The 224,934-nt window shown below is 42.9% G+C and overlaps 9 protein-coding genes across 19 annotated transcripts; 7 read left to right on the top strand and 2 right to left on the bottom strand.

The window, feature by feature from the left end:
• Positions 1-11,323: 11,323 nt before the first annotated feature.
• LOC131107903 (transmembrane protein 26-like) lies at positions 11,324-20,787 on the top strand. Its single transcript, XM_058058366.2, has 6 exons — positions 11,324-11,580; positions 13,197-13,293; positions 14,899-14,985; positions 18,184-18,383; positions 19,001-19,080; positions 20,158-20,787. Exons 1-6 carry the CDS (start codon positions 11,375-11,377, stop codon positions 20,454-20,456), a joined length of 969 nt encoding a protein of 322 aa, XP_057914349.2. The 5' UTR covers positions 11,324-11,374; the 3' UTR covers positions 20,457-20,787.
• A 2,818-nt stretch (positions 20,788-23,605) lies between these two features.
• On the top strand, positions 23,606-35,452 carry perp (p53 apoptosis effector related to pmp22). The gene is made up of 3 exons (XM_058058367.2): positions 23,606-24,136; positions 28,258-28,398; positions 34,248-35,452. Exons 1-3 carry the CDS (start codon positions 23,932-23,934, stop codon positions 34,457-34,459), a joined length of 558 nt encoding a protein of 185 aa, XP_057914350.1. The 5' UTR covers positions 23,606-23,931; the 3' UTR covers positions 34,460-35,452.
• A 5,099-nt stretch (positions 35,453-40,551) lies between these two features.
• On the top strand, positions 40,552-53,713 carry tnfaip3 (tumor necrosis factor, alpha-induced protein 3). The gene is made up of 9 exons (XM_058058874.2): positions 40,552-40,910; positions 42,701-43,065; positions 47,182-47,372; positions 47,448-47,589; positions 47,668-47,838; positions 47,913-48,093; positions 48,544-49,532; positions 49,618-49,823; positions 50,071-53,713. The coding sequence occupies exons 2-9, from the start codon at positions 42,759-42,761 to the stop codon at positions 50,362-50,364; spliced, it is 2,481 nt and encodes an 826-aa protein (XP_057914857.2). The 5' UTR covers positions 40,552-40,910; positions 42,701-42,758; the 3' UTR covers positions 50,365-53,713.
• Positions 53,714-56,490: 2,777 nt separating this feature from the next.
• Positions 56,491-92,158, top strand: sdccag8 (SHH signaling and ciliogenesis regulator sdccag8). Its single transcript, XM_058059289.2, has 17 exons — positions 56,491-56,689; positions 57,104-57,262; positions 57,523-57,590; positions 57,675-57,746; positions 57,828-57,935; positions 58,779-58,829; positions 59,116-59,180; positions 59,269-59,469; positions 59,549-59,687; positions 59,776-59,928; positions 60,074-60,208; positions 60,935-61,051; positions 61,324-61,466; positions 74,503-74,630; positions 79,483-79,591; positions 81,165-81,296; positions 90,302-92,158. Exons 1-17 carry the CDS (start codon positions 56,620-56,622, stop codon positions 90,420-90,422), a joined length of 1,971 nt encoding a protein of 656 aa, XP_057915272.2. The 5' UTR covers positions 56,491-56,619; the 3' UTR covers positions 90,423-92,158.
• Positions 91,590-139,291, bottom strand: akt3a (AKT serine/threonine kinase 3a). Of its 4 annotated transcripts, none has more exons than XM_058059292.2 (14): positions 139,203-139,291; positions 132,655-133,080; positions 109,875-110,000; positions 104,928-105,039; positions 102,899-103,055; positions 101,950-102,081; positions 101,748-101,813; positions 101,010-101,078; positions 98,848-98,970; positions 98,565-98,693; positions 95,051-95,265; positions 94,866-94,953; positions 93,890-93,992; positions 91,590-93,635 (listed from the first exon to the last, which is right to left on the bottom strand). In XM_058059292.2, the coding sequence occupies exons 2-14, from the start codon at positions 132,698-132,700 to the stop codon at positions 93,550-93,552; spliced, it is 1,452 nt and encodes a 483-aa protein (XP_057915275.1). In that variant the 5' UTR covers positions 132,701-133,080; positions 139,203-139,291; the 3' UTR covers positions 91,590-93,549. The 4 variants fall into 4 exon arrangements, with proteins under 4 accessions (XP_057915275.1, XP_057915274.1, XP_078643368.1 ...); XM_058059291.2 differs by lacking the exon at positions 139,203-139,291 and adding an exon at positions 136,998-137,150; XM_078787242.1 differs by lacking the exon at positions 139,203-139,291 and adding an exon at positions 136,998-137,150 and having other exon boundaries at positions 102,911-103,055.
• A 16,533-nt stretch (positions 139,292-155,824) lies between these two features.
• Positions 155,825-163,718, top strand: zbtb18 (zinc finger and BTB domain containing 18). 4 transcript variants are annotated; one of them, XM_058059182.2, is made up of 3 exons: positions 155,825-156,199; positions 158,254-158,375; positions 160,326-163,718. In XM_058059182.2, exons 2-3 carry the CDS (start codon positions 158,360-158,362, stop codon positions 162,038-162,040), a joined length of 1,731 nt encoding a protein of 576 aa, XP_057915165.2. In that variant the 5' UTR covers positions 155,825-156,199; positions 158,254-158,359; the 3' UTR covers positions 162,041-163,718. The 4 variants fall into 4 exon arrangements, with proteins under 4 accessions (XP_057915165.2, XP_057915166.2, XP_057915164.2 ...); XM_058059183.2 differs by lacking the exon at positions 158,254-158,375; XM_058059181.2 differs by lacking the exons at positions 155,825-156,199; positions 158,254-158,375 and adding an exon at positions 159,287-159,431.
• A 15,930-nt stretch (positions 163,719-179,648) lies between these two features.
• adss2 (adenylosuccinate synthase 2) lies at positions 179,649-195,029 on the bottom strand. The gene is made up of 13 exons (XM_058059185.2): positions 194,722-195,029; positions 190,102-190,204; positions 188,897-188,965; positions 188,774-188,824; positions 188,577-188,643; positions 186,728-186,835; positions 185,566-185,647; positions 185,380-185,506; positions 183,588-183,742; positions 181,245-181,369; positions 181,066-181,163; positions 180,839-180,988; positions 179,649-180,327 (listed from the first exon to the last, which is right to left on the bottom strand). The coding sequence occupies exons 1-13, from the start codon at positions 194,902-194,904 to the stop codon at positions 180,275-180,277; spliced, it is 1,371 nt and encodes a 456-aa protein (XP_057915168.2). The 5' UTR covers positions 194,905-195,029; the 3' UTR covers positions 179,649-180,274.
• Positions 194,759-198,552, top strand: LOC131108270 (uncharacterized). Of its 2 annotated transcripts, none has more exons than XM_078787468.1 (2): positions 194,759-195,059; positions 196,260-198,552. In XM_078787468.1, the coding sequence occupies exons 1-2, from the start codon at positions 194,966-194,968 to the stop codon at positions 197,147-197,149; spliced, it is 984 nt and encodes a 327-aa protein (XP_078643594.1). In that variant the 5' UTR covers positions 194,759-194,965; the 3' UTR covers positions 197,150-198,552. The 2 variants fall into 2 exon arrangements, with proteins under 2 accessions (XP_078643594.1, XP_057915175.2); XM_058059192.2 differs by lacking the exon at positions 194,759-195,059 and adding an exon at positions 195,703-196,011.
• Positions 198,553-199,302: 750 nt separating this feature from the next.
• Positions 199,303-223,433, top strand: LOC131108269 (equilibrative nucleoside transporter 1-like). Of its 4 annotated transcripts, none has more exons than XM_078787465.1 (17): positions 199,303-199,602; positions 200,152-200,264; positions 202,669-202,772; positions 209,042-209,186; positions 211,868-211,983; positions 217,965-218,054; positions 218,199-218,280; positions 218,964-219,145; positions 219,616-219,755; positions 220,195-220,329; positions 220,959-221,056; positions 221,130-221,211; positions 221,285-221,361; positions 221,448-221,556; positions 222,088-222,173; positions 222,399-222,598; positions 222,739-223,433. In XM_078787465.1, the coding sequence occupies exons 6-17, from the start codon at positions 218,026-218,028 to the stop codon at positions 222,848-222,850; spliced, it is 1,332 nt and encodes a 443-aa protein (XP_078643591.1). In that variant the 5' UTR covers positions 199,303-199,602; positions 200,152-200,264; positions 202,669-202,772; positions 209,042-209,186; positions 211,868-211,983; positions 217,965-218,025; the 3' UTR covers positions 222,851-223,433. The 4 variants fall into 4 exon arrangements, with proteins under 4 accessions (XP_078643591.1, XP_078643592.1, XP_078643590.1 ...); XM_078787464.1 differs by lacking the exon at positions 211,868-211,983 and having other exon boundaries at positions 199,359-199,377; positions 199,532-199,602; XM_078787466.1 differs by lacking the exons at positions 209,042-209,186; positions 211,868-211,983.
• The last annotated feature ends 1,501 nt before the right edge of the window (positions 223,434-224,934 follow it).

Here is a 224,934-nt window from a genome sequence, read left to right as displayed (position 1 = left end):
GAAGTGTCCCAACATCACATGTGTTATTTTTACATAGCACTAGTAACCCATTACACCAGTAGGGGGAGCCTAGGGGCCAAAATAAACAAACAATTATCACTTATTATCCTTTAAATAGTCTTATTTGGAAGTGTTGTTGTCAAAGTTACCTCCAGCTCATGTCTTCTACTATGCAAATAAAGCAGCTAGAACCTACTTTAGTCAGACTAGCTTTGTATAATGTACAAATATGTTTTTAATTGAGTAAAATGTGGATAACAACAAGCTCTTTCTTTAGCATTATTTCCCCTGATTTCCCTCACAGACATAGCAGTGTCTCAATCAATGGGGCTTCATTGTTAATGGCAGTCGCTATAATGAAGTCTCCGCTTAATCAATGGCACCACTCGAGCTCTTATCTCAGCCCGGGCGAGTGTTTTGCATGTTGTCTGTCAGAGATGCCCGGGAGCAGCCAGTTTAAAAAAAAAAAAAAAAAAAAGATATTGATGAGTGCGTTCCTTCAGGACACGTCTCTTTATTGGAGATTGAAAAAGAGCTGGTGAGGGAAAATTTGGAACGGCAGAGGGAATAAATGTTTTGGCAGCTGAAATCCCTGCCAGTGTGAATGTGAAAGTAGCACCCTTTAAACGCAACCACACATGGGAATCTTACCTCAGGCCCAGCTCATACACTGCTAACAAGTCTGTTTATTGTGGTGCTCTATTTTGTGGCTTGAAATAAGATATTTTGGTTTTTTTTTTTTTTTCAAGTGCTACAAACATCACTTGACAGCACTCAAAGGAGTGTGGAAAAGCCGCAAATAAAGACGCTCATTGTCGGAGAAAAGGATCGGGTTTGTTGCGTTGTAGACGCCGACAACGAATGGATACGTGATGAAAATCCTGAGTGTTCTACATTCCACATAACAAGGAGGCCTGAGACAGGCGGCGTTATTATAGTTGGGAAAAAAACACCTGGGATTTAAAAAAAAATGAAACAGAGCTCTGAGGTTTGGTTTTTAACCACACCAAAGCAATAGGAAAGCCACTAAAATGGTCTATTCCTACGGCGTATGATGCTCCCAACATCTTTTAATGATTAATGTGCTTTTCACTGGAGTGACCTTAAAACGTTTACTATTATGTACATAAGACGACAAGCCGTTTTCTTTATGCGCTAGATAAGCCTGCATAGCAGCAGAGTACTATCGCGACCCCACCTTTGACCCCAGCCATCTTGTTTAGTTTTATCATACACTATACCAGGGGTGTCCAAAGTGTGGCCCGCAGCATATTTTAAAAATAAAATTCAACAAGAAACCCGAGAATTTTAAAAGTGGCCAAATCATCGGCGATTTTACAAGAATAAAGTCAAAGTTGTAAACTAACAAGAAAAAGTTATCATTTTATGAAAATAATGTCACAATAATATGATACACAATAACATCCTTTTAGTAGCCTGAATTTAAAATGTTACAGAATTATTATTATTATTATTATTATTATTATTATTATTATTATTATTATTATTATTATTATTATTATTATTATTATTATTATTATTATTATTATTATTATTGTTATTATTATTATTATTATTATATGAAAAACAAAATAAAGTTGTAATTTTTTGATAATTAGGTTGCGGAAAAACATGATAACTATGAGAATTATCAGTTTACAATGGAATACATCACATAAATCAAGAAGTTTACCAGAAATTAGACATTTATAAGAAGGAAGTTGAAATAGGCGGAATATAAATAAAAAAAAAGCACAAGCACACATTTTAAAAATAGCTGCAATTTATGAGAATAAAGTAAAAACACTACCAGAAAAAAAATACATTATTTGAAAATTTGGTTGGGGAAAAAGTTCAGATATTATGGGAATAAAGTCAAAATATGTTGGGGGAAAAAAGTTAGAATATAATAAGAATAAAGCAGTCCTGCGGCACATTTTTAAAATAAAATAAATAATCTTAAAGGGGAACTGCCCTTTTTTTAAATTTTGCCCATCATTCACAATCCTTATGTGAAACATGAACACATATTTCTTTCCCTTTTCTGTGCATTCTCACATGCAAAAACAAGTTAATACGAGCTAGCTAACAATGCTGTCATTGGAATACACCTATTTCTACAATGAACCTCTAACAACGTTTTATGGTTTGATATCCATGCTGTGCATTAACACGTACACTAATGCTAACATGTAATAGTTGCAGTATTTTGCCGTATTTTTATGATTTAAAACACTACCCAAACTTCTTTCCCATAGCGCATTGATACACATACTTATGCTAGTTCTGTCAACAATAATATATATGTGCCCTATGATTGGCTGGCGACCAGTCCAGGCTGTACAACACCTTTTGCCCGAAGACAGCTGGGATAGGCTCCAGCACCCACTGCGACCCTTGTGAGGAAAAGCAGTAGAAAATGAATGAATGTTAACTGTACAAAAATAATAACACTGTAGCTTGGTTAATATAGGTATGAATGTGAGTGTGAATGGTTGTTTGTCTATATGTGCCCTGTGATTGGCTGGCCACCAGTCCAGGCTGTACGGCACCTTTTGCCCGAAGACAGCTGGGATAGGCTCCAGCATACCCCTGCAACTCTAACGAGGATAAGCGGCATTGATATAATCTAGTTATTATTGCACACATTGACTATTGCATATTAATAAAAAATGCTATTTCCCATGATGTAAAGACCAATGCATGTGCCCTCGTAACAATCAACGTTTCAATCCCCGAAACATCATCAGTCATATGTTAAAAGCCATCCTTGTAATAGCTCACTGTGTCATTATTCAGGCTGATTGCGGGGGAGGCAGCGTCGTACGGCGACATACAAGGCCAAACACGGCTTCTACTTACACATTTTTAATCACGCTGCCAGGCATTAATGAAAGTGTGCGGATGACAAAAGGTAGAGAGCCTGTTGAGAAATGAGGCCAGCACGCCCCTTCTCTTGTACTCGGTGCACAATGGCGCCGGCGGCACCCAGTGGATCTCCTATCATCAGCGCCGAGACGTTAAACATCCATCAGGTGAATTAGTCAACACCGGGGGTCTCAAACATGCGGCCCGCGGGCCAAATGTGGCCCGCAGGACACTAGTTTGAGGCCCCCGCCTTGATATGAAAGTTTAACGTTAGTGCGGCCCGCGCAAGTTTGATATGGATGCTGTATGGTATCATGTACCCAGAAAAAATTATGACGTTTGATTAATGTTCATGTTAAAGGTTAAATAACTGTTAACTGTAGTTATCCTCCCTATCCGTGTGGAAGTGGTAAGTTTTTGGCTATTTAAGTTTAAAGGAAATAACTTGAAGGCTACCGTTTAGGTTGCTAGCTCTCTAGTTTGGGGGTTAGCATGTGTCTCAAGACCCTGCAGTTGCGCAATATGTTGTAAATAAAAAGAATATAAATGTGACTATAGTTGTGTTTTGTCATGTCTACAGGGCTCTAATAATGCTTTGTTCATTTTAATCTGAAAAAAAAATAATTTGTCTACCCACCAACTATATGTGGTTTCTTAAGTTTTTATTATTTACCGTTTTATTATTATTATTATTATTATTATATTTATTTATTTATTACTGCTTGATTGATTTTCTTTATTGTAGAAAATCGGAACCAAAGCAAAATTTATTAATTTTTCTGTTTTTAATAAGTGCATTTTTTGTTTTTGTTTTTTTTTGGAAAACCTGATGCGGCCCAGTCTCACCCAGACCTGAGCTCCAGTGGCCTCCAGGTAAATTGAGTTTGAGACCCCTGGTCGTAGTAACGTTACACCCGTGTGTGTGTGTGTGAGGGGTCGTACGACTGTAATCCCTACACAATACCGTACCCGCCCTGCCTACTAAAAGCGTAGGGTAACCAGAGATCCCAGCAATGTGGTCTGACTAATTTTAGCCCCTTTGCGTCGTTATAACACGGTGTTACATTTCTGCATCCACCTCCGAGTGGACAGCGTGGTAAAAATCCAATTACACGAGCGAGACGAGCACGTCTTTTAATCAGGGCCGAGGTTCCATATGTAACTGCGGGGTTATTTCTGTACACGGGCGTCCTGCTGAGCGCTGTTGGCTGCGGATCATAAATATGTGTGATGCTCCGCTACGCTCACAACATCAAAAGATGAAGTGTTTTTAACCGTTAAATAAATACATGCATTTCCAGCTTGTCTGAGCTACAAGCGGTCTTTCTTGATGCCTCGTTTATATTATATAGCTGGATGTGACCTCCGTCAGCAATGTGCATCCACGTGGGAGTGGTGAGCTACAAACAGAGCAACATGCGCACTATGCGAATGTACATTAATTCTTCTGTGGTGCCAAGACCTTCCATTGTGGTTGTGGTTTATAGCGTATCAAAGTAAAGGCTCTGAAATGGAAGTCTTTATTAGAACAAATATCGAATGTGTTAGCTATCATATTGTTAGCGAGCCACAGATTGCGTGACTCACCACTTAGACTGCAGAATTTGGTCGTTTTTGAGTGTCATTAAACAAAGGGTAGACTCATACGTGCCGGTGAATAGTGTGATCACAGATGCCCACTGACATTTATGAATGTTTTACACAGAAATAATTGCAATGTATTCTGCAGATGCTACCTGACCGGGTCGAGCCCCCTGCCCGGGCGGCTTCATGGTTTAATGGTAATGGTAATGGTTTTATTTCATTTGAACATGCATCGGATTACAATTGAACGCATCATATAATCAGTTCACAGTTCCACATGTCCAAAAAGAGTAGGAAGAAGCAAAGCTTATTAAATCCTACCCCTCCATCTGGTACTTTTACAATCAGTAACTGTTACATTTGTTCACTTCCTGCTTTCCTAATATAGTTTAAGTTTTTTTTTTGTCACGTACCGAAGTACGAGGTGATATGAGCATCCAATGACATAATGGGTACCATAGTAAGTGTCAATATAGTGATATATATAGCACATCATGACTGGTTCAAGACTCTTCATCCTTGGATTTGGTAATGGTAATGGTTTTATTTCATTTGAACATGCATCAGATTACAATTGAATGCATCACATAATCAGTTCACAGTTCCACATGTCCAAAAGGAGTAGGAAGAAGCAAAGCTTATTAAATCCTACCCCTCCATCTGGTACTTTTACAATCAGTAACTGTTACATTTGTTCACTTCCTGCTTTCCTCATATAATTTTTAAAGAATATTTTTTAATAATTTTATAATTTTTATTAAAAAAATTTAATTCAAAAAATTTTCCAAATTTTTTAATAATACATTTTTTTAAATATTTTTTATAATTTTTTATTTTTTGTCTTGTACCGAAGTACGAGGTGATAGGAGCATCCAATGACATAATGGGTACCATAGTAAGTGTCAATATAGTGATATATATAGCACATCACGACTGGTTCAAGACTCTTCATCCTTGTATTTAGCAAACATCAACTGCTTGTATTGTTTCTTGAATTGGCTCATTGTTGTGCATTGTTTGATTTCCTTACTCAATCCATTCCATAGTTTGATTCCACATACTGAAATGCTATGGCTTTTTAACGTAGTCCTAGCATATAAGTGTTTCAAATGTAGTTCTTCCCTGAGATCATATTTCTCCTCTCTTGTAGAGAATTATTGGATGATATTTTGGTTATTTTTAGCCTTATGCATTATTTTAGCTGTTTGAAGATGAACTATATCAGCAAGTGGAAGTATTTGTGGTTTTAGTATGTAACTCCAATGTAATAATCCAACTGAAATGCAGCTAGCAGATCATGTTCTGTATTAAAGGATCCTTCATTGTCACCACTTTTTTTTGTTGTTGTTATTGTTGCACAGTGGAAACAGACAGCTCACATGCAGCCGTAACTCAATCTAGCAAAATGCCTTCTCAGTCATTCTCACCTTTTTTTTCCCCCGCATTTACATAAATCCATTATTCATGCGTCTAATCCCCGCGCTCAGATGGGGAGATGTAAAATGTAACTATATGCAGATGGAGGGCGGGAACGAGACAGCTTAGTTTGTTTGTGCTTTGGACTTTTCCTCATCCAGCTGAGCTTTTTGCCATCGACGAGGCCGACGCAAGTTCGCCATCGTAACACGACGAAAACACTCTGATGTTGAGTCGTGCGTTCGGTGCTGCATGGAAGGGTGCCGCACCGGATCCATTAGCTTGTTCTGTCGTGACTTATATTTCACTCGCTATTTATACATCTTTTACGATTTTTGCGTGCGAGCCACAAATATGTGATGATGCAATAGAAGAGAGCATATTTTGTACAGTTTTAAATGGCACTTTTAGGGGGATTTTGCCCATGAACACATATTTATTTCCCTTTTCTGTGCATTCTAACACGACAAAAGGAATTAAAACGAGCTAGCTAACAATGCACACTTATGTCAACTATGAAACCCTCTAAAAAAAACATCAAATCTATCATGCATTAACACGTACACTGATGATAACATGTAGTTGCTGTATATTTTGATGACTTAAAGCACTAGCCAAACTTATTTACTTATGCTAGTTCCGTCAACAACAACAACAGCGTTGTCAACACATACCTACAATTTTGGCTCGGCTTGGCTGTGTCTTCCAGCACAAGACTTCAAACCAGCATCTTGTTTAGTCTTTGTAGTGAAATTGAGAGCTAGGTATCCACTCTTCCGTCTGTAAATGACGCTGAGACGAGCGAGGCGTCGTGTTAGTTTACGAGATTGAAATAGTTTTGCATGTTAGCTGCTACAATAATAACACCGCCGTAGCTTGGTTAATATAGTCAGTTAAATGGGACACTTAGTTGCACGGTGATTAATAAGTGGTTAGCACGTAGGCCTCACAGTTCAATTCCAGTTCAATTCCACCCTCGGCCGTCTCTGTGTGGAGTTTGCATGTTCTCCCCGTGCATGCGTGGGTTTTCTCCGGGTACTCCGGTTTCCTCCCACATTCCAAAAACATGCTAGGTTAATTGGCCAATCCAAATTGTCCATAGGTATGAATGTGAGTGTGAATGGTTGTTTGTCCATATGTGCCCTGTGATTGGCTGGCCCCGCCTCTCACCCAAAGACAGCTGGAATAGACTCCAGCACCTCCGCGACCCTCGTGAGGATAAGCGGTAGAAAATGAATGAATGAAAATGAATGAATGAATGAATATTTCCCATGCCGTCTATTGTTAGCTACCTCATATTAACCTGTTTCGGCGACTCCAAATTGTCCATAGGTATGAATGTGAGTGTGAATGGTTGTTTGTCTATATGTGCCCTGTGATTGGCTGGCCACCAGTCCAGGGTGTACCCCGCCTCTCGCCCGAAGACGTCTGGGATAGGCTCCAGCACGGCCGCGACCCTCGTGAGGATAAGCGGTAGAAAATGAATGAATGTATTACAGTATTCCTGGAATGCATCAGCAAGTATAAAAACATTATAGCGCTGCTGAAAACCGCTGAAAACTATTCTAGCTATTATCCTTAAATCAGGACAAAGTAATAAAACCCTTTCAAAATATGACAGAGCGCAGCTGAATAGCTCAGTTGCAGCCGTGCAGAAATGGAAATAATAAAACACACACCCTCCTCTCTGCATTAATGATTTATCGCATGTTATAAGGCAATTGAACTCATCACTTGAGGTTGCTATGGCAATTGGGGGGTTGGGGGGTGGTTATTCTGAGACAATTAATGACCTACGCAAACGCCACTCACTGTAAAACCTCGCTCCAACTGGATAAAACTGTCCTCGGCTGAGGACAAATTCAACTTGTTAATATCAATGTAAAACATCTGTGGGCTGTTTACTGCACAGGCAACATGAGCCAAGTAAAGACCGGGAGAGGGGGGTGGTGGGGGGAGAGGCGGGGAAGCTCAATGCCGCATAATAGACTCTTGTTTTGATTGCTAATGCACAGCGCGCACAAGTTTTCCAGCGTTAAGACGCAGCAGAGGAAGGGACATGAATGTAAGGCAATATGTTTTACACTAAATCCCATTATTGTCGGCCTACGTCAGAGATTCCACACTGGAAAAGCTTTGAAGAACCCGCCCCGCCCGCTCTGAATCATATTTGCCTAATAAGCGCTCGGCTGCTTGCAGCTGTCGACGCTGAGAAAACCGGAGAGAGAGAGAGAAAACGAGAGAATGAGTCATGTGTTACCCATTTAAAGTCCAATTTCTTGCAATGCAAATGTCTGACATGTGCAAAAGGCTGCAGAGGCTGGGTATTTTTTAGGAACGAGCACAGGGAATGCGGGCCGGGTCAGGCTGGAGCTGGACCACCACTTAGCCACCTGCTTCACCTTTGACACCGGATGTCATCATGGTGAAACAATTCTCTCTGCGGTTGTGTTGTTTCTCATATCTCATATCTCTTTTTTTGGTTCTTTTTACCCCAAAATGGAGAACTATGTGGGAAATATGACTAGTGGCTGGTAAACTGTAGTAAAATCAAAATAAACCTGCACATGGAATTTAGTTGTAAACCCTGAGCCTTTTGTCTCCTGGAGCAATAATCCTCTAAATGTCTATATTATCTACTTCAGTGGTGTAAAGCGCCCCCTTTCGGTACACAACTGAAATAACACAAATGGATGACTACTTCCTGTTCTGTCTCTTCTGTCTTTTTTTTGTCGCTCATTTCTCAAACGATTCAAACCAATCTGACGTCAGAATGTTGAGCTCATTCGAGACATGTTGGCTGTCTAGCAGGACCTTTCTAGAAATTCCATAATTAATAATAATAATTGCCATAATTCAATATTTTTTTATTGATATTTTGATTTTTTGATTTCAATATTTTCAAAATGGGGTGACACGGCGGTCCAGTGGTTAGCGCGCAGACCTCACAGCTAGGAGACCAGGGTTCAATTCCACCCTCGGCCATCTCTGTGTGGAGTTTGCATGTTCTTCCCGTGAATGCGTGGGTTTTCTCCGGGTACTCCGGTTTCCTCCCACATTCCAAAAACAATTAGCGACTCCAAATTGTCCATAGGTATGAATGTGAGTGTGAATGGTTGTTTGTCTATATGTGCCCTGTGATTGGCTGGCCACCAGTCCAGGGTGTACCCCGCCTCTCGCCTGAAGACAGCTGGGATATGGTCCCCCCCCCCCCCCCCCCGCCCCGCGACCCTTGTGAGGAAAAGCGGTAGAAAATAAATATCTGTAATATTAGAAGAATAAAGTCAAAATATTATATATAATCGCAATGGGAAAAAAAGTCACAATTTTTCCAGAACTCATAATATTATGAGGAAAAATAACGTAATTTTAGTAGCATAGAGTTAAAATATTATACATTATTTTTCAAAGCGGTAAATATTAGTAGTTCTAATATAAATTTATTACAAAAACAAACTTTCATTTATTTAAAAAGATTAGGTTGCACAGTGTTCGAGTGGTTAGCATTTAGGCCACACAGTCAGGAGATCAGAAAGACATGGGTTCAAACCTTTACTTGGGCATCTCTGTGTGGAGTTTGCATATATGTGCCCTGTGATTGGTGTCCCTCGCCTTTCACCCAAAACCAGCTGGGATAGGCTCCAGCATACCCCCTTTGACCCTCTTTAGAAAGAAAGTTGAAGATAGTCAACACACAGAACCCCCCAGAATGGCTCCTGATCTGATGAGGAAGACCTCTCTCTCTCTGTGTGTGTGTGTGTGTGTGCTGGTGGGGTCCACAGTGGAGTGTTTGTGTCTTTTTATGACTGACTTGATAAACCCCAGGACGCATAGTGGATGGGTCCCACAATGAATTCTCAAGCAAAATGTATCTTTTGTCCCCCGTTGCAAGTTGCTGGATGTTGTCTGCAATTCTCTTTGTGAGCGTGGCACATGATGCCAGTGTGAAAAAAAAAAGAAAAAAGACGATGATGGACATTTTGGAAGAAAGACAGGAAAAGTCTGTCTTCTTTCCAAGGTCACGGGCCGGTCTCCTGCTTTCCCTCTCCTGCATTGGCAGCAGGCTGGACAGACTTACTGTATATGAATAGACGTCAGCTCAGCATGAGTACTCGCTGTGTGTGTGTGTGTGTGCGTGAGGTCTGTGCACGGAGACATCTGTGCTGCCTTGTCGACGTGTGTGTTGAGTTACTTCCTGCATGGGCAGATAATGAGATTTGTGATTCAAATGCTCGATAACGATTCTATGCCACCGTGACTGCTGAGATGAGCTGATCACATTCAAACATGGACTCTTTATACAATTAAATGATTAGAAATAGTAAATGGACCAACTATCTGGGTTTTTATGGACAAAGGAACATATTTTAATACATATGACAATACATACGTATATATGTACATTTTGCACTTCAGTCATTTGCGCCGCACTATTATTATTTTTTATTGGCTAAAAATGTAATTTAACAAACAATAGAAACTAATTTTAAAAGAATAAAGTCTCATTTTTATGAGAAAAAATTGGTAATATTCCAAGAATCAGGTCATTATTAAGAGGGAGATAATTAGTGGAATTGTCGGTTTTTCTAAGTCGCAATATGATGAGAAACTTTTTGGAAAATTAGATTGCGGAAAAAATTATAATGTTACCAGAATATAACATTTTAATATTACATATTATGTCAAAATATCCCCAAAAAGTTGAAATAGTTGGGGGAAAAAAATAAACAAAAACAGCAGAAATGGAAAAAACAGCTGTAATTTTAAAATAATTAATAAATAAATAAAATAAAAATGATAAGACAAAAAAAATTGTATTAAAACAAGAATAAAGGCACAATTTCATGTGCATAAACATTAGAAATAATAATATTATTTTTAAATAGTAACATTATGAGAAAAAACTAAACAAAATAAAGGAAAATTAAGTGGGGGAAAACGTATATTACTAATTATGGGAATATAGTCATAATATTACAAAAAGAAAATCTACAAAGAAGAAAGTTTAAATATTACATTTTTTTTAAACATCCAAAATTTGGGGAAATAATCCCTTTTTCAGCAATGCAATGTTTTCTTACATCTTACATCATGTTTTTTTTTTATTACGTCGTAATGAGCTACCAGCATTAACATATTTTTTTCAATAAAAAAAATCTCCATAAGGTGCCTCACCATCCACGTCGCTGAGCTAGAGAAAGAAATATTTTCAGCACCTCAACAATGCTGCCCTCTTGTGGACAAACGAGGGCTTGCATGCAACTTGCAACGATGAAGTCAAGGGTGTCGATGAATAACGAGCTCTTTGAGGAAAGCTGTGTCATGTATTCTAAAGAGTGGCTTTATGCAGCACCCCCCCCCCAACACCACCCCCCCTCCTTAACAGGGCGGAGCTTCAAAACTTCTGAGGTCACTTTTTTCTCCCACAAACTTCCCTTCAATCCTGCACAACTTTTCAGGCGCGAGTAGCAACAAGGAGAGCAGAGGAGATGCGAGGAGGAGAAGGATGGTGATGGTGATGATGAGTGTGTTCAAGTTTACGTGTGCCATCATTACCAGGGGGTTGTTCCTCTTCGTGTCGCTGGCTGCCGTGTGGAGAGTGACCTGGGTGAAGGGGGACAACATCTTCTGGCTCCTCACGCTGCTCTTCTTGCCGCTGCTGCTGGAGATGATCGTCACGCTGAAGAGGCGGAAGGGCAAAGATTACAAATGGTAAGGATGCATTTTAATATGCCATAGTGATTGTGTGGGGCTGCTGCTATTGTTTAAGACAACAATGAGGACGGGGTGGTTCGCCCCCCCCCCCACCACCCCTTCCCTAAATAGTCCTCCTCCAGGAAGAAATCTGCCAAACTTCCACACCTTCACCAACTCAATGCATTGAAAACGGGACTTTTTAAGACAAGGTTGGCCACTTCATTAGGTACACCTCCACAATGCAGCAAAATCTGTGTCAAAAAGGATGCCTAAATTACATGCAATATCTGTTTTTAAATGCTGTTTAAAGTGTAATATACAGTACATAATGCCAATATTTATTATAATATTTATTATTATGTTTGTTATTATTAAATATCTATTTATCAATGATAGTGTTTCTCTCAATTTTACTTTTTTATTAATTTCCATTACTCAAGAATAAAGTTTATGACAATAAAGTCATATATTTTAGAGTATTAAAATAATTGGGGGTTTTCAAGAATAAAGTTGTAAATTTATGAGAATAAAGGCATACATTTACATGACTAAAGTCAGAAATTTAGGAGAAAAAGTTATAAATTTACAAGAAAAAAGTTGAAAATTTACAAGGAAAAAAGGAAAAAATTGTTGTATATTTAAAAAAAATAATAATAATAATCAGTCGTAAATTAATGAGAATAAAGGGGTGAATTTACATGACTAAAGTCAGAAATTTACACAAAAAAAGTCACAAATTTACAAGGATAAAAGTTGTATATTAAATTAATTATAAAAAATAATTAGAGATTTCGGGAATAAAGTCGTAAATTTACAAGAAAAAAACTGTTACTTTATGTTACAGGCATTGCCTGAGACAACTATGAAAAGCGGTGATTTACGGGATGTGACGTTTGACCTTGGATAGTATGTGGCGGGGGCAAGTGAGAAGATGCCATGCTAATCTGTTTATGCTCAACTGCTCCGTTTTGCTGCCACGTTATAAATAAAAGCTTGCCTGAAGCATAAGGAAAGTTTCCTTTCTCCCTGAAGAGCTAAGCCCTATTTTCCCTCCAATACGAATGACACAATGCAAAATTATTACGCCTTTTTTCTCGTGAATTTACTACTTTGCTTCTTGTAAATGTATAACTTTATTCTGAAAATCTCCGACTACATGTATTTCAATGAACACCTCACAGACAGCCACATTGGAGAGGTCACGGAAAGTTTTCAGCACCAATTTCCGGCCTTTTCTCCCCGTGTAGGAGACAATTCGAAGACAGGAAGTCAGTGAGGTGAAGAACCTGTGACATGAAAGCGGATCTCCTCATGCTATTAACGTGACGAGGGGCGTCCTCTGCTTATTAGCGTAACAGGAGGAAGATGTTGTACTCTTGGATGGAACCAAAAGCAACCCATTAGGGCTGTAAATCACAACAATCTTTATTACAAAACATAAATCTTGATGCATTTATTACTATTCAAACTTAAATGAACGTCGGTGAAAGCTGTCTTAAAAAGATGCAAGTCAACCACCTGGCAGCCGTGAAGCTCAGACGGCATAATGGAGACTAAATGTTTGCATGACATCATTTCTGGCCAATACACTACACTCAGTGTTCTCATGGAGCATGTCTTCTCTCCTGCAGGTTTTCTCCACCAATCTTCCTCTTTCTAATAAGTATCATTCCCTCCATTTGGATCCTGGAGCTTCACCACCAGCAGGACAAAGCCAGTGACCCTCAGGTATACGCCACATCACATTATTCATATCAGAAATACATATACACTAATAGAAATGGCCACACAGCTAGGAGACCCGAGTTCGAGTCCACACTCCGGTTTCTCTGTGCGATACTCCGGTTTCCTCCCACGTTCCAAAAACATGCTAGGTTAATTAGCGACTCCAAATTGTCCATAGGTATGAATGTGAGTGTGAATGGTTGTTTGTCTATATGTGCCCTGTGATTGGCTGGCGACCAGTCCAGGGTGTACCCCGTCTCTCGCCCGAAGTCAGCTGGGATAGGATGGTTGCCCATCATTTGCAATATGTTAGATATGCGTTCGTGCGAAAAACAGCTAGCAAGCCCTCTAAGAAACACTTTACTCACATCAGACCGATTCTGAAAGCTCTCCATTGGCTCCCAGTCTCATTCCGTGTGAATTTTAAAATCCTGGTGCTCACTTTTAGAGCCTTGCACGGCCAGGCCCCTGTCTACATACGAGACTTGTTGCGCCCCTATACCCCCTCTCGGAGGCTGAGATCGTCAGATCAAAATTTACTCATGGTCCCTCGTAGTCGTTTTAGGACTCGAGGAGACCTATCTTTTCAGGTTGTTGCGCCGAGGCTCTGGAATGACCTTCCACCCTCCCTGCGTTCGCTTGACTCTGTCGATGCATTTAAGAGTAACCTTAAAACTCACTTGTTTTTGCAGGCATACCCAGCTCAGTAGATTTAGGGTATTATGACCATCATATATTTATTTAGTCTATTTTATTGTATACTGTTTTTATGTACTGTTTTATGTCTATTTTTATTGTACATTGTTTTATTGTTTTATTGTATTTTTATGTGTATTTTAACCCTGTGTTTTGCCTTTTGTGAAGCACTTTGTGACTTTTGTCTGAGAAAGGTGCTATATAAATAAAACTTACTTACTTACTTACTTACTTACTTACTTTACAATTTCCATAACGTGATCTGCATATTAACTCATTCAATCACTCTGATCTTTCAAGGCACACTGATTATTGTGTCCCATGGCTATATAAATATGGAACCTACCAAAAGAAAGATTATACTCCTGTCTTTCATCTGGAAAGAAAAAGTTTGTTTCTACCTTTTGCAGTTCTTTAGCAATCAGCAGTAGAACATCGGTAAGTTTTAGGAAAATATCAGTTCCCAACTACAAAAGGGAGAAAAAACAGCTTTGTTTGAAAAGATACATTTGAAGCATAACTTTCACTTATATTTTATGAATGTGAGTGTGAATGGTTGTTTGTCTATATGTGCCCTGTGATTGGCTGGCCACCAGTCCAGGGTGTACCCCGCCTCTCGGCCGAGGTCAGCTGGTATTGGCTGGATATCTGCATGTTTATTTGGGGGGTGCAGGGTTTACACTGGAAGCCTATGTGTTTTTAGTCTGCATTCCGTTTATTGAATGTTATTTGTTGGACTTTTTTGGGTGGTCTTGTGTTTAAAAATGACTCAAAATGTCTTGAGTCCGTCTTTAGTCCTTACATCCTGATTTATGGCTTCATGACAGATGAGCAGTCAGATGGGAGAAGTAGTGAAATGCGGGATAAAAGCAACATTCCTCATTCACTTAAGCTTGAACAATCTCCTTCCAGTGCAAGAAGCTGGACTCGTGGGAGAACGTGAAGCGAGTGATCACCCTGAACGAGACCTCCAACCTCACGTACCAGAACTACCTGGAGGTAAGACCCCCGTTTCATATGAGGACATTATCAGGATGTTGTATTTCTGTAAGGTGATGCGTCTGCAAAAAAAAAAAAAAAAAGACTTCCTATTTCTAGTGATGCTTTTATTGGAAAACCACTCATCTGTGTAAGGATTTGGAGGAGTGAAAAGTCATCAAAATAAAGAGGATTTCTTAAGAAATCCTTTTTGACACATTGTTGTTTCATCACTCTGTCTGTATGTTCTTCTAATGACTTGAGGAAGTTGAGAAAATGCTGACAGGCTGCATGTCATCTCCCGTATGTGACACTATGGAGTACACGGTTAAAGATTTAGTATTCCCGCTCCAGCACTGCAAGGCTATACTTTCCTCCTACTTGTGTGATTGCGGTATTCCACATTAGTTTATTATTTTTTGACAAACATCCTAGTACTAAGTGGTTTAACCAAAACATCTTAACAATCCTGAAACCTGAGCAGTTGGGGTTTCAGTCCTTTAAAGTCCTTTAAAGGATGGTTGCCCATCATTTGCAATATGTTAGACATACGTTCATGCGTTCTAAAGAGAGAAAAACAGCTAGCAAGCTAACAATGCTCGTAATGGGAAGCTCCTATTCCGCCTATAACGCCCTCTAAGAAACACTTTTCCATAACGTGATCTGCATATTAACTCATTCAATCGCTATGATCTTTCAAGGCACACTGATTATTGTGTCCCATGGCTATATAAATATGGAACCTACCAAAAGAAAGATTAGACTCTTGTCTTTAATCTGGAAAAAAAAGTTCGCTTCTACCTTTTGCAGTGTTTTAGTAATCAGCAGTACAATGTAGGTAAGTTTTAGGAAAATATCAGTTCCCAACTACAAAAGGGAGAAAAACAGCTTTGTGTGAAAAGACACATTTCAAGCACTAATATTTTTTGCTTTGTGACAGCTCAAACAAGTATACCAACATAAACAATCCAGAAAAAGTCCAGAAAGTCAGAGAAACTCCAGAAAAAGCTCTGGGTACTCCAGCTTCCTCCCACATTCCAAAAACATGCTAGGTTAATTATCGACTCCAAATTGTCCATAGGTATGAATGTGAGTGTGAATGGTTGTTTGTCTATATGTGCCCTGTGATTGGCTGGCCACCAGTCCAAGGTGTACCCCGCCTCTCGCCCGAAGACAGCTGGGATAGGCTCCAGCACCCCCCGCGACCCTCGTGAGGATAAGCGGTAGAAAATGAATGAATGATTTTTAGCAGTGGTTAGCATGTTAGCCACACAGTCAGGATTCGGGTATTGGATATATTGAATTATACTGGATTCGAGTCTCCACTTGGACATCTCTGTGTGGAGTTTGTATGTTCTCCCCGTGCATGCGTGGGTTTTCTCCGGGTATTCCGGTTTCCTCCCACATTCCAAAAACATGCTAGGTTAATTGGCGACTCCAAATTGTCCATAGGTATGAATGTGAGTGTGAATGGTTGTTTGTCTATATGTGCCCTGTGATTGGCTGGCCACCAGCCCAGGGTGTACCCCTGCCTTTTGCCTGAAGACAGCTGGGGATAGGCTCCAGCACCCCTGCGACCGTCGTAAGGATAAGCGGTAGAAAACGAATGAATGAATGTCTATGAAAAGGTCCTTAGTGGGTCAATGTATATCCCTTAAAAATAGTCCACAAGAACCAATTATTGGACTCTTCTGTAAATATCAAGAAACTTTCCATAGACAGAAAACTACAGGTATGCGTCCAAGCGGTAGAAGACACCTCACCCACAAAAAGGTACTAGGATGGACTGAGAGTCCAGAATCAGCCGCCTTTTGGTCCCAAAGCCAAGTCCTTGGAGCCAAAACCTTCCAGACTCAGCTACTGCCAGCCCCCCAAGGTTGAGGTCAGGCTAACACAGTCAGTCAACCATCCAGTGACACATCACAAGTCATGAGTAACAGCAGGAGGGACAAAAATGCAACATGTCGTCCTAATTACATCAGCACTGACTTGATATGAGATCTCAGAAGGGTTTTCGTCGGTAATGTTGAGGGAGAATCTCAGACAAAATTGGATTCTCAGGTTGGGGAGAATAAACACGTGAGGAACATCGCACAAACATGTGAGTGTTGACGCCTTGGATGGGGTACCAGACGTGAAAATCTCCAGCAGACAAACAGCCTCCTCAGGAATACTGGACCGAATCCTTTGGTGCAAAGTTGAGAAAGTTTGAATAAATTGTTGGATGGTGCAATTAAAGGCATTTTGTTAGCAGCATTTGAAGGTTGAGATCCAACATGATTAGCCTTCATCGCAGATAAAGAGTTTTTTAAAAGTCATAATATTATGAGGGAGAAAAAAAACAACAAAGTTGCAATTTTTTGAGAATTAAGTTGTGGAAAAAGTTGTGAGGAAAAAAGTCAAAATATTGTTTTTTTTTAAATAACAACAAGTTGGAAAACAAGGATTTTACAAGAATAAAGTTAACCTTTTATGGGAATAATTAAGGTCATAATATGAGAAAGACTACATTTTCAAAGAGTAAGAAGAAAATTGAAATATTTGTAAAATGAAAACAGCAGCAAAAATTTGCAAAAGACTGACTAATACACTTTTTCACCTATATCACAAAGCAGATATGCAGTTTTTTTCTTAAAATATATATAACTTATTTTCATATTTCTTTACAAAATATCAAAGTCACCTTTTCTTTTCATTTTTCGGTATGTGGAAAAGGTTTGGTCACCCCTGCTCTGCTGTATGTGAAAAATTGTATAACACCAATACTACATGAAATACAAATAGAAGAGCTCAAATCAGTGATCCCTGAGGCATTCCACAAGTCTAAAAAGCAAAGATTTTCCCTTCTGTCTTAATTCTAAGGGTGATAAAATCAATAATGCGGCTTTGGGAATTGACAACCAAATCGGAGACAGTTTTCTAAATGTATATTCAAGCTTTTGTGAGACTGTCGCCACGCCCATTTATCCCAAAAGTTGTGGACACACTTCCGAAATCTTTGTTTCCCAGAAAGAAAACATACATGCGGAGTTTGTTTTTGTTTTAATTAAGAGTGGAGGGGATTTCACGAGGATGGCTTCAATAACATCCAGCAGAGTCTTGTAACATCACATGAACCAAGTTAGCCGCATGCTAAAACACGTCAGACAAAGTGTAAACACATGAACACCAGATGTCCATTTACGTAGAAAAGACTTCCGCTATTCCTTCATTTTCCAGAATATCAACCAAGCGTTGTGCTCCAATGACTGGATCCTGGCTCTTCACCAGATCCTGCTTATCCTCCTTATCGTGGGAAAGTGGCTCCTCCCACTGGGGGGCGGCGTCACAAGGGACGAGCTCTCTCAGCTGCTTCTGATCTTTGTCGGCACGGCGGCGGATATCCTCGAATTCACGAGTGAGACGCTGTCAGATGTCAAGTGCGTGTCTCTTATCATGTTTGCTTGATGCTTTGTGAAAGTCTAAAATCCAATCATTTCAATTCAAGGTCTAAAAAATCCCTTAAATTTAAATGTCTCAATTTTCAGATGTTTTAAAAATTGTTTATTATAGCCGTTATGAAGTGAACCGATTACGATTTTCTGGCCAATCACCAATATGGAAAAAAACTGAACTGCCAATTCTGATTTTTCTTTTTTACGTAACTGACAGCATTGGTTCGATTGCAAACTGTCAGTCTGGCCGAGCAAAAGCGGACAATGGCTGACTTTGCAGAGGTGGATATGATTTGTGGCTAAGAAAGATTCCATATGTAACGATCCGTCGATTGCAGATCCACCAAAATTAAAGAAATGGTCGATCGAACGAATACATAAACATCCATCTTTCTATTAATAGTTCCGATTGTCAAGGAAGATACAGTAACATTCTCAATATAACTAACTACAAAACGGAAGTAAAGCACTATCAATCAATTAGTAAAATTGTTGTCCAAAACTCTTGAATTACAGTATCCGATCTCTGTACGCACTCATGCATTTGTAGTACCAAAGATTACATAATCCTTAAAATTCTAGCTAAATACCATCTTTTCCAGAGAGAACAGTCCTCAACTGGTGTACATCATCTTAGCCGTATGGACCTGGAGCATGTTGCAGTTCCCGCTACATCTGGCTGGTAAGTTCAATTAATACATTTGAACATTTTTCTATGGGATTAAGAACCAAGAACCGATTGTGCGGACCTTCAATATCGGGAGGTCTTAAAACAGAATGTTTACACCTCCATGTTTAACACTGCGGATGTCGTTCTGAGGGTCATATTCAGCAGTTCTCTGCTCCATCCATTAAAACTGCATCACTTCAGTTTTAGTCTCCTCCAACCGCATCACATTTTCCCAAGCCTTCTTTGAAACAATGGGTGTGCCAGAATAATCGAACCGGCCTCTACCACCGCAACTTTGTTCTCAGTACAACCTTCCCAATCAAGCCAGTCTTTTTAATAATGTACATGTGAGTTGAGCTTCCTCAACAAATACCACCATGATGCTTTTAGAGCACTTAAATCAAACGCTCAATAGTGTTCGACGGACGTTCTGTTTGTCTCGTGGGTGCGGCCGTATCCAGTATGTTTGTATACCTCATAAACACAGAGTACGTGGTTGGTATACACATGCAACATGGTCATAAACATGCGCTCAGAAATCACACAGGAAAAAGAAAATGTTTGTATCATTTATTTATGGTTTGTTTACTTTACTTTACTTTACTTTACTTGTATTTGAACTAGCATGGCAGAGGTCTTGCTAAGTGGCTTTGACAGCTAATTAAATATTCTCATATTTACATTTTTCATTAAAAAGCAATTCATCAAATGCCAAAATTTGTTGCTCCACATTCAGGCAGGTCAACAACTATATAGTTAACTAAATTAAACAGAATTAATCTATTTTGTCAGCTAGCTTACCCTCTATTTGCAATAAATGAAATTTTTACCCATTTCAAATTAGAAACAAGGAATAATCCTAAAATGTATTCACTAGGTAGATCATGTATTTTTCCATAGACAAAACGCTGGCTAATTGATTTTATCGACATTCTAACATAAAGGGTTATTGAAACAATACAATAACACGAATGAGTGCTTGAAACAGATTAATAGTTTTTGCAGTGTTGACCTAAAAAAAAACTCCAAAGTGAAAGAAGACAAATAATATTTCTACCACCACTTATCTCTCTGTGTTTCACCCCACAGTGGTGAACTCCAAATCGGATTCGGAGGATGAACAAGGGGGTGTGCAGGAGGTCTCCCTCCTGACTAAACACAGCACGGACATGTGGGGTGTCGTGGAGGCCTTGTTTATCCAGGACGGGCCCTTCCTGATGGTCAGGCTGACCGTCATGACCTACTTCGATGTCTTCCACCAGATGCTAGTCTTCTTTGCTATCAAGAACTTCCTGGTGGTTATTTTGAACGTGTACAGACTGGCAGTCATATGCCAGAACTTTAGACCTTCCAGGAGCGGCACCGGCCAGGGCAGCGCCATACCATAGTCAAGTCAAATCAGCTTCAGTGGAGAAGAAAATCCCAAAGTTCGATTGCTTTCAGTGGAATGTGCTTGTCCTGTTTGTTTTCTTGTGTGTCACAGTCATTTCATTGTTCACAATTTACGATGAACTTACGACGGCCTGTAGATCAACGTTGATAGAGGATTGGACTGAGTTACTTGTGTGGTGTTAAAGCTAACAACCACACCAGCAGACAAACAGGAAAAGAGGAAACAGAGCAGGAAAAAAGGGGTGTGTCTGGGTCTGGAAGTTTAGGAGTTGGGGGCGGGGGGGTTTCAGTTCAAAGTTTGTCAGCACAAAAACAAATCAAAATAGTTCCAAAGCCTGGCCCCGGAAATAATTCCCATCTATATTCTGTCTGGCATCATGTTCTGTCCGAGCAGGAAAAGATGGGAAGAGAGCAAAAAAGTCAAAGTTTTTCCAAAGTCTGTGAAGTGCTGACAAAAATGGGACACGCTTAGATCGTTTGAACTCAGACTGGAAGGTGAAAAAGACTGTGAAAGTTGAGCTGTGAATAATTAAATTAGTTTATTGGTGAAATAACACCATTTATTCGTGGTTTTAGAAATTTACTGGAATGGAAAATAACACCGTTTTTACAAAAGGGAAATACATAAAGTTGTGATGTTTCCCGCCTCTGCAGGTTATAGTCCTTCAAAACAGTTTTAACTGCCTGTTTACAAAATAAACACATCGTCTTCCTCACTGTATTTTCCGTGAATAAATATTTTGTAGTCCAGTCGCTGTAAAAAGTCAAACTTTCAGTGCCTACTTTCCTTTGTTTTATTAAAGGGGACCTATTATGCTCATTTTTCAGCACTTTGTATTGAATTGTGGGCTCCTATAGAGCAGCTACACACAATAACCAGCACAGAAAGCGTTCTAGTTCTTCCAGAATCTGCACCTATTCAGCTGCATTTCTTTGGATTTTGTGTTTCCAGCGTAAACGGTCTGTTTTAATGCATTCCACCCACGGCCCACCTGTGCTGTGGTTGCTCACATTATGAGTACATAGAAAGAGTTCCGATTTGTGCCTCTAACTTTATAGGAGTTGATAATAAACAGCGATTTCGCCCACTGCTTAGTGCGTAGAAAGACTTCCGGTTTGTGCCGCTAACTTTTCCACTTTTAACATACAGTATACATGTGTTGGAGGAAAGGGAGAGAGTTTATATATTAGGAAGTCCACCCCTCTGTGATGTCACAAAGGGACAGTTTTACCACGCCTTCTGAAATCAAGCGTTTTGAGCCATCCCAAACTTCTTTCAGGGCTAACTTTCAAATGCGCCAACCTCATTATCTGAAACTTTGGCATCGTTTAACATGGGAATACTACATTCTAACTACATTTATAGATCAGAAAAGTGGAAAAAAGCAAAATAGGTCCCCTTTAAGTGTTGATAGCATCATTTTTGTTTAAATGTGAGCCGTTTTCCTCTACTGCTGCTTTATTGTGACGCATAAACATCGCTGTTGCCCCCTGCAGAGCGGAGCAAATAATGCATGAACAAGCTGAATGGTTGAACATTATTTGGGTGACGTTTGGCAGGATGAATTAAATGCTTTGGCGGCTCACGTTTAATGACAAATGTTTTTTTCCATGCCTGGATCAGCATTATTGTGTTAAAACACACACATGGGATTTAATTGTTTTTTTATGTCCTGTATGACTTGTTTCATAAAAAAACAACATTAAAATATCAGTTTTACATAGTGATGACTTCTGATGTGTCAACAATGTTTCCAAATGGATTTGTTGCTGTTGCCAGATTGAAGAACAGTTATATACTATGATGAATATGCATCTAGACTAGACATTGAACAGCTCTAGTTTGAGAAACCGGTGCAAGATCCAATTTATTTATCTACTAAAGGATTTTTTTCAAGATACTGACATCTTCTGAGGTCCGTCTCACAGTTTGAAAACTCCTGATTTGTACTATAAAGTGTTTTCTCAGGCTCTTAAATGAAGATATGACAGAGCAGCAAGAGCAACAGTCCTGCTGGTATAAGGAAAAACAGACATATGTCGCCTCACTGTGGACATCAGCATATTAACACATTTCTGATGATGTCATCCGTGAAATATCTGTTGTTGTGAATCAGCTCAGTGTGGCTGGATCACTTTTTATTTGAGAGCGGGGGTCTGGGGGGGCTGTTAAGAGTGAATCAGGATTGAATCCAGACATTGGGATTTAAGCATAGTTCATTATCAGGCGTTTGCAATGAAAACATTACAATGCAATTAAAAACAGAGCTAACCCAAACAGGTAAATAAACAAACATTGATAGCTGAAAGTCGACAGCATGCTCATGATGCAAAAGGGCGGTGAAGTGACAAAAATTAATTTTAAAATTTAGTTTTTATTAACTTTCATTAAATGCGTACACTCTGTACCCGGAAGAAAAAAATCAAACTAGTTATCGCCCCCTATCGAGCCGGCCTTGTAATTACACCTAAAGAAAGCAGATTTTCAATACTAATGTCATTTTAGTACATTCAAATATTAAGTTAATCTTACTAAAGGCATTCAATTAGTTATTATTTGCTAACACAGTCTAGAATCAGACAATATATTGTGTAAGTATTGTACTGAATAGCTAGCTAATGATACTACCAATCCTGTAATGCATTACAACACTTGAGCGTTATTTTTTCCCTACTTAAGCAAGTGTGTTAACCTAATTAAGTCATTGGAATTAAGTTTACGTAAGTTAATTTCAAGACAGACATCACTACTGTAGGATGTTGATTTTAAACTAATATTTCAGTGTATAATTTGGTGGATGTGATTGTGCGTGAAGCTAATGCTAGCTTTCTGGGGTCTTTAGCTAGTAGAAAGAGAATATAAATAGTGTCCCCCAGGTGTCTTGCTATACTAATTTAATTTGAGCACGTCCAACTAAAAGTTATTAACTATGTGTTAATTCGTTACGGGTTGCTGTATCATGAGGCACTTTAGGGTGAAAATGGTCGACAGGGGGAAGCAGTGAACCAAATTTGAGAGCTGGCTTGTTGTGAACCGTTTTGACTGCCATCCTGTGGTGGAAGGGTGTACTGCAGCAACATATCTACTGTATCATCGGTTTAGCTAGGTGGGCTTCCACTCCCCTAAGCAGGTGGTCGCCACCTGTTGTTGCCCGGACTTTGTCTTCGATCCGAAAGATTATAATTTCAGGTGGAACATTCGGTCAGGTCACAGTCTTCCGTAGTGCGGCTGTAATATGACACACTCACCGAACGGGGCTGGGCTTCGGTTGGCTTTTTAAAAGGAAGACAAGTCCAACCCTGCACGTCCTAAACCAGGTTGACGGCTGCATTGCACACTCGGGTGGGGCTTTTTTTTCCCCCACACTCTCCATTTCCACTCCGAGCTGCACACTGTATTTGCGCAAAGGCGATACAGCTAATCACACCGTTCTTCCTCCTCCTCTCCGTCAACTCCAAGTGGGACTGAGCATGTTTCGCTGCGGGATCGCCTACCCACGCTGCAGGTGGATCGTGCCCCTGCTGCTGCTCTTCGCCATTATTTTCGACATCATCGCCATCGCCGCAACGTCGGGCTGGCTGACAGACGAGGAGGGCAAGTCGCACTACGCCAGCATGTGGGAGCAATGCCACGGCCGCAACGACGAGTGGGACTGCAAATCTCTCATGGAGTTCTGTGAGTAGCACACTTTACCTACACTTTGGCTTACAACCGGAACAACATGGCTGACACCCGGTTGGAACCACTTTGGATCATGGTTGTGTAAATGCATACCACAGAGGTGCAGAATCTAACATCTACACTTTGGAAGAATCCACTCAGGCTGAGGAGGGGGGGGGGGGGGGGCTAAACTTTGAATTCCTTTACACTCCCAGTACCTTATCATGTCCTGGCTACTAAGGCCAACACCTCCACCAAGCCTACGATCAGATTTACATGAAGGGAACAACATAATAACAAAGTATAACTGCATCTAATTATGATTTGCAGAGATTATAAATAGTTTGAAATATGTAAAATGATATTTTCCATCTTGTATTAAGAAATTTTGCATGTTTTATGTCACATTGTTGAGAAATTGTGTTGGGCCTGCACGTGAAGACCAACACAACATAGACTAGAACAGGGGTCAGCAACCCACGGCTCCAGAGCGACATGTGGCTCTTCAGCGTCTTTGTTGTGGCTCCTTTTGCAATGCTCGAATATTATTTTTTTAATAATCCGAGTGGGGAAAACGCACATCTTTGTAATGAGTTTTAAAAAATCCAACTTTATGTGAGACCATGAATGCATCCTGGCTGAGTTCTGACTGGTGATTGGATGAGGATGAGCATACAGGATGCTATACAGGTCTCTCTAAAAAAAAAAAAGTCATACTTTCCCTGAGCTATTTGACATATCTAAAAAGAAATGGGAGATAATTTTAAAAAGAGTGTCATGGGAACCTGTTAGGCCAGTGTAAACAAATCAGCTAAGTTTACAGTAATTTACACATAAGTTTATGTAAGTTGATCTCCAATACTAGCAAGAATACTCCATCAACTCGTCTTTTCTTATCTGAACTACTTTGATACCCCCAAAACTGTGGGAAACTCATAATTGGTTGAGCCTGTGAACTCATCACAGCTCTTAGTCGCTAACTTAAAGTATCAGGCTGTCAATTCACCGTGCTACACATTTCTTCAGGCGTCAGGTAGTGAGGTTGAAAGATGAGTCAAATCTTGTTTTGGTAGGTTCCATGTTTATATAGCCATAGAACACAATATTCCGTGGGCCTCGAATGGCTCGGATTGAATGAGTTAATTTTGCTATTTTGCTATAATTTATCCTAATTTTTGGTATATGCTATGAATTAAATTTGCTTCAAATTGTCCATAGGTATGAATGTGAGTGTGAATGGTTGTTTGTCTATATGTGCCCTGTGATTGGCTGGTGACCAGTAGGGTGTACCTGAAGACAGCTGGGATAGGCTCCAGCACCCCTGCGATCCTTGTAGAGAAAATGAATGAATGAATAAAGATTTCAACATCCAAGTCAATTACATTTGTGACAATGTGTTCCCTCGGGTACCTTAGTGGTGGGCGGACAGATGTGTGTAGTTTTAGCTTGTCATGTGTTATGGCCCCAACGGTAGCCCGAGTTGGTAGAAAATGAATGAATATCCTCTGATTTGAGCCTCTCAAACGTGAATATTTTTCAATTTCCATTGTGTGCTTTAGGCAAAACAAGATATTCATAAGTATCAGCTTTGAATTTGGACAACAGTAATCAACATTTTTGCCTCTTTGCTCATATGTTTCAGAGCAAACCACTAACTTTTTGTGTTTGGTTCATATCGATGCAGTCCGTCTAGGGTTCCGTCTAATTCAATCAACAAAAACCCTCCACTTGAATCAACTACAAAATAATTTAGTAGCAGCCCCAGTGTAGTATTTTATTGAAAATGGCAGCCAGGAAGTGTTTTATCAGATGTAAGACTTGGGTAGAAAACTGAAGTAAAACACCAATAATAATGTTTTTGTTTGGAGCTAAAGACCCCTGCTCTTCTGCTCTTCATGGACAGCTGTTTATTGAAAACAATGCGCACAGGAATTGGTTGACAGGAGGCTGTGTTTTGCTTTGAGGAGAATGCAGATTTATACATTACATAACTTGACATTTATGGCATATTTACATAGTGCCCCACTGGGATCCAAAATTAATTTATAAGCTTCTGAAAGCAGCATAATAAGGCCCCTTTAACTAGCATAGTATTGCCTGTTGTATTGTGTTGGTTCAATTGAATAGCCCAGTGCCTGTGTGAACTCCGTGTTGTCATAGCTGCGGTCACTGAAGCTTTAAAAGCTGTGCAGTCTCCTGTTAAGAATATTCAATACATTCCCCTTTTCATCCTACACCCTCCACATAACACAGGACTTTCTTGTTCCGTAGCTTCTCCACCAATGTGGCCGTTCAGCCGTGAATATTCCCTCTGACAGTGCAGAAACAAACATGGCGGGCGCAGACTCCCCGCTGGCCTGTTTGGAGCAGTCTTTAGTGTGTAGAGATTACAGCTTTATTCATCTTGCAACAAGTGCTTCTTGTTGTTTTAATGTAGTTCCATGAGAGGGTGAAGACGTTCGTGGAGTGTCATGATTGTGAGCAAAACAGGATTATTGAGGTTTGAGAGAAGATCCAACCTGTCCAACATGTCTGGTGTGTGTGTGTGTGTGATGCCTTAGGGCCAGGGAGCCAGGCACTAGTAAAACAAACACACACACACACACACTTGGGTATGAATAATTCAAGCAGTTGGCGGATCCAGTAACAACAAAAGCAGGCTTGGCAGTAGTTGACTGTGTACAGTAAAAGTAACCGCTTCCCTGCGGAAGTTGCTACATTTGATTCTCACACGTTAACAGGCTGCAGCGTCAGAAAGCTCCGCCCCTTTTTCTTCTGCGCCTTGAGCACATAGCACATAGACTCTATACCAGGGGTCTCAAACTCAATTTACCTGGGGGACCACTGGAGCTAGGGTCTGGGCGAGGCTGGGCTGCATCAGGTTTTCCAAAAAAAAAACAAAAAAACGCATTTATTAAAAACAGAAAAATTTGTTCCGATTTTCTACAAGAAAAGCTCAGGTAAAACATTCCACTGTTCTCAAATATCTTACTTTTTATTTTTCTACACAAAATAAGATGAAAAATAAATAAACAAATCAAGAATAAAGAAAATCAATCAATCAGTAATAAATAAATAAATCTAATAATAATAATAAAACGGCAAATAATAAAAACTTAAGAAACCACATATAGTTGGTGGGTAGACAAATTATTTTTTCAGATTAAAATGAACAAAGCATTATTAGATGTAGACATGACAAAACACGACTATAGTCACATTTATACTCTTTTTATTTACAACATATTGCGCAACTGCAGGGTCTTGAGACACATGCTAACTCGCAAACTAGAGAGCTAGCGACCTAAACGGTAGCTTTCAAGTTATTTCCTTTAAACTTAAATAGCCAAAAACTTACCACTTCCACATGGATAGGGAGGATAACTATTAAGTTATTTAACCTTTAACATGAACATTAATCAAACGTAATAATTTTTTCTGGGTACATGATACCATACAGCATCCATATCAAACTTGCGCGGGCCGCACTAACATTAAACTTTCATATCAAGGCGTGGGCCTCAAACTAGCGTGCTGTGGGCCACATTTGGCCCGCGGGCCGCGTGTTTGAGACCCCTGCTCTATACCCCAATAATTGCACTATATACAATAAATACATCTCTTTACCACCCTTTCTTCAAGTAGTATTGTATTTCTTCAAACAAGTTTTTCACCTACTGAACATTTATGTGAAAAATGCTTGAAAGAAAGGGTCACATGAAGCCTGATGGGGAATATCATTACCCAGCCCCACCCGTGGAATCATACATACTGGACCTTTTAACGCATGTCAAGATTAAAATTCTCCATCTGACATATTTGAGCATAGTGACAGCGAGCGTTGTGCCGTATGTCCTCATGTCTATAAGAGACCCATCTGGGGTGGCGTCACATGGTGCCGCCACAGAAGGCGCATGCTGTCCGAGAGGCGTGGCAGGTTGTCAACGCACCTCACTTGATATCAGCACGGACTCTGTGACACCATGTACACACACACACACACACACACACACACCATTATTTCATTCATTGACATGACTTGTGAACTCACACTGTCCTGCAATGTGTACCTAATGTACTGGCCAATGTTGGTACTACAGTGTTAACATGTGCGTGGTTGTGTGTTGCACATGCAGCGTGGGCGCAGGCGGTGGCCGCCTTGATGATCATCGGCCTCCTCATCCTCATCGGTGCCTTCATCATCTCCTGTGTGGCTCTGTGCTGCACGCTCAACGTCACGCTGCTGCCCATCATTGGAGTGATGCTCATTATTGTTGGTAAGACTCACAACACACACACACAGATGGATATTTTATTATTACACATTAAATATCCAGGGTATATTTAGATTATATCGCTCTTTACACGACAGTAAATTTAGTCTCTCAAAGGCAGGGTGGGCAAACTACGGCCCGGGGGCCACATCTGGCCCGCCAAGTGTTTAAATACGGCCCTTTTTTTAATCAATTTAGTTATTTGATGTGGTCTGCTGTTTACAAAGGGACACAAGCAAAGCACATATAGCAGGTTGCATGACACAGATACAATAATTCAATTCATACAAAATGTTAGAATTATCAATCAAACTTTATTTGTAGAGCATACATTTTCATACAGTGAAGAAAATAAGTATTTGAACACCCTGCTATTTTGCTATTTCTCCCACTTAGAAATCATGGAGGGGTCTGAAATTTTCATCGTAGGTGCATGTCCACTGTGAGAGAGATAAACTAAAAAGAAAAATCCAGAAATCACAATGCATGATTTTTTAACAATTTATTTGTGTGATACAGCTGCTAATAAGTATTTGAACACCTGTGTATCATCTAGAATTCTGACCCTGAAAGACCTGTTAGTCTGCCCATTAGAAGTCCACCTGCACTCCATGTATCATCCTGAATCAGATGCACCTGTTTGAGGTCGTTAGCTGCATAAAGACACCTGTCCACCCCATACAATCAGTAAGACTTTAACTTGTAACATGGCGAAGACCAAAGAGCTGTCCAAAGACACCAGAGACAAAATTGTACACCTCCACAAGGCTGGAAAGGGCTACGGAGCAATTACCAAGCAGCTTGGTGAAAAAAGGTCCACTGTTGGAGCTATCATTAGAAAATGGAAGAAGCTAAACATGACGGTCAATCTCAATCGGAGTGGAGCCCCATGCAAGATATCACCTCGTGGGGTCTCAATGATTCTAAGAAAGGTGAGGAATCAGCCCAGAACTACACGACAGGACTTGGTCAATGACCTGAAAAGAGCTGGGACCACCGTTTCCAAGGTTACTGTAGGTAATACACTAAGACGTCATGATGTGAAATCATGCATGGCACGAAAGGTTCCCCTGCTTAAACCAGCACATGTCAAGGCCCGTCTTAAGTTTGCATATGACCATTTGGATGATACAGAGGAGTCATGGGAGAAAGTTTTATGGTCAGATGAGACCAAAATAGAACTTTTTGGTCATAATTCCAATAAGCGTGTTTGGAGGAAGAAGAATGAAGAGTACAATCCGAAGAACACCATCCCTACTGTGAAGCATGGGGGTGGTAGCATCATGCTTTGGGGGTGTTTTTCTGCACATGGGACAGGACGAGTGCACTGCATTAAAGAGAGGATGACTGGGGCCGTGTATTGTGAGATTTTGGGGAACAACCTCCTTCCCTCTGTCAGAGCATTGAAGATGGGTCGTGGCTGGGTCTTCCAACACGACAACGACCCGAAGCACACAGCCAGGAAAACCAAGGAGTGGCTCCGTAAGAAGCATATCAAGGTTCTAGCATGGCCCAGCCAGTCTCCAGACCTGAACCCAATCGAAAATCTTTGGAGGGAGCTCAAACTCCGTGTTTCTCAGCGACAGCCCAGAAACCTGACTGATCTAGAGAAGATCTGTGTGGAGGAGTGGGCCAAGATCCCTCCTGCAGTGTGTGCAAACCTGGTGAAAAACTACAGGAAACGTTTGACCTCTGTAATAGCAAACAAAGGCTACTGTACCAAATATTAACATTCATTTTCTCAGGTGTTCAAATACTTATTTGCAGCTGTATCACACAAATAAATTGTTAAAAAATCATGCATTGTGATTTCTGGATTTTTCTTTTTAGTTTATCTCTCTCACAGTGGACATGCACCTACGATGAAAATTTCAGACCCCTCCATGATTTCTAAGTGGGAGAAATAGCAAAATAGCAGGGTGTTCAAATACTTATTTTCTTCACTGTACATAGAATGTAGCACAAAGTGCTTTACATGTTAAAAAAAAGGAAAGACAACAACAAGACACATACACACACACACACACTCACACACATTAGAAGTTTGTTTGCCTGAGTACAGAGGAACCAGTTCAGGAAGCGCTGCCATCTGCGCTGGGGGCTGCCCACGGCCCAGGCCATGATGCTGCAACTCAGGGGGGCCACCACACAACAGGTAGGCAGGAGGCCCGCAACGCTGCAGTGGGGCACCGCCACAGAGCTCCTAGCCACCCCAGTCAGTAAGCCCCACGAGAGGAGACACCCCAGGCCCCAACCGAGAACAGCCCCCAGCGCAGAGAGCCCCCACTGAATTATGTGTAAAATATATAATATATTAATATATATGAATATATTAATTATGTGTAAAATATATGGGCGGCACGGCGGACGAGTGGTTAGCGCTCCAGCACCCCCCGCGACCCTTGTGAGGAAAAAGCGGTAGAAAATGAATGAATGAATGTGTAAAATATATAGTTATATATATATATAGTAAAGGTTTGCTGTTTTATTTAAATTAACAGTGATAGGTTTACGTTGAAGCTCTTGTTGCCACAGAAACAGCTCTTTACTGTAAAGACCGTCCTTTTTGGAGGTTTCATGGAGTGGTGGTGTTACTGAGGGAACGGGGACATTGTGTTGGGAAAGACATACATAAGCGCAGTTGACAGCCTGTTACACTTCTACAAATGTTCCCCAGAATGGTGTCGTATAGATGTGAATATAATCGGTGCTACTTTGACCAAAAGCTAAATGTGTCAACTTGTCATGTTTCCTCTAAGTAACAGAGTGAGACATCAGCACATTGTTGTTCAACAAAGGTCAGCGAGTGTGTGAGGTAGCAGAGGAGTGAAAGGACAAAGCAGTACATTGAACCTTCACACTTTCTGTCAGTGGGAGGGATCCGGTCCCAAAGAAAAAGGGGTGTGAGCGCGATGATGTACTGGAGGTGGGAGGGACTGGTCATAAAAGTGTATGCTGTGTCACTATTGGTGGAATTTTGTCCAGCACTCTTTGAGTGTGATATCTTATTAATCACTGTGATTGGCTGGCGACCAGTCCAGGGTGTACACCCTGCCTCTCGCCCGAAGACAGCTGGGATAGGCTCCAGCACCCCCGCGACCCTTGTGAGGAAAAAGCGGTAGAAAATGAATGAATGAATCTTATTAATCAACCTCAAAGTCCGAATGTCGGTAGTCAATTGTTGCTAAAATTAAATATAAAGACCTTCTTAGACGGCTGCACGGTGGGTGAGTGGTTAGCGCGCAGGACACCCAAGTTCAATTCCACCCTCAACTGTGTGGAGTTTGCACGTTCTACCCCGTGCATGCGTGGGTTTTCTCCGGGTACTCCGGTTTCCTCCCACATTCCAAAAACATGCTAGGTTAATTAGCAACTCCAAATTGTCCATAGGTATGAATGTGAGTGTGAATGGTTGTTTGTCTATATGTGCCCTGTGATTGGTTGGCGACCAGTCCAGTGTGTACTGGACTGCCCGAAGACAGCTGGGATAGGCTCCAGCACCCCCGCGACCCTCGTATAGAAAATGAATGAATGAATAAAGATTTCATCATCCAAGTCAATTACATTTGTGACAATGTGTTCCCTTGGGGACCTCAGTGGTGGGCGGACAGATGTGTGTAGTTTTAGCTTGTCATGTGTTATGGCCCCAACAGTAGCCCGAGTTCATTCATTCATTCATTTTCTACCGCTTTTCCTCACGAAGGTCGTGGGGGTGCTGGAGCCTATCCCAGCTGTCTTCAGGCAAGAGGCGGGGCACACCCTGGACTAGTGGCCAGCCAATCACAGGGCACATATAGACAAACAACCATTCACACTCACATTCATACCTATGGACAATTTGGAGTCGCCAATTAACCTAGCATGTTTTTGGAATGTGGGAGGAAACCGGAGTACCCGGAGAAAACCCACGCATGCACAGGGAGAACATGCAAAGTCTACACAGAGATGGCCGAGGGTGAAATTGAACTCGGGTCTTAATATTATTGTTGTTGTTATTATTATTCTGTTATTACTGTGCCTGTTCTGGCTGTCACATCTGCAAATAGTATTTATTTATTTACCCCTCTTATTATAAAACACACTTCTGGACCTACTGAGCTGAAGTCTAATGTACTTTGCTGAGGTCTAAATATGCTAAAATCTTCTTCCTCATCTTGAGGATTGTTACAGAATATAAAAATGATGCATGATGACACAAAAAGAAGCAAAAGAACCCTCAGTGATATCATCACTTAATCAACTTTTACCAAAGAAAATCCTCCCTGATTGAGTGTGCCGTGTTTGTGACAGGAGCGAGAAATGAAGCAGCTTCTCTGACGAAAGCGTTCGCTACTTTAAAGATTTTAGTTGCTTCAGGTATGTCTAGTCAGGTTCCGTCCCTTCCCTCCCTTTTCGCTTCGCATATTGTCAATAACCCAAGAGCGAGGGCGTGAGCGTCAATAGCGTCACTCATCGCCGCCACACCTTTCTCCAGAAGACTGGGAAGATTTGTTAATAGTGACTCACTTCCAAGAGTCGCTGACTGTGTCGTTATTTGCCAAGAAACTCTTTCGCGCTTGCATGAAAGTATTTTCCCTCACACTGTTGTCATCTTTTCTTGACAATAAACATTAAATATGACATACACGGTATCTGACAAATGTGAGTACGCCCCTCATATCTCAGCAAGCAATACATTATATCTTCTCAAGGGACAATACTACAGAAAGTAAACTTCCATATACTTTAGAGTAGTCTATGTACAGCTTGTATAGCTTTACAATATTTACAAATGTTGCTATTTTTATTTAGCAATTTAGACAATAACGTCTGTGTGTTTCATTCATTCTTTTTTTACCGCTTATCCTCACAAGGAGATGCTGGAGCCTATCCCAGCTGTCTTCAGGCGAGAGGCGGGATACACCCTGGACTGGTGGCCAGCCAATCACAGGGCACATATTGACAAACAACCATTCACACTCACATTCATACCTATGGACAATTTGGAGTCGCCAATTAACCTAGCATGTTTTTGGAATGTGGGAGGAAACCTACACATGCACTGGGAGAACGTGCAAACTCCACACAGAGATGGCCGAGGGTGGGATTGAACTCGGGTCTGTGAGGTCTGCGCGCTAACCACTCGAACGCCATGCAGCCCCTGTGTGTTTACTTTATTCATTTTCTACCACTTATCCTCGTAAGGGTCACGGTGGTGCTGGAGCCTATCCCAGCTGATAGGCGGGGTACAGCCTGGACTGGTGGCCAGCCAATCACAGGGCACATATAGACAAACAACCATTCACACTCACATTCATACCTATGGACAATGTGGAGTCGCCAAATAACCTAGCATGTTTTGGAAGAAAACCCACGCATGCACGGGGAGAACGTGCAAACTCCACACAGAAATGGGATTGAACTTGGGTCTCCTAGCTGTGAGGTCTGCGCGCTAACCACTCGTCCGCCGTGCAGCTCCTGTGTGTTTCAGTAGATAGTAAATCTATACTAAATACACAAGGGGGAGGGGCTTTGAGCATCAACACATCAAACCTTATCAGCCACCTGAAACACCAGCATCACTAAAACACCCGGGGCTTGTTCCTATCCTATCGCTATGGCATTTGAAAAGTGATGGTATTTATGATGGTAATTTTTTATCAGGTTGCATAATTTCACTTGTTCTTCTGTATAAGTGAGAAAAATAAAGGCTCGTTCAAGAGATCATGGTATTTGACAGCGTACTTCCTACGTTGGCTATTGCAATGGCAGCTTTAAACAGCCAATATATTATGAATGGTCATGTAGTGTTTTGTTGTGTTAAACTGTGGCTAATGTTTTCTTGGTTGCTGCCCCCCCTCCCCCTCTTGCAGTGGTCCTCCAGGTCATCGCTCTCATCATCTACCCGGTCAAGTTCAACCAGCAGCTCTTCGAGGGCAACTATTACTACACCTGGGCTTACGGCTTCGGCTGGGGCGCCACCATCCTGTGCATCGGCTGCGCCATCCTCTTCTGCTGCCTGCCGCGTTACGAGGACGAGCTGACCGGCCTGGCCAAGACCAAGTACCTTTACACGTCCGCCTAAGGACTCAACCCGCGCCTGCTTCACCGCCACCGACCACCACATGAACATTTTTACACCCTTATCGTCTCCCCAAAGTTCCGATGATGGAGGCCATTTTTTGATGTTGAGACCTCCTTGTACATTAAAAATCTTATTTTTCCATTTTATTGAGCAGAATCGCAAGACCACCAAAGTGCACTTAGCCTAAACTTCTTCATGTCAGCGAGTTGCTTTGTCCTAGCGGACCGTGTAAAGCCTCTGTGGTGAAAGAGAAGTTCAATCCCGCTGCACAGGATGCACATTGAATGGCGTGTATTGTTTGAAATTTCCTGGTGTGTGTGTGATGAAATGTCGCTTAAATGTCATCTTTGTGATGCTTTTGTTGGCTTACTTTCTTATCAGAAGGGTGAAACATAACTTTGGGACCTGTGTGGTGTTTTTTAAAAAAATATATATTCTAAATATAATTGCTGCGCTTTCACTCACAGCTTCCATCACTCGAGTTATCTCTAACATATTTACCGGTTTAAAGGGATCAATTTCAACCTAAATGTGTCGTTTTTTTATAGAATTAGTGTGTGTATTCTAATGATATTTGGCAAAAGATGGAACCAAGCATGCTCATTCCACCCCCCCAACTCAAAACTCTACCATTGCGATAAACATCTGATGTGCCTTCTCTTCTACTTCAGTGTTACTCATATTTTTATTATATGTCAAATACTGTAAAACCTCCTGGTTTGATTTATTATGTGGTGTGCAGAAAAAAAACATATTTTCTGTAACTTGTGTTCAAGAAAATAACTTTAAGATTACTGTGTGACGTATTAGGCTATTAAAAAAGATTCTATTTTATTATTAGGGATGGATTTTACCGTCATTCTTAGTGACTGTGGGTGTTTAGTTTATTATTAACATTTTTCTGTACTTGCTGGTTTTCCTGCTGTAGCGTGAACTGATTCATTGTTTTGTAGTTTGTATTTTGATGCAATAAAGAGGTTCCTTTTGGATGAAGTGACTTGTTCCTCAATCATGTGACCATGGAGTAAATAAACACTGCGCTGTAGATATGCCACATTTTTCCTTGGGGGGGAAAAAAATTATGGTAATGGTTTAATTTCATTTGAACATGCATCAGATTACAATTGAATGCATCACATAATCAGTTCACAGTTCCACATGTCCAAAAGGAGTAGGAAGAAGCAAAGCTTATTAAATCCTACCCCTCCATCTGGTACTTTTACAATCAGTAACTGTTACATTTGTTCACTTCCTGCTTTCCTAATATAGTTTAAGTTTTTTTTTGTTTTTGTCACGTACCAAAGTACGAGGTGATATGAGCATCCAATGACATAATGGGTACCATAGTAAGTGTCAATATAGTGATATATATAGCACATCATGACTGGTTCAAGACTCTTCATCCTTGTATTTAGCAAACATCAACTGCTTGTATTGTTTCTTGAATTGGCTCATCGTTGTGCATTGTTTGATTTCCTTACTCAATCCATTCCATAGTTTGATTCCACATACTGAAACGCTATGGCTTTTTAACGTAGTCCTAGCATATAAGTGTTTTAAATTTAAAATTATGTGTCTGTGTGTCAAAATAATTACAATAGTTGTGGAGAAATTCATTTTTACAAACCATAATAAAGTTCTTAGGCTTGGTACTCTCTGCAGTTGAGTAAACAAGAGCTCCCAGTCACTTTATGGGGAAATGTGCTAAGTTAAACATCTCCATTGTCATAATAGTAATATTTTCATAATGCATTTTTACAATTCAAGTAATGAACACCTCACCCCTACCAAGGCCTTCCTGGCCACTTGATGAGAAAATGTGCTATTTTAGGCATTCCCGACAGACCCCAAGCTTTCATTATCATCATGTTTCTCTTGTGTGCGATAAAGGGGGTAAACAGGAAGATTAAATGTGCTATTTGGATTCCTGCATGTTGTGTTTGAGCTTGTGAACTTTGCCCTCGACTTTCTGCAAGCACTGACGCACACACACACACACACACACACACAAAGACAGCAGTGCAATAACACTAGCACTGGTGATAAGCAGCCAGTCCAAAGCAGTGACTCACACCCACACAGGGCCTCACACAGGACCCCACCCAGGGACGGGCCGCCGTGGAATCTGACTGTGCTGAGAGTGTGCTGTCATGCAGTTTCAGGGGTGGAAGCCAAAGAGAGAAAAAGACTAGCGAGACGGGGGAGTGGTTTTAAAATGCAGTAGGGGTGGAACCTCACCAAATGCAATGACACAAGTATGCAAATACTACAAGTTTTCTAATCAACAGGTACAAGGAAGTAAATTCTCACACTGGCAGCTCTCTGCCTGAGATGAAGCAAACTGCGCCCTCTGCTGGCTGATTGAATGTACCTCACGCCAAACTGCAACAATGAACACTGAGTGCACTTTCATAAGTTCATATTTATTTTTGTTTAGTGCAATTAATCACAACAATACACCAGCTGTGTATTTTCACCAAAATATTACATTAACATCTCTCATTATGAAGCAATGCAGCTCCAAAACAAAGTAATTCACTGCTAAAATGATAAATATTCAACAAACACCTTTTTGACAGTGTCACTTCTGCAGTTGTACTTCATGTTAAGACCATATTTAATCATTCGAATCCCTTGAATGTGTTGATTTATGTCTTCAAATGTCCCTTATGTATATTGAACAGCCAGTATAATAGACAATAATTTACAAAATCAGCAGAATATACAACACTTAAAAGGGGTTATTGTGCTACTTCATGGTATAAAATAAAATTTAAAAAAATAATTAAAATAAAATAAAATAAAATAAAATAAAATAAAATAAAATAAAATAAAATAAAATAAAATAAAACTATATTAGGAAAGTGAACAAATGTTACTGATTGTAAAAATACCAGATGGAGGGGCAGGATTTAATAAGCTTTGCTTCTTCCTACTCCTTTTGGACATGTGGAACTGTGAACTGATTATGTGATGCATTCAATTGTAATCTGATGCATGTTCAAGTGAAATAAAACCATTACCATTACCATAAAGTTAGTGGATTTGCTCTAAGAGAACACTCGGAGAGACCGGAAGCATTTTAATTAGAAAATTCCAGAATCCCAAGGACGAGGAACAGGACAAGACGCGTTGCCATGGGAACCAGGACAGAATAAGACCACCCCTTCCTGCTCTAAGGGGAACAAGCACTGTAGTTGTTGAAGGGAACAATAATTTCTACTGCTGCCGCTAGAGGGCAGGCTTGCTCTACTTCCAAGACTTCAGTGAAGACGCCAGTAATGTCATCCTCCACCTGGCCAGCCCACTCTATTGTCTCCATGCTGTCTTTTTAAATGCTGTCTTTTTAACCACGTGATGATGACGATCTCACCCCTACACAGCAAGAAACTGTGTCAAGTGATTTTTTTTTTTTGTTGCGGGGGTTGGTTTCCATCCACCTTCGAGGTGCTTTCCACCTATAAACGAAGGTGAAGGAACTTCCAGTTGTTCCTTTTCACAGTTCTCCCAAGGGTTCCCCCCCCCTTGCCACCTCATAGCGGGATGGGGCTCTCGTGGAAAGACGTGGGTCAAGTGGGTGCTCCAAGGGACGGCCCAACACTGTCAGAACACAAGAGATGTATGACTCTGGAGGAGGAAGTGTAGCGATCACCAAGTCTTCGGTTAAGGGACCTGCAGAGACTAATGTACAGGTCCTGCATAGTGAAACAATTGTGGAATATGTTCAATCCGAGTGGAAAAGCTCTGCAATGGAACATGGACTGACTTGACCTTTGACCCTTGACCTTTATTGGGTGTTTTTTTGTGGTGTTGTGTCGCTCATACATGCTACCACCACCATGTTTGACCCATGGCCAAGGCTACTTGACTACTTGCACTTGTCATGTTGGAGGTGTGTTTGGGTTCCTTATCATGCTGGGAAAAGGCAGTTTCTGCTTCACACTGTCACAATACATGTTGGAATTCATCCTTTCCACAATGAGATGCAACTCTCCAAATTCCCCAGACATCCCTTTTAGAAGATGCTTGCCAAAATGGCTGCGCTAGATCCAGTTGTGTTTGCGCTAATTTGATGGGAAATCTTCAGCTTTCTGCTTTTTCCCATGGAAGCGTCATGTGATGTGTTTGTTTGGTAAAAATGTCAGACTTTCCTGTCTAATGACACTCCGGTGATTTACAACAATGAAGTGTCTTTTCTGGGGTTTTCCATGACATCACATCCACAAGCCATTCCTTAATGAGCATTCACGTAATGCAAACGATGGGCTATACGACTGACTCAAAAGCGTTTATTCCGGTATCAAGGATGAGGATTTCATTATGACGGCGTATTGGGCCACCTGAGATTCCAAAATAAAGTCGTAAACTTTTACGTGAAAAAAGTGGTCATGTATTGTAATATGGCAACGTCATATTACAATAAAGTTGTAAATGTACAAAAAAACACAAATTTCCCCCCAAAAAGTTATAATTTTACCAGAAAAAAGTAATAAATTTACGTGGGAAAAAATCATGGAAATTTCCAAGAAAAACAGTTGTAATATCACGAGAATAATGTCACAAATTTCTGAGAAATTTATGAGAAAAAAAACTTCATATACAACTGTATAAAGTCTGACAAAAAACTTGTAAATTCACAAGAAAAAAGTGGTAATATTATGAGAATAAAGTTGTCAATTTACATGAAAAAAACTTCATGATAACTTCAATAATGTCACAAATTTAGGACAAATTTATGAGAAAAAAGATATTTATTTCAGCTGAAATATGAAATATAAAATATAAAATATAAAATATAAAATATAAAATATAAAATATAAAATATAAAATATAAAATATAAAATATAAAATATAAAATATAAAATATAAAATATAAAATATAAAATATAAAATATAAAATATAAAATATAAAATATAAAATATAAAATATAAAATATAAAATATAAAATATAAAATATAAAATAATGGAAATTCACCAATTTCTCGATCTCCTTCCACATTACTGAATGGCAGCATTTTTCATACATTTGTGCTGGACCTCAATAGATAATGCTGTCGTGCCAAATGTCCTAATAATCATCTTGCCTCAAGGCATAGTTAATTCATTCATTCATTCATTCATTTTCTACCACTTATCCTCACGAGGGTCGCTGGGGATGCTGGAGCTTATCCCAGCTGTCTTCAGGCGAGAGGCGGGGTACACCCTGGACTGGTGGCCAGCCAATCACAGGGCACATATAGACAAAACAACCTTTCAAGGCATAGTTTTACAACACTATTCATCGAAGAAAAAAAATTCCCCAGTCTAAATGGTACCAGTGCATCATTAAATTCCTGGTGCACACACTCATGTGTATGGCATGCGTTCAAGGCGTGATAAAGTCACTCGTTTTTGCTTTTGTGTTTTTATTCCGCCCTGCTGACTCACTGCAGATGAATGATATGTTTGTTGTGCTGCTGCTCGTGCGTGAAACAGTCAGAGAAGATGATGTCGGCTGTCTCTTTGTGCGCAGTCGAAGTAACGCCACTGGCCGGTGGAGTAGCACGATGATAGTTCGGCCTAGTCTAGACCGACCTCGGGATATTTTATGGGCTTTTTAACATAGTTTGTCTCTATATGTCAACATTAAACAACTTTGACCCCGATCAGAAGTAACATGAATTGATTGTATGTTATCAGTAATTAAAAGTTAGATTATAGTTATTTTAAAATATTTCCATAAAATACATATTATACAGGGTGTCCCTAAAATTTGGACATATAATATATGCATTTAACATATAGTACATACAGTACATTCAAATTCAGGGATTGCTACTGAAGAAAATGTTAAAAGCAATAGGAATCATACAGAAAATACATATATAATACAGTTGAATTGACAAATAATATTTATTTTATGTGATCATTATTTGTTTTTTATTTTTCATCATGACAGTTGAGACTCGCGTCACCTGCCCCCCCCCCCCCGACTGCAAGTCACTGGATGTACTGTACTGTATATGGTAAAAAAACAAAAAACAAAAAACAAAACAAAAACAAATGACGCCTCTCGCCTGGAACGCCCCCTAGTGGCGGGCAGCTGTAACAGCCCCCGTAAGGGTTGTGACTTAACTGAGGGAGGGAAAAAAATGGGTGGACGGAAAGTCCCTGCGTGGAAATCCCCTTGACTTGGGCTTTTTTACCTCATCTTTTTATGCTTTTAAACGCTATCGTATGCGGCCACTCTCTTTGAGGGCTCGTCAAAGTGCGGGGCGTCCAAAAATAGCTGCTTCGCGTATAGTGGCGGACGCAAGAAGAAGAAAAAGAAGACGAAGAAGAAGAAGAAGACGAAGAAGAAGAAGGAGGTTGAATGGCGCCGAGGAGGCTGAGTGGAGCGGCTGACAACAGGACGAGGCTGCCAAGCATCCGGGAGGCTTTGTTGTAGCACCAGCCCGACACATCGGCCAGGTAAGCCGACAACACGGGAGCCCGTGTGGCCTGCCTCATTGGGCCGTTGAAAGGGGGGCTCGTCGGGGCCTTGAGTCGCTAGCTTAGCTCGCTGCTGGTAGTGGTGGTGGTGGTGGTGGTAGTGGTGATGGAGGGGGACACGGAGGAAGCAGCTCACGACAGCCATTGTTTACAAAGACGTCATCCTCCACCACCACCACCACCGGGCCCTAACGGAGCCCTTATAGGCCGCCTAAGGCTGCTTCTGGAGCGGCTACTTTTGTGCCTCCACGTAGTGTTTGTGTTTAACGGTACAACCGCCACATTGTCTTCGAGGTGGTTGTCATTGGGGATTACATAAGCCTCGAACGTTAGCAAAGTGTCGGTTATTGTTCAGTGTGTTAACCGCCACCGTTACCAATAAAGACATTACTATTACTATCACCATCATTGACACACTACTGGTGTGTGTTAAGCTGACTGCCCCCTCCCTCTGCTGCTCCAGACGGGCATGCATGTTGGTGCACCTGCTGCTCCGAAAGGTGCAAACCTAACTATAATAAAAACTTCATTCGTACATGATTTTTTATTCATTTACTGACCAAAAAATACAAACTGCAATTTCTGCAACAATTTCAATGCAATGTATGCCTACATTCAGTTCAATATAGTATACAGGAAGGGACCACAACTTCCCTTTATCTGGCCCTTGTTAGCATGAAGTTGCAACTCTTGTAATGTTTATTTATTGAAGTATGCAAGGACAACTTCATTTAAAGGGCCCCATTTCACCTGAATCAGGGGTGCCCAAATACAGAAAAATCAAAGGATGTGGAGGGCCACTTTGATATAATTTCCTAAAAAGGCTAAAAAATGTGCATATATGTTTTTACAGACCTATCTATGTGTAAATATTAGTATCAAACGGCACATTGAATAAATGTAATGAATAAAAAAACACAGAACAACAAAAAGGAGTAGTATAAGTTGAAAAAGTAGAAATGTTGGCAAGCAGGCGTTTTTTTTTTGTTGCTACAGATATAACATGTGATTTTAAGAATTGCGGCATGCGTTTTCTTGCTGCCTGACACAAACTTGTTGCTGAAAACGGGAAAGTCAGCCAATATTTGGGACCATATGCTTGACTTGTCACCTCCAGCTTCCTCTGTGCTTAAAATGTGCTGACACTAAGCTAAAATGCCCATTTGTATGCTCTACAAGCTGCATGTTCAAGTATTTTATAGTCAGTTAGCATGACCATTGTAACATACTGTGTACTTTTATTTAAAAGTGAGTTTTGAATGATTTTCTAACAGTAAGAGGTGTCCCTTGAGCCTATTTAGCAGTGCCAAATGTCAGGAAAAAAGCTCAAATTTTCAGAGAAGAGGTGCTCGAACATTTATGGACATGATACCACTGTTATTTAGATGAGACCATCACTTGGAAAAAAAAAAAAAAGCAGGCTTCGCTACACATCTTAATAAATCCTGGCTAACCTGTTAACGTGTGACTGCCATGTTAGTATATACAGTATAGAATGTAATATACATCATCTATTACGTTGCATAAGTGTGTGCATTTTCTCCAAACTCAGCAGGACACTGGAGCGTTGTGTTTTGGGGAAACTCTCAACAAGCGTGCAGACAAAATGGAACGTTATAAGAACAAGCGACAATACAAAGCCTTCTTTTGTGGATCTGTTTTAATTTAGTTCACCAGAAGCTCCAAAAGAATGATTGTGTCTGTGGTGGTTGCCCAAACAACCGCTGTCCTCTGCTGGGACTCAAAATACGCTCCGCTCTGTCTTCTAGTTTCCTGTCTATCATCCGTGGTCGGCTCCTCCTCTTGGTTCCTCTCCGTCCGTCCGCCATGTCGCAGGGACAGAACTTCCTCCCCAAATTCCTCTTCGTCTCCAACCTGCTGAAGGCGGTGAAGATCCGCCAGCGGGTGCCCAACGACGTGGTGAAGCCGGCGGCCAGCGGCGGGCTCATGCACCACCTGCGGGGAATGCACCGCTACACGCTGGAGATGATCGCCATGAACCACTTCCCGCAGGCCTTCCGGGAGGTGGTGCAGGCCGCTATCCTGGACCGAGCCATGCAGGCCTCCCTAGAGCAGGAGAAGAAGCTCAACTGGTGCCGGGAGGTGAAGAAGATGGTGCCCCTGCGTACCAATGGTAAGAGAGCCTGCTTGTTTGTGTGGCCTGTACACTGCCTTTCTTTTTTTTTACTCAACTCACTTTCTTTTGTTTTGTTTGCATCTTTTCCGGAAATTACTTGCTTCATGTCTCTGATTGGCTGAAGTGGCCTTACAGTTAGCGGTAATGTGCCACATGTTTTATGAAAGGGATATTTAAGAAAAAGTCCACGTTTGATTAACATTCCATCGTTTCCCCAATGTTGCTATTGTGCTTTTTCTGGAAATGTGTTGCTTTGTTAAATATTGAGTTACACGATCATTCCTGACATACTATGTTTCTCCTTGTTCTTCATTCATCTGTGTCGTCATTCCGGAAAATACTTTTTTCCGGCTTCTGATTGGCCAAAGTGGCCACCTGTTACTTTGTGTGAAAGTGATTCACCGTTGTTGTTATTGCACCTTTACCGGAACTTGATTACTTTCTTCAGGTCTTTTGATTGGCTAATGTGTAAAGCTAATTCCTTAGCTCCTGGTGTCTTCAGCGTCTTTCCCCACCTGTGGTTCGTCTTGTTCTCGCGCCATCGTTGTCGTCTTTGTGCCTTTTCCAGAGGTGGCTTTTGTCTGCTTTCGGATTTGCTAAGTCGGCCTCAGGGCTTATAGCGCCACCTGTTGCTTTGGCATGCATTTTAAAGGCCGTGGAGATACCCCCCCTCCCCCAGGAGGTTTTGGTATCCTTGACAGTTATGCATCTCCAATTACAAAAACGTAACACACGACACTAAAGGCTCAACAACTGCTACAAATGAGCTAATTAGCACAGACCGCCCGAGATGTGTGTGTGTGTGTGTGTGCGCATCAGCGCTTATTCACATTTTATAGTACAGTTATTGTCAGTGAGGGTTGTGGGTTCCACTTTCGCACACTCATTTAGTTCTGGTTTTATGGAGCTCCACGTTTCTGCCAAGTCATGTTTTCTGCTGCGTGGAACATCCCTGGGCACGCAGGGGAAATTCTGTGGCTTCACACGCTTTTATTTACATCTCAGGGGTCTGCCCCCTCTTTTTTCAACCTATCGCCGTGGATGTGTGTAAATCTCACAGGTTGTTAAATGGAGAAGATTTACGCTGTCCCTGGTTGGTGCTGTCAGGTGTGTCGCAGCTGGCCAGGCCTGGTTAAATCAAATGTGAGCGCACTGAGCAAACCTACGCTGCCGTAAATGAAGCGTGTCTGTCAAGTGCTTGTGGAGCCGACTCTATTTTTAGCAGCTTGAAATAAAGGAGGAGGAAGCGGTAATAATTTCTAGTCCGATGCATTTCTGTCGAGCAGCATGGATGAGGAACTTGAGTGTTCTGTGCAGTAAACTGATCAATTCAAAGTTACTCATGACTCAAGAAAGTACTGAACACACACCCGAGCTCAGTTCCTCTTTAGAAAGACCCTTAAAATTGGAAATGATGACATCAAATGTTCTAGCCTTTTCTGCCAGTAACCCTGCATAGAACTTTCCAGGCATGTGAAGATGATGTCATCAAGATGAGACACACTCAAAGAGCCCGACTGTCTAACTCTGAAGGACCCAGACGTGACTTTCAGCAGAGGACACACACACACATTAAATGTCTGATGCTGAGTCACTGAAGCTCTACACACACACACACACACACACACACACACACACACTGAAACAGAACAGAACAGAAGTCCGTCAATAAAGGGCCGACCAGAGAAGGTCATATAATAATCTCATAATTACATTCATTCATTCATTTTCTACCGCTTTTTCCTCACGAGGGTCGCGGGGGTGCTGGAGCCTAAAAAAATTATTCTGGGTACTCAAATGCTTAACTTCAACTAAGGATGCTCCGATCGATCGGTCACTGATCAATATCGATTTTCGTAAAAAAAAAAAAAAAGCATGTGATCACCACATGGCGATCACAAAAACAATCACTTGTGGTTCATACTATTGCAGCTAGCAGCCTGTGTGTCTAATATCTTGAGTGTGCGTAGGCTTGCGACGGTAGTCCCAACAATGTCTGCTGTGTGGAACTTGCAGTATATGACATTTGTGAGAGTGACGCAAAGTTTGCATCCTGCAACACATGCCATGAAAAATATCTTGCGCAGCTAGCATATTAAATTGCTTTAACTTAATACAGCATTTGAAGAACAAACACTTAACAGAGTAACCAGTGCAGTAACCACAGCCCATAGGAGTGAGATGGTCAGAAGGCTAAGCAAATAATCCTTAAAATTCATCAAAGAAATCTAGATGAGAATGCAAAAAGTGTAGCTTCAGTGACATATTGCAGCCAATGGCTTTGTCACATTTTGTCAATGTGCACAAGGTTCCGCGTTTAACAGTAGATTCTGTTTCTTTTTGCCAATTCTACAATGGCATCTGCAATTCTTGGAAATTTTGCAGTCCAAACCTTGAAATTGTAATTCTTCATTTTAACAAGACATTTAGGACCAATTGTATACTTGTTCCTTGTACTCAGAGCAAGGTCCGTCAAAGGCACGCTTGGAGGAGTATGGTGTGAAAGAAGCACAAGGTTCCATGTTTAACAGTAGATTCTGTTTCTTTTTGCCGATTCTACAATGGCATCTGCAATTCTTGGAGATCTTGCAGTCCAAACCCTGAAATTGTAATTCTTCATTTTAACAAGACATTTAGGACCAATTGTATACTTGTTCCTTGTACTCAGAGCAAGGCCCGTCAAAGGCACGCTTGGAGGAGTATGGCGTGAAAGAAGCATATCAAAGGAACTAAGAACTGTGCCGACAGGGTTAGCTTCCATTTTCAGTCATAACTTTGTCCATATAGCTCGTGCACACGGGTCACTTTCAGTCTGACAAAGAATGTAAGACATAAGGAAGTGTATGCAGACGTGTTGCACATTCATTCACCACATACTTGATTGTGTGATGACAGCAGTCGTTAAAGATAAAGATTAAGAACATTCCACCCGGACCAAACCACGCCTCCTTGGAAAGTCCAGGACCAGCTGAGCTGGGATCATGCACAAGGAGCAGAAGTTAACGCTGGGAAATTCCTGTGTTTAGTGTGGCAACAAGGTTGTGCCGAGCGCAAACACGGCCTGCTTCTCGCCTTTCACAATAAGAAAAAGACCCGGCGGCTAGGGGAGGCACTGTGAAATTCCGCTTTGGGTTTGGTTCGGATGCAGTGATGGTCTTTGGCGCTTAAGTTTACGACATTCTCCGATTATTTATATCAGGGTCCTTATCGCTGTTGACCGCTTAAGCAGAAGGGAGCCTGTGGTGTTTGTGCTTTCAGACATGTGAGCGTCATGTAATAGTCTGCACACAATCTAGCCCTCAGCATGGAAATCCCCACACTCCTGTTCCGCATGTGTGCATGCAATATGCTGCAATTATCTGTGCACTTGTGTTCTCAAGCTGCTAGTGTGTCAACTTATAAATTTTGTTTGACTAAACCTTTGAATTGGAGAAAAAAAGTTGAAACATTGAGTATGAAATCCAAATATTATGCGATTTTGAGGAAAAGTCAAAATATTCTCAAATCAAATTCAAAATAATATCAAAAATAAAGTAACATTTTATTTTTTAAGTCCAATTATTATTATTTTTAGCATACAGTTGCAATTTGTGAGACAAAAGACATAGTTTCACAAGCAAAAATCAAGTGTTTATTAGGAGATATTGGGAATTATTAGGATGAAAAAATATATATTATGTCAGCCTTGTCGAGGAAAAAAAGAACAGTAATGTTTGCTTTTTTTGTACAAAATAGAAATATTCGTAGAATGAATTCCAACCAAGTAGTGATTAAAAAAATATTTTGGCTACAGTTGCAATTTATGAGGGAAAAAAATGGCTGACCTTTAACAGAATAAAGTCAAAATATTACATGAATAAAGTTGTATCTTTGAGTAAAAATTTCTAAATATTACTTCAACAATGTAAAATAACAAAAGGTAACTATGTAAAATTAAATTAAAAGTTGTAATGTAGAAAGAGAAAACTGCTGTTGTGATTATGAAGGGGGGAGGAAAAAGGGTCCAAATATTAGTGGAACAAATTCCAAAGAAAAATATGTCTAACTTTTTTCTAGTGATTTTTTCTAGTATACGGTGTACTACAATGCGTGTGTTTCTGTGTGTTTGTGAAGGAGATGGCAACTGTTTGCTCCACGCTGCCTCCCAGTACATGCTGGGGGTCCAGGACACGGATCTGGTCCTCCGGAAAACCCTGCACGGTGTTTTGAAAGACAGCGACACTGGAGTCTTTCGGGCCCGTTTCCAGGCAGAGCTTCTGCAGTCCCAAGAGTTCACCCAGACGGGCCTCCGATACACCACCATGGTAACAGAACTGACCAAACAACGTGTTTCTAAATGGGGTGGATGTACTAAAAAAAAAGTTTCAACGCTATTCCAGAACTGGGAGGACGAGTGGGAGAAGATCGTAAAGATGGCGTCTCCGGTTTCCAGTAGCAACGGCCTCCAGTTTGACTCCCTGGAGGACATTCACATCTTTGTCCTCTCCAACATCCTCCGCAGACCCATCATCGTCATCGCAGGTACAACATGCGCCATTGTAAAATGTGGCTCTTAAATAGCAGTCATAATGTATTATTATTCTGCCTCCACAACAACAGACCAGGTGCTTAGGAGCTTGAAGTCGGGGTCCTCCATCTCCCCCCTCAACGTGGGTGGGATCTATCTCCCGCTGCACTGGCCGCCGGCTGAATGCTATAAATACCCGATAGTGCTGGGTTATGACTCGCAGCACTTTGCGCCCCTCATCACCATAAAGGACAGCGGCCCAGGTAGGGGAAACACGCACATAGGACGAGCTAGCTTTTGTAGCTTTTGTTTTTATTCACAATCATTTACTGCTTAGAGATTAGAGCCGTTCCGCTGATCAATCCCGGACGAGGAGGCTTTGAGGAGCTGAAGGTCCACTTCCTGATGGAGAAGGAACAGCAGCAGAAGGAGAGGCTGCTGAAAGACTACCTGCTGCTGATAGAGATCCCCGTCATTGGCTTGGGATACGATGCTACGCGGATCATCAATGCTGCTCGGTACTTTATTTAGCATGTATAAATGACTGCTGATCCATTGCACAAAAAGAGTGAATATTTGACAACACATGACACTTTATTATAGTTTGGCCGGATCACCTAAAACTTTGCTCCACACCTTATAAACATGCATGTAAGATTTGACCAAGATGGGCTGAAAAACATGGCCGCCGTTAAGCAAAATATCTTTTCAGGGACATGAGTGGACTTAGCAACTAATGGTCTGGAAGTCACTGACCATTTTTGTAATGGTTATTAAACTTTTGAGGATGTGTGTATTACATGAACACTAGCATGGTCTTCCAACGCATTTTGACCACAACCTATAGGAGGCGCTACAAATGGTATTTGCATTCATACATTTACGTATAAACTCCTGTAAATGACCTGTAAGTATCTTAACTAACATCCCAACATGTACAATCAAGTGAAAAATGTTTTTCTCCAAAGGCTGGACGAGGGGAACCTCCCCGAAGACATGAACCTGATGGAGGACTACCTGCAGCTGGTCAACCACGAGTACCAGCGTTGGCAGGAGGACAAGGAGCAGGCATGGGCTGCTCAGCCACAACGCCCGCCGCCCTTCTCCGTCTCGCAACTCTCGCTGATCGAGATCCGCTGCGCCACGCCACGGTGCACCTTCTACGTGTCGGTGGACACGCAGCCCCATTGCCACGAGTGCTTCGAGAAGCGGCAAGCCACGACGGGCGGTGGTGGTGGAGGAGCCAGGATAGAAGGCCTTGTGCAGACCAAAGGGGGAGGTGCTCAAGGAGGTGGAATGGACAACGAGGGGAGCTCCAGAGGAGGCCGAAGCGGCAGCCCTCCATCCTCCTCATCAAGTCGGGTGGTGCTGTCAAGCCCGCGCTCTGCGCCGCCCACGGCCCCCAGCCTCAGCTTGTACAGTGAAACACACGCCATGAAGTGCAAGACACCCGGGTGCCTCTTCACCCTCAGCGTGGAGCACGACGGACTTTGCGAACGCTGTTTCAACTCCAGGCAGAACCAGGGACCTCCTGGAGCTGGAACGGCTTCCACGGGACTCGCAGGCCCCGAAGCCGGGGCCCTCACGCCTCACGTGGGGCAGGGCCCCGGCTGGAGTCAGTGGGGGGGGCGCAAGACCGAGACGGAACGCTGCAGTATGTGCAGGCAGGAAGCTTTTAGGATATTCAATGGGCTGTGTCCGCCCTGCATGCAGAGACAGCAGGCTCCAGACAGGGGGGAAGCACAGCCAAACAAGCCAAGGACTGAGGCCTCGTCTTCAGCTTGGAGCCAGGCAAGGGACCCTGAGCGGCCTTGCCTCACCCTAACCCCAGGACACACCTCTGCCTGGCAGGCCCCTCTAGCCCGGCCCTGTAAAAGATCGGGATGCCAGTTCTTTGGGACGCCGGAGAAGTTGGGTTTCTGCACTATTTGCTACGTAGACTATCAGACCAACCACCGTAAGTTCTCAACGCCAACCCGGGTGCCATTCATCATTTACAGTCTCGCTACACACATCATTCAAAAATATGCTTTTTATTCCAGACCTGACGCCTCCCCCAGCCCCGGCTCAGAGTCGGCACGGTTTGGAGGCCGGCTTCCAAAATGCGACGCGGTGTCGTGGACAGGGCTGCGGCGCAGTCGGCAAGGCCATGCTGGAGGGGTACTGCGACAAGTGCTACGTCAAAGAGCAGAGTGCACGGCTCAACCAAGTGGCACACCGCACACCACACTCCCCTCCCCTGGTCATGGTACGCTTTGTTCTCCAAAACTCATTCTTCATGTTCATAGGTAGTGATATGCAATACCACATGACAAGCAATACCTTGGTGTCGGTAGTGTTGATATTTAGCTATCACCAGCTAGCCAGCTATCACCAAACAATGGAGGAAATACACTGCGGCTCTTCGCTAAGCAACTGTTTTGAATGTCGTTTTTTCTTGAGGGAGTCTCCTCTTTGACATATTTTTAACGCCCCTCTTTCTCTTCTTCTAACAGCGTGACCGAGCGACCAAACCCCGATCCACGCAGCAATCCCAGACCCAAACCCAAACCCAGACCCAGACCCAGTGCCGGCGAAGCGGCTGCAGCAACGTGTCCCCGGGCTGCACGGACCTCTGTCCTGAGTGCCACACACGAGGCCAAGGCCGCGAGGCGGGCAGGCGGGCGCAGGCGCCCAAGGAGAAGTCCAAGCAGCGGTGCCGGACGCAGGGCTGCGACCACTACGCTAACCAAGAGAAACAGGGCTACTGCAACGAGTGCGACCACTTCAAACAGATATACCGCGGCTGATCGCGTGCGAGACAGTCACATCGCTAGCATGCTAGCACGCCCCGTTGCTGGGCGCACCATGCCAGCCAATGCACCTCTGATACTAACTAACCAATTAACTAACTAGCTAGTGACTAACTAGTAACCTTATGGCCTGAAAATCACCCCCCCTCTCCCCCATGTAGAATGTGAAGCGAGTGTGTGTGCACTTGGGGGGAAGTGAATGTGTGTGTGTTTGCAGTAGACATGGCCTCCAGAATACCTCTTTGTGCAATTATTATCATCTGACAAGCTGCGTGCACTTAACACGGCGAGAGGTTTGGGCGACGCGTCAGCAGAGCAAGCGACTTGTGTACAAAATGTATTTAGAGGTACGTGCTCACTCGTGCCGGACACAATGATTGTACGTCGACATAACAAGAAGCATCTGACTTTTTTGCTTTCTAGACCACAGCCAAGGATCGTCTGTCTGTCTCTCTGTCCTGTCTCTACCCATCTGTGCCTGTCTGTCTCGCCCTACAGCAAATTTAAAGCCCCCAAAAAACCAATTGGTGATCACTATTAGTTAGCGCGCACCCCTTCCTCTCCATAATCCTTGTTCTTGCTAAATACTTTGGCCAAAAAGCTCTTACAATCAGTACCGTGTGATTACACAACTACCTTCCAATACCCGGTTTTGCTTCTGAAGGACTATTCTTATCTGTTTATATTGACTTAATATTGCAAACCAGGCTTTGTCCAAACAAACATGGGATTTTTTTAAAAATTTTTTTAGAAAGTATATTTAAGGTCTCCGGAAATGCACTTTTTTGGAAAAAAACTTGGACCAGGGTAGAGACTCGCCAAACTTCAGCATGTGCAGTTTGGCTGGTCTCCTTTGTATGATGTCACCGCGTGCACGTTACTGTTTTTCATGTAACATCTACATTCCCACTACAAAGAAGAGTGGAGTTGAACTGACTGACTGACTGGATGAAACAGAGTTTAACACTGTAAAAGAGATTCATTTTAAATGCACTTAGCGTGGAGGCACATGGGGGAAATATACTTTAAAAAAAAATACATGTATGTTTGGACTTAGCCTATGGAAGTATGTGTTTAAACAGTGCAAGACAGACAGGGCAGGCTCCTGCTGGTTTTGGTGCTACATGCAAAGAGAACCTCTCCATTGTAGCCAACATACTGGCAGTCTCACACACACACACACACACACACACACACACACACACACAGACAGACAGCATTCTGCTTACAGCATTTACTTTTTTATTTGGAGCCAGCCCCCTTTTTCCTTGCTTTTTAACAACAGCTCTGTTGCCTTGGATGTTGTTTTTCCTGTTTACGGACCACTTAAGCACCTACAAACTCCAGTTCCAGTCTTAGCGAGAACACGATGACAGCAGACTGGAACATGTGCCACCTTAATACAACACACACACACACACACACACACACACACACAACATGTAAAATGCAGCTCTGGGTTTGTTGTAGATGCCGTGTCCCAACCCATAGGTGAGCTTCTTTACCTGCTGGGCCACGGTGACAACTTTCCACCGAGCAAGCAAACCCTTTGATTGCCTGCTTTGGCACAATCTCATTTCTCTGAATGTGTTTGTGCTGCTGCTGCAACAGCACAGTATTGTATTGGGGCTGATCCTCCATAGGTTTTGCCTTTTAAGACGGACCACAGGGGCCTGATTGCTGGATCAGTGCTCCCGCTTCTTCTTATTATTAGTAGTATTCTTCTTCTTCTACTTAAAATGCATTTGTGAATATGGATCTCGGTCCGTGTTGTAGGACCTTTCCGACCTGATGCCTCATCTTTAAACAAAAACACACACGTGCGCGTCTCAAATAGTACGCAAAACTGACATTCCTGTTTTTTTTTTTTGTTTTTTTTTACTAGGGTTTCCAGATGTATTTTAATAGCATCCTCTTGTTTTGTTTTGGTTTTTTTGCCAAAATAATGTACATGTGCCATCAAATCGCCAAACAGTTGTTATACCTCCTTTAAAAATGGCCGGCTGGGTCCATTTCGCAGCCAGCGTGCCGCAGATAGACATCGCAGTGCTCTTTACGATGATTACATTGGAGCCTCACAAGTCGCACACCCCCTCAAAGTGGAGCAGTTTAAACTTCAACCAAGAAAACATTTCTGCAATACAGGTGTGATGATAACCATAGAACCTAAAATGGAACTTATTGGGATATGTAAGGGTTCAGGCTGCTCCGTACATTGAGCAATGCCTTGAATTAAATATCACACTAGTATTTATCCCCAAGTGGATGCGAACGTGAATAGCATGTTGGCTAGCATGACTAGCATGACAATGATCGGTAATAGCTCTCCCATTAGGTGCTAGGGGTAAGGGGTTCTCAAATGGTAATTTGTTTTCATTAGTTTTTCTTCTATTTACCATAAATACTCCAACATGAAATTGTTTATTTAACTAATGATCCAGGGTGCTTGAGAAAGAGGAAAGGAAGCTGTAGAGTTCAGAGGTTTTGCTTTTATATTAGAAACTAATTAAAGACTATTGATAATTGGAGCATTTCTGTTAATTGTACAGTGTTTAACTTCTCTTTATACTTATTTGGAATGGTAAAATGTTAATTAAAACATCATCTTTAAGGTTTCATGATGGCGGCATTTTGACCCCGGAACAGACCATGGGAATAAAAGTTTTCAGTGTCACAAAACTGCTTGTGTTCGACTTGGAAGGTTCCACTGTAGCCCCCAAAACGGCGGCCGTCTTGCCACAAGAGCTGCGCTTTACAAGCCCATTCATTCTCAGTTCCGAGCTGAAACTCGTCCCAATGCGAATCAAAAGGGGGGTCCTCCTCGTAAGACCCCCATACGAGCTGATGTCCATCTGTGGCTGCAGCCAACAGGCCAACTCTGCCTTCACATTCAACTGTAGTGTCGATGGCCTGTACGTATACGATACGTAGATCTGTGTATGTGCTTGAATCACCTCTAGACCCACCTTAATACACAAAATAGCGGTCCAGCTCATCCAGACTTTGCTTTTGACGAGGTTCTGACGTGAGTTTGGCCTGCATGGAGAAGGTCACGCACGATGGAGGCGCACGTAACATGACTGTCCAATCTGCTGTGGGTACTCCAGACTCGCTTTAGGGATGAGAGGCAGAAGAAGAAGGTGTAACAAAACATGCAAACAACTTTCTTTGTGTGACCTTTCCGCAATGGAGCGTTGTATGGAGAGAGAGATAGAGAGGAGGAAAAAAAACTAAAGCCTGGTTTTATTTGTTAAGTATTTATTCATATCAAGTTATGTGTATTGTGTGATTCAATAATTATTTATATGTTGTCCTGAAATGAATTATTTTTATTAAGAAATCTGAACTGTCTACTGTGTTTTGTGTGTGTGTGTGTGTGTGTGTGTGTGTGTGTGTGTAAAGGTTTGTATTCACTGAGGTTGCTGCATCATGCATTAAATAATACAAGTAAACAATATATATCTATATAGAAAATACACTTATAGTACCTCCAGTAAATACAGCAGCCCCCTCCACCCACCCTTAGTAGCAGTGCACTGAGGGGGAATTTTGGAGCGATGATACAGAGGATGTAGACCAGGGGTGTCCAAAATGTTTCCACATACTGAAAAATCAAAGAATCGGGGGGGGGGGGGGGGGGGGGGTTGTACATGCTTTATACCCATTGATTTCTGTAAAAACATATTTATATTCTTTTTTACACTGCTATCGCTGTCGTTCCTGATTGGCCGGGAGTAGTCACGTGGTTCTTCTGCCAAATAGTGACCCTCGTATTAATTAACATTTATAACATTTATTATTATGTGGTGTACAAATATTCATTTGAGAAGAGAAAGACCCCTAATGGTTAAGGTAGGGGTATGCAAATTGCCGCTTCGGGGCCATTTCTGGACAGTGGCACATTTAGCAAGAAATGTACTGGTAAGTAAATAAAACAGCAATAAAGTCAGCAATAATTCTTCAAGAATAAAGTCAAAATATTAAGAGAAAAAAGTTGTAACCTAACCAGAAAAAGTCATAATTTTATGAAAGTAAATATTATTTTAGTAGCGTAATGTTGAAATATATAAGAAAAAAAAACTCACCTCTCACCTCAAGTCAGCTGGGATAGGCTCCAGCATACTTCAGCAAACCTGGTGAATGTTGAAATATTTGAAAATTTAGGCTTTTTTATTTATATCACAAAGCTGAGATGCAGTTTTTTTTCTTGAAATATACATAACGTTTTAGCATATATATACATGATGCTTTCCAAAATATCAACGTGGCCCTGGCTTCCTTTCATGTTTCAGTATGTGTTTTAAAAATAACAGTTTGGTCCTCTTAAATCCTTCATAGAGCACTCAAATTGAAAAGTTACAGTTAAGTTACAGTGCAGTAAGGCCTGTGCCACCCAACAACAGTCATTTGTATTCATTCATATTGTAACAATTGTAATTATTCTTATCTGCACTAAAAACACCATTTTATGTTAAAATGTGTCCATTTTCAGGGCTATGTAGTGTCGATTTGATACCATGTTTATTCTGATGTCCTCGGCTTTTCAGCTCATCTACACTGAAATCTGTCTCAAAGGCTGTGTTTAAGCTGTCAGTAAAAACTGAATGAAAATGTCACATCTCGATTGCAACACAATGTCGGTAAATGAATAAACCCACCAGGTCCTGACTCACTCTTTCTTCTTTTCAAGACCTAAATGATGCAAAAATCAAAAGTACAGCTCAGGAAGTTGCCATTTGTGCAATCGGATGAGGGCGTCGCCATGGTTACCTTTGTGTGTCAGCATTTTTTTTTAAAGGCGCGTCGAAGATAACCTGGCAACGTTTGTTGATGTGTCACCTGAGTTTCCCCTTTGGGTCTTTGACATTTTTCAGCGGAAACTAAAGCAAAAGTTCATGTAACTATAAAAACGATACAGTGATGCAATGCACAGTTCGACTCTGTGCGTCACTTAAAACACATCCGCTCTGTTTCTTAAAAGAGCAACATGCTAGGGCAGGGGTCAGCAACCTTTACCATCAAAAGAGACACTTTTGCATCCTCTTCCAGTAATAACTAATCAAGTCTGGAGCAGCAAAGTATTATAGAGCTTATATGGTTTAAACTATCTTCAATTTTACATGTTACAACAATACAATTGAATTTGTAGGCCTATTTTGAAATACAGTGGAAGCTTGGTTAGCGTTCGCCCATATTTGCGTGTTTTTTTTGGTTAGTGTTAAAAATCTACACCAAAATTTTGACTTGGTTTGGGTGCATTCTTCACTTAGCGTACAAAATGGCATTGGCATTGTTCATACAATTAATGTATTCTTAAAAATACATCCTTGTTAGCATCCTATTAGCGAGCTAAACAAAATTGCAACCGGTACTCCTTGTGTCCCCCCGTCTATGACGTCATCAGCAGTGGACTCAAAAACGTGAACACAAAATACATAATTTTAAGATACTTTTACAATTGTTTTACATGCGTAAAGCAATTCAAAATTCATATAAATGACAAATGAAAGGGATAATTGAACCTTTAAGGTTACTTTTACCACCACTGAAAATATGACAAAACCGAATCCAAGTCTTCCAGATCTCCAGACTGTGAGGTCAACATGCTAACTACTAGCTGTTTGTGGATTTCAATAAAGTTTAAAAATGAGGACAGCAGTGCCAGGTCACGCACGACTGACCCCTTCAGGATACATCGGTACTGCAAGTACCCCACGCATTGCATTTGTGTATTTTGTTGACCCGATTATCAAGAATAATTATGCCATTCTTACATTAGAGACATTACACAGGCTGTAGAAAGCCAAGGTGTATAATACACGTTTCTTAAAAATTATATTATTGAGATAAAACATGTATCAAATATAGTGATTTCTATATAAGAAATATTAAAAACGTTTGGAATCATACATAAAATTGATTTAGAACACAGTATAGAAGCAGAAAATATATCAAAATGTATTTTATTGTTATCACAGTTTGACTATACTTCCCAGAATTCCGTGTGGTTTACAGTGTATGGCGTCATCTGTTGAAGGTAGCTTCGTTTTGTACCTCACGCCAAACCTTTATCGCTGACCCTAATTCCATAATAGGAAACCGCCTTTTCGGCACGAGAGAGTCTGTAAAGCTAACACACCCATAGGTTTATCGTTTTTACGCGCTGCTCTCGGTGCTTACGTGCAGCCAAGTTGGCATGTGTAATGGATTAGAATTAGCATTCCCCACACTGAATCACATTAAGTTTAATAAATGAAACCGTTCGAGTCTGACGAGGACGGAGTGGAGCAGCTGGGTGTAGTTTCCCGAACAGAACTAAGGCGTGAGTCGTTTTGTCTTTTGCTAACCAGGCTAATTAGCGCTTGCATTATTAGCCACAAGTTACAGGGAAACACACAGCAATGTTCATTTAAGGTGTGTTTTAGACAGGTGGGCGTCTTTTGTGCTTTTAATTAAACATTTAACCAGTGTAAAATGCCCGTAACGACTCCCATGGCATTGAACAAGATAAAGTAGTGTTGCTTAATCGCCACCTGTTGCTTCCTGGCTGCTCCATTAGTATCCAATACATTGGACACAACATTAGGCACACTTGCAAAGCTAAACTACCGCTATATAATCTCCATTAACTGGTCGAAGTAGTATTGGTGTAATTTATTACTGTAGTTATTATTTGCATTACACTGAAAGCTATTAAAAATAATAAATGATATAAGATACACATCTGTGTCTACAGAGCCAGTCAGTGAAAGACAGCAGCATCTCAGCAGAGAACACCCTGATATCAACAAGGAGGAAGCGGAAGAGCTCAGACATGGTGATGGCGGCCTCCAGGCATCCGTCGTGCCCGATAAGGACACGGCATCGAGGAGCCAGAAGACACAGAGCGAAGCAGGTGCCTCTGTCTAAAATATATATTTTACACATTCTGGAATATAGTAATGCAAATAGAAAGAACATTTCTTTTGGACTGAAAAAAACATAAGAAGCCAATGAAAAAGCTATCTAGATGTGACTTTAGGTATATTTTTTAACACAAAACATTACTTAAATTCTCAGTTGTAAGGGGTCAGGGCCTGAGGGACCTCCACTGTGGGCTCCACACACAGTTTACTACTTGTATCTGTGTGTGTGTGTGTGTGTGTCTGCTTACAGTTAATCAACTGAAAAGCCTCCTACTGAAGCAGGGCATGGCAATACCTGCTCCCCTCTCTCCACGCAAGGTGCACCAAACACGTCACAACTCCATATGACTCCATAAAAATCATTAATGTATCTTTTTTTTAAAACACACGTCTGACTGACAGGACTTGGTCCCAGTCACTCACAACCAGTCTGACTACATCAAACATCTGGAGGCTGAAGTTCGATTCTGCAAGGTTTGTATGTAGGTCTGCTATACGGCCGTCTTATGTGCGCACAGCTGATTTGAGTCTTTTTATCTGTGCTTCTTGTGACAGGAAGAGCAACAGGGCCTCAAGCAGAGGATTCGAGTGGTGGTGGTGGAGAATGAGAAACTGTGGTCCGAGCTTAAAGCCAAACATGCCACCCCTGTGAAGGAACACACGGTACAGTCTATCAAAATCTTATGTGGCAAATATCTATATCTAATATTTATATCCCATTTAAGTATTTATTACATTCTTTACTTTATTTGACTCCTGGTTTTGATTGAGTGACCACTTACAGTTCGGCATTGGTAAAAAAAAATTGGAGCTAGACTAGGAAACATCATCATACTAAAAATTATGCCAAAAAAGCAAACTATTGGACCTTAATCAACAAGAAGAGCATCATTTGGGAAATTTGACTGAAGCAGGGGTGTCCAACATGTGACCCAAGGGTCATTTGTGGCACGCGGCACAGAAAAATTTAACAAGATAACTAAAAACATTGGCAGCAAAAATGGAAAAATAATTTTATCAAAATGAAGTTAAAATATATGAAAAGAAAAAGGTGTAATCAATCAGAAAAAGTTTTCCTTTTTTACGAGAATAATGTCCTTATGAGGAAAAGTAACATCATTTTAGTAGCTTAAAGTATAATAAATAAAAAACAATGTGTTTAAGAAGGAATATGACAAATAAAATAAAGTTATAATTTAACAAAAAAATAGGCTGGGGTAAAAGTTATATGGGAATAGATTCAAAAAATTATGGGAATAATGTCATAATATTACAAGAAAGTTGTAGTCAGAAAATTGTCCCAATTTGATGGCAATGAACTTAAAACAAAAAATGCCATTTTAGTAGCATACAGTTGAACTGTTAAGGAAATAAACCAAATACGGTCATGGTCACCAACAGGCGGTGGAGCCCTCTGGTGGCCGACTGAACAATGCATGATTGTTGCTATAGTAATGTATCTGAACACGTCATATAACTTGATGGCCTTTATTGATTTATTTTCAGGAGAATGAGTGTGTGACAGGAGTGGAACACGCCACATGGAAACATGAGCTGGTTTGTCTCCATCCCAAATAAGTTATACTTTTGTGTGTTTTTGTCTTATTGGCCATAGCAGAGATATATATACTAGATGTATTGGAAGCAGGTGACAATTGGACCAAGGATGTAACTTGTCTAGTAATTTGGAGTGAGAAAGTAGACAGGAACGCATACAGTAGCTGGAAGTGCAACATGCATGGGTTTCACATCAACGAGTACTGGAGAGCAACCATCATCTTAAAGCATTCATGATGCTTCAAATGCAGCTATTCACTGGCTAAATATGTTTTCTGTCTGCCAGGAACAGTTGAAGGTCATGCACCATGCCCAGATTGAAACGTTGGAGGATCAGGTCATCTCCCTCAGGTCAGCCTCTCTCTTTTTACTCTTCCTTAAACCTTGAGACATGTCCTCCAGGCTAACGTGTATCATCTTCCATTGCTTCTACCACCAGGAGGGACTTGTCGCTCAGCCGGGAGGAGTGCAAGGATGTGATGGCCCATCTCAGACGCAGCGAGAAGGAAGCGGCGGATGCACAGCGAGCTAACGGTGCGCCCCGTGTAGCCGGCTTGTGTCTAAAGTGTGCGCAGCAGGAAGCAGTCTTGGCCGGGGCGCCCACCAACGCACACGTCCAGGCTCTAGATAGACTTACCAAGTAAGTGGAATAAGTACAGGACATGACAGCCTTTTAAAAAGATTTTTTATTTTTTTACCACATGCATGTTTGCTCCCAGGGAGCGCGACGAGCTGCTGGTGGCTCTGAGCGATGCGCGCTCAGCTCAGCAAGAAGTGCAGCACAGGGAGTGGTCAGCATGTCTGCAGGTCAAACACGCCGTGGAGGTGGCCGAGGAAGCCAACCTGCACAAAGCTGAGGTCAGATTATTAGCAATTCTCGACACCCAAGTCGTCCAATCGGCTGCGTGGCCGGCAAGCTGACTCTTTGTGTGTGTGGTTGTTGCAGGTGGAGGTGCAGTGCCAGCAGCTGTCCCGGGAGCTGGCTCGGCAGACAGCGCAGCGAGAGCGAGATGCACAGGCTTTGCAGCAGAGGCTGGCCGAGGCTCGAGAGGAGGGACGCAATGAGGGTCGAAGACAGAAAGAGGAGCTGGCAAATACCGTAAAAGCAACTTGTGTGCTGTTGTATACACATGAATATATAATAACTCACAGACACATTACTATTATTGTAATGATTATTACACCTGCATTTGCCATTGAGATCCAGTACATAATTATCAATATAGCACATGTGTCCTCTTTAGGTGGCCTGGTTGTCCCAGCGTGCAGCTGAGCTGGAGGGCCAGCGGGACAGACTCCACGCAGACAAGAGCTCGCTGACCAATCAGCTGGAAGATGCACAGCGCAAACTTGCGAATGTGGAAAAAGACAACACCAAGGTACAGCCCTGGGGTACCTTCATTCATAAAGCTCGCATATGCACTAAACAGGGCCGCTTTTTTGTCCTCGTCTTCCCGCCAGCAGTGACTCAGAATGACAGCGGCCGTTATATGAATGCAATCAAGGCTCTTTTACATATGGACGCCACATTCATGAGTCATTTTGTATTGACCTTCTATGGAGAAGCGGCGCCGTCGAAACAGCGTAATTTCAGTTCCGTACGCACGCTTCTACTTAAGCCACAAAATGTGTGAAGTTGTGCTTATGCCACTTTTTATAACTCTGAATATTTTTGTCCAGACGCATATTTTACATTTCTTGCGTACAGAGACTTAGTTGGAATTCCATACAAATTTTTCTCGATGAGGCCCCTGTTTTTTATTGTGATTGACTTACAGCAGCCGAATGGGCTGTCTTAATTGTAATACTCTATATGTCCACTGGATGGCAGCAAAACTATGCTCTTTGGTCTACTATGTGTGATTGTAGGCCAATTTAAAAGAAGTTCCTTTCACTTCTGTTTATTCATCAAATACAATGAACACGTCTACATTTAATTTGTCATTTACATAACAAATAATTTACAGAACATGTTATTTTTTTGGATACATAATCACTTTGTTTTAGCCTGAATCTGTGTAAGAGACGAGCTTCTAAAAGACATCTTGGACCAGAAAATGAAGACGTGAATGAGTATTTAATTGGGACCTGGTTGTCCTCTGTAGGTCTGTGTCGACGTGCAGTATCAGCTCAGCAGTGCCCGACTGAAGAAGGAGGAGGCCGAGCGAGAACTCCAAGACCTCAAGTCCAAAACCAGCAGACAGCTGGAAAAATGTACACAGGTAAAATCTGCATTTTGTCTGTGAATTAGAATTATTTTTATTTTTTTTCTCCATTTCTGACTAAATTTGAGATTTTCTGATCAAACTCGTAAAATTTAAAGTTGGGGGCGACTGTACTCATTAACAAAATTTAATTAAAAGCAAAAAAAAGCACTTTATTGTGGTACTTAAGAGGTTATTTAATTATAAACTGCTTGTTTTGATTGCCCGGATGAGCTTGTTCTGTCCTCACGTCCCCTTCTTTCCTCTCCCCATACATCTCGGTGGGACAGGAAGTGGAAAAGCTGAGCTCAGAGCTGGTTGGCTGTCGACAGCGTCTGGAGGCGGTCCAAAAGGACGGGAGCCAATGGCAGGCCGAAGCCCTGAGCCTGGCAGAACAGCTGGCAAATGCCCAGCGCCAACTGCACCTCACCAGGTAGTACCTAATCCTATTATGCATGCCAACACACTCGCAGCGCTTCCCTCTGCCCGGCCCAGCCCGAGCCCAGCTCAGCTTTGGCCAGTCCGGTCCAGTTCAGACCAGCATACCAACTGTACAACACCAGGTAGCTGCTAATCCTATTAAACAAACCACACACACATGAACACACTCGGGCACTGCTGTGCCTTGGTCCCAGGACCAACTGGACCCCACCGGGTCACCTATAATCCTGTTAGGCATGCCACAACATAATGCACACACACACACACACACATACACTCTTGCTGTTCTGTGGCACCAGGCCTATGCCCAGCACCAACAGAGCCAAACTGGTACTTGAACCTTTCTCCTGTCCCGTACACACACACACACACACACACACACACACACAGACAATGTGGCCTGAGTACCCCCCGCCGGCGTTCTCCCAACAGGCGCTACCGGCCCCCCTCTTACGTCCATCTTATGTCCTTTCTGCATCCATTCTGTCCAAGTGTCTATCCATCTTGCCTCCTCTCTAAATACCTCCCTCTGTCCCTCCTGTCATCTGCTGGCCGGTGCTGACCCCGTCCACAGCGGCCCGCGCCAGCCTACCGGTGCGCTCCGTCACCCCTGCTGCCTGCAGCCGGGATGTTTGATATGGGCACAGATGTGGCGGCGGAGCCCTGTGGTGCTTCAGTGTGTGTGTGTCTCCGCTCTGATGTGTGTTTAAGCGTGTGCCTGTCACCTGGCCAGCGCCAACACTCTGGCAACACGGCACACTGTCATTTGTGTCAAAGTGTGTATTTTCTAACCACTTGTGCAGAACCACACTTTGACACTAAGCTGGACAAGAGAAGCCACTGGCCCAACCTGTCATCCGCGCACGCGTGCGTGCACGTGTAGTTTTATCACTCCGCAGATGCACGCTTGATGTTTGACAGCTGTTAACTTGGCTGAGGATGTGGCCACGCTAATTCAATTTTTTGGTCATTAGCAGTGAAAAACCACTTCTCGTTTTTTTCCCCCCCTCCTCACCAAGGTATTTATTTTGCTACTGGCGAACTTATCTGTGTTACACCGAAACTTTGAACTTGCAACTTCACTGGCCCATCTGTCCCAAATCCTGTGAGAGACTTCACGTATCTTGTGAGACTTCAGGTTCAAATCCTATCAGAGAACTTCTAACTAATCATTGGTTGTTACCGTAGGATATACGTACTTCATTCACATGCTGATGATTATATCGATTTGCTTATGTTTATTGTCCATGCTGCTAATGTTACCACTCAAAGTGTTTCTTATTAGCGATGGGCGCAGACTCAGCTGTCAGCAATCCCTGTGATTGCTGGTGTCTTTATAAAAAGTGGTTTGTTTTGGCAGAATGGCGCAACGACAACGATATCGATCAAGCTGGTAGCGTGTTAGTAAATCACGGTCGTCCATCACACGGACAATATATCTCCTTCCTCAACGTCTGCCACTTGCACGCCCCCCAGTTTGATAACTATTGGTTTAAGACACTCTTAGGTGTATGTTTTTGCCGTTTTTGCGTTGCCACAACAGAAGGGTGGATAAGATAAACATGGATAAAAAATGTGATCACAGCACCCATTTTTAATTTTTTCCCCCTCTGTCCTGGCTAAATAAGTCAAGTGTGATGATTACCATAGAGCCGATGATGCCGCTTCACGTGACGTAGGAATGTGGCGCACACATCCTGACTGCTTAATACAATTAGACTCAACTGTTACTGTGTGGAGACTCTTATCCCAGGCACCAGGTTGTCGGAATTGTATTGTTTTTGCTTGTGTTGATAGTTAAGGACGTTGCCTCTGCAATTTTAGATTTCATAATGGTGACAGATTAATTCCATTTCCGTTATTTATATGGAAATACTTATTTATAATAATTATTTCTATACTTTCCCAATGAGGACAGTTGATTATATTCACCGGCAGTGTCAAAACCGAAGAAGCATTTTTGGATGATACAGCTCCTGTTGGAACCTCATGAGGTTGTACCTAATAAAATGGCTGTTGTGACATTTCAGGCTTCAGTAAGTCAGCAATAGCTGAACTCCTCCACCCCCACCCCCCCCCCCCCCCTCCGCATGCTGTTCTGCGCTAAGCAAACATCTCCGCGGTCCTGCTGTTCCAGCTTGGTGTCTCTTTCTGTCCATCTGCAGGCCTTCAGGGGTCACACAGAGCTGCGTGACGAGGCTGAAGAACGTCTCTGCTGTAGTTGCGGTGGTCCGCTTTGTGTGTGTGTGTGTTGTGTTGTAAGATGGTGCGTGCATCACAAGGCCTCCTGTTTGACCCAGCTTGATAGAGGAAAAGAAACTCTTTGATTCTCCCTCTGCCGCTCGCTCGCTCCCCTCTTTCATTGCGTTCGCCTCGTGGCACAAGTGATCACAGCTCTCTTTCAAACGGAGGACTTGTAATGCAAAGACCGCCGGTTTGATTTCCTCTCTGCTTTATTTTTTTGATTAATACAGGAAGTAAATTGCACTATGTGGGTGTCACATTTTTGTGCAATGAAATGTACATCAGTCGCAGAACCACATGCCTATGCAGACACACACACACACACACACACACACACAAACACACACAGATATACGCACACAACCGGGGGATCCCATGGCGGCTGGTGAGCTGCTCTGCTTTCCAGGATTGGATCATCAGCCAGCTGTGAGTTGGACAGCCCAGGATCTGTCCTAATCCCCGTCACTCTGTTCACATCCACACACACACCAGCCCAGCACAGGGCTTTACTAAGTTTGTATAGTTTGTTTGCACCCCCACCCGTCTTCTGTTCTCTTCATCTTCATCCCACCACTGTTCTTTCTCTATCTTCTTTTTCCTCCGCTTCCTCCTGTATTGAAATCAGAGCTCTCCCAAAGGCCGACTAGTGTGAAAAGTGGCCCTGAACTCCAGCCAGGCACGCGTGTGTGCTTGCATGACTAGAATGTGTCCGCCTGATCTGTTTTTGGACACAAGTCCAGTGTCTGCAAAGCCCCCCTCCTCCCCAGTGTCCATCTCCATGAAATCAGGAATCTGTAATCATTAGGATGTTTGCTTTGTGATGTAATGACACCAGGAAAGTTTACTTGATGTCACCTTAAACATGGACAAAGAAGCACTCTTGTATTAAAACCATTTCATTCTTTCACAATTGCAATGCAAATGTATTAAAATGTAAAGGGGACCTATTATGCGTTTTCCACTTTTGTTGTTACAATATTGTATTCTCGTCTTAAACGATGCCAAAGCATCAAATAATGAGGTTTGCTTATTTGAAACTGAGGCCTTAAAGTTTTGGAAGCCTCTCTAAGCTCGGTTTAGAGTTTTCTCTAACACTGAGTTCTACTGACATCAGTGCGATCCGGACTTCCTGGACTTATGGGATGTAGTTTAAACAGGGTTGGAAGCAGAAGGAGGTGCAGAACCTGGAAGATCTAGAAAGCTTTCTGTGCGGGTTATTGTCTGTAGCTGCTCTATAGGAGTCCGCAATTCAATACAAAAGCACCGAAAATGATGTGATGCTGATGTGCAAGTTCTGAGTGAAATAAGGACTTGTGGCACATTTATTCTTGCATCGAGTGGTTAGCGTGCAGGCCTCACAGCTAGGAGACCCGAGTTCAATTCCACCCTCGGCCATCTCCGTGTGGAGTTTGCATGTTCTCCCCGTGCATGCGTGGGTTTTCTCCGGGTACTGCGGTTTACTCCCGCATTCCAAAAACATGCTAGGTTAATTGGTGACTCCAAATTGTCCATAGGTATGAATATGAGTGTGAATGGTTGTTTGTCTATATGTGCCCTGTGATTGGCTGGCCACCAGTCCCCGCCTCTCGCCCGAAGACAGCCCGCGACCCTCATGAGGATAAGCGGTAGAAAATGAATGAATGAATGAATACTACCAAATGCAGCAGTTCTGATAAAACTGCTTCTGCACAATCTCCATTTATTTTATTGTTTTGTCCCTTACCCACTGACTCTAGAGTGCATCATTTTGGGATGCAAGGGTGGTAGGAAGAGAAGTACAGCGAATCCCTATGATTTCCACGACCTTGAGCTCAAAGCGAGAAGGCAGGCTGAGGAAGTGTGCGCGTGGACGAAAGTTTTCCTCCAAGTCCATTAAACACGTTACGCTGCTGCTGCTGCTGCTCCTCCGCCCTTGGCCGCCCTGTCGCATCGCCCTGGCTGCGAGGTTTGGGTAGGCGGAGAAAAGAGCGGCGCGGGTGTGCGAGTGAGGGCGGAGAAGTGTAAATGAGGAAGGTGAGGCAGCAGATGCCACGTCCCCGCCAGAGGCTTGCTCGGAGCGGCCAGCGAAATCTGGGCCCCGACAAAACGGCTGCAAAGCAAACTCAGCAGGAGGCTCTTGTCCAATCACGGCCCGGAATAATAGGGCTGAGGAGGGGAGGCAGGGGCCCGCATTGAACCTGGGAACTCTCGCAGCGATTGTGCACAAAGTGTTGTTGCTCCAACCTGATGGGGTGTAGCTCCGTTTCCCCTCAGGAGGTATTGTGTGTGTAAGACTGCAATCATATAGTTTAGTCTAGCTTAAAATGTATATTTAGGCCATTTAAATACAGATTTACATAAAAAAATAACAAGGTCTGTCAATTGTTTGTAGTTTGAGTGTGCAGCAATGTGTGTGTGTGTGTGTTTTCATGCCTTTGTGTGAATGTTAAGTGTTGATACCTTTGGGCGACACCTGTGTCTGCGGTTTGATGTGTGTGTCTCTGTGTGACAGCAGCCGTGCCGTGCCAGGTGAAGGCCTGTGTTTGTGTGTGCGTGCGTGCGCGTGCCCGTCTGGTCGGCAGCCATGTTGTTGGGTAGCAGATGGCACCGTGGTTGGCAGGGGAGGGGCTGCTTAGCACAACTAATCAGACAGTTACGGATAGGGCAGCTGGGAGGGCTCACGGCCAGCCCTGTGTGTGTGTGTGTGTGTGTGTGTGTTTGCGTGCACGCGTGTGTGTGTGTGTATATACGTGTGTACTGTGATGTTGACAGTGGTGGGCCCGTTGGCCTTGTGACGACACCTCGCCGTGCTCCTCTTGCTTCTTGCCCTCGAGTCTTCACCTCTCTCTTCCTATCATTGTCTTAAACCGTACACCCACGTTTGATCATTAGTGAAAGGTGAAGAAGAATATTCTTTTGGAGTAACCATGAGGTAAGAGGAAGATCAACGAGCATCCTATTACAGATTTTTGACCTTACTTTTCAGCGCCTTAGAGGTCCCACAATAGTGTATTAGAAGTGTGTTTTGATGTTGGAATTTAGACAGTTCAAGACAGTAGTAGACAGGAGAATGTCATTTTGCGTGTCTGTAGCTTTAATGTTAATGAGCTGTTTTTCTCCATGCTAACTAATGCTAGGTTAGCCTATTCGCTGAAGGGAAAAACAAGATTATCGAATGGAATTTAACTGACTGACTTATAGTTGGCTTGGTTGGTCTTGGTTTTAAGCCTCCCCCCGCCCCCAAAAGCTGTCCTTCATGAAGTGGTGGGCAAAAACTCAGGCCAGGTTCAGAGACTGTTTCATGTCCACGAGGAAGGTTTTCACGTCATGGAACTTCAAAGGTTTCTCCCAGTTAATGCTCTTAAACAGGTTCTAGGGACAGAACGCCATTAAAAGTAGCGGACCTTTAATTGACACAGCAGTAGAACATGTGCACCGTACCGTGCTTATTAAACAGAGCCACTAATCTGTGGGTCCTTTTTTAGTGCTAGGCGGAGAATATATAGAATAGGCTGATCTCTGACTGGGAGACCTCAGGCAAGACTGAGGCAAATCTGTCAGCTACAACTGTTCTCAGAGGAGCCAAGTGTGCCCCAGGACAATGGCCTACATAGAAGCACTTCTGCTGCACGGCCCAGAAGGACCGACAGTAAACCGGCCCTCGGCCCTCCATTCGCCATCCATCCGTCCGCTACCTCGTCTTGCCTCCCATAGTGCGTGTCCTTGAAAAGTTAGTTTTTTAGAGGATTCTTTCTGTGTTAGTTGTGGTTTGTCTCTTACCTTGTCACCGGCCTGGATGGTTCCGTGCGGGGGGAAAACTCCAAGCAGTTCTGCTCTGATTGGACTGAGCAGAACCACAAAGTTGGAAAGACAAGAACGAGGTCAGGGGTGGTGCTGATGGTAGGAGGATTTACTTCAATACTTGGTGTCACCATGATGGATGCACTCATGTCAAATTTGATTTAATGTTTGTATCATTGACGTTTTGTTAAGTTTCTATGTCTTGTAGCAAAACCCGAATGGGTGCCCCAGCTTGGTGTCACCCAACAGAGAGCACATTACATTCTAGTTTGCTGCAGGAGCAAGAATAGATAGTAAAATGGAACAAAATTTGGTGTGGAACTTTAGAAGTACAACATTAAATGCCAACTTTGGAGCTGCCAATCGCAGAAGTGTTCTTGTTCTTAGTCGGTACAGATTGGTGTGCTATGGGCATTGTTTTGGAGTGCGCCTGTTACCCATCGGTAGTGGTGTGAGGCGTTGTCACTACACAAGGGAAATAGTTCTTCGTGTTAGCTGCTACAATAACTATATCTGTCTAGCTTGGTTTATATACACCTCAGTCTTGTAAATAGAATATTGTTGCCATTCTTACACAAATTGAACTGAACAGTCACCTGAAAACCGAGGTACGTACTGAACTGCGATTATGGCATACCTTTAAACCTCAATAAGCATATACGTATTGACATGCTTGCGTCGGAGCTCTTGTGCTGTCCCGCCCGATGTGTTTGCGGGCCCCCACTGACCTTGCTGGAATTAAGCGATTGGGTGGGCTCGCATGCACGATACAGGAGCCTTTAGGGCTCCTTGATGAATAAAAGAGGCTCGGGCCGCCGCCTGTAAACAAAGTTGACTTGCCGACAGATGGATTGAATGACAGAGCACCAACCCGAGCCAGGAAACGGGGCCTGGCAGCGCCGCGCCGCACAGCGATGGAAGGAAGGAGGGAGGGAGGAAGGGAAGGATAAAGGGAGGGAGGGAGGGAGGCGGGTGAGGAGGTGGCCAACAGGAGAGGAGGTGTGAACAGGTGCATGGCCGCTGAAGGAAGAACCAGCAGATGGAGAGAGACACAGCCAGTTTAGTTACAGGAAAAAAAAATGGTGGGAGGGAGCGATGGAGAGGAGCGGGGAGGGATGGAAAGAGCAGAGGAGGATGGAAAAGAACAACAGACAGACGGACAGATGAATGGTGTGTGTGTGTGTGTGTGTGTGCGCGAGCTACATCAGGCCCGCCTCTGTGTGTCATATGTTTGTTTCATGGATTTGAGCGGCGTGACCTCCAGGCATGCTGAAAAAACAAGCGTCGCACAAAACAATTTGTCACACGCGGCGTCAATAAATGATGTTCAATATGTCTTTTTATTTTATTCTCTCTGCAACATTGTCTTTTCATGTTGCTGGCAGACAGCAGTGAGTGTTTGCAGCTCGCCCTGCCGTGCTGTTGAATATTAATGCCGTCTAATTTGATGCTGTCGATCATAAATAGCTGCTGGAGTAGTCGGCTTCGAATGAATCATCGCCTGTCATCAGTTGGATTAAGGAAATAGCAGATATTGTGTGCAGTTATAGTACAGTACATTATTGTAAATGATATTTTTGGGACCAAGTTGTTTAATGTAGTAATAGTTTAATTGAACTTTCTCTTTTTTTGGGTGCAATGGGAGCACATTTGTGTAAACAACCTGTCTAAGTTGACCTGATGAGCTGGTCGCCTGGGCTTTGTTTCAATTCCCCAGCACTTCAACACTTTCATTTGGCATTTTGAGTGGCGAAGTGGGCTCGCAATGAGAACTACGGCTACTGTACTCTCAACATGGTGAGTGTGAAGGGTTGGAGGCTAACCACCTTCAGTGATGGGCCCGTCTTGGCTCTGTATATGGCGGACTTTAAACTCAAAAAGCGCAATCTGACGTGACGTCACGTGGTCACGTGAGAATGAAACCTCCAGTTTAAAGTCAAATTGTTTGTTTGATTTCATTTTGTCCAGGGGGACTGTCCTATGCTTTAAAGCAAAGTAGAAAAATCTGACCAATTTAAAAATGCACTTTAAAAGAATGACACAGTCATTTCACTTTTTTCAGTGTAGCTGAAGGGGTGGGCCTAACTTGACTGGTTGCAATTTAAAAGGAGAGAAGAACAGGAAGCGGATTAATATTGCAAAAAACTAAGGCAGCGTCATCCCTCGTTTGGTTCCAGAACTGACTATGAAGGTGAAAGTAGAATATTTTTGTAGTTATGCCACTAAAAAAAAACTGTTTATAATCTTTTAAATATGTTATTTAAAAAAAAAAAACATTATTAGAGCCCCCGTATACATGAAATAATACCATATTAGCCACCTTTGCCTCATTTAGGAGCTATAATCAGAATAAATAAGCCATTTAACACATAAATAGTTACCTTGAGAAGGCACTTTTCAGTCATAAGAACAACATGGTGTGCCTGAACTGGTTCAGTTTTTACTCTACATACACTTCAGTATGTGTACTACAGTTTTATACTTCGCTCCTGAGGGTGCAAATGTGTGGATAAATGTACCGCTGTCCCAAATCCATTACAGTCATCACACAGCACATCGCCGTTCAAATTCCAACTCAACTGTTGACCCCTGACTTCACATCTCTACTATTTTAAAAAAAAACATATTTGTTTGTTGTTGCATTGTTAACTTTATCATTATTGAGTGCATGCTTTTGCTAAAGCAGACCTGTGATTATTTTGGCAAAGGACAAAAGGTCTTTTCTTTCATCGCTCCTTTTGCACGCATTTCAGTTTTGAACAAATTTAGTAAAGTCCCAAGTGTTATGATGTGGACAAATGGGACACTTATTTTGAAGGTAGTTCATCAATGCTTTGACCTTCTTTGCAAAAATGGTTCAAGTGTCAAACTGACTTACTCCTTGGAATGAATGAATCTTTTCTTTTTGGTGCATATTGCATTAGTATAAACACGTTTTTGTGTGTGTGTGTGTGTGTGTAGGAGAATATTGGTATCGTGCTTCTGAGTCATTGGACAGTCTTGTATGAGCGACTGTCTCCTCTAGGTGGACCATCTGACACCAATTTGTGCTCGTCCTCTAATAAAGCAGCATTTGGCGCTGCTGGCGCGGGATGTGGGCCGCACCGCAGGGCGCTGCAAACTCTGGGCCGGGATGGGCCGCCCCACCCCGAATCTAATGGCCGACAGCTTGAAAAGTGCCCACTTAGGCTGGTCCTGCCCGCTCTCTCTTTACCCGGCAGCCACTGCACCTGGCCGCAGACCCAGAAACATCCCAGCTTTGGCCTTTGGCCGGCTTGCTACCCGCCACTTGTCCCAAGCTGTGTATGTGTGTGTGTGTGTGTGTGTGTGTGTGTCTCTGCATCAGGGCTTGCCACTGAGCCCGATCACCAGCCAGATTATGGAGCAGTCATTCCTTTCCAGCCCGCAAACTAGAGCCTCGCTGATGCTTCTGATGCTAATGACTGCTGGACCTGCTGCTTGGATTTAATGAAATCTAACAAATGAAGAAGGTCCCTTTTGATCAAGAAGACCCATGTCCTTGCCTGACCTCCATCAGTGGTCCAAAACAATCATCTGGCATGCTGGGACATTTTCTTCCCACGGGAAGTAATAGGAATACTCACATTGTAATGTTCTTGACAAAGGAAATGAAAAATTTTGTTAGAGGTCACACACTTTTTTTTTTAACCAATTTTAAATCAGAGGCCTCGCTTGACGTTGTGGGAAGTAATAGTGGACGTGTGTTGTCCAAAAGATGCTGGAACTTGCTTTAAAAAAGCTTTTTGTCAGCCCTACAGTGAACACTGCATTTTGTGTGCCTGTAACTTTAATGAGCTGCGTTTTATCCATGCCCTTTTCCTGATAAAGTGTGCATTTTCTCCATTTTTACACTGTTAGATAATACTGTTAAGATTTGGTGTAGTAGCTCAGTCTAATAGCTTCCCATACAGCCCTTTACAACACACAGTACAATGATAGTTGCACAACACTTGCATATGACTGATATAAAAATACTAGGGTAAGAGGCAGATGCACAATAGATGCATTGCTGTCATTCACTTTTTGTAAAGGGGCTCTGCACTTTCTAAAGGCTTTATATCAATAACGTAACATTAACGAGCGGGACAGGACGACAAAAACGTTAGCTATGTGAGCTACAGTGGGACAGATTACAATTCGCTGAAGAAAAAAACATCTAACTTAGAGCTCACATATCTGTCTGACTGACGGCTAGCTGGTGGAGCACCTAGCTGTATTTGTGTAGCCTTTTTTGTAGCTCTTTTTTTCCCTTCACAAAATGGCAGGCGTATACACGGGACGGGCTCGTCTCGCGAGGGGCACATCAGAGGTGATAGTCCTCCCTCATTTATCGTGATGAATTAGTTCCAGGCCCAACCGCAATAAGCAAATTTCCAGGATCAAATTTAATAAATGTAATATTTGTGTAGTCAAAGCATAGAAAGCTTTTTTTTTTAATGACTTTCTCATTTGGATTTGTATCATTATTATAACCCTGAAGACATGAAACAATACGACAGTCACTTCTACACTCTTATTTACAACACATTGCTCAACTGTAATGCACAGGCTGCAGGAACACAAGAGACAGCCACAGCTTTAAACATAGCATGCTAGCAAGCTAACTAGTTTGCCTCCAATGTATGTACACTAAACTTAAAAGTTTTCAAAGGGATTGGGACAGAAGGACAAAGAAAGAAGCCAAAAATGTACCACTTCCACATGGAATGGGAGGATAACTTCTTTTCAGTATGTTGTCCTGGACATGCAGCATGAATGGAATATGAATCCTCAATGTACTGATGCCTAGTGACCAGAATACTACATAGAACTGCACAAATAATACTTCATAGTTAACCACGAAACAGCAGTCATGTATTTATTCATTTTCGAAAAACTGCGCTAGAGCGAGGGAGGGGTTCCAAAATATATTATCTATATTATTGGCAATTATTTCCACGTACCTGTAGGGGTACGCGTACCCCTGGTTGGGAATCCCTGCTGTACAGTATGCACTGAAACACTTGGTTGTGATTGTGCAACTTTTGAAAAGGGTTTTAAAAGTTGTTAAAGTTCCGTTCCAGCATGTTCCCAAGAGGTGACGCTCTGTTTCGTTGCTTTTCTCGTCTTCCACCACCACCGCTCTGTTGCTGACTGCTGGAACTTTCTGGCATTGTGTCCGATGCTAATTGGTGGGTAAACAGGTCTGGTGCGAAGGCCCCATCCTCCTCCTCCTCTTCAATCGCACACACACACACACACACACACACACACACACACACACACAGAGTCGGACAGACGCACAAAAGTACACACGCCCCCCTGGAACCTCTTGCAGGACCAAATGGCTGGCAATGCCTGGTCGCCATCTCCCGCTGAGCCCTGGTGTGCGCTTTGGTGGCTCAGGCTGCTGTTCAAGCCCAGCGGGTGTTCCTTCGCTCGCACGCGCACACCCACTCACACGCATACACACGCACACACACACACACACACACAGTATCCTTGTGTCCCCTGCACGGCATCGCCACCCGCTTTCACACCCCAGACAGCAGGACAGCAGGAGAACGAACACACACACACACAGGATGGAACAGACAGACGCGGTCACTTTGGAGATGCAGGCCAAGCGCTGCAGGGGAGAAAAGTTTTCACTTAAACTGGAGAATTCTCTCTTCATTAGCGCCTTTTGGACTTCAGGAAGAGTTGTGTTTATTTGGTAGCTCATCCCCCCCCCCCCCCCCCTCACTCCCTCTCTCACTGTCTTTGTAGTTTTTCCCTTTCTTTTGGTCTTTGTGCGTGCGTCTGTTTTTGGGATGCGGCTGGACTTAGTTGAGTTGGAAAGTTTGGTTCAAACAGTCAGACGACAGGCGGGGGGGATTTGCACTTTTGTTCCGTTCCTACCTGCTCTGTTTTGAAAGCCGTACAAGTGGAAGGCGGAATTAAAAGTGATGCGTTAGGCGTGTTAGTGGAGCATAGGTTTGGTGTGTATGCAAGGATGATTTCATTGAAAGAATTATTGCTGAAGCCCTTAACTCGATTCAACATTTCTGTCCTCTAGTGGGGGCATGACAGGAAAAAAAAACACTCCAAACCAATCATTGCCCTAACTTTTTAAAATCTTAGGAGCGCAAGCAGAAAATGTAGGAGCACACACTGAAATTGTCTTAACTCGATGGATTAACTCAAAATGGGCCGTATTCTGTGCTTCCATTGCTGGCGGCAGTCCTGGGGGCAAGCCACAAACCCGATGGTGGACACCACAAGTCTGGGCTGCCGTCAAGCTGAGAGAGGAGTGGGCAAGACCCCCACAAAACAGAAATTATTCATTTAAAAACTTGACTAGTGAGGGAACGATAATTGAACTGGAGACAATGGAGGACTGTATATAGGGAAAATTCCCAGGTAAACTTATCTCATGGCATTATTAATCAGGGTCGGGTCTAGAACCACTCTTCTCATACATAAAAAAAAAACCCCAATAAAACAAGCACCTTGGCGTTGGAGGCAAGGAAAAACTACAAAACCTTGCTTCAAAGAGAAATCAGATTCAAAAGATATTTTGTAAATAAATAATTATTCTATTTTATGTATGATAGAACCTTAATTGGCGTCATTATTTTGCTCCAGAAGGTCCGACTCCAACCGAAACTGACGTTTTTTCCTATAAGAAATAATCTAAAGTTCTAAAATTTCTAAAAGTTTTGTGAGAGCCAAAAAAATGTTTTTAGTTTTACATGCAGAGTGATTGGAAAATGCATGCATGCACAACTGTATATCTATAAAAATATTATTCACCTGCATGTAGGACCACAAGGACTAAGGCATTGGGACATGATGAATATTACGCTAGAGAAAGTAAAAACAGGGCCGTCAATGTCATCATTGTTGTCATCAATAAGATGAAGAATGAAATTGTCCTTGCTACAAGATTAGCCAAGTAGCGCACATCTACCACTTTATCATCAACGTCCTAAGTGGCCTTTTTTTGTGTCGTTCTCCTTCAGAGAGGAAAAAGAGACTGCAGAAAAAGCACAGGAGGAGAAAATGTCACGTGCGGCCCGAGCGTGGCGGGACAGGGAGAGCGAACTGGCGGCTCTGCTGAAGCAAACGGAGATGCAACACCTGCAGAGAGGTCAGTGACCTCCAACAGCTTGGACTAGAGAAACATACTCATGTTTTATAGGGCCTCGGTGCGGGACAGAGGATCTGATAATGTTAAAAAGGAAAACTTCTAGTCAAAGATCCTCTATATGACAGGGAATGTGCTGCTGTTTTTTAAGACCTACTGCAAAAAATGTGAGTCAAAGATCCTTAACACAGACTGTTTTTAAGAACATACTACAAAACCGCTAGCCAAAGATCCTCTAATGACAGAAGTGATCTGCTGTTTTTAGGAACAGACTACAAAATGTGCTACTCAGGAGCAGTCCGCTGTTTTTAAGGACCTACTACTTTAGATAAATAGTACAAAGGACCGAATGAAAAAAAACAAAACAAAAAACGGTAGTAAAAGATCCTTAACACAGACTGGTTTTAAGAATCTACTACACAACCGCTAGCCAAAAATCCTCTAATGACAGAAGTGATCTGCTGCTTTTAGGAACCGATTACAAAACGTGCTAGTCAGGAGCAGTCCGCTGTTTTTAAGGACCTACTACTCTAGATAAATAGTACTAAGGATCGAATGCAAAAAAAAAAAACGGTAGTAAAAGATCCTTAACACAGACTGTTTTTAAGAATCTACTACAAAACCGCTAGCCAAAGATCCTCTAATGACAGAAGTGATCTGCTGCTTTTAGGAACCGACTACAAAACGTGCTAGTCAGGAGCAGTCCGCTGTTTTTAAGGACCTACTACTCTAGATAAATAGTACTAAGGACTGAATGCAAAAAAAAAACCCGCTAGTAAAAGATCCTTAACACAGACTGGTTTTAAGAATCTACAAAAAAACGCTAGCCAAAGATCCTCTAATGACAGAAGTGATCTGCTGCTTTTAGGAACCGACTACAAAATGTGCTACTCAGGAGCAGTCCGCTGTTTTTAAGGACCGACTCCTCTAGATAAATAGTACTAAGGAACAAATGCAAAAAAAAAACGCTAGTAAAAGATCCTCTATCACAGGATAGTGCTGATGGTTTTTTTATAGGACCTACTAAACAAACTTTAGTCCAAGACTGCCCTGGTGATGCTACAGAACAGTTCATCGCTAGCAGGCCAGTCCGAATTTCAGCCCACGGGCCACCAGTTAAGTAGCAGCACTGTTTCCAGCTTGATGCGACACGGCCATGGAGGGTTTAAACTACCGCCCCCTGCGCTGCGGTCACCTCAAACAGCCAATACAAGTGGCGGCAGGGAAGGTGACCACAGCCGAGCAGAGCGCCCCCTGCTGGTACGCCTGGCCGACTCACTACTGCTACACATCTGTCGCACCATCTGGATCCCCCCCCCTCTTCTTATTTTTTGTCTTATTACTTACAGTGAAGAAAATAAGTATTTGAACACCCTGCTATTTTGCTATTTCTCCCACTTAGAAATCATGGAGGGGTCTGAAATTTTCATCGTAGGTGCATGTCCACTGTGAGAGAGATAAACTAAAAAGAAAAATCCAGAAATCACAATGCATGATTTTTTAACAATTTATTTGTGTGATACAGCTGCAAATAAGTATTTGAACACCTGTGTATCATCTAGAATTCTGACCCTGAAAGACCTGTTAGTCTGCCCATTAGAAGTCCACCTGCACTCCATGTATCATCCTGAATCAGATGCACCTGTTTGAGGTCGTTAGCTGCATAAAGACACCTGTCCACCCCATACAATCAGTAAGACTTTAACTTGTAACATGGCGAAGACCAAAGAGCTGTCCAAAGACACCAGAGACAAAATTGTACACCTCCACAAGGCTGGAAAGGGCTACGGAGCAATTACCAAGCAGCTTGGTGAAAAAAGGTCCACTGTTGGAGCTATCATTAGAAAATGGAAGAAGCTAAACATGACGGTCAATCTCAATCGGAGTGGAGCCCCATGCAAGATATCACCTCGTGGGGTCTCAATGATTCTAAGAAAGGTGAGGAATCAGCCCAGAACTACACGACAGGACTTGGTCAATGACCTGAAAAGAGCTGGGACCACCGTTTCCAAGGTTACTGTAGGTAATACACTAAGACGTCATGATGTGAAATCATGCATGGCACGAAAGGTTCCCCTGCTTAAACCAGCACATGTCAAGGCCCGTCTTAAGTTTGCATATGACCATTTGGATGATACAGAGGAGTCATGGGAGAAAGTTTTATGGTCAGATGAGACCAAAATAGAACTTTTTGGTCATAATTCCAATAAGCGTGTTTGGAGGAAGAAGAATGAAGAGTACAATCCGAAGAACACCATCCCTACTGTGAAGCATGGGGGTGGTAGCATCATGCTTTGGGGGTGTTTTTCTGCACATGGGACAGGACGAGTGCACTGCATTAAAGAGAGGATGACTGGGGCCGTGTATTGTGAGATTTTGGGGAACAACCTCCTTCCCTCTGTCAGAGCATTGAAGATGGGTCGTGGCTGGGTCTTCCAACACGACAACGACCCGAAGCACACAGCCAGGAAAACCAAGGAGTGGCTCCGTAAGAAGCATATCAAGGTTCTAGCATGGCCCAGCCAGTCTCCAGACCTGAACCCAATCGAAAATCTTTGGAGGGAGCTCAAACTCCGTGTTTCTCAGCGACAGCCCAGAAACCTGACTGATCTAGAGAAGATCTGTGTGGAGGAGTGGGCCAAGATCCCTCCTGCAGTGTGTGCAAACCTGGTGAAAAACTACAGGAAACGTTTGACCTCTGTAATAGCAAACAAAGGCTACTGTACCAAATATTAACATTCATTTTCTCAGGTGTTCAAATACTTATTTGCAGCTGTATCACACAAATAAATTGTTAAAAAATCATGCATTGTGATTTCTGGATTTTTCTTTTTAGTTTATCTCTCTCACAGTGGACATGCACCTACGATGAAAATTTCAGACCCCTCCATGATTTCTAAGTGGGAGAAATAGCAAAATAGCAGGGTGTTCAAATACTTATTTTCTTCACTGTACCTGTGGTTTCGCTCCACAAAACGAGGCGGCCCGCAGGTAGCGGGAACAAAGATAAACAGGATGGGAGGAGGGGAGGGTTTTTGCTTGGCGGGAGGAAGAGGCGGCGTAAACAAAGGGTTTGTTTCCTGGCACGTGGCGGCGGCACACATGTTGTCTAAAGAGAGCTGACATCAGAGCACAGCAGGACACCGTGGAGCGGCGAGGAAAGGGACGGGATGGATGAGTGGACGTCCTTTGGTCGCTCGCATCACTTCCTCCTGCCGGCCGACAGACGAACAGGATAATTAGCGTTCTTGCTCTCCAAGCCATCCATTTGTCCTTCCATCCATCCACCACCTTTTTTTTTTTTTTTTTTTTTAAGTACATGCATACTGAGCTGCCTCTAGATGACATCAGATATCTCCCCCCCCCCTTCACTCACTCACTCACCCCCCCCTCTCGCTTTTCCTGTTGTTTGTTTCCAGTGCCAGTTCTGCCGGGCTTCTGTGTCCCAGGGTTCTTTTTGGCCTACGCACGGCCAGACGCATTCAAAGCCTGTTCGACTAATTAGCATTCTTCATGGCAACTTTTACCGCTCTGGCCAAACTTAGCTCAGTGTGTGTGTGTCTGTGTGCGTGTGTGCGTGCGTGTTTGTTCGCATGTCCTCTGTCTGTTCCCTAACAGTTGAAGCCAGTTAAAGTCAAACGTCACCGGCGACTTGCTGGCCCTACAACGCCACATTTGACCTACATTTTTTTTCCCCCATAAGAAATCATCTGAAGTGAGTTAATTAATTAGTGTTAGCTTTGACTAGAACTCATATTGTTAACATTAATACCTGGGGTAAACCAGAATCATTAAGTAAAGTAAAACTACTATAGTATTAATTTTTTTCAGATTGTACCATTTTTTTTGGTTTAACTTTGGTTTTAAAAAAAAAAATACTACTTAGAAAATAAAGTTTTATGTATTCTATGTGGACAAATCTAACTAGATTAAAGTAGTAGTATTACAAGAATAACATAAAATTCTGAGAACAAAAAATTCTTTGAAATATTTTGAGAAGTTATAATTGTGGAAATTTACTGTAAGTATATTTGGAATGGATTGGCCTTTATTGTCATAATACAAGATGTACAACAAGATTGGAGAGCTTCTCCTTTCAGTGCAGTAGTCAAGTTTAAAAAGAAAAAAAGTATATAAAAGTAGAGTAAAAAAGACAATTTAACAAGATATATACAAGATGTATACAAGATATCCAAAGTATGCACATATTTCAGCATTTATTTTTAATCGTGTGATATTATAACTTGTGACTTTGCTACCATTTGTTTTTCGTACAACCTCGCTTATTTTCCTTGCACCTATTTTGTCTCCGTAAGCATATTGGAAGCACCTCATGCAACTTTTCAAAGACTGCAAGTGTCCCCTATTAATGACTATTATTTCTTTGTATCCGTTAGCTTCCCCTGATGGTAACAGCATGTCGGAGCAGGTGGACGATCGCCTCAATCCAAAAAAACGTCTGCCATTGTTGTTTTTTTTTTTTTTGTGTGTGTGTTTTGTAAAGAGCAAAAACATATGTTGGAGAGCGCACCGTGGCTGCTTTCAAAGGCGGGATGAAAGCCCGGAGTTGGAGTGTTCCTAAAGAAGCGAAGGCGGGAAGGGCGGAGAGGAAGAACGGTGGCGCTCTCCAACAACTCCTCTTCCGCCAACGTGTTTTGACCTCATTGTCACATTTGCACTTTACTTTTTCCTCCACATTGCCACCCCTTTGAACACTTCTTTACACATACGGTGATAGTTTTGGTGTATAACATATAGAACGTGTGTACATGTCATCGACACGTCCACTGGGACGCAGTGCATGGTCACCAGGGCCATCCAATGGAGTGTAATGTTCCCTCTCATGCCTTTGCAGTCGATGAGCTGGACGAACTGCTGTCTTCCCAAAATTCCCTGATCAAGAAGCTGAAGGAGGAGTGCCTCACACTGGCAGCCACATTGGAGCAACTGACAGGAAACAGACGGTAATCCCAATAATAGCTACTACTGTATATCACCGTGTTGTTATAGCGTTCCATAAACTGATCCAGAGGGAAAATATGTTGTCCTAATAATGCCAATACTTTGAATTGGGACACACTTTACTCACTTTACACTTTCCGGACTGTGAACCGCTACTTTTTCTAATACGTGTTCTAATTCCGTGGCTTAAAAAGCCATAGCGTTTCAGTATGTGGAATCAAACTATGGAATGGATTGAGTAAGGAAATCAAACAATGCACAACGATGAGCCAATTCAAGAAACAATACAAGCAGTTGATGTTTGCTAAATACAAGGATGAAGAGTCTTGAACCAGTCATGATGTGCTATATATATCTCTATATTGACACTGACTATGGTACCCATTATGGCATTGGATGCTCATATCACCTCGTACTTCAGTATGAGACAAAAAATTAAAAAATTAAAATAAAAAAAACCTTAAACTATATGAGGAAAGCAGGAAGTGAACAAATGTAACAGTTACTGACTGTAAAAGTACCAGATGGAGGGGTAGGATTTAATAAGCTTTGCTTGTTCAAATGAAATAAAACCATTACCATTACCAAATACAAGGATGAAGAGTCTTGAACCAGTCATGATGTGCTATATATATCACTATATTGACACTTACTATGGTACCCATTATGTCATTGTATGGTCATATCACCTCGTACTTTGGTACGTGACAAAAAACCAAAAAAAAAACTTGAAGTATATTAGGAAAGCAGGAAGTGGACAAATGTAACAGTTACTGATTGTAAAAGTACCAGATGGAGGGGTAGGATTTAATAAGTTTTGCTTCTTCCTACTCCTTTTGGACATGTGGAACTGTGAACTGATTATGTGATGCATTCAATTGTAATCTGATGCATGTTCAAATGAAATAAAACCATTACCATTACCGTAAACGATGCGAAGAACCAGAGTTCCCATGCAACATGATGCTCCCTCGATGCTACGTGCTACCTAATACCAAATGCTACATGCTATCTTCCTGCCTGACCTGTTTTCTTGTTAAACCTGATGCTACTGTCGTCACAGCAGGCCTGCATGGCTCTCCATCTGGTGTGTGTGTGTATGTGAGTGTGTCTGTTGTTGTTTGTTTGTGTGCGGGCATGCATGTGTACGTGTATGACAGTGACCCTGGGCCCAGTGTTCTGTCAGCTGCTGGAGCTGTGATGCACATTAGTCACATGACAGAACCCCAATCTGGCCGTGCCAGACCGCGCTGGACGCACGCACGCGCTAAATAAAGTGAAGGCAAACATCTGAAAAGTAACACAACTATTCACCATTTCATGTGTGTGATTCTTATACACGTTTGTGAGGGTGCGGGATTGTAGTTTAGCAGCAGTGGTGCAGTGTGACATGATGGGCCTCTGGCTCTTTGTGTAGCGGTTAAATTCCTGCTGGACGGCTGTGGATGTCGACACAAATACACTCGCACACGCACTCCATCTTCATCTTCACCTTTTGGACCTCATGAAGTCCATCAAAGCGGCAGCTGATTGGTTCTTTTGTCCGAGTTTAACGTTGCACTCTGCTCTGCGTAGGAGAGAAGTGGAGCAGCTGGCCGTGGAGAAGCTGTACCTTGAGGACACGGTGAAGAGCCTGAGAGCTCGCTGCAGCGACATGGAGGAACAATGTGTTCAGCACGGACGCTTGCATCAGTGCATGAAGAACAGGTAGGCACCGACGACACAACCGAGCATCCACCAGATGTGGATGAATAATCCACACTTGACCTTAATGTGACCTTGAGAGGGATCTCTCTCTCTCTGGGCATGTAAGATCTCTGCAACAACCCCCTCAATAACACACACACAGACACACACACACACACGTGTAATCTGCGTTAACCTGTCGCCGGGTACACGTTAGCACAAGTTTAGCACCCCCCCCCCCCCAAAAAAAAACAAAACAAAAACAATGTAGCTTGTCAAGGAGGGTGAAGAGCGAATGTTGTGCATGCATGTGTGGTTTGTGTGTTTTTTGTTTGTGCGTCCTCATGAGGTTTGTCTGAGCGGGAATGCGTCTGCCAAACGTGGATTGGCCGGGAAGCTGGTGCCTAACTTCTCGCTTCCCCCCCGCCCCCCACCCTCCCCACCCCCACCCATCCTCCTCCTCCTCTCTCTCTTCCCCAGCTGAACTATGATAATCACTCTTGGCATTTAGTGAGTTTTATTTTCTGCTTTTGACACTTACTCAGTGGATGAATCCTCCCTGTGGATGCTTCAGTTCTGCTTTTGGAGCAGCTTGACCACATTTTCTTGTTTTTTTTTTTTTTCTTTACAGCCAAGGTGTGGATGTTTGGGAAGGTCTTTGTTAGTTTGGGCAGCACATCGAGTACCTCGCTAAAGCGAGTACTTCCACTCACGTTTTCTAGCTCGTCAGGGGACAATACTATAGAAAGTAAAGTTGGATGGACTTTATTTTATTTATTTATTGAGTTTATTTATTTGATTGGGGTAGATAGAAAGTGGAAAAAGCAGCAATCCCATGCGTGCACCCCGGGCAGATTTGCAGCACTTTTAAAAACTATATATCTAAAGTGCTAAAGTACTGAGAAAAAAACACAACACACAGTATGTACATACAAACACAGCAGAGGAACTAAACATGATAAACATGACCTTTTCTGGACGTTTACACTGGTCTCCAAAATTTGGGGGCGTTTATTTTGATAAGATGAACTAAAAATCAATTGGTAACAGTATTCAAGGTATTTAATCCTATACTCCTATACTCCACTTGGCTCTTCAGTGACGTAAAGCATCCAAGGGCTTTGTAGGACTTCAGGAGGTTTGCCACAAGCTGCTTATAATGATCTCTTGTACAGGGTCAGGGTCAAAATGATCTGACACATTTGTAGGTTAAATAAAAGGCAAATAAAGTAAAGAAACAAAATAAGTGTTTTTTTTTTCCCAAAAGTACATATAATGCTATTTTGTTTCATGATGTTTTAAAAATTGAAATCAATTCTGGCGGTGCGAGGTCGGCCGGTTGATTTTGGTTTCGATGCAGATCCAGTAGCTCTGAAGTTGGTAACCCATAACAAGATGGTGTTTGGAGCTGGTACAGGATCATGTCTACCAAGATTAAAGTGCAAACGGAACGCTTGTTGTGTTGCTGTTACAGATTTGTTTGTTTTGATAAACGTTTTCATAATGAAAGCACGATGCTCACCGGTCCAATTCATGGCAGCAACTGAAAAAGAAACGAAAAACATTCATTCATTTTCTACCGCTTATCCTCACGAGGGTCGCGGGAGGTGCTGGAGCCTATCCCAGCTGTCTTCGGGCGAGAGGCGGCATCCACCCTGGATTGGTGGCCAGCCAATCACAGGGCACATATAGACAAACAACCATTCACACTCACATTCATACCTATGGAAATTTTGGAGTCGCTAATTAACCTAGCATGTTTTTGGAATGTGGGAGGAAACCGGAGTACCTGAAGAAAACCCACGCATGCACGGGGAGAACATGCAAACTCCACACAGAGATGGCCGAGGGTGGAATTGAACTTGGGTGTCCTAGCTGTGAGGCCTGTGAGCTAACCACTTGGCCGCCGTGCAGCCCGAAACGAAAAACAATGGCATTATATGTACTTTTCGAGGAAAAAAACACTTTTTTTGTTTACTTTACTTTATTTGCCTTTTATTTAACCTACAAAAGTGTCGTTTAGCCTGACCCTGTAGTTTCCAAGTCCATTTCTGCTACTGTTGATGAAATTTCTCTACATGCATCCATTTTGTCCAACTCTGAGAGAGATTTCTGCAAATGAAAACAAAATGTTTCATGTCAAAACTCTAAACTTTGTCAAAATGGTGAAGGATAAAAGGTGACGTTGTTGTTTGTCTTTAAATGGTAAACAACCGTTTGAAACAAAAATATATAGAATCCTACTTTACTGATATTCACTTATGGCGGTCGTTATCTTGCAACTCAAGACAATAACGGTTTCCATCTCTATTACTACCCAAGCTGCACGCTGACTACTCTAAAGTACATCCAAGTGTACATTCTATGGAATAGTTTCTTGACAAGATATAATATCATTTAAAGTATCACTAAAAGGACACACACACACACACACACACAAATCTCCATCCTGTGTGCGTCACCCTCTATATGCGACTCGGTCCCCCGCAGGCCCCTGAACACACCGCGACAACTCGAGGCGTTTCACGGCGTACACGCCTAACAAGTCAACGCGCGTGCGGCCTCGCCATCCAGCGCCCCACCACTCCCCTCCCCTCCCCTCCCCTGCAATCTGTGGCGCGAAGAGCGGAGCGAAACATTTGGAAAATCAGCTTGATGTATTTTTACCGGGCCGAGGAGCCTGCCAAACTACACAGGGGTTTGGTAACACACACTTCATTATTTATTTGGACTATTTCTGTGCTGCTGGTGCTGTTTGTGTGGTGGAGAGGAGGGGAGGAGGAGGGGGGCGAGGGGGGGGGAGTGCCACCAAGGCTGTTACTGTAAATGATTATGAAAGGCAACGTATTAAGACAGGGAATGAACTTAAACCAAAACAAGCAGACGTGCTGTAATGTCACTCTTTCAACCTGACGCTATTTTTTCCGTACCCTAACCAGATTTGAAATACTAGAGAAACTGATAGTATTTATTTATTTATCTGTAGCGTACAGACCGGAGAATACAACAACATGGAGATCATACACGCGTATTCAAGAATTACATTGCAATAACTGGAAAGCCTCTCATATATACAATATATATATATATATATACCCATATATACAATATACAGCAAATATATGCTGTATATTCTGTATTTAATATAGTATTTAAAACAGTAACAATAAGTTGAAGGCTAAGTTTCATGCTAAAACATGACAGACCAGCTAGCATAAAGTACAGCTTCCCTTTTTTAACTAGTTCATTCATTCATTCATTTTCTACCGCTTTTCCTCACGAGGGTCGCGGGGGGTTGCTGGAGCCTATCCCAGCTGTCTTTTTGGGCGAGAGGCGGGGTACACCCTGGACTGGTGGCCAGCCAATCACAGGGCACATATAGACAAACAACCATTCACACTCACATTCATACCTATGGACAATTTGGAGTCGCTAATTAACCTAGCATGTTTTTTTTGGAATGTGGGAGGAAACCCACGCATGCACGGGGAGAACATGCAAAGATGGCCGAGGGTGGAATTGAACCCTGGTCTCCTAGCTGTGAGGTCTGCGCGCTTTTTTTTTTTTTAAACTATTTAATATTAATAAAAATAAAAAAGTTGTATTTTATCCAGTGGCCGCTCTTCATCATCATTCCTCTTCCTCCGTCTCTCTCGCTCCTCTTCCGAACATCTCGGCCTCCTCTTCTGCGGCGAGTGCCATCCATGCAACCTTTAGTCAGCTCACAGCTGCTCGCCGCCCGCCTCACCAATTATCACCACACACACACACACATTTATCCGCTATATGTGTGTGTGTGTGTGTGTGTGTGTGGTGTAACATATATGCGCAGATGTGTGTGTAGATCCACAGGCTTGACTGGGCCATATGGGCTCCATGAAGAAGGATGGTGCGTGTCTGGAGGAGGAATGGCGGGCCATGTGCGGCATGAGCTATGCAAGCAGTTGTTGAATTATACGTGTTTGCGCGTGTGTGTGTGTGTGTGTGTGTGTGTTTGCGCACCAGAGGCTCCAGGAGATTGCTTAATGGAACAAATGGTCGCGGCGGGCCGGAGGAAGAAGGAACAGGCTTGCTGATACTGCGGGCTCACTGCGAGCCCCCGGCAAGGGCTGCTTCATCTGGGCTCCTGCCACACACACAGACACACACACAGCGTGTTGCCATGCCCCACAAGCCCTTGCAAAACTTTTCATTTGCAAATGAAGTTGGCAGCGGCAGAAGAACACAAGACTCATCACTTTGTGTCCTTGTGGTCATGCATGCGTGTGTGTGTCCATCAACATGTCATCACCTCGACACGCACAATTTTCGGACACGCTTGCTCACGGTGCAACAAAACCAAAACACAACACAGCAAGTGAAGGCATCGCGTCAATCAACTGCTACTACTAAGCGAGTGATAAACAACAACCGAGCACTAAACGGAAAAACGTATTTCCAAACGCCAGCAAGGCATGCTGGGTAGTCCAGCTGCATCAACAGGATGAGGGACAGCAAGGGTACAATTAAAAGACCTGACCACTTCTTCAGTGTATTTTGCAAAGTAAAAATGCGGCAAAATGTTGGGAGAAAGAGTACCACAAGCTGCCCAGCATGCCTTGCGGTCAGAGTATATGGTTGTTTTTTTGGCATGGGTATTGTGCATAGATATTTATTGCTATGCCCGCATAGTGCAGTTAGGTAGGTTAGTTACTGGGTTACTATCGACGACGTGTTGTGTTGTTTGGGCGGCCTTTTTGTCGTACGAGCTAAGATTGATGTAGATCTGCTTTGGCCACCATAGCACCCAAAGTATTTCCATGGACTGTTCTTCTCTACGTCTCCATGCTGAGACATATGTGAACTTGTCAGGTGACTGACTTGAAGCACTTCCTGTCTTCACCTCTAGATGGCGCCCGTTCCCCGTGCACCCCCATTCCCTTCCCTCCCTCAATGTTTTTTCTGTCTCTGTGTGCTCCAGCTGGCCTCAGCAGCCGGCAGCCAGCGCTTTGGCGGCCTGTTGACGAGAGCGCGCTGTCAAACGGTGGCTCCTTTGCGCGCACGCACACACACACACACGCACACACACGCACATATATATATATGCATGCGCGTATTTGCAGCTCAGATGTGAGGCCGTAGCCAGAGGCCTCACAAGCTGCAGTGTTAAGTGTGCAAAGTCAGCGAGGCCGCCTCGTAAAAGTACAACCTGCTGCTGCAGCAGCGGCAGCAGCTCACGCCGAATGTTGCTAACACGCCTGCAGCGCACACACGCACACACACACACACACACACACGCGTACACGTACACGTACACGTACGACATACATGATGAAACGCACAGAGGATAAATGAAAGCGGTGCATCCCAAGTTCACTTTTGGGTGGGTTTGCTTTGAAATATTTACTCCACGAGGAAGCCAATGTCATGTCTGCAAAAAAAATTGCGCGTGAATGCTCAACAGAAAATATGGGACATTTTTACACTCATGTACCATTTTTTTCTTGTAAAGATTGAAAAATAAATAAATAAATACGCAATACTTTGTAATACAGAGTAAAAATGTAAAGCTTTGTTGTATACTGTAATATAATGTAACGCTTTTTATAGATACGGCGCTATAATGTAACCCTTTGTTATAAGATACAGCATTATAATGTAACTATTGTTTCTATAGCTATAGCAGTATAATGTAACACATTTTTATATACAGTAATATAACGTAACACTCCTTGTTATAAGATACTTATATAATGCAACACCTTTTTATATGCAGTAATATAACGTAACACTTTGTTAAGATACAGCAATATAATGTAACACCTTTTTATATACAGTAATGTAACGTAATGCTTTTTGTTTATAAGATACAGCCCTATAATGTAACACTTTTTGGAATAAGATACAGCAATATAATGTAACAATTGTTTCTATAGCTATAGCAGTATAATGTAACACCTTTTTATATGCAGTAATATAACGTAACACTTTGTTAAGATACAGCAATATAATGTAACACCTTTTTATTTACAGTAATATAACGTAACGCTTTTTGTTAAGATACAGCACTGTAATGTAACACCTTGTTATATACAGTAATATAATGTAACACTTTTTGTTATAAGATACAGCACTGTAATGTAACACCTTGTTCTATACAGTAATGTAACATAACGCTTTTGTTATAAGATACAGCACTGTAATGTAACACCTTGTTCTATACAGTAATGTAACATAACGCTTTTGTTATAAGATACAGCACTGTAATGTAACACCTTTTTATATACAGTAGTGTAACACTTTTTAAGATACAGCAGTATGATCTAAAACCTTTTTATATACAGTAATGTAACGTAATGCTCTTTGTTATAAGATACAGCAGTATAATGTACTAGTTTGTGTTATCCCATACTGCACTATAATATAAGTATTTATCTGTATTGTACAGGCTGAACTGAAACCGTCAGCGCTGTGAAGCATACAAGCGTATTCAGGAGTCCAATCCCATGTTGTGTTGAGTACGATAAACGTGACCTCCCATGATGGAGGTCTGCAGCGCCATTGGAAGTACTCCCTGCCTCTCACTGGCAGGTCACAACATTAGGTACACCCTCCCCTCCACAGCCTAATGAGATGAATAGAAGATCCACTCCTCCCAGTAAGTGAATGAACACACGCGTGCATTCCCCAGTCAGATCAGCATCTCATCTCGCCGTAGCAACAACTGGTGTGTGTCAGCTGTAGCCTTTATGCTCCTGGCAGTCTTTTTCTAACCGGGCAAGCCTGCTATGGTACTCTTTAACCCCCCCAACACACACACACTCTTTTCCTTTATGTTTCTCCATTTTCCCCCCCTTTGCACCACTGCATATGCTCCCACCTGTAAATACTACAAACACACGCTAGCTGGGGGCTACTACTCATGTATGCCACTGAGAGGTGACTGTCTGTGTGTGTTGTAATTAATCTCCTTAGCAGCACCAGTCGGTAGAATATATATGTGTGTGTGTGTGTGTGTGTGTGTGTGTGTGTGGCGTTTGATTATCAAGACTGTCGGGGGAAATTAGTGCAAAGTGCCCCCCAGCTAAACCTTTTTATTTTCACATACACTAAATTGTTTCGGTGAGCGTCTAGAGGGGTTAAATGGTAAAAATGTTTCACTGGGACGTTCCGGCAACCTTTCCAGCCTCAACGTCCCCACAGTAAAGTTGGTAGCCTCATCATAGAAAGACAAGACACACACGGCAGGATGCTCAATAAGCCCCGCCCCCTCCTACTTTTCTCTTTGAAGCCTGCTTGGTCTCATCCCCAGGCCAGCCACTAATCCGTCCAATTTTGCTTTCCAGTGCTGCCCGCCTGTGCGTGTTTATATTAAGCCACGTTAAGTGACAATTTATGTGCTGCAATGACGCCATATTATGTCATAATTCACATCGCTGTGTAATAACACATTTTATTAGAACTGGCTACATATTGCAAAAGTTGTTACCAAATGCGGCAACATCAGTACATTACACAGCCTTGTGTAATAACTTGTTACATAATCTCCAATTATGTATAAAACACAGCATTATAATGTAACCATTGTTTCTATGGCTTTGAAGCGCTATCGTGTAAATAAGCGTTTTAAAAAAATCTACTTGAAGCACTTTATTAGCTTCCATGTTTATGTAGTACTATGTACTATGTACTATGTACAGGCGGTGTTTGCTGGTTACTTTGATAACCTGGAGGCTTGCCGGATGTAAGACGTACTCTAAAACTGGACTTCTATCACTTGTATATGCATAAGAAGACTGTACTGTAAGTGGATCAGGACTTTGGGCCAAATGTTATTGGGTGACATCATCATCACTGTGTCGTGTTTCACATATCGGCATCAGAAGTTGTTAGAATGAGTCACGCCGTCGTCACGCCGTCAAAGCAGGCTGCCGACCTTTGTGCGCCGCATCATCATGATCATCATGAGGATCTTTTTCACACTTTTCTTTTGTTTGTGACTTACGTTTTGTGACACGGCGATGTCCTGCTGAGTCCAGCTGCACCGCCATCTTGGTAAGAAACGTCACCCTGAAATGCGTACCTTCGTGTACACACACAGTCTCAAAAAAAGAAGTTAGTGAAAAGGAACTTTTTTTAGGAAGTGCACTTTTTATTGTAGAGGATTATCTGGCAACAGCTGGAATTTTTGTTGTCGTTGTGCCTTTTCCAGGAATGACTTTGTGATTGGTTGAAATTGTTTTTGGGGTTATGGCACCACTTGTTGCTTTGCCAAGTACTTTCATATTGGACTGAGATTTCTTGGGGTATGAGCCCCAACCTGAACCCCTAATCCCGGCCCTAACCCCAGTCTTAACACTAACCCTGGCCCTAACCATAACCCTAACCCTGGTCCTAACCCTATTCCTGGCCATAACCTTAGCCATAACTCGAACACTAACTCTGGTCCTAACCCCAATCCTGGCTGTAACCAAACCCTGATCCTGGCCGTAACCTTAACCCTGGCCCTAGCCATAACCCCAGCCATAACCCTAACACTAACTCTGGTCCTGATCCTGGCCGTAACCTTAACCCTGGCCCTAACCCTAACCCCAGACCTAATCCTAACCCTAACCTTATTCCTACCTTTAATAAATAACTTAATACTTACAAAACCCAGGTATACACAAACAGACTAATAAATAGGAAGGTATGTATATGTACAGTATAGGAAGCAGAGGGACTATATCCTAGTATGGTAAGAAGGTATACAGTACCGTTCACGGTGTCATGTGGAGGAGGAGAGGGCAGCGTGAGGACAAGTGTGGGGGAGGAGGAAGAGGAGGACGGAGCAGATTGTGTTGGAGAATTGGGATGTTGGCCTCCTCCGTCACACTCGTGCAGCCTCGCCACTGCCAACATGACCCGCAGGGCCCGTGCCCCCCCCCCACCCCTCCTGGGGTAGACAATAGCAGCGAAAGCGTCGATGGTTCCACTCTGACGTCAGCCTGATGCGATTAAGGAAGTGTTAGAGCGCCGTATGACGATGTTGCGTTGCTGTGTTTCAGGCTGCAGCAGTTGGACCGTCACTGTCAGAGCAGCGCCCAGCAGGTTTGTGAGCTGCTGGCTAAACAGAGTCGACTCATGCAGGACCGAAGCGCTCACGCTCACAACCACTTGGACATCTAAACAAGGGTCACGTCTTTCACGTGGATGACGTTTTGGATGGCTCTGCCCCCGAGTTCAATGACGCCAACGTGATCCGGACTTCCTCATATGGGCTACAGATTGCCTGCACTCACTAAACACAGAACTACGTATCCGGAAGTCCTCAGGAGTGTGACCAATCACAGCGGAGTGGGCGTACCGAGAGGAAGGCCGTGGATGGAGTAAATGAAACGGACCATTTGGGTCGAAAGCAGGAAGTCCATGGAAACCCTGCAGAAAGAGGTACAGAATCTGGAAGATCTAGAAAGCCATAGCTGCTCTACAGGAGCCCACAACTCAATACAAAGTGCCCAAGGTGAGCATAATGTGTCCACAATATTTTTCATACATTTTACTTTTAAATCACTATTCTAAGTATTTTTTAATAGATTTTATATTTATAAATTGAATGTTTTCATAAAGCATAGAAAACTGGTTTATGACCTAAGCAGTTTTTTTTTACATTAGAGCCCTCTAGACATGAAATAACACCCCTATAGTCACCTTTATGCATGTATTACATAATATAGACTGACATGTTAGCACAGGGAGTGCCGCCGGTTTCTTGACAGTACTTCCTGCGGTGACTAGTGTACATACAATACTGCGTATCAGAACCTGTCTTTCAATGTTTGTATTTTTGTTCGTGTAGCCATTTTTATGCTTGAACTGCTTTAGCCCAACAATATATAAATTGTGGTTAAATGCTAGTTGTTTTTTTTACCAATAGGCCCGCAGTGGAGCACCACAGAGCAAGAGAAGGATGCGTGCGCCACGTTGACCTTTGCTAGTTTAATGTATGTAAAAGAGCAGCAGTAAAAACAAGTCATATGTTGTATGTGACATACGTATCTGTAAAGAACAACAAAAAAAAAGGCTGCATTTCTTTTTAAAAGGAAGTCTTAGGACTTCGACTGCAGGATGAACACACAAACAACCCGGTGGTGCTAACAAAAGAATAAATTAGAAAATAAATTCAAGTTATCCATCAAAGATCATACAGCGACATTCAAATAATAAGAATAAGAATAAATAACAAACATCCCCCAACTCTACTTTCAACTGCCTCATCCATAAAATCTCTAACTTCTTATTTGGAGTGAAACCGTAAGGCTTTCCTGGCATGTGAAGACAAAAACGATGATGATGGGGGGGGGGCATGGTGGTGGTCACACTGGAAGACGATCACGCACTATTTACACCCCACCGGAAGAAGCGTTAAAGACACACACACCGCAGCTTCACACTTCTTTTCCTACCTGGAATGTTTTGACAGGAAACACTGACCTACCTTCGTACCTTCCTTCTTTCTTTCCTTCCTTCCTTCCTTCCTTCCTCCTACCTGACACACCTTCCGTCCAATTCCTACTTGCACCCCACCTTCCCGTCAGACCACCTTGATGGAATGTCTCATCAATGGCTTACTTTCTACGTCTATCTTTAACGTCTCCAGTCACCTGCGGGTTGTCACAGTTTGGTCACAAAATACACCAAAAAAAGAAAAAACAAACATGAGCATGCCCAGAACCCAGACCTCCACCAAGGCCGCTCCAGCTAAAGTACAAACTCAAAAACAGCCTTCATGAAAGCTTGGCAATGTTTACATTGGAATATATTTTTCATGTGCAAAAAGAAGCTATTGTGTTATCACAATTTGCATTCTACTACTGTAGCTAATTTGCATAAGAGAATGTTTTTTGTGCTCATTCTACTGAGCAGCCAGGACAGAACAGTCCCATTTTTGGTTCTAGGGTTATCATCACTATCATTGCTACCCTTTTTTGTGGTGGTGTCACAAAAAGAAAGAGCTGTCATTTGAAAAACTAGTTCTTTTTTTAGGCCTTAGTGGAGGTCTGCGCTCCCCGGCACCCTCTAGTGGACAGGACCTCCACCATGGAGCAGGAGGTCCTGCGCACACACACACAAACAAACACACACAAACAAAGAGATAAACAAACTAATAAATAAATGATAAATAATCCTTGGTGGAGGTAATGCTAAACGTTACACCTCCTACATTCTTCAGCCATTTAGTAGTTTGTGTGTAGTTTCTGAGCCCTAAACAAATGGTTGTATTCCAAATAGAAAAGGGACACGTGCAAGAAGAAAGGTGTGGAGCTGCGTACCTTTGACCAACGATAAATGAGGATGAGCATCTTAAACCTGTACACGTCCATCCGTGGCGTTGCTGCGTGCTCTCCTGCAAGATCAGCAGCAGCAGCAGCGTTCTTCTTCTTCTGCAGTCACAGTAAAGCTTTCCTCGGGACAACATTCAAAGTGTAAAATCAATGACTGCATTGTGGCGTACGTAGTAAAGCTAAATGAGGTTTTTGGGAACTGCTGCGCTTTGGTTGGCCTCCTCGAGCCTCCTCACTGGCACAAACATGACATCCGTTTGTTTTTTTTAATCTATGTTGATGTGTCGTAGCTCCATATTAGCAGCAAGTTTGCAAGCATAGGCAACGCTGCTAGCGCCTGCGTTATTATGGATGTCCTGCAGCGTTGAAGCCGGGAGGGCAGCACCGGGTGTTTAGCAGTAGTCTGGTTGGTGTTCCTGTCCTAGTGGTGGATGTTGGAATAGCAGCAACGAGGAGAATGGATTGCACAGAGCACAACCTGAGTCAAATCCTGCCTACATGTGGTCTGCTGGAGGTGGTTTTTTTGCTCACTGCCAGACCCCCTCAGTCGATCCCAGAATGATTCATGTGTGTGTGTGTGTGTGCGTGCAAAAAGCCTGAGATACAACCGCTGAGGGCTCGACCGGCCACACAACGTCTCCTTGACTACGATCACGGCGCGGGAGGCTCGGCAGACGTGTCAAAAGCGCAGCAGTCCCCCACTTCGATGTTAGCGCTAACTGCTAACTGGACGTTTGTACCGCAAACAAGCTCCATTCGGAAAAACCAAACGAGATGGCTGGAAAAGGTGAAGAGCAAAGGGGCGGGGCTAAGAATGGCAACCCACCCCCCTTCCCCGGAACGAGGGGAGGGTTGTTCAGTCCGCAAGTGTGGGTCTCTCTTTTGTCGTTGATGTTGTCCCACACTGATGACCTCATAGACCAGCTGTGATGATGTCACCGGGGGGGGTGGGGTGGGGTGGGGGGACTAGTTCATTCCCGGCCGCTGGCAGAGTAGGAGAACTGCGGGAAGTGCGGTCGTCTTTCGTTGTCCAGGCAGTCCATCCCGTCCTCGTCGACTAGGACCACACGAGCGAATAGGACATTAATTTTCAATCAAATGCAACGTACTGACCCCCCCCCCCCCCACCCAGCCCAACCCCCCCAGGTCTTCCCCAAACTGTTGCCACAAAGTTGTTAGCATGTACAATTGTTGAAAAAGTCTTACTAAGACAAAGATGGCGACTGGGTGGTGTTTTTCTCTCCCTAAAATGTGTTGCTAGTCGGAAACCAACACTGTGATTTAGCGTCGTATCGATGTGGAAAGACTCACATTTCTCTGGTGGCGTCACCGTGATGGTCTGGGCCGTGAACTCCTCATCAAAGTATCTGGTGTCCGTCTCCGAGGTCACCTGAGGCTTGAACGGAGGAACCATCTACGGCGGAGAGGTGAAGATGACGCAGTGAAGACATTCATTCATTGTTTTCTACCGCTTATCCTCACGAGGGGGTGCTGGAGCCTATCCCAGCTGTCTTCTGGGATAAGCCAGCCAATCACAGAGCACATATAGACAAACAACCATTCACACTCACATTCATACCTATGGACAATTTGGAGTCGCCGATTAACCTAGCATGTTTTTGGAATGTGGGAGGAAACCGGAGTAATCGGAAAAAACCCACGCATACACGGGGAGAACATGCAAACTCCACACAGAGATGGCCGAGGGTGGAATTGAACTCGGTTGAGGTCTGCGCGCTAACCACTCGACCGCCGTGCAGCCGCAGTGAAGACATGTTTCATATTTTTGTGGTTACGGCATAGAAAGCCTTCAATAAACGCCCGTTCTGGCGGTCACATCTGGCCTTTGTCTCACTGAATACAGACACCTAGTGGCCAAAGGAGAATACTACATTCACAATCATAATGCTTCTGCTGCCTTGTACTTCTATTTGTTAATTTATCTATTTTTATTACTTTGCTCTATTCCGTCTATTCTGCAGTTTATTTTTGCTTTCACTTTATTTCTACTATGTGTCGTGCCAAGAAAAAACAAGCCATGAGCTACAAATGGTCACCGGGCCACGCTTTGGACACGCCTCTTCATTGTGGTTGAACATGTCACAGACGTCTAGGAGCAACCACAACTCTCGACTATTTAACTTTCTTTGGTGTGATTAAACAATGGTAATTAAAGAGAGATACAAAGATATTATCGTAGCTGTAATTAATGTTTAAAACAGTTGCTTTAATTGCAAATGTTGATCCAAAATCCGAGGTGGGTTGTATGCGCTCATGTGTGGTGTACCTTTTTGTCGTAGACATCCTGCCAGTCAACTCCAGTGAAGAAACTGTGTCTCATTATTTCCTTGGCGTCGTCTGGTCCCCCACCAAGTCTAGTTCGTTAGCGGGAGAGAAAACAAAGTTCATTAGTATCATTAAAGCATAAACAATTATTGAAGCTGGTCAGACAAACGAAACTAAAGTTATCACCGTTTGTTGGGGTCTTTAATGAGCAGGCCGGACAGCAGCGACTTGGCGTCGGCTGAAAGCGTGCGCGGGAACTTGATGTCCTCCATCAGGATGAGCTCAAACAGCTTCTCGTGGTCCTGGTTGTAAAAGGGCAGGCGCCCGCACATCATCTCGTACGTCACCACGCCCAGACCCCACCAGTCCACCGCTCTCCCGTAGTCGTTGTCCTCCAGGACCTGGGAGGGAGGAGACATGGAGGCAGACGTTCACGTTCGTTTCTGTTCATCTGCTTTGGGTTAGTTTTTTAAAATGGGGGCTGTTGGTTTTTATTAGACATCTGCTTTTCTTCTGCAAGTCTGCATGTATTTTATTGTGTGCCCAAGGTAAAGGAGAAGGCAGATGAGCCAGGAGATAAAGCAAAAGAGAGTCAAGATGGAACAAAGTCGCTGGAGGGGAGCTTTAAAAAAAGCTGAGATGAACAAAAGTGGATTTAGTGGTAACAAGGATGATGATGATGATGATGGTGAACACACACACACACACACACACAGGCAAACATCACTGGGTGGCAGGTCTTCAGAGGCCCGTTAGAGGCCTGCTGAGTGTGCTGCCCCCTCCTGGTCTCTGCCAGCTCTCCCTGGCAGACTCGCTCTTCAGCTGGCAAGGCCAGACAAGCGCGTGCGTCCCTGGATGGAGAAGGCAGGAGAGGCCCCCGGACGCAGGCCATGGCTGCTGAGCAAGGGTATCAAAGGCTTCTTCTACACCTTGCCTACTACTCCTGTCTTCTCCATCTGGCCATCTTCATTCCTTCATTCTCCCGCGCACCTCAGGAGCACGATTGGAAGGATGGGAGTGAGCTGTACTTCAGGTGCTGCTGAGGCCCTCATTAACATCAGAAGCTCATTAACATGTGACGCTACGAGGAAGAGTGTGGCTTTGGGATGGGGGGGGGGTGAACAGCGTACTGATGGACAGACTGGCAGGGTTGGAGAGAGGCCAGAACAGCATATGTTGTACATCTCCACAATAATAATAGCATCTTCTCACTGTTAATAATGGAGCAGACACAGACTTGACAAAGGCCGCCATGCTAACAGCCATTATCTAATGATGCTGTCAGTCGATACTGGAAAAAAAAAAAATCGCCGTTTTTTTGTCATTTTCAGAATTCCTGCGAGAACCGCCATCTTGCAAGTTGATGCATCCAAACAACACTGAAGTGTCTGGCTAATAGATATTTCATGTGTTCATGTTCATCAGTGGCGGCTACGGAGAACACAGCCTGCCGCCAGCTCCGCACGCACAACTGACTGGTACAACTGGAGGGATATTGCTAGCTTAGACGACTGGAAGATGAGTCTAAGAGACACACACACACATACATGCACGCGACAGATGGAATATTTATCCGCCCTCGTCGAATTCAAAAAATTTTGAGAGTGCAGCAAACAAGGAGATGAACACCGAGGAACGCACACGCACAAACACACACAGGGAAAAAAAAAAGGTGGCAGCTCGGTCGCAGGCAGGGAGCAGATTAATCCTCACACTGAGCCAGGATGCTGCCCTACAGCCGCGAGCATGAAAGCATGTGCATTTGGGCTTGTTTCTAATGGGGGGTGGGGGGTTTCGCTGTACTTGCACATCATGTTTGACCCCACCATTTAAAAGTGGCTCAGTTTAGACCCGTTTTTTTTCCTAGGGTCAGAAATAAGATGATTTAAGCTGAGACGTGACAAAAGATGAGAAAGGAAAGGGAGGGACGCTGAGATCAACCATGTGGTGTCAGGATGCCGCTCCCGGGATGGGAGGGGGGGCGTTGGCAACGTGGACTGGACTACATGGGATGGGAACACATAGCCCGTGGCAATGCGAGGCACAGATAGCCAGCAGGCACACACATGATCACAGTCAATACACACACACACACATATTGCTGGTGTCAAAGGCAGACATTTTGGAATGTTGACACAGTTCTGATAAAAAGTGCTCATCACTGATTCATGTTGATTTATTTCATGAGAAAATGAGTTGTGTGGAATTTCCAGCAGACACGCACCCACACTGGCCGCCCTTTGCACCACAAGCAAACACAGGAAGTGTCTCCACGTAACCCTGAAATATTCCCTTCTCCCCTCCTCTGTCTTCAACCCCCCCACCGCCCCGCTTTTCTCTTTTTTTTTTTTAATCCCAGCTACTTTGCATCTCTCTAACTTGGCTCCGAGCAAACTGTGTTATTTTTACACGCGGGCGGACGAGCAGAGCGTGCAGGCAGGCAGGCGGGCGGGCGAGTGGCGGCGGTGTAGATTTCCAGGTTTTTTCCGAGCACCTTCCTCCAACCTCGCCCATCTGCCGCCATCTGCCTCACTTTAGCCTGCACTTTCTACTGCATTCACACACACACACACACACACACGTTCGTGTGCGTGGACAAGTACGGGCACGCGCTCACACACACACACACACACACATAAATGCACACATCCTGTGAAAAATAACTAGCAGCCTCCAATCAGCTTTTGGCACGCAAAGGAAGGGACTCTAAAAAAAAAAAAAGACTGAAAATTCTGCGCCAAATTGTCCTCCGTACTTTTTCAAGTGGGATATACACCGCGTCTCTCCCCTGCTGCCTTCATCTCCACATCTCCATCACTCTGTCTCCGCCACCCACAGCGCTGCGATGCTCTCGCCAGTTGATCTGCTGACCTTCTGGATGGATGCTTGCTAAAAAAAAATAAATAAGCGTCTACTCTCATCTAATTATGCCCCCCCCCCTCCCCCATGTATTTTCTGCACCTGATACTACGGCTGTGGGAGTTGAACATCAAAGCACGAGTACAGTCAATTAAATAAGAGGTACTGCATTGACACGCGGATATAATCAGTAGACACTTCATTAGGTACACCTGCACAATGAGATGCAACACATCATCCCTTTTACTTTCAAATTTTTTACAGTACTGCTTTCATTTTTTAAAAAGGTTTTACCACATCTGCACCTGTGTGTCAATTTTGAGCTACACTGGTTGGACAACATGGCAGCCATCAAGGCAGGGACAGGGGCGGGACTTACTAACTCACTGAGTTTAGGTCACAGCCCACCCTGTGTGTTTTTAGACTGTATGTGGGTTTTTTTGCAGAGGCCAGGGCCACCATGTTTTTCTGTAAACGTGTGGAGGGAGTGGCAAATGCAGGGAGGGAGCATGTCACGCGTACGTACGTGGCCCGCACGCCACACCTGGCAATGAGCAGTTGAATGCACCGTACGTTGTATGTTGTACACGTACTTACAGCGTGCTTGCAATGGACGATCTCAGTGCGATTCCCACGTCACTGTACTTACATGTGTTGCTCACGTATTGTGTCCTTACTCAGGTTTTAATGCTAGCCCCCCCCACCGGGTTAGTTAATTACAGCAGTAATAGCTCAAAAATCAAACATATTTTAATTATTTTAGTTATTGCAGCTCAAGAGTGTGAAACATGTTATTTCACTGCTGAAATAACTTGAATAATTCAATTAAAGAAATTTCTACCTCGGGTGCGAGGTACTCCGGTGTGCCGCAGAAAGTCTTCATTGTGGCGGCGTCCGTGATGCCTTCCTTGCAGAGGCCAAAGTCTGTAATCTTGATGTGGCCATCTTTATCGAGCATCAGGTTCTCCAACTGGAAGGGAACATTTACTGTAAGTGTTGGACGTAATTTATACATTTATACACTCTTTAAGTGAGCGGCCAGTATGGATGTCTATTTATACTTTTATTGTTTTGGCCCCTTTTTGGCCCATCATCCACCTTTCTGACCCTCGATGTGTGTTTACCTTGAGGTCCCGGTAAACGATCTTGGCCGAGTGCAGGTAGTCGAGGGCCGACACGATCTCTGCACCGTAGAAGCGCGTCCGCTCCTCGGAGAACACCCTCTCTCTGGACAAATGGAAAAACAGCTGCAGAGGGGGAAAAAAAAGAGCAGAGAGGAGAGGATGAGAGGAAAACGATGGTGGGGATAGGAGTGTGGGGGGGGGGGGGGTGCAGCAGGGACGGCACAGCAATAATTACTGATTTATTGGAGGAAATTAGCACAACACAAACTGGCTGCCCGCACCATATTGAGATGATAGATGGTGGAGAGGAGGGCGAGCTGGGAATGTGTGGAAAGAGTGAGGAAGGTGGCGGGGGCTGTCTCTGTGGAGGGTGGGTGGATGGAGGCTCTCAGCAGCTGGCACCTCATCTAGAAGAGCCCCCCCCCCAACATACATACACACAAGCAAACCTTCCACGTTAGCCTCTAGGCTAGGCTGACAAGGCGCTGGCATAAAGTTTGGCGGCGGGGGCCAAATCAAGGGTTTAATCAATACGCCAGTCTCGTTAAAGAGAGGCTGCATCCAGTCCTCCACCCCCCCGACTGCCTCCAGTGTGACGCTCATTAGCGGTCTATCTGCCCCCCTCTGAGCCTACATTTTCATTCACTCTATTCTTTGGCAAGTTTTTGGCAAAGAACTCCTTAATGTACTTTGCTTTTTTTTTTTTTTTTGCCCAGTCCCAGGTGGCGTGAACCTCCCACCCCCAAGTGGCACCCTCCCCTCGTAGCCTCTCTCTCTCTCCCCAGCCGTCACTTGTCAAGTTGTCACTGTGACGCCGCTTACACATGTGGCACTCAAACGTGGCACCGGCCTGCTGTGCCGCAACAGTGGAGTGGTACAAATTACCCACGAGGCCACGGGGCACACATCTCCCCATTAATTGTTCAGGGAGGTTTGCATATGGCCGCTGGAGTGATGCTCACGGACCACCTTGCCGAGACGGTGTGCGACTGCTTTGGTGACGCTAACACGACAGGTGGGCCTTCATCAGTGTACTGGCAGCTGTGACTGTGGCAGGTTTGTAATTGGCCGAGCGTGTGCGATGTGTGGCCACAATTTGTCCGGGGAGGAGGGGCGGGGGAGGATATGCTGTATGTGTGTGTGTTTGCCGGTGTCTTTCGTGTGCGTTTGCTCAGGCCTGGCGCCGACCGTAGCGCCTTGCTCGCTGGAAGGGGGAGCAGGTGACAGCTACACTGAGGGAATGAAGCAAGATTGCAAAGAGTCCCGATTAAAAAGCAGAGGAATGGAGGTATGGAAAAGTGGGAGGAATCCAAACTCATTTTGTCTCAGACTGTCACTCTGGTTATTGGTGCCCCACAGGTGAGTTCACAAATAGACGCAAGCAGGAAAAGAGATGAGACGAGCCAACTGGCTGACAAAATGACTCTGTTAGAAAGTAACTCTAACAGTCCACTTTCATCATTTGTTGTTTGCGCGTCTTACCGTCCTCGCAACATGTTCTAATTGGAATTTAGCAGTAAACTGTACAAAAAAAATTCCATTCATTCATAAGTGGAGTTAATTGTCAGCGAAATGAGAGTCCTGAAACAATCAAAAAAAGGAAAAAAAAAAACCATTGCAAAAATGCTGCTCTGGTAATGCTAAGTGTAATCTTTTTTTGAAATGGGGACTGGCTTTAAAGTAATTAATAAAACATTTAAAAAAAACAGCAATACTATTTTAAAATTAAATGTAAAATATATACATCAAATATTCATTAATTTTCTTTTATTCATTCACTGTAAATCTCCAATACTTTCCAAGTAACACAAACTCTTCTTTATTAAATGTATTCATTTTTGGTCCATATAAGTATTGCAACAATAGCGGGAACTCCACAAAAAATGGAGCTTCAAATGTGACCTTTATAATTAGGCACACTTTGCAGACAAGTTTTCAATTATTATTTTTGAAGTAAATATTGTGACAGTAAAGGATGATGATTAACACAGATGGAGAACCTCATGAAACACATCTTGACAACAGATAATAATGCTTAGTTTTTAAGGAAAAGGTAACAATGTAATAATATTGTGATTGTAGTCTGCAATGCCTATTTAGTTACGTGACCGGAAAACATTACAAAGATTGGGCAAGTGTATTAGAGAGTGTGTGCAGCTTACCTCGCCCCCGTTCACATACTCCATGACGAAACAGAGGCGGTCTTTTGTCTGGAATGAATACTTCAATGACTGAAACACAACAAACATTCAATGAGCGCGCGCACACACACACACACACACACACACACACACACACACACACACACACACACACACTCAAAGAACACAGTCATTGTAGTTTGAGGGCAATCTAATAGCATAACTCATTGTGTTTATCATGTTCTTTCTTATTCAGAGTCTGAGTATGTTGAAATTCTCAGCAGAAAAAAAATGTAGCTTTAGATGGTTCATCTTTGTATGTGCTTATGCAAACAATCTTGTGTGAAGTAGGAGCGCACGTGCGTTTACTTTGAAGGAATGGAGACGCTAAACAAAAGAACAGTTGGTCTCTGCGTCTCTTTGTGGCTGCAGATGTGAAAGTGGTATAAAAAAAAAAAAACCAACTCAGATGCGAACGTATTTGGAGGTTAGTGCAGCAGACGGGCTGCGACAGAAGTGAGCAGTAGCTGATGTGTCTGCGCAAACACCAAACAAAAAGAACGCACGCTAACAGATGCGTCCATTATTGTACGACAATTTGACGCCGCGCTCGTAATTAGCCTCGAGAGACGCAGGTACGTATAGGATCAATACAGTGCCTTATGTGTTTGTGAGTACAGATGTAGGAAGCGCATTTGCATACGTCCGAACAGTATGTGTGAATGCGGAGCCTTTGTGTGCTGTGTATGGAAGACTCACGGTGAGAAAAGGGTGTCTGGTGTTTTTCAGTACTCGGCTTTCCGTGAGGGTGTGCGCCACTTCATCCTGTACACACAATGGCGACAAAAAAAATGTGTTTGAAAATAAAAAGTAAGTTAAAGAGAGCTAGTAGAATTTAACATTTCACACAAGCGCACACGGGACATTTTATCAAGGGACGAGCATTCTGCACTGGACCGACCTTGGCAATGATAACTTCTTTCTTCAGAATCTTCATGGCATAGTATTTCCCACTGGCCTTCTCCCGGACCAGAATCACTTTACCGAAGGTTCCCTTTCCTAACAACTTCAGGTAGTCAAAGTCGCTCATTGTCTGTGTGGAAGAAACCAAAAACACACGACTGTTGGAAGTCTGGAAACGCTGAAACAATGCTTTAAAGAGCTACCAGGAGCTACCTCATTTGGACCAGCTCACCAAAAGGTCAAGGTATACGAATGTGCATAAAACAGTGTGAGTGGCCATTTATTTCCAAAATAAAAAGTACAATTAAATGTCACCTGCCATGTAAATAAAAGTTTATTAAACATGCTCCTATAATTTGCTACACCACATAAGCGCATAAAACGTACTTCTAAGGGCATACTCGGACTAGGCCATTCGTACCATGATAAGTCCTTTGGCACCATTCCTCTCCTGGCCCCCTATTGGCCAGTGCTCACACCGAACATTCAATGCTTAGACCAGTTGTGCAGTCGCTTATACACTGCTGTATTATTGCACATTCCCTGACTTTGTTGATTATTTCTACAGCAGCTGTCTAATTACTTAGCATTAATGAAGTTATATGTCTCCATCACGCACATGAATATAGCCGTGAGTGAGCGTGCCGTGGGTTTTCTTTTGAGAATTCCTATCCATTTTTGTTATGAACTGTGTGGGTTTTCATTAAGAATGAGCAGGGAGCGATGGAATTGCTATGTAGCATGCCTGCATGTTCGTATATGCCTGCAATCCCAGCATGGTATGATTGACCTAGCAGGAGTACACTCTTGCTTAAAACTTTGCATTTTAAACCACATCACCACAATATGATAGCATTAGCATCATCTCGCACACAAGAAACACCCAGCCGGAATGCAGTTTCAATGTTTTTAACCAAATAAAAGTTTTTAAGAGGAAGTTCCCATACATTTGTTACAACCTTGCGTTTGTGGTGCGTGGTGGAGATGTCCATCTCCTCCTCCACCATGTTGTCGATATTGGAGGTGGGGCTGCACTGCATCCTCTCCTCCTCTTGCCTCTGCAGCTTGTCTGCGACCATCTGGATGGCCTCTGTCCACTCATCTCTGAAGAGACAACGTAAAAAAAAAAACACTTCAGAAATCATGAACAAGTGAGCTGTACGTTCGCGTGTGTGCAGCCATTATTCAGATCGCACAACGACCAGCAGAGGCATGCAAATAAGCACATTTATTTGACATTAACGCTCATTTGTTTAACAGAGAGCAAAATGGTCACCAAGAGAATCGAGCCAATGAGCAATGATCATGGAGCAGAACTAATGCTTATCAGCATTATGTGTGTGTGTGTGTGTGTGTGTGTAAAATGCCCGCCCCTGTATTAGAGGGAACAATGCACTGCTGTTTGCAAACACTGTTCCCCCCCATTGGCTTTTCATTAGCACACTTGCTCAACATCTGCTGGGACAAAGTTTGTCAATTAGTGTGGGTGTGTGTGCGCGCGTGCGTGCGTGGGAATAGAGACTATGCCATACATCAGGACATGGCCAGTTATTAGCTTTAACGATGATGAATATAACGACTTAAACCAGCAACCAAGCTTGTATCTGCTTTAAGTAGCAAGCAGAAGGAAATCAATCAATCCATTGCATCATCAGCTAATATTTATTTAATTTTTTTTTCATTTTTAATGATAAAATTTGAGAGTTATTTTATAAAGATGTCACACTTGGCATGCTTGAAGTGCTTTCCTTACATTTCCGTCTTGGATGATCTCTGCCCAAACAGAGTTAACTCTGTGCCACATTCAGGGCTTACATGGGCGCAGACAGTCAACTGAGGTGAGCCTATAAGATGACATTTAAACATTCCCAAAATCCTTGGCGCTCTGCAAGCAAGCAAGCAAGTCGGGATTTACACACATTTGCCACGCTCACACAGCAGAGACGGGAATAATGAACCCTGTTTGACTCCCAAATGATCACCCCTGTGTTGTTTTTTGTCTTATTTTGAGATACATGCCCATATGTTTCCCGGAGGGATTTGGAAGAACATCTATCTGAACCTAAACGGAGCAGCGTGTTTTTTTCAAGATCTGAATCCCCTTTTTTCCTGCAAAGACTTCAGAGCGTACCCTACACACTCCAAAACAAGGGCAAACTCTACTCACACTCAATTGACAACAATAGAGCACTCAGTCTGTGTGTGTGTGTGTGTGTGTGTGTGTGTGCATGTAGCTACATGAAAAGCAACGGGAACTCTCTCAAGGTCACAAAGCAGATAAATGCTCCCTCTCTCTTGGTTTGACTGTTTTTAGTATAATGAGTTTTTTTGCTAATGAGAGATAATGGGCCTGTCTACAGTCAGGCGCCGCGCCAGCATGTGCGCCGCCCTCGCCACTCACGGCTGCGGCTGTGCAGGCTGGAGAGCTGCCAGGAGCGCTGGTACAGTACGGCGGATACTGTAAAATACACACACACACACGCAGACTTGAGCAGTTGCGGTGCTCGTGCAGGCGCCTTTTGCACAAGGGTGGCACACTCTTTTTACCACTGCACATCTGGAGCTGATGTTTACACCTGACTTTATTAGATGATCAAATGTAGTTATTCAGTTAATTACTGAATGTTTATTTGATTATCAGGCTATTACACGCACACACACAGACGCACACATACACACAGTTGAAGAATGCACAGGAGCATCTGTGGTCTTCTGGGCAAAGCTGTTCATTTTCTGGAGATAAACACCTCAGCTCCTCAGAAAGGAACGGAGCAGCTGGAGAATTTATGCCGACGCTACTTGAAAGGTCTCCGCTCCTCTGTGTCTCACTCACACACACATACTGTACGTACACACACACACACACTCAGTCATACCTCTGTCCTTGATAGTACGTATCCAACATCACATTCGGTCATTAATGTTTAGTAAAACTTTTTTAAAGCCAGTGTGGTTGTCTGTCATCCAGCGACTGACCTCTCATCAGGTGAGTCCACGTGGAACGTCCTCTCAATGACGGTGGTCCACTGCAGGCACCGTATGATGAAGGTGTTTGGCTTGGGCCTCTCCGTCTTCATCAGCTGACATTCTGCAAACATCAGATGGAAACTTTTCCATAAAGATTCCCCACTTGAGGGATTTGTAAGTGAGACAAGTTCTACTTAGATTATTGACCTTTACTTAAGAGTACAAGTGCAGAATTGTTTCCTCGCATGAGACCTCCAAAATTTTGTGTGACTTTGTTCATGTATTTATCCAGAAAATGCTGAGTGAATTACAAATTCAGGTTTCACTTGAATATAGAAGCACCGCCCATCAGGAGAAACTGGCTGCTGGAATGTTCTGGGCATTGACAAAATAAATTCTGCGCATATTTTTCTGAAAATGCTAGACATTGTAACTCTGAAACTAGCTAGCTTGAGTTAGCTAGGGTTTTCACAACTTCCACTAGTAGTAATCCAGACCAGTGCTTCCAAGTGATGATTGAGCGTGACGTATTGTATTTATTTATATTTATTTCATTTTGCCATGTTATTAGCTAAATATTGATTCAGAACTGTTCGGAATGATGTCGCAAAACAGAGGTTTGGACTTCGTTTTTGGGCCGCACGTTGGACAAGTGGTTAGCCTGTTGGTGACACAGTCAGGAGATCTGAAAGACTTGTGTTCAATTGTCTGTGTGGAGTCTGCATGTTCTCCCCGTGCATGTGTGGGTTTTTCCGGGTACTCCGGCTTCTTCCCACATTCCAAAAACATGCCAGGTTAACAACTGCAGGCTCTAAATTGTGTATAGGTATGAATGTGAGTGTGAAAGGTTGCTTGGGTATATGTGGCCTGCAATTGACTGACAACTAGTTCAGGGTGTACCCCCGCCTCTCGACAAAGACCGCTGGGATTGGCTCCAACATACCCCTGCGACTCTCGTGAGGACTAGTGGCATAGAAAATGGACGGACGGATTTTGAAGTTGTTGAGGGATGATGTATTTGAAGATAAAAGGTTTACTGCTTTAGTAAAAATGATATTTAGCCCCAATTCTGCAATGCTATATAGCATTTTAGCATATAATTAATGGTTTATATAATTGCGACGGGGGCGGCACGGCGATCGAGTGGTTAGCGCGCAGACCTCACAGCTAGGAGACCAGGGTTCAATCCCACCCTCGGCCATCTCTGTGTGGAGTTTGCATGTTCTCCCCGTGCATGCGTGGGTTTTCTCCGCGTACTCCGGTTTCCTCCCACATTCCAAAAACATGCTAGGTTAATTGGCGACTCCAAATTGTCCATAGGTATGAATGTGAGTGTGAATGGTTGTTTGTCTATATGTGCCCTGTGATTGGCTGGCGACCAGTCCAGGGTGTACCCCGCCTCTCGCCCATAGACAGCTGGGATAGGCTCCAGCACCCCCGCGACCCTCGTGAGGAAAAAGCGGTAGAAAATGAATGAGCGACGGGATAGTGGTGCATTGGCCAATTGAAATGAGATAACTTTTGCACAATATTGTAATGTATTTAGATGATAACCGGTATCAGAATTCTAATATTTGACAAATGATTATGTGTTATAAGCTATGATTTTCAGGCAAGTACACCACTGGCACAGATGAAGCTGGTCTGTCATTGAGTTCAAAAAGAAATGTAATAATAACTTCCACTGCTGAGGATTCAAACACGTCCGCTTCTCTGTGCCAAAGGACGATATGCGCTGCTGCACAAACGCATCTGGTGAATATCTGAAGAATCACAACGCGGTGGAAATGGGCAGTACATTAGGCCATTTGTACACAAAGGCAGCGACGTACGCACACATAGCCAGATGGGGCCGCAAGCTCGCTGTAGGGAAAAGGAGGGACGCATTGCGATGATGTGTCCTCTCATCATCCAGTCCTCATCTGTTCATCTTTCTTCTTCTGCGTTTCACCCTCTCCTCTTTTGTCTCTGCTCTTACCTCTCCTGTCCTCTGCTATCCTTTACTCCAATTACTTTCTGTTTAAGCGAAGCGCGGCACAGCGTGTCATGGCTCAGCCTAAATTTAGACAAGAAGGTTAATGGTGATGCCACTCGGGTCCAACGCGCTGCAGAGTTACAATTCACACACACACGCACAAAAAAAAAGTTACTACCTGGCCTGCTGTGCTGCCAGAAAACAAGGTCACGGTATGGTCGATGCCAAAAAATAAAAAAACACTCACACCTCCACAGGCACATGCAAGCACACAAACGCACACAAAGATGATAAGTTTGAATGCTAGTTGAAATTGGGTTTGCCACAGCAGGCAACTGCAAAAATCTGTGTAGCAGTTTAGTGGGTGGATGAGAGTGCATGCATCAGTGTGTGTGTGTGTGTGTGTAGTCCCTCTGCAGGGAACAGGCCTGTACCATCTCTGCTCCATCTGACCACTTCTGTTGTTCACTCACACAAGCACACACACACACACACACACACACACACACACACACACAGATAAACAAACACACGCACGTACGTACACAGGCGTACAAACACACACGCCACCTGGCCTCCCAGCTTTGGGCAACAGATGTGGCAGTGCCAGCGCCGTGCCAAGCAACCGGGGCCGGATGTATGGCCTGGCTTGTCCTCCGCACAAACTCTTTTTTTTTTCCCCCACATTCTCCTCCTCTTCCTCCTTTCCCGATCCCACCATCGATCTCCTCCTCCCTGTCTGTTTGAGACTAACTGTCCTCCCACCCACATTATCCATGAAAATCCTAAACCTCACCTCCTTGTTCCTTCACCAGTCTCTAATATTTTCTCTTGTGTCCACATAAAAGGGGCAAAATTATCCTTACATGTCATTATTAAAAAGATTTAGACGTCTATGCAAATGCCAAGCAGTGCTTTTAGTAAGCCTTTTGTGCGTCTGTGGCTCCAAGAAGTATTAAAGTGTACTTTGTCCACATGTATGGACAGTATAAGTCTGGCAAATATCACATACAACAACATTAAAATTAACGAGTGGGGCAGGAGGACATGAGCGTTTACAACATTCACATACAGTAGCTAGGCGAGTTACAGTGCTAACATTACACTCACATTTTCACAGCAATTTTGACAGAACACATCCCCGAGACTTGTGGGAAAATACTCTGTGGTCTGAAGAGGCAAAAGTTTTTGGAACATTTTGGAAGGTGCGTAACCGCAATTCTAAAAAAAAAAAGATCATACCAACAGTAAAATATGGTGGTGGTAGTGTGATGGTCTACGGCTTCAGAGCCTGGAAGACTTTCTACACACGCTTTCCCTTTCCTTATCGCAGCATTGTTAAGTGTCTCTATAAACGTTTGACTGGTAGTGTGCACACACGCAAGCATACCAATCACACCATTACAGTCGAGGTTAGATTTTTTTCGGAGATGCACATCACACTACACAAAGAAGTTCGCAGGAGGAGGAGCAGAGCGAGCTGGTGTAGCATACGCTGGCGCCTCGACACAGGAGCATTATTTGCAAAGACCTGAAAAGAGAAAATGCGTACTTGGAGAGCAGTGAAGGGTATAAGCCAGGGGTCTCAAACTCAATTTACTTGGGGGCCACTGGAGCTAGGGTCTGGGCGAGACTCGGCCGCATCAGGTTTCCAAAAAAAAAAAAAAAAACGAAAAAAAAAAACGCATTTATTAAAAACAGAAAAATGAATAAACATAAATATAACTAAAGCTCTGATAAAACATTCCACTGTTCTCAAATATCTTACTTTTTATTTTTCTACACAAAATAAGATGAAAAATAAATAAACAAATCAAGAATAAAGACAATCAATCAATCAGTAATAAATAAATAAATATAATAATAATAATAATAAAACGGCAAATAATAAAAACTTAAGAAACCACATATAGTTGGTGGATAGACAAATTATTTTTTTCAGATTAAAATGAACAAAGCATTATTAGATGTAGACATGACAAAACACGACTATAGTCACATTTATACTTTTATTTACAACATATTGCGCAACTGCCGGGTCTTGAGACACATGCTAACTGGCAAACTAGAGAGCTAGCGACCTAAACGGTAGCCTTCAAGTTATTTCCTGTAAACTTAAATAACCAAAAACTTACCACTTCCACACGGATAGGGAGGATAACTACAGTTAACAGTTATTTAACCTTTAACATGAACATTAATCAAACGTAATAATTTTTTCTGGGTACATGATACCCTACAGCATCCATATCAAACTTGCGTGGGCCGCACTAACATTAAACTTTCATATCAAGGCGGGGGCTTCAAACTAGTGTCCTGCGGGCCACATTTGAGACCCCTGGTATAAGCGTAGTCAAAATGCGTGTGGAGTACGAAAGATCTGCGTTGGCAGATCTGCTGTCAGATCATGTTGAGTAAAGACCCATAAACATCACAGACAACAACACCAGCATGCGGCCATTTACTTAGCAAGAGACATATGCCGTATATTAAACTGTAAAGATGTTTAATCCGTTTAATCCATCATAATCATGGGTTGCAATCAAACTAAATTCTGACTTTTGCCTCTGTTCCGACACCATGCCCCATTCAAAATACAGCACCAACTGCTAATTGATTTCAACGACAGGTGTTTTGCAGTATGAACAATGAGGGGCCATGTTGGTTGTGCTGAGAGTGAGAGACGTTCAAAGAAATCCTGCTAACTCATTAGCTGGTTAATTGCACATGTCAACAATGCTGTGGAGCTTGTTAGCCAGGTGCAGACACGTGAATTAATGACTAATGCTTCATTACCGAAGCATCTGTAAAGTGCACCGATGAAATGGCGTCGGCGGTGTACCATTTCACTGTGGCTCACGACGGTTTATGAACGGTTCTGGTCGGTGTGCGTAACTTTTTAAAGCATATGTGACACTTCAGCGTAAGAAATGCAAATTGTAATGCAAGTTTCAGCTGGGATGTCGCTGCTTATTACATACTTGCTACAGAGAAGTTATTCAGAGGGTAGGGGAGGTCGGCGTCCTGAGGTTTCTCCTTGTAGCCGATGAAAGAGCCGTCCGTCTTTAACAGGAAGTAACGTGGCCGCCAGTTCTTTATGTATTCACCTGGAGACACAAAAGACAGGGAAGTTCATTTGTATTGTATTATTATGTATTATTAATGACGATTGCGAATACAAGTCTGACTCCTTCAGCGTTAACATCTATTAATCACTATTTGCAAATATGTCAAAATCCACGTATACGTGGACCCAAATATTCCAATTGCATTTGGTTTATTTGCTCAAACTGAAAGAATTTAACCTTTGTATACACCTCATTCCGAGAGAATAGTGCCAATCCGAATGAATATATATAATCGGATTAACAGGGGTGGAATATTCCTTTCCCCAATCCGATTGAGGTATCTTGTAGCCGCTCAAACGGAAAGTTGTCAGGGTACGTTTTTCTTCTTCTGTTTATTGGCGGTTGCTTTCGTGTGCATTAACGCCATCAGTGGAACGCAATCTAAACCCTTCTATACGCCATTCATGAGTCCATAAGTCAAAAGAAAATATATATCTATATAAAACATGTACCGAGTTGAATTATAAAATATTAGCAAGATTGAATTTGATCCTTTCCTGGTTAAATTTATCATATCGCATGCGCATATCGCAGATATGACGTCACACGCAGCTCCAGACGTTCTTCAGTTTTAAAAATGGAGGCCAGCAATCGGCACTGGACTGCTATGGAAAGTTTGTTTTAGATCCAAACTAAATTTCAAGACTGGACAAACAAAAAACTGGCAATACGGAATTATTCCAAAAAAGAACAACTCGGGGAAGTTTTACTACAAATGCCACATTGACTATTCTGGTTGATTATAGCGACGCATGTAGACAAGAGATTGGAATATTCCTTTCCATGTATACCATTACCATACCATTTCCGGAAAAGTCATTCGGAAAGAGAAAAACTCCTCATGTAAACATGGCTACTGTCGAGTGTCCGTGGTGTAAAGACTGGCAGAGCAATGTAATATCGGTCCGTGTGGCAACACCTAGCTCGTTCCTCCTATAGACTTAGTGATGTTTTGTAATGTAAAAAAACGTGCCATGGCTCAAAAAAGGTTGAAAGGTTGAACACTGCTATAATGTACACACATATACACAAACACACACGCACGGTATCTCTATGACTCAAACAGTGTCTGCCTGCCAGATTCCGATCGGATTATTGTGTAAAATATGACAAAAACATGTTTACCCATGCTCAACTCAAACTGACCATGCCAGGGGCATCATCTGGCTGATGCAGGGGCAGGTGTCGAGGTTGCGACCCCTCTCAGGCTCACACACACACACACACACACACACACAAGCATACTTTCTGGAAGCTGGAAATGAGGTAGGATGAAACAAGATTACACATAGAATATCCCTTCTCGGAGTGCAGTTTAAAAAAAAAAAAAAAAAAAAAATCTGCTGCCCAGTTGGTGTCAGGCTGGCACAAATTGGCACTGAGGTGGCACCGCATCGTTTTTTTCCGATGACCCGCCACAGGATTACCAGTGTCAAACAGTTCCACAACACAGAGGCAGATCACGCTCACCGGAGACAAACACAGTTGGACAAGAACGGCGAGTATTAAATAGGCAGCTACTTCTTGATGAAAAACAACAACAAAAAAAGTGACACTCATTTCAACACTTTCAAGCGCCAAGAGCTGTGTAAACATTCCGCTATCTCTTTTCAAACAACAAAAATGTAAAAAAAAAAACAAAAATAAAACACAGAAGGACACAAATGTTCTTTCTTTCGCAACCCATTTTTAATTAACTGTTCCTCCAGCATACACCTGGTGGAAATAGACGAATGGCATCTGTGCACAACACACACAAATCTGGGTAACAGCTCTGATCACCTTTTTTCGGGCTAATTCGCCGCGAGAGGAGAATAGGCGCCGCGTATCTGCACGCCTTCTATTTGAGACATCCATTTAAAGCTGGAATGACAGCAGGCCACACTCGTTAGCACGTCGCGGAAAAAACACCTGCTCCGCCGAAGGGACCATGTGACTGCGGGCCCTGCCGGTACCTCAGAGTCCTGTCGGCGGTGGAGGTGTGTGTGTGTGTGTGCGTGCACATAGCAGCTGATTCGAGCCTCTACACAGATAAGGAAATGCGGTTAGGTGCCAAGACATGGTTGTGATTGCTGGAAAAAAAAATCACACGTTTCCCCCCTTCTCAGTCTTTATTTTTCTTCTTCTTAACAACTCCACCCACTCAACCCCCCCCCTCCCCACGCATATTTCCTCCTCTTGTCCTCTCAGTAGCAAAGCATATTCTTTGGATCACTTGCTGCTGATAAACAGAACAATGAAAGCGGCTGAACAGAAATAGTGAAGGAGAACACAAAGGACTGCTAATAAAAGCACCAGGGTGTCATTATTGCTATGTGTGATTAAAACAATACTGTACTATGCAAGTGTAAATTAGGCTTTGCAGTTTTTTTTAGTGATGACTGTATGTAAACCCCAAAGTTACACTCCACTTGAAATTTGTCACACAGCTCCATAAAAAAAAAAAAATGGAACTTTGAGGTGATTGGTCGAAACACCACAAAATATGGTACATTTTACACATGCGTGTAAAATTAAGCATGAAAATAAAACACATTATATAAAAGTATGTCCATTAGCAGCTGTGTATAGCAAGAGCGTTGAACCCAAGAAAGTATTCATGTGGCCTAAATGAACTCACAACAAACCAGATTGGAGGAAAAAAGCTCAAATGGATGAGGATGAGGAGAAAAGTTAAACTGATAAAAACTATAATAAAACTGGCAGTGCCGAGCGCCTCGCTGGTCCAAGTCCAGTCATTTCTCTGAGTCACTTTCAAGATAAAGTGTCCAAGCGAACGCCTCTAGCTGGCCACTTCATCGCTCAGCTGTCCAGCACAACCGAAAACATTTAAGCAATGCGTCTGGCCAGGACTGAGATGCAAGTGTGTGTTTTTGTGCAATGTGGGTGTACGTGCTTGTCCACTGAGGGGCGGCGGGGGGCAGCCAGGGGTGGCACAGACGGAGAACAGAGATGGACAGTTGTCCGCGCTCAGCTTCCAAACCAACAGAGGCACACACACACACACACACACACACACACAAGCTAAGTAGAGCCGATCCAATGGTGTTCTGTCGAGCAATCCCGTCTTGGCCCGGCCTGTAACGAGTCCAGCGAGCTCTCCCACTCTGGACAGCTTGTCTGGGGAGCCACATGTCTCTCGTTTGGACCACTGCAGAAAAAGACAACAGCCGGTTTCCTACCCACACCATTTCTCTCTCTTTCCCGCTCGGACTTCAGTTTCATTTAGTTGTGCGCACAAGGTTTCCTTTTCCCGTAAGACCAATTAGTCAATACTAAACTATAAGGAGCTGGAGACAACAGGAGTCTTTTGTTTCTTAGAACAGTGGGACAGCCATGATGGAGGAGAGTGGTGTGATCTGAAGGATCCAAGGAACAGGAGGAGAAGAAGAAGAAAGAAAGCATTTTATTGGAAAGGCTTTCAAGATTTAATTGGCTTAGGAAACATAGGTAAAATAGTCCATCTAGTAAGATGTCCTTACTTTATTTACCTTCTAATTTTCTTGTATGGGAAGTATAAACAATTTCCACAAAAATATTGTGGCATGCGTTTAAGATCGTATAGCAAGGGTCTCAAGCACGCGGCCCGCAAAGGACACTAGTTTGAGTCCCCCACCTTGATATGAAAGTTTAATGTTAGTGCGGCCTGCGCAAGTTTGATATGGATGCCGTATGGTATCATGTACCCAGAAAAAATTATTACGTTTGATTAATGTTCATGTTAAAGGTTAAATAACTGTTAATAGTTATCCTCCCTATCCATGTGGAAGTGGTAAGTTTTTGGCTATTTAAGTTTAAAGGAAATAACTTGAAGGCTACCGTTTAGGTCGCTAGCTCTCTAGTTTGCGAGTTAGCATGTGTCTCAAGACCCTGCAGTTGCAAAATATGTTGTAAATAAAGAGTATAAATGTGACTATAGTCGTGTTTTGTCATGTCTACAGGGCTCTAATAATGCTTTGTTCATTTTAATCTGAAAAAATAATTTGTCTACCCACCAACTATATGTTGTTTCTTATTTACCGTTTTATTATTATTATATTTATTTATTTATTACGGATTGATTTTCTTTATTCTTGATTTGTTTATTTGTTTTTCATCTTATTTTTTGTAGAAAAATAAAAAGTAAGATATTTGAGAACTGTGGAATGTTTTATCAGAGCTTTTCTTGTAGAAAATTGGAACCAAAGCGAAGTTTTTTTTTATGTTTTTGTTTTTAATAAATGCATTTTTTTTTTTTTTGAAAACCTGATGCTGCCCAGTCTCACCCAGACCCTAGCTCCAGTGTCCCCCAAGTAAATTGAGTTTGAGACCCCTGCCGTATAGTCATCCCTCCCTACATTATGGTTTGAACATCAACAAAATTAATGAATGATTGCTTCTTCGTGGTTGACTATGGGACTATGGGAAAAGTCATCGAATAGGGACTAGAATTATCCGAATAATCGTTACAGAAGTCAACAAAACTTTGGGACTTGACATAAGGAATGTGAAGGTGTTGGCATGTCATTTAGTAGCAGCTTGTAGACTCTGCATTCAGAGACAGAGATGAATCAGCTGCGACTGCGTCTGTTCCAAGCTTTCTGATTGGAAAATTAGGACAACACACGGACTAAATGTCACTCAATTAGAGGACTGATTAACCATTCATCTCAGCGCACACAATGAGAAACTGCAAGGAACCAGAGAGAGAGAGGGCGGGAGAACAGACAGGTAGAAATGATAAAAGCTGAACTACAGCCAGCCGAAGAGAAATGAGTCACGCAAACTTCCGGCACACCGTCTCGCACTCCTTCAGGACGCCACCGCACCGCTGCTGCTGGGTTTTTTTTTGTTTTTTTTTTTAGCAGGCAATGAGAAGAGGCGCGAGCAGGGGGAAAAAAACCTTGATGGCAGAAATGAAATAAATAACTGCATAACTATGTGAGCTCACCAGCCATTTGTTAATCAGCCCGAACAGGGATTTAATTTAATGCTTTGGCCGAGGCTGGAGCTGATATGCAGATGGTGCAGAGACGGAGCTGGGTGACTGGCACGCTGGGAGTTGGAGGGATGGCGGAGAGAAGGTTGTGCCATGTACATGCATATGCACAGCAGCACATTGGAGGAATGTGTTGACTGTTGTATCAATACTTTTGTCCATATATACTCCATATATATATATATATATATATATATATATATATATATATATATATATATATGCAGGTGTGAACTCTCTCACAACAGGCACAATAAATCCTGATTACAATCCCTAATAAACCCCTGCAATTTAATAATAATTTAGCTTTCTGTAACACATTTATGGTAACCCACACAAGCGCAAGAGTCTTATTTATGTCTTAAATAGTTAATACAACTGTAAAGTTGACTATAGGGGTGTTAGTTCACATCTATAGGGCTCTAATGATGTTAAATACTGTATTCAGAAGGTTGTAAGCAGGTTTTCTATGCTGCAACTACGGAATATATTATATTTAGAAAGAAAAATTCAGAAATACACTTATCACAGCAGGGACCAGAACCAATTAACCACAACAAACAAGGGATTACTGTATGTGCATTTTAACAAAAAGTTATTATGGTTAATGGACTGCAGCAGTAGCATCAATAAGGGTCTTTGTTTGGTTCAAGATTCGACCCTTTGAATCCCCTGGCTTAGCACAGGTGAAGTCTTTTTTTGTCCTATGGCCCTCAGGATCTTCTTTTTACGACATCTAACCATGACAACAAAAGGGTTTGCTTGTGCATTCCAACAATCCTGTCATGATCCAAGAGGGAAAGCCGTTTTGCCTTTGCCATAAGCAGTGTGAGACAGTGAACGTCTGACAGAAAATGACACAAAAGACAAAATTCAGTGAATATTTTGAGGTTTTAAAGCTATGGTCTTAAACTTTAGACCTGCCGGTGAATGTCATTTGAGTTGAAATACTCAGGCTCTGATTTACAATATACTTATAATCCATCAGTGCAAATTCCGAATGCTTGTAATTGTAAAAAATTAATTCAGATGTATCTCTGGGACAGCTCCTAACAAGTAATCTGAACCTGAAGGTCATAATCAACTGTGCACATCAACAAACAGAAACAAGAGGAAGGGCGAGGTGAACAGGATACAAAGGGCAAAGGAAGCGCACGAGAAGGGGAGTAGAGTGTGAATGAAAAGCAAAGACATCACGCGGGATTAAAAAGTGGGGGGATTGTGCAATAAATGCGTGTTAAGTATGCTTAAGCGCCACAACATTGGACATGTGCTGTCGATGAACAATTTTCCCAGTCTCCAGGCTATTTCCGTATGTGTTTAGCCTGTGTGCGTGACCCCGACCCTCCCACGCGCCCCTTTTACCCCAGCAGTGCTAACTCCAGTCTGCTCAGACATCTTAAGGAGAATCCTGGCTCTTTAAAGCAAATCCACTTAGTGCGCATAAGTCTCATTAGCACATCGGGCTTGGTGTAAGTGAAGTGAATTACAAGCTTCAAAATGCGTTCACCATCATAAATGACACAAATTTGTGCTACTTTTTAGATGGGGTTGAATGACAAGATTCTTAAAGTTATGGTCGCAGCTGGGTTACAAGTTTTGGATGACATGCCCGTGGCACAGGGGGCATCGGGCAAAAGAGGTGGGACTCTGACGGCTGGTCACGGGGGTGGCCAGATTGAGTGTAAACCCCAAGGGAGTGTGGTCATCCCTCAGGGGCCCTGTAGAGATTTCACCCAGCCAGCTGCACACAGGCTGCACCTCCTGGTACGCTATTGCTGGAAGGTTGCACTGGCCCTGGTGCCCCTCTGCTCCCCCAGCTGGTACAGAGGGCACACAAACAAACACATACACCATCTCAACATAAAGTGTATTATGAAAAAAATATTACCTATTCAACTCATTTGTCACCCTCTTCCTTAAATAGACCCTTCATTGAACCATTCCTGAAGTGCACATCTATTGCAGTACCACTACAATCCAGTAGATGGTGGTGGCTCCCTGGAGCATGATGTCTACCCTGTGATGCTCCACTGATAATCCCACTTCCTGCATTAGTGTATGTGTGTGTGTGTGTGTGTGTGTGTGTGTGTGTGGTTCCTAAACCACACCAGGATTAGTGTGGTGTTAGCATCTTAGCTGCAGGGCTGCTGCTCAGCACCACCTGTGCCAGACAGGAGGCTTTGGCCCGTTTGTATGATTTGGATTTACAGTAGTACAAATCTAACACAGCTAATCTGGAGGACATTTAGACTAAATGTAAATAATACAAATGGATGGAAACAGTGCATATTAAAAGACGCGCACACACTCTTAAATAAGGCAACCATCACTGGACTGGTCAGTACTGTAAATACAATTTAAGGCTTAGACTTTCTACATTGTTTCTTTTGAAGTTTTAACTTTTAAAAGAACAAAAACACACACAAATAACCACAAACATGATGACAAAGAAGCTAAAAAATCCAAAGCTTAAAGATGTGGCGTAGAAAAATCCAGTAAAATTAGGAATGTCACGCTTCCTGTGTTCAGAACATGTGTGTCCAATGTGATTAGTGCTTGTAAAAACACAGTCGGCAACAAACTGGGTTCCTGCAGTACAACACATCCCAATGTGTTGGCAAGGGGGAATCTAATTTGAGCTAATGGTGAGCTTATTTCACACCAGAGACAATAGTTTAAATTTCTAAAATAACTCGGGATGTACTGTAATGGAAGACCCCCCCATTGAGATGCTGTAAGAGTTTCTATGGTTAAGGTTTATCACTCTATGAATGGTGACATTCACATTTTGCTTGGATGATGCCATGCATATGAATGCCACATGACTGGTCTTGAATGAAATTCTTCTATTCACAACATGCGAAAAATGAATTATGCACAAATAAGTGAGCAAATGAACTTCCACCTTTTTCATGTGACATTCATACACATTTTAATTTCAGAATTCATGCTCATATGGTTTCTACATTTCTACAATTGAGGCTGGCTACAATTCTATAATTCCTACATTTTTGATGACTAGATTAACAGTGTTCTGTGAAGGGTATCACTGTGTGCCGATGACCGTAGAACATGCTACAAAGCACCATGCCGTGGCCAGGTTACTGCCTTGGCTGCTCAGTACAAAATGTCCAAAGTGAAAATAAGTCAACATTAATAAAAAATGCACAAATCAAAATGTAGTCTTAATGTGAGTTAATGGCGAAAAAAATATTTTTTCATTTTAAGATAACACTAAACTTTTACATTTGAATAATGTTTTTGAACGTTGGCATTCATCAGAGGTGATAATTTTGTTATTTTGTATATTTTATTTTTAATGAGATTTATTATACAGTTGTCCTTTGTTTATCACAGTTAATTGATCCCAGACCAAATCGCAATGAGTAAATTTCTGCAAAGTAGGATTCAATATTAATGAAATACTTTCAGAGTTTTGACTTACTCAATATAGCTTTTAGCATTACAGCCCTGTAGACATTAAATAACACAACTACAGTCACCTGTACCCTCCTATTATTCTACACTACATTGCAACACTTGTGCGCAGGCTAAGGATCACTGCAAGCACGGTAGCATGCCAGTGACATGCTAACTAGTTGGCCTCCAGTGGAGAAGGCCAAATTAAGAAGCCAAAACCTTACCACTTCCACACGTAAGGTGGGAGGTGTCATGTCAGACATGCCCTGCAGTGTTAATGAATTGTAATATAACAATGTCTCGTCAATGTAACAATGAAATGTCGCATTGTGGGGCGAATAAAAGGCATATCTTATAACCGAATACTGACCAGTGACCAGAATACGACATACATTATGTCTTGTCTTTCAACAGCTTTTGACTGATAATGGGCCAAAAACCGTGATAGAGTGAGGGAGTGATGTTTCAGCCGTGAAGTGGTGAGGGGGGGGATATGCTGTGCATCTGTAGAGTTAAAAAAGGCTTTATGATGCCAACACTTTGACACCGGAACAGATTATTTGACTTTCCATTATTTCTGGTAATGAATATTTTACAGCACATCTCACCCTGGGGGGCCGAAAGGCATCATCAGAATAAGGCACGGATGACTGGGAGAGGACACAACTGTCCAGCTGTTCCCTACAACACTGCGTGTGTGTTCGCTGGTCTTATAAACTGGTCTGGGAGGGACCTTAACCAGTCCAGACCCTGGCCAATTGAGCAGTGGTGAACAGGTGCAAAGCTTTCTGCATGTATGTGTGTGTCAAAGTTGCTATTATTCCAAACTGGTTGGCTCTGTATTATTAATTCAAAAATGCTGGGGTTAAGGGTTGCGGGCAGCAGCTGGCGTTACGCGTGCATGCGTGTGCACAACTTAAGACCCACTGATCTTTTGTAAAGCCCGAACCCGCCCTCCAACCGCTCACCCAACACCCCTTGTTGTAGTCCAAAAGCAGCAGTAAAAAAAGCATTGTGCAGTTGATCTCCATGTCTGCCTGTAAACCTATACACAACATGCATCTCTGTGCAAACACACACGCGTGTGTGCGTGTGTGTGCACGACAACACAAAAGCCAAGCGCCAGAATAAATAAGTACTATTAACAAAACCCAAACACACACACATATGCAGTCAATTGATGTGCAGCACACCAAAGGAGAGACACTAAGTGCTCTCCAGCTCGCTAACTGCTGTTTTCAGCTTTTGTGCCGTACCCCCCCCCTCACCTGTTTGGCGGCTGTCTGTCAAGCCACATAGTTACTTTTTTAATCCAGCCTTACAGTTGAAAGCAATTAACACAGCCCAGCCGTGTTGTCTGTTGAGTTCAAGGAGGTACATCCTGCGTTTATGAATGACAGCATTACAGAAAGGAAGTGATGCTATGACAAACGCAACATGTGGCCGCCTCAACTGATTTATTTTTTTTCCCCCTCACAGTCATCAGTCACGCTCCATTACGCATAACTAATAAGCTACTCAGACGAAAATCATATTTGTTTTGGTTCGTCTGCTGCCAAAAAAAGCAAACCTTAATGCTTAAAAAAAAAAAAAAAAACATTTGGAAATGTGGCTTGCTGGTAATTACGTAACATCAGCTCACAAATGATATCACCCGCAGTGTGATTACGCCTGGTTTAAAGCCGAGGTGACAGACAGGTCCATCTGAGTCAAGCCGTTCTGTGTCATTGTCATGAGAGCTGGTGTTTGTCGTGTTGTAACATCCATCTGTCGGAGAGGTCCTCTGTGACCACAAGTCTCCATCAGGCAGGACATCACTTCAGGTTTGAAGACAAAAAGGCAAAAACAGACAAGACAACTAACCGCAAAACTATAAAGAAAAGTTGATAACCCAGGCTTTTTTTCATTATTTAACAGTTACAAGCTAAAGTTCAATGGTCACAGTCATTGTTTTGCTATAGAAAATGTAATTATATTAATATTAAAATATACCAGAAATAAGTGTGCATATCTATAATGAGCTGGACTATTCAAACTACAGATATTAGTGGTTAAACACTCAAACAACAGAGCAATATCTCAATATGGCAGATGTTCTTCTCCAACATACACCCAACACTACAGTAACAGATTGTACTTCCGCTGTGTAAGCATCCGTCCAAAGATTGCTTATTTAATTAATGAAAAACGACATGAAAGGTGTGTTTAGTCCTAAGGAAGTGACAACTCTGTGTACCAATCAAAATTAGTACTTTAGCAGTACGTTTACCTCCACCCATGAGGCACCGCACCACGCCACAGCATTAACTGCACTCAATGTCAGGCTGTCTAAATGTTATATATCGGGGTATTGTCCTGAACGGGGTACCAAAAGTGTGTCATTGCAAGCAAAAAACAAACATTTTAGTCAGATTTGTCAGGTGCGTCTTACAGCTGGTTCTGAGGGTTACATAGATCCCAGAAGGGATTTGTCAACAACTCCACTCGAGAGAGAGACAACTCAAAGACAAAGTTGGCTGTCCAATCAAAGGTACGTTAATTCCACAAGCAAAAGGTCAATACCCAAAAAGTCAGTACAACAAAACAAAAGTAGCCAAAACAACAGTTTTAACGAGGTCAAAGGGCAGGTAGGGTTCGACAACAATGAGGCAAGAATCGAGAACGCTAAAATGAAATACAACAAACTGGTACTGAACTGAGATGCTAAGGAGTATAGGGCAGGTAATGACAAACACTCCAGGGTAGGTGGCAAACATGACAGGATTTGGGTCCACTCCTCTTACAGATGCTCTCCAAAGCCTAAAGTCTTTGAGGCAGTCACTTGGCAACTCTATAATTCATAGCTCTATAGATTTTCTATAGGATTAAGAGCCAGCGACTGGCTAGGCTACTCCAGAATCTGATCTCACCAAAGAGCTTGATAAAAAGGGACTGATTAGTGTGATCTGTGACTGTGGGCACATAACCAATGTGCGGGGGGGGGGGGGGGGGGGGGGGGGGTTGTAAAAACTTACAAAAATCAGCAGTCGATCATATTATTATTCCCCCCCACTGTAAATTGTGTTCTCTCACTTAACCATGGTAATTTTGAACACATATTAATACAGATGCTCTAGACATACTGTTAACATTGTACTTATTTATTACTATTTTTTTTAATGAAGGCATGTATTTAAATGACCAGCGCTTGCATTTGTGTGGCACAGGAGTACGAAGCCAACGGCTGTGCTAATCCCGTCAGAGACAGATTACAGGTGGAAGGGCAATAAATAGACTTGAATATCCATTTAATGTGGCATCAGCATGCAGCTCCACTATGAAGTAATGCGTGACGTCCAACATGGAAGCTGGAGCCCTCAAGGCTCCTAGTGCTCCATCCAAGTGTAGCCTTTAGTAGCTGTTTAACCTTTGATTGACACGCTTTTTGTACACATTTTATGTTACACAGATCTAACTGAAATGGCAAGATTGATTAAAATTTACACTAAGAGAAAAGGTTCTTCCGAGGACAACAGCCAAACTTTTTTATCAGCCGGCAAACGGTAATCTGGTGGCCTAAATCAGATAGACCAAGCCAACCACCCCCCTCAGGCTAACCTGCCTCCTCTAATCAGTCCAAAGCCTCCGCGAAGCAGCCAACCATACCTCGACATGTTAGACTACGCACTGTCCTTTTGCTCTAATCTGCGCGGCGGCTTAAGTGGTCAAAAGCAGTGATCCAGTTTGAATAGCACACTTTTGTGAGAAATGCAAATCACATCCCGAGAAACAGTGTCAATAAAAGAGTCCATGTGTCGGAATTTAGTTGTGCATGAACCGATACATTTGCTTTTATTTTCCTTTCTTTACACAGACACCATAATGCAGTAGTGAAAGTGACACTAATAGCAGTCTACTGCACATTTGAATGCATGCACCCAGACTGACTGATCACACGTTTTAGGTCAGCACTTTGATCACCCTGAGCTACAAACTAATCCCATTACTCAACCTTTCTTCATTGAACCTCATTTCAATCCTCTGCGCCCATCAGCACTCCATTCATTGATCCCTTCATTCATTTATACAAGACTCCACATTAGTTCATTCACTCACATCATCCATTAATCCATCTCGCTCGGTGTTTGTGTGTGGCCTCTCACCAAGATTCTTCCCGCATCTCACTAATGATTGTAATGACCGGCTGAGTGTGCAGAGAGCTCCGGTACTGCTACCTCATAGGACAATCAAGTTTGAGGGACAACTCCCAGAAGCAATGACATGCAACAGAGCTGGTAAAAGATGGATACATATGGGGAAAACTGTAAAAAGCTTCAGAAGTTAGAAGTCATGCACTTATCCTGTGCGCGACCAAAGTTCGATTCTACAGTGTTTTGACTGTAGGCTTTGCAGACCAGCCTCGGTCTGTCTGTCTGCATGTCAAACTGTCTGTCTGCCAGCATTCTGTGCAGTGTAGAGTGAGTCATTCTTAGGACAATAGAGACAGTTTGTAAAGCCACACTGGAGCGTACACTTCCTCCGGATGTGAAAGAGGATGCCATTCATAACAAAGCCTGCAGTGTCTGCCTGTCTGCTGCCACCCTGTACATCCACAGGAGTTTGAGAAAGATAAGATAAACTTTATTAACCTTCTGGAGTCCCTTTCATTTTCCCATCCTATCAGGTCAACAAAAAAAGTCCACTCCCAAAAACTGTTCTAAAAACATAACACGTCGCATATTTTTCTCTACCATTTTGCTTAGATCGCTAATAAAAAAATACTAAACATGTAAATATTTGTATTATTTTAACCATCTGAAAGCCAATTGTGATGTGACAATGATGTAATTGTTTTTGCTTAGAAAAAGCCTAACAAAATGAATTATTTTCTATATAATAAAATGTTAGCAGAATGAGTTCTCTATATCTCAAAGATCAGGATTCAGATTCAGATCAGATTCTAAATTTCCCACCTTTTTGGGTCTCTCAAGGACAAAAAAATACCACTGACTTCCGTTGAAAGCGCCATTCTTCAAAGCATTGTATTTGGACAAAAAAACATGGATTTTTCAAATTTCAGGGTTTCATTTTGTTGAAAAATAGTCCAATTTGGAATTACAGAGAAACACAACCAGGACCTCCAAAAAGTGTAGAAGTCACAAGGAAGAGGTGTTGTCTTTGGAAAAAGGCCAGGAAATCACAAAAAACTGCAAAAAAAAACCACAATGCAGATTGGACAATTTTTGTACTGTATGTGACAGTTTTTTCTACTAGAAACCCCCCATTGACTTCCATTATAAGCACCATTTTTCAATACAAACGTGCATTTTCTAATTTCAGTATTTCATTTTGTTAAAGAGTCCAATGTCTAATATCGACTGTTTAGAATGAGGTTGAACAATTTTCCCATTGTAGGTGATACGTGTTTCCTATCGTACTTTGTGAGTGTGAGTTCCTCTCTGATTGCTCAGTAAATATAGTAGACCATCATGACTAAACAAAGGTATGGGAAACAATGAGGTCTATGCATGTTCTGTGCACGCATATAAAAACACTACATAAATGGACTTCTAAAAACAACAAAGAAACTTGTAATTCTGGAGGCTACATCTATCGTCCAATAGCCTCTGGCAGAATGGACATCTGGGCAGCAAAAGTGTGTTGCTGTGGCTACTCTTCAGACTTCCCTGGGTTCCATAGAAGTGGTGAGAGTCATTGTTCATGATAGAACGCTAGGCAAGATCAGAACTCTCTTTGATCACCTCCCTCCTCCAGTGTAGCGACTGATGCCCACAACTGACTCAAGTCTTTTTGATAAGTTTTTCAGCCTGCTTTTATCCTTCACCTTGGCTCCAGCTCCCCAAAACACAAAGGCAAAGAAGATGGGTGCTGGCCACAACTGACTTCTGGAAGATGTAGAGTACCTCCTGAGGAAATACAGCACCTTTTGTGGAGTGTCTCGCTGTCTGTGGCTGTTTGCGGACCACTCAATGAGGTACTTCAAGGATGTTATCTGCTCCACAACTCTACCGGCGATTGTGATTGGCAAGGGCGTGACCTTGCTACAGCTGGAACTGACAACCATCTCCTTTGTTTTTTACACATTCAGCTGCAGTGGGTTCTCCCCACACCGCATCAGTCATTCACCGGTGTTCTGTACTACTCCTCGACACAACTCATTATGGCGGCATCATTGGAATATTTATGTAGAGGACACGACTTGGAAGAGGACATCAAATTTGCAGTGTAAATGGTGAACAGGAAAGGAGAAAGCACCCTATCTTGCTGATCAGTACTAAATATTCCACTGCTATAGTAAAGTGGAAGCGATTGGGAACGACAGCAACGCAAACTGGTAGGCCACGCGAGGCCACGTGACAGACTTACAGAGCAAACTTCATGTGGCCTTCAAATTAGCAGAACATAGATCTTCATGGTATGGGTTTCCATAGCCATAAAGAAAGCATAATATAAGGACATTAACTTCATTGGTCAAAGATTGCCAGTCAAGTTGTTCCCCTCACCCCCCAATATGCTCAACGTTGGTAATGACGTTGGTGATGGCGCTGGGTGGAGATCTGTAGTTAGCTACATTTACTGCAGGTGAGATATAAATTAGACGACTGCGTACAGGTTTAAGCTGCAAGGTTTCATAGATCTGAATGTTTTCCGGCATACGGACTGTAGATTGTGAGGTTTGTGCGTATGGCATGTTTTAGAAATGAATCCACACAGGGGCAACTCGAGTCGTCCCGGGGTGAAGTCCCTCATATTGTCTCCTCACCTGCACAGTAGTGATGTTGAGAATGGCTGTGCTGCCAGTGGGTGTGGAAGAATTACAAGGTGAGATGGGGGTGAAGATGTCATGTCGAAACAGAGGGGTACACAGAGATGAGACAGAAGCAGGATAACAGGGACCGACAAGGAGGACAAAAAAAAAAAAAAAAAAGGCTGTGAGTTTTGTTGACAGGCCGTACAGGAGAGAGAGAGTGGGAGAGGTGGCAGCGAGGAGGACTGCAACACCGTAGACAGTGGTGGCTGGTGATTGATATCAGGGACCTGGCACTGCCACCTGATCCAGCTGGCTGTCCAGCCAGCCAGCCAGCCTCAAGCGAGGGTGAACCCGTTGAACTTGCAAAGCCAAAATGGCCGCCTCGCTACACTGCACCCGGTGAACCCCGTAGCGCAGTTTGATACATAGACATACACACACACACACACACACACACACACACAGTGGAGAGGATCCAGTTCCCAGAGAGGCGAAAGACTCTGAGGGAGGGAGAACGATGCAGGATGAGAGGGTGCACAAGGACAGATCTGCCGCTATCATGCAATGTTGCCGAGGTGCATTAGCCGACGCAAAAAACTCCATTTGCATAACGGAGGATGTTGAACTTGCATCACACATAATGCATTCTGACTGAACGTCTCCATGTTGAATGTCTACAGTGGTGCCTGTGCATAATGCAACATATTCCTGACGGGATGTGCATTCAAATTAAGGTACACATATGGAAATGAGGAGCAAAACAAATCCAGTGCAGCACACACAAACACACAGATAGGAACTAAGTTGCCATATCTAGTGAAGTCAGACTGTAGAAGTACCCAGACATTAACTGAATTTGGACGGTACAAGGTATAAAGTACAAATCCCTTGCTGGTTGCATTGGGAGAAGTTTGTTGTTCTGTCATTTTGGATTAAAGTTAACAGCGACTACCCAGGACTTTCCACAATGGCGCTGAATAGGTTGTTGCCATTCCAAGGACTTGAGTAAGAGTGGATTCTCAGCATGGACTACTACCGAAATGGGACAGTTTTTTTGGTTGATGAACTTTACGATAACAGGTGCCAGACATTGTAATGCATGCATCAATATTGTTGATATCTACATCCACCCCCTTTGATTGTAGAACGATGGCCACCTGTTGCTCTATTGTAGCAATATCTTCTTCTCCTCCTTCTTCTGTAATCAGCTGCACTGGCATTAGACCTGTGAGTAATGTGCGTTCCAGTCACAATCACATTGTTCATGAACTAAATCATCAATACTGCATATCATTTGTGATATCAGGCGATCCTTTTCATCGTTTTCAGGGCTCTACATTAAAAACAAAAATTACTTGCCCATGGGGAATCCTTAAGGTGAGAACTACTTGCCCAATGTAAAATGAAAAGACTGCCATAATGATATCATCTAATTTTTGTGGCATTACATGAGAATCTCAAATAAAGATGAAATGATTATCATTTCTTGTGGTTGTTTTCCTACATAGATCATGACGTTGCATGGAAATCTGGATTGTCAAGAGACTTCTAGGCACTTTGCCTTGATAAATAAAAGTACATTCATGATTGAATAAACATTGTGCTTATTAAATAATAAATGACAACACAAGTTATTGGGTAAACGCTATTGGGGAAGCGCTAGATTTTGTAGCTTGTGCAAAATCAGCACTTGGTATTGGATCTAATCGGTGGTGTTTCATTGTGACCGCTTAAAATTGTCACAGAAATGTGATTCACTCACCTGTGCCATCATTTTATTTGCTGCCGCTAATAAAATACTTGTTTAGGAGGCACTGTTTCATCACTTTTTGGTGTTTTCCTTCAGAAGTTGTTGAAGAATTAGACGATGTTGGCAGGGACGCCATGATAGATGTTTTCGTCGTCAAACGATCGCTGATTGGTTGATCGCGAACAAGAACGGGTGTGGGTAAAACGCGGACTGCGGACCGCGGTCTAAATAAACTATTCTGATTGGTCCATTTCAAGATTTGCAAGAATTGGTTTGCAAATTGCAAATTACCATCGGAACTACGCAGTCAGTGATTTACCAACACCCAACAAGAACCGCTTTTAAAAAAAACTCTTCGGAGTATGGCATGCCAAAGTGTACTTGCCGGACAGGAATATCACTGATTGGATTTACTTGCCCGAATTTTGTTTTAACTTGCCCCGGGCCATCGGTACATGGTTAATGTCGAGCCCTGGTTTTGTGTCCTCTCCCCCCCAATTAGTCCGTCAGAAGTTTGAAGGAAACAGGCCAGCCTGTGGGCTCCGAAAGGTTAGGGACCACTGATGTCAGACAGAGAGCGCCAAAATGACAAGGTTTATATTGTCCACTGTTAATTGAACAGTTAAAAACCAAAGTCTTTGACAAGTCCTCTCAAATCCGATGATGATCCGATGGTGTGGCTCTTCCCTCCCCTCCCTCCGGGCCATCTGCTAACTGCTGTGTGGGCCGATGCGGCTGGTCGTAACAGTATCCTCAGCGGCAGAGGCTGACTGTGACCTCGGCGGCCTTGCTTTGGGCTGACAGAAGGTAAACTCAGGAGACGGGGTGGAAATGAACTTTGCGTTCAGACGTCTCGATCGGGCTGAAATATCCTTGCGGTTTCTGACGGCGGAGAGGAAGGCGACACTTTCACAAGGAGCGTCTCATATGACCTGCAGCTCACCACAGTCCTTCCAACTTTACAGCATCTATCATTCAAAGTGGGTTTTTTTTCCTTTAATCATCCACCCTTTATCTCTCTGAAGAGAACACGATTTTGAGCATTGGTTATTTTACCTTGAAAGTCTGATTTATTCTACATCCACAGCTCTTTTCTTTGGGGAAGATAGAGAAGTGATGCATCTGAGTGCGTTCCTCACTCTCCTTTAATGAAGACAGGAAGGAAGTCATCACTTGGGCGGCTGAAGGGGGGGGGGGGGCTGTAAAAGGCTGGGTCATCCGAGGACGCACCGTTGCAGAGGTTATGCTCTTGATTATTTGCTTAGAAATATTTATTTTCCATAGAAATACTTTATAATGCCAACCCTCTAGAGAGAAAAGGACATGATCAGACTCTTGTCCCCATAACTTGTTGAAAGCCGTATTCTTTGTATTCTACTCGTTTGTGCAGTGAAAGGACGTATCCCCTTTCATGGTGAGTTGCAGTAACAGGAAGTAAGTTACCACACAAACGGACGTTAGTTACATGACAGGCTGATGAAATAAACTGTTTAAATAATAATTGATTTTTTTTTTAAACTATTGTTGGCATATTCTACATTTTCAACTTTTATACTAAATACTTTTTGTATTTTTGAAATGTGGTACTCTTGTTCTAAATGATGTGGAATGGTTGGTGTGTTTTTAAAGTTAATATTTAGGCCACTTTTAGATCAAAGAGAGAACGGCACAAGATATCCGTGAGCTATTTGCTTGCTAAACCGGGACTGCTGTTCAGAACCTTTTGTATGTTTTTCTTAAAAATGGCAGCCAGAAAGTGTTTTTCGGATGTAGGAATTGTGTATCAAAAATAGACACCAAATAGGCACCGATTTTATGTTTTCTGGGGAGATAAAGACCTAGCTCCCGGTCTATGCTCTTGCCATTTTACAGACAGCTGTTTCATGAACAAAACAAAGTTTGACGCCAGATAATCAAGAGCACGTAGCAGGTTGAAGGGGGAGTGTCACTATGCAGCTCTGAGCGGTTAAGTGGGGTGGGGCTGGAACCGATCCTCATCTGCAGAATCTGAGTGTTTTGGCTAAGAAGAGCAGGATGCAGATTTACCCTGTACAGTTCCTTCAGATTTATTAAGTATTTTATTAAAATAAACATAGTGCCCATCTGGGATGCAATAAAATAAAAATTTAAAAAATAAAAAACTCAAATATGCCTCAGCATAACACTTTTGAAATTTAAACAGCAATCGTTTGGTTTCAATCTATTGTGAAAACACATTAAGTAAAATTGTTTTGGTTCACTTTTTGGTACTTGATCAACGTAGGGAAAACATAACACTTTGTGTCCCCAATGCTTACAGCTTTATGCGTAAACAAAAGAAATGGCATGCAGTCGTGTAAATAAGATGAATAAAATAAGGCTATGACGTTTGTTAGATCTGTTGTATAAGAAATGTATCCTCAAATGACTTCAGTTGTGCCCTGGTACTACGTGGAAAATAAAATTAACTTGACCGTCTAGGGGGATGGCGGGTGTGAAGCGACCCCCATACAATATATAACAGTAAAAGAAGCACTGATATATCAACTATGAAGTAGGTTTCATTGAGATCCTGTGCAGCTCCCTTAAACAAAAAGGTATGTAGGACACTGACGGGAAAGATGCTGATGTTCCCACAGTCTTTAAGAAGCAGTCCGTGCAAGTATTCCGGGTTGGCTCCATACATGGTGAAATGACCCATCATAAAATGGCATTCCGTTGACTCTGCAAAAAGCAGCTGCCTTGCAACAACAACAATCGCCACCCAAGTGGGGAGAAGGAGGAGAGAGCACAGAGAGGAAAACGTCAACTGTGCAACCTCGAGCGACTGTCTACCAAAGTGACAGCTGTGACGTAGCTACATCCTTTTCTGAATTACGCGGAAAATTTGTCCATTCATGTATTGGTTCATGGTTTTTTACATATTATATAAAATTAATGTATACATCATTAATGTATATTAATGCTCTTATTTCATATATCGGCCAATATATGTAGCTGTTATCTGCCAATGTATGGATTTTTTCAGCCCTCCAATATCTGTGTCAGACCCAAGAAATGTCAGTTTCTAATATACAGTGTATATATATATATATATATATATATATATATATATATATACTGAATATATGCTGATGACTGTTGCTGAAAATGCATCTGGGGGCACTCACATCAAGGTCCTGTTTGGTCGGGCAGAACTCTGCACCACAATAAAATAACTTCAACAGAGCCATAAAGGGAACACATTTAATTTCACTACTTCATTAAGCAGTCAAACTTTAGTAACACTCTACAGACAGCTCCCTCTAATCACAGTTTCTGGACAAATTAAGGCTACGTTGTGGCAGATTTGCACCAAGCTAGAATGGGAACAGGAAGACCTTCATTTCAGGGGAGCATGTGAAAATTTACTGGTGCCCTGTGCATAAAATTTACGATTGTGTCGTCATAAATCTGTCGGGTATAAAACCCTCTATAAAATGATGATGAAGATGTGTGACCTGCAACTTTAAGACTCTCCCAGCAAACATGGTGCACAAATTGACACACTGTAAACACTAATGTAAACTCACATATTAGATTGTCCATTTTTTTTTTTTAATCCTCACATCGCCACTTGAATAATGGTTTCTCCCAAAAAGTGTGAAACTAACCAACCAATAAAAACATGTTTTTATGGGACCATGTTTTTAAATGAGGCTCTTCTTTGGTTATCCAAGCTCTATTTCAAAACATCCAGTTCAGACAAAGAGTCTCTCTTTGTTTTGAAGTCGCCATTACTTGATGTACTTTGTCTAGACTGGACTTCCAACATTCTCTGTGTAGGAAAGAACAAAGCCGTCTGTACTTCCTCAGAAGGCTTGCGTCCTTCAACGTATGCAATAAGCTGCTGTAGCTAGTAGTGGTGTGCTGGCGCAGCGGCCTCAAGAAGAAGGCCGCCGCACGCCTGGACAAACTGGCGTGGAAGGCAGGCCGTGTCATTGGCATTGAGATGGACAGCCTGACATCTGTGGCACGGCAAAGGTCACTGAGGAGGCTCCTTTCCATCATGGACAAGCAGCATCCTCTCCGACAGAAGAGTAGTTTCAGTGGCAGATTACTATCACTCCACTGAAAGATTGAGCAGATCGTTCCTTCCCCACGCCGTGCAACATAAGCTGGACTTATTAGTTATAATTACATTACGAATTGGATTTATTGTAATTATTGAATTATTCTTTTCATATCTTGCCCTTTTGTTTTATTAAGTGTTACATTATTTCTTAGTTAATATCTCTTTCGGTTAGAGCCGAACCTTCTGTTTATCCGCTATATTTGTGAATGAATAAATATTCACATTCAAATGAATAGCTCTTAAGAAACTATATTCTGACTACATACTTTTTCCCCTGTTGTCCTCGCCTCGTTCTTTCACTCTGTCGTCACGTAACTCCATTCAGTGCCAAACAAAGAGCATTATTTGAAGAAGAGAGAGAGAGAGGGGAAGAGAGAGAGAGAACAGAGCCTTCCTCAATGTGGAAACGCAACTCAAAGCAGTCATAAAAGCAAAGCAGTCTGCCTCTGTAAAAAATGCTGTCTAATGACTAAGACTGCAGCCTTTGCTGTATCACTACCCGGACAGTGACTTAGCACCTTGACCGTGTTCCTGTGTGCACATCCGCACAAACACAAACACACAGATGATATTAATTTATTCATTCATTCATTCATTCATTCATATTCCTGACATGAAGAAAAACCGCCTCAGCGCCACAACCTGGATCCCCTTCTCTCTCACTCACTGACGAACACTGCTGGCGCTGCGTCGTGACTGGAGGCACTGTGTTCTTTTTAATATGCGTAGACGACCGTCTGAGGATCACAGCGGCATGGCTGGCACGCAGCGAAAAAAAGAGCGTGTGCGACCGTATGTGTGTGTGAGAGCATCCACCTAATGCGCTAAGAAGCACTTTGATGCCCAACAAGTTCCCCCGCTGTGCAACAGGGCCGGCACTACATTACCCACAAGCCCGCTGTCTGTTATGCATCGTGTCACTTCCTGTTCAACAGTTTGTGTTACAAATTCCAAGGCTCCCGTCACATAGCGGGAGGATGACGCCGATGGAAATCCCCCCTCGTGTTTAACTACAGATGCTGGGCTTCTGTTGAACACAAGAACCCTGTCACCCCCCTGCGGTGACTGCAAAGTAAACTTACTGAACTTACAGGAACTATCTGAGGAAGCGCCACCGTTGCAACACATGCTCGCCATCCACTATTCATTTCTATTCCGTTTGTATTCAGTTGAGGCCGTGAACAGGATATGTTGTCAGTGCCCCCCCCACCCAACAAGCCCCCCCCTCCGCAACCTTGTGTCATATGACTCTGTGTGACATTCAGAACTAAAGACAAGCTGTTTTAATGAATTCCTCAGACATATATAAGCAAGTTAATGTCAGTCTATAAAAGGATGCATTCTGGCCGTGACAGATCGTTTTGCAGCTGCAGTGTGGCCGCATGCTTTGTGGATGTTCCTAACTGCACACATTCCCATGCACAAGCCAGCCAAGCCCATAGTCATGAAGAGAGACATCCATGTTTGGTTGCCAGACAGCCATGTGATCACACACACACACACACATCCTCCCACCAGCACATGTGGACCGGCAAGGCCACAGCCTGAGTCTAGACATCAGGGGAGAGGCAAAGGGATGAGGATGATGATGATGGCAAAGAGAAGAGGAGGAAGAATGAAGGTACTGGATGTACTCACCCCGTTTCTGAAGCCATCCCTCTTTAACGACGGTGACATCGCTCATGGTTCCTCCACGCCGAGTGTGTTGCCGCTACACGCCTGCTCCACAGAGAGCGAGAGGGAGGGGAGGAGAGGAGGTTGTGGAGGAGGAGGAGGAGGAGGAGGAGGAGGGGGGGGTGGCTCTCCCAGCCTCGCGTCACTCTCCCTCCCTTCCTTCCTTCCTTCCTTCGCCGTTCGCCCTTTTGTTCACGTGGTCTCTCGCTTTCTCACTCACCGACACAAACACTCAATGTGCGTGTGTGTCGTCGTGCTTCGTGCTGTGGCTTATCTCCCCTCCCGCTTCGCTTCTTCTCGTCGTCGTCCTCCTCCGCCGCCGCTGCCGCCACCACCTCCTCCTCTCCTGTTCCCTCTCCAGACCTTCCTCCTCACCGGCAGTGACTCAGCCTGGAAGGAAATGAAATGAGAAAAAAATAAATATATAAATATGACTAAAAAGTAATGTTTCATATCGTCTCCTGAGGCCTACCAAGCAAGTTTAAGTTATCCAGGATCACTTCTTCAGTTTTGCGGCTTAACCAAACCAAACACTGAAGTTGTGGGATAAGCGGATAACAACTTAGTTAAACTAGTTAAATCGGGATTTTCTTCTTATCATGAGCGAGCTTGCGTAAAAGGGGGGCAGTGTTAGCAACAGATGACCGATCAAACATGCGCAAAGAGCACTGGTAAATGTGGGAAACGCAAAACGACCAAAACGACCACCATATAATTGGAAATGGAACTCACAGAGACCAACAACAAAAGTGATACACGGGTCTATGTCCTGGCTACTCAGTACAACATGGCCATTAATTAATCAGACTTTAAAATCATAGCGATGAGTGGGCATGCTCTCTTATGCAAATTAGCCACGCAATCGTCTTGTTGTTAGCCAAGCCAATAATAAAATATTTCACAACAATACAACTTTATGATGGTGACAGTCTAACTCTATAAGGCGTTTCTATTTTCATTATTTTCTCCACCGTATTGACCCATATATTATCCACAAAAAACGTGTCTTACATTCTCCAGATATACTGTATTGTATACATGTAAAACAAGCGAACCAGAGCTTTTCTTCCTATCACTCTCTCTATATAAGAGAGTCAATGTGGTGACCACGTCTTGTAAGGACGTACGCGCTGTCCTCAAACATCATTTCCCCAGTAATGCTACCGTGAATTACTGCTGCAGTCCTGACGAGACGTATACCGACAGTGACTGCCAGAGAGATGCCTCTCATTCATACGGTGATGGTGTTGTATAAAATCCAGTCTACCATTGTGTGCTATTTCTGCGTGTGGAATCATTTTGCCAGCGTGCGTGTAGGCTGACTCGTCTGCATGTGTGGGCGGTGGGAGAGCATCTCAGGACTGTGGAGTAGGGCTTGCTTGGCTATAAATAGCAGAGAAATAGCAGTTAGGGATGCTCTCACTCTCTCTCTCTCTCTGCCCAAAAAAAAATCTCTGCACCCAACTTCATCACCATCTCGCCACCGCGTCTCTCCCTGCATTGCTGGCGTGTTCACCTCAAATGCACCCTACTACACTGTATTACACAACACACCACGGCACTACAATGTTCCATTCGGCTTGAATGGGGATAAGCGTTACGGCGACTGAGCTAACAGTTTGAGCTACCTCGCAAGGGTATCAGTATTCAGATCAGCTAGCGTCTGCGCTGCTGCTGACAACTGGGGGGGGGGCTGCAGCGTCATGTTTACACCCACCAGATGCGCGCACACACACACACACACACACACACATCTTAAGAGGTGACACATAAATGCAGACTATTAAAATGTCGCAATCCAGCAATGAAAGCAATAAAAATGTCTGCTTTCATTTGCTTGGCTGGCTGCCATGTGGTGGCAAGAATAAGAGCAGCGTGCCATGCTCACTGAGGCAAGGTGGTACGAGAAAGTGGTACTTTTCTGCTGCTATATGTGAAATGATGATGACTGAGACAAAGAGAGGAGAGGAGACCCCTTGTCACCAGGGCAGTGGTTGCTATGGAGACATCCACTGCCGGGATGCACCAGCTATGCCAAGGGAAGCACATGCCAGGCATTAACAAGAATTTCAAGTGACACAAGTAGCTCGTAATAGTCAGTGCATCCTTGCATAGTCGTAATTCAGCATTCGCTGATTCTAAAATTTACTGATCGCTGAGCCATGCAGAAAAACATTCACATATAATTTTACCTTAAGTCAGCAATAATTTATAAACATGTGAGACTAGACGATACACAAGATTGGGTCCATGAGATAGAAACGAGATTTGTGGAAAAAAGTGTGCCCTAAGAGATTTATTTTTTCATGATTCATGTTGGGATCTTCTTTAGCCACTTTATTGCATTTATTTACATTTAGTTATGTTTTTTTACTAATATGTATTGTGTTGTGACTTGAGTTGCAGGATTAAACAGGAAAAAAAACATTTATTATTTATTTAGAAAGAATTCAGTTTTATTTAACATGAATAAATATATTCCATCCGTGTTATATTACATGGTTTTTGAAATGACTGTATTGACATGGCTTTTTTCCTTTTTTCAATACTGATATTTCAAAATAACATACGGCCCAAAGGCAAGGGTGGGCAAACTTTTTGACTCACGGGCCACATTGGGTTAAAAGATTTGGCGAAGGGGCCGTCTCTACATAGGTGGTCATCAAACAATGCGACGAAACAAAAAACACATCCACAGCAAATTAACACATCACATATATAAACTACTACTACGAAGTGAGTGATAAACAACAACTGAGCACTAAACACAACACAACTTAAAACTGTTATTTCCAAATACCCGCAAGTCATGCTGGGTTGTCTAACTGCAACAACAATATGAACTATGAACAATAAAACATTGGATATCAATAGCATGCTAACCCCTCCTTGTTGTTATCCAGCATTCCTTGCAGTGAGGATTTATGAGGGGAGGGAGGATGGGTATTGTGCATATATATTTTTTGTATGCCCACATGGTGCAGCATATAGGTTACTTTGTGCGTCATGTGTGTTGACGGGTTCTGTTGCTTGTTTTGTACAAGCTACAGATTGCATCAGACTATTTGGGCGACTCAAGTGTGCCACAATAACACTGAAAGTCATGTAATCGGCTACAGGTTTAAGACGCTTAGCGATGTGGCCCGCAGGCCGCAGTTTGCCCACCTCTGCCCTAAGGTCACACAATGGTCAAAGAAACTAAGATTTGTTGAAAATACGCCTCTCACGTCTACCAACGGACACTCTGACCTAGTCCTATCACACCAGAGCTGTTGTAAAGAAAGCTTAGTTAGCAGCACATGTATTTTCTGCGCCGGGTGAGGCACATCTACCCCCTCCAATCCTCACCACCTTCTACAGAGGAATCATAGCGTGTACTCACTGCATCTCTGTGTGGTCAAGAGGCAACAATGTCTCTGACAAATTAAATGCACTCCCTGCAACAACAACAGCACAACATGATATTTACAACACAAATATTTATATATAACCACCACCAATACCCTTTTATGTGTACAAAAGAATAGCAAAAAAGCCCATTGTCAGCACAACAATATCAGTGTACAGTGTTGTGATTTAGTGCACCAGGATATGGTTTAGTGACAGGTATAAATGATGCTTTGCTAGCCATAGGTGTCCAATTACTGAAATACGACTGCTGAGCACCGCTAGCATGCCAAAAGGGTACCAGCATCACTGCCATGCCATGCCATGCACCACCACATCATCATCATCATCATCATCTACGTCACTAGCTGCCAAGTTGACGCATGCTGTCCTTAGTGTTACCACAATAAACATAGCAACAGCAATATACTGTACGTAATATATCCGCGCAGGTGTTTATTTCCCCATCATACCAAACACCTATAAATCGCTGAACCGTCCCCAATCCTTGCTGACATAACCAAACATGATGGCGCAGATTTTTTGCGACATTTGTGCCATGTTGTTATGCTAAAGACAGCTAGCAAGCTAGCTAGCAGGGGTTACCTGAAGCAGCAGGTGCGATCTCGGCTCCGGTTATATATATATTTTTGCAGTTTTCGCTCGTTTAAGTAAGTAACGTGCTATGTCGGTTGTCCTTGTGTTCCTTACGTTCCGAGTCCCATCGGGGGAATCTTCATTTTGACGGATTTCCGAGGAGGGAGTATGCGAGGAAGCACCGTTACCGCATCAAGGCTTGTTTTGACTTTCGGGGAAGCTCGTGACGTCACACCGAGTCGAGGTAAGCCCCCTTTTCTCTCGCTATCGCTCTCTCGCGTACAAGGAATAACACACACGACGAATTCCACTCTACATCCTACCTTCACGTCCCAAAAACGTAGAATTTGCCTCTCGGTGCTCTTAATGAGTTGTCTCTCTCGTTTTCTTGTCCTCTGTTGACGAGCTAGCTCCGCATCATCTCATGCCAACATCCCGCGTGCCCTCGTTGGGACCGGAAGCTAAGCATCGCGAGATCTTGGTGGCTACTTTGGTTATTAGCCTAACGGCTTAGGAGGGGTTTGCTAATTGACTCACCAAGTCACCTGTGAACCATTAACAAACACGACATACTTACGATGGTGCGTTGATGACTGATGCTGCCTTTTTTGTGTTATTACTGCAATTAAAAACATTTTCAATAATTAAAATTAAGTAAGGTAAAGCTGGGGTTTTTTTTGCATTTTTAAATACTTGATATGATACATTACATATATTCACATACTATATGTACATGTACTATATATTTTACTGTACTTTAAATTGCTGGATTATGACACTAACAGGTATAAATAAAATACAATAATAATGTAAGAATAAAACACAATTAAAATGCCATATTACCTCACAATGTTCAGTTTACATATGCATATTACAGTATACACATTATTAGTGATACTTCTTGGGGTAACGGGGGGTATATTGTTTACAAATATGTATGTGTATACCGTATTTATTACAACCTAAATATTTAATCTAATCTTTAAATACAAACCACACACAAATTAAAACTTGTTTGTGGGTGGTTTTGGATTGTTGTCCGCAGACAACTGCACGGACGACTGAGAGCAGCGTAAATATGGTGGCAGGCTTGACATTTTTAGGTGAAATTCGGAGCACAGTACATTGTTCGAATTCTTGTTTCATGCCAGTAGGGTCAGGCGATCTTAATCCAGTTCTGCTTGAAATTGAAATTCTATTGGAAGTCATGTTTATTCCTTTTCCTCATTACGTGGATATTTGGATACATTTGAGCATCAATGTTGTGCTATAGCTGGCTAAAATATGTTAAATACATATGCTGACTGCTTTATCACCTCTTTGCATACAATATTATTATACAAGACTTAAGTGTAGTCCAGTATTTACAGCATTGTAGTCGTTATAGTCATACTTGAATAAAGTAAGTTATGCAGATTGTTATATCAACCAACTAGGCTCACTTGAACATGAGCTTTGGTAGCATGATACCCCAAAAATAAACCTTATTATTCTTATTATTTTTGTTACAAAGGAAGTCAGCAGTTCCAGGGTCAAAACCGTCACTCTCAAAACTGTTTCACATCTGTCTGTCATAAGTGTGTAAAAATAAGTTAACTAAACAATGTTAGTAGCAAAATGCGACAACAAAACTTCCGTGTTAATGAGGCAAACACAATGCAACAATGCAACAATGCATAGCTATCTCACTGTACCGTTTCTAAATGTCTTTCAAGTGTAAAAATAAGCCAACCGCTGTAATAAAACAGTAAAACACAATCACGTGATGTGAAGAAAGTTTAGTGTTTTTCCAAACTTGACTGGTAGGATAAATTCTTCTTTTTGACACTTGTTTTTCTACATCACACAAAAAAAACAGGTCACATATTGACCCCCTTTTCGTTTCTCTTCGCTCCCTTTCCCAGACTCCCAGACTTTATTGTACTGGCAGTGGCAGCAGTGTTTCACTCCGCTCCACCGTAATGGCCAACTAGCTACTAGTGTTGTGGCGTTCAGGAACGAACCGGAACGATGGCAACCGAGTCGCAGCTGGGAACCTTTCTTTTTTCCCCCCACAGTTACATGGGGAGGGAACACAGCCCAGCTGCACAATGCTTATTAGATATGCAAATAGCATCACGCCATGTTGTGCATTAAAGAAAAACAATAACACAGAAACACGAGCATCAGCAGCAGTGAGCGGTTTAAATGAGTCTCAATAAGAATTGTATAGATTTTGCACTTATGCTCAGGTATAGGCTAAGGTATAGGTTAAACTAAAGACAGTTCTGGAGTCCTTTTCAGGGTTTAACTTTTTACATGCAACAAAATGCACCCCAGGGCAGCCCAGCAATGTATTGAAGACTTTGTTTGTTTTGTTGTTCTGTATTATTAACAATGTTATCAGAAATTCATTGTAGAATGCTTTACTTTTTTAATGTTTATACGTATTCAAATCATGGTTTACACACTTGCATAGAATTGGTGAAAATGGCATTTCAAAGTAGTGTAGCGTGTGAAATGTAGGACGAATAGGGACAAAAACTTACGAACTTGAGAGGACGTGTGGGCTCCGTTTATTGAACACAACAACACGCTAGCAAAAAACCCGCCAATCTTTTAACTACAGTCGCACTTCCTTGACGTCATCCGTGCGCCCACTCTCCAGGCATGACCAATCAATTTACAGCAAAGTAAACAGTTACAATAGTGACGTCAATGTCAAAGCAGAGCGATATGGCGCCACCCCCAACATTTCAGAATAATTCGAACTCATACGTATTGGTGGGATATCTAAATTCATTCCTCCCAGTGATTATTTAAAATAAAACGAGTTAAGGCCAGGCTGAGTTCTTAAAAGCCATTTTTTTAATGGCATTTCTATCGCTACTAGCTGCATTTAGGAAGCACGGTGAAGGTAATGGACCAAACTATCTCATTGTAGCTACAGGGGGGTGGTTAGTCAATATGGAAGATTACTTTTGGTCTCTGTGGATATTTAACTGTTGCTCCAAAATAGAAAAAAATGTTTTTATCGCTTTCTGAATGAATCACAACCAGACAGAAAATAAATATTTACCTATTTACTGGGGCCCTTGGAATTGTTCTAACTTCACCCCCCACCCCAAATAGTGCCCACGTTAGCTTTTTTTTAACATGAGGGGACAAAGCAAATTAGCTTAATTTAATATCTAACAATGTATATCATGATAAGAAATTCATTTTATTTTTACAATATGTCTAAAACGTGTTTGTGCTACTTTTGCATATTTTGCAAACTCAATGACCTCTAACGGTGTGTATGTGACCTCTTGTGTCATTAATGTTCACACACGCACAGCTGACAGTATATCACAGAAGGTCTGCTGAACACACTCAAACTTCCATCTCTTGTCTCTAACAACACTCCCAGACCTCCCACCACACACACACACACACACATATACACACACATACACATTTGTGAGTCCATCCCCACCACGCCAACCTTAACTCCATCCTGCTCCTGAAGCTCAGTGAAGCAGAAGCCGCGCTGCCCCTTCAGCCCGTCCCACCTCGCTTTGAAGTGTCTCCACCAGAGAGAGACAGCGACAGAGAGGTCAGCCGGCCCTGGAGACCTGCAGAGAGGTAAGGACAGCTGCGGTCAGACGGACGCCCCGTGCAGGGGCCAATGGAGGGGGCGGCGGGGGAACCACGGGAGCAGACTGGCATGCACACACGAGACAGGACAAGAGCAGCTGCAGCCACAGTGTCCAAGGTGTGTCGTGCAGCAGGACAGCTCCACAGCCAGGATGGTCCAACGTGGAGCTCTTCTGGGTCACCTATGGTGCACTCAGGTGTAAAATGGAGTGCGCGCACAACCAGATGACCACATAGTGTATAGCTAAAGCAGTCACAGCAGTGATGATGAACTTTTGGAGAAGCATTGCAGTCTAAATATGAATAGCATAGCAACCATAAAGCTTGTGCATCACTGAGCTTTAACTAATAAACCTTAACTAAATATATTCATGCACCTATTGTAGGTGCATTTTTAAATGTTTTTTTTATTTATGGTATAATTTTTTGCAACTTTTTAGCTTTTTTTGTTTCCTGGCTACTTGTTATTAACACCTGTCCATGAAGAGTAATCCATAAAAAGAGGAATTCTGTAAAAAAGTAACAAAAAACAACTACAATTTTACACTAATGCATGTACATACCGAATATACCTCTGTGTGTTTCTTTGTTTGATATGTTCCTATCAGCGCATATGTTCTCAAATTGACATATGCAACGTGTGCGCATGTGTGTGTGCATACCTTCTGCTCATGTGCAGACAGGTTGCACCCCCCCCCCCCCCCCCTTAAAGCAGCCCCCAGGTTGGAGCAGTCTGCCTTCTCAGGTTGTTCTGCAGTGTTCAGCTGCTCCGCTGTAAAAAATTAAATAAATAAATAATAAAACGGGGGGGCTTGGAGGCCAGAGGAGTCCATGCAGATTTTTAATACAGCAATAACTGTGATTTTATTGCTTTTATTGCTAAATGTGTTGCTGGCTGCATGTTTCCTTGTGTCCGTGTTTCCTCTCATGGCTCTTAACTGTCTGTAATGATGGGACAAATGTCCAAAAAGAGGCACTTAAGCTAACAAAAACACCACTGTTAGCACCTTTTAAACAAAGACGCACGTACATGCTGTTGACATTTAGCTTAGCAACGCTCATTTGAGAGCAATACGGTTCAACATCAATCACGTATATGGATGTTGTCACTTGTCTTGTGGCTCTTTACACAGTGTATACTAATTAGAAGCATCGGTTACCTCGTTAGCATTAAACCGATCCTTCAAAGGTATAGTGTTTGATGGCAAATTTCGACATTTAAATTGATGATTTCATCTTTTTTTATAGTCAAAACTCAAACATTAAGTTTTAGGTTTCACGGCGGTCGAGTGGTTAGCGTGCAGGCCTCACGGTCAGGAGACCCGTGTTCAATTCCAACCTCGGGCATCTCTGTGTGGAGTTTGCATGTTCTCCTTGTGCATGCGTGGGTTTTCTCCGGGTACTCCGGTTTCCTCCCACATTCCAAAAACATGCTAGGTTAATTGGCGACTCCAAATTGTCCATAGGTATGAATGTGAGTGTGAATGGTTGTTTGTCTATATGTGCCCTGTGATTGGCTGGCCACCAGTCCAGGGTGTACCCCGCCTCTCGCCCGAAGACAGCTGGGATAGGCTCCAGCACCCCCGCGACCCTCGTGAAGATAAGCGGTCGAATATGAACAAATGAATTAAAGTTTCATAATTACTATGTATTATTACCATTATCATGATTTTGTGTGCAGCACGGTGAGCATGTTGGTCACACAGTCAGGAGATCGGGAAGACCTGGGTTCGATTTTCCGTTTGGGCATCTCTGTGTGGAGTTTGCATGTTCTCCCCCTACATTCTAGAAACATGCATGTTAGGTTAATTTATTCATTCATTCATTTTCTACCGCTTATCCTCATGACGGTCACGGGAGATGCTGGAGCCTATCCCAGCTGTCTTCGGGCGAGAGGCGGAGTACACCCTGGACCGGTGGCCAGCCAATCACAGGGCACATACAGACAAACAACCATTCACACTCATACATTCATACCTATGGACAATTTGGAGTCGCCAATTAACCTAGCATGTTTTTGGAATGTGGGAGGAAACCGGAGTACCCGGAGAAAACCCACACATGCACAGGGAGAACATGCAAACTCCACACAGAGATGGTCGAGGGTGGGATTGAACTCGGGTCTCCTAGCTGTGAGGTCTGTATGCTATATTAGTTTAATTGGCGACTCCAAATATGAGTGTGAATGGTTGTTTGAGTACACGTGCCCTGTCATTGGCTGGCGACCAGTCTACGGTGTACTCCGCCTCTTGCCCAAAATCAGCTGGGATAGGCTCCAGACTCCAGTCATTGAATTACCGACCCCTCCAGGCCACATGGGGGTGCTGTGCAGTGGTGCTTCCATGAAAGGCTCCAGCTGCTGTCTGACTTTGACCGTGTCTCTATATAGAAAAACACATCTGGGAGAAGAAGTGTGTATTTTAGTTATTCACATAACATCTGGAAGGAAATACAACGGCAGGCCGCACTCCCTGGAGATAGCGGCCTCCTCGCCCCCCCTGGAGGTCACGTTGAGGAAACATTGTGGTGGAACTTCTTCAGAAATAATTTGTCAAGTGTGCGACTCAAGCCAAGAAGATGGTCTCCAGAGGGAGCTTCCAGGAAGCGTCACAGCGATTGTGTGAAGAAGTTGAGGTTGAAGGCGGCACATCTGTCAGCATCTGGACTCACAGACTGTGTTTGGCTTTCCCACAACTGGCAACATCAAACACACAAACACACCCATACACTTAGACTGGTATGGCGGATGGAGGATGGAGGACACATCCGCCCTCCGAGGGCCTTCTGTTCCCAATCCTGACTCTTCCTATTTATGCTCCGGATCTACTCCACTTCCTTCAATGAGCCACAATCCTTCATGTGGACACACTTAGCCACAAACACATTAACGCCTAATGTGCAAATGGGTTGTTTCTCCGGGCTAGTCGCTCCCCGGGGAGGCCAAGGAGGAATTGTCAGCTTCCTCTCACAACAAACTGCTGTGCAACATCTGGCCACAGGAAGGAGAAACAGACATGTCTTGGGAGGAGATATCCTTTCATTTGCATCAAGCCCAAGCGTGTCTCATGTAGTGTGTGATGGCAAAGCTGGCAAAGTCAGTGCGGGGGTTGCTGGAGCCTATCCCAGCTGTCTTTGGGTGAGAGGCGGGGTACACCCTGGACTGGTCGCCAGCCAATCACAGGGCACATATAGACAAACAACCATTCACACTCACATTCATACCTATGGACAATTTGGAGTCGCCAATTAACCTAAGTTGAAATATTAAAGAAGTTGCCATAAAGTTGTAATATAATGATAAACCAACTACATCTAGAATTACAGTAGCTTTGGGAATGTTAAATATTAAAGAAATATTATGGGAACAAAGTCCAAATATTAGAAGAAGAACATGTAGTATGAAGATTCATTCATTCATTTTCTACCCCTTTGCCTCACGAGGGTCACGGGGGGTGCGGGAGCCTATCCCAGCTGTCTTTGGGGCGAGAAGCGGGGTACACCCTGGACTGGTGGCCAGCCAATCACAGGGCACATATAGACAAACAACCATTCACACTCACATTCATACCTATGGACAATTTGGAGTCGCCAATTAACCTAGCATGTTTTTGGAATGTGGGAAAAAAAACGGAGTACAAGTAGAAAACCCATGCATGCAAACTCCACACAGAGATGGCCGAGGGTGGAATTGAACCCTAGCCTCCTCGCTGTGAGGTCTGCGCGCTAACCACTCAACCGCAGTGCAGCCCACATTGTTAATCATGTTTCTTAAAGTGGAACTGAACTTTTCATTCACAATCCTTATGTGAAACATGAACACATTATCTTTCCCTTTTCTGTGCATTTTCGCATGAAAAAAACATTAATATGAGCTAGCTAACAATGGATGTCATGGGAAATACCTATTTTGAAGCTAAAGCCCTCACAAAAAAACAACAAAAAAATGCCAACAGTGTTCCCTTTACATAACTTGTATATCAACCAAAATAGCGATATTGTTATTGTAGCAGCTAACATGAAACATCTAGTTTTATCTGATTGGCTAACACGACGCATCGCTAATCACTAGTATCAGCATCATTCACAGACGGAAGAGTGGATACCTAGCTCTCAATTTTGCTACAAAGACTAAAAAAAAAACAAATTTTCTTACAAATCTTACAATTTTCGGGGATGACTTTTTGTCTTGAAAAAAAAATTTATTTTTCTTAAAAATATTAAAATATTTTGTCACCAAAAAAATACTTTTTCCCCCCTAAATTAATGCCATTTATTGTTAAAAAAAATTGTCAATGTAAACCACTGGGTAACGTTCCATAACGCCAATTGAAGCATTTTTTCCAGTCACTTTTCAATCACTTTTTAAAAAGTATTCTTCAGTAGTCCTCCGTGAGAATGAATTTTGTTGACAGCCAAGGAGATTTGGGGACACCACTGAAGCATTCCTGGTCCCATATGAGGCAATTCACGTGAGAAATAGGATATCATCTGTGCTCTTTTCATCGCAGCTTTCAGCAGATCAAATCACATTTTTTTTTCAGCAAACACATCAACACTCACGGTGTCCAGTTGTTGTTGTTTACTCGGTCAGCGTGAGGGCTGTCCCACACAGGGGAGGGATGCAACGTGTTATCCCAGCGTCGGCTCACCATATGGGGGGGGGACGCATGCATCCTAAGCCCTGTGGAAGTCCAAACACATGGATCTCACAAACAGGGGTAAAGTGCACTGGCAGATGCCACCTCTGTGGTTATAGGACACACACACACACACACACACACACACGTACACACTCGGTCACAAACAGCCAAATCTGCCCCAACATCCCAGCGACATGATGATGGAGCTAATTGCGTCCTACTGCTTGATGGTCAGTCAACATGTTGTGTCTTTTTCTGCCAAATGTTGACCAAAACAAGAACAGGGCTGCTACTATTATGCTACTGGCACCAATACTAAGTCCGTCTAATTCTTCACAATTTCATAGTTTTAAAAGTGCCTCAAATGTGGACAAAAGGCTTTCAAGTGGAAAGCTGTCCACGCTCCATCATTCCCTGTAAGAATCCCAAATCAAGGAAACGCAGAGGAACGGTCCAAAAGATGGAACCTATTCCTCTGGAAGGAGTCCTATGTGAGGCGGGAGTTGTCCTGTTTGAAAAGACCACACAGACAACGGCCTTCTTTCATGAGGGATGCCCGCCCAGCAACATCTTCACATAGCCAGGTACCGTTTGACGCCCCTGCACAACCTGAAGCTCCATTGTTCCACTGAAGGATCATGATGGTGCCCCTTCTAATGTGTACATTTTTTTCATTCATTTTCTACCGCTTTTCCTCACGAGGGGCTGGAGCCTATCCCAGCTGTCTTCGGGCGACTGGTGGCCAGCTAATCACAGGGCACATATAGACAAACAACCATTCACACTCACATTCATACCTATGGACAATTTGGAGTCGCCAATTAACCTAGCATGTTTTTGGAATGTGGGAGGAAACCGGAGTACCCGGAGAAAACCCACGCATGCACGGGGAGAACATGCAAACTCCACACAGAGATGGCCGAGGGTGGAATTGAACATTTTTTTTTCTCATCAGGAAAATAAAACTTCCTTTCACTTTTCAATGCCTCATGTTTGGTGCTCTTGTGCAATTGGCAACTTTGTGACTTTGAAGGAGACGATGGTAATGGTAATGGTTGAATTTCATTTGAACATGCATCAGATTACAATTGAATGCATCACATAATCAGTTCCCAGTTCCACATGTCCAAAAGGAGTAGGAAGAAGCAAAGCTTATTAAATCCTACCCCTCCATCTGGTACTTTTACAATCAGTAACTGTTACATCAAATTGAAATTGTTTATAATTTTTCCAATTTTTTTTCGTCATGTACAAAAGTATGAGGTGATATGACCATCCAACGACATAATGGGTACCATAGTAAGTGTCAATATAGTGATATATATAGCACTTTCCATAATACAATTTAAGTTTTTTTTTGTTTTTTTTTTTAAATAATGTACCTACAATGACATAATGGGTACCATAGTAACTGTCAACAAGACAAAGTACTTTTTTGGTTCTTAAAAGCCTTCTCTTGCATATGCTATCTGATGGTTATTGGACTCTACTCAGAACCTGCTTCAGATTCAACACTTCAAAATGTAAATTCTTGCAAATGTACTGCAGAGGCAGGAAATACATCTACGTACTGTAGATACTGTACACTAATCCATTCTTAGAGTGCTAAGCGCTAACTCAATGCTCTGTTCTCCTCTTAAGTGGAAAAACTGATTATACAAGGCAACTGAATAACCTAAGTTGCAATTTACGAGCGTTGAATAATAATAAGCGTGCAGCTAGCTCTCTCCATTTTGCCGCAGGCTTACAGAGTTAACATCTGCACTGTTTGGCAGTCCGGACGCTATTGGCCCCGCTCAAAAGCCCTCCTCAATGCTGCTCCAGATGCAGGAAAAGGGAGGTGCGGCGCCCACAGACGGACACACAAGCGCCCATACATTGATGACACGCTGGCACCATGCGTACCGTACACAAGAGACTTAAGCGCTCGTGCACACACATGCAAGTCCCAAATCCAGATGTGCACAAAGTGGTTGCACTCTTACAAAACACAAACAACACACACACACGGCGCTCTAATATCTCACACCTCAATGGAGACGGAGCGGCAGCTGAGGTGGCGGGCACAGCCAGCCAGTGCATTGTTGGCACAGGTAGCATGTTCTCAACAGCTGGCGCAGGTTAGGCATTCCTGGGAATTGGTGCCACAAGGCAAATGTTCCCGCTGGCTTGGGGGCCGGTGTGGTGGCAGACAGACTGGCAGGCTGGCACAATATCGGCCACACACACACTTAAATGAATTGAGGAGGAAAAAGAGAAAAAGATGGAGACGGTCACAGATGTGTGAAAGCTACATTGCTTGGGATAGAGTTAGTTAGCTTGGTTACAACCGCAACAAGCAAGGGAAGGCGGTTCCATTACTGTCAAACTATACAGCATGCAGTTTTACTTCAATTTATCTGGATTTGTGATTGATGTCTCCATAACAAATAGTAACACAAATAGGATGAATCTGCTCTAGAAGTAATGGTAATGGTTTAATGTCATTTGAACATGCATCAGATTACAATTGAATGCATCCCATAATCAGTTCCCAGTTCCACATGTCCAAAAGGAGTAGGAAGAAGCAAAGCTTATTAAATCCTACCCCTCCATCTGGTACTTTTACAATCAGTAATTGTTACATTTGTTCACTTCCTGCTTTCCATAATACAATTTAAGTTTTTTTTTTTTTTAATAATGCACCTCATACCGAAGTACGAGGTGATGTGACCCTACAATGACATAATGGGTACCATAGTAACTGTCAACAAGACAAGGTACTTTTTTTGTTCTTAAAAGCCTTAAAAAACTGTTACATTTGTTCACTTCCTGCTTTCCTAATATCATTTTTTAAATTAATTTATTTTATTATTTATATAATTTTTTAATACTTTTTTATACTTTAAACTATTTTTATATTTTTTATAATTTTTAAAATAATTTTTCAATTTTTTAAATAATTAAAAAAATTGTCATGTACCGAAGTACGAGGTGATATGACCATCCAATGACATAATGGGTACCATAGTAAGTGTCAATATAGTGATATATATAGCACATCATGACTGGTTCAAGACTCTTCATCCTTGTATTTAGCAAACATCAACTGCTTGTATTGTTTCTTGAATTGGCTCATTGTTGTGCATTGTTTGATTTCCTTACTCAATCCATTCCATAGTTTGATTCCACATACTGAAATGCTATGGCTTTTTAACGTAGTCCTAGCATATAAGTGTTTCAAATTTAGTTCTTCCCTGAGATCATATTTCATCATATTGGATGACATTTTTAGCTAATTGGTTATTTTTAGCCTTTTGCATTATTTTAGCTGTTTGAAGATGAAGTTGAAGTATTTGTGATTTTAGAAATAAGGAGTTATCCTTAGTAGGATTAGCTTTTAAATACTGTCACTGATTTTTTTAAAAACTTTTTTTTAACTAACAAAATCAACCGATGACGATTTACTGTATCAATCTATGTTTTCCTTATAATATTATGCAGAATTCGGCCAAATTATTCAAGTTCTGAGGGTCCACTGAGGAACTCAGGAACTCTGTAAATCAGGCTTTCCAGATTGTTGTTTATTAGTGCTGTTTGAATCACAACTTGATACACCAGTATATAATAGTGGATCACATTTGACGTCATGTAAACACACAAGGGGTTTGCATCTCAATTCTGCCGCTCAACTGGCGACTGCTACACAAAGACTAGAAACAGGAAGCATCATATGATCTGTTTGTGTGTGTGTGTGTGTGTGTGTGTGTGTGTGTGTGTGTATTAGCCGTCTCACCGCCTGGGGGCTAATTTCTCCACCACAGCTGTCGGCTGGCTCCTCTGACATCTGGACTAGAGAGGGGGGGGGCAGACAAGAAGACAGACACAACAACAGAGAGGATACACTCGCACGTTTTCATTTGTACACATCGTCTCTGCTAATAAACACGTGGAGATCACACAGTATGATCGCTCCGTGCGCTCTTTAGCCTGGCGGTGGCTGTTGTGCATCTGTCGTGCTGGCTGTTTATTTAAAGCTTCGGCCATGTCAGTTTCTGTGGATTGTTGTGCTTATTTTTGATGATGTAATGGTGTGATGATAACCCAGGAAACTGGTTAACACAGGCCTCTGTCCTGGTCGATCCAAAATACGTCAGTATCGGTCAATATCAATGAAAAAGGATAGTATTGATGTCGGCCGATCAGCTTGCCCCCCCCCCCCCCCCCCCCCGCTACGGCATCCAGAACAAGCCTGTCTGCTGCCGTCTGTGGGACTTCCTGTCTTTGTGAGAGTGATATAGTAAGTTTCGCTCCCTGCAAAATGTGCTGATCACCCGTTAGGCAGCGGCTATAAAACCCCGGTGCCAAGATGCTGTTCTTGCAAATGTGGTCAAAATTTGGGGATGAGTACCGCCTCAGTATGGATTTGGGATGTTTGTGCCACGCTTGAAAACGGGCGTTGTACATACTGATATCACACTGATATTTTATCTCCTCTAAAAGCGCAGAAAAGGGAGTCGGCTGCATCTGCAATTCAGAAGCAGCGGATGTGACTGGAGGGACCCAGCATAAGTGGACAAACCTGCTTTTCATTCAGGTTTTCAGTTAATAATAATTAATAATTTGAAGATTAGTAATAAATGCATTGTGAAATATAAAACTCGAGTTGTGGAGACCAGCATTTTATTCATGTTCTGGTAAAAAAAAAAAAAGCATATTGGCTTTGTGTGGCTTGAAATAAGCTATAAAATTTATTAATTCATTCATTTTCTACCGCTTATCTTCTGAAGCCTATCCCAGCTGTCTTCAGGCAAGAGGCGGGGTACACCCTGGACTGGTGGCCAGCCAATCACAGGGCACATATAGACAAACAACCATTCACACTCACATTCATACCTATGGACAATTTGGAGTCGCCAATTAACCTAGCATGTTTTTGGAATGTGGGAGGAAACCGGAGTACCCGGAGAAAACCCACGCATGCATGGGGAGAACATGCTAACTCCACACCAAGGATGATGGCCAAGGATGGAATTGAACTCAGGTATGCTAGCTGTGAGGCCTGCGTGCTAACCACTCGGCTACCATGCTATGAAAATAAATGTTACAAAAATGAGTAGCTCTTAGCAGTAGCTCTCACAAGAAAAAAAACTTGGTGACCCAAAAATAGCCAGTAGGTCATTTAAACCTTTACATTGCATGAATGTGGTGGCACGGCGGTCGAGTGGTTAGCACGCAGACCTCACAGCTAGGAGACCAGGGTTCAATTCCACCCTTGGCCATCTCTGTGTGGAGTTAGCATGTTCTCGCCGTGCATATGTGGGTTTTCTCCGGGTACTCCGGTTTGCTCCCACATTCCAAAAACATGCTAGGTTAATTGGCGACTCCAAATTGTCCATAGGTATGAATGTGAGTGTGAATGGTTGTTTGCCAATCATATCATATATACCAGTCCAGGGTGTACCCCGCCTCTCGCCCGAAGACAGCTGGAGCCTATCCCAGCCTCGTGAGGAGCCTATTCCTCGTGAGGAAAAAGCGGTAGAAAATGAATGAATGAATTGCATGAATGTTATCGGTGTTGGTATCGGTATCAGGCAATTTCACTCATGAATTATCGGTATTGGCTCATAAACGGTGTGTATATTTTTACAAATGAAAATGAAAAAAATTGCCCTAAATGTTACCAGTTAGTCAAGTTTTATGATGGTTTTATGACAGTTTGACCCCAGAACGGATGATTTCTATTCACCTATTGCGTTTGAATCTCAAAGATTCCACTGTAAAAAGATTTCAAAATGGGACTGTATGTGTTTTTTTCTCTCTTAACATCATTTTCTGAAGCAAAAAAAGAGGGAAAAAAAAACATTTGGAAAGGAAACAGCACTAAATGTCCACTAAATGTGACAGCTGGACAGATGTACAAGCTCCTCCCCCGTCCATACACACACACACACACACACACACAGAGGCTGCCTGGCTGTAGCTTGGAGGTGCCATTAACCAATTTAGCTTCCAGATGTCCATCATGGAGCCACAGCCAAAGTTGCACAGCTCTATGTGAGCTTCACACACACACACAGGTGCGAACATCCCACACACACACACACACACACGCTGCCAATCTACAATGTGTCGATACTGAGGCAGAAACATACATATGGAGTGTCATGGATGTCTGATGTACAAGATTCACTTGAACACATCACACAAGCAGAGAACTGAGTGTGTGTGAGTGTGTGTGAGGCTGACTTTTGATTGACAAGTACACATCCTGATAAAACCAGAGCTTTTTTTTTTTGATCATTCCTAAAATGAGCCTCCACCATCTGGAGACAAGCGAGTTAAATACACAGTTGTTCTTCCTGATGTCTCGTCCCATTGCGACGCACGCACACACACACACACACACACACACACACACACACTGGCACACGCAGAGGCACACACTGACGTTGCTGAAATGGACAGATGCTGCACCTCTAGAGGCACAGAGACTCAGCAGCTGTTCCCCAGCCAGTCAGATGGGCGACCATTGATAGTTCATGAATATTTTACGCTCAGTCAAAATGGCTGCATTCCAGACCGCCTACAAGAGCTGCCACGCTGCTCCAGATGAGCACGTGGTTAAAATATATGGATGGACCTCCTCCCACTGTTTACTGGAAACAGGTTTGGTAGATGTTTGGGGGGGGGGGATGCGTTTTGAGTGGGGGTGTAGGCTCTGGGTGGGTATATTTTAGTCACTAGAACAGTGAGTCCTTTACATTTAAGGATACAGAAACAGTCCGTTTCAGGGTCAAACTGTGGCCATCATAATGTAAACCTTCAAACAGTATAGGCGAAGATTTCAATAAAAATGTAAACACTCTTGTAAACAATGACTTTATCTTTAGCTGAGTGGTTAGCATGTTGACCCTCTGTAAAAACTCCAAAGACAGCTCTCCATTTACATATAATGTGTCTTGCATAATAACCAAGCTACAGCGACATTATTATTATTATTATTATTATAGGGTGGCACAGCGGTTGAGTGGTTAGCGCGCAGGCCTCACAGCTAGGAGACCAGGGTTCAATTCCACCCTCGGCCATCTCTGTGTGGAGTTTGCATGTTCTCCCCGTGCATGCGTGGGTTTTCTCCGGGTACTCCGGTTTCCTCCCACATTCCAAAAACATGCTAGGTTAATTGGCGACTCCAAATTGTCCATAGGTATGAATGTGAGTGTGAATGGTTGTTTGTCTATATGTGGCCTGTGATTGGCTGGCGACCAGTCCAGGGTGTACCCAGCCTCTCGCCCAAAGACAGCTGGGATAGGCTCCAGCACCCCCAGCGACCCTTGTGAGGAAAAGCGGCAAAAAATGAATGAATTATTATTATTATTATTATGTGTTAATATTAACAATGAGAAAGGTGATCCCACAACGCGGACAAATGTGTTTGAAAGTGGTAGCGACATAAAAGGCACACATTATTAACAATGTGTGTATTTTAAGTCACATTTTACCATCATAGAAGTTTAAACCCCTCTTAAAACAAGACCTATCACTCTCTCTCATGCAATTTCTGGTGTTTCAATTATTAATAAACGCAAAGGGTACCAAATGAACTGATTCCAACCACTTCTGGGCATCTTCCTGTTAGCGTCAAAGTTATAGTGGTAGGGTACTGAAACAAGAAGAAAGCTAGAAAACAAAGAGTGTCTTCTTTGTTTTTCTTCTTTGTTGAATAAAAGGACTACTGCGGTATCAAGCTAGTGACATCTTCTTCAGGCATGTATTTCTGCTTGTATACAGTATGTGGAGTATTAACTCCTATAATGGAGTTGGATATGCTGGTGAAAGACCAAAGAGGCCAGCCAATTGTATACCACGAGACGCCGTGTCCCTCTTCCTGTGTCTGCGCCTCAGAGGAATGGATTCATCTCATTTCATCTTATCAGGCCCCAGGCTGAGATTCAAACATCTGTCTGCGGCTGCTTCCCTCTGTCTACTCTTCTGTTGGCCGGCCAGTGCACCCCCACCACCTCCCTCCCCCCACCAACCCCCTTACGAGCCTCCATTACTGGCACGATGAGGCCAGCACTTAATGGAAGACTACAATACTTTCTGGTTTGGACGGATGGTCCGCATGGGCTGGATGTACTGGATGTACTCGTGCACATGCAGATTCCTTGTTACAATGTGACGGTACGACATGTTCATGTACCCTGGGTCAAAAATAATGATGCTGCAGTCGCTGCTTTGCTTTTAAGAGTAGATGTCATTATTGCGGACTCCTGCTGCCGAGAACCAAAGTATAGACATGATAAGATACTGCTCAGATGCCTCATTTGCATTGAATATGCTGTTTTATTGAGGTTAATGTGCTTGTGTTGTGCTGTATGCTACCATACCATTAAATGATAACATAAATTCAGTGGACACCTGCCACAGGTATTGGTGTCATAATATTATTTTGGTTGTGTGATAAATGTATAATAAATATTTCAAATGAGCAAATTTCTAGTAGCAACAAAATGGAGCATGATAATTGTGCACCAAATGTTATATATTATTATGATTACCAGTGTATAATTGACTTTAATAACCTGAACACGCCTTTGAAAGTTCATAACAGTCACCTGTGCAGGGAGAACATGGAATCTACAGCGACCTCCAGAGGCAGAGAGTAGTATTGCAGGCTGCTTTTAGCTGTATAATTGCTGTGGTTTAGGAGCATTGATGTCACTTTTGAGCTTAGAGAGTCTAAACTTTTAGTTTTTAAAAAGAAGATTTGAGAGATTTGTGGGTTTTAGCCGCACATCTCAAAGACATCAGGATGAAGGTAGGGCCTGTTGAGGCCTTTTAGTCAAGTTAGTGTATGATTTTACAAAGAAATAGCCTAAATTTGACAAATTCACATTCAAAGCGTTTTATGTGTGTTGCTGAAATTAGCCGCCACTTTTGCTCAATCCCAGTTTTCCACGCAGGCTTCACGTTGGACGTCCGACTCCTCCCCGTGTGCTCTAATTGTACATTCCTACACAAGGCGCTCATTGTCCCGTCATGCCGCTAAAGAGGATCCCCCCCCAAATTGACAGGCACATAACAGGGTCATCATTCATTTGCATTTTAACAAGTCCTTCAGCTATGACACCGGATCGTGTGAATTCATTACCATACAACCATACGCTCCATCCAGCCACCTATTAGTAACGCCAATTAGTTTACTAGGGCGGCTTTTAGGGGTCGGGGGGGGCATGGACGCAAATTGGCAACCAGGCCTAAACTTTTTCATGTCCCACGACAGACGTTCCATGAAGGTGTTTGTCCCACTGACCCACATGAGAGCGGCATTTTACATGATTTTATCATTTCATTATTGAGGGTTATTGTTGCAATTCTACTTTACTACTTACTTTTGTACTAACGCAGAACCTTACAGACTACTATAGTGACAAAAAACATTAGTTTTGCCCATAATCAAAACTTAAGTTATCTTCGCAGGTTTAAAAAAGAAGAGAGGGGGCGAAATCTTTATTTTGGTCAAGCTGCTGCACTTGACATTTTGAAAACCACTATTGTCTTGTATATATTTCAACTTTGTGGTGGTTTCACTTTGATGCTACACTTTCATGTATTGAGATGGATCTGTTACTTTTGAATAGAAGAAGGAGCCACACAGTAAACAAAGGGCAACAATGGATTTTGTCCAAAGAAGACACGCTTTGTTTTCTTAGTAGTGTCACATATGAAAGACCGTGGGTTGCTCACCAATCAGTGACGGCCCTTTGCTACCATATCACTGCAAATGATATGCTAAATTATAATGAATGTGATACATAGGGGGTATGCTATAGATACATATATTTATCAATATCTTCCGAATGTACCCAATGTTTTGACAGTCACTTTCACTTTGATGCTAATTACATTGGAAGGGATAAGTTATGTTTTAATGACATATTTAAGTGTGTCATTACAAAGGGTAGTACTGTATTGGAGCAATACAAGCGTGATGGATATATTTTGCACAATTAATTATACTGTGCTGGAGCCTATCCCAGCTGTCGCCTGGACTGGACTGGACTGGTGGCCAGCCAATCACAGGGCACATATAGACAAACAACCATTCACACTCACATTCATACCTATGGACAATTTGGAGTCGCCAATTAACCTAGCATGTTTTTGGAATGTGGGAGGAAACCGGAGTACCCGGAGAAAACCCACGCATGCACGGGGAGAACATGCAAACTCCACACAGAGATGGCCGAGGGTGGAATTGAACCCTGGTCTCGTAGCTGTGAGGTCTGTGCGCTAACCACTAGACCGCCGTGCCACCCTAGTAGTAGTAGTATTATTAGTATTATTATTAGTAGTATTATTATTATTATTAGTAGTATTATTATTACAACCATTCCCACTCACATTCATACCTATGGACAATTTGGAGTCGCTAGCATGTTTTTGGAATGTGGGAGGAAACCGGAGTACCCGGAGAACATGCAAACTCCACACAGAGATGGCCAGGGTGGAATTGAACCCTGGTCTCCTAGCTGTGAGGTCTGTGCGCTAACCACTCGAATGCCGTGCCGCATTGTATGTATTAAAAAGGGAATAATAATTATATTATCCTGTTAATAAATACAGCAAGCATCAATATCAAGCAAAACAAGCATTAGTATCAACAATCGTGGCCCTATATGTACTTTGTATAGGAGTTGGTATTTGCAGAATAGGAGAAACCCTACTTTCCAAGTGGTGCACCTGCTCGCTTTAGCCCCGCCCCCTCCAACCAGACTACACTACCTATGATGCACCTCTCTCTCTCTCCCTGCTGCACCAGTCCTCCCCACACACTTGCAGAACCAGTCGGTTTGGATGGGCTACTCCTCTCATTGTCAGCGTGCGTTACCGCTGCTGTGCTGTTCTAGCCTGGTGTCAACCTACGCCGAACGAGAGACGAAGAAGAAGAAGAAGAAGACATATCCTCACCCCCCACCCACCTCCTACCTCCAGCTTCCTGGCTGCTTCCAATTGGCCTCTGCTCCCCTCCTGGGCGGGCATCATTGGCTTCCAGCCTTGCCAGTCAGTGTCGCCCTCCTTCCCCAAGCCTTGAGTTGTGTGGAGAGCAGCAGCAGCAGCAACAGCTCGGAAACATCTGGCCGCCGCAGAGTGCTCGACTCCCCGCGTCCCTGCCCTGCCTGCCTGCGCTCCTTCGTCCTCGACAGCCTGTTATGGAAATGAACCCAAAGTCAGTCTAGTCGGCTGAGGGGAAGAAACGGAGGAGACGGCGGACCTCGCTGCCTGTAAGTGTTCGCTTCTTCCAATACGAGAGTCCGATTAAAGGAGGCTGTTATAGGAAGGGGGGTAAAAGTAGCTAAAGCTTCCCTAGCATGGCTGTGTGTTGCTAAGTGTTAGCTCTCCTTTTTAGCAGCTGTTGTCATAGCACCAGGGGCCTAAGCAAGTACTACACTGCAAATAGCTCAACAAGACAGATGCTTTTTTTTTTGGTCATCGCTTGACTTTTGTTTGCCGCTAAGGCTTCCAAGCTAGCTGCTTTTTTGCTCTCTTCTCTCTGCGTGTTTCTTTTTATTTATTTATCGTGGGTTTGTTTTGTTTACCCCACCTCAACACTTTGCTTTCAAGTTTTGTTCCCCGTATTCGTCATGGTATTCTTCTAAAAGTAAAAAAACATTTAAAAAATAAAAATAAACGAAAATATTTTCCCAATTAACACGGTTGTGTATAAGTAAAAACAATAAATGAAAATGTAAGTGATTTATACATGATTTATACATTAAAGGGACACATGCAGCTAACTAAACATGTCATAACAAGTTATCACAATATTACATTTTTAAAAAGTGTTAACAGGCATAACAAAAGTATATATTAGACATAACAGTGTAAATTAAAAATATCAGAGACCCTGTTGGCTTTTCATAATTAATATAAAAATCCAAACAGAATTGTTGTTACATTGAAGGCCTCCTGTATCTGTTAAAAGTGCCATAAAGTGTATTAACGTCTAAACCTTGTTTACCGGCGGAACAAAATGTATATCTTGTGATGAAATATGTCAATATATATACATATATATCATAAATTTATTACCTTGCAATTTTCAGTAAATTTTGTACTCCTTTATGTATTATTTTATGAATGACCAAGCCATCCACAAACTCAAACTTAATCTCTTTACTATTACACATTAATACTAAGATGGTAAACACAGGAAGTGAACAAACTATTGTATTTTACTGAGAAGGGGTAGAATTAAATCAGCTCTGCTTCCTCCTACTCCTTTTTGCCACGTTCTTTCATGTAACTTGGATAAGCATGCTTGAAATAAACCCTAACAAATGTAAACAAAAGAGACCGGGTTTGCCATTCATAATTGATAAGTTGTGTTAACCTGCTGAACTTTGTCCAAGTGCTTTCAAAGTTCACATGCTTTAAAATATTAATAATAAGAACATATCTAAATGTGTCGCAAGTGTGAGGTTTTCACTAATAATCCAAAAAGTCTGACTCGGCTGTGGGTGTTTCTGCTCCTTAGGTTGCTTATTGCTTGTTTATATTTTTTGTTTCTATTGTATCATAGCAGGTCTTGTTGCTCGTCCCAGGGTGGCGGTGGTGAAGGGGGGGGGGGGGTGTTTGGACAAACGAACGAATGAGCGAATGAATACAAGACGAGGCTGTGGCGCTGAAGCGTAAAGAAGTAGAAAACAATATCAACTGCGTGCGTCTGTCGGTTGCAAACGGGTCTTTGTTTGCGGTTGCTGGAGAGATGAAAAGCTACGAGAAAACGAGTTATTTTAAGCGACGTAAACTTGTGTTTGTGTGCGTGAACTAATTTTTCGACCAAAAAAAAAAACAAAAAACCCTCAAACCCCTCCGCTGCTGTTAGTCATTCATGTTGTTTCCCAGCCAGAGAAAGAAAGGAGGGGGGGGGGAAATGGCAGGGGGGGGGGCGACAAAGTTGCGTGGTGTTGGTTAAAATGAAAGAGGAGTCTGGTGGCAGGAGTGTAGAGGAGGCAGCATATGGCTGTAGAAAGAGCACAGCTGGAGGTAGCATCTCCATCTGAGGATGATGTCAGAGCAGCTGACAGGCTGCCATCCACCCCTCCCCGGCCCTTTATTGTGAAGCAGCCTGGGAGTTAGTGCTCTGTGTATGTGTGTGTGTGTGTGTGTGAGCGCCAGTTAGGAGAAGGAGGAGGAGGAGGTGGGAGGTGGTATCTCGTTCCCCCTCCAACATCTCCACCACTTTGCATCTGTCCCTCGCAGTTTGAACAGTGAGCTTTTTGTGTGTGTGTGTGTGTGTATGCGCGCGTGTCTTCTACCCACTCATCGACTCAAGAGCGGGCGGGCGGGCGAGCAAAGCCGAGCGAGGCGAGAGAAGAGAAGGAAGAGAAGGAAAGAGCAGCAGCAGCAGCTCCTCAGCCACAGTGGAGTTAATCAAGTTGATGCGTACCGCTGCAGGTATGGTCTCGTATAACTCTTGTGTGTGTGTGTGTGTGTGTGTGTGAGTAGTAGATGTTTGGACTAGAAGTGTGGACTAGAAGCAAGATTATTTCAAGTTAGGACCGGCATATTAAATGTTGCTAATTTTTGTTTTTTTGGTTTAAGTTCTCAAGAGTTTAAGAGTAAATAATCAAAACGTAACGTTATTTAATTCCAGTAATATAACTTATAAAGGGTGGGGGTTTGTGTAAAATCACTGGAAAGCATGTGCGGGCGCCTCTAGCCGGCCCGGAGTAGAGGAGACTAATTTAGAAGTTGCAGATTTGAGCTGCCTGAATTGGCTAGACAGCTGTAATCGCACTCCCTCCTAGTCTTAATCTCTTTATCTGGCTAGCAGCTGCCATATGGCCCCCGTCAGCTGGATCAGATGTGGCTAAGCCTCCATCGCTGCCTGCCTGCCTGTCCGTCCCAGCCTCGCGTCTTTCTCTCTTGGCCGCCCCTCCTCTCGCTAAAGTTGACGGACCGGGGGCCGGGTTAGTTCGGGACCGTGATGCCCACCAACCCTCTGTTGCCGGCTCTTTCCCTACTGCCGTTGTCGCTGCTGTATTTATTTTTAGCCATCTTTAAGGATTAGGATTGATGCTGTGACGAGCAGGGCACTTACAGTGATTGTATTGTAAATCTTCTCTTCTTCTGGGCAGACGGGGGGGGGGAGAGATGGGAGGGGGGGGTTGCGAGTGCAGCTCCGCCGATGTGCGAGGTTTTTCTCGTAAGACTACGACGGGAGGGAAGGTGTGCGTGAGTGAAGGATAGAAGTGGTAGACATGAGTGTGTGTGGGGGGGGGGGGATAGAATGAAGGAGGGGCGAGTTCACCCTTGTCCCCGTAAGCCCCCCCCCCAACTCCCCCCGCCCTCCTCCCGTCAATTCCCCTCCCCTCATTAAAAGTAGTCCGAACAAGCATGCACACTCTCATCCATTCTTGCGAAGGCTTCATTCAAATGAGGCCATTTAACTGTTTAGGCTAACGAGCGTCATGTATTTTCTCAGGCGGGACAAACCGACGTGGCTAACAGGTGGGAAATCATCGCGTCGCATTTCAACTTCTCACTTTTATTCACTTTTATCAGCAAATTCAGCTTTTCCTAAAAGAGCTGCGCTGAGGTTTTAGTTTTGACGTTGTGGAGGTGGCAGCTGAGCAGGGAGGTAGGCAGGTGTGTGTGTGTGTGTGTGTGTGTGTGTGTTTGTTGTGTACGTGAGGACAGCGTGTACAGCTGAAAGCCGGTTACCTAAAAGGGCCGTGCCAGGCCAGGCCAAAGTGGGTTAATAAAAATAACCAGCGTAGGAGCAGCGACAGTCCAGAGTGCAGGCAGAGGAGGCAGGAAAGATGCATCACTGCTGCACTGCATTGCCACCAAAACTCCTGCTGTTTTATTACAGCGTACTTTATTACCAGCTTTTTTTATTATTTCCTTTCTGTTATTTACACTCCTGCTTAGGGACAGAGTACAGTGTGACTGCTTTTTGCATATGTTGCTAAAAATACATCCGCTTGATTTGACTGGATGTTTAGTCTCCTCCGGTTCTTCTTATTGTTTTTTTTTTTTTACTTTGTTATTTTTGAGGTTTGCTATATATTTTTTAATCTTCAGTGTCGTCTCATCTGCGCTTTGTTTGCGCCATATGTGTGCTTGGCATCCGTCTCCTGCGCTTTCTCTTTTAATTGGCCTCGTTGGAGATCATTTTACTTGGTTAAATTTTGTTGGTGTTAGCGAGCACGTTTTTTGTGACAATGACGAGCTTGATCTGTGGGCTTAATGAAGTCTGTTGTCTTGGAATAAGTGTGTAATTCTTAGTCTATCCGTTCACGCAAACGTCAATTAAAACCAATCAAATGCGTCATTAACACCCTAAAACGGCTGGCTTAGTTTTTTGGCTTGATTTCTGACACTGCGTCCATTTGTGTGCAGGTTATGAGGACAGCAGGATGGAGTTCCCCGACCACAGCAGACATTTACTACAGTGTCTGAGCGAGCAGCGCCACCAGGGTTTCCTGTGCGACTCCACGGTTTTGGTGGGCGATGCCCAGTTTCGAGCGCACCGCGCCGTCCTGGCTTCGTGCAGCATGTATTTCCACCTCTTCTACAAAGACCAGCTGGACAAGCGGGACGTGGTGCACCTCAACAGCGACATCGTGACGGCTCCTGCGTTCTCCCTGCTCCTGGAGTTCATGTATGAGGGCAAGCTGCAGTTCCAGGATCTCCCCGTAGAGGACGTGCTGGCCGCCGCCTCCTACCTGCACATGTACGACATTGTCAAGGTGTGCAAGAAGCGGCTGAAGCAGAAGGCCACGGCGGAGGCGGACAGCACGCGCAGGGAGGACGACGGCGGCTCCAGTTGCTCCGACAAGGCGGACAGTCTCTCGGATGGCTCCACGGGGCGGCCGGCCACCGCCGATCTGCTGCACAGCGATGAAGAAGAAGAGGGGAAAACCGAGGGAGGGCCGTTGTGGTTGAGGCTGCCGTCGGCCGACAGACCGGGGACGCCGGCGATGGCCACGACGAGCCCCGGTCGCGGTGAGGCGGAGCCGCAGGGCGGCGAGGGGCTGGCTGAAGGCACCAAGCTGCTCTCCCCGGCCGGAAGCCCCTCCAGCTCCACCGGATCGCTTTCCCAGAAGTCTCACCGCTCGGCAGGCTCCCGGGGACACCGTGGCAGGCGGGTGTCCAATGACGCCGCCGACTGCGTCCTGGACCTGTCAGTCAAACCGACGGCCGGCAGTAACCACGGCAACCACCACCCGACGTTTTTCAGCGGCGCAGCCACGCCAGACAGCCTGCAAAGCCCGTTGGCGGTGAGGGTGAAGGTGGAGAGGGGTGTGGCTTCAGATGAGGATGAGGACCTAGGGGGCGGGGACTATGAGATGGAGCACAGCGGCATCGCCAAGGCCACGGCTCCCAGCGCTAATGGGGGCTTGACCCACCACGGGGTCGGGGGTCCTCTGTCGGTACAGAGGAGGCTCGGCTTGGAGGCGCACCTGTCGGCGCTCCGAGAGGCGTCGCTGGCGTCCGAGCTGGATCGCGATGAGAAGGCCCCCACCGCCGCCGCAGACAACGAGGACATACTCAGCGGCGAGAGCGAGCGCGCCCAGGCCGAGGCGGCCAGCATGGACAGCACGCTGCTCCCGTACGTGTCCAACATGCTGTCGACGCCGCACACGCAGATCTTCATGTGCCCGCTGTGCAACAAGGTGTTCCCCTCGCCGCACATCCTGCAGCTCCACCTCAGCTCCCACTTCAGGGAGCAGGAGGGCATCCGCTCCAAGCCCGCCGGCGACGTCAACGTGCCCACGTGCACCATCTGCAGCAAGACCTTCTCCTGCATGTATACGCTCAAACGCCACGAGCGCACACACTCCGGCGAGAAGCCCTACACCTGCACCACCTGCGGCAAGAGCTTCCAGTACTCACACAACCTTAGCCGCCACGCCGTGGTGCACACGCGCGAGAAGCCGCACGCCTGCAAGTGGTGCGAACGCCGCTTCACGCAATCGGGGGACCTCTACCGCCACATCCGTAAGTTCCACTGCGAACTGGTCAACTCGCTGTCGGTCAAGAGCGAACCGCTGGCGCTGCCCAACGTCAGGGACTGGGCCATCGAGGACAGCTCGCAGGAACTGTGGAAGTAGAGGCGCGCTAGTGATGTCCTTTTTCCACATTTGGGGGGGGGGGGGTTGTTTGATGAGTCATGTTCTTGTTTGTTGCAAAAATCTCATTCAATTGCACTTTAATAGCACATGAAAATGTTACTACTGAGTTTTTCATCAACTAAAAGGGGTTTTGATTTTATTCTGGATTTTTATTCAGAGAAGGTCTTGCCTGTTTGAAGGGTTTAAAAAAAAATCGTATTATTTAACTTCTATGTTTCATTTCACAACACTCCGACTCGGACAGACACCATGCTCCACAAGAAAAAAAAAAAAAAGCATCACGATACACTAAACGGGTATCACGATACCGCCGCATACACTTTGAAGAAGTGTGTGTGTGTGTGTGCGCGCACTGCTACGGCAACACCTGATGTGCACGTGTGTGTGTGTGTGTTAATTAGATGTTCCACTGGCACGGAGGCGCAGCTAGCGTCGTGGTGCGTTCAGGGCGAGTCGAGCGACTGACAAACTGATGGCACTCATGCAATGCACACCCTCCTTTTTTAGTTTTTTTGGATTATTTTATTCACTTCCAATCAATTTGAAGAATTTTCTACAAATTTTACAAATGATTCTAATAATAATTATTATTATTATTGTTATTAATTATGAATGAATAGATTTGTTGTTTCTGAAATCTAGCTGGCAGTCTTTTTAAACTTGTTGGAAAAGTATTTAATTTAAGGTTGTATATTGTTCTGCTATAGTTTTAATTCTTTTTTTTAATTATTATAATTATGAATAATTTTATTTTGTTACATTTCTGAGGTTTTTTTTGTAACGGGACCTGCTGTTGCTGCATGATGTCCAAACTTGTATATTTTAAGATTTCATAAAAAAAAAAGAAATGTGAATTTGCTGTGTTACTGTACACATAGTTATTGATCAAATATTTGACAATGGGCTCCCTTCTATTTTTTTTTTAAATACAAAAATAGTTTTTTTGTGATTACTACTCCAGGGTGACGTCTGTTGCAAAGCTGACAAAGGTGGGTGGGGAGGGGCATGTATGGATTATTATCGTTTTTTGTTTTTTTTACTATTTTGTCTTAAAACATCGGGGGGAATTTAGCTTGACAGGGAAAAGATCTCTTTGGGAATGTGATGACGCTTTTGAAGCCTGTGTCTATGTGCACTGTGTGTGTGTGTGTCGGTACTTGTGTGTCAGTTTTTCATCGTCCCCACTTCCTCAGGTTTATGTTGTGATCCCTGGCGTCCTCTGAAGGCTCTGCATGTCTGACGAGTACGGTCATGTGACACCAACATGGCCAAAGGATGATGAGAATCCGGAGGGGCGGGGTGGGGTTGGGGGGGCACTGTCCTGCTGAAAAAAGTGGAAAGGTCAGCGTGAGTGAAAACACCTTTTTAAGCTAACAAAAAAAAGATGTTTGCTGGAAAAGATGCCTTCAATACAACATTTCTTGTTGACAAATGTCATCTTGGGATGAAAACTACTTTTCAAAAAAATATTTGTGAATGTTGTTTTTTTGGGAGGGGGGGTATGATGTTTGGTTTTTGTGTTGAATTCAAGCGGGGTGGAAATGGTTTTCAAACAAATGGTCAAGCGTTAATACAATCCCCCCAAAAAATGACTTTCTGAACGCTCCACAGCCCTCAGACGTGTGTGTGTGTGTGTGTGTGTGTGTGCCCCCTCCCCATCCATGCACCCTGCTGCAGTTTGCATCATCACTACTGCTGTTTTTTTCATCTAATATATTTCTGGTTGTACTTGACTGCCTTAAACTGCTGTAGTCCAGGCTGATTATTCCTCTTTTTTTCTTTCTTTTCTTTTATTTAAATCGAATTGAATTCTATTTGTAATAATTTATTTCCGAAGCATGAGTGATGTCAAGCGCTCTGGAGGCTGTGAACTATATAACATACACATACTCTTTTTTTTTTTTGCTGTGTTTACTTGAAAATAAGTGTGCGTGTGTGTTGGGGTCGGGGGGAGAGTTGTTTTAATTTTAAGTCAAAATCTAAAAATGTCTTAGACAGTTTGTGGGGGTAGAAGGGGCAGGTGGGCGGGTTTTAAAAATGACTTTTTTTTTTAAATATAAAAAAAAGACAATCACCGTCAAACAAGCAGATTTCTTCAGATATATTTGCTCCCCGTTGAGATTAAATACTTCTGTTGTTTTATTGGTTTTAAAAAAAAATTTGAGTCAGATTTAGTCATTTTTAGCTTTGACAATCATAGTTTGACTTTTTTTTTTGTGGTGGTTGTTTTTCTCAAGGGGAGTGAATTTGAATTGTGTTTAGTTTTGTAATTTCCAGTGTGCTGTTGTTGACATTTTTAAATTGTGTGCAAACTGCAATAAATTATAAGACTCTTGACATTGGAACTGTTTGTGTTGGAAGCTTTTTTTTTTGGTGCTATCTTTGACCTTAAAGGCATCGTTACGCATTCAATTAAGCATCATAGTAGCGATTGTACAAGTTAGCACATGTTCAGAAGGAGCATTTAAGGCTCCAGAAGCGCCGACGAGGGAGGTTTTGGCATGGCAGCGAGTGGCGATTGTGGGAGGAAGAGCTATATGCTACCTGCGTGCACATTGGTCCTCCATATTGGCCGCACTCCTGCATGTGTAGGCTGCGTTTGAGGAATTGCAAAGAAGAAAAAAAAAAAAGTGTGCAGTGTGCAGCAGCTTGTTGAGCACCACCTCCCCCTCCTCCTCTCCCGTGTCTGCAACACACACATATGCACATTCAGGCGGCTTGCAAAGCTCCTCAAGTAGTTTCCGAGCAAAGAAATCAGCTTTAGCTCATGTCTCGCTGCTCCTACAGATGCATTTAAAAGCCTCTGCGCTGGGCGGCCGAGGAGCGGCGTTCATTAGGCCACAGATGGTCTCCTCGGTAAGCCCCCCGACGCACACTCACGCCATAAGCTGGCTCCTAATCTTGATGGCATTGTCCCCGAGTCTGATGAGCTCCTAATTTTACTCCAAGAAACCTGGAAGTGTCCAAAAAAGAACTTAAAGATAATAAGAAAACCTTCAGATAAGCATGCATTATGAGGAGGGAAGGAGTGGAGTGGAGAGGGGGGGGTTTATGGTTCTCCAGCAGGTGTACAAGTGTTTGAAAAGTGGCCCGCTCCTCCTTTTCAAAGCATTCAAAGCTGCTGTTGAAAATACAACAACAACAAGGCTCCCCATTAATTGCAATCTGCAGCGTTGGAAGTGAACATCTGCTTGCAGGGCGACCGCTCGCTCTCTCAGGGCAAGGAGGCCGTGTGAGGTTCGCCGTGAATGTAGGTCATTAATTTGTTTCTGTCCTTTGTTTACTTAAGGAAGGGGAGGTGGGGGGGACGGGGGGGGGGGGGGGACAAAGGGGCAGCTGCAGAACCATTTGGCTGTGCCCAAAGGCGGCCCAGCTCAACATGTTGGGAGGCTGAGACCAGCTTTGGCTCCTGTCTGGGGGTGCCGGGCCCCTCGCACCGCGCCGCCTCGCGTGAGGGAACCGCCTCTGCCAAGCTGCCAGGGAGGGCGACTCTATACCAAGTACAGGGTGTGAGGGGGGGTCAGATAAAGACCAGAGTGCAGCCTCCTGATGTTTAATGCTGTTGAAGTAAAGTAGCAGCTGAGAAATCTAATTTTGCAAGTTGTAGGCCTTTTTGGACCCTTGTTGGGTCACTTGTATTAAAGTATACGTCTTACTTGACCAACCAAAAAAAGTCTACAATCATTTTACTAGGACTAAAATGCCCCAAATTTGAAATATTGGCAATTTCGGAATACATTTATTAAAAATGTACATGTACGTTTTTTTTTATGTTTTCAATTTCCAAACTTCTATGTACTTAAATGATATTTACTAACTTCAACTTGAAATAATGAACACATTCTGACTCATTTCGTTTCTAATCTTCAGACCGCCGATGTTATGATTGTGTACCTTTTACGGCGTTCATCTTTAGTCACATTTTTGTGGCCACTATTCAGACTTCATGAACGACAAATAATAATAATAAGAAGAAGAACAAAATGGCATGCTTGGCTGCCTCACACAGCAGAGAAAGGACAGGGGGAGACGACAAACACTATCTAGGTGCGCATGCACATAAGCGCCATAGAAGGTGGATGGACGGAAGGTTATATATTTTTTATTTTGATAAAGGCTTTTAAAAAAAGCTCTTTGTTACTATTAGTTATTAGTATCAACATTTCAGCTTTTTTTCTTTTTTTGTCTTTTGCTCTATTTTTTTCAAAATTTTTGGGGTGTAATTTTATTTCTATAATATGCTGCGGGCTAATAAAAGATAAGTTTCGATCCAAAAATTGTCCGGGTTGAGCGATAGACGTGAGCCTCCGTGAGCAAACACAACTCACGACGACTATTTAGCTTGCTAGATGGTAATTAAAGAAAGAAGTCGAATGCTATTGCAGATGGTACTAATTGATAACTCTTTTTATTGAAAATGTTGATCCGAAATCAGAGGAAAACATCTATTTAGCTTGCTAGATGGTAATTAAAGAAAGAAGTCGAGTGCTATTGCAGATGGAAGTAATCGATAACACTCTTTTTTTATTGAAAACGTTGATCCGAAATCAGAGGAAAACAGCTATTTAGCTTGGTAGATGGTAATTAAAGAAAGAAGTCGAGTGCTATTGCAGATGGAACTAATTGATAACTCTTTTTTTATTGAAAATGTTGATCCAAAATCAGAGGAAAACAGCTATTTAGCTTGCTAGATGGTAATTAAAGAAATAAGTCGAGTGCTATTGCAGATGGAACTAATCGATAACACTCTTTTTTATTGGAAATGTTGATCCAAAATCAGAGGAAACGGCATTTATGGAGGTGAGCTGCACGCCATCTGAATGAGGGACCTGGATAGCAGCAAAGCGTAACCAAAGGTCAAAAATGTGTGCCGAGTCACAATCATTATTCTTTTTTTTTCAACACAGTTCCATCTGCTGTGGTGATTTATTTGGGTTTTCTAGTTCAACTTTACTCCACTTTGATGAAAATGAATATTTACGGTTTGGATGCATTAGCTTTTAAAATGTTTGCGTGAGTATGCAAATGAATCAGCAACTTCAAAATAAGGCCGCGGTGTGAAATGTTCCTGTGGAAAGAAGGAAAAAAAAAAAAAAAAAAAGGAGCTGGCTAAATGTACAGTAAGAAGGAGACAAAGGCTTCTTTTGAAAAGAAAAGAAAAGAAAAGGAGCTTTTAGCGCGGACAAGACAAGCTCTCCTGCTAAGAGCGCCTTCTCAGGGGGAAAAGCCCTCTGGATTCTTTTCATGTGTGAGACTTGTTGATTGTCCGTGAAAAGGGGACACACTCCCGGGGCCGGGGCAAGCGAGAGACTAAAACTGAGTGAGCGAGACTGCGATATGTGTGTGTGTGATATGTGTGTGTGTGTGTGCAAGTGATCCAGGATTGTCTGCATATTTAAAAGAGCTCCTTTGTCAAAGCACTCAGCACAGCAGGACAGAAGGCAAAGCAACAAGCGGCCCTCAGCATGCACACAATACAGTGGCACTACACCGGCAAAGGGGGGGGGGGAGCGATGTAGGATGTGTGCAAGGGTGAAAAAATTGGGGGATGGAAGATATTTTTTTGGGGGGGGGAAGAGGGGGTACGGTGTCCCAGCGAGCCATCCATCCATCCACTTCACCCTCCTCCTCCCTTTTCTGCAAAACAAAAGGCAACTTGAATATCTGCTGCATGATTGTGTGTGAGAGAAAGGGGGCCCCCACATCTATGTGCCCCCCCCCGCACCCCCCATAACCCCCTTTTGCATACACTCACACACATTAATGTGCATCATAGTGGGACGCCGGTTATATTTGGATTTGCAAACCATTTTTTGTCCATCCGTCATAAATAATGACTTTAATAATAATCACTTTATGAAATACTTAGACAATTCAACCGTCATGCAGCTGACTCTTTTTTTTATTGAAAATGTTGATTTGAAATCAGAGGAAAACAGCTATTTAGCTTGCTAGATGGTAATTAAAGAAAGAAGTCGAGTGCTATTGCAGATGGAACTCATTGATAACGTTCTTTTTTATTGAAAATGTTGATCCGAAATCAGAGGAAAACGGCTATTTAGCTTGATAGATGGTAATTAAAGAAAGAAGTCGAGTGTTATTGCAGATGGAACTAATTGATAACACTCTTTTTTATTGAAAATGTTGATCCGAAATCAGAGAAAAACAGCTATTTAGCTTGCTAGATGGTAATTAAAGAAAGAAGTCGAGTGCTATTGCAGATGGAACTAATTGATAACACTCTTTTTTATTGGAAATGTTGATCCAAAATCAGAGGTAAACGGCATTGATGGAGGTGTGCTGCACGTCCTATGAATGAGGGACCTGGATAGCAGCAAAGCGTAATCAAGGATCAAAATGTGTGACGAATACAAAAAAATGCATACATGTTGGCAGGAGTCACTTGGAGTTATGATAATATATATATATATATATATATATAGTTTTTTTTTAAGCAGAAAAATAAATCTGTTGCTCCAATGCTTCCATTTAAGTACAACACACGTACAATGTGAATAACAACAATGAAAATTGCAGTGCACTTTTATGCCCCCAACCTCCCTCTGCCACCGTCTCCCAGCTGTGTGTGCCAGATAAGGGGTGCCAGCAGGGCGTGTAGGGTGGTGCTGGTAAACGGCTGGCACCGGGACACATGTGCACAACTCAGCACTTTATCATCACCGCAGTGGACCCGAAAAAGAGGGGAGTAGAAGGGGGGGAGACGGGGCCACTGTTGGCCTGCTGTGTGATGATGTGGAGACGTGAGCACGGTGGTTGAGTGTTTACATGGAAGTCATATGTGGAACACCTGTCAAAGACTTGGCAAGCTAAGTACGGTATGTGAGTGGAGGTCAAGTCGGTCCGTCTTTTTTGCCCTATGGCTTGTTATGAAATCAATCTACTAATCAGCATGTGTATAACACACAGGGCAAGGGAAATATGGATTTACCTAAGCTGACATGGACGCGAGAGTATGTGCCTCACGAGCCAAGCAATAAAAAAAAGTTAAAAAATTATTAATAAATAAAGAAATTATAAAATAAATTATAATAAAAAATATAATAATAATAATAATAATAGGCAGCACGCAGGCCTCACAGCTAGGTGACCCGAGCCTTGTCCATAGGTATGAATGTGAGTGTGAATATAACAATTATTTAAAAATTGGGCTGCACCCACCGTGCACCGAGTGGTTAGCGCGCAGACTTCACATGAATGTGAGTGTGAATGGTTGTTTGTCTATATGTGCCCTGTGATTGGCTGGCCACCAGTCCAGGGTGTACCCCGCCTCTCGCCCAAAGACAGCTGGGATAGGCTCCAGCATCCCCTGCGACCCTTGTGAGGATAAGCGGTAGAAAATGAATTAATTAATAATAATAATAATAGTATTTATATAACATGATAATAAAAAATTACAATAATAATAATAAGTAGAAAAACACAAAAAATATACAAATTTAGTCAAAAGTTAAAAACATGATATAACATTTCAAATTGCAATATTTTGCACCTTTTGCATAAAAAAAAATGTCTGCATGATTGGCTTTCAGCAAGATGCCCTTTAATTAACCCCATCTATTCCAGTCCTGGTAGTTACTGGGGACGAGAAAAACCAGACCAGGCGACATATTAAAGTACGAGCTCAGCCTGCCAATTCAGGGATTGATTTTAGGGTAAAATTTATGCATACAATATGTCCAAAAATATGTCCGCCGCGCCTTGTATTTGCCTATTTATTATTACACGCTGTACCGGACGTGTTCTCGAGGAGAGGACGCATGGAAATGGCTCCTGACAGAACGGTGCATGGTTTGTGTGACCAGTTAACGGGTGCATGCGTGTAGCATTTGTGTGTGTATGTGTGTGTGTGTGTGTTCTCTCACCCTGTGAAGCCAACCTCCCCCCCCCCCGCTCCCTCCTAGCCAGCTCTGGCCAGGCACGACCCATCTGTCACATTCCTGCTTCCATCCGTCGATGGCGCCTTGCCTCCGCTCACCTGCACCTCGTCTTGGGCCTGCAAAAACAACACACAAGCTCATCTCCACACTTACGACCAGATACATTTTATCTTGTGTGATAATAATAATAATAATAATAATAATAATAATATAAAGCAATCGAGCCCCGGGAGGCGGCTTCCAAGGATGGTTCAAACCTTTCCGAGGCCAACGTAACTCCCCGCAGGCCTCGGTTCGAGCCCTGGGGCCCAGTGTGACGGCCCTGTGCTCAATCCAACTGATTCCGATCTGGGCTACGGAGAGACAGGGGTCCTGCCTAGGGAACTGGCACTGTCTCCTTTGTACATGTGTGTGTGTGTAGCATCAGGGGTGTAGCCTGGGGTGCCCTGGCATGGCTGTATGTTGGATTATTGAAGGCAGCTTGGGACCATCTGTACAGTATTACGGAAGAAGTAGACAAGGAGGAGAGGGGAAATGGATGAAAAAGCGACAGGATAGGGATCAAATCAATGAATGGTAATGTTCTTCTTTGTTTTTTGGGTGCTGTCTGGGTAGCGTCTTACATGTAAATGTGGACTTAAGAGATCCCCAATTGGATACACTTTTGCATTTCATGTAATGTAACAGTCTGATGGGCTTTTTTTGGTAGCTCAAATTTGCTAAAATGGAAAAATCCATACATGTAAATAGCGTCATCGGATGATCGGCAAGCTTTGTGGGAGAAATGTTTCAATACTGCTCCGCAGATGGGAATAACAGGTTAGAAACCCACAAGACGTTAAAGGGGAAATTTTGCCCATCATTCACAATCCATATTCAAAGTATGAACACATATTTCTTTCCTTTTTCCGTGCATTATAACACAAGAAAATTTGTTAATATGAGCTAACTTACAATGCTGTCATTGGGATACACCTGTTTAGACTATGAAGCCCTCAAAATTGTGAATGACAAAATTGTGAGACTACAGATTAGCGATGAGTCATGTTAGTCCGCAATATAAAAATAGTATTTCATGCTAGCTGCTACAACAATAATATCGCTTGGTTAATATACAAGTCTGGTATGCATACATAATGAATATATAATGGAATACATTTGGACATTTTTTGTGAGGGCTTTAGCGTCAAAATAGGTATTTCCCATGACGCCTGTTGCTAGCTAACTAATTTTAACTCGTTTTCTCGCCCTAGAAAGCACAAAGAAAAGGGAAAGAAATATGTGTTCATGTTTCACATAAGGACTAGTGCTCATGGCGGCTCTAGCTAGGCGGCTAATGTGGTATCTGTTGTGGCTATCACTGCCAGTAAAACATACCATCCTCCTTGCGACACAGTATTAGGATGTTTTTATTGTTGTGAATATGTCACTTTCTTGGACGGCGGTGTCACCCACAAGCGTTCTCGAGCTAAACATGGATTGTTCTCACACATTTTTCTAGCCTGTCTTGCAGTCCATCTGTCAGTTTCAGGAAGTAAATATATATATATATATATATATATATATATATATATATATATATTTTTTTTTTTAAACTAGACCTATTGTAGTAACATTGGAATAATAGCATAGGGTTTCATTCCAGGGCTAAATAATCAGCGATGGCTACACTTGCAATCAAAATAAATCAGTGAATATTGTATGTTGTTATTGTTATTGAATATGCCACTTTTGCATCGGTTTGAATCTGGCTTTGGAAAACGTGCACTTCATGTCACTTCTGTGTCATATTTGTTTATCAATGACAGCAGTTTGATAAAAAAAGGATTTGTTAAGTACTTTCATTTAATTTTTTCAAACATTATTTTGGTGTCATGAGCACTTTAACAACTTTGAGGCGGGGGACTTATTTCCCATTTTACGTCATTCACAATGGTTGCAGTTACCGCAGTTGCAGTTTTTATATGGGTCAATGCTAGTTTTATGTGTCAAAGTGGAAACATTCCCATGCTAAGAAAGTTACCATTTCCTATGTGTTTACAACTTTCTCCCGGTCCAAATGGATGGAAGGGAGCACTATAACTCTCAAATTTATGAGCAAAGTGTACGTTTAAAGGTTTCAGATGTGACTTCAGTCTTATGTGGAGTCAAGACAGCGAAGAAGAACAAGAAGACAAGCTGGCAAGCAGCTGTGGTCGTAAGACACACACACACACACACACACACACTTAACACAAGCTGTTGTTGCTTAACGACTGGGCTGCACCAGAGCACATCTGCACTCTGCATCATCATTAGCTCCCTCCTCTCTCTTTTTGTGTGTCTCTCATCCTCAGTATGGCTGACAAAGTGAACAATACAGAAAATCACCCCATCAGCTGTGGCCATATGGACGCCATCTATATAGCGCTCTACAGCTTGGCCGCTCGGCTGGCTGACGTGTGGGGATGATGGGACGGGTAGTTGAGGGTAGGATGATGGATCTCCAGCATCCCGTAGCGGACTCACTATCAAGACTTACATGAATGGATGTGTATTTATTGCTTATACTAAATGCTGCTAAGTGTTTTCCACATGGAAATTTGTGTGTAGATATATTGTTTTAATTATTCTGTAAAATGTTTTATAGCTTTAGAGGGCCAGCAACCATATTGGGTAAGCTAAACTTGAGACACAACAGATGGCAGCGGAACCATATTATTTCTCTCAGCCAATCCGTGGGAAATGATGATAAATAAATGGTCAATAATACAAAAAAACTGGTTAAAGCAGGGGTCTCAAACACGCAGCCCGCGGGCCAAATGTGGCCTGCAGGACACTAGTTTGAGGCCCCCGTCTTGATACGAAAGTTTAATGTTAGCGCGGCCCGCGCAAGTTTGATATGGATGCTGTATGGTATCATGTACCCAGAAAAAATGATTACGTTTGATTCATGTTCATGTTAAAGGTTAAATAACTGTTAATAGTTATCCGGGTACTCCGGTTTCCTCCCACATTCCAAAAACATGCTAGGTTAATTGGTGACACCAAATTGTCCATAGGTATGAATGTGAGTGTGAATGGTTGTTTGTCTATATGTGCCCTGTGATTGGCTGGCGACCAGTCCAGGGTGTACCCCGCCTCTCGCCCGAAGACAGCTGGGATAGGCTCCAGCACCCCCGTGACCCTCGTGAGGAAAAAGTGGTAGAAAATGAATGAATGAATGAGTTATCCTCCCTATCCGTGTGGAAGTGGTAAGTTTTTGGCTATTTAAGTTTAAAGGAATATAACTTGAAGGCTACCGTATTTACACGCTGAAGCGTAAGGAGGACGTGGAAGAGCATAGAAGAGTGTAGCGTGCAGAGGTGGGGTAACTCCAATGCATGCGAAAATCGAAATCGTTCAGGGTGTTATATTTGCAAAAAAAGTTGTTATTTTGATATAACACAACCCTTTTATTATGTTATTTATTATGTTGTGGTATAGTTGTTTAGATATTTGAGCAAAAAATGTGTCAAAGTGGGCTGGGATTGAATGAGTTAAGAAAGTCCCCCTCACAGGGAACCTCAATCTCAATTCTCAGCTCCGTGCAAATTAGCAGCCATTTTTACGGAACGCTTTCCTAAGTATCTCCTCGCAGTCTTGAACGCAGCACGAGCCGTTCAACTTCAGCTGCCCCTGCTTGTCCGCTCCCTCGAACCTGGTCCTCTTAGGTCACAGGCCACATTCTTTGAGCCGCTCGTCCGCAGCTATGCTACATTTACATAATGATGACTTCAACAGCTGTACCTAATGATGCGTCCGCTGTTATCTGTGTTGTGTCATTTCCACCCATCTCATTTGTTAGCCCTACCGCCCACAAACTTCTACTTCCAGGTGAGCTTCCTTGTAATTGCCGTCACTTTATTCCACTATGCTAACACACTGTGTGTGTTTGTGTGTGTGTGTGTGTATGTTGGAGAAAAGGGGCCCAGATGGCAGGACAAGACGGGCACCACCACTCTTCCGCTAGATCCCCAAATCTTCACGGCCTCTCTTTTTGTCGTCCCTCAGAACCCAGCTGGCAGAGGTGTTTTTTTTTTCTGGGATCAGCAGCAGAGTCGTTCACTGCTGTAATTATCTTTTTGACTTTTGGATCCACATTTTGTTCCCTTTACTTCCTCTCTGGCTTTGTGACCAATCACCGCGAGACGCTGTGGCCTTGAGATTAGCGTGTTTTTGATGTTACGTTCAAACGCTGAGTAATGTGCACTGTTGTGTTTCTACGTGACTTATTCCGCAACAAGTGAAGAAGAGACCATGACAGGAATGGCATACGCTTTGTTACTTGATATCAAAGTTAAGCTCGAGCATTTTATTGTCAGGATTAACTTCTTTTTACACTTGTACGACAGCTGAAATGGTACTTAAAACACTGCCTGTACAGTTAAAAATGTTTTATATGGTGACAGTTTGACCCTGGAACAGACGATTTCCCTTGTAGATTCCTGTACTGCCACCAAGAAAAAAGTTTTTTAACAAGAATAAACTAGTCATGAAGAAAAATACTGTCATTTGTATAGAACTATTTGTTGGAATTATAAAGTAAATAAGGAAAGGAAAAAAATATTATTAAATATTAAATAAATTATTAAATATTTTAAAATATATTAAATATATATATACTTAAATATATTTAATATATATAATTTTTATATAAATTTAATATTAAATTAAATAGGAGAGACAAACAAAATAAAGTTGTCCTTTTTGAAAAATAGGTTTGGGAAAAAGTTTGATTTACAGCTAAAGATGCTTCAACAGTTTTCACATGGACAAGTTGTTGACGCTAGCTATTTCTCGGCTAACATTTCTTTGAGCTGCCATTCAATCTTAATTGTGAAAGGTTTCACTTGCTCAGACAATAACGAGCCCACCTCTGGCCATACAGGTGTGCGTTTACCTGCGTCAAATGTAAATATCCACACACAAAGATAATGTTTGGAAGTGTGTCGGGTTGCAAGCATGACCTCCGCTCTTCCCCCAAACAGAACAAGCGCCTCCTGGGCAAATATTTAAAGTCAAAACAGGCCGGGCCCATAAAATGCTGGAGAGGTGGTGGTGGTGGTGTGGCTACCTCTGTCAGGGAAGAAGAAGGACGAAGAGGAGGAGGAGGAGGGGTGACAGCAGCTGCTGAAACGAGTCTGCTGACGCCAACACCTGTCCATGCTGGAGACATGCGGGCCGGCAAATGTCCAGCCATGACCCCCAACCACACACACACACGCAATGTAAAGCTCCACTCTATGATATAACACGCAAAAAGATACACTGCGACACACCTAACCCAGCCCTTTTGTCGCCCACCACACCCTCTCCGCTGGCTCACCCCCATCTGTTGCGTCCCAGGGGAGGGTGTGTGCCTGCATCTGTGTGTGCGTGCGTGTGTGTGTGTGTGTGTGTGTGCAGGGAGGGGGGCACGCAGGCGTTGGCCCCGGCTGCCCATTGATCAACAGCTGCTGGGCTTCTCATGCTGAGCTGGACGGCTGCGAAGGCGACAGCAGCTGGGCCTGGGGGAACGGGGTCCGGGCACAGGTTCCGGGGTCGGGACCAGGGTGCAGGGTGGGGTTGTGTGGGGGTGACATGGAGGTAGCTCGGTGGTGGTGGGTGGGGGATCAGCAAAAGGCCGAGGGAAGAGAAGTGATAGTGGACAGTAAAGCGTTTGGACGGCGGCCAGATGCGGTGAGGGAGATGCCAGGAAGCAATAAGGTTACATCAACTACCACTGATGGAGCAGGAGGAAGTGTTTAGAGCCGCTCTCACTGGAGGGCGGGGCAAAAAAAAAAGACGTAAAAATATTGCCTACTCTGCGAAACGTTGTCTTGCAGAAGTTGCATATCACCAAATAGAGGCGCTATGCTGGCATCACAAGCTCTTTGTGGCAAAACAGCAACAATAAAAGCTAAGGGCCCTTACTCCTGCGACCATGGTGAGGATAAGTGCCATACAAAATGGATGGATGGACTGTTTGAGGCTCGTTTGCAATAATACACTGACATAGTCACAATATAGCATGATATGCTGCCAGAAAATAGACAATTACATTAGAGTTGTTTGAGACTTAGGCTCCAGCATACCTCCATGTCCATAGTGAGGATAAGGGGTATCAAAAATGAATGGATGGATGGCTTGGACAGGCTGGTTTCAATAATACACTGAAATAATCCCAATACTGCATGATATGCTGCAAGAAAATTAGACTAAATTTGTTTGAGACTTATTTTTCACCATACCTCTGCGACCCTAGTGAGGATTATTGTCATAGGAAGTAGATGGATGGATTGGTTGAGGCTTGTTTGCAATAATACACTGAATTAGTCCCGATACTGCATGATATGCTGCATGAAAATTAGACAAAATTTGTTTGAGACTTAGGTTCCAGCATACCTCTGCGACCCTAGTGCAGATTAGCGTCATAGGAAGTAGATGGATGGATTGGTTGAGGCTTGTTTGCAATTCATTCATTCATTCATTTTCTACCGCTTTTTCCTCACAAGGGTCGCGGGGGGTGCTGGAGCCTATTCCAGCTGTCTTCGGGCGAGAGGCGGGGTACACCCTGGACTGGTGGCCAGCCAATCACAGGGCACATATAGACAAACAACCATTCACACTCACATTCATACCTATGGACAATTTGGAGTCACCAATTAACCTAGCATGTTTTTGGAATGTGGGAGGAAACCGGAGTACCCGGAGAAAACCCACGCGTGCACGGGGAGAACATACACTGAATTAGTTCCGATACTGCATGATATGCTGCATGAAAATTTGACTACATTTGTTTGAGACTTATGTTTCAACATACTTCCACAACCCTAGTGAGGATTAGTGTCAATAATAAATAAATAATAATAATAAATAGTCCGAATAGTGCATGATATGCTGCTAGAAAATTTTTAATTACACTAGATTAGGTTCTTTGCAGTACAAGATATTAGACTAGTCACGACAGTGCGTGGCTGGTGACAACTAAATTGCAAATATAGGTTTAATCCCGGTTTAGTTTAGTTCAGCGTTGGAGAAAAACATGATTAATTCATGATTAACAAACACAAGGAACTTTCGGTGAAAGTGAAAAACGTATGCTGCTGTAAAATATTGCTTGTTTCTTCTTTTTTTTACTGCTTCAGAAAAACACGAGTCTCTCACCTTTTTGTCCGGCGACTATGTGAGGTGTCAGTCTGGAAGATATTTATGTGCGGGGTCAAAAAAGCGAAGACGAACTGCTAGAAGGCCCGACAGCTGTTGAGGGTGTCGGTGGTCACACATCTGTTGTCTTTGACTTCTCTGGTGGACGAGGAGGGGCTCTGAACAGGAGAAGAACTGAAGCAGGTGAAGAAGGCTAAAGAAGGAGAGAGCGAGAGAGGACAGAGTGTTAAAAAAAAAAAACACTTAAAATACATTTTTACGGCCGTGCATTCCACAGAGAGTCAGGGGGTCAGCTGGAGAACAACACCGCTGGATCAGGAAGCAGATATACTATGCTGGTCTGTAAGTATTGCCCAATAAACACAGCTGAAAAAATACAAGAGGTATAATTCTGTACAGCGGAACCTTGGTTAGCGTCATGAATTAAGTTCCGATTGTACCAGAAATGGACGCTAACCAAAGACGCAATGTGGCAGCGAGATCAACCACCATCACCTTCCTGTTTTGCCATGGGATCTTTCTTGAATTCAATAGTTTTTCGGACCTTAATAACCAAAAATAGACCCAAAGAACGTTGCAAGAAGGGGAAAAACTCAAGACATATCACATGGCAAAGCAGGAAGACGTGTGGTGTCTCATGGCCACAATGTGTCTTTGGGTCTTCAAAGAAGATAAACAATACCTTAAATCTTCATTTAATCCTTTCATTTGTCATAAATATACATTTATGTATGTAAAATTCTGCATCATTTCCAGGATTGGTTTGTGAGGCCTATAAAAAGGCCCAAAAAAGGCCAGCATTGTTAGTCCAGTGAGCGGCATCTCCGGGCACTCGGTACGGTGAAGGCCGGTTTGAGCTACAGTGATATAATAGAACCAGGCGCCTACAATTTGTACCTTTCCGTGCCAAACCTGCCCAGTGAGGACAAACACAGTGATAAGTAAAGCCCACTGTAATCGGTGTGTGACATTGTGGAGTTCATGGACCCACAAAAAGTGTCTTCTGGAGGACTTGACAGTGGCCGCGTTCCAAGCAACTCCCTCATCAATGGAGGCCTTTGTTTGCGGGTCAAAAGATCACACACATGCAAAGTAAAGATTTTCATTCAATGGACATTTAGGGGGGATTTGCTAAAGTACGTGTGGCTGAGTGCTTGAACGCCACATTGGACTCGAGGAAGAAACACTCATTTGTTTGTCCTTTTATGGAGCAGACTCCTCTTTGGGGCACAATGCAGAGGCAGCCAGTGGACAAAGAGGCCTCACTGTGGGCGGATTCAAATCAAGGGTGTGGGGTGGGGGGCACAGAATGGGTGCAGTGGTGGGGACTGAATGACGGGGACGGGGGGGGGGGTGATATGTGATAATGATGGTGGAAAATTGGGAGAGGAAAAGTGTTGTGGTAACAAAGTCACAAGAAATGTGTATTGTATTATGTTGTGTTCAGGGTCACTGTGTAAAAATCACCTTTAAATCACATCTGTGCGAATACTATCGGCGTGTGTGTTTATGTTGTATTCAGATTTAGTCAAATGCAGACAGGAAGGTTGGCAAGTGCATGCAAATGAACTGCAGGTGAGGCTGTGGTCCAAAAAGAGAGGTCACATAATTAATAACTTGAAAAACCACTTTCTCTATACAGACCCTCCTTTATTTACATAAACGCAACAGCAACATCAGACCATATGTGCCCCACAAGAGAATAAATCAATCCCCAATTTAATGAGCGCTTGTTTTAACATTAGCAGTCGAATGGCGCCCTCTAGTGTTCAAAATGGAAACACCAATTCACCGAGTAGCGTGTCCTTCTTCTAGTTTAATGGAAAATTGTACTAGAACCCACAATAGAATACACAATAGATAGTAGTAGATACAGTGGAATTTTATTATGAAGCCGATTTTATTGTATATCATTACTCCCTCATATTATCCGTTGTGCTAACCAGCTGCTTTTAGCAGCATTAGCATTAGTCTAATATGCTGTCGTGACAAAATATTATTTTAATACGTCAATCCACACAAATGCCGTGTTGACTTTCGATTCTAAAGCCACCAAAGATTTTGAGGAGATAGTGGTTTTGTCGAGAATGTAAAAAAGTATGTAAAAAGTATCAACTTACAGTTTATGGCGCTAGCTTAAGAAGCTAGTTCAACTTTAGAGCGACCACAGGGTGTGTTTGTGGTACAGGCAGAAAATTGGAAATTAGCTGTTCTATTTTACTAACAAATGAAAGAACTTCACCAAATTAGTCATATTTGCGAGAAAAGTTTCAATAGTAGTTCCTCTTTATTTAAATGATCTCATTAAAAAGTTTGGGTGGTTTTTATTTAATATATAGATGAGTTCATTTATAAAGTGCTAACCTGGTATGAGTACAACGGCGACCTCTAGAGGCATGAAAGGTGCATGTAAAAATTATATTGTTAAGTGTTGGTGAGCTTTCATGTTGATATATTTACCGACCTCATTCTAAATTCTATGTCTCGAATTTGTCCATGATATGAATTTAGACTACAAACAATGATTTTCCCCACGTTTAATGTCTCACTGCCAGGATGGGGCCTTCAATTCCATGAGGACAACTGATCTGCAGCCATAGTAACGTTAGAAAACTGCAACAGTAACATCAACAAGAAACAAAGCAGAGAGTGACTTCAAGAGTGACAGCAGATTCTCTGTAGTGGTTAAAAAAAATAATAATAAAAAAAAAGAGAATGCGAAAACATCATCAGCATTCTGTGAAAGTGATCAGCTTAAAAACGTTCTTTTTTTGGTTGAGAGACATTAAAAAGTTAAATATTTAAAAGATCCCTTTTAAGTCAGCAAGTGCTGTCAACCTGGACTGTCAGAATAAAACACAAAACAGAACAACACAGCGCGTTAAAACGGTGTAAATTCATGTTAGCCGACTCTGTCTTCACAGGCGCTGGTGTGAGTTTATCGAGGGTCTGGTATAAACGAGTAACAGTGATGAAAAATCCTGGCGCCAGAGAGGCCGACTTGGTAGGACAGCGATCAGAGAGGAAACAGGTAGAAAAATCAGAGTCCAGTCAGGTAGTCGGGCTGTGTGTGTGTGTGTGTGTGTGTGTGTGAGTGAGAGAGAGCGAGAGAGAGAGACAGGAAGGAAGTCAACAGGCTGCGTCTGGTCTAGAAGAGCTGGATCATTGACTCCCGAGACTTGCCCACGCCGATCCATTTGACTAAAAGACAAAAAAAAAAAACATAAGAAGACGTTATGATAATAATAATTATTATAACAATATATAACAATAAGAAGTTATTTTAGGCTAAAAATGACAGCTTTTACAAAGACAATAAATGACACTGCTAATCCACACATCAATGACACATCAAAACATGGTAATGTCATCCACCATATTTCATCCCTTTGACAGACAAAAAAAGGGATATCAAGGTCAGATTCTTGAACAAATTAATGAAATTCCACCGATGATGATGAAAAATGTTATTAAAATATGTCCAACCTAAAGATACACAACATTCTGGACCATAAATGGCGATGATCCACATTTAAATGACTAACCACAACGTATCCCACCAAAGATCCATCCTTTGACACCAATAAATTAGTTAATAAAATATGTCAAAATCTGTCAAAATAAAAGAATGAGGAACCGTCCAATAAAACAAAAAAAATCCCATCTAGTGTTTATGGTGGATGTTCGTGCTGCGTTCGTGCTGCGTTCGTACCGGGCACTCCCACGTGCTCCTCAATGAAGCAGACATATTTCTGGGCGTTCTCGGGGAGTTCGTGGAAACTCCTGGCGGCCGACGTGTCGCTTTTCCAGCCGGGCAGCGTCTCGTATTCCACCTCCACCTGTAGCAGCACCTCCTGGTTGGCTGAGCGCAGTCACATGATTGGAATGAGAACTTCTGCAATTAAAAAAAAGAGCTGCTTCTTTTGATTTGACTCTCACCTGGGAAGTGCGGTATAGTTTGGCCGTTGACTTTGTAGGACACGCCCACTTTGATCTCAGGCAAGACGTCAAGTATGTCCAGTTTGGTCAGTGCTAAACTAAGATGGAGGAAAACCACGTTTGTCAATTAGCGCATAGATTTTATTGGTAAAGTTTTGATTCATAAAAAAACAACTCACGCTGTGAAGCCGTTGATCATGTGGGCGTATTTGATGAGCACCAGGTCCAGCCAACCGCATCGCCTCTTTCGGCCCGTGGTCACGCCCACCTCCTTGCCGCGGGTCTGAAGCAGCTCACCGAGCTCCTGGGTCCAACCAGGTAGATGAAAACATTGATCGAAAAGCTGCTACGACAAACAACTGATAACAGATAGCAGCCATTGTTAGCAATAAACCATATTTATAACTTTATCGTAATTAGCTGCTCTTCACTATGAGACAACACATCCATGTGATTTCTCCCAGCAAATCAGCACACAATCCTAAATGTAACAAGATATAATGAATAATTTATGATCAAATTTAATAAACAAAGTCTTCTAAAACAGATACAGTAAATATTTCAATCGCGGAGGGACGATTCTTAAAATTTCAACGAGTGGCCACGTGTTGCAGTGTCACCTAGCTGCCTCTAGATGGTGCCGTTTGACAAGACAACTTCATTAGGTGCGCCCACACACACGTGATTTTGCCTTAATGCAGGTTGTTAACCTTTTTCAGCTCAGGAACCAACCTTTTCCAGTACTTGGGGCCCCCTGGCCCATTCAGATATTAACACTACTCTTAATTTGAATTGTATTAAATAACACCTAACCCACGTAGGATTTAACAAGCCTTGTCAAATAACATAAAAATCATGTGCTAATCACTAAGATGGATATAAACCAACACATACACAAAACAACATGCCGAATAGGATATCAATTCATGCAACTGGAGCTTCCAAAAGACTAAGTTTCAAGTCAGGCTGAACACGGACACACACCAAAAAATACAGCAACAAAAAAAGAGGGGACTAATAAAGCTGATGAATACATTTGTATTGAAAATAGTGGTAATAAATTAATATATTATCTTAACTACACAAACTTTGTCAATACTATTTGTATAATACTAGTAAAGTGCAAATGAACCACAACCGCCACGACTCAATGACATGACCTTCCAACTCCCTTCCTGATTGGTCTCCTCTGAACACACACGTAGCCATTATTTCTGCTCCACACTGCGGTTGCGGTTCTTTTGCCTGTTTGAGCTTGGAATTCAGACTGTCAAACGGAGGCGGGGCCAAAACTCAAAGCTGACTTTAGGCCTGGGGCCCAACAGAGCCGATATACAACTACTCAAATTATGAAGTCCCTTTGTCACTTAATAGCATGTAAAAATGACTACGACTGTTTTGGGTTAGGCCATGGTTGTCTCAATAAAATGATTGGTGATTGGCCGACCACCTTCTCATCATCCTATCATCGTTCAGGCAAAAGTATTTTATATCCACACAAAAACATCACAGTTTGCAAGATGCATAAGTCTGCAGTTGTGGAATGGGAGGAGGAGTCGTTTCCCATCATGCTTTGATAGTTTCATGCCTCTTTACGGTGTTATTTTGTTCAAACAGGAAGTAACAGTTAACCTGGTGACGTTTCTAGTCATGTACAGTTAAATTGTTTTAACTTTTGGTATGAAAATGGTACTCCTATTAACTACAGTTGTGCAATTTGAGCTGTAGAACAGGAGTGTTCAGTGGTCACTCTCCAAATGGCGGTCGAGTGGTTAGTGGGCAGACCTCACAGCTAGGAGACCAGGGTTCAATTCCACCCTTGGCCATCCTTGTGTGGAGTTTGCATTTTCTCCCTGTGCATGCACGGGTTTCCTCCCACATTCCAAAAACATGCTAGGTTAATTGGCGACTCCAAATTGTCCATAGGTATGAATGTGAGTGTGAATGGTTGTTTGTCTATATGTGCCCTGTGATTGGCTGGCCACCAGTCCAGGGTGTACCCCGCCTCTCGCCCAAAGACAGCTGGGATAGGCTCCAGCACCCCCGCAACCCTCGACTGGCAAAGTTCCAAATATCGACTGGTCGATCGCAATTGACGCGTTGGTGTCACCCCTGCACCAGCGGGTTCTCGCTGGCCAACCCCCATAGTTCAAAATCCTTGCTAAACAATGATAAAGCTCACTTTTGATTGAGCGTAACATGTATACAGTGCTGTATATAAGAGTATTATAGAATGTACAGTACCTAGTTTGAGTGTAAAGGACCATATTTCAATAACCTGACGTATACACCTTATACTTGTGCCCCGCCCCACTTTTACTCATGTTTTAACTGTGTATAAATGAATAAATGTTGTATTTTAACGTATCTTTTACTTGTTTTCACTCCATTTTTCTGTAAAGTGTCTCAGAGTATTTTGAAAAGCGCGACACAAATAAAATGTATTATTATTATTATTAATAATATTATATGTTCACTTCTAATGACCTATTCCATACAGAGTGTGATGGTTGTGAACCTACGTTGTTCTGCTCAGAGGGGAAGGCGCCGATGCCCACTCGGGTGGTGTAGGCCTTGACCACGCCATAAACCTCACCCACGTTCTGCGGTGGCATGCCCAGGCCCGTGCAGACTCCGCCCACCGTGCAGTTGGACGACGTCACAAATGGATACGTCCCTACAAAGGGGGGAGAAAAAAAAAATTATTATTTTATTGATATGCTTCTCTTAGTTAAGTGTAAAGTATCCGTGTAGTCCCTGTGTTGGCATTGCACACATGTTTATTTTAGCGTGTCCTGATATAGTTGGCCAGCTGACTCGTGTCGTGTGACTGAGACCGGACACCGTTCAGGTGGTGCGGCCTGACAAGAAGTGCACTGCAGACTTAAAAGAAAATCACTGCAGCTTCGCCGATTATGTTAAACATTCAGAAAACCAAAACATCCTGCGTCTGTCATGTCATGTCGATAGTTGACTCTGTGACGAGAGGGAATTTGGACTACGCAGCGCCCCCCCCCCGAAGCCAAAATAACTCAAATAAAGCAACCTGTAAAGCTTCCACTGTATTGTGCAATGCTGGCGCCCACATGCGGAGCATCCGAGTGCTCGGACGGATTGTTGTGTAATCAAAAGCACGCTGGTTTGATGCCTGTGACAGTGTCAAAGCATGGTGGTGGTGGCGGTGACCCTGTCAATGAGCCCGGGGCGAAAGGACGACAAAAAGAGGTGAAGTGTTGGTGCCGCTGTGTGACATTTGCCACACTTATCTAATCAAATGTCACACTTCTATCAGTGGGACACGGCGCACTGATAACACCCGTGTTTTTTTTTTTTTTACGGGCTGGTGTTTACAGTACAAGCACTACGCTCAGCTGTGCGACACTCACCTAGTTCAACATGTTCCATGACATATTCAACTAGAATAGCACCAGGTACAGTGCAGGGACCAAGGTGCAATAATTCTAAACATAATTCACAATCACGGCTGCACGGTGGACGTGTGGTTACTGCGCAGGCCTCACAGGCAGGAGACCCGAGTTCCATTCCACCCTCTGCCAAGTCTGTGTGGAGTTTGCACGTTCTCCCCCTGCAAATTGTCGATAGGTATGAATGAGAGTGTGAATGGTTGTTTGTCTATATGTGCGCTGTGATTGGCTGGCGACCAGTCCAGGGTGTACCCCGACTCTCGCCCGGAGACAGCTGGGATAGGCTCCAGCACCCCCCGACCCTTGTGAGGGTAAGCAGTAGAAAATGAATGAAGGAATGATCATTGTTTTGACTTCGGGCGAGAGGCGGGGTATGTTCAGACAGCTGGGATAGGCTCCAGCACCCCCGCAAGCCCCTCATTAAAATATATATACAACTATATATATGTATATATATACACAACTATATGTACACTACTGTACTGTAGATGGCAGTAAGCTTTTTTTGCACCACAGCAGGCAGCTCCATTAGTTGGATTTGGTGGGTAACTTTTTCCTTAATTATTGGCCCATACATCCTCCAGCTACAACAAAAGGTAACATATCAAAGATATCAAAACAACTCTTCGCCTCCCATTTAAAAACAAAAACACGAATTGCGCCTGATTTAGGGTGAGTCGTGCTCATGCACAGGCCAGCGTGGTTCAACACGTGCGCACACGGCCCGGGATGCACAAGCGTCTGTTAGTCAACTCACCGTAGGATCATTGCAAAGCTGCCGCCAGTGCGAGCGCGGGCGAGAGCGGCGCTACGTGGTTAGAGGACAGCGTACATAGATAGGGGTTAGGCGTATGCGGTCACGGCGCGCGTGACGCCTCCAACTACTGACCGAAGTCGATGTCCAGCAGGGCCGCGTTGGCTCCCTCCACCAGGATCTTCTTGGGAGGCCCGTGGAGAGCTTCGTACATGTAGTGCACGCCGTCCCTCACCATGGGCTTGATCTGCTCCACGTAGGCCTGCAACATGACGTCTATTAGCAAGCATTCGGAATTTATCGATTTATTTTCCCGCCTACCTTTAACTTGACTAGCTCACCCTCCACGTCGATCTGCAGACTGGGGTACATGGCCTGGTACTGCTGGGCCAAGACTTTATACCTGAAACATTTGAAAACTCATATGATTAATGATTTGGACTGCATGAGAAAGCGGAAATGAACATATAGCTCTCTTTACAACTCATTACACCAGTTTTAAAGTCGCTACATTGGCTCCCCGTCCGCTTTAGGATCATTTTAAGATTCTTTTACTGGTTTTTAAACCCCTGCGGTCCTCCGGCACTGGCCTTTTAACTATACCAAAACCCAGAACGAAAACCCACGGTGAGGCAGCATTTAGCCACTATGGCCCCCACCTGTGGAACAGCCTACCGGAGAGCCTCAGGACTGCGGAGACTGTTGATATTTTTAAAAAAAGTTTGAAGACACACCTTTTTAAATCAGGCTTTTAACTAATATTTTTAAACTTTTCTTATGTTTTTATCTTTTTTTTTAGTCCTATTTTATGCTTTTAGTCTTTAGCTTTTAACTCCAGTATTTCCTCGGGGGGGGGTCCTCCACACTGGGGGCTGTGTCGGGTCTGCTGAGGGGGCGCCATCCTTGGGTCCCTTCGACCCGGCCGGCTGGGGGTTCCTCCCTTTAATGTGGGGGTCCGCCCGTCTGTCGGAGTCGGGGGACCTCCCACCTTTGGGGCTCCTCCCAGTGTGGACGGCCCCAAAGGTGGCGTTTCCTTGATCCTCAGTGCCATGCCATGTCTCCCTACTGTGTGTGATTGTGTGTGTGTGTGTGTCTAGTATGGAGGGTGGGAGGGAGGGGCTTTCTTTTGTTTCTTTGTTTTTCCTTTTAATTGTGGTAATTGTTTTTAATTCTGTAAAGCACTTTGTGTTGCGTGTCTTTGCAGGAAAAGTGCTATACAAATAAAGTTGATTTGATTTAACCGTGAGTGCATTTATTATCAGCAGCAAGAGAGCCAATGTTGTAATAACGGTATGGAGCCAGCATTAAAGGGCACCTATTATGCTTTTTCCGTTTTTCCGACCTATAAATGTAGTTAGAAAGTTGCATTCTCATGTTAAACGATGCCAAAGTTTCAAATAATGAGTTTTACGCATTTGGAAGTGATGGTCGTTCCTCCTAAGGGTTCAAGGCCGCCATACACAACAACACAATGGACACAAACCTCTCAGAGAAGTGTGTGAAGTCCGCCAACAGGTCACATATCCTGAGGCCGCTGCGTGCCGCCTTGGTGGAATACACCGGACCGATGCCCTTCTTGGTCGTCCCCAGGCTGATTGCATGACAAGACGGAGAAACACGGAGGATTAACATAAGGGTTCGAGCACCTTTCCACACATCACAAACATGCTGTTATCAACAAGTGCAGGCATTTATTTGAATTGACACATGGAGAGTATAAATAGCACTCCACACGTCGGTATCAGCTATACACGATTCAGCATTTTTTCTTCAGCCAGCTAACCACCAATATGAGCCCGACACATTATGGACGCGATTAGCACCAGTGGCTTTTGGCTGAACTTGCACGCCAGCCATCCTAACGGGTTATTGAGTTTCATCGTTTAACCCCAGCATGGAGCGTTAACCATCTAAAACACGACTCGGGTGAAATGATTCCATCTTCGACGGGGAAAGTTTGCATTTCTGTGGACGACCTTGCAGCAGCTTCTCAATGAGTGGTTTCCACGTGGGTCTCAATGTCAATGCTCGTTTATCTCAACTACAGAACTCGTGTGTGTGTGTGTAATTCTTTCAAGGTTTTGGCAGAGCAAAACTCTCCCTGCTATATCGGAGCGCTGCTTGAGGGATGCCTGGAGGTGCTGGAAAAGGCCGTTCAATTAAAGCCATTAAATGTATTCCGATACTCTAAACACGCACACACATACTGGCCTTTAAGCCGGTGAAGACGACACAGCTTTCCACAGGGCTTGTCAGAGTCTTTCTTCATGCAGATAACGAGACTGCTCGGCATTCCTTGCGTTCAGTGTTAGAGTTTGGCAACACTGGCGACGTATATGATATTGGTAGTCATAAAGGAAACTGCTTTTAAAGCACCGTTATGAAGTATTTTCAAGTATTTACAAATTTCCCCACTGAGGGACGAATAAAGGCATATCTTAAGGTTTTCGCCATTGGTTTTAATTATGTGCTATGATTAGGGATGCTACGTAGTGCTGCGTAGTCATATCTCCTCATACTTCGGTACGGGACTAAAAAATGTTTAAAATTAAAAAAAAAAAAACACAAAACTTTAAACCATATTCAGTCATTACAGTTACTATGGTACCCATTATGTTATGTCATTGTATGGTCATATCACCTTGTACTTCGGTAAGGGACTAAAAAATGTAAATATATAAAAAAACAACAACCTTAAATCATATTCGGAAAGCAGGAAGTGAACAAATGTAACAGTTACTGATTGTAAAAGTACCAGATGGAGGGGTAGGATTTAATAAGCTTTGCTTCTTCCTACTCCTTTTGGACATGTGGAACTGGGAACTGATTATGTGATGCATTCAACTGTAATCTGATGCATGTTCAAATAAAATAAAACCATTACCATTACCAAATACAAGGATGAAGAGTCTTGAACCAGTCATGATGTGCTATATCACTATATTGACGGTTACTATGGTACCCATTATGTCATTGTATGGTCATATCACCTTGTACTTTGGTACAAGACAAAAAAAATTAAAAAACAAACAAAACAAAAAAAAACTATATTAGGAAAGCAGGAAGTGAACAAATGTAACCGTTACTGATTGTAAAAGTACCAGATGGACCAGGCCTTGACCAGGCCTTGACCAGGCCTTGACCAGGCCTTGACCAGGCCTTGACCAGGCCTTGACCAGGCCTTGACCAGGCCTTGACCAGGCCAATCCAACTCCAACTAACATGCTACACATCACACCGTGTCCCGTGCTCTCTGAAGACTCTGTTGCCAAATGTGCCAAGATGCATGATTTGTTTGTGTTGCGGCCATGTTGGACTAAACGGTTCCTTACTTCTTGCCTGCTTGCTCTTGCCTCAGCTGTTCCTGAACGCCATCCACAGCTTGGTGGAAGTCAAACACTGCGGAGGAGGGAAAGAGGGGACACGCGTGCTCACACACAACGGAGAAGGTCAGGACACTCACAACCTCACGCATTAACCCAAACACACACACACACACACACACGTGTCCTGTGCAGGTGCTACATACCGATGTGCGCTCTGTCGGAGATGATCAACCTTTTGTCCCAGTCTTTGAGACCTGCGCCCCAAATACAGTTTGACACTCAACAGACTGAAGTGCCATCGTGGACACGGCGAGCAATCAACTCACTTTCCCCTTTGCTCTCGTTCTTTTTGGCCTCTTCGAACAGGCCTGGGAGGTGGATCACGACGCCGTTACCTGACATGAAAACAAGCACAGCAGATGCTCACTCAGCGGGGATGCGGGAACTTTTTGAAAAAAATGTTGTAAATGACATTTGCTCGTGGCTTTATAATGCGAACAATCACTTGCAATTAGTTCCGCACCTGCAAAAAAGTTTTTCTCCATGTTTTTCCAATCAATCTTGCTCAAATTCATTCACAATTCAAAAGGGAAATAAATATGTATTCATGTTTCACATAAGGATTGTGACTGAGTGCAGTTACCCTTCATCACTGACAACCGACAGTTCCACCTTGGTTCTGACAGTCAACGATTGCTGAGGTGTTTGGTCAGCAAATATAAACGAAACAGTGCAAAATGGTGCGTGCCCACCGAGTTGACAGTATCGCTGGCTACATTACCAAAACATACAACACACATGTGACATCGTGACAGGCCTAGTTTTGCCAAATTGTCACCTTTTACACAAACAAATACACAGCGTGTCCACCAGCGTTTGTGTGCTTATGATTGTGTCTGATTCAGTGTAGGCGGCACGGCGGGCGAGTGGTTAGCGCGCAGACCTCACAGCTAGGAGACCAGGGTTCAATTCCACCCTCGGCCATCTCTGTGTGGAGTTTGCATGTTCTCCCCGTGCATGCGTGGGTTTTCTCCGGTTTCCTCCCACATTCCAAAAACATGCTAGGTTAATTGGCGACTCCAAATTGTCCATAGGTATGAATGTGAGTGTGAATGGTTGTTTGTCTATATGTGCCCTGTGATTGGCTGGCCACCAGTCCAGAGTGTATCCCACCTCTCGCTCCAAGACTGCTGGGATAGGCTCCAGCAACCTCCGGGACCTCCGTGAGGAAAAGCGGTAGAAAATGAATGAATGAATGAATGATTCAGTGTATCCGCTCTTTGCTAAAAATAACTCCATGCACGGGGTGGAAAAAGCGTCCAAAAAAGCATTGATGGATCGTCCAACTTGTATGTCAAAGTGCACATTAAGTGCTAGAATGGAAAGCATTAGCTAATGAAGTTACTGCGGATGAGCGGATGCACTGAAGCCTGCAGTTTGGCTGCAGATCAACGGGTTAAACGATGGACTCCCGCTGAAGGGAGGGGCGGGGTTTAGTGTGTGTGTGTGTGTGTGTGTGGGCGTAACGCACCGATGAAGGCGGTGACCTTGGGGTTGATGATGCCGCTTGGGAGTAGGTGAAAGTCGTACTCCACCGAGCCCACCACCACTGTGTGTCCCGCGTTGTTGCCACCCTGTGGAGGAAAGACCAGATGAGACAAGGCAGACACAAATCTAAACGGAGGCCTGGAAATTCTGGAACTTTGTTTGGCTGAGCTGGAATGCATCCTGAATAGTTGAGCAGGTAGCAACGAGCAGCTTTTACAAAACAGATATTTCCAAGGACGACACGGCCACTGTTCAACATCAGGGCTGCAAAAGAGGACAGTTAAGCTGCAGCATAGAAAAAAATCAATGTAGAACACAGACCAGAGACCAGCCCATTTGGTCCAGAACCCGGGTCTTCCCCAAGGCCTCGTCGCTCAAGCCGCTATATTGTAATGAAATATCGCTGAATATTTCTGGTTAATAGAAGTTCATTCATTCATTAATTTTCTACCGCTTTTTCCTCACGAGGGTCGTGGGGGATGCTGGAGCCTATCCCAGCTGTCTATGGGCGAGAGGCGGGGTACACCCTGGACTGGTGGCTAGCCAATCACAGGGCACATATAGACAAACAACCATTCACACTCACATTCATACCTATGGACAATTTGGAGTCGCTAATTAACCTAGCATGTTTTTGGAATGTGGGAGGAAACCGGAGTACCCGGAGAAAACCCACGCATGCACGGGGAGAACATGCAAACTCCACACAGAGATGGCCGAGGGTGGAATTGAACCCTGGTCTCCTAGCTGTGAGGTCTGTGCGCTAACCACTAGACCGCTGTGCTGCCCGTTAATAGAAGTTGAGCAGCAAAAAACAAACAAAAAAAACACTCCACAGTGTTTGTATAGCAGAGGTCATTAAATGCTGTTAGTCACCCTTCTGGCGGGAAAACTCACCCAATGTGGGCGTGCCACAGCTTAGCACACGTTCTCATATGGGGGGGGGGGGGGGGGATGCTGGTTTAACTTGACAAGCTCGTTTCCGAGCATTGAAGTTCTAAAGCTGCTCTGCGGTCTCCGTGTAACGTTACGTTTTGTGTCTGATCAGAGATAAAGGTGTGATGACATTTGTTGCTACTGGCCACAATCCACATGAAAGTGACTTTATGATTGTGTATCTTCTCAAGGGATGGAGGAGCTGCGGGAAAACATAATTCCAATAGATACTGTGACATCAAATCCCAGGGATTACCCTTGGATTTTTTTGAAGCTGTGGTGGTGGGCTGCATGGGAGGGCGGACTTCCGCCGCTGCTATGTCTCCAATTTTTTTATTATGACAAATAACAATTTTTCTGACTTATGCACACAGGACATTGGAAAACTGTTAATCTAATGGCAAAGTTGCTTAACATGAGCATGGAAAATGTCGTGACTCCCTTTGTTACCTGACATATTTAGTCTAATTGGTACAAGGTACATTATTTTAACAACAAAAAAAAACCTTAAACTGTATTATGGAAAGCAGGAAGTGAACAAATGTAACAGTTACTGATTGTAAAAGTACCAGATGGAGGGGTAGGATTTAATAAGCTTTGCTTCTTCCGACTACTTTTGGACATGTGGAACTGTGAACTGATTATGTGATGCATTCAATTGTAATCTGATGCATGTTCAAATGAAATAAAATCATTACCATAATTGTGCTATGTTGCTAGTACAAAATCTTGTACTATTTGACACAAACTTAAATTTCATTTTAGAGTCATACAAATAATGAAATGAATTGTTCTATGATATATTTTTAGTTTGAAATAACACAAGTACCAAAATAACAATTTAAATATTTTTGCTAGCGAAACCTGGCCTGTATGAACTGTGTAAATTCAGAGCCCAGGGTTATGATAGCACAGGCGTATCCAAATTGCAGCATTATTAAAACTATTTGACAAACAGCAAGTCGAGGTGAGCTGTGCGTGTTTTAAGTGACTGCCAACATTATTGCACTTTATTTACAAAACGCATCTGCTCATTTGTCATGTTAGCAAAGACATGATAGCCAATTTTACATTGCCAGCGGGACAACAACGAGATCCCTAGCTGCCGCCAGAGAGGCAGTGAGAGCCAAGCAAAATGTGCAAACAAAGATGCGAACACACATAACGGGACAGACAGGTGATTTCGGTGTATGTTTGTCAAATAGACAAATAGACATGCGGTTTTCATTTTGTCTTGGCAGTGCACCATGATCAATTACATGTAGCGGAAACCCTGAATCCGATCCGATATCAGCATGAATCATACACACTTTTACTTATTTTGTAGTGTGGAAAAGGCTTTGGCAACAACATTCATGAGAAGAACGATGGGGTTGGTCACCTTTAACTTTCTTGTAGGCGTGTCCCGATCCAATATTAATACCGGTTATGTATCGATTATCGATGCAGGCCGATATGATCTGATACCTGTTCTTTTTGCTGATTGGATCGATGTTTACTGTCAATATCGATGCGGGACAACCCTAGTGCTCACACTAACTATATATAATGTGTTCACTGCGACTTATTGTCATTAATTTTCTACCGCTTATCCTCACGAGGGTCGAGGGGGGTGCTGGAGCCTATCCCAGCTGTCTTCAGGCAAGAGGCGGGGTCCACCCTGGACACAGGGCACATATAGACAAACAACCATTCACACTAATGGACAATTTGGAGTCGCCAATTAACCTAGCATGTTTTTGGAATGTGGGAGGAAACCGGAGTATCTGGAGAAAACCCACGCATGCACGGGGAGAACATGCATGGCCGAGGTTGGAATTGAACTTGGGTCTCCTATTATTGTCAGTGGATAGTAAATCTACATTGCTATGCACTGACTCCTCTAAAGTATATACAAGTTCATTCATTCATTCATTTTCTACCGCTTTTCCTCACAAGGGTCGCAGGGGTGCTGGAGCCAATCCCAGCTGTCTTCGGGCGAGAGGCGGGGTACACCACGGACTGGTGGCCAGCCAATCACAGGGCACATATAGACAAACAACCATTCACACTCACATTCATACCGATGGACAATTTGGAGTCGCCAATTAACCTAGCATGTTTTTGGAATGTGGGAGGAAACCCGAGTACCCGGAGAAAACCCACGCATGCATGGGGAGAACATGCAAACTACACACAGAGATGGCCGAGGGTGGAATTGAACACTGGTCTCCTAGCTGTGAGGTCTGCGCGCTAACCACTCGAACGCCGTGCAGCCCCTATATATACAAGTTTACTTTCTATAATACTGTTTATGGAGCAGATGCTCTTGCTGAAATGCGGGTGTACTCACTTGTGTCAGATACTGTACAGTATAACCCACCCCCAACACACACACACACACACACCAGTGTGTCTGTTAACACCCCCTGATAAGGGACTGAGGAGGTCAGTAAAGAAACACCGCGCCAGAGTGCTGGCAAAGGCTGTTTTATAAAAAGATCTTCACTTGCAAGTCTTTCAAATTCAACACAACAACACCAGTAATTCCATGCAGGATCGTTTGATAGAACCAAGGTAACAACAACAATGTCTGAGGTGATAAGGTACTTGAAGTACATGACCTTCTGAAGGTGTTTTATGATACACCCAAACATACCATAAAAAGTGTCTTATAAATTAAAACATGCAGGTGAGGCGCTGTAGTTAGACCCGTGACATATCTATGACATCATTACTTTCATGTGTGGCTCACTTTGTCATCATGTGATCTGACCAACCAGTATGCAAACAACATTATGAAGAGCACGGATGTCATTCTGTCACTTTAGGCAGCCTTATCAGTCCCACGCAACTTATGAATGATATCAGCTCAAAGCATTTATGGAGCAGTTTTCTAAAAACATATACTCTCAACATGTCGAGGATCTTTTCACACTTGTTTTGATTATAAAACCCCAAAAGAGACTTTTTTTGCACACAATGCTTTATTCATAATTAATTTAATTAGGTATGTGTTTGCAGTCTAAGCTATTTTATATGTATTTTTACTTAACAACTACACTTTACGTTTTGGACAGTAATAATTCAGTGTTTTTCTCTGGTTGGGGGTAATGTACCATGAAAAAATATTCCATATGGGGTGCTTCACTGGAAAAAGAACCGCCAACATAGTGCATTTTTGACTAGTGTTTTTACAGTATGTCCTCAAACACAACAGCCTGCTCCTGACATATAGAGGATTTTTGACTAGCAGAGTGCTCCTGTCTCATATAGGATCTTTATTTAATTCAGTCGATTATGTATAGCTATAGTTTGATTTTATTTAAGTAAAAAGTTCAAAAATAATAATAGTAGTTAAGGGAAAAAGTCACCCTGACAAATGATACCACCTGATCACTTCAGTTAGCCAAACGTTGCCTTCAGGAACTAATGGCACAATTCGCTGGAGTATGAATAGTGAGCTAAACAGCTAGCAAGAATTCAAGGTGACATTAGCAAAGGTAAAGAAAAACACCATACTGAAACCGTATTTCCTCATAATGGTGGTGAGCTAGCAGCTTAAGGGTTAGCTTGGAGAGAAAAAATGACAAGGCAGAAAGGCGGGAGCGGTTAACATTCGCCAGCTTGGAGAACTATGATAACCAGGAAGCAGGCAAGTGAACGCAGCACGGAGGGCTTCACCCACCTGACATCTGCACACCATGTCGGCGTCTTGAGCCAGCAGGTCTACCACTTTGCCCTTCCCCTCGTCGCCCCACTGCGCGCCCAGCACCACCGTCACTCGGTTGCCCACCGGCGGTCTGCTCGGCCGTGTCGCTGGGCTCCCCCCGTTACCGTTGGGGGGCTCCTGACACCCACTGTCCGACATGTCCGCTGCTGGGCTCCGGGGGGTTGACTTGCACTGACTGGGCTGCTCCGCGAAGAGCTGAATGAGAGGAGCCGCGCCAGTAACACTCCAAGGCAACGTTGGACGCCAGGAAGTAACACGCCTCGCGCATGCGCACAGGTGTCCTCAACCTGGAAGTAAGTTATTCGATCGTAGATTGTATTACGATTTTTGCATCATTTGAGAGTTTTTGAAGATAAACGATTAATTAACTTAGCTGTCGTTGTGACAAAACGCCATAAAGAACATTACATTTGTAACGTAACAAGTGTAATACTAAATTGTTCTTGTTGGAAATATGTTCTTATATGGACTGCTTGTGTCACCATCTAATCGATAAGTCAATAGCTGGGATGTAACAATTACTCACGTTACTCTGATTTTGTGTGTTTAAAGCTTTTAAAAATATTTTCGTAGAAATATGAACTTAAAAAGGCACCTGGAAACTAGCGATTTACCTGGTGGTAAATTTAGTGGAGAGATGACGATGTTTTTCTCCTGCTAATTATCTTCATATCAGTAACAATAGATCTTTAATATATTCATTATCATACATACAAATAAATAACCGATACATCAATGAGAAATATATAGATTTTAGCAAAAAAATGCAAGTTAAATTGACAGCTATGTATTTATGTAATATACTGTAGTAAAAGTTAACAAGTACTGTACCTGCTTCACCACTTTCTATCCACTAGATGGCAGCATCTGACACGGCACCGTAACGGTTTTTTTCAGTCTGTTTGTGTTTTTCTAAGTGTTAAATAAAGTTATGGGTGGGGCTCCCCTCGTACTTCCGTAGCCGTTAGCTGCTACAGCTGGCCAACGAGCACATCGGCTCAGCAAACCTGTCCATTTGGGACCACTCACGTCCATTTTAGTTCAACAAATAACATCACCCCAACATGTCGCCACCACTGTTGTTAAGGGCATTCGTAAACGAACGTCTCGTTGCCGCCGCCGAGGAGATATTTGAGTTTTTTGAGCGAATAGTTGTCAAATACGAAGAGGAAGCTTCCAGCTCGCAGAGGGAGATAAAACGCCTTCGGAGGGTGCTGCTGGATGTTGTTTCACAGCAGAAAACAGGTTAGTTTATTGGATATTAGTGATACACAAACAACTAATAATTAATATAAGGTACTTCTGAGTATCCTATATGAACTACTTTTTCTTGAAACTTGTGGACAAATGTAAATACGCTATTTAAACTTTAAATAGGAGAAATCAATGATAGTACAGGTGCACACGTGCTATTACAGGTACTTTGTTTTTTGAAGTACAATGGTGTCATCACTATGAACTACCGCCTTCCATATGTAAACATCATTTTCCAGACTTCTTGCAGTCAGCAGCCCATAAGGAGGAACATCCCCCCGAGCAACATCCCTTCCAACGGGAGCCAAGTGTGACCATTCGTCGTACGGAAGTAGAATCCCGCCAAGTTAAACAGGAAAATACGTCACTTTGGGAAGAAGGCAACCAAGTCCGTGAGGATTCTGACATCTTGTACACGCCTCATTCTTCTGCTTGGGAGAAAGATGAGCATGAAGACAGCAAAGTGCATATGGATTTTTTGGAGTTACAAGAGGTGGAAACTGCACCTTTGCTACTTCCTGTCCGCACACTTGAAGCATCTCCACACCAGGATGGACAGGAGAATCAACCCCAGGAGACCCCAACAGAGCAAACCTTCACAGAGTCGTCGCATTTAAATTCAGTTACGCAGGACTACCGCTGTCACCTGTGTGACAAATCCTTCTCCTTCAACCATCACTTGGTCAATCACGCTCTGCGCATCCACTGGAAGGATGTGTGCTGCGCCGTGTGCGGAGAGTCGCTGGAGTCCCCCATACGCCTCAGCGAGCACCTTCAGTCCCATCGGGGCTCCAAAACCTGCCCCACGTGCGGCAAGCAGTGCGGTAGCGTGAGCGCGCTGGCCGAGCACATGACAAGTCACACGGGCGAAAAGCCCCACCGCTGCCACATGTGTGGAAAGGAGTGCAGCCGCAAGGGAGATTTAAAAATACACATGAGGATCCACACTGGAGAGAAGCCTTACTGCTGCTCGCACTGTGGAAAGCGCTTCACGCACAGTGGACACCTGAGGAAACACCTCAGGAGCCACACGGGCGAGAGGCCGCACACGTGTGGTGTTTGCGGGCGCGGGTTCCTGCAGAGCACGCACCTCAAAAATCACTTGACAACTCACCGGCAGACATCTTGATTAACACTAGGGACAACACATCAAGTACTCGTAGACATTATTTGACATGACAAAGAACCTCTGTGGCCAGTCCACGTAGACATGCTATAGGGCAGGGGTCTCAAACTCAATTTACCTGGGGGCCACTGGAGCTAGGGTCTGGGCAAGGCTGGGCCGCATCAGGTTTTCCAAAAAAAAAACAACGCATTTATTAAAATCAGAAAAATATACAAACTTTTTCAGTGCTTTGGTTCCGATTTTCTACAATTAAAGCTTTGATAAAACATTCCACTATTCTCAAATATCTTAATTTTTATTTTTCTGCACAAAATAAGATGAAAAAAAATAAACAAATCAAGAATAAAGAAAATCAATCAGTAATAAATAAATATAATAATAATAAGAAGAAAACGGCAAATAATAAAAACTTAGGGAACCACATGTAGTTGGTGGGTAGACAAATTATTTTTTTCAGATTAAAATGAAAAAAGCATTATTAGAGCCCTGTAGACATGACAAAACACAACTATAGTCACATTTATAATTTTTTTTAAATTTACAACATATTGCGCAACTGCAGGGTCTTGAGACACATGCTAACTCGCAAACTAGAGAGCTAGCGACCTAAACGGTAGCCTTCAAGTTATTTCCTTTAAACTTAATAGCCAAAAACTTACCATTCCACACAGATAGGGAGGATAACTATTAACAGTTATTTAACCTTTAACATGAACATTAATCAAACGTAATAATTTTTTCTGGGTACATGATACCATACAGCATCCATATCAAACTTGCGCGGACCGCACTAACATTAAACTTTCATATCAAGGCGGGGACCTCAAACTAGTGTCCTGCCGCGGGCCGCGTGTTTGAGACCCCTGCTATAGGTGTCCATGTGACCGGTTGTGACCAAGGTTTAAGTATACAAGCAGTTTTTACCAACAGATTATGGTCGTGCTTGTTCATTTAGAATAAGTGTTGCATTAAAAGCCAAAGAAAAAGTAATACTGAAGTGAAGTCTGCACTGTTACACATGAGCACTGTAAATTCAATTTTTTTTGGAAAATGTGAGAGCACAATTGTGCTTCTTTTATAAATTACATAAAATGCAAAATGGCACGGCGGATGAGTGGTTAGCGCACAGACCTCTCAGCTAGGAGACCAGGGTTCAATTCCACCCTCGGCTATCTCTGTGTGGAGTTTGCATGTTCTACCCGTGCATGCGTGGGTTTTCTCCGGGTACTCCGGTTTCCTCCCACATTCCAAAAACATGCTAGGTTAATTAGCAACTCCAAATTGTCCATAGGTATGAATGTGAGTGTGAATGGTTGTTTGTCTATATGTGCCCTGTGATTGGCTGGCGACCAGTCCAGTGTGTACCCTGCCTCTCGCCCGAAGACAACTGGCATAGGCTCCAGCACCCACCGGAAAAGCGGTAGAAAATGAATAAAATGCAATATCCATCATACTGTTTTTTTTATATACCATTATACCGTTTGTACCATTCCTAGGCCCAAAAGCTGTGAAACCTTAAGTGGTTAAGGGTTTCAAATCCAAAACTTTGCGGCTACCATGACATTGCAATCCTTATATAGCCCAAATGAACCAAACCCAAACAAAGTATGTACTGTATTTGACTTTTTGGAGCGTGCAAATGGAGTAGAAAAGGGAGGTATACACTGATGACAATAATCTTACCACAACAGTGGATGTGACTCACCACTAGGTGGCAGCATTGGAACATGTCAGTCACCCACTGTTTGTGGAGTTCTCAAAATAGTATGTTTACTAGGAACCCTGTAAACAGTATTTGAATTCAATTAAAGTCATCACTTGAAAAGCAACGTATCTTTTTTTAACATTGCTTATTTTTAATAAGTGTCAGATTGTTCTATAATAGTGTATAGGAAACGTCCAAAATCTAGCCTTGATGCTGGAATTTAAATGTGCTTATAGTTAGCCCAAGTAGGAACTCACCATGTTGTGTGTCTGCAGCTTTAATGATAATGAGCCGTGACTGTGGCCATGACTTAGGCCACACTACTGTTGCAACTAGAGCTGGAATGATCCAATCAATCAGCAACTATTTTGGTAATTGAGTAATAGTTTTTTTTTTTAATGAAATATTTCAGTTTTAAGTTTGCATGGTTGAACTTTTTTTATGAACTATGAATTTCTCACAGATTTATTTTCACAGGAGGACACTTTCACAAAAGATGTTTACTTTTAAAAGGCTCATGAAAAAAGTGAGTGTGTGATGCTTCAACGTGCAAAATATCAAACTACTTGTAAAAGTTTTGTCTCCAAGCCGTGAGTCTTGAGCTACCATATTAGAGTACACTTTGCTGCCTCAATGTTGGAATAAGCTGTTTTTTATGACACTCTTATTTTGTTACACAGGTAAACAGATGTCTGACCACCTCTTCTGGTTCTACCAAGAGGACACCAAGGCGTTCCCAGCTAGGCCAACTGTGAGACACGATCAAATCTACCATACATAATCATGACAGATAATCAACTAAGCAAATAATTAGTTGTAGTCCTTGTTACAATTCACTTAAGCGTAATAGGAGACCTTTAAGAACGCCAGCTATAAGTCGCCAAGTCCGTCATCAACTGAAAGGACCACGAAAAAACCCAAACAAACCCGTTGTGGATCAAATCCAGGTGGTCTGGAAGGAGCTCATTCAGGGATTTCTAGCATTTGGCAAATAACCTCAGGCGATTCAGATGGTAGATTGGGAAGCTAAAGAGCTAATCAGGCCCCCCAGAGCCCAAAAGTAACTACCCTAATCTGGGAATGCCACCCCAATTTACAGACCCCTGGGAATGCTTTCCCACATCCCCTTTATAGTTGGCATTCTTGTCTTCCTCTGTGATGATGTAATGCTACGTGAACAAATTGGCTAATCCGTAAAGTTAAATAATGTGAAATCGGCTCAAGAGGGATTTTATTTATGTGGGTCAGACCAACGAAGCAGAACAGGGGGGATTTTCACTGGTTTTTATTTTTTTTACAGTGTGAAGAGTGAAACATAGGCAGTGGCGGCTCTGGCTTGAATGACGCCCTGGGCGGGTCGACTGTGGCGCCTTTCCCAACCACAAGTTCTGACAAATGAGGTTTTTAAAAAATGTAAATATATATTTTAACTTATACACTGCCACAAAAGTTTACTTTAAAAAAATAGCGGTAGAAAATGAACGAATGAATAAGTGAAAAAATATTAAACACAGGGCTGCAGGGCGGTCGAGTGGCTAGCGTGCAGGTCTCACAGCTAGGAGACCCGAGTTCAATTCCACCCTCGGCCATCTCTGTGTGGAGTTTGCATGTTCTCCCCGTTCATGCGTGGGTTTTCTCCGGGTACTCCGGTTTCCTCCCACACTCCAAAAAACATGCTAGTTTAATTGGCGACTCCAAATTGTCCATAGGTATGAATGTGAGTGTGAATGGTTGTTTGTCTATATGTGCCCTGTGATTGGCTGGCCACCAGTCCAGGGTGTACCCCGCCTCTCGCCCGAAGACAGCTGGGATAAGCAATAGAAAGTGAATGAATGAATAGGAATACAAGGGAAAAATATGTTTTTTAAGCGACCTTTAACCCCAACTACTGAATGGTGCTTATTTATTAGCTTATTTGATCATATACATTCCATAAGTTGTTGCACACAAAGTGATGCTATAGCTCCTTGATGCTATAGATCTTTGGCCCCTTTCTCCTCTTCTTTCTAAATTGTGCACCTCATGGTTTTGAGTTTGGCTTTTCCATGTTTTGTTGATACAAATGAACAGCACTATTATTATAATCTACCATCATCCAACTAGCAGCCAAGGCTCAACCAACTCATTTTTAAGCATTTTGGCCGCTGACTCAATGACGGGTTGGTGAGTAAATAAATTTTTTTCCCCTTCGTTGCGCCCCCTGGAGAACGCCGCCCTGGGGAATTCTTCATGTGGCCCATAGCTAGAACCGCTACTGCACACAGGTGCTTAGCAATCACCAGAATTCCACGGCAAACTCAACCAACCTGATCCAAAGTGTTTGCTGTCAAGTGCACAAGTGGGTGTTTATGATGTTGACGCATGGTTCGACCTTGAGGGTTTTTTGGGTTTTTTTTGTGCTGCAAAAGGAGGGTGTGAAACATCCATCAGGCTCTCGTCTGGAATGTACAACAAATCATCCAGTGGGAACAAGTTAACGCTCAAGCAAATCATGTTATATAGCGTTATAGTCAACAAATAATACAGTGCAGGCAGCATGGTGGTCAAGTGGTTAGCGCGCAGACCTCACAGCTAGGAGGACCAGGGTTCGATTCCACCCTCGGCCATCTCTGTGTGGAGTTTGCATGTTCTCCCCGTGCATGCGTGGGTTTTCTCCGGTTCCTACCACATTCCAAAAACATGCTAGGTTAATTGGCGACTCCAAATTGTCCATAGGTATGAATGTGAGTGTGAATGGTTGTTTGTCTATATGTGCCCTGTGATTGGCTGGTGTACCCCGCCTCTCGCCCGAAGACTGCTGGGATAGGCTCCAGCATCCCCCATAGTACATAGTGAGGATGGATGTTAGGCTGATGTCGACTACAACAAGGAACTTTCCAAATGCTAATATGTGAGTTATTATGTCTTATTATCACCCATGTCTACTACAGTCTATTGGGTAATACAAGGGTGTACCCCGCCTCTTGCCCCGAAAGGCAGGTGGGATAGGCTCCGGCATGCCCGTGACCCTCTTGAGGATAAGCGGTATAGAAAATTAATGAATTCACTGACCGCTTTTTTGTTTAAACAAGATGAAGTTCGGCTGCAAGGCGAACGAGTGGTTAGCACACAGGTCTCACATCCAGGAGACCCAAGTTCAATTCCACCCCTTGGGTACTCCGGTTTCCTCCCACATTCCAAATTGACTCCAAATTGTCCATAGGTATGAATGTGAGTGTGACCCCTGTGATTGGTTGGCCACCAGTCCAGGGTGTACCCCGCCTCTCGCCCGAAAGACAGCTGGGATAGGCTCCACCACCCCCGCGACCCTCATGAGGAAAACGTGGTAGAAAATGAATGAATAATACAGTGCAGTCCAGCCTTTGGCTAGCAAGAGTCATGGCGGTCCATAATGCCAAGGAGATGCCAGAGCTTGAAAACCCTGTTCCGTCAAAGTGGTTCCGTTTGTCCAGCATAGGCCATAGATTGGCTTGTGGATCCATAGGGATTACTCGATCCCGCCCTTTGAATCTTGTTGTCTCATGGAACCCTCTGCACCTGTCCAATTCCCTGTTACATGGTGACAACTTTGACATTTATCAGCCAGCCATCAACTCTCTCTTTCTGCCCTCAGGCGCTTTTGGAAACCGCTCAAATGTCGTTAGTTTAGTTAGAATAATCCTTAAATAAGCACCTGGCCGATTTGTTGGCAGTCACTACCTCCCTGTCTGCCCCCCAACACCGTGTGTTCCTCTCTCTCTCTCTCTCTCTCTCTCTCTTGCTCTCTCTCTCTCTTTCTGTGCCAGCTGCATGAATGCGGATTTTTTTTTTTTTGCAGTTGAAAGACACACCAGGACAAAAAGACACACACACAGGCTGGACGCACGCCGTTGTCCATGTGCAGACCGCGTGTTTGTGAGGACATCCGCTGGTTTTGTGTGGGTGAGTCTGTCTCATAACGTACACACATTTACCTGTACAGTAATTTGTGTGTTATCGTTCCCTACCTGGCAACCACAATGTGTAATACGAAGCATGACGTTGTGTTATTTCTGTGTGACAAGGTCAGACGAGCACATCATGGCTTGCATCCCCTCATGCTGAATGGGATGGGGGCGTAAGCCGATCATGCAGCCTACTTTACCATGCACTGCGCTCATGATGTGTTCCGCTGGAAAATAGTTTGTGTTGTGATAGCTGCACAGGAAGTTAGTTAAAAGCTGACCTCCGCATTGGGCAAACAGTGCAGGCCTCTAGAGATGACATCATCACAGCAGGTGACTGTGAGACTGCAGATTGTGCGCTCACACACACACACACACACACACACACACGCATTTACACAAACACAACAGCAAGGGTCCACATGAAAGAGCTGACCCCCCCTGCTGAGTCAAAGAGAAATCGCCATTGCGTTCATGTCAACGAGTGTTCTCAGGCTAACACGGAAAACACACTCAGCAGCTCTCCTCCTCAGCAGTGATGCAATGTTATGTTTTATTTATAAAAATGGCAGAGCATAAATGTGTGGTGGAGCATGGGGGGAGAGCAATATTGGGACAAAGGGGGTGTAACTTTTCAAAAGCATAGTAGTAGTCGACATATTTTACCATCATTTTTATACTATAGCTGCACCGTGTCCACATCCGAAGATGGGATATTCAGTACACAGAAATATTTATTCATCCATTCATTTTCTGCCGCTTTTCCTCACAAGGGTCACAGGGGGTGCTGGAGCCTATCCCAGCTGTCTTGGGGCGAGAGGCGGGGTACACCCTGGACTGGTGGCCAGCCAATCACAGGGCACATATAGACAAACAACCATTCACACTCACATTCATACCTAATACTTAATTTGAAGTCGCCAATTAACCTAGCATGTTTTTGGAATGTGGGAGGAAACCGGAATACCCGGAGAAAACCCACGCATGCACGGGGAGAACATGCAAACTCCACACAGAGATGGCTGAGGGTGGAATTGAACTCATGTCTTTGAGCTGTGAGGCCTGCGCGCTAACCACACACCCGCCGTGCAGCCAAGTGGGAATCTAAATGCCTGAAATCATCAGGCATTTTTACTCGTCTTATGTAATACATAAAGTAAAAGGTGGTTATCTAAAACAAATTAAATGTGGGAAATCAAATAAAAGGTGTTTATTTTGGAGAAAAAAAGCCCTTTGTGTTGATCGAGACCAGTTTGCATACCTCAAATAGTATGTACACTGAAACTGGCAAATAATCTGATAATTTGTTTAGTCAGCATAAATAGAACATAGAAAACGTTTAGCCTCTGCTTCAATAAAAAAAGTAAATAGTCAACTGGAGACGTCTGTTGGTGTTACGGTTGGAAATAAAGAATTGATAACATCCATCAATACAGACAGTGGGTAAGCCATGATGTGAATATTTTAAATATTTTCATCAGCAACACTCTCAGTGTTATCAGCCTCTCTAAATCATCATAAAAAAGAAATTATAGTAATGGAAATAAAACACAAGCGACATCGCCCCAAGTTGACCGTTATCGCTGTTTGGTGTTTGGGGTGAGAAATTAGGGACACATACTGAGAATTTTGCTTATTTTTTGTGTGGGTGTGTGGGTGTCAAAGTGTGGAATTAATCTTTTAACGCCATCTCACATCTATGCGCTTTTCAGCGAGTACTTGCATCACAATCCTTCCTAGGACACTAAAAGGGCAATTTGTTAGCCAATATCGGACATCCCTAAATTTTCTCTTAATGTTATGTACACATCACAATATTTGACTTTATTATTGTAATATAATGCTATATTTTGCTAAATAAATATATTTATATTTTATTCCACCCTCGGCCATCTCTGTGTGGAGTTTGTATGTTCTCCCCGTGCATGCGTGGGTTTTCTCCGGGTACGCGGTAGTGTACTGCAGTAGTGCCGCCATTATTTTACATAGTACATAGTGAGGATGGATGGTAGGCTGATGTCGACTACAACAAGGAACTTTCCAAATGCTAATATGTGACTTATTATGTCTTATTATCACTTATGTCTACTACAGTCTATTGGATAATACAAGGGTGTACCCCACCTCTTGCCCCGAAGTCAGGTGGGATAGGCTCCGGCATGCCCGTGACCCTCTTGAGGATAAGCGGTATAGAATGAATGAATGAATGAATGAATGAATTCACTGACCGCTTTTTTTTTTAAACAAGATGAAATTCGGCTGCAAGGCCAACGAGTGGTTAGCACACAGGCCTCACATCTAGGAGACCCAAGTTCAATTCCATCCTTCGGGTAGTCCGGTTTCCTCCCACATTCCAAATTGACTCCAAATTGTCCTTAGGTATGAATGTGAGTGTGAATGGTTGTTTGTCTATATGTGCCCTGTGATTGGCTAGCCACCAGTCCAGGGTGTACCCCGCCTCTCGCCCGAAGACAGGTGGGATAGGCTCCAGCACCCCGCGACCCTCATGAGGATAAGCAGTTCAAAATAAATGAATGAATGAATGAAACAAGCGGTGTTCAAAGATGAATAATAACATACAATGGAAGTTGCAGAAAGTCAGCGGACTCCCATTCAAACCCTGCCTATCGCTCGAAATCAGCTGGGATAGGCTCCAGCACCCCCGCGACCCTCGTGAGGATAAGCGGTAGAAAATGAATGAATGAATGAATGAATTTTCCTTGTACTATAAAGTCGTGCTACATCCAGACTTTGGGTTCCCAAACAGGAGCTTTTAACGATGGAAGAGGGTTTTCAAGTTCTGGTGTCTCCTTGACACTTGACTCCCACTCGTCAAAGGTTGGGCTTCACTGTATTTGGCAAGTACAGTCACTTGTCTACTCCTTTAACAAACAGCGGTTACACTTCCAGTCCCTCATGATTTGTGTTAACACGGTACTAGCAATGAAAGCGCTGGAATTTCTGGGTTCTTGTGTGGGATCTCATTTGTGCAGGTGTGCCTAATGAAGCGGCCAGTGAATGCATTCATGAGGGTTTTTTTGGGGGAGGGCGACTTAGCCAATTACCTATGTCAGAGCTGAATGAGTAGTTCCCAGGAGTGCACACCTACCTTTTTATTCCTGAGACCGGACTGAGAGAAATCTCAGCAATTCCGCACTAACATGTGACCTTTACGGATACATCCACATAGTCGTACTCTGTTGGGAATCTTGGCGGTAAAGACCAGGAAGCGATGGTCACTATCTCAGACCTCCCACTGGGAGACACTTAATCCCTTAAAAGTGTTAATCTCAGGTGGAATTCACTCAACCTGGACTCCTGAGTCATTTAGGGGTTAAAGAGGCCATTTGTTGAAATTCCTTTGCTTTCTCTTAAATCTCAGTATGTGGTGAGAATGGCACGTCAGGATATTCTCAAATTAGACGCATAAGATGTTTGTTTGCTCCTCAACTCGCTCTTTTAAAAGGAACCTGGAGATGTTGGCCAAACAATGCATCAAATGAGAGGCCCGAGGCCACTCTGGAAGCACAAATCAGTTGCATCTGTTTATTTGCAGGCATCCATTTTCTTTACATCTTATTCACAGGATGTTCCTTTATTGTCGTGCTTCCCTTTTAGTCCAGAACCAAAGGGTCTTGAGTCAAAAGAGCCAAGTACAAACAACAATCTTCTCTTATTGGTTTCATGAATGTTAACAGGAAAATGTGGTGCACGGATTAGTGTTAAACAGCACTATAGTAAACACAACATGGACTCAAATGTTCCTTTTTGTTGCCAGCTTTAGATGATTAGCTGGACAATCTAGCAGCAAAGACCTGTCGGTATTCATCTTAAAGCAGCGGTAGTCAAATGGTGGCACATGGGCTAAATCTGGCACATGCACAGCAGACCTTTTTTGCTGCAGTTCCTTAAAAAACATCAGAACTATTGATTGCCATGTTTGCACTAGATCCTCAAACAGCAAACTGCTCCTGTCATTTAGAGCAGGGGTCCCCAACCAATAGGCTGCGACTCTGTACCGGTCCATGGGCGGAGCATAAGCGGTTGGGAAACTTTCAGGCCTGATGGTAAAAAAATAATTTGTAAATAACTACATAAAATTTTATATGAATGTATAGCAATTTTGGAAATATGGGACATTATTTTACCATTAAAATAATAAACAGACCAGGGTTCAATTCCACCCTCGTGTGGAGTTTGCATGTTCTCCCCGTGCATGCGTGGGTTTTCTCTGGGTACTCCGCTTATCCTCACGAGGGTCGCGGGGGGTGCTGGCGCCTATCCCAGCTGTCTTCGAGCAAGAGGCGAGGTACACCCTGGACTGGTGGGCAGCCAATCACAGGGCACATATAGACAAACAACCATTCACACTCACATTGATACCTATGGACAATTTGGAGTCGCCAATTAACCTAGCATGTTTTTGGAATGTGGGAGGAAACCGGAGTAGTATGTGCCTTCCACAACAGCAAAAGGAGACAAAGCGGTGCCGCAGTCTTTTTCCAGCTTCTCCTTGTTGTTGGCTTCAGCTCGGCAAGGAAGCAGGCAGCCTCTCGTCACACATGGTGTCTGTCCAGAAACCACAGCGGGCTTTTTTTAGCCACGCAGGGTGTGTATGTCTGTGCTGTGTGCACCTACCACCACTTCATGAGCAAACAGCAGAGGCGGCACAGACGCTCGTAAGGGGGCACGAAACTCACCACAAAAACGACGCCTCGGCGCGGCGGTCCAGACGTTTGCATGCGCTATGATGCAATCGTACAGTGGTGTCACTTTTCGCAAACACCCTAAAGGGAGATTTTTGAGCTGTTTACTTCACATTTTATTCTTAGAAACTGAACATAAGAATTTTTTTTACAGTCACAATAACGAATCTAGCTTCACCGAATCTTAATTGCGTACCGTTGTAGGTGTCCTTGGTTAAATGTCAACAGTCTGTATGACCTTTGTGGTGTCTCTCCATTTCAAAAGCATGACACCGAGCTGTGCAGACCTGATGTGACTCACGAGGTTACTCCCATTTTCCCACAACAACATAAACAGTGCCACTTGATTTTTTTTTTATTGACTCAACTCTTTTGAAGGGTTGGGTTTGTATCGATGGGGCTTTAGCTGACTTTTCTTCATTGAAAGTCAAACTGACATTTTATTTAAGAATTCACACATCACTCATTGAGTTGATGAGTGAATTCCTGGCTTTTTTCGATAAAGAAAGTCCCCTGTCGACTGTTCTGAGAACAGTCCATTGCAGGTTTCTTTAAAGGAGAGGACAATGAGGAGTCTAATAAGAATGCTAACAATAAAAATAGTGATTTCTCTAAAACATGAGCCCTGATATTCTCTACCCCGCCTATTAACTGATTTATTTTCTCTGCTTTAAATTGTAAACAATTCTTTGTTTTTATGGTAACTAAAATAGAAAGTGGTTTGATGGCTCTTTGATCTGGAGTTATGAATCCAGCCGAGGGCATCGTCTCACAAGTCAATTCAGTGAACATTTTCCAGCAGGAAAATGGTACAAGATGTGACATTGTGTAAGTACAATACAATGTACTGTGTGTTTGTTATTGTTTCTGAATGTGTACAACTGAGTTTAAAATGTGTTTAATGACTCAGAGAGGCACATTATAGTGTTTTGTGTTTTTTTTAAACATTTTCTGGGTGTATCTATTAATTTTGGTGCATATAGCAGGGTTTTACGTAATGTCAATGCAGGGCTCTGCCATACCTTAACATACTTAAATCAGAAAATGGCTAGAATAGTCATAGAGACATCAATTAAAACAGAGGCACTAGTCAGAAACTGTTTGTCAAAAGACTATTGTGACTGCTGTGGTGTTCTTGGAATCTGCTCGTGGGCCGCCAATTGCTTAACCGTGACATATATACATATAGAAGTCCTATTGTCAAGCCAGACCCACAGCTATACATTTGGCTTTCTTGGTGTAGGGAATTTATATTCTTTATTTACGTCTCAATCATTGTAAACACGGATAGAAAGTGGTCTTTGTTGAGCCTGTTCATTTAGAGCTTGTCCCAGTTAATATTTATCCATATGTCGCAATAGATAAATTAGTAAATACACAAGATAATCCACTCAAATGTACAGATTAGGTTTACTGCTTTTTGGCTATCGGAAATTTCAAAATTAATCATGTATGTGCTTTAAATAATTCACAATTTGTTAATACTAGTATGATTGCGCTAAAACCACACCCAAGTGTAGTGGGTAAATGCTCCTAAAACATATACTGTGTGTTATTTTAGCTTCTCCTGCCATCAGGGAGAGAGAGAGAGAGAGAGAGAGAGGGTGAGAGAGCTACTTTTTCCAAGGAGCCTCTGAAAGCACCATTTCCCAAGCAGACACAAACGGAATCTGTCAACACACGACTCCACGCGCTCCAATGAGAAGGTAAGGACGCTTCTATAATATAATATCAAACAAACCAACATTTGCGATATGAATAGGATACAACTTGTGGATGTTAATAGCTGAAAGACGGAGCTCTTTCTCCGTCGAAACAGTCTCACAGTTGAACTAATAAATGAGTCAGCGGAATCACTCACAATTCCGCACGTGTGCTTGCCACTACGATCAAATTGACGTCACATTGACGGCTTGTCGGTGTCGCCAAAGGACAATAAGGGGTTAGAAATGAAATGACGTCCACGGACCGGCGTCCGGGTGCCCACGCCGGCCAGCCACCATCCCTCCTTTGTTTACCGAGAATTAAATTTAGCGCCAAGCGGTGGCGTGGTCACTAGTCGGCGTCATTGACTAGCCGGACCGTTCTTAGTAGCTAACCATTGCTACCACCACGAGGTCTTTGATTTGATGAGGGCGTCGTTATTGACGGCGTGGTGTCACTTCTTTTTTGCCTGTGAAGCCGTTCAAGTGACAAACACGTATCAGGGTGTAATTTCATGTCATCTTTGAAGGATGATGTCGATGACGAAGGTCTTTATTGAACACTTAGTGGAACTCCTTTTCACATTGGCGACGCTAAAGTGGTAAATGAATGCGGAAAGCTTCACGAGGACCGTTCATTGGCAAGTACACCTAATGATGATTAACCCTCCTCTTGTGTTTGGATCGTCACCGACCCGTTTTACATTTTAATGCATAAAAAGAATCACGTAACATTTGTTTATTGCATCAAGGCTTTTTGACTCTGTCAGGAAACTCTATTAAAAAAAACTACATTTCAAAATGGTCTGGTTGTAATTATGACCACTGTATTGTTAGGGTCGGTTTCGACTCGATTATAATAATATGACTATAAAGCAATATTTTGAGCCACAACTGAAACCATAAGTGTACAATTAGCCAACACAATGACAACCAGGTTCTCTTCTCATCATGTAAGCTTCAAGGGATTGTCATTTTGACCGTATTTGACCGTTTTTCCAGTATACCAGCAGAAAAACAATGTCCAGTCATGAGGTGAATTCACTCATTTGACTGGCTGATTTCACATTTACAATTCGGATCATGGAAAGAATGGCAAGAAGTACAGTGAACCAAGATTTGGAACTGTTCTGCTTTTTGATTTCAGTTTATACTAAAGTTATGTTGCTGAAAACAAAAACTTTTTCTACCTTTTCTTGACATGAATATATATGGGTCAAAATTTACCCCGAACACCATAGACATTTCTTTAGTGATTAATACTAAAATGAGAAAATAAATAAAACTAATTGATTTAAGAAATATGTTCTATAGCCCTCAGTAATAGCCAGGTAACAAAAGAACCTTCAATTTATTAATATGATTCTTTTGACGTTCATTTTACCATTTTTGGAAAATTGAAATTGAGGGCTATCATGACAAAAAAAGGCCTACATGCCCACACCAAAAGTATTAAAACCAACATTTTCATGGATGAGGAAGCCTAAGAAGGTAACCAAGACATGAGAAGCAAATTTGATGGTAACTTAATGTTTTTAGTGTATTTTATAGCTGATTTAATACATGGGTCAAAACCGACCTGTTAACGTAAGAGATGATACTAGAAAGCTAACACAAGAGGAAGGTTAAGGAAGCTGTATCTTCAAAGGAAATCTTTTCAAAGATCTTTTCAAAGATCTTCAAAGGAAATTTACCCCGAACACCATAGACATTTCTTTAGTGATTAATACTAAAATGAGAAAATAAATAAAACTAATTGATTTAAGAAATATGTTCTATAGCCCTCAGTAATAGCCAGGTAACAAAAGAACCTTCAATTTATTAATATGATTCTTTTGACGTTCATTTTACCATTTTTGGAAAATTGAAATTGAGGGCTATCATGACAAAAAAAGGCCTACATGCCCACACCAAAAGTATTAAAACCAACATTTTCATGGATGAGGAAGCCTAAGAAGGTAACCAAGACATGAGAAGCAAATTTGATGGTAACTTAATGTTTTTAGTGTATTTTATAGCTGATTTAATACATGGGTCAAAACCGACCTGTTAACGTAAGAGATGATACTAGAAAGCTAACACAAGAGGAAGGTTAAGGAAGCTGTATCTTCAAAGGAAATCTTCAAAGGCCTTTACAGATGTCACCGGTTTTATCTGGAAACTCCGGGGCTAAATGTCTAAATAAGTACAGCTATTCTTAACGGGGTCCTAGAGCCTAACATATTATTATTTATTATTATTATCATTATTATTATTAACACATATAGACAACTAGTCACACTCACGTTCAGAGTTTAGAGTCCCTGGATAACCTAACATGCATATTTTTGGAGCGAGTAACAAATCCCCAGTGGGACCAATCTGTGGCAGCTACTGAATAGTATCTTGAAGTCATGTTTTTGAAAAAATAATAACACTACTATTAATATATTCAAGATGCGGTGGTAGTTTTGCATTTCAAAAAATGTTAAATGACTTTGAGTGACTCCAACCCAAACTGGGTGATATGGACCAAAATTCATATATTACATATTTAGGCTGAATATCAATATACGATCTATGCATTTGATATTATTTCCATAAATTAAATTTAAACAAAAATCAAAGCCAACTATGTGTGCAAAGTTTTCTTCAAATGTAAACAATTGAACAAGTCAAACGCACTCTGATATGTTGGTTTTCAGGGTAATTTGTGGTTATGAATCAGTCACAAGACCAAATGGATGGACGCTAATCAGATATTTCCCTCGAAGATTAAAACTGAAGAAAGCGCCACAAGGACAGATTCAATTTCCTGAAGGCAAGCACATGTTCGTCTATTTGTGCAAGTATTTCCTCTTCTTTCTATTCCTTTGACACAGCCCTTGATATCTGTGATTTTTGTGGCCATTTAGTTTTGTGAGTACATTTTGGCTGAGACCATGTAAGAATATGTGTGTGTCTGCTGGATTTAAGGTAATTTATTTGGTGACCTTACCAAGTCGTGTCTCGTAGGACCTGAACGGCTGCAAAGCTTTAGGCGATTACTCAACACAGAAATGAATCTGAGTTGGAGGAAGGAAGTGCCTCATAAATTCATAAAGATTGTTATCAGCCCCTCCCTTTACCAAGTAATGAAATTAGATTAGCTGTTATCTTGGTAGCTTTCACTCAGTGTGTGAAGGGTCATCATGGAGGTGTTAAAAAAAGGACACTGTGTGTGAGAGAGGAGAGAAGCAAGCATTTCCTGACTGAGTGCCGTCTTACACGTGTCTGTGCTATTTGTGATTTTGCTGACCCTGACGCAAGTAGAGGAAGAAGGGGTCAGAATGGTGGCTTTGTTTTCAGTAGCAGCAGCAATGCAGAATTGTTTAGTATGTTTCTTAGGAAATAATTAGTCAACACATCTTTGGAAATGAGTGTGAGATATGAGGTGAGGCTTTTTAATATTCCCAATGACCATACAAGTGTGAAAATAACTTAAACTCTAATATTAATATGTTACACCAGTAAAACTCATACAAGGGACCTACCTTTCATGACCACATTACATGTTACCGATGTTGAAAACCAACCGCTGAAATGCTAGAGCTACTGACCATTGAGAGATATCTTGAAGGAACCCCTTTTCTTGAGAAAACTTCGGACTGTTCAGTCTCAACTTCTGGATCAGATTCGGGATCCAACACATATGGCTCTGTTAAAAGCGGACATTTTATGATCAACTCCATTTATCAACTTCTGTAAAGTTGGGTTCGGCAGCTATCCGGAAGTCCTCAAGAGCACTTGGGAGACTGACCAGTCGCAGCGCTGTGGGTGTGCCTGGAGGAATAAATTAACACAGTTTTCACTGGAAGCACGGAATCCAAAGAAATACAGCTTGAAATAGGTGCAGATTCTGGAAGATCTAGAAAGTTTTTTTGTGCTGGTTATGGAGTGTAGCTGCTCTATGTGTGTCCACAACTCTATACAAAGGGCCAAACAATGAGCGTAATAGGTTCCCTTTTAAAATAAAAGTTATGGCGTGAATTGTCATTAATAGACTTGAATCAGTGATATGATTAAATTCAAGCTCTTCTTCTTCCTACTCCTTTTCCGACATGTTGAATTGTGCAAATGTAACACGGTGATGTTCCTTCATGTGTATTGTTACACGTCTGAAACAAGTAAACATACCATAATGATACCATTAAAGGACCAGAAAGGTGACTAGAAGGAGTGTCTCCAAACCCTGGACTCTCCAGACAAACCCAATGTGTGCATGTGATGGAAAGTTGAAACAGAAGCATCTCAGACTGTTGAATGGACCAAATAGACACTGCTAAATGATTAGTGTACGAGCACACATGACACTGATAAACGTCCTCGGTTGAGTGGTATCATGAAGTGCACGCAAGCGCTGTGTTGTATTTGTCCCGCCACAGCGTTTTTGCATCCTCGTTTTCTGCCCTTTGAATGAAAACATATGCTCAAGGCAAAAAAATGATCGGGGGGATGTGCAGCATGAAATAATAATCTGGACTGTTAAGCTTTTTTTTTATGTTCCATTTGACATTTAAGTTTAAAGAAGTTTAGCTCTGAGCTTCATGTTGTGCAATCTTTAATTTCCGTAGTATTCATCTAAATTTGAACTGCGAGATGTTGGTGACTAAATCTATCCTGACTAAAAAGCCAATGCTTGAAACAAGATAGAACTTGAGTAGTTTATCTTTGTAAAGCTCTGTAGGAGAGGAGTTTTGTCGTTTTATCAATGTCAATTTCCACAAGACTCCGCATTTAACACACTATTACGTTTGTATTGACCAATTCCGTGGTTCCGTCTGTGATTCAGTTAATGCAGAAATCAGCAAAGAACAAGTCATTCACTGATGAATAGTGACTTCAGAGTCCGGTTTCCATGGCAATAGGCTAACAGGGACGTATTGTGATTTAAAACAAATGTTCACTCATAACACGACACAAGGACGTGCACGATGTTGTACACTAATCAGGAAATGTACGCAAATCCAGCCCTAATTTTTTGTGTTTTGATGTAAACCAAAAAATACATTAACCGGGACGTACGCAAATTGAGAGTCCGCTGTACTTTCTTAGCTCCTTAGGTGTCCACAGATGTTTTCAGGACTCTTACTGGTTCTTACTAGAGGACAGCAGAGAGAAATTGATTGATTGCTTGTCACACCAAGGGTACAGACAATCACCTGCTTCAAGCTTAATAAAGTTCCATGGAATGCTCAATGTGTTGAGGTATAAAAATTCAAACCCTACAGACTTATAAAATCACTGGCTGACTGACCACCTGACCTTTTAGTCAGGTTATTATAAATGTCACTACTACATGTGGTGGATACCACGGTGACCTTTTGGTAATGGTTCTTCTATTTTAGACCGGTGTAAACTGTTCTTTGTAAGAGAACTAACAGATGTATTCCTGTTCCTCTCCAAGAACTTGTAACCTGGTGTGAGATATCACCGTCCTATCACACTCCATAGTGTACGTGCACCCCCAACACCTCCTCCTTCCCAATCCGTATGGCTGATACCACAGCTGGAGAGCTACAGTACATTTTTCGTGCAGTTGTACTATGTGTGTGTATTTTCTTGTTTAAGTGTTAATTGTCCAGGATGGACCTTGCTGAGCCGCCAAAACACTTAAGTGTCACTTTGATGCCAACCCTGCAGACTACCAAGTGTGTGTGTTGCATTTCAACAGCGAGTGGATGATGCCAGCTGGCTTGGAGTTAATCACACGTTTAGCCTTAAAAGAGGCATACTTGTTGGATCTCAGTAGTGTTTTGAAGCAGACAACAAAAGTTATCCTGCTGTTTTTGTGCCGCTAAAAGACGACACACAATAGCAGACCCAAGATCACTCGAGTGTAGACGAGGCTGAGCAATAAGCAACCATTTCAACACGTCTGTATGTTGTGGTCTAAACGGCCACAAGGGGACAGAAGTGCATTTTATAAGAACTCGGCCTGCAACTTTCCAGAAGTACATGTTACACAGCAACCTGTAAATGAAAACGCAGTTTTGTTGCGTTGAAGAAATTTGAATGGACTCACACATGTGCACGCATGAACATTTATTCATTCACTTTTGCCCGGATTTGAAGACTGACTGTTGACAAAGACGATGAGGCAGCGAGATCCACACAGACACCACCTTTAGACTTAGACAGATTATTGATCCTCAAGAGGAATTGCTTGGTCATTGATGTGTTGATATTGTGTTTGTGTTTACTTTGAGTTAGTCATTGAATTTAGTTGTTAAGTCTCACCTTTATCGACATGCTGTCACTTGCAACTGTACTTGGCTCCATTGTGGGTTATTTTCCAGTCGTGATCAATAAGCAAAGCAGAGACTTGTGGCGTAATGGTATCAGTTGTCAAAGAACTATAAAGTCAACTGCTGATGTCATGACAGGACTGGGGGGGGGGGGCAATGACTTCCGACTCTGGTTTACATGCCAATCAGGAGATGTATGTGAAACGGATCAAAAATGTTTGATGTAAACTGAAAAATACACAAAAAAAATACACAAAGTGTGGCGAACGCTAATTGGCGTTCCACAGGAATTGGTTCAAGCGTTCCTGCTGCTGGCTTTTATTGCAAATATGCATGATTATACAAGGGCCACATGAAAGGAATAAAACAATGCGTAATTCCTTCAACACTACAAGACTGACTTGCTGGTCACTGTGCAACAGTCACTGTGTATTTCAATGGAAGACATCTTTATAGAATACACTTTTTTTTGGCTTAAAACTGCATCAAACATGCTCTTTTCTATTGTGGAGTTGTATCATTACCTCTTTGGGACCTAGCGGTTGGGCTTAGGGAAATAAAAATGTGTTTTGGTAGCGAATGAGTTAATAACTAACTTCGTATTTGAGGCCACAGAGTTAATAGATATGACATTATTTACTCTACTCATTATTCATGTGTTTGTTATTTAGCTTGGCGCATTGCCCATGTTCTAGGAAACAAGGGACTTTTCTTATTATATTTGTGTGTGTGTGTGTGTGTGTGTGTGTGTGTGTGTGTGTGTGGAGGTGTCACGTGGCTTAATGCCATTGCATCCAGCGGAGAAGACATGAGGAACGGTGATAGACATGGCAGGGGGCACCTTGAATGTAATGAGTTGACGCATGATTGTGAAATGCGCCGCTTAATGGAGGGAGAAATTGGAAAGAGGCTCGTCAGGGTGAGACGGATGGCACAGAGATCGGACCAGTCAAGAGAAAATATGGAGTGGAAAAGTCCTTGAAAACCTTCACACTGAGGCCATTTAAATTTTTCTCGCAGTCTGAATGAAGGCTTCGTCATGCTACAGTTTTGAACCTTGCGACAACGATAATGGCGTGTCTCAGCGAATAAAGGGGTGGCCAAACTTTTCCCAGCGAGGGCTGTATATGGTCAAATCAAAGGATAGGGCTATAGATGTTTATAGATATACATATATTTAAAGAAAAAACAGCCGGCATCTCCGCTTGGTGTCACAAGGGTATTATTACCATGAGCTTTCCATTTTTGCTGTTGTTGATTTTGAAGTTTACGATCAATCAGTTTTCTTTTTCATTTTTATAACTATTCCCATATTTTGACTTTGTTTTTGTAATATTACAACTTTTTCTCAAAATAATTTCCCCCAAATTGCAACACAATGACATTTTTATTTCCATTTCTAATAATACAAATTGCATTTTGCTCTGCGTATCATGACTTTATCATTGTAATACGTTTTTTCCCCTAATATTATGACTTTATTTTAATATTTTATAAAATTACTGCTCTTTTTTCCCCCCCACATTTGTTGTTTGATTAGTTGTCTTGTATAATTGTTTTTTTTTTTTTTTTTTTTAATGTGCCGAGAACTGATTATGAATCACCCGTGGTTGCAAATGGTTCCTAGACCACACATTGACCGCCCCTGGTATATTCAATTCAGTTCAACTTTAGCGCCAAAACACAACACACACATAAAATAATAATACGTTTTATTTGTATAGCGCTTTTCAATATACTCAGACACTTTACAGAAAAATGGAGTAAAAACAAGTAAACAGTGTAAAAAATCGTTAAAATACAACATTCATTCATTTATACACAGTTAAAAATTGAGTAAAAGCGGGGTGGGGCACATGATAAATATGAGCGGTTTTGTAGAATAAAAGTTACAGATGATTTAGTAGCCACAGGAAGATAAATCGCAAGTGAACAAGAGCTTGGGTTGCTCACTCTCAGGAAAACACTGCCCTAGTGCTTTGGTAGAAAATTGCCAGTCATGCGCTCAGCCCCTGCCGCAGAGCGATAACAGGGTGAAGACTCGGTCAGAAGGGCCGGCTCTATAGCATACTCTATATTACTCTGTAGCATAAAGGAGCCTTTGGGGGAGGAAGCAGGGGGCCGGTCCAAAAAAGAGCACTAACAGCAGCGTGTCCGACCTTCCTACCTATCTTTGAATCTGAGGATGCATCACACCGTGTTTGCTCTTGTGTGAAAGCAAGAAAACCTCTTAATGACTGCAACAAGTAAGTTTTAGCCTCTTGGGGTGAATTTTACATGCTTTGTTTCTGCCTCTGCTGGATTTATTTGATTGCGTGTCAATGTTTAAGTCATTTTTGATTTCGTCACCACAACCCAGACAGGATCAATAAAATGTAGCACTTTTCCGCATAGCTTTTCTTATTTCTGCCAATGTATTAACGATCCTGTTCACGTATGGACATTTCCAAGCTGCGACCCAAACAGTAGGTGTTGGTAAATATATATTTGTGAGTGTCTTATCTTTCTCTTTCAGACGTAGTGCCTCTCTGATTAAAGTACCCTGACGAGACCGCGCACACAAACCAGAAGGAACCATGACCGCCATCAACTCACCCAAAGACAAGTAAGACAAACTCCTACAAATAAAGTATCTCAACTATTGTCATCAAGACGTTGTATCCGGCCTTGCTGGAAGACCCCCAACTAATTACAGATTGTTTGTTGATATAAACTGAATGACTTTGTGTCTCAATGTGAACTTTCCCAGATACAAGGCCGTGTGGATCATTTTTTTCATCCTGGGCTTGGGAACCCTCCTACCGTGGAACTTCTTCATGACGGCCACCATGGTGAGTCAAGACATCCTTCCAGGACAAAATATGAGCGCGAAGCCACACAGATGGAAGCGATAGCGTGAGGCTCCCATCGGGGGGTCTGCCAGCGACCTCGTTTTAGAAAGGTCGGGGACCTACTTTAGAAGAAGAGAAGTTTGTTTGCGGTTCCTCCCAACTCCACCTGGTCTCACTCGCAGAGCGCTGACCTGTGGCTTCATCCTGCATGGGCATGTCCGCCCTGATGCTCCGCCATCCCTGCTGAGCTTGTAGGGGTTAACTCCTTGAATGGTGGAATTTCATTTTGCTTTGCTATGGTAGAGCTTTGAAACGGCCAGTATTTCCAACACCACCAGCATTTGCTGAAAAGGTCCGACTGATATATACCATTTCAGGATACAGCTGACACTGCACGCTCCCTGAACTGTTCCACTAGCGGCAAACATAAGCATGAATGAAACCCCCCTTCAAAGCCTTGTGGTGTTTCAGATGCACATTAAAGTCAGACAAATAAGCTCCTGTTACATCTGCAGAGCTCAAGTCAATAAATAGTCCACCCCAAGCTTTGTATCAGCGGTGGTCAAAGTGTGGCCTGGGGGCTTTTTTTTACGAAAATGTAATTTAACAAGAAAACTAAAAAAAACCAGCAAAAATGGAAAAACGGAAAAACGCTAACGGGAATGGTGGTTTTCCCCCCACAGTACTTCACCAGCAGGCTGAAGGACCCGCCCGCCGAGCCCCTCGCCAATCAGACGAGCAACGAGACAGCGGATGGCAGGGACACCCGTAACGTCTTGGAGTCCAAATTCAACAATGTGATGACGCTGTGCGCCATGGTGCCTTTGCTCGTCTTCACCTGCCTCAACTCCTTCATCCACCAGAGGTATGCACACAGACACGCCTACTTCCTGGTTCATGGAGCGTGTGTCATTTCACATAGATGTGTTTAACAAGAATATTCATTTTCACAATTAAAATCATTTTCTTCAGACCGGTGATTTTTTCGCTCCAGGATTATTAAAGATGTGGGGGCCGATTATAGATGATGTACCCTTAATCAATTCAAAGTAGTTCAAGTCATCCTAAAAAACTAACAAACTAAAAGCTAAGCATAAATACATTTCCTCTGTTATTTGTATGATCACCTCTTGTCTGAAACATACAACTTTTTTCCAACATCTTGTGGGGCCCTACTTCCCTCCACCTGATCTGCTGCTTTCAGCTATAAATGAAATGATGTCTCCGTGCTGTATTTGTGTGCCTATGGAATGTTTGCTTTAATTTTAGTGGAATTAGGAGATCCTGGGCCTCTGTACTCAAACACATGCTGGAATGCTCCTTACGTTCATGCAGGATCCCTCAGAAGTTGCGCATCTCGGGCAGCCTGACGGTCATCCTGGTGGTGTTCCTGTTGACGGCCCTGCTGGTGAAGGTGTACGTGGCCCCGCTGCCCTTCTTCACGCTCACCATGATCAAGATTGTCTTCATCAACTGTGAGTACAACGCACCTGAAGTTGTACTCGGAGTAAATGGAACACTCCACACCGGCCTCAAATAGTATTCTCTGCATGTTCTCTCGTCTTATTTAAACACAAAGCTCAGCATTAGTGGTTTCCTCCTGGTGTGTGTAATCATCTCACGCCGTGTGTTTATTTATAAGGAGCAGCAGGGATAAGCTCCCCATACAAGCCACAGCACCATGTTTGATTTAGATTGGGTGAGGAAGTCGTGACCCTGAGTCTTTGATATCTACATGCCATGACTAAAGTTTTTATGTAAACGTGCACTGGAATTATGCCAATAAGAGTTGTGAAAGTTCATTTCTTATTGGTCTGTTTGGCTTTGATGTACGACACAAACTTGATGTGTGTCATGGTAACATTTGGACTTGAAACGGCTGAACGTGTTTCCTTGTTGTGTCTCCCTCTTCAGCGTTCGGAGCGATCCTCCAGGGCAGCCTCTTCGGCCTGGCGGGGATTCTGCCCGCCTCCTACACCACTCCCATCATGAGCGGGCAGGGCTTAGCTGGCACCTTTGCTGCCTTCTCCATGATCTGCGCACTGGCCAGTATGACGCACACAATACGACACATGGTGCTAATAGACACATTCAATCTCCATGCAAATACAGTGGAACCTCTAGGATAGAACACTGTTTTTACTGAAATGCAAGTGGTCAGTTCCAGTTGCCATGGCGTATTCCAAATATATAATTTAACAAGAAAACATTTACAAAAGAATCACAAAGCCAAAATATTAAATAAAAAGTTGTAATCTAATGAGATTTTTTTTTTATTTTACAAAAATAACATTGGAATATTATGAGGGGGAAAATGAAGAAAAAAATTTTGTAAAGTGAAGTTGAAATATTAAAACATATTTTTAAAATATGTTCTGGTTGCTCAGTCCAGACACATAGGTAGCGCTTTCATTGCTACACTCACACTAAGTTGTATTACTATGGTTATCATCACACTTTTGTAGCCCCACCCAAACCCCCCCCCCCCCCCCCACACACACATACAAAAGACAGAAAAAGTAAAGACATCACGCATAATGCAACTTCTGTTGAACTTAGAACATTTGACATTTCGAGGTTGCCCTCAAGTCAGTGAACGTGAATGCTGTGTTCCTTCCATCACGAGGAAAGAAGACTTTGTTAAAGAACTGAATCATCCCCTTGTGTCTTTCTTGTAGCTGGCTCGGACCTGCGGGACAGCGCCTTTGGCTACTTCATCACAGCCTGCTTTGTTGTTCTCATCGCCATTATTTCCTACCTCACTCTGCCCAGGATGGTAAACACTCCGACTCCATGCGTAAACTTCCTTTCCTTCTTGTGCTCATTGCACCTCCACCTGTCCTCACCAGGAGTTCTTCCAGCACTACATGGACAGCAGTAGATCCAGACCATCTGCGGACGAGGAGAACAAGATGATACTTCTCAAAAAAGGTAGGACCATCTTTTAAAGCACTTCTCCCTTCAATGTCACAGGATTGTAATCATGCTAGCGTGGGTTTGTCAGACGAGAAGCAGTCAGCGGTGAGTCTGATGGAGGATGACGGCAAACATGGCATGGCTGTGCTCAGAATCTTCAATAAGGTACAAAAAAGGATATGGGATAATATATTGGAGCTCTTTGCACCTGAATGAACTCACCATGAGCAATATTTCTCCTTTTCATAAAGATTTGGGTCATGGCTTTGTCCGTGTGCTTTATATTCACCGTAACTATCGGAACGTTCCCGGCGGTGACCGTCGAGGTCAAATCGACGGTGGCGAATGGAGGAGGATGGGGTGAGTCGCCGCTGCACACCTTCAACTACTTCCTCAATCACCTCTTGCAATGTTCTTAGATGGGAAGTGTAGTAAGTGGATGTTTCTTCTGTTTAAAAAAAAAAAAAAAAAGCCACAGTGGACCTACTAAAATACATCGTCATGATTAATTGCTGTATCTCAAGCCAAGTCATAATAGTAAAACTTAAATGGGTCTACAGTATTATGCTTTTCACACTTTTCTGACCTATAAATGTTGGGCACATTTTATTGGGCGATCCAAATGGCCATCAAGCACCGTTGAGTGGTTGCTATTCACCATTAAAAATGGAGACATTTCTAGTAAATACACAACAGTAATCAATTTGGGACAGCACTATTCTGTCAAAATATGCCCACTCAGTATAAAATAGTGAACTAAATGGTATATAGTGGGACACATATATTTAGCAAAAGCTGCACAGACAGTATTTTACTAAAGTGTGTAAAGTTACTGCCATACACAGCAGGAATCTAACACAAAATATTGGTGTGTGTTTTCTCCGCATCCAGACACATACTTCATCCCGGTGTCTTGTTTCCTCCTCTTTAATGTGATGGACTGGGCTGGCAGGAGTCTGACGGCCTTTTGCATGTGGGTCAGTACTGAACACACACACTCTTTGTACTAATGATAATCACATTCTGTCAGGTGGGTTGTGTGTGTGTGGGAGGGGGGGGTCTTCAGTGGAATACGGAGCTAACTCGGTTTGTGTTGTAAATGGTGTCATCTGCTTTGCCACCATGTGAGTGTGATTCATATCAAACACAGCATCATCTTTACTGTGTGTATGTGTGTGTGTGTTCATGTGTCCACACTTCAGCCCGGCAAGGACAGTAAGTGGCTTCCCGTCCTGGTGGCTCTGCGGGTGGTCTTTGTGCCGCTCTTCATGCTTTGTAACGTGCAGCCTCGCCACTACCTCCCCGTGCTGTTTGCTCACGACGCCTGGTACATGGTCTTCATGATCCTCTTCTCCTTCTCCAACGGATACCTGGCCTCCCTCTGCATGTGCTTTGGACCCAAGTAAGGATAGCAGTAACACTCGGCACTCGACACGAGGGGGCGACATGGTGGATCAATTCAAAATATGATTACATGCATTATATACAATCTTGGACCTTTTTTTAAAGTTGTTTTTGTCACCGGGATGTCTTTGTGTACAGGAAAGTATCTCAGCATGAGGCGGAGACGGCCGGCGCCATCATGGCCTTCTTCCTGTCGCTGGGCTTGGCACTCGGAGCCGCCTTCTCTTTTCTGTTCAGGGCCATCATCTAACACACGTCCTCCACCACCAAGACACGTTAGGAAATGCACACGCTTTCATGGGAGACAAGTGCCGTGAATGAAGACTAGAGGCCACCTCAGCCTTCCATAAGTTGACTTCTCCTCATGGTGCCGTTATCTCGGCGTCATTATAAGCTCAATGCCTGCCTTTCTGACGGGTTATTTCCCAGAATGCAACCTAACGTGTTTTTAATGAATTATCAGAATTTGATTACATCTTACTGAAGAGGATGTGACGATTGTATCTATAGGAGCCTCAGCTGGAACAAAACATTTTTGGTCAACTCAGGTTAGTCCTCCATTTTTTAACGCCAAAAGACATTTACCAGGCAGAGATATTTAAAAACACTTTTTTTGCGTAACTGCTACTTCTTTACAAGGAAAAAAAGAATAATTTTAAAAGAAAATTATAAGCATAAATGTATACCTGCTTAGGTTTTTTGTGTGTGGCCATGATACTCCATGTAATGTACAATGTTACTGAATAGTGTGCAAATGTATGCAACATGAAATGTGCCGGTACCATTTTCATCAAACGTTTTGTATATCTGTACAAAAAAGAAACTCCAGCTTATTTTTGTATCATTGTCATCAAATAGTGGCTTTTACTGCCTGTTTTTGTTTGTCTTTATGTAGTATATTTAGTGTGCTGTATTCTACATTACAGTACAGCATTGTGAGCTAATACATTTTTTTTAAAGAAAATGTCTCCCTCTGGTGGTCAATTGTAACATGAATCATTCATTGTAAGTGAATTTAACACGCAGTTCAATGTCAACGTTTAGGTTAGTTTTGTCTGATGTGCTACACTGGCGGCGGTCCCCTATGGAGGACCAAAACTGCCAAAATAATAAATAAATAAATAAATAAAAGTGGAAATAAAAACAAAAATGAAAAAAAAATTAAATACAAAAAAATAAATATAAATGGAAATAAAAACAAAAATATATTTTTTTTAATTTTTGAATCTTGGTTTTTTTTTTGTATTTTAGCTTTTATTTATTTATGTATATATTTTTTTATTTTTGTTTTTATTTCCATTTATATTTATTTTTTTGTATTTAATTTTTTGATTTTTTTTCATTTTTGTTTTTATTTTCACTTTTATTTATTTATTATTTTGGCAGTTTTGGTCCTCATAGAAATGCAGAAGGAAAAACTATTCGCCTATTGGTTGATCGACATGTGAGTGCGAAAATCGACTAGGTATGCCTGCAAACTGCCACAGCAAGAGGAAGTATACAGGGAGAAAAGTATACATTTAAGCTACGTTCACACCGACGCCGAATGTCGCGCTTTGAATCGGCGACGAATTCGGCGTCATTTTTCAAAAAAATCTCACGATCTCCTCAGATATGTTTAAGCTCTGATACGAAATTCGTTCCCGCTTTAGGCGACAAATTATTTCCCGAATCGCTACGGCAACTCACGCTTTGATGCCGATTGATCAGGATTTGTTACGCTTTAAATCACGCTTTGATACGCTTTAATACTCATTGATAAGCTTTGATGCGCTTATCACGCTTTAAATAACGCTCTGATACGATTCTCAAGCTCTCTTGTGCATTGATAGGCTCTGTTAAGCTCTGTTACGCAATGGAAAATTTCGAGATCCCGACTGCATCCCGCCTCTGATCCAGAGCATGTTGTAGCGACCCTGACGTATTCATGTTGACGTTGTGCTCTTGGGTGTCCGACTGTTCCGGGTGACTGTCAATGCACCAGGGGGTGGGGGCGTGTCTGGTGGAGGAAGTACTGTTGTGTTGCTGGCGGTGGTTGCAACGGCTTGGTTACTGCCGACAGGAGCCAGTATTATTGTTGTGCAATAAAAAGCTTGTCAGCGATCGCAGTCGTGTAATTTCCCGTCGGCAACGACGCTACAATATATAAAGATGCAGCAGATCCATTGATCCTTTGAACCAAGCTCTGTTAAGCTTTCCTACGCTTTGAGCAAAACTTTGATAAGCTTTGTGACGCTTTGATAAGCTTTAATACGCTCTCCCCGCTTTACGCAATTCGTGACAGATCGCCTCAAATTTTTAAACAGTTTAAAAATTTTTTGGCGCTCTTGCCGA

This window comes from Doryrhamphus excisus, linkage group LG20 (assembly GCF_037039965.1).
Source record: "Doryrhamphus excisus strain RoL-2023G ecotype Guam linkage group LG20, RoL_Dexc_Guam_v1.1, whole genome shotgun sequence".
NCBI classification, from domain to species: Eukaryota; Metazoa; Chordata; class Actinopteri; order Syngnathiformes; family Syngnathidae; genus Doryrhamphus; species Doryrhamphus excisus.
The sequence above is the reverse complement of the archived record's forward strand: the minus strand, read 5'-3'. Positions and strand labels throughout refer to the sequence as shown.

Coding starts and splice junctions, on each gene's coding strand:
- sdccag8 (XM_058059289.2), top strand. CDS start 56,620: ATGAAACCGTTCGAGTCTGACGAGGACGGAGTGGAGCAGCTGGGTGTA. Junction 57,747..57,827: donor CTGAAGTTCGATTCTGCAAG/GTTTGTATGTAG, acceptor TTCTTGTGACAG/GAAGAGCAACAGGGCCTCAA. Junction 74,631..79,482: donor GATGCAACACCTGCAGAGAG/GTCAGTGACCTC, acceptor ATGCCTTTGCAG/TCGATGAGCTGGACGAACTG.
- zbtb18 (XM_058059181.2), top strand. CDS start 159,392: ATGTATTTTCTCAGGCGGGACAAACCGACGTGGCTAACAG. Junction 159,432..160,325: donor CAAACCGACGTGGCTAACAG/GTGGGAAATCAT, acceptor ATTTGTGTGCAG/GTTATGAGGACAGCAGGATG.
- LOC131107903 (XM_058058366.2), top strand. CDS start 11,375: ATGGTGATGGTGATGATGAGTGTGTTCAAGTTTACGTGTGCCATCATT. Junction 13,294..14,898: donor ACAAAGCCAGTGACCCTCAG/GTATACGCCACA, acceptor ATCTCCTTCCAG/TGCAAGAAGCTGGACTCGTG. Junction 18,384..19,000: donor GAGACGCTGTCAGATGTCAA/GTGCGTGTCTCT, acceptor CATCTTTTCCAG/AGAGAACAGTCCTCAACTGG.
- akt3a (XM_058059292.2), bottom strand. CDS start 132,700: ATGAGCGATGTCACCGTCGTTAAAGAGGGATGGCTTCAGAAACGGG. Junction 102,082..102,898: donor AACGCAAGGTTGTAACAAAT/GTATGGGAACTT, acceptor TCTTCCACACAG/ACAATGAGCGACTTTGACTA. Junction 93,636..93,889: donor GGTGACGCCACCAGAGAAAT/GTGAGTCTTTCC, acceptor GTGTGGTCCTAG/TCGACGAGGACGGGATGGAC.
- LOC131108269 (XM_078787466.1), top strand. CDS start 218,026: ATGACCGCCATCAACTCACCCAAAGACAA. Junction 219,146..219,615: donor AACTCCTTCATCCACCAGAG/GTATGCACACAG, acceptor ACGTTCATGCAG/GATCCCTCAGAAGTTGCGCA. Junction 222,599..222,738: donor TGCATGTGCTTTGGACCCAA/GTAAGGATAGCA, acceptor CTTTGTGTACAG/GAAAGTATCTCAGCATGAGG.
- tnfaip3 (XM_058058874.2), top strand. CDS start 42,759: ATGTCGCAGGGACAGAACTTCCTCCCCAAATTCCTCTTCGTCTCCAAC. Junction 47,373..47,447: donor GCCTCCGATACACCACCATG/GTAACAGAACTG, acceptor ACGCTATTCCAG/AACTGGGAGGACGAGTGGGA. Junction 47,839..47,912: donor CATAAAGGACAGCGGCCCAG/GTAGGGGAAACA, acceptor TTTACTGCTTAG/AGATTAGAGCCGTTCCGCTG.
- perp (XM_058058367.2), top strand. CDS start 23,932: ATGTTTCGCTGCGGGATCGCCTACCCACGCTGCAGGTGGATCGTGCCC. Junction 24,137..28,257: donor CAAATCTCTCATGGAGTTCT/GTGAGTAGCACA, acceptor TTGCACATGCAG/CGTGGGCGCAGGCGGTGGCC. Junction 28,399..34,247: donor AGTGATGCTCATTATTGTTG/GTAAGACTCACA, acceptor CCCCTCTTGCAG/TGGTCCTCCAGGTCATCGCT.
- adss2 (XM_058059185.2), bottom strand. CDS start 194,904: ATGTCGGACAGTGGGTGTCAGGAGCCCCCCAACGGTAACGGGGGGAGC. Junction 188,825..188,896: donor GAACGAGAGCAAAGGGGAAA/GTGAGTTGATTG, acceptor TTTGGGGCGCAG/GTCTCAAAGACTGGGACAAA. Junction 185,507..185,565: donor GTGAGCTAGTCAAGTTAAAG/GTAGGCGGGAAA, acceptor GTCATGTTGCAG/GCCTACGTGGAGCAGATCAA.
- LOC131108270 (XM_058059192.2), top strand. CDS start 195,831: ATGTCGCCACCACTGTTGTTAAGGGCATTCGTAAACGAACGTCTCGTT. Junction 196,012..196,259: donor TGTTTCACAGCAGAAAACAG/GTTAGTTTATTG, acceptor ATCATTTTCCAG/ACTTCTTGCAGTCAGCAGCC.